The sequence below is a fragment of the Diceros bicornis genome, chromosome 16 (genome assembly GCF_020826845.1).
Source record: "Diceros bicornis minor isolate mBicDic1 chromosome 16, mDicBic1.mat.cur, whole genome shotgun sequence".
In the NCBI taxonomy this organism is placed as follows: domain Eukaryota; kingdom Metazoa; phylum Chordata; class Mammalia; order Perissodactyla; family Rhinocerotidae; genus Diceros; species Diceros bicornis.
Window position 1 is genome coordinate 42,915,559 of NC_080755.1, and position 288,358 is coordinate 43,203,916.

At 44.2% G+C, this 288,358-nt stretch overlaps 2 protein-coding genes, 1 non-coding gene and 1 pseudogene across 5 annotated transcripts; 2 read left to right on the top strand and 2 right to left on the bottom strand.

Annotated features, from left to right (window-relative positions):
* The first annotated feature begins 26,510 nt into the window (after nt 1-26,510).
* On the top strand, nt 26,511-181,242 carry MAPK4 (mitogen-activated protein kinase 4). 2 transcript variants are annotated; one of them, XM_058557145.1, is made up of 6 exons: nt 26,511-26,731; nt 122,440-123,877; nt 168,090-168,234; nt 169,741-169,902; nt 174,961-175,162; nt 178,569-181,242. In XM_058557145.1, exons 2-6 carry the CDS (start codon nt 123,332-123,334, stop codon nt 179,275-179,277), a joined length of 1,764 nt encoding a protein of 587 aa, XP_058413128.1. In that variant the 5' UTR covers nt 26,511-26,731; nt 122,440-123,331; the 3' UTR covers nt 179,278-181,242. The 2 variants fall into 2 exon arrangements, with proteins under 2 accessions (XP_058413128.1, XP_058413130.1); XM_058557147.1 differs by lacking the exon at nt 174,961-175,162 and having other exon boundaries at nt 178,569-178,636.
* A 48,711-nt stretch (nt 181,243-229,953) lies between these two features.
* MRO (maestro) lies at nt 229,954-253,409 on the bottom strand. 2 transcript variants are annotated; one of them, XM_058557148.1, is made up of 7 exons: nt 253,285-253,407; nt 238,942-239,044; nt 237,263-237,409; nt 235,095-235,277; nt 232,096-232,251; nt 231,158-231,265; nt 229,954-230,798 (listed from the first exon to the last, which is right to left on the bottom strand). In XM_058557148.1, the coding sequence occupies exons 2-7, from the start codon at nt 239,038-239,040 to the stop codon at nt 230,745-230,747; spliced, it is 747 nt and encodes a 248-aa protein (XP_058413131.1). In that variant the 5' UTR covers nt 239,041-239,044; nt 253,285-253,407; the 3' UTR covers nt 229,954-230,744. The 2 variants fall into 2 exon arrangements, with proteins under 2 accessions (XP_058413131.1, XP_058413132.1); XM_058557149.1 differs by lacking the exon at nt 235,095-235,277 and having other exon boundaries at nt 232,096-232,119; nt 253,285-253,409.
* LOC131415521 (U7 small nuclear RNA) lies at nt 239,418-239,480 on the bottom strand. The gene has a single exon (XR_009222486.1). It is a non-coding gene; the product is annotated as a U7 small nuclear RNA (small nuclear RNA).
* A 3,549-nt stretch (nt 253,410-256,958) lies between the features above and the next one.
* On the top strand, nt 256,959-257,478 carry LOC131415166 (large ribosomal subunit protein uL22-like; annotated as a pseudogene).
* The last annotated feature ends 30,880 nt before the right edge of the window (nt 257,479-288,358 follow it).

Below are 288,358 nucleotides of genomic sequence, written 5' to 3' on the forward strand. Positions count from 1 at the left end.
GCACAAGACAGAGGTGCTCCTGCCTTGTCCTTGAGAAAGGAAATCAACTCGCTTTGAAGCTCTTGAGGGAAACAGTCTGTACGTGAACTGAGATCAGGTTGCAGATCCCTTGATATTTGATGATAAAATTAATAGGCAGATTAAAGAGGGAGCAGAGGTCATGCAACATTGAGATCATCATCCAACAGTAGCACTTGCTACGAGGATCCTTTCAGAATGAGGCAAATTGTTATTAGCTCTTAAGAGGTTTAAAGTGCCACTCTAGCGAAACCACACCTTTCTTGTGTTGTAGATGTGCAGCTGATTTTTCAGACCCAAGTACAGGACCTTATATTTGTCACTGTTCAACTTTATTAAATTTTTCCCTTTGGGAAATATAGACAAATATGGGCTCGGTGCAAGGACAACTAAATTTAATGGTGACAGTTTGGGGACAGGAGGAGGCTGAAGCAAGAGCCCTGAGGAATGTCTGCGGAATTCTGTCTCCAGGTGGTGATGGTGCAGATTATTTTTGCATGGATGCTCTTAGGTGTTCATAATGCCCAATACTTTGCAGAAACCCATAAGCACTACCTGCTGTATAATCCTCTCTCCCAGCCCAGAATCCCTACTAAGGAGGGAAATGAAGTTAGGGGTTCCATGCAGGTCCCATGATCACTTCTTCCTTTACACTCAATGCCCACAAACCATGACTTTAATCACCTGAATTGATGTCAGACTCAGCTTATTTCCAGTCTTCTGGTACCTCTTTCCTTCTCCAAGGTGCTCAGAAGTTATGGCCTGGGCTGATTCATCCCGTTCATGGGTCCTCTCATCACCCCGGGATGCAGCCTACCTAGGCTGGGAGGCTCAAGGCACTAGGACCACTTGTCACTTTTCAGACATGCTCTTCACTCACCTCTGACCAGCTGGCCTCACCCATGTTTGTTCTGCCCTTGGAATACGACACTTGTTCTTGATAGAGAAAACCGGAGCACACGAGGAGGGAGGTAGAAATCTATTTGCTCAATGTCATTCTCAACACATCGGTTTTAGTTTCAGACAGCTTATGGAAATAATTCTGCAATATCCCTCCCTGATACCTGTTTTCAGCAGGAAATACAGAATATGTCAGACTCTCAGAAAACCTGTGAGATGGGTGAAGGTTGTCTTTAGCCTCCCTCCATCTCCTATATTAACTCCCGCCCCTCTCTTCTAGTGCTTGGTCTCTATGGGTTTTCTATCCCACCTTTGAGGGTCCTGCCCGCACACATTGAAGCTAAAATAACAGAGGGATCTTTGATAATAGAACTAGAGGCAGAGTAGGAAACAGACATTCTCTTTAGCATTATAATGTCCAGGAAGTAAGCTGGCAGGGGGTTAACACTGGCAGAATGAAAGATCTGGTTGTTTACCTATATCTCTCCCTAAAGTTAGATCATGATGAAGATCTATCACCTCTCCCCTCCCCCTTTCACCTCTCACCACTGTTGGACCCACCTAGCTGTGAAATTGGATGAAGTTGAATGATTGGCAACTGACACTGGCAACCTACACAAGAAGACATGGGGTTCCAGGGTGGACTGAGGACGGATGGGGACTGTGGGAGGAACAAAGGAATTAAAAATGACTCAGAGGCTGTGGGAAAAGAGGTAAGACAAAAACAGGGAGGATTACAGGACCAGATGTTTCTCTGCCCCCTGGAAGAGGGTGGCCACTTGGGGTAACTGAGAGTCTAGAAAAAAGACCCTGAATTTCTTGACCAGTCAAGGGGGTCAAGCTGAACAGAATGGATAATCCACTCCTTAAATTCCACTGTCTGGGAATGCCATGTGTTGCAATAGGAAACTGAAACGAGAAGTGAAGTACTGCTCGTACATAGTTCTTCTGGGATCTGGAGTATGCTTGGCTGGCTCAGAATAAGACTCCTTGGGGATGGATGCACCATCCCCACTCCCAACACTCCACCCCACTCCTGCGATAAGGAACACAGAGCTAGCAGCACACCTGGCCACATTCTTTCTCTGGCAGGTTGTCAACCCAGTCTTACTAAAGTGCCAACTGATTAGTAAGGTGCTATCCAGTGAGACCTAATTGCATCCCATAATATCAAATCCACAAATATGTATTACCCCCCAGGCATACCCATGACAGTGTGATTGGTGCTGGGGCTACAGCATCGAACAAGACAGTATCTGCCCTCATGGGTCCCACATTGTAGTGGGGGAGTCAGACATTGAGCAATTGATCACAGAAATTGTAAGAGTAAGGTGTACTATAAGGGGGCCAGCCCCGTGGCCTAGTGGTTAAGTTTGGTGTGCTCCACTTCAGTAGCCTGGGTTCAGTTCCTGGATGCAGACCTACACCACTTGTCGGCAGCCACGTTGTGGTGGCGACCCACATACAAAATAGAGGAAGATTGGCACAGATGTTAGCTCAGGGAGAATCTTCCTCAGCAAAAAAGAAAAAAGGTATACTATAAAAGAGGAGCCCTGGACACTTAGCCTACACAGGGGAGCTTAACCAAGCCTGGGAGGGCCAGGAAGACTTCCTTCAGGAAGTGACATTTCGTCTAAGCTCTGAAAATGAGTAGGACTGGGTAAGTGCTAAGAGGAGAGGACGTAGAATGTTCTAGAAAGAGATAAGCATGTATATGACTGCCCTGATGTAGAGAGAAAGAGAGAGAAGCATCCAAGATGAGAGTGTAGTGACTCAGTGGGGAGGCTGGAGAGGTGGGCAGGAACCACGTCACACAGGGCCTTGCAAACCATTTCAATGATTGAGGATTTTATTTTAAGCCTATTTTCCTATTTTAATAGGAAACCTATTAAAGGCTTTAAATGGGGGAGTGAAATAATTAGATTTGCATTTTAAGAATGCAAATGAATAGGGTATGGAAAATAGACTGAAAAGGGTCAAGAAATCTTGTGGTGAGACCAGTTGGGAGTCTATTATAACAGTACACATAAGTAATGGTCGCAGATAGAACGAAGGTGGTGACAGTGGTGACGCAGAGAAGTAAATCGAATTTGAAAGCCGTTTGGGAGGTTAAATATCCAGACATGGAGATTAACTGGATAGTCTGTGAGGGAGCTGTCCAAAATGGCATGGGGAAGTGCCCTTTGCTGATGTAGAGTGATGGAGGGAGACAAGTACGGGAAGAAATCAGGGTTATGTTTTGGAAATGTTGCATTTGGGAGATGCTGGGAAAAAACCACACACTTCATGTGACAATCTGAAGCTGACACCAGAACCTATGGCAAATACCACCCAGAAATAGGCCTCCAATTACAGACCAACTTATGTAATGATCCCAGCAGAACTGGCAAAAGAAGGATTGCTGGGAAAAGTCGCAAAATGACTTCTTAAACTGTTTCGAAGCAAAGCCCCAGCATACTGCTTAAAAATCCATTTTGCAATTAGTCTTTTTTGTTTTGAGGTAAAATTCACATGAGATAAAATTCACCATTTTAACATGTACACTACAGTGGTTTCCAGTATATTCACAATGTTGTGCAACCATCACTCCTATCTAATTCCAGAACACTTCGTCACCCTTATAAGAAACCCTGTACCCATTAAGCAGTCACTCCCTATTTCCTCTTCCCCTGTGTTTATTTGCATGCTTCATAATTTTTTGTGGAAACTAGACGTTTTGAGTGTTATAATGTGCCACCTCTGGAAATCAGATTTTCCTCCTTCCTCAGGGTTTGTTGTTGATGTTTGTGGTTACTGTTTGTTTGGTTAGTGACTTTTCTGAACTAATTTTAAAAATCTGTATTCTTTGTCATGTGTGGCCACTGAAGTCTCTGTTTGATTAGCTTAATTGTCAGCTAGTGATTCAACAGAGATTTCCTGAAATGCCTAGAACCAAAAACAGAAAAATATCCAAGTCTTTGCAGGTGGGCTGTGTGTGTGTGTGTGTGTGTGTGTGTGTGTTGAGGCATGCCTTCAACACCCAGCTGGGCAGATCACAACTCTGCCTTAGCTTTCACTTCCTGCTTGTGCAGAGCCTAAAGGCCAGCCAGAGGTGAAAGCTTAGAGCCTTCTCAGGTCTTTTCTGAGCATATGCCCTGCTTGGGCATTTGTGTGACCTTCTAGATTCCCAGGAATATGTGGGAGCTTTTCAGAGCCCTAATTCTTAAAGCATCTGACTCCCTATCCTTTCCTCCCAAGATTTGGCATGTCTGTTGTGTGCCCTGGCTGTTATCCCTTGTTTTGGCAGCAGTGGCTAATACACTTGCCTTTAAATGTTTCTGACGAGTGTCCCCCAGGGTAGCTGCCTCTCCACTCTGCAAGAATTCCAAGCTAGGCAAAATAAAAGCAAGCCCTTTGTGCCAGTTCAGGGAGCCACCCGACAAGTCAAACCAAACAACCACAATTCTTTGAGAACAAGGTTTTTTCTATTTCCTCCAGCACCAGAAACCCACACTGGGAATGTGGGCTCCACTTTCAAGACTGCTGTGAATCCAGGGAGGTGGGGATGGGACCAAGATAAGCTAAAATGCCACAAAGATTTCCTACCAAGAGTCAGCCTCCTTTTTCTTGATTAAGCATTCATCTGGTTGCTGTAAGCCTTTGATTAGTTTCCAGAGTTCCAATAGAATTGATTTTGATAGGGTTTTTCTTCATTTTTTTTTATTGATGTCTTAATAGTTTTTAACACTGTGAAATTTTGCTTGTACGTTTTTGTTTGTCAATCACCATATATATGTCTCCCTTCACCCCCTTGTGCCCACCCCCTACCCCCATTGCCCCTGGTAACCACAATACAGTTTTCTCTGTCCATGTGTTGGTTTATATTCCACATATGAGTGAGATCATACAGTGTTTGTCTTTCTCTCTTTTTTTTTTTTGTGAGGAAGATCACCCCTGAGTTAACATCCATGCCAATCCTCCTCTTTGTGCTGAGGAAGAACAGCCCTGAGCTAACATCTATTGCCAATCCTCCTCCTTTTTTTTCCCTTTTTCTGCCCAAAGCCTCAGTAGATAGTTGTGTTATAGTTGCACATCCTTCTAGTTGCTGTATGTGGGACTCCGCTTCAGCATGGCTGGACAAGCAGTGTGTTGGTGCGCACCCAGGATCCGAACCCGGGCCGCCAGTAGCGGAGTGCGCGCAATTAACCGCAAAGCCACGGGGCCGAACCCTGTCTTTCTCTTTCTGGCTTACTTCATTTAACATCATATCCTCTAGGTCCATCCATGTTGTTGCGAATGGGACAATTTTGTCTTTTTTTACGGCTGAGTAGTATTCCATTGTATATATATACCACATCATCTTGATCCACTCATCAGTCAAGGGACACTTGGGTTGCTTTTACTTCTTGGCTATAGTGAATAATGCTGCAGTGAACATAGGGGTGCATAAGCCTCTTTAGATTGTTGATTTCAGGTTTGTTGGATAGATTCCCAGTAGTGGGATAGCTGGATCATAGGGTATTACTATTTTTAATTTTTTGAGGAATCTCCATACTGTTTTCCATAGAGGCTGCACCAGTTTGCATTCCCACCAGCTGTGTATGAGGGTTCCTGTTTCTTCACATCCTCTGCAACATTTGTTGTTTTTTGTCTTGGTGATTATAGCCATTCTAACGGGTGTGAGGTGATATCTTAGTGTTGTTTTGATTTGCATTTCCCTGATGATTAGTGATGTTGGACATCTTTTCATGTGCCTATTGGCCATCTGTATATCTTCTTTGGAGAAGTGTCTGTTCATTTCCTCTGCCCATTTTTTGATCGGGTTGTTTATTTTTTTGTTGCTCAGTTGTGTGAGTTCTTTACATATCGTGGAGATTAACCCCTTGTCAGATATATGTTTTGCAAATATTTTCTCCCAGCCGGTGGGTTATCTGTTCATTTTGATCCTGGTTTCATTTGTCCTGTAGAAGCTCTTTAATCTGATAGAGTCCCACTTGCTTATTTTTTCTTTAGTTTCCCTAGCCTGGGTAGGCATGGCATCCGAAAAGATTCCTTTATGACCAATGTCAAATAGTGTGTTGCCTACATTTTCTTCTATGAGTTTTATAGTTTCAGGTCTTACCTTCAGGTCTTTGATCCATTTTGAGTTAATTTTTGTGAATGGCGATAGCAGATGGTCCACTTTCATCCTTTTGCATGTGGCTGTCCGGTTTTCCCAACACCATTTATTGAAGAGACTTTCCTTTCTCCATTGTATGTTCTTAGCTCCTTTGTCGAAAATTAGCCGTCCGTACATGTGTGGTTTTATTTCTGGGCTTTCAATTCTGTTCCATTGATCTGTGTGTCTGTTTTTGTACCAGTACCATGCTGTTTTTATTGCTGTTGCTTTGTAGTGTGTTTTGAAGTCAGGGATTGTGATGCCTCCAGCTTTGTTCTTTTTTCTTAGGATTGCTTTAGCTATTTGGGGTCTTTTGTTGCCCCATATGAATTTTAGTATTCTTTTTTTCTATTTCCATGAAGAATATCATTGGGATTCTGATTGGCATTGCATTGAATCTGTAGATTGCTTTAGGTAATATAGACATTTTAACTATGTTTATCCTTCTTATCCATGTGCATGGGATGTCTTTCCATTTCTTTATGTCATCATCGATTTCTTTCAATAGTGTTTTGTAGTTTTCATTGTATACATCTTTCACCTCCTTGGTAAGATTTATTCCTAGACATTTTGTTCTTTTTGATGCAATTGTAAGTGGTATTTTCATTTTGAGATCTCTTTCTGTTAGTTCGTTATTAGTGCACAGAAATGCAACTAATTTTTGTAGGTTGATTTTGTATCCTGCGACTTTGCTGTAGTTGTTGATTATTTCTAATAGTTTTCCAATGGATTCTTTAGGGTTTTCTATATATAAAGTCAGGTCATCTGCAAATAGTGAGAGTTTCAGTTCTTCATTGCCTATTTGGATTCCTGTTATTCCTTTTTCTTGGCTAATTGCTCTAGCCAAAACCTCCAGTACTATGTTGAATAAGAGTGGTGAGAGTGGGCAGCCTTGTCTCGTTCCTGTTCTCAGAGGAATGGCTTTCAGACTTTCCCTGTTGAGTATGATGTTGGCTGTGCATTTGTCATAAATATCCTTTATTATGTTGAGGTACTTTCCCTGTATACCCATTTTGTTGAGAGTTTTTATCATAAATGGATGTCGTATCTTGTCAAATGCCTTCTCTGCATCTATTGAGATGACCATGTGGTTTTTATTCTTTGTTTTGTTGATGTGGTGTATCACATTGATTGATTTGTGGATGTTGAACCATCCTCGCATCCCTGGTATAAATCCCACTTGATCATGGTGTATAATCTTTTTAGTGTATTGCTGTATCCGGTTTGCCAATATTTTGTTGAGGATTTTTGCATCTATGTTCATCAGCGATATTGGCCTGTAATTTTCCTTCTTTGTATTGTCTTTGTCTGGCTTTGGTATGAGGGTGATGTTGGCCTCATAGGATGAGTTTGGAAGTGTTCCATCTTCCTCTATTTTTTGGAATAGTGTGAGAAGGATGGGTATTAAATCTTCTTTGAATGTTTGGTGAAATTCTCCAGAGAAGCCATCTGGTCCTGGACTTTTATTTTTTGGGAGATTTTTGATTACTATTTCAATCTCTTTACTTGTGATTGGTCTATTCAGATTCTCTATTTCTTCTTGGTTCAGTTTTGGGAGGTTGTATGAGTCTAAGAATTTATCCATTTCTTCTAGATTGTCCAATTTGTTGGCATATAGTTTCTCATAGTATTCTCTTATAATCCTTTGTATTTCCATGGTATCCATTGTAATTTCTCCTCTTTCCTTTCTAATTTTATTTATTTGAGGCTTTTCTCTTTTTTTCTTAGTAAGTCTGGCTAAGGGTTCACCAATTTTGTTTATCTTCTCAAAGAACCAACTCTTTGTTTCATTAATCCTTTCTACTGTTTTTTTTGGTCTCCATTTCATTTATTTCTGCTCTAATTTTTATTATTTCTCTCCTTCTGCTGACTTTGGGCTTTGTTTGTTCTTCTTTTTCTAGTTCTTAGGTGTAATTTAATGTTGCTTATTTGGGCTTTTTCTTGTTTGTTAAGGGGGGGGCTGTATTGCTATGAATTTCCCTCTCAGGACCGCTTTTGCTGCATCCCAAATGAGTTGGTATGGCGTATTTTCATTTTCGTTTGTTTCCAGATATTTTTTGATTTCTCCTTTAATTTCATCAATGATCCATTGGTTGTTCAGTAGCATGTTGTTTAATCTCCATATCTTTGTCACTTTCCCAGCTTTTTTCTTGTAGTTGATTTCTGGTTTCATGGCATTATGGTCTGAAAAGATGCTTGTTATGATTTCAATCTTCTTAAATTTATTGAGGCTTGCCTTGTTTCCCAACATATGGTCTATCTTTGAGAATGTTCCATGCACACTTAAGAAGAATGTGTTGTCAGCTGTTTTTGGATGGAGTGCTCTGTATATGTTTACTAGGTCCATCTCATCCAGTTTTTTCATTTAAGTCCACTGTTTGATTTTGACAGTTTTTGACAGTTTATTCACCATTTTTGCAGAGGAATGGTCTCGGAGTTCCCTACTCCATCTTAACAATGTCTTTACCTAAAAGAATTACAGGTTTTGAGTGTTTGTACAGTTTGTGGTGGTTGATGAGAAACACAGAGGCAGAGAAGGTAAATGTTGTCATTAATTTGCTTCAGGACTGGCAGTGTCCATGTGGTGTGACTAGGGGACAGGGGAGAACTAGGTACACTGATACAGACATAATTGATGGGGTGAAGAAGGTGAAGATAGGAAGATCCAACTTTGATCAAATATTTCCCTTCACATCTCCCTCACATTATCTACTTTAATAAATAACCATTGTTAAATATTATGTGGCTAACTCTGTGCTAGGCACTGTTTAGAAGACAAAAGAAAGAGCAAACTACATCTGTGCCCATAAGAAATGTTTAATTTTACTGATGAGATGGCATTTATTTGCCTTAAACAGTTCTGGAATTAATGCAGAGGAAGTGGATATATGTTGCTGTGCCATTTTTAACATTAGGTTTGTAGGGACTTCTTTTGAATTTGTAAGGACTAGAACTAAGCTGGCCAATTTGGGAGCTCCTGGCTACATGTGGCTTTTTTAAATTTAAACTTAGGTGAGTTAAAATGAAATAAAATTTAAAATTAAGTTGTTTAGTCAGAGTAGCCATATTTCAAGTGTTCAATTGCTACTTGTGGCTAGTGGCTACTGTACTGGACAGCACAGATGTCATTGCAGAAAGTTCTATGGGACAGTGCTGGGCTAGGGTGTGGAAGGCCAACCCAGAATGCAATTTACTCCTTTTGAGAAACTTACACCTCCTTGAACAAACTCATATACTGCAGCCATGAACAATAAAATCCTAGCATTAAATGTATGCGCTGTTAGGTCAAGATTATGTCTTTACATCTTTGTGACATGGACTCCTTGAAGGTCTTCCTCAAATTTTGCATGAGAAAAGGAGGTGTCACCTGGGAAAGAACTCCTCCTGAGGGTGAAGATCAGGCACATAACTGGCTCAGTAACAATGTCTCGGCTATCTAGGGGAGGGGCGATTCTGGGTTTTCCAAGAGTCTGTCCCTCAGATTTGTCCTCCTAAGTCTCATAAATTCACAGCTAAGCCTTAGAGAAAAGTGGATAAAGCAGAGAAAATCTTTTCACTTACATCTCTGTGATACACTGGGATACACGGTGGTGATGAGAACCGACATCTGAACAGTATTGAATCTTCCAGTCAATGAACATGGTATGTATCTCTCCATTTATTTAGCAATATTTAACAATTTTTAGTGTAAATGTCATGCACATCTTTTGTTAAGCTGATTCCTAAGTGTTTTATGCTTTTTGATATTATAAATGGTAATTTTTAGACATTTTATTCTCCAATTGTTTGTTGCTACTATATAGAAATACAATTGAGTTTTTACATTGATCTTGTGTTCTGCAACCTTGCTAAATTAACGTTTACTATTTATCATAGGTTTTGTAGACGCCTTTGGATTCTCTGTCTACACAATCATGCATGTTGATTGAAAAATGCCTTTGCTTCTAGTTGTGTCTCTGCTACTAAAATGAGGAGTTACTTTGTTTCTATAGGGTTATTCTTGGAAACGGAGAAGCTCTATACTGTTCTGCACCTAGTTCCTTTTTTCTTGACACATCTTGAATATATTTCCATATTGGTACATAGAACTCCCTCTCATTCCTTTTTTTAGAGTTACATGCTCGCCATTGGGTAGATGTATCATAGTTTATTTCACCAGTGCCTTTTGAATGGACTTGAGTGGTTTCCAATCTTTTGTTATCAATAACTAGGCTGCAATGAGCCCCTTTGATAACCATTATTTCATTTGTGCAAAAGATTAGCTTTAGATGAATTCCTAGAAGAGGAATTATTGGGGCAAAGTGTATATCCATATGTTATTTTGGCAGATATTGTGTCATTTTCTTCCACAGGCTTGTACCACTTTGCACTCCCTCAGCAATATTGGAGTAGCTTTTCCCATACCCTTGCCAACAAGGGTTTGTTAAACATTTGGATATTTTCCACAGCGATAGGTGAGAAATAGTGTCTTGGCATCAACTGCTCAGGAGTCACATGGAAATTGAGTCCACAATTGTAGGTGAATGGGTGTCCTTTTGAGGGGGGTCTCCAACACTGCCTGAGTGGGGGTGGCTGTCTTCCTGGTTGCTATCCAGGAGGGATTCCTTTCAGCAGCAGCCAGCACACCCCTTCTACCCAACTGAGCTCTGAGACTCTGCTCAGTCCTGATTTCACCTACCTCACACTATCAGCTCCCCCCACCCCTGCCTTTCAACTAGTTGCCAAGATGGAAATGGCGTGGAGTGGAAGGGAAAGGCATCTCACCCCCTCACACTCACACCTGTACTTGTGTGGGAATACATAGAAACAGCTTGAAATCTCCTTTTGGCCCTGAAGAACGATAAAATACCCCGTTATTGCCCAAAAGAGAACAGATTAAGAGGTAAACAGAGGATCAAGAACCTGCGTCAACCACAAGCATTTTAACGATCTCTGAAAAATTAAGAGTTCATGACACTTCAATCAACATCTCTCCATGCTGGGGTATGCCTATTTCCTAACTTGGAAGTTGTGGAGCCAGACTCCAGGGACAAGAAGACAAAAATTCGCCATGGCTTATTTTCAACTCACAATTATTTTTCTAATCTGCTCAGCTTGCAAGTACAGAGACCATGTGGGGATTACCTCAGACCTCCTATTTCAGTGCCCCTCAACCAAACCCCTCCCAGAAAGCACCGTCTGTGTGTTTTGTAAGTTCCTGTCCTTGTAAATCTCTCTTCCTCAGGTTCCTGCCTACAGTCATTCATGTGGCATTTACTGTTCGCACCACCACAGCTGTGTGATACACTCTTGATGCTCTTGGGGCTACCCCAGCGGCTGCTTTTTATGTGTGGTTTGTAGAGTTGATTCAGTGGCCCAAAGCAGGCGTAATGTCCCATGCTGCACGGGCGTGAACACACAGGCTTAATCTCAGTGGCATTTCAAAACCCTTTCCAGGATGCAATCAAGACCTTATTTATTTCTCTAACCTTGATTTCCATTGTGGCCCCACACAAAACCTTTACTAGAGTAAGCTTATCCCTTTTGCTGCCTCCACATGCCACAATCGTTCCTGCCTCCTTGCCTCTGCTCATGCTCCTCCCCCTGCCCAAATCTGGATTGTCCCTCTCTTCTGACTGTGCAATCACTGTGCATCCTTCAAGTTCGAGGTCAGCTTGCACCTCCTGAAAGAAAGCTTTCCCTGACCTCTAGCCCCAAATCATCTCTCCCTCTTTCAACTTCTAGCACGTGTGTCACTGTGTCTTGTCACACCCTCACCTGTCACTTGCCTCCTACTGCCTTGTGACCTCATCGTTCTGCTGTGTCTAACGATTTAACTTCTCTCCTCTACTGGCATGTAAGTGCCTTCAGGGGGAAAACCACAAATGGTAGATCGCTTTATTAATTTCACCCCTGTGTCTAGAATTTACTATTTGTACATGGTAAGGTCCAGTAAACACCTGTTGAATGAATGAGCAATTAACTCCTGCTCTTCTCAAGACTTGGTGACCATTTTAGTGAACATAGAAGGTCATTTGCTTTGACTCCAAGCAAGGCTTTTATGCACTGTTTCCTCATCCACGAGGTTTCAGAATATCCCCGACTCCTTCATGTCCAACCAGCTTTTGGGTCCCATTTGCTCTTTTTCAGTAACCATCACCCTTTTGGCAATGGCAGCTCTAGGACAGTGCTGTTGTTCCTGCCGTCGGCCACCACGATCCACGGTCTGGGCTCATTCTCCCCGGCTTCTCCTCTCAGAAGTGCTCATATCAAGCTGCTGAGTGGAGCAGCCTCCTCTCCAGACACGCCTGCCCTTCTTAGAGGAGGGCTTGCTGCCCTGACCAGCCCTAAATGTTCACGCTGTCGTAGTGAACACCAACCGATAATAGTGGAATTTAAGTAGCTATTTCAACAAATATTTTCTGAAGGCCTGAGCTAAACTGTGGCGAGAGAGATTCCCTCTGAACGCACCCATTTGCCCTCTCTTTCCTTTATACAGAAACCACCACTTAATCTTTCTTTAGACCTATTACAGGGATTTTCAGAGACCAAATAAGAGACTTCCAATCTAAATGGTAATCTTGGGGCAAGCCATTTGCTGAAATAAATTGAAAGCAATAACCAGGTTTTAGGATCAGTTCTTTGCTTGAAGATTTTCTAAATGACTAAGAGTCAAGAAAAGTGAAATGGGACAGAATATCTATTTTAGACTTTGGCTCTTACGTAGAGTAATAATAATAACAATGTCTTACATTCATACAGCTTCTCATGGTTTTACAAAGTGTTTGCACGTTAATAATTTTATTTGACTTTCATAACCACTCTGTGATGTACAGACGGAAATGTTTATTATGGGAGGAAGTGGGGAAGACCTCCAGGCTTGGGTGCTGGGCTCCTTCCCCAGGCTGCATGGAATGTCACGACACGGCCCATGTGTGCCTGTAGAAGAATTAGATCTAAATATAGGTTGGCTGACAGTCTAATAACTGTGTTCCTCATTCATTGTTAAGGAAAGCCAGAGAATGTTCTAGAATGAAGTCTATCTGGAGGAAAATAACTGTTTTATCATTGATCATGAGCTTTGAGGACCTCATAAGTCTCAAATCACCTAACCTGAGGTGTAAGAGCCTGGACCTGGGAGGGGCGGGTGGGAGGGTGGCCAGGAAACAAGGACTGAACGAGTGTTGGTTAAGCAGCCTCTTCCTGGGACACCTAGAGCCGCCTCCTGTCTGTCTGCTCTCGGGAGACCAGCCTCCTCCATGGCCAGGCTGTCACGATGCTGCCACAGATGTAACAAGACCAGTCATTTGGGTACCATAATGAGAGGTTCTTGCCTCTCCTCTTCCCAATCTGATATCCTACAGTGTGCTCTGAGGATGGGGATTAATTGTCCATCTGCTGTGGTATATTGTTTTCAGTCCACATAAAGGTCTCTAATCTGAGTCTTGCCATGAGGGATATTTGCTGTCTCTTACCTGTGTCTCTTGGCCAAAGGGGTTTTGGGCCACAGTGGAAGGCCTTGACACTTGGGCTAAATTATTCAACATGCCTCTTCTTATCTTTGCAGATGAAGAAACTGAGGCCCAAGAAAGAGGACAAACCAAATATGCAAAGAAAAGGGAATAATATACTTGTAACTAAACATCAAATTTACTTCCGAGTTTCCTGGCAGCCTGATCTAAGAGGGAAACGTGATGTGTTGTATAGATCTTATTTTTGGAAATTAAAAACACCTGCTAGGGGCGGGCCCCGTGGCATAGTGTTTAAGTTTGACATGTTCTGCTTTGGTGGCCTGAGTTTAGCTGTTCAGATATCAGGCGTGGACCTACACCACTCGCCAGCCACGCTGTGGCGGCAACCCACCTATAAAGTAGAGGAAGATTGGCACAGCTGTTAGCTCAGGGCTAATCTTCCTCAGCAAAACCAAAACAAAAAAAAAACACAAAAAAACCCACCTATTAGTTCTTCAGGTATGTGTCCTTCTAGTGCCAACTCCACATTCACTACTCTTTCTTTTCCTTCATAGCAAATATCATTGTTTTTTCAAAATAAAGTTTCCTGATTATAAAAATAATAAATGAAAATTTTGAAACATAGAGGAAAACACAAATTTAAGAGGTTCTCCTATAACTTTTGACATTTTTTGGTATTTCTTTCCTGCCTTTCTCTTTGCATACAAATAATATACATAACAAGTTTATAATCATATTTTTATAACCTGCTTTTTTAGACAATCCATTATGAATATTATTCCATGCTATTAAAAAATTCTTTCAGGGGCCGGCCCTGTGGCTTAGCTGTTAAGCGTGCGCTCTGCTACTGGCGGCCGGGGTTTGGATCCTGGGCGCGCACCGACACACCGCTTGTCTGGCCATGCTGAGGCCGCATCCCACATACAGCAACTAGAAGGATGTGCAACTATGACATACAACTATCTACTGGGGCTTTGGGGAGAAAAAGCGGGGGAAAAAAGGAGGAGGATTGGCAATAGATGTTAGTTCAGGGCCGGTGTTCCTTGGCATGGATGCTAGCTCAGGGCTGATCTTCCTCACACAAGCACACACACACACAAATTCTTTCGAAATATGATGTATATTGGCTGGAACAATACTCCATCATGAAGACATACCGTAATTTACTCAACAATTTCCCTTTTGTTTGGTATTTAAGTTGTTGCCAACATTTCTCTATTATAGATAAAGCTGCAATTATCGTCTTTGTGCCTAAATCTTTGTCAGTATCTCTAATGATTTCCTTTGGATAAATCTCTAGAAGTAAAAAATCCAGGTCAAAGCTCAGCAACGTTTGACGGCTCTTGACACACATGCAGGCAAAACGTTTGGAAAGAATGGTCTATATTTGATGTCCCCACTCCTTGCATCCTTTTCTCCTTGGCCCACTGAAATCTGGCTTTTGCCCCGTCAGCCTCCCTGAAATGGCTCTAATTGAGTTCACCAGTGACCTCTTACTTGAAAAACCCCTGCATGTTTTTCAGTCTCATCTTCCTTTTGAATCCTCTATGGCATTTGTACTGTCAGTCACTCCCTCCTCCTCTAACAAGTGTCCTTGACTTGTGAATCTTTGTTGTTATGTTTCTCCATCACATCTTTCTAGGCTCAGTAATGATTTTTGCTATAACAGAAAACCCTACTAAAAGTGACTCAAAGGATTTATTTTTCCTGCGTGAAAGAAGATGAGGTACAGCTACTGAAATTGGTTAGTAGATCAATGATGCTAGGGCCAACATCCCTGAGATTCTCTTGGCCTTCTTCTCATGCTTGTTGCCTCAAGATCACAACGTGGCTGCTGTAGCACCAGGCACCACATCTACATTCCAGACAGGAAGCATGAGGCAACCTCTGCCTTTTTGCAATCTTTTAATTCAGGAAGGGAGTTCACTTCAGCAGACTTCCTGCTGTGCTTCATTAGCCAGAAGCAGTCACATATCAGCCTTCAAATCATTCATGATTCATCCTCTGGAGGCCTGGGAAGGTGTTAACCTCCTGAGATCAAGGGATCTCAACCCCTATTTAAACAAATCAGTGTTGCTTTAGTAGGAAAAAGGGGGATGGAAAGGTGTGGAGAATGGCTTTGCATGGGCGATAGAGAGAGTTGCTGCAGTTGGTGATTTTAGATTGATTCCCCACTTGACTTGCTTCCTGGGAACTTCAACCACAAACACAGATTCCCCTCCTACCTATGTTGTGATGAGGAGTCCAAATCCTGTCTCTCCAGCCTAGAATCCAGCTACCCTCCTGGTCTTTCCCTTTAGATTCCTCAGGGAGCAGTGCTCTGCAAGTACATTCAAAACTCTCCGTCAGAAACCCACTCTCCCTCGGTAATGACTTCACCCAAACTTGTCCCAATATTATATAGCCCAAGAGCTTTCAAATGTGTGTGTGTTTTTTTTTTTTTTTTTGCTGAGGAAGATTTGCCCTGAGCCAACATCTGTTGCCAATCCTCCTTTCTTTGCTGAGGAAGATTAGCCCTGAGCTAACATCTGTGCCCATCTTCCTCTACTTTATATGTGGGGTGCCACCACAGCATGGCTTGATGAGCGGCGTATAGGTCCACGCCCAGGATCCGAACCCGTGAACCCTGGGCTGCCAAAGCAGAGCGCATGAACTTAACCCCTATGCCACCGGGCCAGCCCCTCAAATGTGTTGTTTTTTTTTTTTTTTGTGACTAAGATCAGCCCTGAGCTAACATCCATGCTAATTCTCCTCTTTTTGCTGAGGAAGACCGGCTCTGAGCTAACATCTATTGCCAATTCTCCTCCTTTTCTTTTTTCCCCAAAGCCCCAGTAGATAGTTGTATGTCATAGTTGCACATCCTTCTAGTTGCCGTATGTGGGACGCGGCCTCAGCATGGCCAGAGAAGCGGCGCCTCAGTGCACGCCCAGGATCCGAACCCGGGCCACCAGTAGTGGAACGCGAGCACGTAACCGCTAAGCCACGGGGCCGGCCCTCAAATGTGTTTTAATGTCAGAACTTTGTTCATTTTCCATCATATAAAACAGATGACTCGCCTCACCTTGCTGTCCTCCTCGTCCTTCACAGGGCGGGTGGGACTGGGGGCTGAGCCCCTTGGAGCATCTTGAGGACACTGATGAACAGAGTTTATCTTGCTATCTTAGCCTGGGGTCCCCCAAGCAGATTCCAAGACAAAAGCTTGTAAGTCACTACTTTATTAGGCAGTGCAGTCCTGCCAGGGAAGCAGGAATGGGAGGGAAGAGGAGCAGGGCGGAGAAGGAAGGAGAGAAAGCTAGCACGCACGTTCAGGAGCCAGCCGCAACTTGTGATCACGCACAGCTGATTGCCTGATCTTGCTGGACCCTCTTCTGAGTGGCCATACGAGCAGTTGCATCTCAGGACAATCTGTCCGTGGGGAGAAGGTGAAAATAATTTATCTGCTGGCTCCCAGAACCCATTGGTGACAGCTTCACCCAATGTGCCTTAACTCCTCTGTCCATCATAGGCAAGGGTGCCCATCGAGTCTTGTGGCCTCTGAAACTTCAGAGGCAACAGGTGAGCCCCAGGGCAGGAGGTGAGAGGTGCATACTCTGAATGGGAGGTGAGGGGGGCCATCGGAGGTCCCCGAGCAAGGACACTCCTTGAGGCCAGCCAAGATGAGGTGATGCCACAAGGACCTGAGGTGCTTCACAAGAAATATTTGATACGGTAGGTGAGCACTCCCATTTCACAGATGAGAAAACTACAACCCAGAGAGGGGAAAAGCTTGGCCCAGCGTTACACAGCTAGTTAGCAGTGGAATGCTGCCTCAGACTCTCAGTCCAGTGCTCTTTCGTCATGCTAGGCTGTCACTGATGGGTTTTTTTTGGCTGCTATTCCTTTTGAGCACACAGAAAGCATAATCAAAGCCCTGGCCCCTGTCAATTGAATTTCCTAAGTGGCGCTGGCACCAACTTCATCCATCACAGACTGTGTGCACATCTTAATTGGAACATTTCTTTTTTTTTTTTTTTTGTCAGCCAGGTTCCTTTATAGTCAGAGAAAAGCAACCCTATAAAAGCTAAGTGGAAGTCTATTATTATCAGCCACATCTGCCAATATTAGGCTGGGGCTTTCCTCGTCTTTGCCAGAATTGAATAGCAGCCATCCTTATTTAATAAAATACTGAGAATAATTGTAAACCGAGACTGATGTACCAAAACGAAGGAGTGCTTTATAGCCTCGTATGTTTTTTAATATTGCAAAGTTCCCCATATCCCTTTCTGCAATCGACAGGGTATAAATCAGGCATAACTATAATAATCACAAATAGATTTTCTTCCAGAAGACAAAACCAAACTGGGGAACAGGTCTTAACAATTCATAAATCCACTGTGTTTTTTTTCCAACACCACTAAGCAATTCAATTCTCCCCGGACCCTGACTGGGCATCCTACACTTTAACTCAATTCTGACACTATCTACCTGGAGATAGCTTCAGATCCCACAAGTTAAGGGCTCAGTCCCACAAAACTGCACCTCCCCCCTTCAGATGCTAATCACAAATTCAGACTGTCACTTGTGCTTCTGACTGACCAGCTACAGATCAGAGGTTCCCATGACTCCGTCCTCAGGTTCAATTAATTTGCTAGAGCTGCTCACAGAACTCAGAGACATATTTGCTTACGTTTGCCAGTTTATTATAAAGGATACAGATGAGCAGTCAGATGAAGAGGTATATAGGGCGAGGTCCGGAGAGTCCCAAGTGCAGGAGCTTCTGTCCTCATGGAACTGGAGTTCGCCACCCTCCTGGCACGTGGATGCATTCATCAACCCAGCAGCTCATCAAATCTTATTGTTTAAGAGTTTTTATGGAACTTAATCTGTAGCCCCCGCCTGCTTCCCCTTCCCAGAGGTCGGTGGGTGTGCTGAAAATTCCAACCTTCTAGTCACTCAGTCCTTCTGGTGACTGGCCCCATCCTCAGGCTCTCTCTAGGGGTGCCACCTCATGTCACCTCATTACCATAGCTCAAAGGGTCTCCTTATGAACTACAAAAGACACTCCTATCACTCAGGAAATTCCAAGGGTTTGAGGAGCTTTGTGCCAGGAATTGGTGACAAAGACCAAATATTTCTTATTATACCACAACAAATGACTCCTGTTTTTTTTGTGTGTGTGTGTGAGGAAGATCAGCCCTGTGCTAACATCTGCCAATCCTCTTCTTTTTTTTTTTTTGCTGAGGAAGACTGGCCCTGAGCTAACATCCGTGCTCATCTTCCTCCACTTTATATGGGACGCCGCCACAGCATGGCTTGCCAAGCGGTGCATCGGTGCGTGCCAGGGATCTGAACCGGCGAACCCCGGGCCGCCGCAGCGGGGCGCGCACACTAAACCACTTGCGCCACGGGGCCGGCCCCATGACTCCTATTTTTAGTTCTACAGAGAAGGATGGTGATTTGTTACCTTGCTTTTAGACCCCAGACCTTCCTGAGAAATGTTATTCTGTTGTCTTAGTCCATTTGGACTGCTGTAACAGCATAAGTACCGGAGACTGTGTGGCTTATAAACAACAGAAATTTATTTCTCACAGTTCTGGAGGCTGGGAAGTCCAAGATCAAGACACCAGCAGACTCAGTGTCGGGTGAGAGCCTGCCTCCTGGTTTATATACAGCCCTCTTCTCACTGTGTCCTCACATGGCAGAACGGATAAAGGAGCCCTGCGGGGCTTCTTTTATAAGGGCCCATTCCTGAGGGCTCCACTCTCATGACCTAATTAACTCCAAAAGACCCCACCTCCTAATACCATCACTTTGGGGGTTAGGCTTCAACATATGAATTTTGGGGGGACACAAACCTTCCATCTGTAGCATCTGTGAAATGATTTTCTGAGGCTGATTGCCTCCTAGGAAATGATGCTTAAGTAACTCACACATTCTTGGAGACTTCAAGCACAACCCCACTAATTGGCAGGCAATAAGTAATTGACACACTAGAACGTCTGTAAAAACAGACTAAGGGCAGTAGTTACCAACATAAAAATACATACGCCTAATAAATCCACTAATCTTTGCTTTCTCTCCTGGTAAACACATATCTTGGCCAGAGATAACCTTCATGTGGACTCCGGTTTGTGGAAATTGTTTTCCCAAAGTAATGGCACTTCCTAAAAGATTTTAGGTTGTGATATTCTTGAGTTAGTTGAATAAAATGTGTGTTCTCATCTTTGATAGTTGACTGATTGCCCTAGCGAAATAACTGGAATTCGTTATGCTTTCACTGGAGACGTGTGTGTCCACGTGTGTCATTTATATCAAAAGTATTAAAAACACATTTGTATTTAATCTACTCAGCCACAGTTTTCTTTTTCCGTGAAAATTACTCACACAAGTTGGACTGCTCATAATATCTGTCATTACTAGTAAAATTCCTGATGCCTAGAACAGAGGCTGGCTTAGATGTGTGCTGGGGTCATTGAAACTAGTCTCTTCTTGCCTATACGTTTTAAGATGATAGTCTCCATAGAGCCAGAGACAATTTCTGATGAACCAGAAAGTATTTCAACACTTAGAAAAAAACTTCCTAAATGTCTCTTGAGTTTTTCATTCATGTAAACAACAACAACAACAACAAAACCATCTGGTGCTCGTTTGCCATTATAGTAGTGTATTTCTCATCCTGGCATTGGGAGAATGGGGGGTTGGAGATAGAGATCCAATTCCACATTTCCTGAGTACCGACAGAGATGGTGAGAGGCTTTTTTCCATATTTGTCACATCCACATCCACATTTAGAAAAGGTGGGGCCATGATAATACCGACTTGGGATGGGGTATTACGGGAAGAGAACAAACAGATCAAATTTAAATTGATCTAACTTCTTAAGAAGTTAGACAACTCACAGTCTTTGTCCAGTGGGTTATAACCATCAGGCTGTAAATAGAGAACACTGTTCTAAGCATGTAGTAAGCACTTAATAATGGATTGACTAAGGCAAATATTAGACCAATTGTCTTCTAGGCTCCTGGAGGCAGGGACCTTACTAGCTTGGCATAATATTTGTTCAGAAATCTAGAATAATAATGTATGCTTAAAGAATTATTTTTGGAATTGAAGGATGAAGTTCATGGGCCACTCTGGGGCTGGTTAGCTCAATTAGGTACCAAGAAGACACAGGCAATGAGTTTTATGTCCTTATGGATGTGAGCTACTCATCAAACCATGGGTCACCTTTATAAGCATAAGCCACTGTGGGCAATGAGGAGAAAAACTCGTTAAGCACCATGATTAGGGGAAAATCTCAAATATATTCTAATAACAGTGGGTTGTTTGTATGAGAGGAACAGGATATTTTAACAGGTCCAGGGATGAGTAGAAATGACTTGGAGAATTGAAACGAGGTAAGGTAGAAGAGTCAGGTCTCAGTAAGGGCAGAGCAGAAAAGGGGAGGAAGTTGAGTAGGAAATCTCAAACCTTTTTTGAACATGACCCATAATTAAGAAAACCATTTAATGGCGTGACCTATGGTGCATGCACACACACACATCCTCACCCTACACAAACATATATACATACACACACACATATCTCAAATAAAAATGTCATTAAGTCGTACTCTTATCACATATAATGAACTTTGATATTTTCTATTCTATTCTATTTCAGTGTTTCAAAAGTGCTGGCAAGACCTGCTAAATTGATTTCACAGCCCATAACAAGTTATGACCTATAGTTTGAAACACACATGACTGGGTGAGGCAAGGACAAGGCAGGGTAGTCAGAATTTCAGTGAGGTCTCATCACAGGCTGAAAGAAGAGAATGTGGGACGGTCCAAGCCACTGGAGAAACTTCTGGGAAGTTAGCAGGCTGAGAGGTCAGCCCTGCCTGTAGGAATCCGGGGAGAGTTCAGATCTGCCCAAACTACTCGATACCTAACACCTGGGTTGACTTGCCTTGAAGGCGCTGCAGACTTGCCACAAAACCTCTAAGATAGGGAGTACTTAAGGGGTCATGGAGGAGATGAGGGTATCGGTGGCCAGTATCACTGAACGATGCTAGGGGCAAGGGATTGTGAAAAATGCTGCCTGCTGCATGGTTACGATCTTTGCAGACCTCACAGATGAAGTAATTTACATAGCAGGGACTCAATGCTTCCCTGTTTAAAATGCTGAAATGGTTCCCATGACATGTAGGATTAAGGCCAAAATCCTCGCCATGGGCCACAAAGCTTTGCACGATTTGTGCCCCAACTTTCTCTCTGGCTGCTCTCCCTTCCACCCACCCTGCCCTCCAGATGGTGTCATTTTCAAATGCTCCAATCTTTTCCTTGGCTTTCCCTCACACTGTTCTCTCTGCTTGAGCCACTCTTCTGTTCCACATACAATTTAATTTTTGCTTCTCCATGTAGCCTTTTGTGACCTCCTAAATGAGATTAGGTCTGCCAGTTAGACCTTTCATACAAGGAAAATCAATTATTTGTATAAGCATGTATTTAATATACATTCCCCACTAGACTCTGAACTCCATGTAAGCAGGAAGTCTGATAAAAAATATAAACAACTGCCTTACACATCACTAGAGAATTGTACTCAACTTTCTTTGATAATTTTTAGAATATCTCTTGAATCTATGCCTAAATTACCCTTTTCATTGTAATATTGTTTATTTTCTTCTTTCTTTTTCCCTTAATCAGGCTTCTGAAGAGTTTACATATTTTATTGCTCTTTTCAAAGAACTATCTTTTGGTTTTATTTATTTCTACTATTTCTAGCCACCTTACCACATTCGCTTAGTAATTCTAGGACTTTATGAAAAAAAAATAACTAGAGTCCTAAGGTTTTTAGTTGTATAATTACAGCATCTACAAATAAAGACTTTTTTTGTATTTTCCTTTTGAAGATTTGTATCTACTATTTCATTTTCATGTCTAATTGCTTTATTTTAGCATCTAAAACAATGTTAATAATAGGGATGATAGCAAACATCTCTGTCTTGTTCCTGAATTTGGTGGAAATGGCTTTAGTGCTTTTCCATTTTGTATGCTGTTTGCTGTGCTGTTTTGAGTAAATAACATTTATTGTTCCCTGAAGGGCCAGTAATGTTGAATGAAAACCAGAAGTGTCCTGGGAGCCAAGTTAAAAAAAAAGTATTTCAAGAAGACAGGAGTGATTACCTATGTCAAATGCTGGATAGATCAAGCAAGATAAAGCCTGAGAATTGATCATTACGGGCTGGTCCATGGCATCATGGTTAAGTTGGGCGTGCTCCGCTTTGGCGGCCCAGGTGCCTGGGTTCGGATCCCAGGCACAGACCTACACCACTCATCAGCCATGCTGTGGTGGCAACCCACAGACAAAATAGAGGAAGACTGGCACAGATGTTAGCTAAGGGCTAATCTTCCTCAAGCAACAAAAAAAAGGGGAAGATTGGCAACAGATGTTAGCTAAGGGCTAATTTTCCTCAAGCAAAAAAAACAGGAAGACTGGCAATGGATATTAGCTCAGGGGGAATCCTCCTCAGCAAAAAAAAAAAAAAAACAGTTTGTTCCTTTATATGTCAATCATATCTCAATAAAGCTGGGGGAAAGAAAAGAATTGATCATTAGACTTAAAATCACAGAGGTCACTGATGACCTTGACAAGAACAGTTTCCACGGAGTAACGACTGGAATGGGTTGAAGGGACAGTGGGAGGAGAGGAATTGGAGAAAAGAGTTTTGTTTTGCCAAGATTTGTTGTAAAAGAGAGAAGAGATTTGGGAAAGAAGATGGAGAGGAATGGAGTCAAAAGAATTTCTGGTTTGGTTTTGTTTTTTAAAAATGGGAGACATTAACCCGTATTTGAAAGCTGCTTATGACCCAGTAGTGAGGAAAAAATGATGATCAAAGAGAGAGGGCAGCATTTATAGAATGCTGTCCTTGAATAAGTGAGAGGGGATGGGATCTTGCATACAAATGATTTCAGATAGAGCAGGGACAGTTTATTTACAACAACAGGAGGGAAGGCAGAATATGACTAATGGGGACAGATGTTGGTAAATGGGTCACTGTAGTCACCTATTGATTCTTTTTCTCAGTGTACTTAAAGATTTCCTAGGTGATTGTAGTGTACGTGTAGGTTTGGAATCAATGGCCTATAGTGAAAACCAAGCAACTCTAAGAGCCTGTTGCTTCCTTCCTCCAAGTCTATGCCTGGTCTTAGATCTCATCTCTCTGCTGGTGAGAAAAGCCATTTCCAGAGCAACCTCGGGTGAAAGTGAAGAGGGAGTTACCTCTAGTTTCTAGACCTTAGGTCCCAGGCTGTGAGAACAGCCCCAGGTCTGTTTCACCTTCTTAGCTGGACAGGCTGGACATACGAGAAAAGAGACAGGAGAAAGAGAAAGATAGATAGGTAGGTAGGTAGATAGACAGATATATAGGGAAAATAGGTCAGACCTTTCCCAAAAGGGAGCAACCGAAGAGAGGGAGAAGGACCCCTGGCCCAGCACAGGCTTCTTCATATGTCCCTGCTGCGGGGACTCCATCTTCTAGAAGGTATGGTCCAGTCGGTTCCTTAAACATGACCAGTCCTTACCCCTGAGAGAGGCCACATGCAAAGTCATTGGCCCTGATGCCAAGTCCCCTTTGGAGTAGGAGTGGGGTGGGGAAAACTGTGTTTAATAAATCTAAGTTGCCTCTTCTCCTCCAGCCAAGCCCAAGTCAAAAACAGGTGTCATGAGAGATGAATTTGGCTAGCACAATTGTCTTAGTCTGTTTGGGCTGCTATAACAAAAATACCATAGACTGGGTGGCTTACACAAACATTTACTTCTGGCAGTTCTGGAGGCTGGAAAGTCCAAGATCAAGGTGCTGGCAGATTCAGTGTCTGTCGAGGGCGTGCTTCCTGCCTGGTTCACGGACCACCTTCAACCTGTGTCCTCACGTGGCAGACGGGGTGAGGGAGCTCTCTGGGGTCTCTTTTACAAGGGCACTAATCCCATTCTCAAGGGCTCCACCTTCATGACTTAATGAGCCCCAAAGGCCCCATCTCCAAATACCATCACATTGGGGATTAGGTTTCAACCTATGAATTTTAGGGGGACACAAAATTCAGTCTATAGCAACAATACTTTAAAAAATTATATCTAAATCCCCTAGCAAGGCAGGCGTGGCACTTTCCAGCTCAGTGCAGTACCTCCCCACCCCTATGTCCTCCAAGACCACTGCAGAAACAGTGGTGCCCCTGGCCTAGCCACTGAGGTACAGCTTATGGTATCTAGTCATAGGCAATGGGGAAAAGCTGGTACCTTTTTCCCCCCAGAAAAAAAGAAGTCCTAAAATGACCTGGTGACCTTTGCAACCCATGGGTTCTATGTGGTTATTTTCTGCTGACTTATCCCTACCTAGGCAGCTGTTTTTTTAGGAGTCTTCCCTTGAGATAAAAATAAGGAATAACCTGTCTCCTGACAGCAGCATCCACAGGAGAACGACACCATGCGATATAAATGTGATGGAGGGTGCCTAGATAAATATCCCAGTTTCTATTCATTCCCTCGGCATTGTGCGGTAATGGACTTGATATTAAAATGCATATTTCACACCCTTGTCCCACAATTTGGAGGAAGACCCATTCACTATGCATGAGCCATTCACTCATGCTCATCACACAGAGAAAATTACATTTTCCCAGTTGCCAAATGGAAGAGATAAATTATCTCATGCGGACAAGCACATTGCTCCCAAGAGCAGTTTCACAGACCCAAGACACTGATCTAAAACACCCAGGAGGGAGACTCGAGGCTTTCCTGGTGTCGTCCTGGGTCAGTCTCTTCATTCCGGCCCACCAGGCCCCCACCCTAGTGGGCTTAATGTGGTAGGACGTTTGCCCTTCCCGCCTTTTTGCATAAAATGAGCATCCTTGGAACCTCTTATTCTTCCTTCCTAGAAAAGATGTTATAAAAATGAATAAATCAACACATAGAATTTCATATTTATGCATACCCAATGAATTGATAATACTTATTTGTAATGAAAATTAAAGAAGCAAAATGTTAAAATGTTCTCTTTGCAGAAGATACATTGGAGCATCTCAGCACAAATGTGCACACGCTTGCTTGTTATACACTCTCTCCTTATTCCTCCTATTCTTTTAGGTTAATGAAGCCCCAGAGAACTACTGTAACTTGGCATGTAATCCTTAACCTGTTACCTACATACATATGATTAATAGCAATTGAATCTACATAATAATTACAGCTAACATTTATTACCCTTCATATGGCCATCACTGTTCTAACTACTTAATGCATTTTCCAATATGATCCCATGATTCAAAATTTTTATGTTTTTGCCCACCTTTCAATTAGCAATTATATGATTCACACATTAATTTGTTCAACAATGTTGAGCACCTACTATGCACCTGGAATTGTACTAGGCCCTGGAAGTAGAGGTGGGGGATGAAGCTACAATAACCACAGTACATAGGAGACCCTATAACGTGTCAAAGTGAGGTTCTGGCTCTGAATGCCTTGGGAGCTGCGAGAAGGGAGGGCTCGTGGGCAGCTAAAGCCACTAGCGACCTCATTATGCAATATTTAGGTTATCACATTTTTCTCTGCCTAGAAAAGCGGCTCCTCAACCATTCCACTGCGGTGCACGCAGTTCCGTGATTAGGTTCAGGGACGAACCTAATCGGTGTGGACCGCTTTGGGTTTTTCGACGGCACCACATAAACACCAGTTATTACCAGTGCTACGGGTCTGGTGGCTTCTGCTTTCCTTTGCTCTGGCTTCCAAAGTTTTGGTTCCCTTCTGTTAGTTTTATCCCGGCCGAGCGAACGAGCGCAGACTCACTCTAGGGTCGCCTCTGGACTGGTCCACGTGCGCTCTGCGCCCCTTCGACCCTCGGCCGGGTCCCCCCTCTCGTCCACCCGGGTCTCCCCTGGCCTGGCGCCGGCCGGCGATGGCTAGACTCCAAACCGGCCACCCGGTCCCTGCCGGCTCCTTCTCCCCCGCGCCCCCGCCCCCAGCCGCTGCAGCAGCGCGGGGCTGAAGGGGCGGGGAGGCTGGGTTTCGGCCGGGGCTCAGGAGGACCCTGCTTCCCGCCGCCCCCAAACTCCCAGGCAGAGCTGAAGGGGCCCCTCCCCTGGGCGAAGTGAGGACGGGCTTCTAAGGTGATGGAGGACTCTGGAAAGCGTGTGCCCATGCTGGAAGGCCAGGGTACCCCAGGATGGGGGCTCGACTCAGGAAACGCGGGCTCCCGGCCCCCCAGGTGAGGTTGCCTCCGAGGCGACTGGGTTGGAGAAGGCCCGTCTACACTGCGCGCGCTTGGCCAGGGAACAGCGCGGCCGAGCGGCCCGGAGGCTGCGGGACAGGGGAGCGGGGGGAGGGAGCTGGCCGCCCCCCGCAGCCCAGGGCCGGGCTCCCGGGCGCCCGCCGCCGCAGCAGGTGGGGGCCCGGCGGGCAGGGGCGGGGCCGGGCTCGGGGCGGAGCCGCGGCGGCCGCGAGGGCTGGGCGGCACCGGCGGGGGCCGGAGCCGGAGCCGGAGCCGGAGCCGGAGCGGGAGCCGCGAGCCGGGCTGTCCGGGCGCCCGCGGGAGCTCGCCGCGCGCCGGGGCTGGGACCCGCCTGGCCGAGCGCGCCGGCGCCGAGACCGCAGACAAAGGCGCCGCTCGCGCCCGGCCGCCGCGCTCTGCCTTGGGTAAGTGGCTCCCCCTTCGCTTTCTTTCTTCTCCCCGCTGCCTGCTCCTCTCGGAGTTCGTCCGGCTCCGGAGAAGCCTGGGAGAAAGGAAGAAATGATACTTCCCCGCTCTCTCTGCAACCCCACCTCACCTTAAAAAAACAACAACCAAAAACCAAGCAAATACGAAACTAGCGAGTTTCCGAGCGGTGGGCTGTCTCCCGCGGGACCGACGCGGTCGCCCTCTGTGACCCCTTGCTCGGCGGACCAAGCGCGCCGGTGTTGTCCCTGGATCGACGGTTTGGATGGAAAGGTTGCCGCTGGGCTCCCCGCGGGTGTGTGTAGGGGAGGCAGATCTAGGGACGAGTGGCCACGAGGGGACCCCACCCCCGGGGACAGTTCGGCGCTTTTGGGGGCGCCGAGGGGCGGTTCGCATTGCGAGTTCAGATTCGGATCTTGGTAGTGGGGTCCGCCCCAGTTTCCTAGCATCCTCCCCTCCAGCCTCCTTCCTGTCTTGTTCAAGGGTTACTATCGCGCCCTCCACGCCCCACCCCGCCCAGGCGCCCACTCTACCCCTCCGCGGCCCCAGCGCGGGGGCTCGGGGCGTCCGGGAGAGGGGGAGGGAGGGAACCCCACCGCTTTCCCCGGCTCGGCAATCCGGAGCCCCAATCTGCTGGCGCGGCCGAGCAGCTGCCAGCAGAGGATCAGGTTTGCCATCACAGCTCGGTCCCAGGCCGGCTCCCCAAGCCTCTTCCCGGGCTGCTCTCCGTCAGAAAAGCAATCGGAAGCCTGGCTGGCTTTTTGCTTTTGTTCTGCCCGCAACTCTCCGGAATCGGAGGAGAAGCCCCGGTGGGCGGATGCCCTGGGAGGGGGCCGTGGCGGGAGCTCCAGGTGCAGCCCCGAAGTGACAGTTGGAGGCGGCGGCCGTTTCCCGCCTCTGGGTGGGGAATGGATCCCGATCACTAATCAATGCCCGGGAGCTGGCCTTGGGTCCGCGGCTCCCGAAAGAGCGCGGTGTTGCCGCGGCCGCGCGCTGTCACGCGCCTCTCCAGCGCTCTCGAAAGCGCTACCTCGAGATGCGCATTTCCATTCATGGGTCTGTGCCTGGGATTTGATTAATGTCACCTCTGCCCGAGTTCTCTAAAGAGAGAATGTCTGTTACTATTCGAGCCATTTAGAGCGGGCCTACAATGTGCAAGGCAGCAGTCCTACAATCATCTTTATTTAAAAGATACCTATTGAGCGCCAACTATGTGCAAAGCTGATGTGCCATGACCTTCTCAGTTTATTGAGTGTTTAGCTGTGCTATAACCTTATTTTGATAGATATTTACAGAGCACCTGCTGATACAAGGGGCTTTTTTGCTGAAGGGTTGCCTAGTGTACTTCAGAGGGCATGTGGAGATAAGGGAGAGAGAGTATGTCTTTGGACCCTTGAGGCTTCAACTCCTTTACTAACCTGCATTTTCATCTCTCTGGGCTGCTTGTGTGGTGTAGGAATAGCTCGCGAGTTTGTCAGAGGGGAGCAGGGCAAAATAAGTAAAAGCCCTGGGACCTCTTTCCAATTCAGTTTTCCAGCATTGGAAAAAAAAACAGAAGTTCCTTTGCGCAAAGCGCTGTGCTACTTATCACAGGAAATCAAAGGTTACTAAGGCAGAGCCTTGACGCTCAAAGGGATGGGGAATCTGTGATGGGGACAGAAAGACAGACAGAAGGGCAATCAACTAAACAAGGAAGAAGGAGGGGCAAGCTTGAAGACAGGGCCAGCGTGGACCTTCCAGCCCCTTAGCTCCAAGCTGGTGACAGTGGTGTTGGGTGAGAGTATCTTTAAAATCCCAGCGTTGCCTGTGGCTGGGGACCTGCAGGCAGAATCAAATGGTCTGAAGGTCCTTCTGCTAAGAAATTTGACAACCTGAGACACACTGGAATATCCAGATTGTCAAGAAAACTGCGAGTCCTCAGTCTATTGGCAAATATTTGAGCACTTACAATGTTATATATAGACTGTTATCAGAGAAGTGTAGTCTAAGATGTGATCTTTGTCCTAAAGGACCTAACAGAGTTCCTGAGATAAACACATGAAATGACTAGTTGGGCAACATACATGAAACATCAGGAGCAAATTCCTCCTAGAATTTAATGTCAAAAAAAGAAAAAAAAAATCCTGTCCTTGTGGAATTGTGGTTTTCCTTTTATCAGAAAGCAGGAACTTGCTGTCTAGTGTATTTATCTTTTCACTGTGGCTTCTAGCAATTCCGGATAACTGCTTCATCCCAGCTTCTTGGTACAATGATCTTTTTCTTCCTAAATTATTTCTGATCTCCTTTTTAAATTCTTTTCTAACTACATTATATTATTTTTTGTTATGAAGTTGAGAGCCCCCTCAAATCTTTTCTGGAAGTAGGCCTATTATGAAAGCTACATAGGATATATGGTAAATACCAGATGAATGACTTGGAGGTCCTGGACTTATAAGAAGAGGGGAGAAAAAGCCAACAGAGGCTGAAATCAGGAATGTGCAGAGAAAACATAAATTGGGCTTGGAAGATGGAATAGGATTCAGATAGGCAAAGAAGGCAGACCAAGACTTCCCTCCCAAATTGAGGGAGATGATGTGAGCACAGGTGTGAAGGGAAACAAACCTTCTTTAGAGCACTGGAGGAATTTGATAGCTCTTCATCTGGGAGAGTTTCCATTCATTCAACATCTTACTACGTGTCCGTGACTTTGCTAGGTGTCAGGTGGGGGCTTCACCCAGCACACTTTGGGGTTCTCTGTGATCCCACAGCTGGTGAGGACCCTTGTCTGCTGCTCCAGCTGCAGGAAAGCACTGGGTCCTAACATTCTTTCAAACATTCCTGGAGTTTTTTCACCTGAGCTGAACTTGATTGTAATCTTCTTCAAGGCCGAGAATGTGACTTGTTTTTTCTCAGCATCCTGCCCTCCCTGCAGGCTCTGGCGTGGTCTGCAGAGCAGGTGACGTTTATTTCAGAACCCTGTATGGCCCATTTCTCCACTCTTTCCCTACCTCATCAGGGCCTGTCCTCTTCCTCTGCAACACTTTCAGCTGCTCTGAGCCTTTCACTGTACGGAAACTCAGGGGAAAACAATCTGTCATCAGTCACTTTCTCTTGAATATGAATGTAGGTCCCTGTTCTTTCTTTCGGGGGTCTTTGCACTTTAAGTCTCATCATGGAGTGAAAGGCTTTGTCCCCCATGAGAGAATTTCAGGCACAGACGAGTGGGCGTTGGAGGTAATTGGAGAGGCAAAGTGCCTTTACTGGAGCTCCTGAACTTGTGTCACCACCTCCTCCTGTAGCCACTCTTGGCAAGTGTCCTTGCAGCCCCACAGTCCATAAAAGTCTGGAGCCTCATTGCTTTTTATCATGGGGTGGTGGTTGAAGTCAGATAGCAGCTCTGCATGAGTCTCCTGTCAACCTGGCCTTCACGTGCTCTACTCCAAGGTTTAAAGGTTAATCCTTTTCCAGAAGGAATCCTTGCTTCTTTACTTACATTCTTTTAAGGAAGGGATTCTCAGCCTGGGCACTGTTGATGTTATGGGCAGGATAATTCTTTGTCATGGGGGCCTGTCCTGTGCATTGTAGGATGTTTAGCAGCATCCCTGGCCTCTACTCACTAGATGCCAGTAGCATCCCATACCCCCTCCCCAAATTGTGACAACCAAAACTCTCCAGTTATTTCCAAATGTCCCTTGCAGAGCAAAGAGTCACCTCTGATTGAGAACTACTGTTCTAAGGGGTATTGGTTAATATGTATCATGCTGTATAACTATTCCCACTTTTCTGGGAGAGGCCTTATTTAGTGTAACTTGGGTCTTTTCAATAAAGGTGACTTAGTAAATGTGTAATTAACATTGTGGAACTTTCCATATGAATAATTTCATAAATAAAAATAAACATCCTTTGTAAGGTCACGTATCCTAATCTAGTCATCATATTAAGTCAGTCTTTTGAGGCAAGAAGAAAACAATACTCAAATTCTGCCCTTAGCATGAAACTGGTTTATATACCAGAAATGTGGGTAGTAAAACCATCGTTGGAAACCACCATCACCCACAGGGTCATCCCAGCCCCCTGCTTGGGCAGTGGCTGGTGGGCAGCGGTGGGGGAGGGAAGTGGCAGGGGAGGATCCAGTTCTGGTGGGATAGAACATTTATTAATTTGAGGGGTCCTCTTTAAGAAAAAGACAAAATGATCAGGGGCTAGGGCCCCTCCCAGGACTGGAAGGGTCTTGTGCAAGTGAGGGACTCTGAGGTTTTAATTTCATCAGCTTCTGGGAAAGGTTTTGAGAAGTGACAGTACAGCAGTGGCTGCAGGAATAGGAAAGTAGGGACTTTCTTCTACCTATGATTGGCAAGAGCTAAGAGAAGCTTCTCAAAAACTTGACTTAAATAGAGAGCATGGATCAAATTAGAACTGTTAAATATAGGGCATCCTGTACTTCTGTTAATATCTGCTGTCAAAAGTAAGAACTTCCATATCTTCAGCATCTCCAGGTCAGCATCAGCATCAGCAACGTCTTTGTAGGATGGAAGGTGGGGCAAGGTTAGTTCAAGTTTAGCAGGAGGATCTGTGTTCCACTAGTGGATAGAGGTAACTTAATGCACACTCTAAGTGAGGTTGGGCCGGTGGCCAGGTTATTGCTTCAGAAAGCAAATAAAACTCTGTTTCAGGTCACTATAATGGTATCTGAAAGGTTTACTGTAAGATTTCATTGATTCAAACTTCTATTTTGGAACACTCAAGCCTGGGATGAGATTTTTGCTTGCATTGAAATAGGCCAGATAGGAAATACCTTTTTTAGGGGAGGGGGGAGAAAGTAATTCGAGTACTTAAACATTTAAAATAATAAAACTATTTTTAAAAAATCTCTATTTGTCAGACTTTTCATTTATTCACAATCTTTTTCCTTAATCGAAATTGACCTACCTTCCATGAGGAAGGGAAAGTGCTGTGATTATTGCTTTGGTACATAAATGTGCCTGGCTGTACTTGAAATTGATCTTCAATAAGTCAATGTCTAGATGTAACCAAAATAAAGAGTCTTTACAAGAAGATTTACTGTAGGAGGTATTTTGTTTAAATAGCTAGTTTTCCATTTGTGTTTAAACTGACTTGATTTTTATCAAACTTTTCAAGAGTCCAGATCTGTTTAGAGCTTTTGGGTCAAATCCACACACACTCACAGAGATTGAACCTGCAAGGGATCTTGAGGATCCATGAGCAGATCTCCTTGCCCCATAGCATAAAGGGGGAAACTGAGGCTGAGAGAAGTTAGGTGGCTTGCCAAGGTTATACAGAGATCAGAGCCAAGGCTGGGCCAGGAGTCAGGAGTTTCTCCTCTTCCCTCTGATGCTTAGTGCTGCTGGAATACTTTTCCGTCTTCCTAGTTGCCAGAGCATGTTGTGGAAGAAGTCCAGGCAGGAAGAGTCTGATAACTTGTCTCATTTCTGGGTCATCTAATCCTGATAGAACTAATCATTAGTTCAAACTGATAACATCTATGCCAAAGGTGTGTGTGCGTAGGGTCATACTGAAAAGAACCATGGGAAAACTGAAATAGTTGGATTAGTGGAATGAGATTATTTTCTAAAACTTCCTATATACAGCATAGTGACTATAGTTAATAATACTGTATTGTATATTGGAAAGTTGCTAGGAGAGTAGATCTTAAAAGTGCTCATCACAAGAAAAAAATGTGTAACTACGTGTGGTGATGGATGTTAACTAGACTTATGTGGTGATCATTTCACAACATTTACAAATATCGAATCATTATGTTGTACACCTGAAACTAATATAATGTTATGTCAATTATATCTCAATAAAAAACATTAAAAAAATTTTTAACTTCTTTTAATGCTCTTTTGTATTATCTTTACAATAAATGATTAGAATGAAAACATTTATTTCCCTATTTAAGAAAGTAATGCATATTCATTATAGAAAGTATCAGGAAGAATTTAAAAATCATACCTGTGATCTTTTGACCTGATCGTATTTTGCTGTTTTTTTTTTAGTGTTTTCTTTCTCAGCTCAGTTTTTATTTATTTATTTATTTATTTATTTATTTATTTATTTATTTATTTATTTATTTATTTTGTGAGGAAGATCAGCCCTGAGCTAACATCCATGCCAATCCTCCTCTTTTTGCTAAGGAAGACTGGCCCTGGGCTAACATCTGTGCCTATCTTCCTCCATTTCATATGGGCCGCTGCCACAACATGGCCTGACAAGCAGTGTGTCGGTGCGAGGGCCGCCAGCAGCGGAGCATGCACCCCTAACTGCTATGCCGTGGGGCTGGCCCCTCAGCTCAGTTTTTAAATACAATTGAGATCATACCATACATATAATTTTAATTTTTATCTTGCCTTTTTTCAGTTAATATTATAACAATTTCCAATTTATTACAAACTCTTTGTAAACATAATTTTTAATGGCTGTATAATTCAGGACTTTGGAAGACTGTTAATTTATCACGATATTTTGTTATTAGTGGATGTTGTTTGCTCCCAATTTCTCACTGCAGTGTCATTGCAATGAGCAACTTTATGTCCATACTTTTTCTACAATTTGCGCTGTTTCTTAGTGTACATTTCCAGATAGTGAAATTACTCAACCAAGGATGGCATGCACCATGTAAACAAATTGCTTTCCAAAAGTGGAAATAATTTCACCACGTCATTGATAGCATAGGGTATTTTATTTTTAAAAAGTTATTTATTTGATAAGTGAAAAATATGTCATTGTTGCTTTCATTTGCATTTTAGTTACCAGTATGGCTAAACATTTCTCTTTGGAATTGTTACCTGTTTGTATTTTTTATTAATTATTTATTTTTCTGTATTTGGGTTTAGTGGTTTAAAAAAAATTGATCAGCATGTAGAAAACCCATTTTTTTAAAAGGAAAAACAATAAACCTCTGATCTCACGGGTATTTTTTGGAAGGTTCCATCCAATTCTAATGTTCCATAATCCCAACACTTCAAGGGCTGTGTTTCAGGCTAAACTCTTTTTGTTCATAGTAGTGGAGTTGCTTGTTCAATTGGTAGATACACACCACCAAACAATTCTTGGATGCTAACTGGATGTCCTACAATTCAACTCAATTCTGACACTCTCTACCCAGAGATGGCATCAGATTCCACAGATGAAGGGCTCAGTCTCACAGGACTACCCTCCATATCAGATGCCAATCACAAGCCCAGGTCATCACCTGTGCTTCTGACCAACTGGTTATAAATCAGAGGTTGTCATGACCCCTTCCTTGGGTTTGATTAATTTGCTAGAGCAGCTAATAGAACTCAGGAAACCTGTTTACTCGCTATATTACCAGTTTATTACAAAGGATATGAAAGGATACGAATCAACAACCAGATGAAGAGATACGTAGGGCGAGGTCCCGAACAAAGGAGCTTCTGTCCTTGTGGAGTTTGGGCCCAGCATGGTGGCACATGGAAGAGTTCGAGTTCCCCAACCTGGAAACTCTCTGAACCCTCTCCTTTTGGATTTTTATGGAGGCTTCCTTACATTGGCACGATTGATTAAATCATTGGCCTTTGGTGATTGATTCGATCTCCAACCCCTCTTCCTTCCCTAGAAATCAGGTGGTGGAACTGAATGTTCCATCCCTCTATTCATGCTTGGTTCCCCCTAGCAACCAGCCCCCATCCTTAGGAAAGGCCCGCTTTCCAAAAGTCACCTTATTAACATAAACCCGGTTGTGGTGGAGTGGGGCTTGTTATGAATAGCAGGACACTCATTTCACCTTTTTGGCTCTGAAGCAATTTCAGGAACTGAGGACAAGAGACTGAATATTATGACACTCCCATTGCTCCTATTTCTCAGGAAATTCCAAGGGTTTTGGGAGCTGTGAGCCGGGAACTGTGGACATGGACGAAGACCAAATATATCTGAGAAATATGTTTTGGTCATCTGAATGGCCAAATACATATTTCTTATAAATTACAATATCACAACTTTTAACCACTGTTATACTACCTCTGGATTTTCACTAAAGTGACCTGCCTCAGTTGTGTCTTTGAGGGAGCAGTGCTTAGGTATATTAGCAACTTCCTCTGAACTCGACTGCCTATTTCTGAGAGAACTCTGTGATGTAAGGTAGTTTTGCTATTTTAAACTTCCTGACTGTATCTTCTATATCTCTTACCCTCTCTTCTATATTTCCCATCCTTTTTATGTCTCCTAGCTACATTCTGATAGTTTTTTTTTGGACCTATCTTCTAAATCACACTGTCTCTCTTCAGCTGTATATAATCTGCAGTTAATCCATCTGTTGTGTTCTTAATTTCAGTTACTGAATTTCAGTTCTAGAATTTCTAGTTCTTTTTCAAATGTTTAATATTACTGTAGGTAGTTTCTAGTTCCTTGTTTTGAAGTTTTTAAGCCCAACTTTTATCTCCATGAGCATAGTAAGTATAGTTGTTTTACATTCCGTGTCTGGTAATTTTTCCATCCGGAATATTTGTGCATCTCTTTCTTCTGTCTATTGTTTGATCTGATTCTCATGCTGGTTCATATTTAGTCATCCTATCTCCTTGTGTGCCTGGTTATCTTTGAATGTGTGTTAGATATTGTTTTGAAAAAATATTTGTATAAATACATGTCTCATCAATTTTAAGATGTACATTTCTTTTCACACTTTAATCTCTGAAATTCAGATGTGGTTTACAATTGATAAAGTCTTACGTTTATGGTTGGTAGTGTTTTTTCTTTTTCACTGGCACCTAAAATAATAGTGCAATCATATAATTAGTGATATTTAAGATTGATGAAGTGCAATAATTTGAGGCTTTGAGTGATCATGATAAAAATGAGAAGAGTTCTAGAGAGGAATTTAAATAGGTTCTGCAGGCTTTTGGGGGGTACCAGCAATCCTGGGTCAACTTAGGGACTACAGATTTTCTGGACCACCCAGATGACATGAAACAGACTAGTTTATTTTTTGTTTTCTCTTATTCCTAGGGCCTAGTTCATTGGCGTCCCAACCATAAGTGTGTCTTTCAGGCTTTGACCCTAGGGATGCCCTGGCCCCCTGACCCCATGAGGCTGTCAAAAGTGCTGCTCAGCTTCCCAGCTTTCTCTTCTGAATTGACATATTCCCCAAACTGCATAAAAGTGGCCCCTAGTGCTCAGGCCCACATCTCTGGATCTCCTCCCAGATCTTAAGCCTGCAGTCCTTCCCTATCTTGTTAGCATTTCCGTGTTTTTAGGAAGAAATTTAAAACAATATTTCCTCCAGGTATCTTTGTTGTGCTCACTGGGAAAGTTGGCTCTCATTACCCAGTTCACCACTGCCAGAAGGAGGCAGAAGAGAGTCTGATCTAGCTTAGAGACTGGCAGGAGATGAGCACAAAACACCGGCTGCTCTTTGCCTGCTCACGACTAGAGAACTTTTTCCATCCACTCCCAATATGTCATCCTGGTCATGGCTGGAAAGTGGAGGTTGGGATGAATAAATTTCTGCAAACTGGACACAGCTAAATGTAGATACATTTCCCTACATAGAGGAGACTAATTCCTCAGGCTTTTCCTAATAAGGCAGGTGACCTGGCAGAGAAAACAGTTGGAGGAGTGGCATCTGGAGCCCCATCAATCCTAAGTCTCCATCTGGCTTCTTACTTCTCATCCATACCATCCTGCAGAAAGATGGGAATTTAGGACCAAGGGACGTAATGAGGGAGGAAGATGCTTTCTATTCCAGGAACTGTTAAGAAGTAAAAAAAGTAGATTCTATTTTAGTAAGTAAGATTTCTTCCATTCAACATGGTCCCCAACATTTTATATGGAAAGCAGAATTTCTCACCTGTGGAGACTGAACTACTGTGTCCAGACTCAGGAATCAGAGTGGCCTTTCCAGGTGACTTTTCTTGACTCTGATATTTCAAAAGAAGCTTTATGATCCTTTCCGGCTTTTAGAAGGCGCGTGCTTCTGCATGTCTTCTCAGGATCAGCAGCCAAATGTATTTCCCCCTACCTTACTCCAACTCACATGAATATTTTTCCCCAACTTTCATGAAGCCAGAGAAATTTACAATGAGGAAAACTTATTTGCTGAGTTTGAAAAAGTTGGGCAAAGGGGCATGGAATGGTGGGAAGTCCCTCTCCACCACCTTCCCAGAGCCTTCATTGCTTTTTTGAGGGGAGCTCTTATTTTTAGTTTGGGGTACCTTTCTCCCTGGAAACCTCAGAGCTGTCCTCTCAGGAAATTGCTATCTGCCTAGGGAACCACAGGTCCCCTCTCACCCTTCAAGTGTGTAGCCATTGAGTAAAGTGAAGGAAGGTAGGGGTAGTGGGGAGCTGCCCTGCTGGAAAGGGCTTGTTTTGGGATGGAGGGTATCCCCACCAACTTTTTGGAGACCACCTCATACCATGGAGCCTTGTGTGTATTCCGTGATGATTTATCCAGTTTATTCTTATTTTAATTTTACAATATTTCACACATAGGAAAGACTATATATAACTTAGTCCACCTATTGCTAGAAATAGAAATCCTCCAATTAGGTTTTAATAACCGTCCTTAAAGGAACAAATCTGTCATTCCACTCCTGGGTAGTTCTAAATTGTGACTGATCCCTTTGGAAGAAATGATAAATGACTTAATTAATTTTGAAGAAGCAAATTTTCTATTATCTCAGAAAATGTACACTTCCATGATTATTTTTGGAGGCAGAATTACTAGAAAGCCCCACCAGCCATAAGAATTTATGAACCATGATGTCTGAAAACTCTATTGCCTGAAACGAAGTAAATTAATTCCTCCTGCATGATTCACTTTAGGTACAAGTCCAAATTTCTTCTATTTATCAGTAACTTAGGCTCTTAAGCTGATTTTTCTAAAGAGGTATAGTCATTTTGGGATCCATCAAGGCCATTTTCTGTATTTCTGTCGTCAAATTTCCCATTTACTTGAATTTGAGTTTTTTTCCAGCCATTCTGAGACCATTTTGTATGCTAATAAGAGATAATATGCTGTGATTTCAGTAACATATGTGAGAACCACAGGGAGTTCAGACAAAGCTACCTGAGCAAATTCCTGTACTTGTCATAGAGACCAGGACAGTGCCTTCAGTATGTGGTGTCAATGGTACTTTTTAGCAAATATTCAGAACTTTTTAGAGGACTCAGAACAGTAAAGTATTATAGCTCTTTCAACAGAAAAAAAGGGACAGAGAAATTCAGAAATCTGAAAAGATTTTATTTTTAAGAAGAGAGTAAGGAAGATGATTGCAGTAAACCACTTAGGAAGGGGAGATGAGAAATATATAAAAATATAAAATCTATAACAATGAACTAACTACAGTGAACTGCTTTGAGCTTTCCAGATTGGAGAAGAGAAAATGAAAAATGTCTCAACCAATTAGTATAGAGTTCCAATGCCCATCCTACAGGGCTCAAAGAGGGCTTTCACAACCCACCCATCTGCTATGAAATACAGCCAGTGAAATATGGGCTATCAAAGTGACAGAGAGACGTTAGGATTTATATACAGAGTAAGGAGCAAGTTTTTTTTTACAGTGTGAGTGAGAATATGTCTGGTAATAGTTCTGGGCATGTTGTGGCCTAAATAACTGTTCATTTTTCTATGCTTTACCGTATTCTTGAGCTGAATGGAGATTAAAGACAAATAAAAAGACTTAGGTCCTCATTAGTTTTGTTGGTGAAGGATGATATGAAGTGTTAGTCCAATGTGAAAATGCTCTTAAAATACTTTAGTTAAAAGTTTAAAGTCTTGTTTCTAAAGTTTTATGCATGCTTTTCTTCTTCAACAGTTATTCAGTGAATTTGTTAATCCTGAAAACCCTCTTCTTTTATGAGCAGTCTTTGAAAGTGAACCTGAAATGCATTTATGGAACAAGAGGAGGTAAAAAATCCTTTGACTTCTCTCTTCAGTTTATTCAGAAGCAGATCCCCAGAACCAAAGATCTGTCTGTTGGTCCTTTAATGGCTGAATTTCCTCTTATTTAACCAACAAACAATACAGTGCTTTGCTCGGCACTCCTGAATTCAGGATTTGGCTTCCATAACGTATTAAATAACCTTCTTGTCTTCTGTCCCACCTTTCCTATCGGTAAGAAATAATAATAGCATTATTATTTAATTATCACCACTGAAAGCAATGTCAGATTTCAGTAATCTAAAACTACATTGCCTTAAACTGAGATTATTTGAAATAAGATCTTTCCTCTCTAGTAATGGATACTTAGGAAAGAAGATGTATGGCTATAGATACAGGGGGCTGATACAGGAACATATACATACACAGTTATGATTTATGAGGTAATCATAAGCTCTTTTCTGGAAGGACACATAAGACATTGTTAGTAGTGGTAAAGTAAGAAGTAACTGGGGATTGAGGTGAGGGGAAAAATTTTTTATTTATACCTTTATATACTATTTAATTTTTAAAATAAGCACATATTTTTATTTAATAAGTAAATAAGGGGAAAATTAAGAAGGTGAAGAAAAGAAAAGAAGCTACTGTGTATGAGATCCTGTCAGCTCTGAATTTAATCTCTAGACTCCTTTCTCAGTGGAAGGTCTAGTTTTTATGAATCATCAGATCAAAATCTATAGGAATACATGTTCAGTATATCCTCCATGGTTTTGTGTAACTTATATTATGCAGTATTTTATAAAGCCCCCCTCACGCCACTGTCTTTTTTGAGCCTCCCAATGGCTCTGTCCAGTACGTTGGGTCAGTATTATATGATCCCCACTTTACAGATGGGAAAACTTAAGCTTGGGGAAGATGAGTGGCTTGTCTTAGATGAAATAGTCACTACCTGGAAAGTCCAGAACTAGAAGCCAAGTTTAGTGTTCCTTTAACTCTGATAGAAAGAACTTTAGTATTTATTCTGGACATTCTTTTTTAAACACTCCAAGCTGCCTCCTCTCTGGTTTCAATCCATAGCATCTATTTCATTCTGTCTTAAATCATGGTTAGATGTATGATTGTTTTCCTCATTAATTTTATCAACATAGGCCATCTCTCTTCTTTCTGTAGCCTTACTGTGTCTAGTACATTACGGTGCATGTATTAGTTACTTCATGTTTGTTTTATGGAATTGGATACTCAAGGTACTTTCTCCCAAATAATTATCCAATTTTAGGAAAACAAAGTAATAAACTCAGCCATTTCCACAAGGCTAATGTCATTGTCCACAAAAGAATTAGAAGCACATGATGTTTGAGGTGGAAGAAAACCATCTTGGCGAGTATTTATTCTCTTGTTTGAGAAATGAGGAAACTGAAAGTCAAATAGCTTGCTCAAGATCACACAGGGAATTAGAGGTGACATGGTACATGGAGCCTAGTTCTCTTAACTTCCAGCCCAGCCCTCTTCCTGCTGCAACAATCATTACAGGGAATAATTCTCTTGGTCATCAAGCATTTAGACGAATGGTCAATGCTGGCAAAGATAGGTCACACTAAATTAAAACAGCAACTGTGAAGAGGTAATCTCAAAAAGAAGAGGAGGTGTTGAGCTTATTTTTCCAAGTTTTCATGAACGATTTTGCAGGCATACCTCTTTTTAAAGCAAACTTGCTCTATAAACGTAAGCATTTCCACAAAATGATTTGCAGTAGGAATCCTTTAGATGACAAGTATCCCACTGTGTGCACTTGCAATAGAGTAGAATCACCCCACTTGTTAGGCAAATGGAGGCTCACAGCCTCAAAGTTGTGAAGTGAGGAATTCATAGTGTTTTCTACCTTACCTGCTTGGCTTCTGAAAATGCGAGCCATGTCTGGCCTGGTCAATGAGCCAGCCATCCCCTTCTTCAACAGGGAGCAGAGAGACCCTCCACTTCCTAAATTCATCCCTGGGCACTTGAGGGCTCAAAAGCCATACCCAGTTTTCAAACATGCTGAGAAGGGAGCTGGAAAAATTTTTTTATCTGAAGCCACCCAAAGGAGAAACCATCAGAGAAATTCCAAGAGGGAGACAGTACCAAAAGTGTGAGGACTGTGGAAGTCCTGAGGATAGGATTGATAGTGAAGGGGCAGAATGCTGTTTTATGAAATGTGTGCCTATTGTGCCAGCCCTTATTGGATTCATATGCACCTAGAAGGTTCTAGCTCCAATAGGTATAGTTGTAAAAGACATTGTGAGAATGGAGGTCTCTAAAAATTCAATTTGGTTGAACAAATATTTAAGCAAGTGCTGTAGGAGAGTAGTAAAAATAGCAGAATATAGGCCCTGCTCTCCTAGAGCCTGGATTCTGTGCTTTCCAAACTTGCTTCATATTAGAATCAAGTAAGGACCCTCAAAAAATATTGTGCCCAGCCCACCACCCCAGAACTTGTGTCCTGATTGGTTTAGGGTATGGCCTGAGCTTTGGAATTTTTTTAAAGATAACTCTAAAGTGCAGACAAATTTTGGAACCAGTGGTCTATGGAGTGGTTCTCAACTTTGGCTGTATTAGAATCACCTGGAGACTATGTATGTATGTGTGTATGTGTATATATGCATATGTATGTGTGTGCATGTGTATATGCTTGCATGTGTGTACAAATGTATGTGTATATGTATGCACATATATGCATGTGCATATATCCATGTGCATACATATACATATGCATAGGTATAACGCATGCGTTTGTTATACATACATGCCCAGGTTCCAACCCTAGACACTCTGATTTATGTGGTTTGGGGTGAGGTCCAGACATCAATTTTGTTTAAAACCATGGTTCCCCAAATAGGCTGCACATTGGAATCATCTGGGGAATTTAAAAAATGCTGATGCCTGGATCCCACTCCAGATTCTGGTTTAATTGGTCTGGGGGTCTGGTCTGGGAATCAGAATTTTTTCAAAGCTCCTCCTGTGATTCTAACACACAACCAAGTTGCAACCCACTAGCTTACCTTGTGCATATTAGGTGCTCAATAAAAATGATTACATATGAAATGAGAGCTAGATAGAAGGGTTTATAAGAAAAATCAGTGCTAGAAATTTGTACATTTCTAGTTCTTTGGGCGTTTCCGTAGGCTGAATATGTTATGCTGTGATTCGGGGTGGAGTGGGCAGCAACAGCTAATAAATTCAGCTCACGACCATAGCCTTTGTTGTGGACCAGTGGAACTTTCAAAGGAACCGACAGCCAAGATTCCTAATTGCTCTGTTCCATTGAATCCACCTGTGAGAGGAGTGGCAGATCTGCCTGTCACACTCCGGATGTGTTTAACGCTATTCTTTGGAGAAAAATAACCAGAATCCGGCTTCTGTCAGCTCCAGGTGCTCAGCCATGGATTTAGCCTGAGGTGAACCCTGTCCAGCGTAGCAGGCGTCTAGAGAGCCCGCCCACTGCCCAGGGTTAGTGAGAGCTCCTTGGAGCGCAGAGCGCACGTGGTGCCTGGTTTCTTTTGTTCCCTAGGTGATTCTTGTTTAGTCCGAGGGGAAGGGGAAGTATTTCCACATCTGGCCCTGGTGAACGCAGCTGCTGCTAGCTGTGGAGAGGCTCCACCATCCTGGAAGAGGGGAAATTGCCAGGCGGCGAGTTCACCGTAGCTGCTTACTGCGCGGAATCTGAACTGCTTCTAACGGCACTGAGGGCTCTAGGGCCCTGGTTCTCAAACGCGAGTGTGCATCAGAATCTCCCGGGGACGTATTAAACTGGATTGTTAGGGCAACTGCCACAGCTTCTGATTCAGTAGGACTGGGGTGGGGCCCAAGAATTTGCATGTCTAACACCTTCCAGGGTACCGCGGATGCCGCTGGAAGGGGACTACCCTTTGAGAACCACTGCTTGAGGAGGAAGGAAACAGATGGCCCTTGTGTTATTTAGGGAAAGGACGTTATTATTTGATTGATGCAAATCTACCTAATGGTCACAAGATAAGGAATTGAAATGACCTCCCAGCCAACTATAAAATTGATAGATTAATTGATTTTTTTTGTTATGAATCACCTATTACATGCTAGGTGTTGTGCAAGCTTTGTTGCTATAAGGAAGAGGAAGATGTGTTTACTCACTAAGCAGCTAGTCTGGGGGTGGGAGTGGGTGGGGGGCATGAGCGATGGACCAGTAAAGGCACAGCCACAGTACCCTCCCCTCAGTGCCCTGTAGAGGGAGTGCCGGAGGCTTCCATGGGACACACATGGGCAGGAGGGAGTGTGGCTCAGAGGTGGCTTCCAGAGAAGGTGGTGCTGGGGCGAAATCTTGGAGTATGGCTAGGAGTTTGCCAGGTAAAGAAGGTGGGGCCGTGTCCCAGAAGCAGCGTGGGCAAAGGTGAGAAAGAACATGAGCAAGCCTGGTGTGGGAAGCCATGCATGGTTTAGGATGATTGATGGGGAGACAGAGCTTAGTCTGGACAGGCAGGAAGAGGCCGGATCCCAGGGGCCTGGAGGGAGGTTGTTGAGGGGTTTTAAGCAGGTGAGTAACATGATCAGATTTGCCTTCAAGTTGGAAAACAGACTGGAGGGAGTGTGCTCCTGCAGGAGACACAGGAGACTGTCACGGGAGCCCCTGGGAAGTGACGAGGCCACGGGGGACATGACCTTTACATCATCTTGTCGTTGCATCACCATCTGCCTCTGCTCAATATTTCAAACTTTTCAAAGCTATTTCCAATAGGTGCATTAACTGGCGTTTTGAGCATCTACTGTGTGTGCTGTCAGTGAGGAACCAGGCAATCATTCTTGTGCTCGCCACCCCTGCACAGATATTGCTTTTCAAGGAAAATTAAGTTAAAATGATTGTCGAGGGCAACCTTGGAGCAGATGAGCCACAAAAATGCAACCACATGAGGGGCCTGTGTGGAAGGGAGTGGGAGGTGGTCCCACCCACTTAGCCTGGATGAGGTCGTGGAGGGACTGTTCTCTGCACATTTTGCATCTGTTGGAGAGCTCTGAGTTTTTCTTTTTTGGTTCTAGCTGGGAGTCACGCTTCCCTCTCCTGCTCCTACCTTGAGAACAGATTACAAAACCCTAGTCATAGTCCAGCCACCTGCTGGTGGCCGCATTTCCCCACCTCCCAGCCCTTCAATTTGGGGCTTATCCAGGGCAGTCTCCTAAATTCGCAGTACTCGCAAGATGGCTGTAGTGCTGGGCATTATGGAGGGGACAGGGATGTCCAAAACAGACAAGACCCACTCCATACCCGCCATAGATGTGAACCAGTTGTGCAGGAAGAAATTGTAAATAGGGCTGCAGTGAGCTAATTGTTTAGTAGGGACAGTGCAAAAGGAGTTGGGGGGCGGGGAGTGAGTTCTCATCCATCCCTGGCCCATCTTAAAAAAAATCAACAGTGATGGATTTCTCTTGTGGTACTTCTCACTTCATCTACTCATAAAAATTTGATTTGTGGTTTCCTCTCCCAGGGCTCTTCATCACACCGTAATTGATACATCTCCAACAAGTGGGTCTTGAGGAAATTGATTCCGACAGGTCTCATCAGCACCCAGAGAGCCTACCAGGGCCTTTGCAGGCTCCATCTTCCCTGTCGCGCCCCTTCCTCCTTTGGGCTGTGGAGTTTCACCATTGGTCGAGTTAGGGGCTCCCTCAGAACCTTGAGTGGGCTGCTATTGGGGGAGGCAGGGGTCACATTGAACAGATTGATGACCAGCATCAGTGAGCAGTCTGTTCTCTGAGGTAATGGCATCAGATTTATAGGTCACCTATGTCAAGGTGGCTTTGTTGCTTCAAACCAACGCAGTAGACGTGAGAGTAGATTGTGGGACCGGGAGCTGGTAGCCCGCCTCAGATTGAAAGGGCAGGTAAGAGCAGAAAGTAATGGGCATGACCCACTGTCGGTGTTTGCCCTGGTCACAGCTCAGGGGAAGATAGACTTTGTCCAAAGAGACACAACCTGAATGCCTCACTGAGGGCTGTCCACACATTTTGCTAATGACATGCCCAACGGGGATTCTCTTGCTAGAGGGTTGCTAAAAATGTTTGGCCAAATGTCCAAGGAGACTTTCCTTGACCTCTGGCTGGCTAAGGCAGAGCTGCTTTTATCCTGATTCCATCTGCTGTTTGTCTCGGAAGGAAGCTTGCCATACAGTGGGTACCATCTTGGAAGTCTGTTCTTAGGTCACTGAGGCGGGCTCTTCCTTCTCTCTCTCTCTTCCTTGGTGTTTATTGTCAGCCCTGCTCCATTCTAGACAGCACTAGAATACAAGCTGTTTTACTCTCTAACGACTCGATTGTGCTGGTTTTGTCTCCTCGGATGCTTAGTAAACCCTAAGGGCAGGAATGTAAACCGATTAAAGAATTTCTTTTATACCACCCCCTTGCTTTCCATTTGACCTACCATCACGCAGTAGCTGTTGTATAACCGGATGCTTGACTGAGGTGCCTGAATTTCCCTTGGCTCTGGGTCAATTCATTATCTGAACACATCCGGCTTTCCAGTATCCATCAAATACTCTTCGTGGGGCCTTGCACCTTATACTCACCCAGTAGGACTGCTTGATGCGTTCATTCATCCTTCACTCTGTGAGCAATAAGGGTCATAGTTTGCACATTCATTCTGGGTCCTCTCAACATCTGAAAAATGCAGTAGTGCTTTTACTTAAAAAGTGAGGAAGCAAGATGAATTATCCACTGCGATATAACAAACTACTCCACAATTTAAAGCTTAAAACAGCAAACATTTCTTATCTCACAGTTTCTATGGGTCAGGAATTTGGAAGCAGCTTGGCTGGGTGGTTCTAGCTCAGAGTCTCTCATGAGGCTGCAGTCACGATGTTGGCCGGGGCTACAGACATCTGAAGGCTTGTTTTGGGTGGGAGGGTCTGCTCCCAAGTTCACTTACGTGGCTATTGGCTAGAGGTCTTGGTTCCTCCCTACATGGACCTCTCCAGAGGGCCACACAGCGTGGCAGCTAGCCTCCCCTAGGGCAAGTGATCTGAGAGAGCAACTAGGAAGTTGCAGTGCCTTTTATGACCTAGATTCTGAAATTATATACTGTCATTCCCATTTTCTTTCTGTTCGTTAGAAGTGAGTCACTAGGTCCAGCCCTCACTCAAAGGGAAGGGGAATTATGCTCTACCTTTTGAAGGGTGTGTCAGATAATTTTTGAACATATTTTATCTTTTTTTTTTTTTTCGTGAGGAAGATCGGCCCTGAGCTAACATCCATACCAATCCTCCTCTTTTTGCTGAGGAAGACTGGCCCTGGGCTAACATCCATGCCCATCTTCCTCTGCTTTATATGGGGCACCGCCACAGCATGGCCTGACAAGCGGTGCATCGGTGCACGCCCGGGATCCGAACCCGGGCCGCCAGCAGTGGAGCGCGCACACTTAACTGCTACGCCACGGGGCCGGCTCCTTGAACATATTTTAAACCGTCACATAAAGTATGGCTCTTGGGTCTGACCAAATGGATGAGCAAAGACAGCTGAGTCCATCCTCCGCTAAGAACTCACTTCCTCATATGGGTGGCTTGGAGCCTGCTCTGGGAAACTCCACGAGCCTGTGGGTTGTGGGTGGAAAAGGGTTGGAATACCTAGTTACAGAATTTAGAATTAGTCTGACAACAGTTGTTGACTAAGGTATATATAAAGGCCTCAAATTGTTCTCAGTACAGTCACTACAGGCAAATACTTCTATATGTTCTTGGGAATATGAAACTCATTTTTCATTTTTTATTTACTCTTTTGGGATTTTGGGGGCTCTGTTTATATACCATTGCCATCTGGTGGTGACACTCTCAAATTGCAGGATTTTTTTGAGAGATGCATACATCTTTTTAACAATTTCAATCTGAAAAAGTTATGAAATGACAGCTGGTAGAAAAATTGCATCAGAGCTTTCAAAGCTCATTTAACATACTCTATCTCATTTGGTTACTACAGGAATTCTGTAGAGTAAATAGGACAGGTGTTATTATCTCCATCTTATAGATGGGAAACAGGCAGAAGAGATTGAATGCCACGCCCAAAGTATGGAATAAGTCAAAAAGGCAAGAGTGGAAGCTGGAGCTTGGGCCTCCAAGTCTACACCACCAGAACTTTTCTGGAATCCCATTAGGTGTAGCCCCTACATGAAGGCGGGCTAGGGGCATCCAAAGAGTGTTTATCAAGTCAAGTGGGAAGTAGGAGCCCACGAAAGACTAACTTCCCAAGACTACTGCTGAATGCATGATTTTAGTTATTTGCTGCACAGAAGGGTTTGGAATTCTCTATCTAGATGGCTGATTATGTCAGTGTTTCTGAGTGTTTCTTCTGTGGTAGAATGAAGAGACATTGCTATTTCAGTTATTTACTACTGTATAACAAACCACCCCAAAGCTTGGTGTCTTAACACCACAATGACTTATTATTTCTCATAATTTGGGCAGTGCTTGGCTGGGTGATTCTTCTGCTCCATGTGGCATCAAATGGGATTACTCATTTGGCTGCTCTCAGCTGCTGATTGGGTCGGGCTGGGCCAAAAGGTCCCAGAAGGCTTCCCTCACATGTCTCATGCCTCCATTCTGCTCTGTGTGACCTCTCTCTGCATCTGGCTTGGGCTTCCTCACAGTCTGGTGGTCTCAGGGTAGTTGGACTTCTTACACAGAGGATAGCTTCTGATGGAGTAAGCAGAGAAGTTGCCAGTTCTTTTAAGACCTGGGCTCACAAGTCCCAGGTTGAGTATCATTCCTACCACCTTCTGTTAGTCAAAGCAAGTCATAAGGCCAGCCCAGATTCACAAGGAGGAGAAATAGACTCCACCTCTTGAGGGTGGCATGCGCAAACAATGATGAGAAGAGTTGTTGGTGGCCAAATTAGGACTCTCTCTACCACAGTAACATTCATGTGTCCCCTTGCTGAGAGAAACTCAGACATGTTTACTACCATATACCATCCATAGATACAAAGACTATCTGTTAAACCCACCAAGTGTGCATGAGGCATTTGTGAAAATTCAGGAACAGCAAGTTCAGCCCAATGTGAAAATAAGGTGGAGGGACATGGAACATGGACCTGGAACATGGTCTGTTGCCTGTTTACAGTCTAGGCCCCTAGTTGGGCTCCCGTCTGGGACCGCCCATAGCTCCAGGAATCATAGCCTTCGTCCTAAAGATTACTTTATGCATCTAACCCAAACTCAATTCAGACAGACATTTATGGAAAGAGGAAAAAATTTGGAGAAATGGCCAAAAAGTTGGCCAATTAGCTGGTAGAAAAAGATGAACTCTAAATGTCACAGACAACAGTGTGTCCAGAGCCATTTGGAGCTAAATTATGGTTCAAATCCAAATAATATGGTCAAATATGCACTTCTCCAATCGCTTGTAGCTAGAAACTGGTCCTCTCTTTTAGTTTCAGTCCATCCATTCAACCATGTTCTCACTTCCTGAGCAAGCTTTTGTTAGCTCTTGATTGGAATGAGAGAATTGGGTGCAGAAGTTCAAATTGCAATTAATAGAGAATTCACAGCTGGAGCTTCTATTATTCCATGTGATTGTCCTCTCACCTGCAAATTTGCATTGCCAATATATTTGTAGATCTCGTTGCTTTTTTGAAGAGCTTTCAGATGCATTGTTACATTTCATTTTCAGGGCAACTCCATAAGGTGATACTAAGATTGCTCCCTGGTAGAAAGAAGGAAACAGAAGTTCAGGAATGTTAAGAATTTGGAGCGGCAAAGCCAGACTTATGTCCTCTATTTCAGTGTTTTTCCCTCTGTTTCATACTTACAGTTTGTAATATGCCTATCCTAATGCTCAGGGGAGGGTGACCAGCTGTGATGAGGAAGGAGCAATTCTTGGGACTAAAGCATCTGTTAGTAGCTTAATAATGGCCTTGGTCATGAAGTTAAGATGCAAAGATATGCATTTTGAACTTGAATTTCAGTTAGTGGTGTAAAAACTTGCTATTTGCAACCAGTAGAGTGACCACCAGGAAACATGTCTTTCCCCAGCCCTGATAGTGGCTTTCTCTTTGGAGGGGGATTTGAACTCATATACTCATGGACTTGAACATCATGTAGCAGATGGATGAGGCAGCACTCATGTCAGCTGCTGAAGCACTTCCATGATACCCACTCAGAGCAGAGCTGATGAGGAGGTGGGCTGGTTAGGGCCCCATTTGCAGTCCTGTGGACCCGTCAGTCCAGCTCAGAGCAACTCATGCAAGTTAGTGAGGAAACTTTCTCAATAGCAGCTAATGGGCTTTCCTGCTGTGCTAAAATTAGAGCTGAAAGGTAAACACAGATATGTCATTGGAGTGGAATAATAATGTTATACCATATGGGGAAATTCAAGTGTGGATTAGCAATTCTGTTGTCCTTGGAGTTCTTCAAAGCTTTGCTATGAGCTGTGCAGAAACAGGGGGATGATGCATTCTGGTTTGCTGGGGACAGTCTCAGTACAGTTTGTTATCCTTGCATAATTATTAATGTCTCCTTTTACTATCATAAATGTTCAGGTGTGGATGGTAAGTTCTATGGTTCCCCCAAAGCATGGAGCTCAGCATATCGTAGCACTCAGGAAAGGTTAGTTCCCTTCCTTGACAAGCCAACATCATCTGCAGCGGAGCAACCACATAGTGTATACTTTGTGCTTTTAATGAATCTATTCTTCTTGACACTAGAGGTCAAAATCAGGGATTTTTTCTTGATTAAGGTTTTCTTTTTTTTTTTTTTTGCTGAGAAAGATTCACCCTGAGATAACATCTATTGCCAATCTTCCTCTTTTTTTCCCCCTCCCTAAAGCCCAGTGCCTGGTTGTATATCCTAGTTGTAAGTCATCCTAGTTCTTCTACGTGAGCCGCTGCCACAGCATGGCAACTGACACCCAGGCCGCTGAAACGGTGAAACTGAACTTTAACCAGTAGGCCATCAGGGCTGGCTCAAGGCTTTCTTTTAAAAAGGGATAATGCTTATACAAATTCATATTGGCCCAGCAATTGGCTTGACTGCTGCTGGCTTTGGATTTGGTTGAACACATAGGAAAAGGAGTTTCTGGTTCTTCTTAGACGAATCAGTAAAATCATCATATAATATTTTCCACTGTATTTGTAACTTACTAAATTATTTCTCATGCATGACTTTATCTCACAGCAACCCTGCTCAGTGAGGGAGTCTGGGGAACTAGAGATACAGACAGGATCCCACAAATAATTAATACCGCAAAAACTGGAACCTAGGCTTCCCACCTTTTGATTCTATATCCTTCCCTTCATCCTGCCTCTTGTAGATGTTCCCAACGGCTGTATCTGGCCATAGCCATGTAGACTTAAGAAGTTTCTTTTAACACTCAGTACAATTTAGGATGCAGTGAAATTGATGGAGATGTAGCGCGCTGACCTAGGTGACAATGCAGAATTTGGTTACTCTAGAATGTGCACTGTTGCTAGTTCATTCATCTAGTGTGGCCAAGGGTCACCCTCATTAAACAAGCCTTATATTTGTTTAACACTTCTATGGTTTACAAAGCATTTTATCTGCAGTGTCTATTTGCAGCATCTTTTCTATGCATCGGAAATGTAAGGCACAGGTAAACGTTTGAGGTCTTGCTATCACTATTTTTCCCTAACAGAGGAGGAAAGAGGCTCAGAAAGATTAAGTGGATTGCTCAAGGTGACACATCTAATAAATGGCACTGCATGGCTCAGAGCACAAGTATTTCTGATGTTTGGCCCTCCACTGGTCTGTCCTTCCTGATCTCAAGGAGCTTCTCCAGCATGTTATCAAACTTGGGAGAGCTGGTTTGATTCTCGGGCCACAGGGCTTATCATGAGCACCTCATAAAATGCTGAGATTGATTCTTTTCTGTGAAGAGGGACAAGTATAGCCTCTGACTGCCACAGTGGTGAGAAATGCAGCAGCCTCTTACAGGGCATGGACGATTTTAATCAACCAAAAATGCCTGGGAAGTTAATTAAGCAGCTCGTTTTCAAAGGCAGCCAAGTGGACAGAAGGCAATCAGAGAAGGGCAAAGGACTTAGGAATGAAAGGGTTTTTAAGGCTTGCAGACCTTGCCTGTCATGAATAAGAAATGCAGTTGGGAAAACTCTAGAAGCCCACAAGGGTTAGAGAAGATAAAGGGCCAGAGAAGGGTTCAAGGACATGCCAAATGGCTGCTTCTATAGGGATACTGTGTTTAGTTCCACATTTGGAGCATGGAGTACTTGAGGGCAAGGAGTTTTAGACAAATACAAATCTATGAAGCCCAGAGCTGGATAAAAAACAGTCCCCAGTGTGGAACTGAGGACGAAAATACCTACTTCCTCAGAGTTAGAATAATGCCTTTCTCCCTCACCATGGACTTTGTTAGATCTCAGTAAGAGAATCAAGATACTGGCCCTCAGACCAGCAGAAGCAACCAATTGTGTTGTGAGCAAATTTATTAATAACTTCTCCTCTTGGTGTTCATCTTGTCTTTCTCTCTGTTTTATTTTCTATCACCCTGTGTGACTGAGGGCACAGACTGATTTAGATTTCCTTACATCAGTTAGAGGCTTTGGTTCCAAGCAAGTTTGGAACTTATTGATTAAATGAAGTGAGAGTGTATTGATTGATTGATGTGAGAAGGTGGTCATGCCTGTTGTTTTCTTCATAACTTTTGAAAGAGTTGACTTAGAATCATTGGATCTTAGAGCTGAAAAAAGGAACTGTGTAGTCCAACCCTTTATCTGATGCAGGCATCTTTTCTGCAGCTGCCTGAAAAATGGCAATTCATACATTTCTGGAACACTTTCAGAGAGTTAGAATTTACTGTCTCACGAGATTGCCCATTCCATTTCTAAAATTTTTATCTATTAACGCTTACATAACACCTGCTACGTACCAGACACTGATATGAGTCCTTTACAATTATAAGTCATTGATCCAACATGACTTTCATCCCTTGTTTACAGATGAAGAAATTGAGACACAGAAAGGTTAAGTGACTTGCCCAAGGCCACACAGCTAGTAAGTGGCAGAGATGGGATTAGAACCCAGGCAGCCTGACTCTATAGTCTATGCACTTAACCACCAGCTTTGCTGCCTCTCTGATAAGGCGTCTCTAGTAATTATTGTTTTTTTCTTATTTTGCATCAAAATTGGCCCCTTGCAGTTTCTACCCTGGAGTCTTTCATGTGATGGTTCATCGAGTATTTTTCAGACAAACCATCATGTCTTCCCATCATCATTTCTTCTCCAGGCTGGCAATCCTTAGTTCTCCCGACGGGTTCTCATTGGCCTGATTTGCACGCTCCTGGTACTTCCTCTGGCTGTATGTGACTTTGGATGGCCTGGCGAAAATCACCTGAAATTTACGGTCAGACCCATCTGGGCTGGAATCTCAGCCTCCCTGCTTACTAGCTGTATATACTTGAGCAGATACTTTATCAGTCTTTCTGAGTAGAGGGTCCTCCATTTCCGAAATGGGACTAGTTCTGAGGTCTCGAGGTCATTGTAAAGATGATCAAAGGGCGGGATGTGTGGGGTGTGCTCCATAAAGGGTAACTAACTCTATAGCTACAATGACAACCATATTCATTCCCCCTAAATTGATCTGTAGATTCATATGATCCCAATCAAAACTTTAGCAGGCTAATTTGAAGAAATTGACAAGCCAATATAAAATTCATATGAGAATGCAAAAGATCTACTATAACAAAACAATATTGAAAAAGAAGAACAGAGTTGGAGGACTCCACCCAATTTCAAGATTTATTATAAAGCTACAGTACAAAGATAGTGTGATACTGGCTAAAGAAAGACAAATAGATCAATGAAACAGACTAGAGTCTAGAAATAGACCCACATAGCTACAATTAATTGATTTTTGACAAATATATGAAATCAATTCAACAAGAAGAGCTTTCTAACAGATGGTGCTGGAAAAAATGGATATCTATCTGTAAATAAAATGAACCTCAACCCCAACTCCACTGTACACATCAAAACTAATATGAGTTAGATCATAGACTTAATGTGAAGGCTAAACATAAAATTTCCAGAAGAAAACATAGGAGAATATCTTTATGATTTTGGGTTAGTCAGAGACTAGGACACAAAAAATATTAACCATAAAAATAAAAGAATGTATTGGACTTTATCAAAATTAGATATGTCTGATCATGAAGATATGTTATTTGGAAAATAAATAGGCAATCTACAGACTGGGAGGAAATATTTGGAACACATATAAATAAGTAAGACTTAAAATGTAATAAAGAACTCCTACAAATCAATAATAAAAAGACAAACAACCCAATGAAAAACATGAGCAAAAGACTTGAACAGATATTTAACAAAAGAAAATATACAACTGGCCAGTAAGGAATTTACATCATTTGTCCTAAGGGAAATGCAAATGAAAACTACAATGAGATACTATTCACAAACGCTAGAATAGCTAAAATCAGAAAGACTGGCAATATCAAATGTTGGCAAGAATACAGAACAACTGGGATGCTTGTACAATACTGATGGGAGTAGAAAATGATACAACCATCTTGGAGAACTGTTTGGCAGTTCTTATAAAGTGAAACATACATCTACCAGATGGCCCAGCTATTTCACTCTTAGATCCTACACAGGAGAAATGAAAACGTATGTTCATAAAAAGAGTCATATGAGAATGTTCACAGCAGCTTTATTCATAATAGTCCCAAACTGGAATCAATTCAAGGACCCATCAACAGGAAATGGATAAATAAATTATAGTATGATCATGGGAAATGGAATAATACTCAGTAATAAAAAAAGAATGAAATACTGATACATTCAACAGACTCTCAAAAACGTAATAGTGAGTGGAAAAAAGGCATAAAAAAGAGTACTTCCTAAATGATTCTATTTACATGAAGTTCAAGAACAAACAAAACTAATATATGGTGATAGAAATCAGAACACTGGTCATCTTTGTTGGCAGTGAATGGGAATGGACTGGAAAGGGGCATGAGGAGACTTTCTGGGGTAACAGAAACATTCTGTATCTTGACTGGGGTGATGGTTAAATGGGTGGACATAGTCATCAAAATTCGTTACGTCAATACTTGAGATCTGTATAAATTCTACCTAAATGTTAAAAAATAGTAATAATGACATCTGAAATTGAACATGTTAAGTTTTACTCTAAACAGTAACAAGTGTGATGGGGCTGTTATTCCCGTGATTAAAACTTTCTACTTCTACTAATGTGATCTGAGATAGCATTAGCCTTTTTTTTTTCTTTTATTAGCGGTAACCTTATTACACTCTTGCCGTTTATGGAATTTGTAGCTAATGAAAACTACCAAGTCTCACTTCCTTTTAAGCGTGAATTGCTACAAAGCAGTGCTTCTTTATGAAATACCTCTTTTGTTTATCTAAGTGGTCTATATGTAGCCCTTGAAGGAATGAATAGAACTTAGATAAACCAAGGTTTTGCGAAAGAGAGAGTAATGCTGTAAATAATAATGATAGCTTAGATAATTAAATAGTGCTTAGTGCCAGGCACTCCTCTAGGGTTTTACATGTGTTCACTGATTTAATTCTCAGAACAACTCCATGGGCTAGTGCCACTACCATCCCCATTTTATAGATGAGCTGGTCTGAGGCACAGTCAGATTAAATGACTTGTCCAAGGTCATATGGTCGGTAAGGGATGGAGCTGGAATTCAAACCCTGGTAGATGTGATGCCAAAATCTGTGCTCTTAGTTCCTATGCTCCACTCTGCCCCTTCCCTGCTTTGCTGCTTCTGCTTGATGCTTTGACTCTAATGGACTCAATCTGTCTCTAGTCAATCCCCTTGGAATACCTCAACCTAGGTCGCTCTCCTAAGGAACATCATACCCAGAGCACTTTACGAATTCCTTACAGGCCTCTTTTGGGAGAACCTGTTAATGAAGGAGCAGCGGGGCACAGTAAAGGGAATGGCTCTCATCATCTCCAGACCTTGTTCCACGTCCAGCCTTCGAGGTCTCTCTCTACACACCAAAGTTCAAAGAATTCCTTAAATAGCATTAATTAGCCTTGAGGTGCATGCTGCTATTCTACGTATCCCCCAAAATAGATATCAGTGGCATAAAGTCAGACTGGGGAAGCACTGCTTGGTAGCAATTCATGTCTAAAAGGAAGAGAGACTTGGCAGTTATCATTAGCCACAAATTCAATAAATAGCAAGAGTGTGTTGATGCTGCTTAAAAAAAAAAATGTGAACTCAATCTCAAGCCACATTAATAGAAATAGAATATATAGATCAGGGGAATAACAGCTCCAAAGCACTCGTCACTGTTTAGACTAAATCTTAACATGTTCAATTTCAGATGTCATTATTATTATTTTATTTAGGTAGAATTTACACAGATCTTAAATATTTAGTTTAATGAGTTTTGATGCCTATGTCCACCCATATCACCATCACCCCAATCAAGATACAGAATGTTTATATTACCCCAGAAAGTTTCCTCATGCCTCTTCCAGTCAATTCCTATCCACCCTTGCCAAATGCATATTTTGATTCAGAGAGAAGAGGTCTTCTGGACCAGACTGGGATTTTTCTTTACTAACCTTTACTAAGAACTTTGTACATGTCACGAACCCAGAGGAAGAGTCCCTTGGAAATGGGTGGCATAAGCTAGAGACAGCTCGTTGCAGAGGCAGATCCCGTCTTACCAACTGGAAACACTAAAAGCTCATGTCCACACCTAACAGCCAGTCCTGGATGATGCTCACCTGCAGTAAAATCATGACTCCGTCTTGCTCATTGTCTTTCTAGACCAGTGGTCCCAGGGAGTCTTGCAAGATCAAAGCATAGGTTTCTGGTTTCACATCCCAAAGGAAGCTGTCATGGAGCATTTAATTATTTAGAAAGTTCCAGGTGATGAGTTATAAGTCTTATTTAGACCTTTTAATGATCTACTTTCTTAATAGTCTATGTCAAATTGGCCTTAAAGTCAGACAGAAAGAATACATGAGAACATGTTGGACCGAGAGGCACCCCCAGGACATGGGATGGTGTTAGATATGGGAGAGATGCCTACTACATATGCCTCTTTGAGGAGGCATACCTAGGTTTTCCCTGGGGCTCCATCGTAGTTCAGCTCCGCATACACGCTTAACATCTTTTGGCTGCAAAGTCCTCATCTGAAAATTGGAATTAATGTTCTTTCTCTATCTCAAGATTATTGGTAGGGTTAATGAGATATTAAGTAGTTGGAGCTCTGAAAATGTATAAAAGTGGTGTGACATTAGGGAACACTGCCTGTTATAGCCATCACTATGGCTCCTTGGAGAAGCTGAGCTGGTGAAAAAACAAATAGCAGGGTTTAGGAACATAAAACAATTTTTTTCAGTACTTATGTGTTTGAAAATTCACCCTTAGTCATTCATCCTTCAAGGCCCCCTCCACCTGCCTTAGCCCCCTTCCCTTCCCCCTAAAACCTCCTGAGAAATGTTAGACCTTGAAACTTGATCTTCTAAATTGAGTCAAGTCAACTGACTTGACTATTAAACATGTACCACATGCCAAGCACTGTGAAGGTTAAAAAAATGAGTAAGAAATAGCTCCTGCCCTCCAGGAATTTACAACTTGGTCCCATTGCTTACATCAGGAGAAGAATCCCAAACAAACCCTGCCCCCCTGTTTCATTCACTAACCAAGACTACTGGTCTTCTTACTAGTTTATATGGATTTGTCCCAGTCTCTGCTTTTTCACACATTAAATAATTCCTGAATTTCCTCTCTACAGTGAGCGGTGGCCTAGCCAAGAAAGGATCCTATCATGAACTTCTAAGACAAGCCAAAAAAAGAAAATCAATAATTACTGTATCTTTTGAAAGAGTCATAAGTCAACTTGATATTATTGCATTCTCAATTTATGGGATGGCTTTTGTTTAAAAAAATGACCACACACCTTTATCTTCATAATTCATTCCTGAAGCTGACTCTTTTTTTTTTTTCTAAACTAAACACCACACTTTGTTTGGATTTCACCAGCTTTTCTATTAATGTCCTCTTTCTGTTCTAGGATCTAATGTAGAGGACGGCATCACACTTGGTTGTCATGTCTCCCCGGCCTCTTCTGGTTTGTGACAGTTTCTCAGTCTCTCCTTGTTTGTTCATGACCTTGGCAATCTAGAGGAAGGCTGGCTCAGTGTCATGTAGCGTGTACCCCAATCTGGGTTTATCTGATGTTTTTCTCATGATCAGACTGAGGTTGTAGGTTTTTGGAAAGAACACCACAGAGGTAAAGTGCCCTTCCCGGCACATCACCTCAGGGGGTACATGACATCCACAGACATCATTGATGATGTTATCCTTGATCCCTTGGTTAAGGAGGTGTTTCTCAGGTTTTTCCACTATAAAGTTACTCTTTTTCCCTTTCCATACTCTCTTCTTTGGAAGTGGGCCACTGAGTCTAGTACACCCTAATCTTTACCTCCTGGAGCAGAGAGTATCTACATATATTATTTGGTTGACTGTTTTTTGAACAGAATTAACATTCAGCCTCTCTACTACAGTACGATTCAACCTTGTATTACATTTCCTCCTTGCTCTGTGCTTTAAGAATGTTAGCTAATTAATCCCAATTAGACATCACAGCAGAATCTCACTAATTCTCACTTCACTGATCTGCAAATAGAACAGTTTTTCTCAAAACCCATCAGTCTTTACTTCACTTCTAAGCTGAGATTTATATAGCTGAAAGAGGTGGTATCAATGAAGTCTAGATCTATGAATGTGTTTCTAAAGAGCTTATCTACAGAGCCTCAGCATGAGTAACTTTCCACAAATACTTTTCTTTGTATCTTCTGCTTTCCTGTGGAGCTTTATCCTAAGTCCTTTAAAAGAATATGTTTGTGAAAATAGCCTTGGATTTTAATCTATTTATTATGTTACAACCTCTAAATGGAACACCTTTCTCTAAGGAGTGCAAAGCCGAATATGACATATAATTGGGTAATGTCTACATTCTCAAAAAACTCCAGTATCCTTATGATTTGGTTTCCAATAGAACAGAGTTTGATTTAGGATGAATCTGTCCTGGATTCTGTTCAGTAAAATGCATTGTATTTGGTACTGAACATACATTGCCTTGTATATTATAATCATTTTATGTTTATATGCATCTATGCTTTTCCCCAAGCACACTGGCACACAGATGAGAGAATCATCTGTGACTTATAGCTTTGTCTCCCACAGTGACTAGCTTGCGGGCATTTGCAGTAGATCTTGTTGGTTGTCTATCCAGCATCCTTTTGTACCTTTCCTTCTATCCAACAGAATCCCAGTTTATTCAGGTTCCCTCTCCCCCTCCTCAACCAAGTGTCTCAGGAGAAACTGACCCACCCTTAGCTCCAGAGGTGGATCTGATTGGTTTAAGGGCATTCATCTTCCTTGATCATGATTAGCTTAGGATGTTTACATGACCCCAAATAGGCCATGAGATGGGCTTGCTGGGGGCTTCTGATAAAAGTTTCCTCCAATTTAAGAAATAGCTACAGGGAGAGGTGAGGTGGTCCCTCTGCCTATGCACATTGTAATGTGTAGCTGTGAAGATCAGAGCTGCAGGAGTCACCCACCTCCCATGGGAGCATGAAGCCAGGAGAATCTCAGGGAAACAGTTGAGGCCTGTGCCACACTGTGGCTTCCAGCTTTGTGAGCCAATAAATGTACTTACTGTTTAAGCCACTTTGAGATAAATTTCTCGTTACTTGTAGCCAAAGGCATCCTGAATGGTACAGAATTATCAATAAATATTTTTATTTGATTGATTTTAATACCAAAGGACTTCTTTTAAAATTGAGTAAGATGTACAAGTCATTTTGGGAAAGTAATTTCATACCAGTTAGAAAATTTTAAATAATATGTAGTTTTTATTCCCATTCATAAACTTATTCATTAAATGTTATTTTAAGCTTTGGTATTGTTAATGGTTCAAGGATATAAAATAAAATTGTTGGGATGTAGTAGATTGGTCTATTGTTCTGGTGTACCAATAGCATGGATTCTACTCATGGGTCAATTCAATGGATTTAATTTCATTGGTCATGAAACAGTCTAGATTGTAGCCTCCTCTGAAACACATGCAACTCTCTCCTCCACAAGTTATTTCATTTCAATCTCTTCCACTGCTGCCTCCCTTCTCTTTCCCTTCCTTCTGGCCATCGTTATGTGGGTGGATGTCCACTGAGCTGTCTTTCCATATGCAGGGTTAGCCTCCGCCGCAGCCTGTCTGGGTCTTGGGAATTGGATGCCCCTGTTCGCTAGAGTCCTCTCTAGAGCTTCCTCCCACTATTTCTCGGAGCTCCTATTTGCTGCTTGATGGCATTAACTTATGACTGTTTTGTTTCTTACCGAGGCTCTGCATGCTGACACCTACAGGAGTTCCAGCCCAGGAATATTGTTTCTCACATTTTCCCATCGTTTGCTTGATCCCCAGGCACATTCTACACTCTACTCGTCTCCCTTTGCTGCACCTGCTGCCCCCACAGTAACTCATTGTGAGGGGTTACGAGGAAAGTTCTCTCCACTTCCAAGGACACTTCAGTTTGCTTTCCCTCCATCCTAAGAAAAAGACCCATTAATTTGGTATCTTATTCCTTAGCCCAGTAAGTAAATTTCTTTTGTTCTCTCCAGCCAACTGCCCAATATTTCTCAGTTGGTATGATCCAGCTTTGTCTCCTATATTTTTTTATACTGTGTTTCTTAAATTATCTTTCTCAGAATATAGTCCCTTAAGGTGCTCTGTAGAAGAATGATTCCATCGACTAAGTAATTTGAGAAATGCTGCAGACCTTCACAGAGAGTCACCATGCATGTTATTAGCACATTATAGGTCCTGATAATCCTGTATAAAGACAAAGACAAGTGTTTAACTTATTGACCATAACTCCCCCCACCTCTGCTTCCCCTCACCAAGGTCTGTTCAACAGCCGTGGAACCCACTGGGTAGAACTTAGAATTCCCTGAACCTGTTTGAGCTTTGCCAGCTCTGAGTCTCTGCTTTGGGGATTTCCTTACCTGGAACATCCTCACTCTCTGTCTTTGTGTCAGAATGGCCAGCCCTGCCCCTGAGCCTGGGGAACACAAATGTCGTGTGATAGTTTACCTTAAAATATTTCCATATAGAAGTTGCAGCAGGAGCATGGACACAATTTAACTCTAATCCACACCCTAGGGGTAAGTGCTTGGCATTTGAAATATCCTAATCAGGAATCAACATTCCAGAGACAGTTACTCAGCATTCCAGGTATCTTGAAATCTACACCTGAGGGTTAATTAGCATGAGGTATGTGAGAAATGATTTTTCATTGGTGTAATGAGTGGTGTTCGAGATCAGTGATTGGTTAGGAAGATCGTCTAGGCCACGCCTCCTGCATGAACAAGGTAGAAGAATCCACAAGCCCAGGTGTCGGGGGCCCTGGGGGTCCTGAGGACCCTGCTTCATGGAGGACCCATGCTCCCTATGTCTGAAACAGGCCTGGCCAGAATATTATTGCAGCCTCCTTAGGAGTAAGGTGCTGGCTGAAGTGTCAAAGGGCCACGACGGGGACTTTCCTGAGCTACAGGAACTGTTCATGTGACTGTGTTTGCAGGCTTGCTAATAAATATTTAACAATTGGCTGAATTCATCTAAGACTTGCTTAAATCATGTCATACCACCTGGTAGGGAGGTAGTGGAGAGGGGCTGTTTAGCCCTCAGCTAAACCAGAGGCTGCTAATAGTTACCAGAAGAACCTGGCTGACAATTTGGCCAGTCAGCAGAAGGGTCAGTCCCCAGCAGGTGGTGACAGCAGGCTCAATCCCCATCTCCATCCCCTTCCCTACTGGTGCTCAAGGTGACGCTGACCAGAGGAGGGAGTCCTCAGCCACCCCAGAGCTCTGCCAGCTCAATGGGCTTTCATTTCCCATCTCTCCTCTGTCTCATGGTGTAAAGTGGCTATGTTAGGGACCTCTGAGCAACTAAGGCACTCAGTTAAGGGACCTACATCTCCTCTCTCCCTGTGACCACCACAAAGAGGGGACATTTGCGCTAGGCAACCACAAGCCAGTTTCCTGGTGGTATCCTGCCCTCCTCATCTTCCTACTCCCCCCAACCCCCACATTCTTAGGGTTCTTGCAGGAGCCATTCCTGTACCAGCAAATGCCACACTGTCACTCCTCCAGAACCTAGTCTTGTACTCCAGTCCCTTGTGGTCAGTCTAATCTCTGTGTGCCTCCGAATCTGCACCTGCAAAATGGGTATAATAATAGTATCCCCCTCATGGGCCTGTTGTGGGGGTAACTAGCTCATATATGCAAAGCGCCTAGAACGCTGCCCAGCATCTTGTAAGCACTAGTATGTGTTCCTTATTCCTTTTCTTTCTTTTCTTCTTAATTATCAAGCTTTGTCTTTTCAGGCGGGCTCATTACACTGGTGAGGAATGGATGAGCTCATTCCTCCATGGAAGGTTGTATCAGCCTTCTGTTAACCGAGAGAGATGTCACAAAGACCTTGTACTAACGTTCAGTTCTTTGCTCAGAGGAGTCCCTTTGGCCTCACTTAGAACTTACTTGCTTTTGGTTTACACGGAGTTCTAATAAGCTTGATTTGCTGTCCTACTTCACAGAACATTAGAAACAGCAAATTAGAAGGAATTTGTGGCCGGCATACTCAAAGCAGCAAGAAGGGACTGCTGATCGTGAGGCGAGAGTCATATAAATATAAAAATCAGACTAAAGAGCTTCTAAATTCTGGGATCATTTGGAGAGAAAAAAGACAAAATGGTCCCAGATCTCAGCAGTTCTGGAATAGTGTCATTGTTCTAAACCCCAGTGTAATGGTGGATGTTTATAGTGATGGCCCTTAGTTATTGAGAGATAATTAAATGATTTTTAGCATGCTATGTTTAATGAGGCAGGAAAGTATGTGATAAGCTTTAGAACCTCCAATAAAGTGGTGAATGTTAGTTTTTTGATGCTGAAAATGATAAATCATCCTTCTGTTATTTGTTAATGCGATTTATATGACAGACCCAGTACCCAGATCATACTGGATAAATGAGGCATTTCTTCACATGGTTATAGCAGTTAATATTTGTCGAATACCCCTGAATCCATGAGATCCAAGCTCATTTACTCTATTAGAGAAACAACTCCCAAATCTGACCCTGCTAGATCCGAAGGGGTTTTACAGACACACATGAGACCATGCAGAGCATGGAGGAGGATGGATCTGAGGAAGAGACTGATGCCTGTAAATAAAGCAGCCCTTTTCTAACTTCTGTTTATCAATTCTGCTTTTTTTCTGCCCAGAAGGCCTTATCCAATTTTATGTTTGCTAAGTTGGGAGCAGATATATTTTAGAGGTACCAGTGGGATATTTTGCTTTGGGCTGCAAAGACTGTCACTGGGTCACCATGCTCAAGTTTACCTTGGCTTTTTGGGAGCAGCTGGTCTCGATGGCAGAGTGGCCTGGAGCGGGGGCTTTGCCCCACCAGTGACGTGGGTGTGACTCAGTTTGGATTCTGACTTGTGTCCTCTGCAGAGATACATAAGTTAGTAAATAGCTAAGGGATTTGAAGGTCTGTGACAAATGATATAGCAAGAAACAGTGTCTTAAATTACTGAACATGTTTCCCTATTAAGGAGGAGGATGGTAATTATAGCCTGACATTACTGCCATAGCCCCCGCCATTTATTAAGCTCTTATTACCAGGCTCTGTGCACCCAGCAACACTTCAGCTCCGATGCTATCAACCCTACAAGGTAGGTACTTTATATAATGAGAAGATCAAGGCTCAGAGAGGTTAAGTGACATATCCAAAGTTACACAGCTGACTACAGAAGGAGCTGAAGTTAAAACCCAGATCTGTCTGCCTCCGAGAGTCATGCTTTTAACTACAAGGTGGGCACCAGGGAACCTCTCCTTCCCCCTGGGGCCAGCTCAACCTCAGTCTGTGTGCAGGAAGGAGCCAAGAGAGGGCTCCCAGGAGTATGCAGGTACCGCTCTGAGGGAGAAATGCTGGGGTCAAAGATATGGATCCATTTGGTTGGGGCCTTGATGAAACGCTGCCTGGTTACAACACTTCTCTCGGGGTAGGCCCTCTGCTCGAGGGGCCAGAACAAAACACGACAGCAGCAGGAGCGTCCCGAGAAACTCTCTGCCCCTGCTCCCATGGCCAGTGTGTCCTTACTCAGAGGCTTTTTCCCATTCACTTCTGAGTGGGCAGGTTGATTGCTGATTTCTTTAGATATTCAGTTCAGGCCTGAGGTTGTTTTTGTTTGGGATGTCTCTCAGGGGCAGCTGAGCTGCCATTCCTCCCAGGAGGTGGAGAGGAGGAGGACCAGCCGCCCGAGCTTCCTTCCGGAGGCTAGGCCATCGTAGCAGGATGCCTGCTCTCCTGGGAGGCCTTGGCCCTCCCTTCCTCTTCTTTCCAGCTGACCCGGCTGCCGCTCTGCTTCCCCAGGGAACACGGCAGCCTCCGTCTGCTGCCTCTGCCTCACCCCAGTTCCTCTGGACCTCCTTGTCTGTCAGGCGAGCGGCAGTCAGAGGGAAAGATCAGAGGGTGGCCTGGGGCCACGATCTCAAACAGGAAGAGAAGTGTGGGCAGAGCACCCCTTAGTCCCGCTCTGTAAGGCGTCCTGGAACACAGGGAATTCTGGTCCACAACAGGAAATGAGGGCTCACGTTTCTCATAGGGTCCAAGAAAAAAAAAGAGAGAAAGAGGGGAAGTAACAGGTATCATGGTAACACAAGAGCACTGCCGAGGGACAGGCATGTGCCCCTGAGTCAGGCAGACATGGGGAGAGTGCCTCCTGTCACTGACTGTGTGGCATGGATGTTTTCTTAGTTTTTGAGGGAGATTAGACAGATAGAAGCAAAAGAATTCTAGCAAGGAATAGTGGGGAAATATTAGGTTGGGTGAAAGGGGCCAGATTTTTGAGAGTCTTGGGTGTCGAGCAGAGAGGTTGGAATTTTATCTTTTAAACACTAGGGATCCATTCAAGGTCCCCAAGCAGGGATGTCACCCGGTAAAATAGGGCTCAAGTGAGATTAGCCAAGCAGTATTACATTCCATTCAAATCCATGCCTGCTCCTGGAAAAAGAACTTGTACAAATGCCGCCCTGTTGACAGCCTGGTCTGCGTCACTGTGGTAGTCTTTAGTGCTGTCCGTCACATATTTCTAGTTCTCCGCCCTCTGGGAACATAGGAGGATTGCCTTATCCTGCCTGCTTCCAAGGTGTGACTGTGTGACTTGCTTAGACCAGTCTAGGGGTGGGCAAACTTTTTCTTAAAGGACTAGATAGTAAATATTTTCAGCTTATGGGCCCTACAGACAGCTACTCAGCTCTGCTGTTTACTGTGGAAACACCCACAACTGACACGCAAAGGAGTAGGTGCAGCTGTGTTCCAATAACACCATTTAGAGAAACAGGCAGCTGGCCCAAGAGTAATAGTTTGCTGACCCCTGGACCAATGCATTGTGAACAAAGTGACACTTTTGGACAGACGCTCGGATCGTGGCGCGCGGTGATCGTGGAGGCGCAGGTGGAAGTGAAGCCTCTGCCAGCCTAGGACCCCAAGTGAGCACACGGCATGAGTAAGCAATAAACTTGGCAGTGTTAAGCCATTGAGATTTTGATATTGTTTCTTCCTGTAGCGTAGCCTATCTCTGTCGAATGATACCGTGTCATCTTTGCATATGCAACATCACCATAGGCATTCTTGTAGTCCTCATCATCACAGCTAACGTTTGCTGAACACTTACGATGTGCCAAGCACTACGTGGAGACCTTTACTATTTGTTTCAGTAATTCCTTCCCGCAACTGTGTGACAGGAGTACTGTTATTAGACCCATTTTCACAGCCACAGGAAAGGGAAGTTTAGAGAGGTGAAATAACTTGCCCACAGTCTCACAAATGGTTAAGTGGAGGAATTGGGACTTGAGTCCAGGTCTGCTAATGCTAAATCCTAAATTCTTAACCTCTGTGTATCCTGCCTCGGGTTCAGGTCTTTGAATTATTTTTCCTTTTATCCCTTCGTCCCTTTGATCACTGCTCTTGGCTGTGTTGCTATTTTGACATGACCTACCGTGGCCCTGTCAACAGGGTAAAAAGGAAGACTCTTGCTTATAGAAAAGTGCTGGTCTGAGCAGTGGAGAAGGTAGATGGAAATAGCCAGAAGGATGAATTGGATTGGCAGTTCAGGCACACACAGGAAGATGACCACATTGGAGATTGGTAGATCTCAGGAATCGCTCTCAGTCATGTTTTTGTATATTTCCATCAGTCATCTCCAAGGTGTGTTGTCATCTTTCCATTCTCAGCCTTGTTCTTGTCTTTCTTTGAAGGGAAAAAATAATTTATATTCTGGAACCATCTTGAGAAATTCTGTTACTCCCCTTCCTGGCCTGGCAAAGCACTGAACAAGCTATGACTGTCATCCTTGATCATTTTGCAGATAATTTACCAGTCTTGTGTTGCAATGGCCTAACTCTATTTGATCAGGTAATAAGAAGCCACATAATGAGTTCTTATAACTTCTAAAGAGCTACCATTGAAGATAGTATCTATTGTGTTATTCAATATTCCTTATTTAAAGTCTCACCTAATTAAATTGCTCTATTTAGTGTCATGGAAAATTTTCTCTCTAAAATGGTACCTTTCCCTAATCAAAAATGAAAATTACATAAGCAATTATATTTCCCTTTTTACCTTGGCTGTTGGGAAACAGGATTTATTTGATACTTGGAGATAATAACCATTTTGACTCAGGATCCTAGTATTTTATCTTTACTCATTTTCCCTTCCACCTTCCCCTCACTGGGTTCAGATCTCTGTTCCAGACTTTAAGTTTTAAATCATATTATATTTTATTGCAGGTTACTGAAAACCATTCTTGGAAATAGATAAGATATAAATTATAATTAAAACTTTATGTGGCCCTGTTATAGCAAGGCAGCACATAGTGCAGAGTTAAAATTGAGAGCTACTGATTGTGTCATCCTAGTTGAAAGTTCTTGTATGTCTATCATCTAAGAGTGTGGTCTGTCAGAGTTTGAGATACCTTGAAAGTACAGATTCACTTTCTTTTCCACAATGACGATTCAAGGTGTCCTTGTTCTAAACTCATTGCATGCATGGGCCAGTGATCTAGAAAGAGATTTTTTGGTTTATCAGACTTGATAAAATTAGTAACAGCAAAGATACCTTTTATTAAGCACTTGCTTGCTGAACACTAGGGTGAGCATTTTTCCCACTCTATCGTGTTTCCTCCTCAGACTGGGAGAGGTATCTTGTGATGGGGATGGAGAAACAGCCTCAGATATGTAAAATGACTTGCCAAAGACTCACAGGGAATAAGAGGCAGAACCAAAATTTAAACATAGGTCTTTGTGACTAAGAACATTACTATTACGCTGCTTCTTGATGGTGATGACAGTGATGCCAGGTACTATTCTAAGTGCTTGATATGTGTTAACACATCACAATATCCCTATGATAGGTTCTGTTACCACTTATATTTTACTGATGGGGAAACTGAGGCACAAAGAAGTTAAGTAACTTGCCATAGGTCACATAGCTAGTAATTGGTGGAGGCAGGGTTTGAGTCTAGACAGTCTGGCTTTAAAACCCACTTGATCCTTATGCTGTACTCTCTTTGATCGTATCAATCCATGGGTGTGGAAGTAATGGATAGAAAATTAGGATGTGGGGTCATGAAGCCTGGTTCCTGGTCAACTGAGTAGCCGAGAGATCTTGGGCAGGTCACTTCCCTTCTATACCAACCAGGATCACTGTTAGAAGAACAGAACCACACCAGCTACTTTAATAGAGAGAGTTTAATAGAGGGAATTGGTTAAACAGGCATGGGAGGCCTGCAGAGGCAAAGAGAACCTGGAGGAAAGACAGAGAGGTAACTGCAGGAAGCAGCCACCACCCCAGGGCTGTGGGAACAAAGGAAAGAAGCTTGGAGAAGGGGGCTTGTGAAACTGCGGCACAGACTGCAGAGAAGAGACCATCATTTGACTGGAGTCCTTGGAAGAGGGCCTCTCAGGGCGGAGACTCTGACCTTGGAGACGTGGGCCCTGCCCAGATGCTGTGGGTACCTCTGAAGGGTGCAGTGAGGCTGGTTCTGAGAGTGTGGGAAAATGGGAAACTAGAACCAACTTCCAATGCCAAGGTGAGGAGCCATTGCTGGGGCGACACTGCCAGGAACAGCCCTGCTCCCGCCTTGCAGTCTCCCTCTAGTGCCCCCTGTTGGCAGAAACTGACAGGGCGCCAGCATGGGATGTGAAGATTTGCCGATTTCCAGTCCAGCATTGCTGAGCAGAGTAGAGAGGAGTGGTTCAGAGCTGAGAGACAAGTGCTTCATAACTGGCACACCCTCTCTCTATCTCTTTCTTTATTGTAAAGTGAAGATATTGAACACATGTTGTGCAGGGGGGTGAATGGCACTCCATTTACCCCCTTCTAGGCTTCTATCACAGTGAAAAGATGTAGTTGATCAAGTCCATCCTCTCCTCCTGCTCTCTCCCCACTTGGCAGTGAGCATCTTGAGGCTTCATATGCCCCCCCCCCGCCCCGCCAATACTTGTTTAGTGCCAAGGACAATGCAGGCGGGGGCACTTATCATATCCTTGAATTGTTTATTTATTGGACCTTGATATGTATGTAAGCCACCAAGTATTGGGTGACCACAGACTGTGTACCCAGCCCTGGGCCGGGGTCTGAGCAGGACACTCATGAGGCATGGCCTGGCTGCTAATGAGCGTACAGTCTTGTTGTAGGGATGAGATAAAGCCCGATCAGCAGAGAGCAGTTTTTTACCTATATGATGAAAAGTCTCAAGTTTTGGTGGGTTCAGGTGGAGTTTGAGTTCAGGAAAAGGAGAGAGATCCACACCGCTTGGAGCAGGAGGTTTGCAAGAGGAGGTGATTTCTTACCTTCACGTACTCACTTGAAGACACAATTTCTCCAACAACCTGTGTGCTTGGGAGAAGCTATTTATTTTGCCATCTGCGGTATCTGGCATCTCTAATGTTGTGCTTTTCCTCAGCATCATGTTTCCATAGTGACCCCAATGATGTGCAGTTTCCCACATTTTTTAAATGAATGTGGCAATGTCAAGAAAATATCCAACATAGTTACTTGTTATTGGCTGCAAAAATCTGTAACAGAGAAATCCCCTGGGGAGCAGCCCTGGACGCATCCTCACGTACCTCCACGAAATGAGTGAGCAGAGCGGACCTTTTGCTGGGAGGTGTCACTGAGGGCTTGTCCAGGCCTGGGCCAGTGTGATAACCTTGCAGATGTCACCCTAGGGAGAGCCGCACATCTCTCTGACAGCTGGGACATTGTTTCTTGGCCTCCAGGAAGGCTTCAGGGAATCATTTAATGAAGCAATACTTGATCTTCAAAGTCTACAGAGAAGGATAAAGTGGCCCAGAGGACCTGGTGGCATTCCTTCAATGGCATCTGTCCACGTCAGCAAGACGTGGGAACACTGGATTAAACAACGAGGAGGACTCTGATGCTGGGTTCCTTTGAAAAGATAACACCATTAACACCACTTTTGCCTGATAAGAATATGGACTCCTTATGCAGGAATAGGGCTGTGCTCTTTCCGCAGAACCCTCAGGCACACTCCTCTCATCCTCTATTTTTAATTTAGATTTTTAAAGATTGAAGTATGTTACATAAAGTAAAGCTTGTGAATCTCAAGTGTACACCTTGATGAATTTTTTACATATGTATACATTGTGTGACCAGATAAGACTATAGACTATTTCTAATACCCTAAGGTTTCTTCGTGTCCCCTCCCAGGCAGTTCTCTTCACCCTCCCATTCTGACTAAAGATTAGTCTGGTTTTGAACTTCATATAAATGGAATCATAGAAAAAAAATTCAATTATGTCTGGTTCTTTTGCTAAATATTGTACAATTCCATTTTTACTAATGGGAAAACTAGAAACAAGTTCAGAGAAATGGCATGGCTTGAATAAGATTTCATACCTGCAGTCCTATACTCTTTACCATTACACAGCTTTCTTGTTATCATCCATCCAAACCCATGTTGAGAGATGGCTTTATGTCAGGGATGGTTCCAGGTGCTAGACATGTAGATATGAGTAAATCACCCTGCCCTCAAAGATCTCCCAGTGTAATGGGAAAGAAAGATTTTAGGAGGATAATCAAGATGTAGAAGGTGAAGAACTCTGTACAAGATGCTGTGTATTTATGTGGATGCCCAGAGGAGGAGGAGGAGACTTATGACTAGAGCGCTCAAGGAGAAGTAGATGACATTAGAATAGAATTTCATTCTTGGACATTCTTCTTGTTTTCTCTTATCAACAGGGCTGCAAACTCTAAGAAGACAAGTAGGGTTGGGGTTGTCCTCTGTGTATATCCTATAGGACCTTATAGTCATGGGGCTAGCAGGAAATTGTTGCTGAATTCATGACCCATAACCTCCAAACATTACAAAATGTCTTCTCTAAGAGCATGAGTAGTACACCTAGAACTTTCTAACTAGGCAGAGAGCAGAAATTGATGGGTTACCATTTTGATTCGATTAGAGACCTAGAAAGATCTATGGCAAACAACAATGAAAGTTTCAGCCGAGTTCCTGGTGTGGAACCCTCTAGCCAGGGTACACATAGGGCCCTGTATGAATTTCTGAAAATTGTGTCCATAAACTTGCTTCTCTAGGTAGGTGGGAACTTTTTCAAGATCTCTCCAATCTGTCAGAACATAAGAGTACACACTGTGGCAGACATATCCTAAGGTGACTCCCAACGAGTATAACCCCTTTATAACCCCCCTGTATAAGTCCCTCCTCTTGAGCGTGGCATAACCTATGACTTGCTTCTAACCAACAGAATATGGCAAATATGATGGGCAGTCATTCCCTTGATTAGGCTACTTTACATGGCAAAGATGATAGGATGTCACTCCCATAATTATGTTATATAAGACTCTGCCTTAGAAAGAGAAAGACAAACACTGTATGATCTCACTCATATGTGGAATATAAACCAATACATGGACAGAGAAAACTGGACTGTGGTTACCAGGGGCAGTGGGGGTGGGGGGTGGGCACAAGGGGTGAAGGGAGTCATATATATATGGTGATGGACAAACAAAAATGTACAACCCAAAATTTCACAATGTTAGAAACCATTAAAACATCAATTAAAAAAAAAAAAAAGACTCTGCCTTAGCACACTGGAGAGTCTTCTGTTGGCCTTAAACAAGCATTCAGCTATGTTATGAGAGGGCCACATGGCAAGAAACTGTGGGTGGCCTCTAGGACTTGAGTGACCTCCAGCCAATAGCCAGTGAGAAGTGGGGGCCATAAGTCCTACAGCTGCAAGGAAATGAATTCTGCCAACAACCTGCTTGAGCTTGGGTTCTTCCCCAGTCAAGCCTCCAGATGAGGATGCAGCCCATTCAATACCTTGATTGCTGCCTTGTGACCCTGAGCAGAGAACCCAGCTAAACTGTGTCTAGACTCCTGACCCACAGAAACTGTAAGATAATAAATGTGTGTTATTTTAAGGTGCTAAATTTGTGGTAATTTGTTATACAGCAGTAGAAAACTAATATACACATTTATCTGCAAACATTGATTGTGTCAAAACAACCCCTCAGTGACACATGGCTCTACAGACACTCTGACTCCTATATACCATACAAAGGATGTAGAATAGCCAATGAATTCCTTCAATGATTGCTATTTAGCATTTTATTTCACACTACTGTGGGCTCCGACTTATCTAAGAAGTAAACAAGAGCATAACATTGTTTAGAACATAAGTTTAGTTGCTCTAAGAGAGACCCCAAATCAGCCACTTTTCTAACATTTGTAGGGCCTAGGGCAAGAATACAAATGGATAACACACCATATGTCTAAAGAATGAAAAGTTGTAAGTCACTGTTACATATAATATGTTCTGCTATTTTGACAAGTATACTTTCATAATGACAAAATCTGTGTAAAGCGATGGTCTTTACACAGATCTTTACACAGATATCACTGAAAGTTGGCAAAATATTAATGATAATGACATTTAGTTATTATTTTCCATGCTTGGGTATTCTACTGATGAAAAATGTTTGAGTGGAGTAACAAAATAGACAATTCATAAATTATTGTATATTCCATAAAATATATTTTATTGCTTTCATTTCAGAAAAAAATCACTAATTATATTGTTTAACATAGCTGGTGTTCAATTGACAGTAAGAATCTAAAAGATTAAAAAATAAAATATGTGCCAAATTTGAAGGCATTTTCATCAAAATGTAAATTTAAAGTAATCATAAATTAAAATTATTTTAAAGTTTTCAAAAATCAGTAAAATTAAAAATCAAGAATATAAATTATAAATAAGTACCAAATTTTAAATTAGAATAATTTAAATAAGGCTGAATTGTTATTTAATTTCATGAACATTTAGTTCAAGATCTTATTAAACATTTTTATAAAACTAAAACTATTTGTGACTGTAGCTTTTAAAGTTCATCTAGTGAATGTAAAGAATCAGGATCACATTTCACATCTATTACCTCTAGACTTACATAGATGTATGTAAATTTAAGAGTTATATGAATTGTTTAATATTGCAAACCATTGCTCCACTTTTATATGCAACTCTTGTAAATACCACACTAATCCAGTGGTGTTGCCGGAACCAAGAACTGGAAGATGAAGAGAAGCAAAAAAACAGATATTCTGCCCTTCTGGGAAACAATACTTCTTCATAATGCAGAAAGCTGTTGCATTGATGCTATCTGAGAAGAAGGATTTGATGAGTTAATACCCAAGTGCTGGCACTGCTTAAATTCTCCCTGCACTCTGAAACCACATCTGTCCCTGATCCTGATAATGGCAATGCCCCCAATCTTTCACAACATTTGGACACAATGGCCTTTTGTTTTGAGGACCAAGGCAAAAGATGTGGAGAAATGTTTCCCTGGGTCTTGAAGGAGGTTAGTCATGCAAGTGGATGTTCAAGGTACAGATTGCACTCTGTCAGTGCTCAGCACTGTGTCCTGAGTGACTGGAGCACCCACATGTTCTTTAATAATGTGTGGGTGTGTTGGTGTGTGTGACAGAGAGAAACCTCGGCTTTCTGAAATATGAGGCCCAGTGCATATGCCCTTCTTGCCTGAGTCCAACGGGGTGGTTGCTGCCACAAATATTAGCTGTGTAAACAGTACAGAAGTTTATTTCCTTCTCATATGACCTTGCAAGCATAGTAGTCCATGATAGGATGGCAGCTCCACAGTCGCAAGGACCAAGGCTCCCTCTGTCTTGTTGCTCCCCTCTCCCCAAGGTGTTGTCCTCATCTGAATGTCTCAGGATGGTTCCCACTATATCTGCAATTCAGCCAGAAGGAAGGAAAAAGGATGAAAAGCAAGGCATGCCCCTCTTTTTAAGGGTCTGATCTTGAAGTGGCACACATCAATTCTTCACGCATCCCCCTGTCCCCAAATGACTGAGAGATGTAGTCTTCCTCTGGGGGTCCTGAGGCTGGCATAAAGGACGTTTAATAAATGGGACTGATTATTATCATTGTCACCAGCATCAACCTCATTTCTGAGGTTTCAGCTTTGGGCTCTAAGGCTTTGTCTTTCTGTGAATTGTTCAAAATAAGGGACCCTTTTATAAAGTGAATAATTATCAGTGGGTTTTTCTCTGTGCTCTTGGATTTTTGTAGGTTTTCTCAAAATGAGGCACACCAGAGTTAGCCCATTCTGGGTAAAACAATTTAAATATAAGTAATATGTAGGGTTCTGTAATTTCAGAGGCAATATTGAAAGAACTCTTTCTTTAACAGAGAAAACAATTTCCATCTTTTAAATCCAGGAGAAAAATGATTCAATTTTTTAATGCTACACATGGCAGGAAATCAAGTGCAGAGTTTAAAGCACTTTAAATAGTTAAAGAGAAGGATAAGCCCATGGAAAACCCCATGATATTACTTTTTGTCAAACTTGACTTTCCAGGGATTAAACTTGCCTTTGAGTTTAGACCCCTGCTTATTCCAGTTTGTTAAACCCTTGACAAACTCCAGTCTGTTCCACTCAGTAGTTCCATATGAGGGGGTCACATTACAGTCTCCATCACAGAGCCAAGGGAGCTATTTTGCTGAACTGTGTGATCCTTGAGCTGAGAAGGCTTAGAGATCATTGACTGCAACTATCCTTATGGGCTGATTGGATGTTATACCAAGAATTAAATGGAAGAAATGTGACAAGACTTCTGATCCACCCGTTCATCTTATGATTTAAAATCCTCTCTAGAACATTCCTGTTAAATTCTTACTCCGACTTGTAACCATGAGACCTTTAACCACTCCCCATCCATCTTGTTTTCTAGCTCTGTAACTATTCTTGTTTATAGAATCCTAAAATTTTAGCACTGATGTGATGCTCACAGTTTATCCAATGCGAGTCTTCTTCATATCATCCTTGACAGATTGTTACTGCTCCTTCTCGAACATGTCCCATGATGGGGAGCTTGCTGCTTTATTAGGAGTCAGCCATTCCTTTGAAGGAGAGCTCCAACTTACTTAAAAACTTTCTTATTTTGTCCTTAAACTTGCTTTTCTGATATGTATATGTATCACATATGTATGTGTATACCTGACAGCCCTTTGTTACGCTCTGGATCAACCCCATACAAATTTGATCCCTCTTCCATAGGTAGTGTTTCAAATATTTGAAGCCAGCCCACCTCCATCTCCAGCCTTAACATGCTCAGTTCTCTCATCATCCCTCATGTGTCATGATGCCCCTCACCTGCCTGGTCATCGCCCTCTGAGCTTCCTTGGTTTTGATAAAAGTGTGCTTGTTCAAGTGAGTTTACCAAACTGGTTATTTTACTCTGTACCTACTCTCATTGTTCTTTTTCCATTTCTCCTCATTTCACTTTTAAAGCTGTACAAGATACCCCAAATAATGGCTTGAAAATGTTGGGAAAAATAAGAGGAGGAATATATACAGGCTCTTATGTTATATTTCTCTTCATACATTTCTGTATTGAGATGGCTTTTAAAGATAATATTGCCATAATAATTCAGATATTAATCTGGGGTCCTCCAAGACCCTCAGGCCTTTTCCAGTGGCCATTTCTATATTTCAGATCTTTATAATAAAACTAGGGGTAAATGCTGCATCTTTTCTTTATCCCTACTAAATTTCCCTTGGCTAGGAGGATGCTTGTGTTTTTTAATTATCTCTAAAATGTATTGAAGTACTTTTAAAATCTATTTCTATCTTTAGAAGTGTTAGAGACCACAAGCAATTAGGCATCATCTTCAAGCCTGAGGAGAAAGCATTTGCTCTGTTGATAAGAGGGTCATCATCATAATGGAGTGAGTCCCACATGGGACAGGTGTTTGAAGGGATGGATCAGTATAAATAAGACCATCCCAAACCTTGAGAGAAAATGCAAAGACTATGCCCTATAGAATACTATCTGAACATCAATGTGTTGGACATTTGACCCCCCAAGACTCAGGCTTCTGGCTTTGGTAAGTGCCTTTCTATAGCATGTCTTTCTATGACCCAAGTGGCTTAAAGTCATTACATGTTACTTATGCAAGAAGATGAACATAAACTGACATGTGAAAAATGTGTCATCTTAATTAGGACATTTTCCTGCAAAAAGAAACAACTATTTAAAGCATCTTTGGTGAGGACTCAAATTTCTATAAACCTGGATTAATACGACCCAGCCAGAGATTCCTAGTTTAAGGTGTATGAGGTCCTATATTATATACGAATTAGTCTGCAATTATGACATATGTTACTCCTTCATCAGAAAAAGTGAAATGAACAGCCATGATTTGTTTTTCTGTGAGTCACTATGCTATTTACCCAGCATATGAACTGCCTCATCAAAATTCAGGAGTTTATGGTAAACTGGACCTAGAATCCTTGACTCACCCAATGAGACATAATCATTGATGACTGCCCCTCTCCTCCTGTGTCTTTTCAGTAATCTTTCCTTCCCCAACACAGTGAGCACACTCACACTCACGGAAATCTCCTTTTAGGCATTATTTTTAACCACTTCATCCTTTTACCAAAGCTGAGAACCATGAGCCACGTCGATGTTTCTCTCCCTTTCCCCTCCACAGTCCTTTCTCTCTGCAGTGTTGGTGATAGAGGAAGCGCAGCCTCAGGCTGGTCCACAGGGAGCTTGGTGTGCGTAGGGATCCTGGACTGTGCTGCAGAGTTGCCAGCCACGGAACAGAACCAGGGTATTGGCTCTTCCGAGGAAATGCAGGCTGTGCAATTTCTTTATTTGGGTTGGCAACAGAAGTCGTGCATTTCACTTTTGCTGAGGCCTGATCACTTGTTGAATATTTATTTGTCCCAAAGATTATTTAGTTATCCTCAGGAATCCACGCTCTCCAGCCAACTTTTCTCCTTTGGCATGGGTTCCCAGTGGGGAATGTGACTGACCCCTTCTCCTTTCAGAAGGGGCCTTAACGATCATCAAGTTGGAAGCATTATAGTAGATAAGCAAAATGGGACCCAGGAGGACACAGAACTTGCTAAAAGACAGCAGCAGAGCAAAGACTAGAACTTGGATCTTCTGATTCCAAATCCAGAGTGCTTTCTAGAATCTCCCAAACTTTGGGGAGCATATAATCAGCTAAGGAAATTATTTAATAAAGTGCAGATTCATAGGTCCCCTCTTTAGAAATTCTGATGTGGAATCTGCCTGTTGAACATGCATCTCCATGATCTGAGATACCCTGCATGCACTAGATCACACTGGCTTATCAACGTTTAATTTCTCCTTGTATTCGCTGCGGAGGAGAGTGAGGCTACACAGTTAAATATGAAGATTGTTTATACCCTTATTCATTTTAAAAAATTATAGCACAAACACCATGATAACAACATTAAAATAACTTACAGAAAGAAAAAAATCCACTCATAGCCCAGCCCCCATCAAATCATCTATCTACTTTCCCTTCCATCTTTGGAGAGGTTATCCATGTATTTAGGTAACTGTCAACCTAATAATTATTTTATCCTGTTTTTTACTTCTTTTGAGCCAAGTAGCGTCTTTGTTATTTGACTTGCTAGGAAACAGGGCCCTTGAAAGCTATTAAAGAGGAAAAATAATGTTTAATTTTAATGAGCATCTACTCCGTTACTGGACACTGTGCTCAGTGTTTTACGTGCATTCACTTGTTCAATCACATTGATCTTATGAAGCAGGTCCTATTATCTCCATTTTCCTGATGAGGAAAACAAAACTTGGAAAAGCTAAGTAGCTTCTACCAAGTTTTCTGGTTAATAAGCAATAAAGCTGTGATTCAAACCTTCCGACTCCAAAGCTTCCGACTCCAAAGCTTATGCTCTTCCTCACCACACTGCTTTCCAGACACGCAGACAAAAGACAGACGGTGCTGACCTTCAGGTCTCCACCTCCATGAAGAAGGGAAACTTAAACAGGAAACAACCGGAGGACAAAAATAACAAGTGTCCTTAAGTTCTAAAACCTGTGCTAGAGATACACGGTGCTGTAGAGGGTAAGAGCAGGGAAATATCTATTGAGCTGGAAGCTTTGAATGCAAGGGAGAAAAATGGGACTCTATCCTAGTGGCAGAGCCTGCTATTATAGGTTTAGGGGCAGAGGAGTGACTCAGTGAAATGAAAAGTCACAGAGAGCCCCAGTCTGCCATGAAGGCATCAATTTTGGCTGACTCCCCAAGCAGACCCTTTTCCAGAGCCACTAAAGACTTGAGATTTAACTCTTCTTTCTCTCAGAGCTGTTAATTAGCATAGACAGGACCCCAAATGGTAGGAAAGAGGGATGTCAAGCTGGAGAATTAAACTCGTAATAATTCAGGGTAGAGGTGCTACCAGGAACAAAATTTTTCCTAGAAATGAAAGTTCCATTATCCCCGGTGAATTAGTTATTATAAAAGTTTTTTCTTATGATTTGCCTGGAGTTTCTTCAGTCTCTCTCTTCTCCAAGTATCCACGATACTTTCTCTCTGTACCGTTCATTTGGCACTCGGCACAGCACATGCCATCATTTCGTGTGCTATTCATCACTGCCGATGACGTCAACTGACATTTACTATCTTGTGTCCTGCACTGTGTTAGGCATGATACTTAAGTTCCTGCCACTGGGTATTTACAGCCTGTCTGGGGAGACAGGACACATCCATAATACCAACGAATAGCCCTGTAGTTCACTGTGAGCTCAGTGGACTTTATTATAAGGGGGAGGCAAGATGTAGACCATAAATTAAGAGGACAGATCAAAAGTGAGCCAAAGAGTAGGAGGAGGGAGAGGCCATGAGGCCTGGGAGTGGCCTGGGGTGTGAGGGACTTGTCTTCTAGAGAAGGCAGGCCTCGAAAGGAGGCTTTGCAGGAAGGACTGTAGTTATGCAAGAGGCAGTAGCAAGGGTACTTCAAGCAGGTCTGTCTCCCTGTCTAGACCATAGCCTCTGGGAGGGGCACAGGGTCCAACTAACACAGATGAGTGTAAAGGGCACTTGTTAGGAGAGTCTTGCGAAAGGAGAGAGAGAAGCAGGGTTCGAGGATAAGTTGGGCTCTGAGGAGTCCCAGCAACAGCCTTGTCTGACACTCTGGGGACTTCTGCAGCTGAAACGGTCCTTCAGAGTTGCCCCAAGTTGGAGGCCTTTATACTCTCATGTCAATCTGTCCTTGGATGTGGACCTCCCTGGGAAGGGAGCATGACCTCAGCTCTCTTCGGCTGAGGCGGTTCTTAGTGGGGCGGCACCCCCTGCACCCAGGGCAAGAAGTCCTTCATTCCTGAAGGGGGACCTGGGTGGCATGTGCAGGGTCCATCATTTCTGTTCTCATTAAACAGAACGTGTTAACTTAGAACAGCTCACTCTCCGATGGCACTGGGTGCCTGACTTGTGGCTGCGACATACAGTAGGTTTGAAGCTGCCACATTTGTTTAAAAAACAGTAGGTTACCAGGCCAGGAAAGACCATTTTGTGAATGGTTGAGTAGTAGCCACCACAAATTGCCAAGTATATGGGTTTCAGACTTTATAATACGAGCGTCAGTTGTAGTGAGAATGAATGGCAGTGTTCCCAAGCCAATTAATGATCATTGGGGAGGAATTAGTGACCTGTACAGTCAGATAAAAGGTATCATTTCACATACGGCCCCCCGAAGATTTGTTTTTCAGAGACAGAACCCTTGGAGTAAGATAAATATCTCTTATGTACACACAACTGTTAGTTAATTCAGGAGACAGCTAAGGAAATAATTTATGGTGTGCCTCCTTTCCAGGAGCTGAAATATCTCTTTGGACGTCATTTCTCAGCATTTAAGAGGGCTGTACAAGTGAAGAAGGAGGCACATATTCTATTTTTTTTTGTCAGAGATGGGGGAAATCTCCACAGAGTGAGAGAAATTCGTAGAAGTCTCTGGTCAGGAAGTGGCTAATCCCGAGGCAGAACCAGCCGGGTCTCGGTGCTTGAACCACCAAGTTCGTTGGAGCCAGGGGAGAATGGATCTCCAAAGAATTGTACAGCCGTGTAGAGTTTTCTACAAACTCTTTTAGACTCTTCCTAAATCTGCTTGTCCCCCAGGCTTTCCCATCTGTGTAAATGGTACCATAAACGCCCAGTCACTCAAGCAAAATAATTAGGACTCTTTCTTTAGTTTTTCCTGTCCTCATTCCTGACAGCTAATCTGTCAGCAGATCCTATTAGTTCCACTTCCAGAACGCATCTCACACCTCTATCTCCATCCCTCTACCTCGACCTGACATCCAAGTCCAAGACCATCATCTCCCACCTGGACCACCTCAGTGGCCTCCTTACTGCTCTCATTGTTTTCACTCTTGCCTACCCCCATGCATTCTTCCCATTTCAGGAATCAGCCAGAGGGAACATGTAAACATGCAAATTAGATCACATCACCACCTACGTGAACACCTCATGGCTTCCCAGGACACTGGAATAAAGTTAAAACTCCTCACTGGGACACACAAGACCCTGTGTGATCCACCTCTTCAACCTCATCCCTCACTACTCTTCTTGCTTCGGCCCCACTAGAATCTTTCCTGAACATACCAAGCTCTTTTCTGCCCCTGGGCCTTTGCACTTTGCACTCTGCCTGGATTGCTTTTCCTCCAGCTGTTTACATGGACAGCTCCCTCTTATCCTTCAGATCTCAGCCCAAATGATATCTTTCCAGAGAGGCTAAAATAATCCTCTCCCCAGATACACTCTTACATCTCCCACCTCTGTTTATTTCCTTCATGGCCCTTATTGAAATCTGATTTTATTTTGTTTATCTCTGTTTTCTTATATATTGTCTGGCTTCTCTCACTGCAGTGTTCCACCAGAGCAGGGACCTGTCTGTTTACTGCTTCACTGTTGTATCTCAGTGCTAGCACAATGATGGGAACACAGGAGGCACCAATCAGCATATGGTGAAAGAATGAATGAATATATGACTATATGGGTTTTGAGGGCCTGTTGTACAAATGGAAGCAGAATACAAGAGCACAAGCCAAATGATGATTTCCTAATTACATTCCTAGAGATTTGTACATTGTTACAATTTGCAAATATTTTATTTAATGTTCTAGAAGTATGCACTAGTTAGAGGAAATTAACATGTGAGGAAATTATAGTACGCTGTATGATGATGCTGGGGGGCTATTAAATGATGTAGCTGTCTCCATATTCACAGAATTTTTTTATAGTATGTTGCTTATAAAACAGTATATACTGTATGATCCTATTCTTCTTTTTTAAAAATGTCATTATATATATATAAGTTATATATATAAGGCTGGAAGAATGTTACCCAAGTGTTAGCCAGGATTATCTGGGGTGTTAGGATTATTCGTTCTGCTTTGGTTTTCTTGTCTTTATTATCTTATTTTTATGTGGTGAATTTGTAATTTTTGAAAAAGCAGTGATTATTTTTGTTGTTTTTCTTTTTAAATACACCAATGGTGAATTTTCTTTTAGAGTAAAGAATGAGCATCATATTTGTCTTTTGCCTAAATCCAACTTTTTTTTTTTTTTTTTTGTGAGGAGATCAGCCCTGTGCTAACATCCGCCAATCCTCCTCTTTTTTTGCTGAGGAAGACGGCCCTGGGCTAACATCCGTGCCCATCTTCCTCCACCCCATATGGGACGCCGCCACAGCATGGCCTGCCAAGCAGTGCGTCGGTGCGCGCCCGGGATCCGAACCAGCGAACCCCGGGCCGCCGCAGCGGAGCGCGGGCACTTAACCGCTTGCGCCACCAGGCCGGCCCCTAAATCCAACTTTTTATACCTTGGTTTACTTGCTTTTTGTAAATAAGCTCTGAATTAAGAGTTTTGTGGAGGTGGCGGTGGTGGTGTCTTTGGTGCTAATATTGTTTTAAGACAAACTCTTCTAAGATATGCAGATGTCCTTCCCGGAGGGCCCAGTCTGGTACGCTTTCCCAGTGCAGCCTCCTGGGAAGTTTTGGCAGCCTCAGGGTCTTCAGAAAACTTGCTGTGTTCAGAAAATGACACTTGAGAGCACCAATGGCATTCTTAAAGAGTGTTGAGTCAGCTATAAGTTTTGTCAAAGCATGTGGCCAGGCCGGAGAGCCGTATCTTCTCCCTCAGCCTGTGGCACTGAATTCCATTCTAATTCACTCTCTGGGGTACCTGGAAGATGAAAAATAGCTGGAAATGAAACTCACATCCTGGCTGACTTGCGCTCACTCCAGCACAGAAGCTTAGTAGCTGAAGCTCAGGCCGCCCTGAAAACTCAGCCAGCTTTGTGCTTCCCTGAACTGATTTGAGGCACAGGGAAGGTGCTGGAGAGGGTGCAAGTCATGGGGAACCAAGACTGGCCCTGGAAAATGCATGGTCTGCATCAAGGATGGCTGGCCTCTGTGACCACAGGAGACTGAGCCTCGGGTGACCGGAGTTCTGGGATGCTAAGGGAGCTGGGGCATGAAATGTGGCTAGATTTTTCTCCTTCCTCCCTTTGCTCTCGCCTCTGATCTTTGTCCTTTCCTGGGCTCCCACCATTGTTCTTTGAGAGCCCCTATCTAGCCTCCTCTCTCTAAAGACACACAGAAGTCAAGAACCAATGTTCTGCGAACAAATGTGCATCAGAAGCTTAGTGTGCACGACGGTTGTGACACAGACTGCAGGGGAGGCCAACGAGTCAAACTGTTGCCTCCTTCCTGGAGCTCACACCTGAATTAGGGAGGGAGATGTGCTCGTGTGGGCAAGACAAAGTATAAGGCACAGACACCAGGTAGACATGAGGCAGTAAATGCCTACATGAAAAGCCAGGCTGGTCCAGGACTGGTGAGGCCTGAAGTTTATACCATGTTGGAGGCCCTCTTAAAAAGAAGAGATATAAAACTGCTAGGGTCCCTCCCCGGACTCTGCAAATGGCCTCTGAAAGTGAGGATCCCTTAACTTAAGCTTCAATAGTATCCTGGTGTGTTAGTCAAGGTTCTCCAGAGAAATAGAACAAATAGATGTGTGTGTATATATAAAGAGATTTTATATATATATAAGAGAGAGAATATATCTAGAGATATATATAAAGAAATTTTATATACATATAAAGAGATTTATTTTAAGGAACTGGCTCACTTGATTATGGAGCCTGGCAAGTCCAAAATCTGCAGGGTGGGCTGGCAGGCAAGAGCCGGTGTTGCAGTTGAAGTCTGAAGGCAGCCTGCTGGCAGAATTCCCTCTTGCTCGGGAGAGGTCAGTATTTTGTTCTATTGGATGAGGCCCACCTGTATTATGGAGGGCATTCTGCCTTACTCCAAGTCCACTGATTTAAATGTAATCTCATCCAGAACACCCTCACAGAAACTTCCAGAATAGTGTTTGACCAAATATCTGGGCACTGTGGCCCAGCCAAGTTGACACATAAAATTAACCATCACACAGTAAATGCGCCTCTGAATGTGAGGTCAGCCGAGGGAAGGAATGCTGTGGACCAAGTGCTCAGAGAAGGCTTCTTGGGAGAGGTGGACTTGAACCAGCCTTGGTAGATGGATTGGGTTTCATGGTACCTGATGTCCTTGCATATTAAGCCAGGGGAGTCTGTGTCCCATGGCCCTCCACCAAACGTCTCACCCTCCCCAGAGGTTAGAAGGATTCTGGGATGGCTAAAGGGGTCAGTGGCCTTTGGACCGAATGGTCATTGAGGCCGTTACTTGTGGCCCACTTGCCCCCATACTGTCCTACCACAGGAACCTGTTTTTCCTTTTTCTTGTCCTCATTTTCCCTCCCTTTTCTCTTCCTCACCTTTTCTTCCTGTCTTTTCCTTCCTCCCTCGGGTTAAACCTCAGGCAAGGAAGGCCTGTCTGGCTCACTGGAGGTCACAAGAGGCTCCAGCAAATGAGCTTCATTCCAAATGCTTAGAACAAGCCACAGCCTCGGTCCATGGTGTCGCTCGTGCTCCCAGGTCTCCGTGACGTTCAGAAAGAGGCTTTGTCCCTCATTTCCCGACCCTGTGCCCAAGTGACTGTTTGCTAATGTTAATCATTTTCTGATGTTGTTCATTGTGTAGGTATAACTTAAGGGAGCCTCTCCGTGCTCCCTGCACAGCGAAACCAGCCTCCTGGCTATCGTCAGCCCCCATCAATCTGCAAGACAAATGGGTGTTTTTATTAGGCCCTATAACTAAGAGAGGGAGGGGCGAGCATTACCATTCCAGCCGGGCACTTTTGCATTCCGCCTTAGCCAAGTGGCCTCCATTTTACTCCTATTGTGTTTCCTCAGCTGGATCCTGCCAGACCTCCCTCTGGGGGAAGGTTCTGAAAGCAAGGAGCTGACAAAAGTCATCTGAGGAGGGTACAAAGGATAGCAATGGCCCAGTGAAGCCACAGGCACTCCCTTCCGGAACATTCCTTTCTGCTCCCCACCACTAGCTTCAGAGTTGGCCTGGACTCAGGAGGAAGGAGAGGCTTCAGCCATGTTTTCTGCTCCATGCCAAAACCCAGCCTTGAGATCCTCTGATTTGAAAATGGAGCCAAAACACCTACCATTAGGACCCATTCACACCAAAGTCATCTGGTTGTAATGGTCCCTTGCCTGCATTTAACGCTAACAGTGGTCAACATTCTTCCTCACAGTAACCTGACAAGGAGGACAGAGCGTGTTATCATTTCCATTCTAGAGAAGTGAGGCCCACGAGTGCTGGACTTGAACCAGATCCCTTGCCTAGTACCACCTGCCCAGCAATGATGCAAAGGGCTGGGTCTCACTTGGCCATGAGTTTGGGTGGTATTTATAGGCCACGCAGAGACCTGGCTGCATAGGGTGCTCTCTCTCAATTGCATGGGGCCTAACGGGAGAATCTTCATGAGGTTAGTGAAACAGGTGTGGTGACAGCAGCATTTGGCCTGAGGTGTTAAATTCCGAGTGTGAGCCGTGAGGCCTGGGAGTGTGCATGGTGTCAGCACTAGAGGGGGAGAGGTGATATAGGGTGTTCTCTCAAAGCAGAGGAAACAGAGATTTAGTCACCATGGTATGTGCACCCACAAGGCCACCCCCACCCATCTGTGCCCCCTGGTGACTTCTGAGTCTACTCTGAGGTAAGGTCCCCGGGTGGTGGGGGCTGGGGAGGAGGGAGGGCTGGTTCCCACTGTAGCTCTCCCCAGATGCCACATTGCATCTAGCTCAGCTAATTGGCAAGAAAAGGAGAAGCAAAAATAGTGAAAATCTGTGAATTAATAAAACAGCCTTGAAGCCACCACCAAAATGTGTACAAATCATGAGGTAATTAGAAGTGTGAAGAATTCTATTGGGTTGGCTGTTTCCAAATCCAGCATCTGATTGCTTTAGGACGCCGAGGGCTGGCAGGCCGTGGGGAGTAGAAATTCTTTCCATTGCATTCTGATCTTGCCTCCCTGGAGCCTGGGTTCCTTGAAATCCTTTCAGGGTCCTGGCAGTTGCCCTGGGACCTGCTGGAATCAAATGTGGACCTTCCGATGGCCCATTAAGTACCTACAACATCTTGTCCCAGTAGCATCTTATATTTTAGAATAAAGCTTTAAGGTTTCACAAAGTGCTTTTTGGATCCATGGTCTTATTTAATCTCACTATCACCAAATATTTTTATGTCAGTGTTTTTCAGAGGAGGGAACCAAGGCCCAGAGAGTGAAGTGATATAAACCCAGCTCATGAGCTAATCAGTAGCAGAACCAAGGCCAGAACCAGGGTGTCCTGACAACCCCTCCACCCACTCCCTCTCCGGCCCACCTTCTTCCTTTAGACCCTGCTGTGGCTCTCAGCAGTGACAGGTATTTGTATCTGACAATTCTCATGTCTAATAGCCAATTGCTCTTCTGTTCGGCCATGGTATTAAATTTAGATAAATTGTTATTAACCTATTTGATTAGTAAACTAAGGTTCAGGCACAATTAGCTATTTGTTGATTTTAATTTCATTTTATATTCAGATTAGATTGGGAGGAAAAAAGGATCCATTTTCTTTATCTTTTTGGAAACACTTTATAGAAAGAGATTTCAGGATTTAAGTCTTGTCGTATACCTGGTGTGGAAGGACAGAAACAACATGTGATTAGTTTCATTGTTTGGCTGTGTTCTTTCTGATCTGTGGGGACTTTTTTAAGAGTAGGTGCTCACTGGGGCTGGCCTGGTGGTGTAGTGGTTAAGTTTGCACACTCTGCTTCCGTGGTCCTGGGTTCACAGGTTTGAATCTCCAGCGTGGACCAACGCACCACTCATCAAGCCATGCTGTGGCAGTGTCCCACATACAAAATAGAGGAAAATGGGCACAGGTGTTAGCTCAGGGCCAATCTTCCTCACACACAAAAAATAATTTAAAAAAATAAAGTGTTTTTAAAAAAAGAGTAGGTGCTCACATTCAGTAATTCAAGAGAGAGCATCACTCAGGGCTGAAATGCAGCATACTCAGGGTTAGAAATTCTGAGAGCAGAAATCGGAGCAGAACCCTGTGAGAGTCATGTAACAAGCTTGACGTGTGTTGTTAATTCCCCAGCTGGTAGCAAAAGCTCCTGGGAGGATGGAGTTTACGTGGTTTACAGCCAGATTGAGCCAACAACAGTGTGATTAAGTTACACGCATTAGTTGGCTCCATAACCAGAATAGAAGTGTACGTGTTAATTTGGGATGGAAAGTTTTCAACAAAGCAGTGGCTGCTTGCACAGACTTGTCTTGGGTCCTCAGGTTTGGCCAACAGCAAAGCTCTCTGTGGGAGAGGAGATTGGGGGAGTCAGGAGCAGGTACGAAATTTGAGGGGCCCAGGGCCAAAGGAAGATGCAGGCCCCTTGTTTGAAAATTATTAAGAATTTCAAGATGGCTACAGCAGATCACTAAACCAAGTGCAAGGTCCTTCTGAGCATGGGTGGGCTGCTGTGGGACTGCATAGGTCTTACGCCCTTGAAACTGGCCCTTGTTGAAGCCACTGGAGAAGGGAAGATATGAGCCTGGGGCTTCGGGGTTCTGTGTGCACCAGATGCCACTCGCCTGGAAGGTCAGAGATGAAGGTCATTCAGCTTATATTTCTGGAGTCACTTGGATGCTCCAACTCTGTTCCAAGCTGCAGGGATTCAGCAGTGAGCAAGCAAGAGCTGCCGGGTCTGTGGTTACGGCTGAGGGCTCTGGTGTCAGACCATCAGCTCCGAGAGTTTTAACCTTATCTGTTTCCTATCTGTAAGTGGGCTGAATAATAATAATACCCACCCTGTTGTGAGGACTAAGTACATCATCAGGCATGTGCAAGGGTCTGGACACACAAGGGTTTTAATGAATGTTAGCAAAGAATGCAGGCAGGCAAATAACCGTGAAGTGTGATGGGGCTTGAGGGGGGCGCAGAGGAAGTAGCCAGAGCAGGAGGGCATTTAGCCTGCCTATATCCTGGCTCCGTTCCTTCTGGATGGATACTGCGACTTGGGGGTCTTACACCATAAAGCCGTTTTCTCCTCTCACTCCCAGTAGAACAGCCTCTCATCACCATCCTGGGGATCTAGGGGTGCCCTGGATGTAGGTGCTGACCTGATTTGACCCTCTCTCCACAGCATCCTCTCTTGACTCATCCTTCAAGGTCCTGAAATTCTGCTCTCCTCTGGTCCTGCCCTTGTCAGGTTCTCAGTGATCTGCTGGGTAAAGCTCATTCTCCTTATCCCAATAGTCACAGCCCTCCCCCATCTGACCCCATCTGCCTTGCTGGTCCTGCTCCCTCCCATCACTCCATTATGTAGAACCAGCTTCTCTCACCTCATCAGCCTCCACATTCGTTTGCTCCACGTGAGAGCCTCACCTGTCTTGGCAGTTTCAATTCAATTCCACAGACATGGACCGAGTGCTTCTCTTTACATCCTTCTGGAACAAAGCACAGTTGATCTTCATTACATGTGGACTCCGTATTTGCCAGTTCACCTACCCACTAATATTTATTTGTAACCCTAAAATCAATACTCATGGTGCTTTCACTGCTATTCGCAGACATGTGCAGAGCAAAATGGAAAACAATTTGAGTCGCCTGACGTGCACATTGCCAGTTGAGATCCAACAAAGCCATGCTCTGCCTTCCTGTTTCAGCTCTCATACATTTCAGCTCTTATACTGTAAACAAGCATCCTTTCTGCGGTCTGTTTAATGCTACTTTTGTGCTTTTTTGTTGATGATTTCGCTGTTTAAAATGCCCCTAAGCCTAGAGCTGAAGTGCTGTCTGGTGTTCCTAAGCACGAGAAGGCTGTGATGTGCCTTATAGAGAAATACGTGAGTTAGACATGCGTCCTTCAGGCATGGGTTATAGTGCTGTTGACCATGAGTTCAATGTTAATGAATCAACAATATGATGCATCCAGAAACAAGAAGAGGAAATTCTCCAAAATGTATGTGAGGCTGCTCCATTGTTTTGACCAGAGGCCGGAAGAAACCTAACCCTGTACTTCCCTTGGGGGCAATGGTTCGGTAGTCACTAATTCAGTTTTCGTGGACTTGATAGAACATAACTACCATGAGTAATGAGGATTAACTGTCCAAAAAAACTTTGAGTTTCTACTGAGTGTCAGACATCATTCAAAACCCTCTGGTACTTTGTGGCTTCCTGCTGGCCCTGGCCAGTGCTTTCTCTGTCCTGTGAGCTCATTTTGCATCAGTGTCTGCCCATTTTATTTGGTGCTCACTCACACGCTGCCTTCTGATGCCCCTTCATTGTTATTTTAACTCTCCAGGTGTGGCCCCCAGATGGACAGTAAGTCCTTTTAGGACAAAGAACCATTGGCCCTCCCAGTATCCTTCCTGAGGAGGTGGACAGTGAAGATGTGCTGAAGCCAGAGGTGGAGAAACTCTTTAATGGAATGTGCTTGCGGATAAATACTCGACACAGTAGGAAATCATACAACAGAACCTTTATCAGCAAGAAAAACTCCAGAGCGCCTGCCCCCTCAGGGATGTTGTGAGGATCAGAGATGTTTGCAAAAGCACAGAGAGAACTTTGGAAGTGCCATGTGAGTGTTAGATGTTCTTTGCTGTTGACATCTGTGGGTGGCCTTGAGGAAGGGATCACCAGGGGGCCGTTGGTGGTCTCCAGGACGATGGGGCCCTAGTGTGGCTTGGAGGGGCTTGCTGGGCACTTTCCAGCCAGGACCCCACAGTGTGAAACCTGCCGGTATTTCACGCTGCTGAGGGGGGAAAGCACGAGTTCAGATGGCGCTGAGTTAGGTGTCCTCGGGCAGCTGTCTGCTGGGACTGCCTCCGTCTCTCTGGCAGAGGCCGTGTATTTTCCAGTCAACCTTCCCGTGACCTGAGTGGTGAGGGGAGGGGGCTCTGCTGCCCAGTTACTGCAAGATTCTCAAGAGCCAGGAGGCTGCCATGGTGGGCTGCAGAGCACGTACGCCTATGTTTCTTTTTCTGTTCATTTTGGAGAAGTCAATTTTTCTTGTTGTTGTTTGATTTCCACATAGATTTGCCAGGTTTTTCTTTGTGTTTTGTCAGAATCTACCATCCCCAATCTTTCCCTTTGGAATGAGTCACTTCAGTGTCCCCTCTGCTTAGGGTATTTCCCTCAACCATTTCTCTTGATTCTTTCATGTTCTGTCATATTCTGTCTGTCATTATGGATATTTGTGAATAATATTAAGCACCTTCTGGAATTTAATCATTCTTTGAGGACACAGACTGGGTCTGGTTTGGTTTTTTATACGTACCACCATGCCTACTACAATGCCCAGAATGTTGTAGATTTATTATTATTATCTGTTGAGCTGATGGAATAATTTAATGAAAGCCATAACAAAGGTTAAGGTTCTACACCTGGGTCCCTGGGGCAATAAGGAAATGGGCGTGTCTAACTCTTACTCGTCCTCAGTCCCAGGCATCTGTGTGGCAGGGAAGAATCAGCTCCTCTCTACTCTGTGGTAAGAAAGAGGCTGGTTGTGGCCTGAGAGAGGTGGGAAGGAAGTTCTTCTCAAGTCTAGAAACTCCTCGAGGGCACTAGGGAATCCCTTTCATTGGAAATCTTTAGGAAAAAGTGACATCCATCTGTCTGGAATGATCTGGAAACAGAGGCCTGCCTGGGAAGGGACAGCTGTTCTCATGCAGCCATGGCTGGGCCCAGTCAGAGCAGTCTGGGCCTGCGCTGTTGTGGCAGAAGGGTCTGAGAAAGTCCGACTTCCTGTAGCAGGGAGCAGGTACCCTAGCTGACTTAAATATCATAACAAGTACTGGCTCAGAGAACGTTCTAGTGCATCTCTAGTACACTTGATAACATGTGGGCTTCTGAGGGCTTGATTCTTGTCACTACCTCTCTGTTTAGTGGCTTACCAGGCTAAGCCACTTGAGCACAATGCTGCCAGATTAATCTCACTAAAACACCTTGATCCTATCACTCAGAAACCCCAAGTGGCTTCACACTGACTAAGGGATAAAATCTAAACTCCTTAAATCATACTCTAAAGTCCTTGAGGTCAGAGCCTCCTTCTGATACTCCTTGCTAGTCTCCTCAGGATAGCTGACATGGTCAGAGATGAAATGCTAAGTGTTGGTTTGATTTTATCTGTGGTCACTTCTGGAGAATTATGAGACTATAGAACTGCCCGTCAGTCGGCCAGTTCTCCATCCTAAGGTAGAAAGCACAGTCCACCATGTTCAGGGTTTCGCTGTGGGGTGTTGCTTCGCTTATAACGAGGTAGGGGCATTGGGAAGAATTCAGGGAACATAAGTAAGCATAACAGTTTGAATTTAGGGCAGGGGGTGGGGGACCAGTAGTTTAGTGGGAGGTTGAAGTTAAGGATTTGTTTCTTCCAGGTCCCTGGCGCTCCCTGGTAGATATGCCTTTTTATTTCTCCCAGGTGCATCATTTCTCTCCTTTCCAAATAGGCTTAATGAACACCAGCTCCTCCCTTCCCATCAGCCTGCAGCAAAGATGAGCAGGAATGTTCTGAGCAATGCTGGGTGCTGCTCCTGGAGAGGACGTGATGTGAGCACCTGGCACAATAGTAGAGGTGTTGCTTGCCTGGCACGTGTAACTTTTTTTTCATCTTGGCTTTCAGGTTTTTTTCTTTCCAGGAAAATTGAGGAACATGTGTTCTCAGACTGAGTTCAAGAGCCAGGTGATTTCAGTTCTAGGAGTGAAAAATCTGAGTGGTCCATGTAGTGACTTGGAAAGAGCAGTAAAACATAAGTCCCTTGCTTCTCTGACATTCCTTGGTATTTATTTTGCTCCTTAATCACTGTCATGGATCACATCCTGCCTTATGTTATATTTGACTTATATCTTGTATTAGAGCATCAAGTCTTTTAGAGAAGGGATCATCTGTCATTCATTTTTTTATTCCCCTGTAGGCATAAGAGGTGTTTCTGTGTCATGGAAGAAACTCTGTGATCTGAGACAGCCAGGCTCAGCTCTTAATAAGGGAGCCAGGGACAACTAGGAACCAGGAATTAGTAAGGATGAAAATATATTGCTTTAATATCCAAATAATATCATTCCCATTACACCCATGTGCTTCAGTATTTCAGTTCTAAATCTAAGGCCTAAGATCATGAGTCATTTTGCTACTTCCCCTTTCTATGTGATTAGACGCAGGCCATGCTGGGTCTTGCACGCTCCAGAGTGGTGGTTCTCAACCCTGACTGCACGCTAGCGTCTCCGGGGGAGCTCCTAAACACTCCAACGCCCGATTAACTGACACTCCCCGCGAGTGAGATGCAGGCATCAGTGGCTGTCAGACTCGCAGTGATTCCAGGGTGCAGCCAAGGCTCATATGAGCTACTTGAGGGCAGGGAATCTGTTTTATTAATCAGTTTATCTCCAGGGGCATGTAGAGTACCTGGCACACAGTAGGTGTTCAGCAGATGTCAGTGCCTCCTGTCAACATCTCCTCATGGGGGTCACAGACTTAAACAGCATGATTCTAAGACCAAGCCCAGAGCCTGCCCCTCTTCCAGGGTGCCCTGTCTCAGTGTTTGCATCCCTGTCCCTCTAATAGGACAAGCCAGAAACTTAGGATTCATCTTTGATTCCTCCCCCCACCCCCACATTCCATCCTCCACTGTGTTTGGTAATTTTACATACTAAATCTCTCATATCTGTGTATTTGTGTCTATACTTGCCACCGCATCCTAATCCAAGGAACTATCAACAATCCTCTGAACTACCTCAAAAGCTGCCTCTGTGCAGCCCAGCCCCACCAATCCATTCTCCACACCATGGTCAGAGTCATCTTTACAAAACACAAATAAGATCTGTGATCTATTGATTAAAACCCTTCAATGACTTTCCACTGCTGTTAGGAGACTAAACTCCTTAATCAGATTGACAAGGTCTCGTGGTTGTATCCACAGGCGCCCAGGGGTTGATATACAAGGCCCCAGTGGTCTGGTCCTCAGGTCTCCATGCTCTGGTCACAAAGCCCTGGGGTCTGTTCCATAAGGCCTCATGATCTGGTCCACAAGGCCCATGGTCTGGTCCACAAGGCCTCATGGTCTGGTCCACAAGGCCCATGGTCTGGTCCATAAGGCCTCATGGTCTGGTCCACAAGGCCCATGGTCTGGTCCATAAGGCCTCATGGTCTGACCTACTTTCTCAGGCTCAATTCATTCCACTCTCTGCCACATTCTTTGCACACCAGACCCTCTAGCTTTCTTTCACTTCCTTGAATTCCATGCTCCTTCCAGCCTTGGGGCCTTTGCACATGCATTTCCCATGGTCTGGAACACTCTCCCCAGCTCCCTCTCCTTCTTTGCCTAGTGAATTGCTGCTGATCTTTCAGTTCTCAGCTTAAGAGTCCTTATCTCAGTAAAGCCTTCTCATGTCCCAGCCAAAAACTCCTTTGTCCTGTGCTCTTGCAGCATCGGGCTGACTTCTCTGTAAGTGGTCACCGCAGTCTGTAGCTCACCTTCCATCTGGGTGGTTATGTGACCAATGTCTCTCTGCCCACCTGACTGAAGCCCCAGGAGGGCAAGGGCTGTGTCTGACTTTGCTCATTTTATCCCCAGTGCCAATCAGAGGGCAGAGCACCCAGAAAGTGCTCAATAAATACTTGTTGAATGAACACCTGGATCTCTTTGGTCCTGGAGCTCTGTGAGCAGGTGTAGCTGCCAGCTTCTCTTGTCCTCTCTTTTCTTGGACAGGGGCTGCCTCTCTTGCCTGAGACCCCTGTGGTGGTTCCTAACAGCACAGTTATGTCAAACATTCCACATGACATGTCTGCTTTGCCCCATTTCCAGCAGTCTGCTAAAGGTCTATAAATATCCATGTCCATAAATTGCTTTTCTATGGAAATCTTTTGATGTTTCTTAAATTCCTTAGAACTTTCCAAAATCTTAATTTTTAGTCTCTTAACCTAAAGTGTATCCTCTGTTCTGCCCTTTGGCTCAGACGGAGTTTCAAGACTTGTTCTTCTTCATTTTGAATCCCATGCCATAGCGTCCTGTCTCATCCACGTGCTTTTACATATTAATGTTTGTGGCCTCACAGTGATGCCAGGGGTGGCTGGGTGGATGTGAGAGAGTATCTCTGTTTACAGATGAGCACATGAGGCCCAGGTCACAGACTTCCAACTTCCATCACAGCCTCTTGATGGCCTTTATTCCACTGCACATCCTCCCCTCATCTTAAAAGCCTTGAGAAACTAGACTTCTCATCCAAACATTTGTTTCATTGAGCATCCCCAAAACAATGTATAGAACATTGGACTCAACCTCAATTCCCTGGTTTCGTGACCTTCTAAGACATCTCCCATCTCTAAGCCTCACTTCACTGGTTTTGTAAAATGAGAAATTTGGAACAGATTAGTACAGGTCCTTCAGTAATAATAATGGTAATAGTAATAGTAATGACGGTAATGACGATAGCAGTAATATTAGCTATTATTGGGTACTTACGATGTATCAAGCACTAAGTATTTTATGTCGTCCAGGAAAAATGCAGGGTTTTTCCTTTACTCTCACAACACTTCTGACACTAGATGCATTGGGGTTTTCTCCCACACTGACCAATTCTGTGACACCAGCTGGGTGTCCTACAATTCAGTTCAGTTCTGACACTGTCTACCTGGAGATAGCATCAGATCTCACAGGCGAAAGCTCAGTGCCACAAGACTGCCACCCATCCCACTTCAGATGCCAATTGCAAGTCTAAGTTGTCACCTGTGCTTCCGACCAAGTGGCTATACCTTAGAGATTCCCATGACTCCCTTGGCTTCAATTAATTTGCTAAAATGGCTCACAGAAAACAGTTGCTCATTAGATTACCAGTCTATTCAAAGGATATGAATGAACAGCCAGATGAAGAGATATGTAGGGCAAAGTCCAGAAGGGTCTTAAGCACAGGAGCTTCTGTCCCTGTGGAGTTTGGAGTGTGACATTCCCAGAACATGGATGCATTCTTGTTCACCAACCTGGAAGCTCTGTGAACACCCATCTGTACTTTTGGGATTTTTATGGAGGCTTCATCACATGGGCTTGATGGATTATTAACTCCCCTTCTAGCCCCTCTCCCCTCTCTGGAGAATGGGGAGGTAGAGCTGAAAGTTCCAAGCTTCTAATCATGCCTTGGTCTTTCTGGTGACCAGCCCCCATCCAGGAGCCCACCGAGACTCACCTCATTAGAACAATAGGTGCTCTTATCACCCAGGAGATTCCAAGGGATTTAGGAGCTCTGTGTCAGGAACCAGGGCCAAAGACCAAATATTAGCAGGATCCAGGTACAGAGACCAATGTACAGTCATCCTTTGGTATCTGTGGGGCATTGGTTCCAGGACCCCCCCAAGGATACCAAAATCTGTGGATGCTCAAGTCCCTCACATAAAATGGTATAGTATTTGCATATAAGCCAGGCATATTCTCCCGTGTACTTTAAATCATCTTTAGCTTAATTATAATGCCTAATGCAATGTAAATGCTATATAAATAGTTGTTATACTGTATTGTTTAGGGAATAATCACACAAAAAAAGAGTCTATACATGTTCAGTACAGACACAGCCATCATAGGCTTTCCCACCCCCAGTTGGTTGAATCTGCAGATGCAGAATCCACGGATATGGAAGGCCGACTGTATATATTTCTTATTATTTTCATATACCTATATTAGCTCATTTTTTAATTCTTTAATCCCCTCTACAAGCATCCAAGTAGAGATTTCTGTGGCTCCATTTTACAGATATTGAAACTCAGGCACAGTGAAATTAAGCAACTTTCTCAAAGCTCCAGGGCCAGGAAATGGCAGAACTAGGATTTGAACCCAGGAACACTGCCTCTAAATCCCCTACTCTTTACCAGCTAATGTGGAGGATAGAGACTGGGCTTTGGAGTTAGATATGGCTTGAGGACTGACTGTGCCACTTACCAGCTTCGTGAGCCCAGCCAGCCTGCTCCTGTGCACGTGCTTTCCCGTGTGTAAAATGGGAATAATACCTGCGTTAAGGTGTATCGGTTTGCTAGGGCTGCCATGACAAAATACCATGGACTGGGGGGCTTACACACCAGACGTTTATTTTCTCAGAGTCCTGGAGGCTAGAAGTCCCAGATCAAGGTATCAGCAGATTTGGTTTCTCCTCAGGCCTCTCCCCTTGGCTTGCAGATGGCCACTCCTCGCTGTGTCCTCACAGGGTCTTTCCTTGGTGTTGTGTCTGTGTCCTCATCTCCTCTTCTTATAAGGACACCAGCCATATTGGATTAGGGCCCACCCAGAGGACCTCATTTTACCTTAATCACCTCTTTGAAGGCCCTGTCTCCAAATACAGTCACATTCTGGAATCCAGGGAGTTAGGACTTCAACATATGAATTTGATGGGGGGACACAATTCAGCCTATAACAAGGGACTTTTGTGACCTTCAAGGGCATCGTGTTGTGTAAAGTGCCTGACACCGTATAGGCACTTGTTTTAATACCGGGTCTTTCCTCTCTCTTTCCAGTTCTAACTTCATATCCATCCCTTTACTCCTGGGTAATGATGAGATGTGATGCTCTGTTGGCAGCACGCGAGTGAGCATTGGGTGGAATCTATCTGTTTGGCAGCTATTTCTAGAGTGGAAAAAATCTCTTCTTCATTTTACATCACTTGTGGCATGGTTTACAGTCCTAGAGTTAACACTGGAGGCCTTGAAATCTTAGAAAAATATTATGATAAGTCACAGTCCTTCAAACTTGCACGACATATTTTATCCAAGGACGTTAGCCCGCCTTTCATATGTGAATTTACCCTTCTGCCCCAAGTAAAGCAGCATCTCCTTCCCCTCGAAGCTAAATAGCGGAGGCAGAAGCACTTTCATCCAAACAACAGAAGGCATCTTGGAGCTGGCCAAGTGCTGCTGTCCCCTGAAGGTTCCTGTGTTTACTTCTGACCTCACTTTCCCTCCTGGGAGCCCACCTTTTTAAAGTCACAGAAAGTTAGAGGTGAGCTCAAGAGGATCCAAGAGAGGCAAAACATAGCTTAGCAATGTTGAGTTAATGAAGATGCTCTAGCATGGTGAAGGGAACATGAAAACAAATGTGGAAGCCTTTGTAGAGAAAGATCATGTTCTGGAAGGAAGAACCAAGAATCAGCAGCAGCATCGTAAGACTAACAGCAGCTCATGTTGACTGACTGAGTGGCTGTTATATGCCAGACCCTAAGCAAAGCTCCTTAGTACACTATCTCCAACCTTTATACCACCCAGAGAGGAGGTTTAATGCTCCCCATTCTTCAGACAGGACTGAGTCTCAGAGACGCTAAATAACTCACCTGAGGTGCCACAGCTTGTCACCAGCAGAGCCAGGACCTACAGCCGGGGCTGTGTATCTTCACACCTCCGCAGGGGAGGAAGGCCGCTCAGGCACTCTCGTGGGCACAACCTGGGAACGTCGTGTAGGCGACCAGATGGATGGAGGAGAACAGTCAGAAGGAATGCCCTAGTTCCCAGACCTGAAATGACCTTGCTGCTTCAGATATCCCGGGAACAGAGAAAAACACAGCTCAACCTTGGCTTGTGGGTAGAAGTCAGCAGCCTTGAAGAAACTAAAGTAATTCCCTAAGGGCTGGTGCCAAACTTGATGACTGGAAATGGGAGTGAACCTGGAAAGCAGAAATCTTTACACTTGAGCCAAATTAGCTGAGTTCTAAGACAGGAATTTGTCCTCTGTTTTTCTGTGTGTGGTTTGCGCCCTAAAAGGACTCTGTTCCACAGTTGTTCATTTGAGTGGGCTCTGAGAGTTTGGTGTTCTGTTAAAGGGAGGTTGGGAGGAAATGGGAAAAAGCTGTAATCTTAACGTCAAACCATTTTTCTTTTATTAAATTTTTTTCTGGCTGTAAAATTATGATCATTGCAGAAAAATAGGAAGAAAAACACAAAATTATTCAGGAAAGAAATTTCTGTAATCTACCACTTGCATATAACCATGAAAATTTAAAAAGACCACCCTTCCAATTTCTTTTCTATACAAGTTTAAAACAAAAAAAGAATCATAAGCTTTTTTGTATCATTTCATAGCCTTTTATCAGTTAGTGCTCTATCGTGCACATTTTCTAATTTTTTTTTTTTTTCGGTGAGGAGGATTGGCCATGAGCTAACATCTATGCCCATCTTCCTCCATTTTATATATAGGACGCTGCCACAGCATGGCTTGATGAGTGGTACATAGGTCCACACCAGGAATCCAAACCTGCGACCCCTGGGCCACTGAAGCAGAGCGTATGAACTTAACCACTATGCCGCCAGGCCGGCCCCCTAATGTCTTTCAATGTCCTTTTTGAACAGAACTTTTTCTTCCCCATTGGATGATATACCATAATCAAATTAGTCTTTCCTTTTTGGGCATTGGGATGGTTGAGAGTCCCTTCTCTTGATTAACTCACCTGGTAGGATACCCCATTAGGAACCTCCCAACAGCAGAACAGGGTGTCTATTTTGGGAAATGTATGCTATTTCTATAGAGTTCACTCTGTTAATAATTATCTCTAATATCAACTTACCAAGGTCTGAACTAGTGTCAGTGTCTGGTATTTATAGCCACTTCACATTCTTTTGTCCTTCTAATAGAAACAGTTCAAATGTGTCACAAATGTTTTATTCTGGAAATGAATATTAGAAAAAGATGATTCATCTGGGGAACTGCGGGCACAGCCCAATGTTATTTATATACATCCCTGCACATACATGATCTTTATATATGCACATATGTAGGAGCAAAAGGGCAAGTGGCAAAAGCCACCACACTGGGAATAGAAAAGTTCTTGTAACAATGAGGTGTTTGGGAGGAAATCAATAATCAGAGACATACTACAAAATGGGCTTTTTTACCCTCTATTGGGTCCACATCAGCAGTGGGCCGTGCTCTGCCACCTGGGTGTCACACCAAGGAAACTTGGGCTTATACCCTAATCTCAGTTGGTTCTAGTTCTTTTTGCTTACAGTAAAGTCACATGAATGATCTTGCCAAAGGAACAGGAATTATAACTGCTTTTATCCCTTCTGTTGGCCTTAACACACACGTGCACACACACACACACACACGCACACACTCTTACATACACCAATGTGTTAGTGGCTGAGCAGCCAGGGGAAGAGAAGAGGGGACCACTTGCAGATGGATGGAGCAGGCCTCTTAAATATATCTGAAAAATAAGAAAAAGGCAAAAGTCCTATAGCAAAGAAAAATGATTTGCAAATTCACAAATCAGTGTTATTGTTTTTTAAATTTGCTATTGCCTAAGATTATTATTTGTCAATTTTGGGAGACACGTATGACCTGCCACCTGAAAAACATTGTTAGTTGAGTGAGAAGTCCAGCTTACAACACACAAAGTCAGGCTCCCTTCCTTTTCTTTTCACAAGTTCCCTGCAGACCCTGGAGGAGCCACTTTCCATAAAAAAAATCTCCCTCTCTGAAACATGGAACATAAAAGGTGGCCTGGAGGTATTGTCAGGAGAATTTGGTTCTAATTTCACCCTGTTACTAAATCCCAGGTCCCCCCACATTTCTTCGGCCTCAATTTCCTCCCCTATAAAAAGAAGTTCACATAGATTTGTGGTTTTTGCCTTGTGTTTGAAAAGTACTTTGGTGTTCCATAGATGTTTGATTTGAACTTCTTTTAAAATATATTTTTAATTTCTTTTAAGAATTATAACCAAAAATCCCACACTCAAACGCCTTGTTTATCAAATTTTCACATCTTGAAACCCTCAATGTGTTATTTTAGTTTTAGCTCACCTCAAAGTTTGTTCCACCATCTCTTTTTAACTTAAAAATAACTTGAGATTGTCAATGTGAACTGTTTTAAAAAAAAAAAGCTGTCACACATTTGCCATAACTTATCTCTGTGAGTCTGGATTTTCTCAATAATATAAATTAAATGAAATTTAGAAATAAACTGGATAAGTGTTACATAAGAATCAGGTTAGTGTTCTCATTGATATAATTAAATGGTTAGAATTTATACTAAAAATGGAGTAAATTAAGCGTAGTCCAATGTCTGTCTCGTAGTAAGTGTTCAGTAACTGTTAGCAGTTCTCCATTGTATGTATTTGGTTTCCTGTAAAATTTTGTTTTTTTAAAAAGTTGTTCTGCAACATTACCTCTGAGAACCCTTCAGACCTGACATTTTATATAAATTACATTTTTACACGTAAAACAAAATATATTTGTGGCCCTCCAAACATAACAGTGTATACTAATGACCATTTATGGTTTTAGTAAAAGGCAGGGGATTAAAATAATTCATTAAAATAAGTAAATGATAACCATTATAAAAGAAGTGTAAGCAGTATCTTAATTAATGAATTTGCTAATTATTTTTCCCACTATTTGTCTGCTGTTGGGTTGTCAGCTGAAACAAATTATTGTATATTTGGGAAATATTGTATATTTACTTGAAGACAGTGAAGGCTAGCCTATGCACCAGAGCTAAGGAATTCCACACCAGAGGATTTTAGGAAATAGATTTTGGGTGATTGCTCAACTGATCATTTTAAATTAAATTACTAAGTGCTGACTCCAAATTTGGGTTAGAAAAACATTGCTGGTATATGCATTTTGCCTTCCTTCCTTTATCTTATTTTATAAAACAACCATCCCACCATATTTAATGAAGAAAAACTCCAAGAAATTGCCTAAACTCAAGTAGTCAGGACTATCAGGAAGATGTTTTCAGGAGCAACTTTGCCCTATAATATAAATTCAGTGAAGCATTAAGAAGAGGTCCTATTTAAGGCTGGCGTTCCTGGATGGGGATGCCCCTCATTTGATTACCTTTTTTTTTTTTTTCAGGAGTCAAGTGACGCTGGGGTCTGTTACTAACGTGGCATATCTGAACAGAGAACGTTGCAATTGGGTTCAACATACAGTGTTGTTGAAAGCCCAAATGGTCCCTCTGTGATTAGCGGTTGTTGGTAACCAATCAGCCTCAGTCTTGAGTCTTCAAAGTGAGACTAGAAGGGCTGTAGTGCCATCATCATCTTGATGGCTCCCCCCCCCTTTTTTTAATTATTTTTTGTGTGTGTGAGGAAGATTGGCCCTGAGCTAACATCTGTTGCCAATCTTCCTCTTTTTGCTTGAGGAAGATGGTCCCTTAGCTAACATCTGTGCCAGTATTCCTCTACTTTGTATATGGGATGCCACCACAGCATGGCTTGATGAGTGGTACATATGTCCGTGCTCGGGATCCGAACCCGTGAACCCCAGGCCACCGAAGCAGAGCATGGGAACTTAAGCACCAAGCCACCAGGCTGGCCCTTTGATGGCTGCCATTTTGCCTTGGGAACGGGGGTGTCTGCATGCTCTCCTCCAAGTCCCCCTAGATCACTGGTTCTCAAAGTCTGGTCTTGGGACCAGTAGCATCAGCATCACCTGGGAACACAGTAGAAATGCAAAATTCTCAAGTCTCACCTCAGACCTCCTGAATCAGACACTCTGGGGGTGGGGCCAGTCATCTGTGTTTGAAAGGGCCTTTCAGGTGATTCTGATGCTCGCTCAAGTTTGAGCACCACTACTCTAGGTCATGGCTTACCTGGGCAGGGTGGCCATTCAGGAACCAGGTCTGGGGACTTCTGTTGATGCCATACCAACTGACCTGTGAGAAAGCTTGGGCTTAGACCTTAACGCCACTTGGTTCTGGTTCTGGACAGTCCTCTTCTTTTTTACGAAATTAGCACACACACACTCACACACACACATCTACCAGGGCACTCTATGATTGTCTACAATAGTGAAAGAATAGTTTGCTCCCGGCTGTGTGCTATTTGGGAGAATAGCTGCTTTACAAGCCAGTCTTCACCTTCTGCTGTGGTCCTCAAACTTGGCTGCACATTGGAATCACTTGGGAATCCTGCCCCCTAGAAATTCTGATTTAATGGACAGGATGCAGCCTGGGTTTTGGGATTTCTTTTTTCATTACAATTTATTTTTTTTAGAGCAGTGATAGGTTTGCAGCAAAGAATTGAGAATCTAGGAAGAGATTTTTGAGAGGAGGGATCAGAGATTTCCCATATACTCCCTGCCTCCACACATGCATAGTCCCCCACTCTCATTACCAACATCCCCTACCAGAGTGGTACATTTGTTACAATGGATGAACCTACACTGACATGTCATAATCACCCAAAGTCCATGGTTTACATTACCATTCACTCTTGATGTTGTACATTTTATGGGTTTTGACAAATGTATAATGACATGTACCCATCATTATAGTATCATACAGAATATTTTCACTGCCCTAAAAATTCTCTGTGTTTAGCCTATTTATTCTTCTCCCACTCCCCCAACCCCTGGCAACCACTGATCTTTTTACTGTCTGCATAGTTTTGTCTTTTACAGAATGTCGTATAATTGAAATCATACAGTATGGAGCTTTTACAGATTGGCTTCTTTCACTTAGTAATACACATTTAAGATTTCTCTATGTCTTTTCATAACTTGATAGCTCATTTCTTTTTAGTGCTGAATAATATTCCATTGGGTGGATGTACTCCAATTTATCCATTCACCTACTGAAGGACATCTTGGTTGCTTCCAAGTTTTGGCAACTATGAATAAGCTGCTATCAACATCCATGTGCAGGTTTTTGTGTAGATATAAGTTTTCAACTCCTTTGGGTACATACCAAGGAGAACGATTGCTGGATTTTATGGTAAGAATATGTTTAGCTTTGTAAGAAATGGCCAAACTGTTTTCCAAAGTGGCTATACCATTTTGCATTCCCACCAGCAATGAATGAGAGTTCCTGTTGCTCCACATCCTTGTCAGCATTTGGTGCTGTCCGTGTTTCCAATTTTGGCCATTCTAATAGGTGTGTAGTGGTTGTTTTAATTTGCCTTTCAGTGATGACATGTGATGTAGAACATCTTTTCATATGCTTATTTGCCATGTGTATATCTTCTTTGGTGAAGTGTCTGTTAAGATCTTTGGCCCATTATTCAATCGAGTTGTTTTCTTATTGTTGAGCTTTAAGAGTTCTTTGAATATTTTGAATAACAATCCTTTATCAGATATGTCTTTTGCAAATATTTTCACCTGGTCTGTGGTTTATCTTCTCATTCTCTTGATGCATTGGGATTGTAAAAGCTTCCCAAGTGGTTATAGTGTGTCACTGAGTTTGAGAATCAATGAGTTAAAATGCCAAGTGCACCTAATGAAAGTGAGGATGAGGATGGGTTAGGCCATGAGGGAAAAAGCCCAGTCACCAAGAAGAGGCACAGGCTCTCCAAAGCTGGTCCCCAGGCAGCTCTCATAGGGTGCCCTCTCTTCCAACAGCGGGACTTGAACTGGGTCTTTCCCAACATCTTGTCCCAGAGGACAGGGACAGCCTCCCATCTCTGGAGCATCTTTCCCACTTTGCCCTGGTGACCATGAGGTTGACAGTAAGTGGATGATTCCTAGGTCTTTCTAATTTTAATCAATGCAAGTTATGGGTTTTTTTTTTTTTTTTTTTTGTCCGGAAGATCAGCCCTGCGCTAACACCCATGCTAATCCTCCTCTTTTTTGCTGAGGAAGACCAGCTCTGAGCTAACATCTATTGCCAATCCTCCTCCTTTTTGTTTTTTTTCCCCCAAAGCCCCAGTAGATAGTTGTATGTCATAGTTGCACATCCTTCTAGTTGCTGTACGTGGGACTCAGCCTCAGCATGGCCGGAGAAGCGGTGCGTCGGTGCGCACCCGGGATCCGAACCCGGGCCACCAGTAGTGGAGCGCGCGCACTTAACCGCTAAGCCACGGGGCCGGCCCCCAAGTTATGGTTTTTAAAAAAGTTCAAAACGGGCTTATAATGAAAAGCTGCCATCCCCTATTCCCTCCCTGACCCCAAACTTTCAAGCATTTCTTTATTTAGTTGTTTTGTGGGTTAGTTTCATATCCTCAAATAAATACTTGACCTGCTTTTTTTGTGTGGTTTTGTTGTTGTTGCTTGCTTTTGTTGTTGTTTAAGGAAACAAGAACAAGAGAGAGAAAGGAGTAATTTAAATAGGGAGATTTAAATTAAATAGGTAATTTAAATTAGCAGACAAATCTGCTTGCCTGCCCACTAAACAATCTGATATTATGTTGTGTATTTATTTCTTGGTGAACCCTTAAGATCCCCCTCACTAGGAAGTTAACATCATGGTCAGCATCTTTATTTGATTTTGATAGTAATTTTCACTTTTTAAAGTGCTTATATTTATTATCTTTAAACTTTAAGTGCTTGTGTTCATTGTCTTGAACTTCCTTTCTCTTTCCATCAACTTTCAGCAGTAGCTCTCACCTTATATAGTATTATGAGGTATTATATTTCTTTTCCTTCCCTCTTGCTTCCCTTCTACCTCCCCAATATTCTTTCTACTGAATCTTTTCTTTTACATGTCAAAGTTGATGACATTTACATTTTGTTTGACATTTATTTATGGATTTGAGTCTAAAAGTTGCAAGCATTGCATAATGTAAATAGCATTTACATTATGAATTTGCAAAAATATATATATATTTTCCTCCTCACTAACTCTCATCTTATCCCCTATTCTCCATTGCAACCCTCAACAATGTCCCCTCAGAACTACCACATGGGGTTTAAAGAATGGGAGGGAGTTTAAAGGGTTTAAAGGATGGGAAGGGGAGGGAGGCAGGAACTGTCTGCTTTTCTACAGGCAGAAGATAGAGTAGTGGGCAAGTGCATCCTGTGATTTCACATGCAAATCTTCAAGAAATGCCACGGTTTCAGGCCCCTCCCATCTTTTTTGACCTCAACTTTGGGGCCTCTCCAGTTGTCAGTGGAGCTGAAGAGCATCCTCCTCAGCTGCCCCCTGCTCCTCCCCCACCCTCACTGCGCCTTCTGGGCTGAGACTTCCACATTCTCAACTTTTCAGAACTGTATTGAAATCCCTTGTCTTCCGGTTGTTCCCCTCCTTTTCTCTTCACTGTTATGGGTTTATATTGATTTAAAGACTGCCTTACTATAATTTTACTGCATCTAAGTGGCAGGGGAGATGAATGCCTGCTTGGTCCACACCTTAGTGCAAGCATCTCAGTTGTCTCCCCCTCTCTCTGTAGCTGCCTCCCAGCAGGACTTGAGTGTAAGAAGACTTGAGATTTCTGCACTGGAGAGGAGACCTTGCTTAGCTAACTTTTCATTTAGGTGGGGAATGGGAAGGGGAGAATGGAGTATGATAGTGTAAAATAATGTCCACATTTGGTTGCCTTGGTAACAGCCTCCCTATGTAAATAACACCTGGGAGGTTGAGGGAGAAGAGGAGAGCTGCTGTCAGCTGGTCTGGCAGGGGGATTGATGGGGGTGGAAGGGAATGTAATCGCCAGATTGGAACCACTCAGGGGCTAGGATCAGCTAGATGGCTGGGAACAGAGTCATGCCTGTCACTGGTATCTGGAGGGTCCCAAACCTGTTCAGTCATGCAAGTAAAACACTTAGGAGTTGTTTGAGCAGGGAGAACAGACAGCAGTGCTTTTGGGGTTGGGACGCTTCTTTAGTTACATTATCCTTTACCCCTCTGCTCAGAGGGGCTCCTTGCCCTTGTCTTCTTCTTTTTCCGGGCAACCCAGGAAATGACCTCCACGGTGTCATTTTTAAGGTGCCAGGAACCATTCCCCTGAAATACCCAAAATGATGCCTAACTTTTCCTAACCAGGATACTAGTTTTCAGTCTGTGGTTGAGATAAAGTTAAAAATACAGATTCCCTGGGAGCAGGAACCTGGTATCTTAGTCATGCAGAAGAGATGGCTGGACTCAAATCCTTGTATAGGAGCCAACGGAGAAGAGTGTGAAGGTTAGGAAAGGAGATGGAGAGGACTCTGCAGAAAAAGACAAGGAACAGAAAGTGACCTTGGAACCATATAGGTAGATGTTTCTTCCCCATTTGCCTACAATTGGCTGTATCCCCATCCTCCTACCCACTGCCACTTCCCGTCCTCTTCTCTAGACTCCCAAGTGGCCTTCTGAGGGGATACTGTTCAGAGTTGCAGTGGAGAAGATGGGATGGATGAGGATTAGCAGGGGAGAACCATCTGGAGAGGGAAGATGGGGGCAGCAAGAGAGAAGGGTACTCACAAAGGCAATGGGGTGGCCAGGAAAGAGAGGGAGAGAGGAATGGTGGAAGGTGGGATATGGCAAAAAGACAAAAAGCCGGAAGGTGAGGGAAGTTTCTGTTGAACATTTAAAGCTATGGGATTAAAGATGAGGGGTGAATGCCAGCATGCCGTCCAAAATGGCCCTAGAATTTGGCAGAGCACCACGAGATTTCAAAGTTGGCAGAGACGATTTTGCTGTGTTGGGGTTGGAGGGATGGGCTTGTGAGAATCTGCACAGGATCTTGCTGCCATGTGGTGATTAAACACTATATATAGCCATCTGATCCTAGCAGCGGGAGCCAGTTACCTTTTCAGGGTTTCCAACAACGAGCTCATTAATCTGATTGCTGTTCCTGCCTCACAAAGGGAAACAGAAGCAGGAAAAAGGCAGTGCCTTGTCAAGGGGCACAAGGCAAGCTAATGGCAACTTAGTGGTGTCACTTGGCTCACCAGCCCCATAGTCTGATTGCCAGGACAGCTCTAAGCAAGTGTCCTGGGGCATTTAATTCACTCAGGCAGCATAGCTCGATGGGATCTGGCGGTAGACTGCTGGAATTTGAAGCTCAGCTGTGCCACCTCCCAGCTGGGTATGCTTGGGCAAATTCCTTCACCAATCTGTGCCTCAGGTTCTCCACTTGTAAGATGGAGGCAATACTACTGATATGTTCCTAGGAATAGCATTGTCAAGTTAGATGAGATAAAGTACATTGTTACCTGTTGTTGTTTAGTGTGGGAAGGCAAATAACGTCTATGTGATTATTGTTTCAGCAGTCTTTGGTATGATATTTTTACTTTTCATATGGCCTTCATGGCTACTGTTGTCAACTCTCACAAGAGCCCAGTGACATAAATATGGAAGGCATTAGTGTTCTGTTAACAGATGAGAAAACTGAGGCTCAAGGTCATGTAATCTGTAAGTGGCAGAGGTCAGACTTGAACCCAGAGTTCTCTTCATAAGCCAGAGGTTCTCCATTCCACTGCACCTCAGAATTGCCTTCTCCCAGAGATCCCATTCCCCAGCCAAAGCCAAAGCAGTCCCTGAAGCCTCCCTCCATGGAAGACTCTTCCTCTTTCCATGAGTTTCCAACAAATTACATGAGGCTCTTCATAAAAAATTAATGGCTGACTTATGGTAGTTGGGGTGACTTTGTCCTGCTCTGCACCTGCGTCCTCTGCACCTGGGAGCACACCTGAAGCTGGCCAGTCAGAGTGAGGGGTCCCACCTGGAGGATGGAATAGAGCAGAGTGGGCCCCCTCAATAAGCCCTAGCCCAGCCCAGCTCAGACCGCTGGAGCACAGACAAGGTAGAACTGCAGCCTGTGGGTTTGTGCAAGGACCTCAGAGGACCTTCAATGGGCTGCTTCCCCCAGGGCGTCCAGCTCCTTCAGACCAGGCAGCACTTGGGAGAAGGCTACTTGGATCCTCTTCCTCCTCATAGGACAGATGAGGCTGACACGTCCTGCTCAAGCTCTCATAGAGGGGAATGAAATAGGTCCTCTCGATCCAGCCTCACCTTCCTCCTTGGCCTCATTTCCCACCACGCCTATGGCCCAGCAGATCCGCCCCACTGATTGTCTCTGTTCCTCCAACATCAGACTTCTCAAGGATCTCTTGTTTCTGACCTGCTGCCCAGAGTGCTCTCCATCTCCCCACTCCACCTCCTGGGTAGCCTCTACTCACTCTTTAAGTCTCAATTTAAATACTACTTCTTCAGGGAATCTGCCATTTTTCCCCAAAGTAATAGTCGCCTCACCACCCCTGCTCATGGCACCCTGTACTTTCCCATCCTACCTTTATCACAATTATAATCATATGCACATGCTATCTGTGCCATTACTTGCGTCACACCTGCCCCTCCATCCCCAGACTGTAAGTTCCTTGGGGCCAGGGACCCTGTCTGCTTTATTTGCCCCTGGGTCCCCACTGCCTGGTACATAGCGATGCTCAATAAATATTACATGAAAGTATTAAATATTAAATAATACCACAAGCAAGTGCTTTGGATAGTGGAAAGTTGCTTTGCAAATGCGTTTTCATCTTAATTTTATTGGTATCCATGGAGTTACCAAACAATAAAAGAGCTATCTACAGGCAGCTGAGGCTTCCAGAGGAATCAGGTTCATAAAGAGGAGTCTCAGCCTCGCAATTTGCGGTATGGCTATTGCTGAAGGAGGGAAGTAGACACGTGAGCCCGAGGAGGTAGCTTGTACTCAGTCTTGGTAAACAACCCGAATTTAGCATCCTGAGTTTGTCAGTCTGATGATCTAAAAGCTGAGAGAAGAATAAAAAGGAATGAACACCGAGGGAATGGCATGCAGTCACTCTCTAGGTTTATTTTTGCTTAAACTAGTCTGTTCCTTCGGTGTTGATGACGCCCTGCCTTTAGTGTGATGTCCAAAAGAGCGTGCCCTCACCAGGATTCTTCCAGCAAAATTCCTTCTCTGATCCCGGTTTCTTTCAGTTCTGCCAGACTTTCTGCAACACTCCTACTAAATCTACCAGGTGTTTCCACACCTCCGCTCAGCTCCCACCTGACTTCACCATCATCTGCACCTTTGCCACAATTCCTGTCCCATTGCCGTCTGTAAGTCCAGCCTGGTCTTCAGTACTCACCCATTCGACTGCACCCTAGTGTCATTCATTCCACCTAAACATCCTGCTCTTGTCCTAGAGAGCTGACCCCCTCCAGGGGAATGCCCCTTTATGAATCCCTTCCCCCAAGCACCTCTTCCAAACATTTTCCACTCTCAAGTCCCTAGCCCCATTCCCACCCTTGTCTCTTCATTTGTTCATCATGTTTTTGTTGAACATCTACCATATGCCAGGAACTGTACAAAGATGAACCAGCCGCTGTGCTTTTGCTCTCAGGATTCCCAGTTGACTGGGAAGAAAGACCCACAGAGAGGTATGATTCCGTGAGATCACTGCTATAGGGGTATGCATTGTTCTCCCTGACCTCGGAGAAGGCAGAGTTGACTCTGAAGATGGCAGGGTGACATTTAGGCACAGCATGGGTAGGGTTGCTCCAGGAACACAAAGAGGACGGCATCACCAGCAGATGAGCTGCGTGTGCTGGGAATGTGGTGAATCAGGGATGATCACCCCAATCTGCGTGGCTGCAGTGTGGGGTGCAGTTTATGGGAGTGGTTGGACACGAGGTGGGAAGACAGATGCAGGTCTGATGTGGGGGCTGTGTGAGGAGCCTGGGCTTAATCTCTGGGCAGTGGAGAGCTATTAAAATTTTTTTTGGAATAGAAGAATGAAATGATCAGATGTATTTTAGGAATAATTGGAAGCAGATAGGCGGATGCACTGGAAAGGATGCAGGAAGCTGGCAAAGAGAGCATTTAGAGGCTGTTGGGACTTCATTCATTCCTTCATTCATTTTAAACATGTTCACTGAGGGACGCCACAGATGCTACAGTGCTCTCAGCTGCAGGGAAGCAAAAGAGAATGGTTCTCGTGCACTGCTGCGGTAATGGGGGCAAAAGCTAGAGGTGGCAGGATGCAGAATCTGGACATGGAGGGATATCCAGGACCTAAGCTAAGGCAGTATGGGTGAAGAAAAGGGGACAGATTGCAATATTTCTAAGACAGGGTCTTGCCTTCCTCTTGTATCACTGCCTTAACCCCATTTACTCTGGTCACAGCCCTCACCACACTTCCCCTAGGAAGTGATCTCATAGCGAGGTCTTGGAAGGGTGTGGAAAGAGAAAGAACAAGTCCAGGCTGAGAGAACATCCTGAGCATAGGCACAGGGGTGAAGGGTCAACAGGATTTTTCAGGCTTTAGTCCCAATTGCCTTTTCTGACAATTCACAAGAGATCAGAGCAGATCTTTGATCTTTGGATCCTGGGTGAGCGAAGCGTTAAAGCTACCACTCCACCCCTTTCTGCAGTTGTGTCAAAGACAGACAGAACAAATTGATCCACAGGGTCAAAGAGATCACCTTCAAAGTCAGTGTTTTGTTTTGCTTTTTGCTTTGTTTCAAAGAAATATTTGCCACCAAGGGATGGGAGTTAGGCCTTGGGTCCCAGACTCTCCACTTCAGTTCCGATTGATCAGAACTCTTGGCTCAGTCCTGATGAGACCCACATTGTGTTTCAGGCTTTCTGAGACCAGGCCTCTTGAGTTGTCCCAAGATTCTATGTCTGCCCACACTTGGGATCCTAATTTGCAATTTAGGCAGTTAAAACAGATTCAGAACTAAAAACAATTCACATTGCTACTTGAAAAAAGAAAACGATTTTGTCATTGATAATATAAAGCCTTACTCTGAAAGCAACCTTCTTCCCACCCAGAAGGTTCTCACTGGAAGGGTAGGCATTCTGTCCCCTCCCACTGTGCTTGGCGAGCAGCAATCTCTCTGAGCATCCACTGAGTGAGAGGTGACCAGTGCTGGAGGAGGCAGCTCCTTCCGGCCACCCCTTCTCACTATCCAGCCTTTATCTCTTCCCTCATGTTCTAGAGGGCAGCTCTGTCTGTGATGCACATCCAGTCAACCGCCTTACCCACTCCTTAGAGCCTCAATTTGCCCTGGCCCCCTGGCACTGATAGATATTGAGGGCAATATCTATCAAGCAGCCTTCCTCCCAAAGGGTGGATCTACATATGAGCCTGGGGGTGGCTGAGACCTTCCCCAGGCAGCCCCCTGCCCAGACACGTTGACTTCCCTCTTGTTCCTGGCACTTGGGAACTCCAGGTCATAACAAGGAGACAGAGCCCAGTTTGTGCTGGTTTTTCAGGACTCATTAAACCCCAAGGTTCATTTATCTGGAGTGCGTGGAGAAAGGGGGAGGCAAAGGAATGCTTCACTGCGTTGCTGTCCAGCCCAGGCACTCACACTGCGTCGGCTGGGGTGCCAGCTCTGCCCTGGGTTTCCAGCAAACTATCCTGTGCAGGTAAAATCCAGTTCCTACGCCAGGACTCCTTGTACCTGGGGGAACTGTGGAATTCTTGGCTGCCGGCACAATTACATTTGTCAAGCGAGTGTGCTGTATTGTGTTGGTCATGCTGCTGCTGTTGTCAAGGTTCCAGCATTTTCTGCAAGGAGGACTTTATTGATGTGTGTGTCTGAGGCTCCCAGGCAGTGAGGATGGTCTGTGTGTGCCAAGTGCTAACAACAGCTGAGCAACTCAGAAAGACAGCAGGCAGTCGTCTCTGGGAATGGAGCTAGGGTCCCTCTTTCTTCCCATTAGTCTCCCTTTCGCTCTCCTTATTCCTCCTCTCGGATCTCCTCTCTCTCTCCCTCTTTCCTCCTCTTCAACCCTGCCCTCCCAGCTTGGGCCCACACATTGCCTTGTATCTTCAACCTGAGTGCTCAGTTTCTCCCGGATGCCTATAAGCTGCATAAAAGACTGTCTACATCCCTGTGACTCATTCACTGTCTTGGTTACACCTGAACAGACAGAGGAGTCTCTTGCTCCTGGCCTTCTGGGGGCCCAGCTCTCCTCAGACTAAAGTGGAGCTGGAGATTTCCTCACTCAGCAAACACAGGCTCAGCCCCTACAGAGACGGGGCGCTGTGCTAGGCACCAGCCCCACACGTCCTCAGTGGGGACAGGGACCAATTCACAGTCCCCTCCTTCCTCCACCCCCCTGGCTCTCAGCTCTGCTCTTAGTGAAGGGAGAGGATTCCAATTTGGAAGGCTGACAGCTGCTGCCACATGGTCCATATGTGACTTTTTTTTTTCCTGATACAGAATAATTACTTAATTATTTGAGGAGGAGGAACTGCTCCTTCACAGCTAGCCAGTCTTTGCCATGCGTAGCTCTTTGCCAGCTGGGTAAGAAGCCCCTTGCTCATCTGATGGAGGGAGGCTTGGAAATGCACAAGGTCATCCTGAGGCCCGAGAAACACCTGGCGGGGCCTGCTCCAAAAAATGTCAGCCTGGGCACTCTACCAAGCCTGGTGTTTGAGTGACCTGGGCAGAGTCATTTCTCTTCTCTGGGCCTCAGTTTCCTCATCTGGCAGTGGAGGGAGCATCGGTTCCTACTGCAATTAGTATGAACTGACCTGGCACTGATCTGACACCCAAAGGCCAGGATGGTCACCTTTCACCAAATGAACTCAAACCCGGCTAGGAATGCACATGCCAGCTGGTGGGAAACCCAGTGTCACGGTGTGGCTCCTGTTTCTTGCCTCATTTATCTAAGAACCCCGGGTGGAGGAGGGGCGGGTTCATTGGTCCCCTGCCCACCTCCCTGGTTCCTCTTCCTCTATTGCTTCTATTGCTTTCTTTTGCAACCTTCCTGCACTCCCCTCCCAGGCAGTGGAGCATCTGTATTCTTCTCCAAGGAACTCATCATCTGAAGGCTGATCACTTCCTTCCTCCCCCTTCCATGTCCAATGGGATTTGATGGCCTCCCGTGGGGCCCTGACCATCAAGACATAAAAGGCTTATTTGTGCGTGGAATCCCTCACAGGCTTGCAGGGGATTCATGGTTCCTAAGAGACCCATGACACTCCCTGGTATCTCTCCTGCTGCAGCAAGGAGGAAAATGAAGGAGCAAGCACCCAACGGCACACGTTTCCTCTCCGGTGGGTCGTGTTCTTACGATGTGATCTCTGTGGCACGTGGTTCTGACTCCCGGGGTCTAATAACCTTTCAGTGAAGGAGGCGCTCACGAGGAGAGCAGAAGAGAGGGTGTTGGCCACATGGTGGCAGAGTTCATTAAGTTAAAACAGAGCACGTGGCATCACCATAATGGACTTGGTTAGCCCCTTGGTGAGTATCTTAGTCCGTTTGGGCTGCTATAAAAAAGTACCGTAGACTGGGTGGCTTATAAATAACAGAAATTCATTTCTTATGGTTCTGGAGGCTGGGAAGTCCAAGATCAGGATGTCAGCACGGTTGGGTTCTGATGAGGGCTCTCTTCTGTGTTGCAGACTGCCAACTTCTTGTTATATCCTCACATGGCAGAAAGAGAGCAAGAGAGCTCTCTGGGGTCCATTTTATCGGGGCACTAATCCATTCATGAGGGCTCCATCCTTATGACCTAATGACCTCCCAAATATCCCCCCCCTTCCTAATACCATCACATTGGGGGTTAGTATTTCAACGTATGAATTGTGGGGGGACACAAACATTCAATCCATTGCAGTGATTCATTGTAGATTCATTCCTTGACACTCCATTCCAGGATGGATGTCTCAGTGTGTGCTGATAATTTAACCTAAAGTTCTCCCTACCTGCCTTCCACCTAAAAAATTACTCAAAATACACACGCAATGGCTAGTGGGCCAGTACTCACCTTCTCCCATGTGGAGTCCACTCAGTGTTGGAGGAATGCGAAGGAACCAGCCCAAGGGATGAGAAAGGGTAACTTTTCCAACCCCCTGGAGCCCAGTTAACATCACTATGGAAGTTGTTAATTTTAGCATAATTGGATTGTGGTCATGACTTACCCCCAATTTGTGCTTTATACTTTTGAAGGTATATTCATATCACTGGCCTCTGTTTGTTCTTACCCCCATGAGTAAGTAGGGCAGTTTCACAGATTTGAAACTCCTTGCCGGAGAGCTTACAGGCAGCAGCAGGACTGGAACTCAGGCCTCCTGGCTCCCAGCTCGTGACTTTCCTCCTCAGCTGTGACAGCCCCGTGTGGCCCAGGGATTGTTGCTGTCACCTGTGCTGTTGAAATACCACTTCTATCATTTGTGAACAGGGAGATGCAATCGCCAGGAGAGGGGACACTTTTTTCTGCTCTGCGAATGATTTCTTTGTACCTCTGAGCACAACTCCTGTAAATGATTAGCCTCCGTGGGAACAGTAGGAGGTACTATGTGCATACATTGGCTGGGTAATGGGCCAGGTGACTGGGTGAGAAGCAGGGCTGGCGAAAGGAAGTCAAGAACTCTATGAAATTTAAAGAGACTGAGCATGGGATTGGAATCAGGCAAGAGCATGGGACTTCTCAGAATGCATTTGTTCCACCCAAATATGATTATTTGTTATTGAGTAGGTTAGGAATTAGGCACTGGGGCTATAGTGATGCACGTGATGAAGGAGTCCCTGCCCTCGCCAAGCTTCGGGTCAAACTCTGAAGACAAGCAATTAAAGCTGGAATGAAAAGGGAGAAAAGTGACATGAGAGGGAAGGACAGGGAGACACAGCTTGACAGATAAGCTAGTCTGAGGAAGGAAAGGAGCATCAGGGAAAGCTTCCTGGATGAAGGGGCATTTATACTTAGACCTAAAGGATGAGTGAGAATTAGCCAGGGAAAGAGGAGAGGGAACAGCACATGTGGAGGCCCAGAGGCTATGGAGAATATGACATTTTCAATAGACTGAAAGAGGTTTTGTGTGGCTGGTAAGTAGAGTCAAGGAAACCATGAGATCAGAGGCTGGAGATGTTTAGAAAGGATATCAGTTCCCAAGATGACTTAAGGGAGCAAGGTAAGTCCTTCTTCTCCAAGGAACTGGGAAAACTTGAAAAATAAAAGCAAGCACTCAAGTGTGACAGGGATGGGGGGAACCTCCATAACAGGAAGCCCCCGTGGGAGGTGACAGAGAGTACACTGGTGTGGGGGTGAAGCCTGGATTAGGACTCAGGCTCTACCTCTTTCTAGTGCGTGATCTTGAAGGAGTCCCTTCAACTCTGCAAAATGGAAGGAAGAGGAGGAAACAGGCTTCCACTGTGAACAAGACACCGTGCTGTGTTTATTCATTTTGGGGAATAGTTACACCTACCACTGGTGTATTGTGCAACTTAAGTCAGACATTGTTGAACATGTGCGACTGTGCCCAGGACACAGTAGGTCTTCAATAAATGCTGGCTGAGTTGGACTTTGTGCCTGGGGAACAAGGCGAAGCCTTGGTCCCAGGAACAAGGCAAGAGCCCAGTTATAGCGATGGCAGCATAAGGTCAGAGAGATCATGCCTTGGATGCAAATAGACTCTTTCCTGAGAGCCAGCTCCAGGCAATTGACAGAGGCTCGTGGGGATGCTGTTTGAGAAAGGTTCTGGTTTTCCTGGCTCATCAGGAAAGAGAGGATGATCATTGATTATCAATGTCTGCCTGGGGTTGTACTGTGGGTTGTCAAAATGGGTTGATAGTAGTACCTATGACACATACTTGCCATTTCTGGTGTAAAAGCAAGAAAACGTAACCCTGTATCCTTTAGCTATGAACCAGGAATCTTTTAGCGTCCCTTCCATGGGCTGACCCTGCAGGTAGGGAGTAAGTGGTCCCATGTGTGGGCCCCAAAGTTTGGCAGAAAGGTCAGGTCTGAACGCTGAACTCCTCAAAGGAACATGATGGCTTATTAAATCTGGGCTTACAGAGGGTTATCTCCAAATTCAGGGAAGGCACAGGGCACCGTTCAGTGGGTGCTAGAGCAAGTGCGGGAGAAATTAAAGATGCAGGCTCTGCTTTTGAGAAGCTTAGCCCCTGGCTGGGATGTCTGCCCTTTAGAACACAGTCCAAACAAAGCAAGCCCAAATGGGGCCTCACCTTATTTAGCCACAGAAGTCATAACTGTCCCGATTTAGATTTTGAAAGAGGCAAACATCTTCTGCGATCCCAGGTTTCCTTCCTTATAAAAGAGCAAATGAGAAGTTTCCCCCTGAATGTACAAAGGTCAAATGTAGGAGTTGTCTAAAATCTGAAGGATTTAAATGCTGGCACACACACACATGCCTTCACACATTTGTGATCCGGAAGTCGGTCTCTCAGCCTCGAGCCTGGGCAGGTGCAGCCTCTGCAGCCCGTGCGTTCCCATGGCAACCAGCACCCACACTTCACACGCAGGGACCCAGACTGCCCTGTCTCCCCAGCTTTGTGCCAATGTGGGCATGGAGCTCCAATGAGTTCACCGGAATTTCTCTCTGTGCTATTTCAGTATTGTTGAGAGGCCTGGGAAATCTTCGTTCTCTCTGGCTGGTTATGTAATTTTCAAGAGAAAAGGCAGAGTTCCCAGAATTTGCTTTTGGGGGAGGAGGTAACCCCTCTGGGGTCTGATGTTCCCTCTGGTAACTTTTTTCTTCTAGCCCTCAGTAGCTCTCCTCTTACCCCCTCTCAGGGAGATGAAGACAAAACAGGTTCCCCTCCTGTTTCTTACTAAGTAGCATCCCCACCAGCATGTTCTCGAGGAAACCGTATAAGGGAAACAAGCCAGGGTGCGTGGCATCACTGCCTCTCAGGGACATTAGATGTTTGCACATCCCATGGGAGGATGCTCACTGGCGCCTGGCCTGGGGATCAGTGCCTGTCAGTGACTCCCTTGCTTGAGACATAGCTATATTACGCTTTTGGCTTGGGTGGGTTGCTGTCCTACCGGCTGGTATGTGAAGGGTTACCCCAGGACCTCGGCTGGGAGTGGTACTGGGCATGAGAGAGGCAGGAGGCATAGGAAATGCAGCCTGAGTCGGCATCACGTGGGACAACATTAGGAGCAGCCATCGGCCTTTGCACCTGGGTTTCCACGAAGAGACAGGGCTTCCCGGGCACAGGCAGGTATTCTCCAGTCTGCTTACCTCCTGGGTGGAGGCAGTGGCACTTCACTGCAAAAGCTGGAAGACCAGGAAGAGTTGTTTCTCCTAATCCCTGGGAGCCCCACTTCTGCCACCCGGGGGTAAGACCCAACTGAGTCTCAATGCTAAAAATCAGAGCTAACACAGTGGGACCTTGGGGCCAGCAGTTCCTTCGCAGCAGAGGAAACGACTTACAGTCACTGTGCTCTTTTGGGGCCTGTGTGGCATCCTCGCTTGAACCCCCACCTTCACCCCCACTCACCCTGGAGGGATTCAAAAAGCTTTCTGATCTGGGCCTCAGGGACACAATTTTAATTTGTCTTTCCGTTATATTTTAGTTATATTTTATATTAACCAAAATCTTACTGCAAACATGGAGCCATTCCTGTGTCAACTGGTATTCATTTATTGAATCCTTTCTGTATGCCGGACACAGGACTAGACCCTGGGGTGATATCAGTGAAACAAGAGAGATAAGTTTCCTCCCCTCCCCAAGGTTCTTTCTGGCTCTGGAATCTGATGAGATCCAAGCCAGGTAAGACCAAAGATCCCCGGCCCGAGGACTTCTCAAGGTCTCAGGCCAAGGTTGCCTCTTCTTCATCTCGGAAATGTGAGGAACTGCAGGTCTCCAAGTCCCTCCTCTCCAACAGTTATCTATTGCTGTGTAACAAACGCCCCCAAATTTAGCAGCTTAAACAGCATTTATTGTCATACAGTTTCTGTGGGTCGGGAATCTGGGCACAGCTTAGCCAGGTGTCTGTGAAGGAAGGTCTTTCAAGAGACTTCACTCGGGCTGTGGCCAGGGCTGCCGTCCTCTCAAGGCTCACCTCGGGGAAGATCTGCTTCCAGACTCACTCACGGGATGGCCGGCGGGCTTCAGGAGATCTGCTTCCAAGAACTCATGTGCGTCTCCCAACAGGGCAGGCTCATGACATGGCCACTGGCTTCCCTGAAAGTGATCATCCAAGAGGGAAGCCACAGTCTTTTTATAATACCATCTCAGAAGTGGCATCCCATTACTGCTGCCATGTTCTGTTCCTTAGAAGTGAGTCAATAAGTCCAGCACACTTTTAAGGGGAGGGGATTACACAAGGCCTGAAGCCAGGAGGCAGGGATCATTGGTGGCCATCTTAGAAGCTGCCTTCTTCATCCGCCAACAGCCTTCTCTGACTGATCTGACTACTCCTAACTCCTACACACTTGCAATGGGAATCATGAAGTTAGCCTCTGAATATTCTTGCATTGTTTCTGTAATTGTTTTGATTGTGGTTCCTCTTTCCCAATAGAAATATAAGCTCCTTGAGATCAGGAGCCATGTGTTCTACATCTCTTGATCTCCCACTTCGACAAACCATGTACCTAGCAGGTTACTATCAGTTAGATAATTACAGCTTCAGGTAAAAAAAAAAAAAAAAAAAGACACAGTAAAAATGTCTTGAACAATAATAGGGCTTGACAATCTCACTTGGCAAGAAATCTGGAGGTAGATGTTTCCAGGCTTGGCTCAGCTACTCAGCAACGTCAACAAGGCCCCACACTCACCTGCCAGACTCAACATGCTGGCTTTCTCCACAAGCTTGTTGCCACGTGGTCTCAAGATGGCTGCTGCAGCACCAACACCGCTTCCTCCCACAACTGCATCCAAAGACAGGGAGTAGAAGAAGAAAACTTTTTCCCCGAAGCTCCCCCCAGCAGACTTTCCTTAAGGTTAATTGTCCAGAACTGGATCATATGACCACCCCAAACCAACCACTGCCAAAGGGGAATTGGATTACTGCGATTGACTTAGACTCATGGCCCTCAACAGGGATGGGTGTGGGAGATGCCACTGCCCTCTAGGATTTTGGAAATGTGTGAGGCTGTCACAGCAATCAGGAAGTGCTATTGCCATTTAGTGGGTCTGGACCAAGGTTGCTAAACTTTTGACAATAGTGCACCATACAGCTCCACACAACAAATGACTCTTCTGCACAAATGCCAATACTGTCCCTGCTGGAGACTGCTGCTAAACCAGTGGTTCTCAGCCAGGGGTGATTTTGTGCCTCCTCCCCTGGTGATAGTTGTCAATGTTTAGAGACATTTTGGTTGTCACAACTGAGGGATGCTACTGGCATCTAGTGGGTAGAGGCCAGGGATGCTGCTAAACATCCCACAGTGCACAGGACAGGCCCACAGCTAAGAATGATGTGGTTCAAAATGTCAATCATGCTGAGGTTAGGAAACCCTGGTTTAGACCAATCATGAGTCATCCCTGTGTTGGGCTCAGCTGCTCGATATCTGACCCACACCTGATTTCTGTTCATTTGGAGGAAGTGGGAATGGTTCCCAGGTATGTGGCCAGTGTCAGCTACAGGGCCTCTGCGAGTCAGCCAGCTGGGCGAATGTGCAGCTCAGTTCACGTCTGGGATGGCCAGTACCTGCAGCCACGGGCTCTGGCTTTTCCAAGGTTTACAGTTAGAGAAGAGGGCAAGAACTGGTAGGAAGGCAGGATTATGGTTGGTTAAACTGGTTTTTTGTTTTTCTCAACTCCTAATCTCATTTCAATGTCCTATTTCTCAGTTTCTCTTTCCATAAAGTGGTCTTACTAACTATGGCCTCCACACTAGGGCTGAACCCAGGCTGAAAGGGTGGCTGACTCTTGCTTTAATTTGAGAAGTACCACAAGGTGTGCCTACCCCAAATTGTCCTTCACTAGCTAGGCCTGGGAGTCACACTGGGCCTCGATGGTTCTTGGTAAGAATCACTCACTTGGGCTTGGAGCCAGGTACCTGAGGGTTACTATAAATATTGATAAGATTACCTTTCGACTTGTTCCCAGCACATACATAGATGAAAAGAAGTTAATCTTCTCAATTTGCTGTCTTCTTGTTTAACCTGAGGGGTTACTCAATGGTCACAAGAATTTATGAGCTTGTTGTACAGAAGAAAAAGAATGCCTTCAAGGAAGTTACAATACCAGATAACCAGCCCCCAGCTGCCATTGAAGTCTAGAAGTGAGATTGCCCAAGGGCTTATCTGGAGTGAAAGAAACGTGGATTACCCCTTTGTTTCTCCAAAACTACTCCTGCCAAGCCCCTTAGCTCTATAAAACCCCCTGCTTTCTTCTCTTGTTAAGGTGGATCTGAGAGAACCTATCCTCCCACCTTCTCATTTTGGCCAATTCGAATAAACTTTTCTCCATCTCCAAGTACCAAGTCTCAGTGATTGGCTTACTGTGCATCCGGACACATGAATTTGAGATTAAGAGGTTCGGTATCAGGCTCAGATAATATGTTACAGAGACAAGAGGTGTGGGCTTTGGAGTCAGACAGATCCGAGTTTACATCCAGATTCATCCCCTGGTAGTCTTGTGACTTTGGACTGGCACCTCACTGTGGGTGCTTCACAGGAGAATGACATCAACTTCACAGGGTGGTTGTGAGACCCAACTGAAATAATCAGGCTACCCTTGGCCCACGGTGAACCCTCAATAAGTGTAGTGACCCCATCTTCATCATGTCATCTTTGCCACCTCTCCAGAAAGCCTCTGTTAAAACCCAAGTGGGGTTTAGGAGTGAGGCACATCAACAACATTATAGAATTGCAGAACTAGAAGGTAGCTTGTGGAAAACAGAGATCAGGGCCCTGAGAGCATGAAACCTACAAATGAACTTAACTAAGCCTGGGGCGGGGTCCCAAATCCAGGGTACCTCTCTGGAAGGGCAGACCTGGGAAAGTGCCACCATGAAGGGCAACAGGAGGACTGAGTCCAGGATGGAGGAGACGGTGCAAGAAGAGCTGGAAAGGGACCTGGGTTACAATACACTTCAGTGCCTCCTCAGGAACATGCTAGAGGATGTTTCTACACAATCCAGAGCAGGCATCAGCAAACTATAGCCCCTAGGCCAAATCTAGCCCCCTACATATTTTTTTCAATACAGTTTTATTGAAATGAAGCCATGCTAATTCATTTAGGTATTGTCTGTGGCTACTTTTGGGCTACAAAGGCAAGGTTGAGTAGTTGTGTTGAGTAGTTGCAGCAGAGACTGTCTGTCTTGTAAAACGCATGATATTTATTCTCTGGCCCTTCATAGAAAAAGTTTGCCAATCCTTGATCTAGAGGACTTCATTCACATAAACTATAGTGATTAGGATCATGAAACTTAGAGTCAGACAGACCTGACGGTGATGTAAATGGTGCCACCCAGAACTGTGCAGTGCACAGCCTGTTCGACTGTAAATATCAGCCCCACCTAAGAAAGATTTCTTACAAGTTTTTGGATGCTCAGGAGAGGGAAGAAAACAGCGTCTGTGAAATGTCAGCACCTCGCTGGGGGCCATATTTCCTGCTGAAAGTCAACAGCATGAGGTTTGGGAGGATCTGAGCAGGCAGTGGAGGTGAGTCTAAATTTAGACTTTCCAAAGCCGCTTTGTAAACCAGAGCCCCAGGAATCCCAGAGAGGGACAGTTGGCGCACACCATCTTGTCTCTGGTTTGCCTCCACATGTTAAAAGGCTGGATGTGTGGGAGGATAATTAACTGAACTCAAATAAGATATTGCTGGAGAGTCAGTGAGAAGTCAGTGGAGAGATGAAGCTCCATTGTTAGGAGTCCTGGGAGTGGATATTTCTACTCCTGTCTTTTATTACGACAATCACCATGAAACCGTGAGAGCCTGGGCTGCCCTGGTAAGAGTTACAGGTGTTTTCTTTGGGTATCATTTGAGCACAGCTAGACCAATGAACTTGCCTTCTCTCAAGGTGAATGCCAGCTCCCTGGTTTGAAATCACTCCTGTGATTCAGAGTAGGTTCGAATGGAGAAGGATTGCACTTTGCCCTGAGAAGCTGCATCACACCAACCACTGCTTTACTCACTCCTCTGCCCAGGCAGGCACATCAGGTGTTGGGTCTGCCCCTCTCCAGGGCTGATGGGCTCACACCCATGCAGGAAATGAACCACTCACCAGAGACTTCGTAGATAATAGGTGTTTCATAAACAGTCCACCTGTCGCGAAAGGCAAAGCGTTTACGGTAGAAATTATAGAAAGAAACTTAGAAAATGAGGAGGTTTGAGAAGAGATGAATAACAATACACTCATATGGGAACAGAGAAATGGTCAGATGAGGGCCTACTGGTTAGTGTTGAAATTCTAAGAAAGGCAGCATCTAAGCAGAAAATGTTTCTAAGAGGGTTGAAGTTCAGAGCTATTGGTTTGTCTGAGTGATTGGGGCTTGTGGTGGGAAGAGCCCTGTTGAACAAGTTGCATTAGAGCAGTAAGATGGGGTGGGGGGAGGCTGACCATCTAGGAAATGTGGGCATCCAATTTTGTAGACATAACAAATGTTCCTTGGGTACTTCCAATCCACAGTTATTTTCTAAGCACTACTTTGTGCCCTGGACTTGAGAAGCTTAAAGTCTAGTTGGGAGGTGGACATGTATAAAAAGTTAAATAACAGCCCAGATTAGTATATGGTAAATGTCAAACACAGTAAACATGAACACCAGAGTTTAGAAAAGGGAGAAATGTCGCTGAGACTAGGATGGGTGCTTTAGAGAGGAAGTGAGACTTCATCTGAATTCTGGATGATGGGCAGGATTTCAGCAAGTAGAGAGGAAGCAGGAGAACGTTTCAGGAACTGGGAAGATTCAAGCAAAGAAGCAAGGCAGGAATTGAAAGAGTATATTTAGAGGCCCGTGAGGAAGGTTGTTGGCTGGAATCGAGCCTTCCCAAGGTGACATGGTACCTGCCCACTGAAGCTGACAGCACATTGGGAAGACCACTGAGACACACACACACACACACACACACACACACACACAAACACATACACACACACACAAGGGAGACAGTCCCTCCTCCACATGAGAGGAAAAGGAAAGCGTTTTAAAGATAAATAAAGCACCTCTTAATTATTCACAGATTATCTGCATTGCAGCTGATCTCAAACAAATCCTGCTTTCAGCTTACTGGTGATGTCATCTGCTCCCTGCTTAGGTGCTCATTCCTGTCTCGGTTTGCAAGCCAGTGGGAGCTGGAAAGGGAAGAAGGCTTAAGCGTCCCTCTTCATAAAGCTGTGCCCTTGGGAACAAGACCAGGCTTATGAGAGAAAGTGAAAGAAGCTCTAGTTTAGTTTCCCTTACCTGACGTGGGCGGCAGGAGTCAGAAGAGGGACGGAATGGGGTACTGGGGGGGCTCTTTTGTTCCCTGAGTTAGGTATCCAGGTGGACTTCACTAGCACAGGCCATAGACTGTGGCTCAGTGGGTGGTCCCAGCACTGTCTCCAACTGGCTAGGCATCCTCAAACAGAGTGAAGGGTATTCATTTATCTATTCATCGAACATTTATTCACACTGTCTATGCTGGAAGCACTGAGCTGGTGCTCTCTGAGCCTCACTGCCCTCATCTGCAAAATGAGGACTTAGACTAGAATTATTGTCTGTCAGTGGAAGTGCCGTTGGTGTTTGGGGATGGGTGTCAATTATTCACTGATGGGGATGCTCAGCAGGATGGTTAGCAACTCTCGCCCTGCCCATTAAAGTCCAGTAGTGACTCATCAAATGAGCCAAGGAGGGCAGGACCATTCCCAGTTAAGGACCACTGGACTTGTTTGCTACAGTTGCTTCCCAATCTGAAATTCTGTAAGTCTATGATTATTTTGCTGCTGGGCCCAATAAAAACATGCAAAGTAGAAATGCTAAAGATCTGATGAAACCCCAGAATAGTAGGTACATCTTATTCAAGTGTAAGGGAATTTTTAACAATGGCAACAACAAGTAATATCTGTTGAACAATTACTATGTTCCAGACGCTTGGAAAATTTCTCTCATTAGAAGTCTTTAGGGGGGATCTGATTATTTACTACTATTTTAGATCATCTGTGTTATTTAATTTGCCCCCTTAATTTCAGAGCATTGAGTTGACTGTTATTTTGCATCATTTATCATTTACAGAGTTGTGCAGAGTTCAGACATGAAAGTATCCCTACAAAGGGCCCTATAGTATAATGCGAATTAAGAAGCAGCCCCAGCTAGATTCATTTCTTTGTGCCAGATACAGTGTTTATTCTGTGTATGTCAATGAACTTAATAAACTTATAAAACCTGCCACTCCCTTAGAAGCTATGATATTGCCTTTACTTGGGAGGTTGGAATTTCTATTGCTAGTTTTGCAGTCCCCCCCCCCCCCGCCCACACTTAGGTCCTGTGCCTGTAATTTGAGTCAGCAGCCACCAGGGGGCAGTTGGGCTTGGCTTTGACCCATTGCTTTGAAGAGCTGGGTCCCCATCATCAAAAAAGGAATATAGTTCACCATGCCAGGGCTGGCGTCATGCTAAGAAGTCTGTGCCTTGGTTTGCTGGCAGAGAGTTGCTTTTTTAGGGTGGCAATATAATTTCCTTGTAATTTATGTGTGCTTATGCCACCTACGTGGAAAGCAAGAGATACAAATGTAATTAAATCTCAGTGCATGGCAAATTCTCTCTTAAAATATTCAAAGATATTTGCAAAAGAAGGAAGAAAAGGGGTCTAAGTGGAAAAACAAGATTACTGAACCTTTATTTTCTGTCTGCAACTAGTTACTTTTTTCTCTCACATTTCTCAGCTAGGGGTGACGTGTGTTTGAAGAGCATAATGTATGAATTTTGCAAAGGTCAGAGCTGATCATTCCCATCCACAATTTGTGCGTGTTAACCTTCGGGGAGCAGGCATTTACATAAAAGGCACACCATTTGATGGTCTTATCAAATCAGTTTGATAAGACCTCTCTTTTCCAGGGGAGCGCTGCACACAGCAGGAGGGGTGGCTGGGCAGTGCAAAGCCTGGAATCCCCTGAGCAAGCAGTGTTTCAGCTGGCTGGACAGATCAAATAACACTTGGGCTGGTTAACAAAAGACACACAAGTGGAAAGGTGTTGGAAGCTGGAGTGTGGAAATTTACCCAACGTTATTTCTTTGACAGGGAAGGAGACTTGGTCTGAAAGATGCCGCCTTCCTGCACCCTCACCGAGTCCAGCAGAACACAGTCTCATTCAAGGTGGCGTGGATGAGGGAGTGACAGAGGATGCTGCCCCCATCTGAAGACTCCGGAGGATCCTGGCCTGGCAGCTGAGCTCCCCGCGGCTTTGGGACTTCAGGTGTCACTTGGTGTAGAGCTCATGAAAGGTGCTTGAGTTTCTCCAGCTTTCTTTACCAGTGCTCAGCAGACTGGTTTGGGTCTCGGAATCTAAGATGAACTGGTAGAAAGGGGAACTGGCAGAGGTGGAAAGAAGCCTCCAGAATCCATGATCAGAATCCCTTCATACACCTTGGGACACAGCAGAGAGCAGCTAACAAGCTGCTGGAGGCTGTGATACAACTGTGCTTTGGACCATCATAGTAAAGGAACACAGCTCAGCAACAGCTTCGCGTTTCAGCCAGAAGGAGCCTCTTCTATCAGGGATTTAAATAGGGGAGAGTTCCTTCATCTCTACTCTGAGGTCCATTATGATAGAAAACTTTACATTCATATAGATAATGAGACCAGTTTTTCCTTCCAAGATGCTATATTTGAAAGAAGCATGAGCCATTCGAAGCTTCCAGGAGGGTTCAGGATACGCAGGAGTTAGAGGACAGCCTCCCCAATGCAAGTTAAGAAGACAGTTTGAGCCTTCAACTTCTGCAGCTCAGCAAGTGTAGACATATGCCACTCTTGTTTCCAGAGAGCTGGTGGCAGTGATATCTCCAGAAGAAAAAGCTTCCCTCAGCTTTGGGACTTGACAGAATGAGGTGTGCTGGGGAAGCCACTAGCTGTACCCTGGCCTTTCTTGACTGCCCCTTCGTCATTCGGGCAGCCTCTGACCACTGAGCCAACGATGGCTGAGAAGGGTGACTGCATCGCCAGTGTCTACGGGTATGATCTCGGTGGGCGCTTCGTTAACTTCCAACCCCTGGGCTTCGGCGTCAATGGGCTGGTGCTGTCGGCCGTGGACAGCAGGGCCTGCCGGAAGGTGGCCGTGAAGAAGATCGCCCTGAGTGATGCCCGCAGCATGAAGCACGCGCTCCGGGAGATCAAGATCATCCGGCGCCTGGACCACGACAACATCGTGAAGGTGTACGAGGTGCTGGGGCCCAAGGGCGCCGACCTGCAGGGCGAGCTGTTCAAGTTCAGCGTGGCCTACATCGTCCAGGAGTACATGGAGACCGATCTGGCACGCCTGCTGGAGCAGGGCACGCTGACGGAGGAGCACGCAAAGCTGTTCATGTACCAGCTGCTCCGCGGGCTCAAGTACATCCACTCCGCCAACGTGCTGCACAGGGACCTGAAGCCCGCCAACATCTTCATCAGCACGGAGGACCTTGTGCTCAAGATTGGTGATTTCGGGTTGGCAAGGATTGTTGATCAGCATTATTCACACAAGGTATGTCTGGCTGGAGTGGCTGATACGGGTGGTCCATGGAATCCTCAGAAATGCTCAGAGTGTTCAAGGGGGTACGTATTCCTAGCTCCCTGGGAATCAGAGGACTGGGGTCAGTATTTGAGGGAGGGTGGAGGGTGTTAGAAAGATCACTAGCCTGAAAAGTTGTTGGGGGTGTTCTGGTTCTTAGTCTTGGCTCACCACACGGCCATGACCAATAACTCCAGGCTGCACAAGAAGGGGTAGGACTAGATGATCTCTAAGATTTCTTCCAGCTCCAAACCCTATGCTTTTAAAATTGTCTTGTTGGTGAATTTGTCTCTAGCATCTTCTTATCCCTGCCATCTGCTCAAGACTCCACTGAGGCTCCTCCCCATATGAGCCTTATGCTCCAGTTCATTTCCCCTCCTCCTCCCATCAAAGCTGGCCCTTTCTGGGTCCCATTCTCTCTGTCAGTGAGCAGGGGGCATGAATAATTAATCTGATCAACTAATCCTCAGTGTACATTATCCAGGTAATGGCTCATCTCTCCCAGGTCCCTGATGCCCTGGCCCCTCAGTGTGATTCTAAAGCTACGGGTGTCTAGACGGTTCTGAGACCCCATGTTGTGGGTGGCTAAATTCTCCACCAGCTGCAGAGATCAGATCTGACCCGGCCACACAGTGGAGATACTGATACTAGTTCTCAAGGCCCCAAAGCTCTTCTTACCTAATCCACTGCTCCCTTCAGGAGCTGGGAGTCCTCTGAAATTCTATTCTCCTACCCCTGGTTCCTGCCACTTTAGGGGAGCCTCGGAGCACCTCAGCCTGAGCACACGTCACCAGGCACTCCTCAATATAGCTGAGGATGGATGTCATTTCCAGCCTCCTGCCAAAGCCTTTGTACAACAAATTTCTTTATTAGAATAAAAACATCCCCTAGGAAGTAGGTGCCCCGTAAACTGTTATCAGCCAAGGAGTTGGGATCATCAACTGGAGGGTAGCTCTGACCTTGAACAAGCCTCAGCTTTCTTTTTGAGACCCCATTCTCCTGATTTCCCTTGCCACCCTATTTGCCTGAGGCTAGAAGGTCACAGATGCACGGAAAGACACTGGCCAGTCTGGTGCAGCTACAGGGGGAGGGTGTCTAGGCAGGGGGAGGCAGGGCTCCCTGTCCCATCCTCACCGGCTAGAACTTGGGCTTTGGCCCAGATTTCAGACCTCAAATCAGCCCAGCTGCCTCTAGCTCCTTGGTGCCGCCTTAATCGTGAGCTTGCCCTCTGCCTTCCTCCCGCAGCCAGGCCATCTGTCAAAACTGACAGCTGACTCTGTAGGCAGGAATGTCTATAGTAAAAAAACAAAAAAACAGTGCCCCTCTCTGTCTTCCTAATGCCCTGTGCTGTTTCTACCTTCTCTTTCTTCTAAGGAGCAATGACTTGAAACAATCAAACCAAAAGTTTTAACCCAAATCAGTTCTTATTCGGTAAAAGGACCAGAGAATCCACAAAAGTCTTGTTTCTGGGATGCACAAAACCACTTTCTGAATTGGAATAAACTAGTACATTTGGGAATAATAATAGGACCTCCCTTGATGATAGAGTCTGATTAAGTGAAGGATTACCGGGAAAGTGCTCAAAACAGCACGTAGCAGGCCTTCAGTAAAGCCAGGGAAGGTGGTTAGCTGGGGCAAAGATTGGCTATAGTAATAATTCCTAGGAGATGATATGGTGTGAGGAAGCGATGCTGTGTGAGGAGGCGAAGGTGCGGGCTCCCTTCTGATGGTGCTAGCTTGGGATGTGGACACTCACCCTCTGGGAGCCTCAATTTCCCCATCTTTGACAGAGATGGTAATAAGTGCCCTGTCTGCCCCACTGGCTTATAGTTATGAATCAAAATGGAGCATTACTATAAAGCCCTTTGGAAAGTAGTAAGAACCCCATCCATTCATTTCATGAGTATTGCTGAGCACACACCGGTGTACTCCCAGTGCTGGGAGCCAGGAGGAGACCCAGGTTCACCAACCACTGACCGTAAGTGGCTGTTATCCTGTTATTCAGGGTGGGAAGCCTCTTGTTCAGTTAGGACTTTCATTTTCCTGACGCAGAGGAATTTAGATGTTCTGACTTACTCTTCTTGGGCTCTCTTCAATAAAATTAGTAGTGGGAGGTTAAAAAAATCATTGGAGCCAGTTATGAGACCAGTAGGTGTTCACATCAGCCCTGGTTTGGCAGGCACCACCCGCCCCACCCACTTCCTCCCTCATACACTTTCTGCTTTTAGCTTCCTCCCCACTCTTCCCTGAATGATGACGAAAGTCTTTATATTTGGTGCTTTTTTTAATCTGATGTGCACTTAAATCAGTTCTCATTTAATCCTCATAATGCTGTGAGGCACTTAGGGCAAATGTTCCATTTTAAAATGGAAAGAACTGGGTTTCTCAAGGTTACCTGGCTGTGTTCTCCTAGAACTTGGGCCTTCTAGCATCCTGATGGGTGGTCTCTCTGTGCGCCATCTCCTTCATGAAGGCTTTCTGGATCCCCGTTTGGAATTAATCTTTCCTTCCTCTGAATTACTCTGTTGCTTTTCCCCACCCCATAACCTGGATCTTCTAGCACCGACCATTCTCTGCTCTCTTCAGGGTATTTGTGTCTGTGTCTTTTGTGCTCTCCTAGGCTGAGAGCCCCTTGGTTCTTAAGGGTCATGTTCATTTTGGTTTCCCCCAAGGAGTCTAATCACTGTGCCTGAGACATGGCACAGTTGGTTTTGTTGACCATCCTGAACAGATGGAAGAATAGTCATTTACCAGCACAGTACAGATAGGAAGCTAGTTGGGTTCATTGATTCTTTGTGGTTAGAAGGTTTAACTCTCAGAGAGAGAGTACATAATTGTTCTAGTCAATGGATTGATTGGAGTGAGACAGGTGCATCTGCTCTCCCCAATGTGCTTGGAGGATGATGACTACATGCCAACTGCTCTAAACTCGACTCCCCTAAAGTTTTATGGGTCCTGTACTTGCCTTGAAGAAGATTGTGCTCACTTGGGCCACAGCTAGCACCTTTGTGTGAGTTACAAAAAAGGCTCTCCTTTTTCCAGGCCAATTCAGACCAGGGCCAGGGATAGGTTTCGAGATCCAACTGGAGGCTGGACCCAGCCCCTTGGCCAAGCTCAACCCACCCAGCACTATGCAGCAGCTGTGTTCTCACTCTCCTCATCGTGACTTGCTCACAAGTAGACAGTAAGTCTCCTTCACTTCCGCATTCCCTCATCTAGCACAGGACATGGCGTGGGGTTGGTGCCCATTGTGTTTGGTGAAGGAGGTGCCAAAGGAAATGGTCTTCTCCTCTCTACTGAGCAGCTGGCAGGACTGGGGCTTCCAGTCATAGGGAGCACTCTGGGCATGTGTCCCCCTACCACACCACTCCTAGGAGTCTTGGTCTTTTGAGGTCCAGAGGGCAACTAGAGGCCCCAACAGCCCACATTGTTGGTGAGATGGCAGTGGTGGCACTGGGGGTGCTCTGATGGCTCTTTCTCAACAGAGATGGCGTGGGGAGCACTGGTCTCTCCGTGTTGTTATGAATCACCTCACTACTTGCATGACCTCAGACAAGTCCTTTTCCTTGTGTGGCTTATTCCTAGAATAAGAGATCTGTAAGAAGACCTCACAATCACCTTGTCCATCCCCTTCATTTCACAGATGATAAAACCGAGGCCTAGAAAGGGGAAGAGACCTGCTCAAGGTCACACGATGGGTGGCTGAGCCAGGAGTACAATGCACGTGTTTCGACTCCGTGTCCACTGTTTTTTCTGAGCCTCACTTCTCAATTGTCTTATCTGCCAAATGAGGTTCTCATTCCTATTCTGCTTATTTCATAGGATTCTTGTTAGAGTTAAATGAAAGTGGGGATGTCAAAGTGCTTTCAGACTTACAAAGGGCTAAATCGCTAACAGAACTATTTGCCCAAGGGATTCCATAGTAATACCAGGCAGACACCTCGATGTCAGTTTCCCTTCCACTAAAATATGAAACCAACTCCTGACATAATGACCAAAGTCAGGAGGCCCTACCTGAAGGGTGGCTTCCCAGCCTATGGTCCTGTTAGGAACCCCTTTCTGTCTGCCTCCTCAGTAGGCCCGCTAATTAGTTCCTTGTTGTTTGTGTCGAGAAGAGGCAGCTGAAGGATCAGAGCATGTTTTCCTTTGAATTTATCCTATTAGGGAATAGAGGATCTCAAAAGAGGGAAAAAAATGTAGTTGAACACTGAGTTCTGTGTAAATTCTAAGACATGTCAAGAGCCCCTGGGAGAATGTGCAGAGGGCTGAGCAGCACATTGACAGCTTGATCAGCTGTGTGAACACTTCCCTCCAGGAAAAGGCCACCTGTGGCCGGGAGAAGGAACCGCCTTTTGTCTTTGCCAGAGCTGCCAGGAGACTGCCAGCAGACTTGCCTTTCCTGAGGGCAGTGGGCAGAAAATACCCAGCAAAGAAAGCATGAGGAAGAGGCCCATCAGAGTTTGGGGCAACCAAAAGCTTTTGTGTTTTGGTGGATCGTTCCAGCAAGTCTAAGTTTTCTGCGAGGCTGTCCTGCCTTTGGGCCCTGACCTCTTTCTACTTTAGAACCCCGTCTTCTTACCTCATTCATTATCAGAATGCTTCCACACTTTACCTCCATATCTCATGAAGTTTCCTTAGAAATGAACTAGTACGGTGGTTCTCCAGGTGTGGTCCTGGCTAGCAGCATCAGCCTCACCTGCGAACTTGTTAGAGATGCACATTCTTAGGTTCTGTCTCAGACCTCCTGAATCAGAAACTCGGGTTGGGGCCCAGCAAGCTGTGTTCTAACAAGCCTCCAGGTGATTCTGATGCTCATTAACGTTGAGGAACCACTGGTCTGAAGACATGGAATAGCTTGTCTCTGGACAGAAAGCTGCCGCTGTGTTTGCCAATCCTTGCAGCTGTGGTTCTCAAATTTCAGCACAATGAAGACGGCTAAGGACGCCTCCCAGGTAACACAGGTGTATTTGAAGCAGATACCTTAACTAAATGGAGTAGTTCATGGTGGGGATATCAGGCACTGACTCAGGGAATTGTGAAGACTGTTTTAGGCAGGATGACTTTTAAGGCCTCAATCACATCACATTGGAAACTGCCTGTTTTGCCGTCACTCTAGTTTGGCAGAGAGCTACACAAACAAGAGACCTAAACCAAAAAGAGTGTTGGTTCTCTTTAGGTTTAATTTTAATAGGTTTAATAGTTAGGTGATATGAACAGTGATTTTAGAACACACATACTTTTCATTCTGCTACTTCACTAGATGTTATTGAAAAACAAAGGCATTGGTTTCACAGTTCAGTGAAATTGAGTGTTGATTGAGGGCTCAGCAAATTATTGTAGTTTGTTAAGGCTGGTGGTTCAATTCAAGGTCCCAAAGGAGGCAAAGAGGTCCATGATGCTGAACACATACAGCCAGCTTCCAAAAACTTTGCACAGAGCTTTGGTCGGCAGCGTTTATTGCTGATTTAATCATGTTGATCAACCTTACCTCCTCCCTCTCCTGGCCACTCTGCCTTCCTTGATGCCTTCTTGTCTTTCTACGCCAAGATAACCTCCTCTGGTCTGCCTGGGCAGACACAGAAAGCTCCACTAAAGCACAAATTCCTTTGAAACTGAACCCGAAACTCAAGAGGAGGAGGAATGCTCTTTTCTGTGGCTGAAATAGCATTTTTGCTGGTGAGCAAGAAAGTGTCCATTTGGTATTCTATGTGCTTCTATTTTGGATGGTCTCCACATTGTAGATGGCTACCTCAAGGTGCAGGGAGTGAGGAAGGGCTTCCCAGGATCCCAGAATAGGACTGGGGTCCACAGTGTTGGTACTGGAAGAGGCCCAGCCATACTCAGAGCCCAGGGTTTCATGAGAAAATGGGCTCGTGGAAGAACAACTTGCTCAAGGCCCAGCTAGAAGTTCTTAAGCTGCTAAGCATGTTATTCCAACTCAGTGGAGCTGAAAAGATTTATTTAAAAGGCTATGAAATATCCCTTTTTAAAAGGGAAAAATATGACCTAGGGGATTAGAACAGAAGTTGTACTAGAGAGTCAAGTGTCCCTGAACACTCAGGCGGACTTGGAAAGCTAATTTTCTTGGCTTTCAGTGCGTCCCCTCCCCTTCCCCCTGCAGCCCCCAACCCAGGAGTAGGGTCTTCACTCTGTCCTGGGGTCCTCTTCTACCCACACCGGAATACCACAGCCAGGCCTCCCTTCATGGGGAGCAACCCCACTTAGCTCCAGGGTCAATATTATAAATCTTTGACAAGTGGCATGGCCCAGGCACCAACCAATCAGAAAGGAAGCCAGCCAGAGTCCTAAGGCAGGGTCCTGGATGTTCCCTGCTTGCCAGGAATTGACACGTTATTGCCAGATCATAGGGATGTCTGGGAGTATCTGGGATTGAGGCCAAGATGATGACTAAGGAAATCAGGGGCTTGGAGCAGTGGCTATTTCACAACCAGTTTGTAGAAATTTCATTTTTCTAACAACTGATCTAACTGTACCAGTGCATACCAGCCATGTTCTGCTGCCTTCCTTTTCATATCAAAGCTAACTCTGTGTGTAATCCTGTGGGTCTGGTTCTCTACTGGGAGTGAGGAGTTGGTTATATAGATCTTTAACTTTCAGCAGTTTGACTGTAATGTGCCCAAGTGTGGTTTTCTTTATACTTTTCCTATTTGGGATTCATTGAATTTCTTGGACCTGTAAGTTGATTTTTTTTTTAATCACCAAATTGGGGCATAAACACAGGATTATCTCCTATAGAATAAGACAGTTCATGTTCCTGAGATATTTACAACTTGGGAGTACCCAAATAGAGAGACTAGAGCAAGGACAATTATTTCTTTCTGCCCTACTTTCTCTTCTCCTCTAGCCTCTGATTACATGTATGTTAACTCAGCTTGGTATTGCCACAAAAGATTGTCCAATCTTTTTTCTCTCTTTTTTTCAGAATGGATAATTTCTACGGTTTTGCCTTCAGTTTCACTGAACCTTTCTTCTGCCATCTCTAATTTGCTGTTAAGCTCATTTGGTGAATTTTTCATTTTGGGTAATGTGCTTTTCTCTCCTAGAATTTCCATTTGGTTCTTTTTTACAGTTTCCATTTACATGCTGAGATTCCCCATCTCTTTGCTCATTGAGACTATATCTTCCTTTAAATCCTTGAACATATTTATAATAGCTGCTTAAAGTCTTTAATAATTCTAACATCTGGGACATCTCAGGGTCTTTCTATTGACTACTTTTTTCTTAAATTTGGGTCACATTTTCCTGATCCTCCGCATTTCTAGTAATTTTTTTTTGAGGAAGATTGGCCCTGTGCTAACATCTGTTGCTAATCTTCCTATTTTTTCTTTTTTCTCCCCAAAGCCCCAGTATATAGTTGTGTATCATAGTTGTAGAGTTGTAGCTCTTCTATATGGGATGCTGCCTCAGCATGGCTTGATAAGCAGTGAGTAGGTCTGCTCTCAGGATCCGAGCCAACGAACCCTGGGCCGCCAAAGCAGAATGCGTGTACTTAACTGCTACATCACCAGGCTGGCCCTCTAGTAATTGTTGATTGTTTGTGGGCATTGCAGTTGATACTCTGAAAGGAACCTGAATTATATTGTCTTTCTTTAATGAGTGTTGAATTTTGTTCTGGCAGACAGTTAATTTACTGATAGTTCTCCTTGATTCTGTTAAGGCTTAGTTTAGGATTTGATAGGGCAGGCCTAGATAGCCCTTAATCGAGAGCACAGTTCTTACTCCTACGGCATGTCCTTTCTATTGTCTCACCTCAATGACTGGAATGGTAACAAGGTGTTTCCCATCTGTCTAGGCTAGAACTTCTATGGATCCAAGTTTCTGCAACTTCTAATATCCCTGGTCTATTCTTAATTCCAAAGTAGCTGCTTTCTGCTAGACCTTGCCAGGGTCTCACCCTCTGTATGTGTAGCCCAGCCCTCAGCCAGAGATCTATGGGGACCCCTTCCCACAAACTTCTGGACCCCTACCCTATGAAGCTCCTTCCTCTCCAATATCCTGCTCTGCCAGTTCCAGATGCTTCAGCAGCCCCAGACTTGAGTCTCCACTTCCTCAGCTCAGTAGGACAACCATGTTCTGCTTTGCTCCACTTCCCTGTGCTGTGGTTGAGAAATCTACCCAGGCAGAGTGCCAGGGTGAACATGAAGCTCACCTTATGTGTTTCCTTCCTGTCTCTCAGAGATCCTGCCCAGCCCATTGTCCAGTGCCCGAAAACATCTTCTATGTATGTTTGTCGAGTTTTATAGTTGCTTACAACAGGAGGGCAAATCCAGTACCAGTTACTCCATCATGACCAGAAGAGGCCAGTCCTAGTATTCAATGATGTAATGCTCTGTGTGGCTAATGATCTTCTAATGCTAGATTGTAAGCACCTTGAAGGAAGTGTTGATGGCTCACTTATCTCTACATCCCCTGTAGCATGCTTAATGAATATTATTAAATGAAATTAAGTGGAGAACCTGGGGGATAAGTGTTGAATAATATGGTCCTCCTTCTCTTTATACCTAAGAGAATGTGCTGGTAAGGGAACTCCCTTTCAGATAGCATCTTCAGTCTTGGCGGAAAGGATCCCAGCTGCTCCAGTCCTTGCTCCAGTCTCCCCACTTGGATACTCCAAGGTTGTAAATGTCTCAGGAACATGACACTGTCTTATTCTACAGGCAGATATTCCTGTGTTTCTACTGAAGAAGGATGATTAGAAAACTGAATCAAATCCTTTTCAATTTTCTCCTGAAATGTTGTTTCTTTATTCAGCCCTTGCTACTGTTGCCTGTTAAGAAGACAGCAGTCTCAGAAGGAGTATAATATTGCTCTGATTATCTTGACTTTCCTGGCTACCTTCTACATTAGTACCACGTTTCTTTGAGCTGGGAGAAACCAGCCCTTATCTCTAGCTTCATTTGCTGCCACCCCACTCACCTTGTGCTGTAAAGTCACTGACTTGTCACTATTCCCTGGAAAATACCATACTTGGTGACAGCTCTGGTCCCACATACTGTTCCTGCTGCTCCCACATAAATTTCTACTTATACTTGCAGATCCTGCTCAAAAGCCTCACCTCTGCTAAGCTTTGCCCAGCTCCCCAGGGGCGAGTCCATCACACCTGCTTCTGGTTGCCCAAAGCAGTTATCCTCACACTATTGTGATTACCTGTTTACACTCTGCTTCCGCAGTAGACAGTGGGGCCCTTAGGAAACAGTATGGATCTCATTTATCTCTCTATTCCTAGCACCTAGCACAGTATCTGACCCATAATACGTGCTCATTAAATGCTTATGGACTAATGAAGAAGGCAAGCCCCTGCCTTTCCACTGAATTGAGCATAGTCCTCAAGAGCCTCTTGGGATAAAGCTTTCAGATATTTGAAGTCATCTATCATACTCCTGTAAATCTCTGCAGCCTAGAACCCCTTTGTCTTCACAGAGTAATATTCAGGCACTGTTCTAAGTGCTTGACAGGTGTTAACCTACTTAGTCCTCATAACCTAATAATAATAACAGGTGCTGCCATTATCCTCATTTTACAGATGGAGACACAGGCAGAGAGAGTAACTCATCCAAGGTCACCCAGCTAGTAAATGGCAGAGCTGGATTTCAAAGCCCAATAGAATAGCCACCCAATATGGCTTCAGAGGCCATGCTTTAGCCACTGAGCTGTACCACCTCTTTGGCTATTCCCAGAGCTCACACTATCCTGACTGTCCTTTCACTGACCTCTTCCTACTTGTCAGACCCTTTCCTAAAATGTGTATTCCAGAACAGATACTAGGTGATTTAACCAGCAGAGTTGGTGGGAGTGTCACATATGTGTTCCATAAATGACTCTCTGTTTATGCTGCTGGTATTTTTTTGGCAGCCATGTCAACTATTGGCTCATCTTGAGCTTGTAGCCAACTAACTTCTGTTAAGCTCGGAATTCTCTATTTGACATTTATGTGGTTGAATTTTTAGCCCAAGTACAAGACTTTATGCTTGTCCCTAATAGATTTCATCTTGTTGGCTTCAGGCAAATATTCCAACCTGATGAGATCTTTTTGGACCTTTGTTCTATCATATTATCTTATTCCTTACAGCTTCATAATTCATAAACCTGTCTTCTAGTACTACACCCATATCACTGATTAAAAAATGAGTAAAGAGATTAGGTGAAAGGCTTAGCCTTATGGCCATAGACACCTCCCTCTGGGGTGATACTGACCCTAACCTTGCATTCTTTGGATTTAGTTGTCCAACCAGTTGTGAATTTACATAATTATGTAGTTGTCTGACCCATGTTTCTTCATTGTCCACAAAAACGTCCTAAGAGGTTTAGCTAAATGCCTTATTGAGACTCAGGGACACTGTCTATAAAATCTTCTCATTCTACCTCAATACAATTTGAAACTCGTCATAAAGTAAAAAAGCCAAATTCGAACTGCATGATCTGCCATGACACTTTAATCCCTAGATACACAGAGCTCCGTTGTTGGCAAACACCACCGCTTTACTTAGAGAAAACCTGATACATGGAAACCTAAACTTAACAAATTCGTGTTGGAGGTTAGGGCATGGTTAAGTAAACTATGGTTCGTCTGCTAAATAAAATGTTATACAACTATTTTCAAGAGTGTTTTTGAAGAGTTTGCAATAACAATAGAAGATGTTTATGTAATAATGATTAGATTTAAAAAGCAAGGTACAGAATTGTATAGATGGTATGATCATAACAGTTTAAAACAAGGAGAAAAGGATGACATAAAAGATAGACTAGAAGTAACAAGTCCAAAATGTTAACAATGGTTGGACAACATGCGGCTTTTTTCCCCTTTTTACTTTTCTGTAATTCCCAAAAATGTGCAACATGAACATGCATGGTTTTATCACAGTAACCTTTTCAGGTGGGAGGTCAGGGAAGTTTATTGCAAGAGTAAGTTTACCAAGAACATGTTTATTACAGAAAGTGTGGTTAACCTGAGGTATTCAGTCCCTGAGCGAGAAGGGCAAACACACCGGCATCCGGACCAGGAGTGTGTGCACGCTGACTCTTAACTGCGTTCTGCTTTGTGGTGCTCACTGTGTCAAATGTGTACATCTTACCTCCCCACCCAGAGTAGCAGTTCTGCCTCGGCTGCTGCCTCTTTGGGGACCGGGGGGGCAGGCTCCTCTGGGTGTGCTGTGGCCCTGGGAAAGAGGACGACCCTCCTTATGGGGGGGTGGGCAGATGCTGACTGGTGCCATGTGCCCCTGAGCAAGCTACTTACCCTGCCTCAGCCTGGATCCGTCCCCTCACAATAATAGATGCTACTTCATAGGGCTGTGTGAGGACAAGATGAAATGATGTGTGTGAAATGCTTAGCACTGTGTCAGACATCTGAGAAGTGCTCGGTAAATATTAGCTCTATGACTATTAATCACTATTAGAGGGAATTTCTCTGTTCTCAGATACCTGAAATTCCACTGCTAACAGTAAATTTTGTGGAGTCAATTGACCATGCATTAGTTTCTCTTCTAAGATACAAATTGAAGGAGTGAAGTAGAGTGAGAACAAGTCAGAAAACCCTTATTGGAAAAAACTTCTCAGAATGGATCAATTAGGAAGCACTGAGCTTGGGGGAGTGTGTTTAACCTAAAGCATACCAGAATAGCGAGCCCCCCTAAATTTTGACGCTTTTGCGATTTGGCCAAGACCAGTTCTAGTACTATGGATATATACCAAGAGTGATATCCAAAATATTTAACAGTTGGTAAGCTTTGGGATCAACCAATCAGAATAGACATGAGTGGTGACCAATCAGAGTGGATTCCAGTTGTGAGCACCCATCACTCTACCCCTCCACCCTTCACCCTGCAGACACTAGAGAGCAGGGCCTTGCCTTCGCACAGGTGCTCATTTGATGTCCACCAGTGACTTTCACATCCAGGCACACAGAGCAGCACCAAGAGGCCCACCCTAGCTCAGTTAGTTTGGGAAGAGATAGGCCCTTGTCCCAAAGCTGCCCCAAGGCCCTTATTCTTGCTTCCTTCTCCTCTCTATCATGATAGTGTGTTTGCCCTCTATCCTCCATCACACACCTGACAAGATCCCCTTGTCGTCTGAGGCAGCAGGAAAAGAGGAGCCATCCTTATTCTCCCTACTGCACCATGCTGGCCCCTCCTGTGTCCCCAGATGACCTGGACAGCGGGTTTCTGAGGCACAGTGGACTTTAGGGTATGAAGATTTTATTGCAGCATCTTCAGAAACCATGTGTCCTCCCAGCAGTGAGCTTAATAAAGTACTTGTGATCTGCAGGACTCATCTTCTTGAGGATGAATTTTTCCCATTTTTAATCTCTACACCTTTTGTTTTGGGATTGGAGTCACAGTTCCATATGCAGGAGGACAAGCCCAGAAGCACAGAATGACCTGCCCAGCCTGGCTTCGTAGGCCTAAGGAATTGCTGTGGAGGAAGGAGTTGTCAGTAGATCACAAGCTGAGCTCGGAGGAGCCTGAGGACAGGAGGACTGAGTTGTGCATCCGGTTCTCTGTAGGCCTTTGTCTTAGCTGTTATGTAGTCACCAGCTGTCCTCAACCCTGACCCCAACCAATTTGCAAAGGCTGTGTGGGTCAGAAGCTAACGAGAAAGCACGAACAGCTAATGGTTCCTGTAGCTGGGGGGGTCAATAGCATCATATCCATCCTGACATTTTTCCTGCAATTTGCAATAGTGCCCCCTGGGAGTTCTTTCCCTCCCATGACAACTCTGGATCCTCAGACCAACCTTCTGAGGGAGGCAGGTCAGGTTACTTATTGTCCTCATTGAAAGCTGAGGACCACGGAGCCCCTGGGCTTGAGGAGCTCATCTAAGGCCCACTGCTAATGAGAGGCAGAGCCAGAACCAGAGCTGCCTCTGGAGACCTGGAGCAGCTGATGCAACTGGGCTCAGCTCCAGAACTCGAGGACTCCCCTGGTACCTTCTGAGATGAGAAGAAGGAAGAGTCATGACACAGGGGCCACTTGCTTCTGCTTTCCTCCTGAGGACACTTGGAGAACAGATCAGTTCTGTGACCTTCCCTGGCCCCACAGTGAGCAGTGATGGGGCCAGGACAGGAAATTATAATCCGTGTGTCCTGGGCCCTTCCTTCTCTCTGTGGGACCCTACACAGTCTCCCACCTTCCTGCAATGCTCCTGCCTTCCCGTGCCCCTCCTGCTGCCCCAGCACTCCCACACTGCTCTCTCCTTCCATGTCTCCCACTGGAAACTTACTGAGGCCCAGGGCCTGCTTCCTAGGAACACAGGTTCCCACTGAGGGACCCAGAGATCGCTTCCCCAGCACGCAGCCAGTTGGAAAAAGGATACCAGCTAGAGTGTTCCTTTCAGTAGAACAACGGTTTATATTTGCCTTTAAACTCTTTTTTTTAAACAATTTTATTGAGATGTAATTAACATACCATACAATTCACTCATTTAAAGTGTATAATGCAATGGCTTTTAGTCTATTCACAGAGTTGTGCATCTATCACCAGAATCTATTCTAGAACTTCTTCATTACCCCAAAGAGAAACTGCTCCCCTGAGTCATCATCCCCCAAAGTCCCTATTGCCCCCAATCCTAGACAATCACTAATCTACTTTCTTTCTCTATAGATTGGTCTTTGATCCATTTTGAGTTCATTTTTGTAGATGGTGTGAAATAGAGGTTCAGCTTCATTTATATGACTCTCTTATGTCAGTACTATACTCTCTTGATTACCGAAGTTTTGTAGTAAGTTTTGAAATCAGGAGTCTAAGTCCTCCAACATTGTTCTTTTTCAAGATTATTTTGTCTATTCGGGTCATAAAAAGGAATGAAGTGCTGATACATACTATAACATGGATGAATCTTGAAACTATTATGCGAAGTGAAAGTAGCCAGTCACACAAGGCCACATTTTGTATGATTCATTTATATGAAATGTACAGAAGAGGCAAATGCATAGAGATAGAAAGTAAATTAGTGGTGCCAGGGTCTGGGGGTTGGGAAACCATGGAGCATGACTTCCAAACGGTATGAGATTTTGTGTTGGGGTGATGACAATGTTCTGGAATTAGACAGTAATGATGGTTGCACAACCTTGCCAATACGGTCATGTGCTGCATAATGATGTTTCGGTTAACTACAGACTGCATACATGATGGTGGTCGCATAAGGCTAGTACCATATAGCCTAGGTGTGTAGTAGGCTATACCATGTAGGTTTGTGTAAGCACTGAGGGGAGGAAGATTTTCCTCTACTCTTCTAGGTTCTTCTGGCTGATCTAAGAATTAAATTGACATGAGACAGATTAACAGGAGAAAAAGAAACAAAAGTTTAATAACATGTATACATGAGAGAAACCCAGGAAAAATGAGTCACTTGCCAAAACGGCCAAAGCCCTCACCTTAAATACCATCCTCAGCTAAAGACAAAAGAAGATGTTGGGGGTGGAGAGAGTAGGGGCTTCAAAGGGAAGGAAGACAATTCACAGGTGAAAGGGAGCAAACATTTGGAAAACAAGTGTTTGGCCACACAGAAACAGAACAGAGGGATAAACCCGATAAACAGGCTTTCCAGGTTCCTCTCTGTCTACCATCGAGTTCATGTTATGCTAAAGTGATAGCTCACTTCCTGAGACAGGTTTTTTTAATCTAAATTCTTTTAGGCAGTTAAGGAAGAGGTAAGAAGAAAAACTTTCTGAGTCTTATTTCTTAAAAATAGCCTAACTAATCCTCATGTTAAAGAGACACATTTTGGCGTGGCAAATTTTGTTCCGTTTCAGTACACTCTGTGGTCTTAACACAATGATGAAATCACCTAATAACTCAATTCTCAGAACGTATCCCTGTCATTAAGCAAAGCATGACTGTATACTAAAAACCACTGGATGGTACATTTTAAAATGGTGAATTTTATAGTATGCGATTTATATCTCAAAAAAAATTTTTTAAGAAATAGATAATCTGAATATCCCTATATCTATTAAAGAAATTGAATTTGCAGTTAGAAACCTTCCCACAAAGAAAACTCCAGGCCCAAATAGCTTCACAGGTGAATTCTACCAAATATTTAAGGAAGAATAGTACCAATTTACAAACTCTTTCAAAGAATTGGAGAAGGGAATAGTTCTCAACTCATTCTAAGCATTACTGTGATAGTAAGACCTGACAAAAAACATTACAAGAAAACAACAGGTTAATATCTCCCATTAACATAGATGCAAAATTTCTAAACAAAATTTAGCAAATTGAATTCAACAATATATAAAAAGGAAAATGCATATTGACCAAGTGTGTTTTATCTGAGGAGTGCAAGTTTGGCTTAATATTTGAAAATCAATGTTCTAACAGTTTTAGAAAATGGTTTGGCAGTTTCTCTAAAAATTAAGTTAAATCTACCATATGATTCATACATTCCATGTCTATATATTTACCCAAGGGAAATGAAGGCATATGTCCATACAAAGGCTTGTGTACAAATGTTCATAGCAGCTTTCTTTTTCGTAGAGAAAAACTGGAAGCTACCCAAATGTCCATCAATGTTTAGATGAACACGTTGTGGTAGATCCGCACAATGGAATTACTACTCAGCAATAACAGGGAATGAACAATTCACAACAATATGGATGGATCTGAAAATAATTATGCTGAGTGAAAGAAGCCAAACCAAAATACATGAATGAATGAATGGAATGAATACCATAAGATTCCATTTATGTGAAATTCTAGAAAATGTAAACTAATCTATACTGACAGAAAACAGATTAGTGGTTGCCTAGGGATGGGAAGAGATTACAAAGGGTATAAGGAAACTTTTGGGGGTGATGCATATATTCATTATTTTGATTGGTGATGGTTTCACAGATATATATATGTCAAAACTTACCAAAATTGTACATTTTAAATATATACAGTTCGTTGTATTTCACTTATACCTCGATAAAGCTGTTTTCAAATTAAGATATTTATTCAATCAACAAATATTTGAGTGCCGACTATGGTCTAGGTGCAGGGGAACAAGACTGAAACACAAGGCTCTAGACAAGGTCCCTGCCTTCGTGGAGTTTGTGTTTAAGTGGGACGCTTATATGGACTGGCTATTTGTAACGGTCCCAGAGTTTACCCACAGCTCTTTCAGCCCCAGATGGAGAAGTTCCCTCCCTCCCAGAAGTGCAGGACAAGTGGCAGCACAGCTAGCTGCAGGGCTGCATGGAGCTGGAGCTCAGCCACAGAAGAACAATAACTGGGTTTTCTCCTTTCTCTCTGGATGTCCCCCTTTAGGCTTCTGACTCACCATCCACCCTGCCACCCTGACTAGCAGGAAGGGGGTCAGGTCTGTTGGTCCTTTTTGCCTGAGAGCAGAGCAGACGGTGGCACAGAGAGCTGCTGAGCTGGAGAGGGCCACATGCGCAGACAGAGGTGCTAAGTAAAGCGGAGATGTCAGGGATTGAGAGACCATGGAGAGAGAGAGAGAGAGAGAGAGAGAGAGAGAGAGAGCCTGTCCTGTCACCGGAGAGCCTCTGGCTAATGTTTTCAGTCCTTTGGGAGCTTGACTTGACCCTCACCCCTTATCTCCACCAAATACCCCTGGTGAAGCCCCTCTTTTTGCTTAAACTCCTTTGAGTGGCTTCTGTTATTGCAACTCAGAAGAGCTTTGACACTCTTCCTTCTCTTGAGCGGCCTCTGTCTTCGGGAGATGGGGAGGAGGAGGCACCCTCTACCCTGAGCATAACATGGTTTGGCCAGTTCCCACTTAGAGCAGTCTTGCTGTTCTCAGAGCAGCCGTGCCAGAGGGAGGCAGGTCAATACTAAGGAGTACAGATGAAGGCAGGCCTGGGTGAACACCACTACGTGAGTGCCAGAGAAGCCATCAGCGGGAAGGCACTGGAATAAAGCTGAATAGGATGGAGGCTCTTGCAGAGATACAGACATAGGTTCCAGGCAGGCCTGTAAGGATTGGGACCAAAGGGCCGGGAGCAGTGTGTGAGGTGAGCTGCAGGCATCTTCACATTCTGCGGGCTTGGCACCCAGGAGGCGGTACTAGCCCGGGCTTTGCTCACCTGCCGTTCCTCTCTCTCCTCTTGTCTCCTTCCCCCCTCACACCTTCCTGTTTCCTGTTTCCTCTCCTTGCTCACAGCATTTGCGGTGGGCATTCCACAGCCAACTAGGAATGCACATGAGTTGCTCATTTGGGAACAAAATCCTGGCCTGAGGTTCAGACGATCTGATTTCTAGTCTCCAGTCCGCTCCCAACTCACCACGTGACCAGGAACAAGTATCACTGCTCTGTGCCTTGGTTTCCCCATCTGGAATCAAGAATGATGGCTGCTCTTCTTCTCTCCTAAGGGCACAGAAGCAGGATTAGAACTTAAAGCAAAGCGAGGTCTTTCCAAAGCCGGAAGAAAGACCAATGGGCTGGCGTCAGGTGTCTGGGTTCCATCCCTGCCTCCCGCACATTACCTGTGCGACCTTGAGCAAGTCCCCCACCCCGTGAGGCTCAGCTTCCTCACTGTCAAATGAAGAGAGTCCAGGCCTACATCCCACACACGGCTGTGGGGAAGATCAGAGTTCAAAGACAAGGACACACTCAGAGATATGAACGTGACACGCATGTGTGAGGAGGCCCTGTGACCACACAAAACCAGCCCTGAGACTAGTTATCAAGCCAGTCAAGGACTCCCATCCCAGCATCTTCCCCTGCATTCATCTCCAGACAGAGACCCCAAAATTCTAGATGCCAGTCAAGGACTCCCATCCCAGCATCTTCCCCTGCATTCATCTCCAGACAGAGACCCCAAAATTCTAGATGCCAGTCAAGGACTCCCATCCCAGCATCTTCCCCTGCATTCATCTCCAGACAGAGACCCCAAAATTCTAGATGCACAACTGTGTGAGTTCAAAGCAGTCTACATCCCTGAGCTTCTGGTCTTTGCCCTGCACCCTCAGCCTTCCCAAGGAGGGCCAGTCCTGTTTATGTCACCCTCAGGCTGTGTTTGGGAGAAGCAGCCAGGTTTAAAGACTGTCATCTTCTTGAGTGGTGCCAGATAATGACACTTGGCGTGTCCAGCTCCCCTGGAGCTGTTGTTTTAGTGACGTATGTCTGCTGCCTTCACAGTGAGTCCTGCTGTGGGAGCCAGCATGTCAGTGCTCCGTGAGTTTCCTAATGAGATGGGGCATGCAGCAAATAGCAAAATATCAATTAACGGAACTCACAACTAACCAGAGCAGCTGGGTTCTCAGAGACACCGAATGTGAGGGTCATGTAAGAATCTGGAAATCTCCTCTCACTACCCAGAGAGACCTCCCCGAAAGATGACTTGCCTGAGATGACACTGGAGTCTGGATTTGGCTTTGAGAAGCAAAGCAAATGACAACGAAACCAAAACAAGCCTTGTCAGGAATTCCGTTGCTCTTTGGTTTTTCACTTCCGATTGGTTCCTAGTCTGAACGTACCATAGGCCAAGTGCCAAATGTCTTCCACGTTTTCGACACTTCTGTCTATAGCCTTGCACCAGAATGAACTAAAATTCTGAAAGACCCAGAAGCTAAGGAAGACATTCAGTCATCAAAAATTGAATTCTGTTCCCTGGGTGCTATGTACCAAGGCAGGAAATTGAATGGGGACATTTTAGAAATATTTCCAGCAACAGAGGTTGAAACAAAAAGTCTTTTCTGCTTAACCCTCAATTAGCCAGAACACAAAACCACCCCCTTAATAGCACCGAAACTTTGTCCACATATTCTTTGCAACATTCTGCTTCTTTTTGAACAATGGATTTTCTTCTCCGGTGTAGAATTCCAGCACACCCAATCTACCCTACTTTGCACTGTTGGATAGCTAAATAAGGCACATTTGTTGACATTACAAAACCACGGCTCGTTTTGCAGATGGACGTCCTGCAGTTCCCTGTAAGCTTGTGCATTTTATGCACATGGAGATATTTCCTCCATCCAGTGTATGCCCAATTTTTCAGGGATCATCTGCTCTATGCAATGAGACTTTCCTGAAATCTTAGTTATTTAGCTGCCTGGGTGCCCAGGGCCATCCAAGAAAGGGGTACTGGTTCCTTGAGCTCCACTTTGGCTGATTGGAGGAGAGGAAAGCAGAGTTTGGACAAAGGCTGCAGATTCTGAGCAGTGAGACCAAGGAGGCAAGACAGGATGGTTCTGAGGGCCCTGGCAAATCCACCTTAGACTCTGCCCCCAGTCTTCTCCGCAAAGCTCCGCAAAGCTCGGACGGGGACAGCCCAGAAGGGAGTGGGTGCTGGCCTGCCTTAGAGCCCCCAAAGGCTCATCTCTCCCAAGCTGGCTCTTCTGTTTCACCTGCCTCGACCGTTTCAGATCATTCAAGTGACCTTCCCAGCTAGCAGCTCTGACTTTGCTTCTCTCTGGGACCTTTTCTTTACAGATATAGAAAAGGATAGTGGTAGCTGTAGCCCTATTTTAAAGTGATATTATTCAGGTTGAGCTTTCACATTCCTAACCTACTCCCACTCCTACTTTTTTAGATCCAGGTATGAGTTCATATGCAAACTATATTAATTTTCTCCTCTGAAGAGCATCTTGCTACTAACAACAACTTGACACAGTGAGGTAACATAGGCTGACATATTTTATAGGACTCACATAAAGAACAAGACATTTGGAATAAAAATTTAAAGAGCTTTGAACAGAGATTTTAAACAACAAAGGGATTCTGTACTGTGCAACAATTTAAAAAGTTCTTTTTATCCTAATGAGAAGATGTCTGTAATCGATGAAGTGAAGAAAGCAGGTTGAGGAAAAGTATAATGGAATTATTTCATTTTTGGAAAGAAAGGATGAGTGTGTGTACATGGAGAGAGGGAAGGAAAAATGGAATTATGCTAAGTTGTGAACCCTTTGGGAATGGGGTTGGGGGTGACTTGAGAATTGAAGAATGAATTTTACTCTAAAGGTTACTTCTTTAATGATTGAATTTTTTGAAAAATTAATCTGTACCACTTCTGCAGTTAAAAAATAAAATACAGAGGCCGGCCTGGTGGTGTAGTGGTTAAGTTTGTGCACTCTGCTTCAGCGGCCCGGGGTTCGCAGTTTCGGATCCCAGATGCAGACCTATGCACTGCTTATCAAGCCATGCTGTGGCAGCGTCCGGCATAACGCACAGGAAGATGGTCAAGGATGTTAGCCCAGGGCCAATTTTCAACAGCAAAAAGAGGAGGATTGGCAGTGGTGTTAGCTCAGGGCTAATCTTCCTCATAAAAAAGTAATAAAATACAAATCTGTCCTGCAAGACAGTGAAATGAAAGATCCAGAAATAACTTGGCCAGGATGGCAAAGCATGTCTGGGAAGGAGAGGGCACCATAGACGTCAGGAAGGAGCAAGAGTCTCACTTTATTTCTAAAGAAACAATTCGTGGTCAGTTGGAATTTGATGTATTTTTGCTTTCTGATGGAAAAAAAAAAAGATTATGAAGGCCTGTACCATTGAACTTAACAAATACTGGGACATCTTATGTGTAAAAGCCTACTCTACATATACAGGATTTCCTACCCACATACACATTGTCATTTAAATGCCCATGTGGTGTTCAAGTGGAGGCAGCTTTCCAAAACCAATCATCCTCAAGTCAGAGCATTAGGAAAAAAAAAAAAAGAAGACATTTAGCCTGGAAAATTCCTTTGCAAAATAAGTTTTTGTCGTTCTCAGGTTTTACCTAAAGGTTTTCAGCAGGCTCTGACTCAGCGCTCCTTTGTGAAGACAACAGCTCCAAAGGTTTAGGAGAGTGAGTGTGTTTGGAACCAGGACTGGTTTTAGACAAAACTTCAGAGGGGTCTGGTAGGGTCTGTCTTTGTAATCCCCCAGTCTCCCTTGTCTGCACCCCTTTCCCCACATTACAGCTCCCATCCATAGTTTGCTATCCCCCATCTCCTTTCCCATTCTCCCTCTTACCCACAGGAGCACCACTGGTGCTTCTTCCTTCTCTCAAAACCTTTCATCGATCTTAAAAAGGGAGCTGGTTCCAGTCATTTATACTTTAGAATGAATTTTAACACATGGCCACACAGCCCGGTGATGTTTACATTTTAAGTTTTACTCTTGACTATGGGAAGGTTGAATTCCAGGAAACGGAATTTTCAGGCATCAGCCAGCAGGTGGAGGCAGTATTTTTCAAGTAACCTTCCTGTTGCTCCAGAAATCGCACCACCTGACTGTTCTCTGCTTGTAGCCTAAGTCTTGGGTATTCTAACCCGAAGCCTCAGTGTAGGGCCTCACCCACCCCTGGTGGGCCCCCCTCTGCTCTGTGGAAGAAATCTTTCATTGTTCTCCACGGACTAAATGATGCATATGAGATCTCTAGTGCAGGCCACTGAACCTTCTGTAGGAGAGAATCTGGACATTCAGGATTCTTTAGGGCCTTGAATTCACTGTTGAGAACCTAGGAGAAAGAACTCTGGAGGGTAGCAGTCAGGGTACAAGCCCTGATTCTACTCCTTAAAAATTGCATGACCTTCTATTCCTTAAAAATTGCAAGTTATTTATCCTCTCTAAGCTCAGTTTTCTTACCTGTAACAAGGAAATAGCATCTATTTTACAGGGTTGTTCTAAGGACTAAATGAGATGAAGAATGCACTGCTTAGCACAGTGCATGGCAGGGAGGAAGCCTCAGTAGACGCATGCTCCTCTGTTACTCGGTGGAACAGAGCCAGGGCACATCGGAGAAAAGAAAACCAAAGACCAAAGCCAGCTAGAACCTAGGGTGGAGAACTTGACAGGGACACCTGTCTCTATGAACTCGGCTTTGACCTAGTTTCTCCTCTGGTGTCCTGCCGTGGGAGAGCCCCGTGTAGGGTTGGCTGGCGGCTCCCAAGTGGAGTACAAGTTTTGAACTCCGGAGTAGGAACAGCAATCCTTCTGTTTTGCAGCTTCTGCATCTGCCACAGGTAAGATGGAAGTTCAGAAGATCCTAAGCTGCTAAGCTGATAGTGCATAGCCCATACTCAAAGCGTATACATTTTCCCTGAGGCTGCGTAGCCTCACCTTGCGCACAATTCTAATAAACTTCATTATCTGGTTGTCAAATTGACAGCGGATTAAAGGTAGCAAACTAGGGACTAGACAGTCACCCTCAGAGCAGAGAGAAGTGACGGCTGACAGTCTGACAAGTAAGGAGACAGAAAAAATAGAAAGGCAGACATCAAAGTTAACAGAGTCACAGCCGTCAGGCTCCTCACAGGCGCGTCTGCCTCCCTTTGACTTCAGAGAGCGGCAGTGCGTGATGACTCAGAATCAGGGTGTTCAAAATCGTGACCCTGCGGAAGGACGCTAAATCACATTCAGGATATTTTAAGAAGCCAGTTGTGCGTAAAATGTGAATGACAATAGAACCTTGGGTGGGGAGCACTTGCAAGTGTGCATAGACTTTCCACGCATTTGATTATTAGTTGATTCCCGTGATAACCCTGTGGTATAGGTGGGCTCATGTTATGGTCTCCCATTTTAGAGATGAGGAAACTAAGGCTTAGAGCGGCTGAGAGACTTGCCTAGGCTTTTGTAACTAGTGGGTGGTAGATCTGGTCTTCACTCCAGGACTTCTGGCTTGAGGTCCAATGCTCTTTCCACCATAGATGCTTTCCAGCTGCGTTCCTTGGAGCCTGGGGGTTCTGCCCAGGGGCCTCCTCAAGGATGCAGGGGAGCCCCCCACCACCACCACAGCCAGCAGGGCTGTGGCTTCCCACCTCTGATTCAGTGAGAAGTGCTCAGTATTTACCTGCAAGAGACTTTCAATGGGGAAAATCAAAAACGTCCCGCTGCTTGGGGAAAAAAAAAAGAATGGGAGAGAAAGAGAGAGAGAGCTTTGAAGCTACTGACAGTAGTGCCCTTAATATTTTGGGAACATTTCTATCCAAAATGATTCAAATCAAAAGAAAGTCATGGGGCTGTGTGCAGACAGAGTAAACCTTCTGCTCTCTGGAAAACTCAGCCAGCCAGAATGACTTCCCCAAGGATGTTCCAGTCCTGGGGATTCTGGTTCTCTGAGGACCACCCTAGGTGGGCTCAACCACTGACCTTAGATGGACAGCTCTCGCCTCCAAGCTCCACTGCCACCCCCTGCCATGCACACAGGGTCCTCAGACCACCCAGGGCCATGATGCCCTTTACAATCCCTGTCCCATGGGCCAAATCTGTCCCTCCTCCTCACCTCTGGTGTTCTGTTTCCTCAAAGTCCTGCTGAGAGACAACTGGCAAACTCCTAAATGACGTTCAACTAAGAGGGCATGCTTATTTCACACAGTGTCCTCTCTAACAGAGCCCTCATAGACTCTTTAAGGCGGGCTCGTGTCTGTATGTCTCCCCCAACTGGGAACACTTCATACTCATTGAATAAATGACAGGTGTCCTTCTGTGTTCTAACAGTGCCCTCCTACACACCCAGAATATTACCCCACATAATTTCTTTTGAAGGTGGGAATATCGGGCCCCACAACGGACTCCCAGGAAGAGTTATTTGCATAGAGAGGGCTTTGGTGACAACATACAGGTGGCCACTAATTCACCCAGGAAGATCTGGCCCCACTCGCCTTATTGCCAACCTCAGGCTCTGCTCCCTCCTTCACTCTGCAACCACAACACCCTCACTGAGAGATGAGGAAAGAGTGTGCAAGTGGCATCCAGATGTTAGTCATCACCAGACACTTACTGAATGTGTGAAGTCTGTGCTGGGTATTCTAAGAAGGAAACTATTCTTCTGCTCCTTCACACGGTCGCTCTAAGAAATCAGTCGGAACTGAAAATGCTTGATAAATGGCAGCGTTTACTCTTCTGCTGCTCCCTGCCTATTGGGAGTGGATGATCCAACTGGAAAGACGGAACATAGAATAAGATCTTGGCAAATCAGACAAGGCGGCATATGCCATGCGGAACAAGTGACACGCTGAGGGTGGGGCCCAGCAATCTGAGTTTTAACAAGCTCTCCAGGTGATTCTGATGCGTGCTTCAGTTTGCGTATTGCTGACGTAGAGCATAGCACAGCTGCTGAAAACCAGCCCTGAGTTTATTCACAGCTTTCACATTGTTGAAAACTTTCCTTTCCCTTCCTCCCTTTCTGGCCCCAGTTTCCCTCTCAGTTAGAGGTCATTTGGAGCTGGAGGGTGAAAGAGGACATTCTAAGGAGGTGGGGCTTGAAGGGAGCCTGTGGGTTGTTAGGATCTAGAGAGGAAGGGAGGGGGGAGGCATTCCAGGCACAGCAACTGCAAGAGAAAGGTGGTGGACATCTCCTATACAGTAGAGCGTGACCCCAGGGGAGAAGAGAGTGAGAAGGCTGGGCGAGGGAAGAAGATGAGGAAGAACCCAAGAAATGAGGCTGACGAGTTTGAACATAATGTAAGAAGAGAACCATTAAAGTCTCTATCAAAATGGAGGCCGAGAAAGGGAGGGCAGAATGGCATCTATTCAGAGCTGGGTGCTTCTCGTATGTTTTCTATTTAATCTTGACAGCAACCTTATGAAGTATCATCTCTGTTTTGCAGGTGAGGAGCCTGAGACTCAGGGAGGTTAGGAAAGTTGCTTTAAGTCACCAGCAAGTAAGTTGCTGGCCCAGGATTTGAACCCAGGTCCAAAGCTCATGTTCTCAACGCAGCATCCAAGGAATCTTTGTGGGGCAAGGGAGTGAAGGCTGCACTGGATGAGACCAGAGCCGGATCCTCCTGCTAAGAAAACCCAAAAACATTTCAGTGCATTGTGTGCCCCCAATGCTGGAGCACCCAAGAGTCTGGGCACCAGCAGAGCGGGGACACCCAAAAGGATTTGTAAAGAATTTTATTTTTGCAATTAAAAAAAATTGAAGTAATCATTATGGGAAGAAAATTGAATATTTGTTGGACTTGGTATTAGTTTGCTAGGCCTGCTGTACCAAAGCACCACAAACTGAGTGGCTTAAACAACAGAAACCTATTGTCTCACAGTTCTGGAGGATGGAAGTTCAAGATCAGGGTGTCACCAGGTTTAGTTCCTCCCTCGGGCTGTGAGGGAGAATCTGTTCCCTGCCTCTCCTCTCGCTTCTGGTGGTTTGCTGGTAATCTTTGGCGTCCATTGGCTTGTAGAAGCATCACTCTGATCTCTGCCTTCGTCTTCACATGGCATTCTCCTGGCATGTGTGTGTGTCCAAATTTACCCTTTTTATAAGGACACCAGTCATAGTGGATTAAGGCCCACTCTAATGACCTCACCTTAACTAATCACATCTGCAATGACCCCCACTTCCAAATAAGATCATATTTAGAGGTACTGGGCATTAGGACTTCAACATATGAATTTTGGAGGACACGATTCAGCCCAACACAGACATCCTCACACTTGTTTTATAGTTTGTATGGGTTTTATTTGAATTACATACAGGAGAGGAGCACCGTGATAGTATCGGTTCTAAGGGCCTCTAAAGAGCTTCGCCTGCTTCCGCGGACCCACCAAGTGGAGCAGGGTGGGGAATACAGATGAAGTCCCGACTATGAGGTGGGATGAGGCTCAGACACGTGAAAACCAGAAGAACATCGTGGGACCACACTCCCTGACATTGAATCCCTCCATCCAACCACAGGGGCTGCTGAAGGAACAAATAGCATGGACTTCACTGAGGGGACGCCAGAGTCATTCAGCAGAACCTGCAGATCTGAGAGGACAAGACTCAGCACACTTACCCTGAAAGACCGTGTGGTTCCAGCCTGGGTCTTTCCTGGATCTGCAGAACCTCCTCATCATCTGGCTGAGAGCCAAATCAGCCAGCATCAGCTGGTGTGATGTATGTGTGTTGCCCATAACACAGCCTGAGGAATCAGGTGCAGGAACAGCCCTTTTTAGCAGCGTCACTTGTTTACATGGATTGTAAGTGAGAACCTGTTTAATTAGGGTAATTATACATAGACACAGATGGTGATGGCAGGCACACCAACGCTGGCTGGCAGCAGTGAGGCTGAGGTCCTGGGATCATGCAGGCAGTCGGCCTGGTGTGGGGCCCCTTGTACATGCACGGGGAGAGATGTGGTAAGGAGAGAAGGAAGTGTGGTGTGAAAGAAACAGCAAGGAAGGCTCAGAGTCTTGGTTCTCTACACAGAGCCGTGGTTCTCAAAACGTGGTCCCCAAACCAGCATCTTCACCTGGGAATTTATGAGACATGCAAATTCTCTGGCCCCACACCAGACTTACTGAGTGAGAAACTCTGAGGGTGGGGCCCAGCAATCTGAGTTTTAACAAGCTCTCCAGGTGATTCTGATGCGTGCTTCAGTTTGCGTATTGCTGACGTAGAGCATAGCACAGCTGCTGAAAACCAGCCCTGAGTTTATTCACAGCTTTCACATTTAACTAGCTGGGTCACCTTATTTTTTTCTAAGCCTTACTTTACTCATCTGTAAAACAGGAAGAAAAACACCTCCCCTCCAGGGGTAGCATGTGGATGCCACGGGGTGCCCTGCTTTGTTCATAAAGTTCATCTGTTTTGTTCACTCCTCTGTCCCAGCACCCAGAAAAGTAGCTGGAACGAAGCTGCTAGCTATTTGCTATATTACTAATTTAATGGGCTACTGTGAAGTATTCATTGAGCTTCTTTATGTAAAGTACTGATGCAGTGCGTGGCAGGCTCATAGTAAGTGCTTAGTAATCACCTCTGTTATTGATGATGATGCTGGTGATGGTGAGGATTAGGAGTTCCTCTTCTGCAAAATGAGACACAATCAAAGTGACTTATAATGTCTCCTTTAGAGGAGGAGACAGAAGATCAGATCCACAGCCTCTGAGGTTTCCAACTGTACACTGAAATATCTAAATGGGGATGGGAAAGGGGGCATCATTTGGTCTGCAGAGGGGAACAGAAGGGTCACCTGCGTAGCTTGGATGTTTCACCAGCCTAAGTTGTTCATATCAGCTATCTGAATCCTAAACCCTCAGCATGAGTCCTCTTAGGTCCCGACAGCATGCATCACAGGGGCTCAGGGCCCTGCCCAGTGAGCAATTATCCAGAGCCACCTTGTGGGATGGGCTTGTCACGGCCTCTTTACTCACTCCAATTAGAGGAGCACTCACATTCCTTTGTCACTCTAAAAAACACTAAATGATAGCGAAACTGCAAAAATCAGCTCCTTAAATGACAATAATACTCATTACCTTTGAGAATCAAAATGACAGTTGATCACGGTTTTCATTCTCCTGAAGGAATGAATGAAACGCAATCATGGCCTAGATTACATTTCTTGGGCCCTGCCCCAAACACCCCTATTTGTGGCATATCTTTGATCAACGTGAAATAAAATCAAATTGGGCAGCGAGTCAGCAAGCTTCAGAGCGTCAGCCTTCCACAGAGAGGCCAGCTGGCCAGTAGGACCAGACCATTCAGACGGCCCTAAATTATCAGGGAACATAACCAGAGATGCAACAAAGACTCAAAACTAAGAGAATACTATGACACTATGCTCATAAATGTTCATTTGTTAAATAAATATATGCAATAAATATATATCTATTAAATAATATACCAAATAAATATGTACTAACATGTTTTTGTTAAATAATTATATGAAATGAATAAATTCATAGAAAAATATAATTTTATCAAATTTGATTAAAAAAGAAATAGAACACCTAAATAATGTAATAATTATTAAAGAAACAGAATCAGTAATTTAAGATCTTCTCACAAAAAAAAACCTCAGACCCAATAGTTTTACAGGCAAGTTCAACCAAACTTTTAAATAACAAATAATTCTGATCTTATCAAACTCTTATAGAGAACATAAAAAGAGGAATTAACCTTCTACATTATAACCTTGGTACCAAAACCAGACAAGTGTAATAATGGGAAAGGAAAATTATAGAACCATTTCATTTATGAACATAGTTGCAAAACTCTGAACAAACAAAATTCAGCAATATATAAAAAATACATCATGTCCAAATTCAACTCATTCCAGAATGTAAAGTTGGTTTAACATTAGAAAATCTATTATTTTGATTTACCAGTAACAAATTAAAGGAGAAAAAAAAAGATCACATGATCATCTCAATAGATGCAGAAAAATATTCTAGAAAATTCAGTATCCGTCAGTAAAAACTCATACTAACTAGGAATAAAAGAACTTCCTTCATCTAAAAAGTGGTTTCTACCAAAACCTTCAGCAATGTTATACTTAACAATGAAATGTTAAAAGCTTTTTCTTTAGAACTAGGAACATGCTGAGGTTGCCAATCATTTCCGTTCATCCTTGCACTGGTCCTAATGAGCAAAATAAGACAAGATTGTTATTATTCACAGATGACTTGATTCTCTAAATAAAACCTCAATCTATAGGCTAATTAATAGATTTAATGAAAAGACTTTAGCATTGTTGCTGAATACAAGATCAATATACAAAAATAAATTTCATTTCTGTATACTGGCTGAAAGCAGAAAACATAATTTTAAATAATATAACATTTATAATAGCAACCAAAAAATATTTGGTAATTTGGCAATTCAGTTGTAACCTGGAGTTAGGACAGACTTCACAGGTCAAGGGCATTCCCCCCACAAGACTGCCCTCATTTCTGTCATCAGCCACACGCTCAGGGGTTCCCAGGCCACCTACATGTCTGACTAATTGGCCACAAATTCGGGAATTCCCATACCCCCTCACTTGAATGATTCACAGAACTCAGGAAAGCCCTATACTGAAGACTACAGTGTTATTATAAAGAATGCAAGTCATGACCAGCCAAAAGAAGAGACCCATAGGGCGAGGACTAGGAAGGTCCCAGATGTGAAGTTTCTTTGTCACCCTCTTAGCACATTGATGTGTATCACCAACCAGGGACACTCATTCAACCTTTAGTGTCCAGAGTGTTTATTGGGGTTTCATTACATAGGCATGAACTCAGTGAACTCACCTGAATGAACTCAATCTCCAGTGCCCCAATGCTCTAGTCACATGATTTGTCTTTGGGCATGGCCAGACCCATCCTGAAACTATCTAGAAGCCCATGATGAATAACAAAGACACTCCCCTCACTCAGGAAATTCCAGAGGGTTGAGAGGCTCCCTCCCAGGAATCAGAAATAGAGACAGCCAAATTCTTTATTATATAACAGATACCTAGAAGTAAATCTACCAAAAGAATACCTACTGCCTCTTCACAATCTCCCTCTATAAATACACTGGAATACTATACAACAGTGAAAAATGAATAAACTACAGTTTCACCCATCAACTGTTGCATGTATTACAGTTTTGAAAACCAAATTCACCGGCAGTGCTTTGTCATAAACAGTGAAGCAAAGATCATCACTCTTCTGTGGAACCATCTGCCAAGGGTGGGCAGGACCTGCCAGGTGGGGTGGTGGAAAATTATAAAGAAGACAGACTTTATCTTTGGGGCACTCCTATCTCCTGTGGCCTTCCACTCCTCAGAGTCCCACATCCCTCTAAGTGTCCAAGGCTCTTGCATTCTCCTACCTCCCTTATCTCCACTAAAACCTTCCAGATGCATTGCTGAGTGTGGAGAATAAAATCCCTGCGTATTCTCTTGGGGGAGGCAAGGAATTTGCTTGTCTATCTGTTCCTCTAAAAGTGAAACCAAGGGTTTTGGCTCTTGGTAAAGGAACTTAAGGGAGCAAGGTGGCAAGGGAAGGAGATCAGAGCGACCTTTTCGGGTGGCCAAAAATTGGACCAGCTTGTTTGTGTAAGGAGGGAAGGAAACATCCTTCAAAACCACACTAGCTTCCTCTGCAATCACTTCTTCCTAGGGCCTTTTCACAAACTCTCTGGGGTGACTAGCTCTCTAGACAATTTGCCTCAGCCTATAAGAAGACAGGCCCTACCATGGCTTACATCAAGGAAGCTTCCTAGAATATGCACCTGCTTTCCCATCTTGCAAGTCCTGACGACATGCCTTCCTGTCCTCCTTGGCCACTGACCTCTTCTTTGGCCCTTTTGTGAGAGACGAATTTACCATGGAGTTCATGAAACTTCACTCAGGGCCTCTCATTTGCCCAACCCCTCCCAAGGCCCTGGGAGGGACCCAACAATGTGTTCACATGGTCACGCATTTTTGCAATATTTGCAAAGTAATGTATTTTGGGAGCAATTTGTTAGGAAGTGGTCTATTTCCATTCCAATCTGCCCTGCACCACACTTCTCCTCGTGTTGGGTGGTGCTGGCCTGGCTGGGCATTTGGAGGATCTGACTAAGTGGAGGTTGGGCTAGGGATACATTTAGTTTGGGTTTGGTGGGATGTATTTACACGGTTCTCAGTTACTTCTGTATACAGTTAAGTTATTGCCAGCTCTCTTGGTGTAGGAATAACTTCCAGGAATCCTTCTGTGGCTCCTCAAATCAACTGGTGGAGCATCATGACGCAAAAGAAGCAAGGCCCACCCTATGCCCCATAATATGTGACTACAACTAGAACATCATGGACAGCCTGGTTAATGGTGTCATCAGTTCAAAGAGAAAAGAAGTTCAGTCCCACATAAGAAAACTGGAAATGCCCCCAAATCTTACAGCTCATATACCAAAGAATTCTTAATAGTTTTCCTGAAATTTGACAATAACTCTGAAAATTTTATATTACCGATAACTAGTTTTGAAGGTGATAGAAACTTCTAAAATATCAACTGTGCTAAAGTATCAACCACGTTAGAGGAAAGATTGAGTTATCTTTTCAGTTATCTTTCAAAGACTGAGTTAACTTTAAATTCTGTCTATGAAAAATTATATTACAAAACTGTCATGGAAGAGATGATCAGCGATTATGCAGTACATGCACGTGTTTGCTACCTGCAGTTTGCCAAGCAGTTAATTAGTAAAAATGCTATTTTTATGAATTTTATGATGTTTGTGATATTTTCCAGCTTTTTTTAATTTTTAATTTGCTGCAATTTTCTGATTCAAAAATGTTCACTTCCATACCTAACTTTGTGTTCATAATTTCATATATTTTAAAAGGTCCCCCCAAACTTGGATCCACCCTGGCCCACTTTCTGCTTCATTCTTCACAGCGTGACTGCCCCTCCCTGCATCATCCAGTGTTGACTGTCCCTGGGTGAATAATTGTCTTTGGAGTCAAACCAGCTAGCTCATTGCCCAGAATTGGGTTGTAAGCTCCCTGAGGACAGTCCCCAACTCAGAGCACAGCACTGGAAACATTTAATAAATACCCGTCAACAAAGCCTCTGAAATGGGACTTTAATTCCCTGGAGTGGGTGACCTGGCAGCCTCTCAGCAAGTGGGACATATACCAGGGACCTGCAGTTTTTCTAGGAAGAGAAGTGTTTGTGCAGAGAAAGGATGTAGTCCCTGATTAATAATGTGACCTGGACAGGCTGCCCAGTTACCGGTCCCTGAGGAGAGAAGACCCTCCCCGAGGTCAGGGTCAGTTGGCTCAGTTACTGAGCCAAGATCTGGGTTCAGACCCTGACAGAAGCAGTGCTGGAGAGGGGCTGGAGTTGGTCTAAGGGCATTTCTTCCGCCCTCCTCTCCATCTCCAGAGCCCTCCTTTATCCTCTGCCAGCCTCTGCTTCTTCCCTGCCTGGGGTAGGGGGGTCCCAATGCTACTCACCCAGCAGCCTGCTCTCCCCACATTTCTAATGGCTTTTGTAGCATGCAGCCACCCTGCCTTCAGCATCTCCTGCCTGCAGGCCCCGGAAGGTACAGCAAGTCCCCTTGGTCCCTGCCCTCAGGGGCTCAGAGACATAAGTGGGGGAGGCAGTGTGAGTTTCCATTCACACAGAGCCGCATACAGCAGGAGCCATAATGACATTAGTCTTTGCTAATGTAATAGAAGACAATGGGCAACAGGTCAATATGTTTCCTCTCCCAGGTAAAGGTATTAACAAGGACTTTACCCAGCGTTTCCCACCGCGTATCCTGAGAAAGACTGGTCCCCAAGATGCACCTAGAAAAAGAATGATTATGTGGACAAAGAGGTGTGAAGAGTGTTGCATCCTAAACCTCTGAGACTCTATAAATAAACAGGTTGCTGCCAACCTGTCCCAAGGGCGTTTGTTCACACACCCGTATCTCCCCCTGTTAGCATCTTTGGTATGTGAACCCACTTTGGGAAACAGTGCTTTGACTAAAAGCAGAGACTCTGTAGGTGAGACTTTCACCAGGACAGGCAGGTAGTCAAACTCAGCAGTGGCAGGGCTTTTTGGGCTGCTTCTACCAAGTTCTGCAGGCAGCTCCTTCCTTCCTACACACAAGCTGGGCCCTGGTCGGGGCCTTCCTGCAGCAGGAGCCCCGCACTGACCAACGCCTCCTTCCCAGGACCCTGGGAGAGAGAGACTTCTAACACCGTTAGTTAAGCTCTCTTGGGCCCAGCGCCAGTCCCCTCCCACAGCCATCTGTGTAGTTAAGCCACCTGGGGACTCTAAAACCTGCCACACCCTTCTGGGTTCCACCTGATCCTGGACGGAAAAAAGCAAGGCGATGAGATGACATATCTCTCTCTTACTTTTGTTAGTCTATTGATTCTGTCTTGGTTGTCTTCAACAAAGGTGGTGGTTCATACCCCAGAGCCTTCTGAGAAGGGGGAGCCCACAGAAGTGCCTTTTATCCTTCTGAGCACACTCTGCAAGTTGATCAGAGGAGAATTCTAATCCTCTGGTGAAGGGGTGGCATGTGAGCAGACATGGGGTAGCTGGTAGCAAGAGAGGAACTTTGGGGACTGAGCTGTCCTCTGGGGGACTTGGTGATGCTAGTACTGTGTCGTTGACCTCTCTGCCTTTGCTCCCTCCCCACCCCCAATAGAGCAGGGACAGTAACAGTGTCCACCTTGTGAGACTGTCATGATAATCAAATGAAAGAACAAGGAGAGAGCTCAGGGTGGTACCTAGCAGGTTGTCAGCACCTGGCACAAATTCATTATTATGTACACATTACTCAGAAGTGCTGTGGGATTCATATTCTCTTTCTTTCTGAGAGTGGAGGTGGAAGGAATGCAATAAAGTGCTGTCTGACCTCCAGGTTGGCCCCAGGCAAGATTAGCAGCCCAAAGAGCCCAGCTAGATGCTGTAGCATCAAGTTAATGTCACATAGAAATCCACAGCCATGCCCCACACCTGAGGGAGCCCCTAGATTTCAGAGGGCTGGACTAGCACATGACGGCCTCCTTTGTCCTGCGGTTCTAACATGGCCAACAAACTTCAGAATAATCTTCTCTTGACTGGTGGTCAGTTCCTGAAACTCCATGGGCATATCAATCATTCCTTGAGCTTAAGGTTTTTATTCCATTCATTCACCACATTTAAAGTGAGCACCTGCCCTGCACACTGCAGATAGAGAGAAAACAGCTGGTGCCTGCCTTCTGGGCCTCCCCTACCATGGAGTTGTGAATTTGGAGATGAAGGGGCCCAGGAGCACAAACGCTTGCCAGTTAAGCCAGGCAGAGAGGAGGGGCCTGCAATAATTTCGCCAGATACAAAATGAAAAAATAAATACTTATCTTACAGGGTTGTCATGAGGTCAGCTGAGCTAATGCTGTAAAATCCCTTGTGTATAATGAGTGTTCAACAAATATTAGTTTTCTACCCCCCCCAACATGTTCTCAGTTATTTATACCTGGGTGTTAATGAGGGATCTGAGAGGAGGGTTTGCTAAGTGGGAGGAGAAAAACAAGAGTGCTGCCTTCATTTGGGGACTGGAGTGGGGGACAAAAAGGGAAGACTTGGAGCTCAGAGATCAACTTCTCTAATGTTCTTCCCCCACATGGCCACATGGGCCACTCCCTTGATTCACTCTGCTCTCTGCTCACATGTCCCCTTATCATGGAGGCCTTCCTGGACCACCCACCCAGTCCATCACTCAATCTCCTTACCCTGCTTTATTTTTATTTCTAGCACTCGCTCCACCAGACATATTATACATTTGTTTGTTCAGCTGTCTTTCCTACTAAAATGTATGCTCCACGGTTATAGGGACTTAGTTTTTTCACCACTGGGATGGAATCTCAGTGCTGCTGATTATTAGCTGATTTGGCCTTGGTCAAGTTAGTCTCTATACTTTTTTCGTAGGGTCATTCTGATCATTAAATGCACTTGGCACAGTGCCTGACATAATGTAAATTCTCAGTAAATGGCAGCTATTGTTATTATTGGTTATTTTCCAGTAAATTTTTACGTCCCGTGGGTCAGCTATCTGGAGAAGACCTCTGTGGCTACTCAAGGATTCATCTCATTTGAGTGGAGCTAGAAATAGAAGCCTGCACTAATTGGGGAACTGAGAAAATATTGCTACCTTTCCAAAGCATATGAACTAAAGATCTCTAGGACACTGGTTCTCATAATCGGCTGCACATTGGAATCCCCTGGGGAGTTTTAAAAATTACTGATGCCCAGAGATTCTGGTGTAATTGGTGTGGCAGGTGGCCTGAGCATCGGGATTTTCTTAAGTTCTCCAGGTGCTTCTAACGTGTAGCAGGTTTGAGAGCCACTGCTCCAGGGAGCCACCAGATTTCCCCTTGACAGTCAGCAAGACAAATGTCTGATTATTGCCTAGCAGTTAATGCATCCTCCGAAAAGGAGCCATTTGCTCACAGACTGGCCCATTAAAAATTAATCACTTTCGCCCAGCAGGACCCCTCACTTAAAGACTGCTGTTGATTGTGAGGCAGCATCCTAGGACTCTAGCACCCCACAGAGGAAAGCTTGGGAGACCAACAGCACAAGCAGATAAGGAAACTGAGGCTGAACCAGCTGGACCAAGCCTTTCCTCCACTCAACTCTCTAACCAGCCCAGCAGCTGGTTCCAGCGAGGATGGTGGTGTTAGAGCTGGCAATCCTAGCGCATCTCCGAACAAACAAAACATTTTTGTCACATCTTTGAACTGTAACAGAATTCAGTGTTCATGATTTGGACCCCATGAGGATAATATCCAACGCTTTTATCTGTGACGGTGAGCTCTAGCTGAATTAGAAGACAACCACATTTCAGGAAAGTGCTTTTTAGAAAGAACCCCAACTCCATTGCTCCTACTTTTCTGCTGTATAAAAGTAAGGGGAAGTACATTATGCTGAGTGAAATAAGCCACTCACAAAAGGGAAAATACTGTACGATTCTGCTTAGATGAGGTGCCTAGAATAGCCAAACTCATAGAGACAGACAATAGAAGGGTGGTTGCCAGGGGCTGGGGGGAGTGGGAATGGGAGTCATTGTTTAATGGGTACAGACTCAGTTTTGCGAGATGAAGAGTCTGGAGATGGATGATGGTGATGGTTGCAAAACAACGTGAATGTACTTAATATCACTGAACTGTACACTTAAAAACAGTTAAGATGGTGAATTTTATGTTATGGATACTTTGCCACAATTAAAGATAAATTATTTTTTTTTTTTTTTTTTTTTTTTTTTTTTTTTTTTTTGTGAGGAGATCAGCCCTGAGCTAACATCCGCCAATCCTCCTCCTTTTTTTGCTGAGGAAGACGGCCCTGGGCTAACATCGGTGCCTATCTTCCTCCACTTTATATGGGACGCCGCCACAGCATGGCTTACCAAGCAGTGCGTCGGTGCGCGCCCGGGATCCGAACCAGCGAACCCCGGGCCGCCGCAGCGGAGCGCGCGCACTTAACCGCTTGCGCCACCGGGCCGGCCCCAAAGATAAATTATTTTTTAAAAGCAATTCTATCATAATTTTTTAAAAAAGTAAAGGGAAGTGACCACATGGGGGCTGTGCGCCTAGAGGAACTGAACTGGGCTTTTGGTTGATTTCCATGGAAACCTGGGAAGAGATGGTGAATTTCACTGCACAGGATCCCTCAGAACATGGAGTGGGGAAGGGGCAGCCCTGAGAAAGGAGGGCAGTAGATCAGCATATAGGGCATCTTAGAAATTAATGAAAACTCAGTGCAGCTAATTTGACCCTTCACCCATGTGTATTTCAGCCACATGAACGGACTGCACCAGATGACTTACCAATGATTGTGTTGTACGCTGGGCTTTTAAGATTGTGTGTTCCTTCCCTCGGCTTGAGAGATTCCCTGCTGCATATTTTCATGGAAATGAGTGTAATAGAGTTTGGAGTCAGCAATAAGAAAGGCTATTTGGCTGTGGTGTTCCTTCTTTTTAAAAAGACTTCTAACGTGCCTGATATGGATATTGGCATAAATGAGAATTATACCTTCTGAGGAAGAAGACTGTGGAGAGGGAGGCCATATATTTCTGCTTAAACTGGGCCTCTGGGAGGATATTGTTTTTCTAAATGATATTTTGATGAGTGTCTGTAACACAAAGAATTAACTCCCATTATGGGTCAGTCTGCTGCTTGGTGGGAGAAATCTGCCTGGCCTGTGAGCAAGGCGGATGATAAATCCTCAGGGCAGGTGGGATCTTAAAGACCATCTAGGGCCTTGCTGGTCCAAGTGCAGTCCTCTGACCTGCAGTGGCAGCATCACCTTATCCACCTGGTGAAATGGAATCTGCGTTTCATCAGTCCAGGTCCCCAAGTATTCGAGTGCACACCAAAGTCTGAGAAGCTGTGCTCTGGAGCATCCACCAGGAGGGTAGGTGTTAGCACACCTTTCCACGAGGCTGTCCATTCTGTGCTTGGATGCCTCTGCCTGTCTAGGAGACCAGTCCCTCCTTGGACAGCCCTGATGGTTTTAGAGGGCTCTCTTAGGTGAAAGGCAGATTCAGATCAAAGGCTCTAAGTCCACTCAGCCTGGGGTTGAATCCCCACTGTGCCACTTACAGCCTGTGTGACCATGGATAGGTTGCTTACCCTCTCTGTGCCTCCATTTCCTCACTGTAAAATGACTATAATGAGAGTCCCCGCCTCCTGGGGTTGTTGTGAGGATGAAATGAGTTAATCCATATAAAGCAGTTAGAGGAGCTCAATAAATGTTACCTATTATTATCATATTGCATAGATTTCCATCTCACACTTTGTCTCTCATCTGTCCTCAGAGCCTCCAAGAACAAGCTTAATTCCTTGTCCATATGACAGCTTTGCAAATGTCTAAAGGCAGCTTTCATGACCCCCCCGCCATGTTCTCCAGCCTAAAAGTGCTCATCTTTCCCATTCTTTGTGGGACATGCCTTTGATTTCCATGGCACATCCACCAGGAGGCCTCCTGGGAAACTGCACCTCCCCAGAAATCACAGAATCCATGCAACAGCCCCCATTGACCCCCCTCAGGCTAAAAGTTTTACTTCTCCATAGCCTGGTTTCTTTTTCCCTTGACCCAGTTTCTTCTAGATCAGACAGGGGTGAGTATGTGCATTCCTACCCTCTTCCAAGGAAGCATGGTGCCCAGGGGCCTTCCTGAGCCCGTTAATCCCCTGCTATCCAGACAGCAGCGTCTTTGCTGCCGGCCCTGCTTGCAAGCCTCTCAGGCTGTGAGTGACGAGGAGTGCAGATCCTGCAGCCACCTTGCTCCACAGACACACCACCTACTAGTAAGAATCAGCAGGGGCCCTACCACAGGGCAGGCCTGCCCAGGGCTAATCAGAAATGCAGAGAGGCATGTGGCCCTTCCATAGCCTACACTGAAACTCTGCCATTTCTCCTTCCCCACTCTACAACCCTCCACTGCTCCCTTTGTCCTTCCTGGGGTTCTCCAACTGGGAGGGGGCATAAGGGTTCCCTGGGGAGCTCATTCAAGATAGAGATCTGAAGACTCCAAGTCAGTAGCTTGGGCAATCTGCACATCTAACAAGCACTTCCCCTGATTCTCACACAGGGGGTCCTTAGGGACTGCTGACTTACAGAACAAAGGTCATTGTCCTCAGCCCCTCCCCCATGTCCCATTTGTCCACATGTCCAAATGTCTCTCTGTCCCCTGAGAATATTCTAGGTCTTCCCACATCCCCCACCTTTACTCACGCTGGCTCCTATCACCAGCTCAAATGTTCCCCAGCACAGCTATCTAAGATGTCCCCAATCCATCAAGACCTACTCAAACCTCACCCCCATGGAGCCCTCGCTGACGCACCTCAGAACAAAATATCACCCCTCTGCACACTGAGCATGATTTTCCCTGCCTCTCCCTTGCTGCTTACCATAGACTTTCATGAGTACACATGGTGGTGGAGGTCCAGCAGAGACAGGTTAGAGCATGGGCTCTGGAGCCAGACACCCTGGACCACTTCCCTGTCACATGACCTTGGACAAGTTGTGCTACTACAGTATGAAGAGCCTGCATCAAGAGGCTGATGGAAGGATTGCTGAATGAATTCATGTAAAATGTAAACACAGAGCTAAGCACAGAGCAAGTCCTACATAAATGGTGCCATGATCATTTCCTGGTCCTGCCGATTGTCTTTTCATATTGAACATCTCATTTCTTCAAACACGTAATTCACTCTTCGAAGACAGGGATGATCTTAATCATCTTCATTTCTGCCACACAGGGATTGTTACTGGACCAGAATGGGTCTGCTTCTTGGTGAGTTAAAATCAAAGCCTTCACCAGAAGTAGTTGTCACACAAAGTAAAATTTTATTTGCAGCAAATAAGGAGACTACAGGGAATAATTTCACAAAGCTGCGACTCCCTGAGCAAGGGGAAGTGGGTGCCTATTATTTGAGGTAGGGTATGAATATTCAAAGGGAAAGTTTGAATATTGAATGAATATTCAAAAGGAGAGCTCTGTCATGGCATGTGGAGGCTGGTAAAGCTGGCGCAGGTGCAGTTGCTGTTCATGACTACTTGTGCCTAAAACTGTGCTATAGCTCCCCCTGGGCAGGGATTTTACTATGTTAATGAAGCAAAGGTTACTCTTGTACACTTCTCCACCCCTCTGCGTAGGCATCACTCTTTTGGTGGGGTTTTGGACTGGTTCAGGGTGCTTGGTGTTTAGATCTTCTTCCTGGAACATAGCTGAAACTGACCACCTCAAGGACATTAGAGAAAGGAGCAGCTGCACTTCTCAGCAAAACAAGAGAAATAGATCAGACAAGAGAAATAGGTCAGAGTCCATGGCTGGTGACAGGACGACACATGTTAGGCTCTCAGGACATATGCTGGAGACTTCTGGTTGGGAAGGTGAGGCTCTCAGAGCCCCCCACAGTCCTAGCCTGGAAGCATCCATTCAGTATGAGGGGTGAAACAACTCTTCCCACCCTGTCATCCCCCGCACCACACACAGAGAGCTACAACTGACTGGGCTTTTTATTCCATTTAATTTACTCCATTTAAATTTGCCCCAACTGGGCCGGCCTCATGGCGTAGTGGTTAAGTGCACATGCTCTGCTGCTGGCAGCCCAGGTTTGGATCCCGGGCACGCACGGAGGCACTGCTTGTCAGGCCATGCTGTGGTGGCATCCCATATAAAGTGGAGGAAGATGGGCATGGATGTTAGCCCAGGGCCAGTCTTCCTCAGCAAAAAGAGGAGGACTGGCATGGATGTTAGCTCAGGGCTGATCTTCCTCACAAAAAAAATAAAATAAAATAAACTCGCCCCAACCCTGTGAGGGGCCAGTAGGCACATTATCATTAAAGGGTATACGCATTATTGAATCATACCTTCTCTTCCAGCCTTCCAAATCCCAGACCCAGAGATCAGGCTCAGGGCAGGTGGAGGCATAGCGAGGGCAGACAGAACAGAACTGGAGCCCATCCAGTGCTGGCTCGCCAGAGGAGCGGATGGGTACCCGCTTTTCCAGGATGAGTTTGAGCCAGGCAGTTCTGAATTCCCTGGCAGGCAGCTGGGACTGAGTCTGCATTTCTCTACTCCCTCTGCAAAGAGAATGCTCAGAGCTTTAATTATATCTTCCCTCCCGATCTGTTGTGGGCCCCTAATTACCCTCTTCCCAGGGCAGCAGCTGCTAGATTATTTCCCAAACACCTTTGAAGCTTCAGAGTCAAAGCCTCCCATTGGCTCTACGTGACTGTACAAGGACAGCAAAATGGGCTGGTTGGAGCGATAACTGAAGAAGACCCAAAGGCCCCCATGACAGGGTCTAGACAGGAAACTGTGTCCAGCTGCCTCCCAGTGGCCCCTCCAGATTTGGCTTCTATTCGGGAACACCAAGGGACATTGTCCTTCCCTAGGAAGGGACACAAGGGAAAGGGCAATTCCAGTCTCGTCCCTTGCATGCTGAGTGGTGGCCATGGAGCATTGCACAGTGTCCGCCTCGTGCCTCATCAGAGCAGTGAAGCCTTACAGCTCACAGGACAGTGCGCCATGTGTGTGCATGCTGTCCCCCCCACTCCCTCCTCTGTCAGCCTGCCGGTGGGCAAGCCCCCCAGGGAGACCCGGTCTGATCATTGAGGACAGGTTCCTCTACATTCAAACAGAGCTGAAAATATCCTCGCCCTGCAGGCTCGGGCAGGAAAGCCATTTAAGGATTTCTGTTGAGCCAATATACTTACTGATTTATGGGCCTTCCGATAAAATGAAGACTCCACTCCTGGGTATTCCTTAAAGATTTTTTTTATTATTCTAGAAAATTCTGACTTTCACTCCATCCACTGAACTGAAACTCCTCTCTTGAATTCAGATCACCAGTATCATGTTGTGGGCCCCAGGGCCTCTCCCGCTCAGACACCCAGGGCTCATCTCAGCTGAGGGCAGGACTCCTGGCCTCCCTACCCTCTTGTCTGCCCCATACACCCAAGAATGGAGCCTCCCATTTGTCCCGATCCCCCCTTCCCCAGGGCTCCTCTTGTTCCAGAGCCAGCTAAAGACACTGCACCTGCCTAAATTCTCCTCTGCCCAGTGGCTTCTGAAACACATCAGTAAATCCTCTTTATGTTTTCAAAAGAGATCAAGGCACAAGTAACCATAGGGAAGCCACTAGTGGTTAACAAAAATCCAGCAGGTTGTTGGTTTTCATTCAAAGTAAGAAAGAGCCAGGGCTAAACTTTCTCAGCTGCTATCAGGGCCCAGCCCATAATTCCGGGGGCAGCCTTGCCCATGAGAATACCTTTCTTTTTTATTTATTTATTTATTTATTTATTTATTTATTTATTTTTTATTGATGTTTTAATGGTTTCTAACATTGTGAAATTTTTGGGTTGTACATTTTTGTTTGTCCATCACCATATATATGACTCCCTTCACCCCTTGTGCCCACCCCCACCCCCACTGCCCCTGGTAACCACAGTGCAGTTTTCTCTGTCCATGTGTTGGTTTATATTCCACATATGAGTGAGATCATACAGTGTTTGTCTTTCTCTTTCTGGCTTATTTCACTTAACATAATACGCTCCAGGCCCATCCATGTTGTTGCAAATGGGACGATTTTGTCTTTTTTTATGGCTGAGTAGTATTCCATTGTCTCTATATACCACATTTTCCTAATCCAATCGTCAGTCGAGGGACACTTAGGTTGCTTCCACTTCTTGGCTATGGTGGATAATGCTGTAATGAACATAGGGGTGCATAAGCCTCTTTGGATTGTTGATTTCAGGTTCGTTGGATAGATTCCCAGTAGTGGGATGGCTGGATCATAGGGCATCTCTATTTTTAATTCTTTGAGGAATCTCCATACCGTTTTCCATAGAGGCTGCACCAATTTGCATTCCCACCAGCTGTGTATGAGGGTTCCTGTTTCTCCACATCCTCTCCAACATTTGTTGTTTTTTGTCTTGGTGATTATAGCCATTCTAACGGGCGTGAGGTGGTATCTTAGTGTTGTTTTGATTTGCATTTCCCTGATGATTAGTGATGTTGAGCATCTTTTCATGTGCCTATTGGCCATCTGTATATCTTCCTTGGAGAAGTGTCTCTTCATTTCCTCTGCCCATTTTTTGATTGGGTTGTTTGTTTTTTTGTTGTTCAGTTGAGAATACCTTTCTTATACTTCAGGGTAGGTGGTTCAGAAGGAAGCCCCCGTGTCCCCACTTTAGTCCTAGATGCTGCAGATAGGCGAGTGTTAATTATAGGGAATTCCATTCCATAAAAGACTGCCCATTTACATATCAGAGAAAACTCCCCTTGTGTCACCTCCCCTCTGGATGATCTCTGCTTTAGTCTTCCTCCAACAGTCTCAACCTCCGAGTAGAAAATAAGATCAGATCATTCTTTATTCATAATCCACTCACCCAGAAGTGAACTCTACAGACAATTTAGCTTGTCTCTTTAATTCTTGGAATCAAACTTAAACTCCTAACATATAACATGGATGAGTCTAGATGCACTACGCGAAGTGGAAGAATTTAGACTCAAAAGACTACATACTGTGATTCCATTTCTATGACATTCTGTACAAGGCAAAACTAGAGGGACAGAAAACAGTGGTTGCTAGGAGACCGGGGGTGGAGGGGTAACCAGAAGGACACATGAGGGAATGGTTTGAGATGATGGAATTCTTATATATCTTGATTATGATGCTGGTTAGGTGATTCTCTATTTTTGTCAAAACTCATGGAACGGTACTCTAAAAGGGGCGAATTTTACTGTATGTAAATTATACCTTAACAAGCCTGACTTCAAAAAAGTTGCTTACACTTGCCAATCCTTTTGGAACAAGGCATAAGTGGCTGTCTACTTTTGCAAACTCTTCACCTACCTTGGAAAGTGGGAATTGGAACTCTCTGTAAAGTCAAGTATGTCAAAGAAGAGGATCAGTGGTCCCTGCAGAAGACGCCTCATTTTGAAGGGGGTTCCAACCACAGGAAACGTTCCTTACTCACTCACTCATTCATTCATTCACTCATTCACTCGACAGTGTTCATTGAACACTTCCTAGGAGGCAGACTTGGGACTAGGAAATTTGGAAATGGCTATGGAACAAGATACAGCAGCTGCCCATAAGGGTGTATAGTCTAATGGTCCTGGGGGTTGGGGACTGCAGAGAAGTAAAGAAACAGTAATAAAATAGGGACCATGGAGCTCCTGGCAGGGGCATCAACCTCATCCCAGAGAGCCAGGAAACTTCTGAGAGGAAGCCGGCCAGAGTGTGGATCAGCCAGGTAGGGCATGGGTGTGAACACATCCATCCATGGAATGTACACATGCAGATGTCCAGAGAGAGAAAGAGGGGCACATTTAAAAAACTGTAAGGAGTTCATTTTTGTTGGAGCATTGAGGCCTGGCAATGGGTATGCGGTAGTCATTTCCAGCGAAGGAGTGTTTTCCTCTTTTCCTCCTTTTTTCCACCAGTTTGAGGCTCTACTCTGAAGAAATATGTATGAAATAGGCCCTAGAGGAGATAAAAATACTGTCATAATTGCAGGGCTCTCAGAAGGTTTTAAACACTTAATACATTTTTGCTCAACAAATGAAGAGACTTCAGATAAATTGATCAAAAGCTCCTGGGTCTTTGGGCTTCCCAACTTTATATGTTTTACCCCGAGTCTGTGATACTTTTTACATCAGTAAATAGGAAAATTCAGATGCTAAACAGGAATTACATCAGCAAATAATAACACTGTATCCCCTCTGTCTGAACTGTCTCACCTTGACCCCAAAATGGGTCTATTTTCTCACTTTAAAGAGACCATCCCAGGTAATCCAAATGGACATTTCCCAGGTTTCACTGTTGGGCCAGCTTTCTGAATTGCATAGAGAACAATTTCCAAATTGCCTGGCTATATTTTCCTATCTCTGCTAAAACACATATGTTATCACTATATCCTGTAGTAAGGGATTCCATCCAGACCACAAGTCATTGAGCAGTGGCTGAAATCAGCCAGAACATGTATCCAAGAAGATGCTCTGTAGAACTCCCAGAATCCTCTGAGCCAACCAAAGCTGTGTCCACTCTGTCATTTCGGGCTGCTTCCACATGCCCTTCATCCGCACCCGCTACGAAGCTGGGCTTATGCATTCTCAGCAGGGGCTTGGAGTCTGGCACTGTAGCAGCGTTAATTTTAATCATTAGCACCAGAGCAGCTGGCTCGATTTCAAATGGATGGCTATTTCTGAGATTCAGCCACTGGATAAATGAAGTTCCAGTGTCTCATCATTACTCTGTTGATGGTAATAAACTTGCGTATGGCTCCTATTTATCCATCTACTTCTAGATGATGGCAGATTTGTTCTGCATAGTTACATCAAGTTGGGATGGGAAATCAGTCTTTCTAAAATCTTGGATCTGTTTCTACAGAAGAGAAATCCAGGGCCTCATAAGTTTCCCCCGCCAAACCTTTGAGCCCCACAAACCAGACCTCTGTTCCCTAATGCTCCTTCAAGACCAACGGGAAAGGATGAAGAGTGAAAGGGGTTGTGTCTCCATGTGAGGGGAAACAAGGAGAGGTGTGGGAGGGAGGGTATCTGCAAATGGCTGATCACTGGAACCAGGGATTTTGTCTTCCAGGGTTATCTCTCAGAAGGCTTGGTAACCAAGTGGTACCGCTCACCACGCCTGCTCCTCTCCCCTAACAACTACACCAAAGCCATCGACATGTGGGCCGCAGGCTGCATCCTGGCCGAGATGCTCACGGGGAGAATGCTCTTCGCAGGTAAGCCGCTGACCATGCCACCTTCCTTCCTCTGATGTCCTTCTATAGAAAGGGAAAACTGACTGCAAAGAGCATGCTAATCATAAAACATGCTAGGCTTTCTCTTTGAAATTATCTCTGTGGCTTTTACGGGACTACTTGGAGGCACCCTATTATCATTTCAGACAAAATACTGGAGAGGCTGAAAAGAGCCTTTTGAGCACAGAACTTTCGAAATCAAGTAATCACTTGCATTCAAACACTTTGAGATTGACCTCTGAAAATACTCACCCTACATTTTCAGCCCCCTCCTCCTCTCTCCTTGCCACTGTGAGTGGTTGGTCTGGAATACTCATTTGAAGAGGGGACCCAGAGGGGCTCCTAGAGTCCCCAAACTGACCTTTCATGAGCCCACTGCAGGGAGAGGCCAAAGGGACCCCTTCAGAGTAGACCCTGCTTCTGTAGGCACTTGCTGGGGCAGCATGCCTGGCACTCACATATGCTTAGTGCCACACAGGGCATCCTGGGGGGACATGGAAGAGCCCCAGCCTAGGCCACCAGCTTCTGGCAGATTGGAATCCCATGGGGATGGGTGGTAAGGGGGGGGCCTGCCGTGCAGCTGGACGAGTCAGGGGACTTCTTGAGGAGGGAGAGGCTTGGTTGGATTTAACCTCGTAGAGGTAAGTAGAAAGGCTACTCAAGGAAAAATGGAAGTCAGAAAGGCCTGGAGGTCAGAGGGGGCAGCAAGGAGACAGAGCAGAGCCACACCAGTGGTGCCAAAGCCTCACACAGTGGTCAGTGGTTGCCTAGGCGTAGAAGATGAGTTAGTTTCTAAGACACATAAAAACTGAAGCTTTCTTACAGATGAGAACAGTACTCATTCCCTACGTCCAGCATGATGCCTGGCAGGGAGGAGGGGCTCCACAAATAATGATGTGTTGAATGAATAAGTGAGTGAGTGAAAGAGTGAATGAATGCTTGACTCCACCCTGTCCCACCACACTTCTCCCACAGACCTGGCATAGCCTGTCTTCCTCCCTCTGCCCAAAGGAGCACAGAGGCAGTGTGTTCAAGATTCACTCTAAACGCAATTTGTTGTTTCTGACTTTTTCCCCTCCTAATCGGAGACCAAAAGGTAAGGCTTATTCCTAGCCTTAAAATCATTTCCTTCCCCAGCCGGATAAAGAACAGGCAGAGAGGCATATGGGAAGGAGTCTTGGAAAGCCTTGGGCCAGGCTGTTCCCATCACTTGAGCACTAGCTGACTCAGTCTATATCAGACTGGTCCATTCCAGAGGCAGAGACATTTGACAAAGCCCAGCCTCAGAGACAGCAAGCAACCCTGCCCACAGTCACACAGCAAGTTCGTGGCAGAGTGAAGACCGGAACCCAGGGCCCCTGGCCCCCAGCCCGGTGCTGCTCCACTGTCCTGTGTTGCCCCTCTCAGGCTCCTAGAGCCGCTTTGGGGCTTCTGCACCCCCCAGCCACTTGGGCAGCATGCTTAACCATCTGGTGTTTGCCTCCCCAGGGGCACACGAGCTGGAGCAGATGCAGCTCATCCTGGAGACCATCCCTGTGATCCGGGAGGAGGACAAGGACGAGCTGCTCAGGGTGATGCCTTCCTTCGTCAGCAGCACCTGGGAGGTGAAGAGACCGCTGCGCAAGCTGCTTCCTGAAGTGAACAGCGAAGGTACCTGAGCCTGACAGCCAGGCCAGCATCTGGAGGCTGCACTCTGCCTTCACCTTGGGGGAGGAGGGGCAGGTGCTCTCCTTCCGGAAAGACCAAGCACAGTCCCTAGATATAGAAGCCAAGGCGCCCTGGCAGCAGGCATTTGCCCTAGCTCCTTCAGACTGAGGATGATTGGCCTCTAGAGTTTGGCCATCAGGCAACCCTGGAGGCAGTCATCAGTGGGTCCTCCAAACTCTACCCTGATTTTGCTTCCTTTTCATTCTTGTCTTTCTCACTTGCCTTTCTCCCTTTACTTTCCCCCCCTTAGAAGGCATGGTGTGGTACAGAGAACATGAGCTGTATCAGCTTGAGAGCCAGACCCAGGCTCAGTCCCCAGTTCCACCAGTGACTAGCTGTTTGGCCTTGAGAAAGTTTCTTAACTTCTCTTATCTCATGTTCCCTGACTGTAAAATTGGTTTAATAATATATGTCACATACAGTCATTGTGATGAGTAAGTAAAATAGAATTTGTAAAGCTCTTGGCATAGGATAGTTGTTCCACCCATCTTAGAAGTTACATTATCTCTAGGCCTCATACCTGCCAGAGGCTTCCTTAGAAACTCCTATATTAGGTAGGCTATAGGTTCAGCCAATTGTAAGAGAGACCCAAATTCTCAATGGCTTAAATAAGATTTATTTCGTATTTAAGAAAAAAGAAGTTAAGAAGTTTACTTCTCTCATATAATAATCCAAAAGCAGATAGTCCAGGGCCAATATGGTAGACTTGCCCTACAAAGTCATCCAGGGGCCCAAGCCCCTTCTGTCTTGTTGTTCTGCCATCTTAGGGTGTTGCCTTCACCCCTGGAATGTGGGGGAAGGTGGGGAAGGAAGGCAGGTCCCCTTGCTCTTAAGGTCGGGAGCCAGAATATATACACCTCACCTCCACTCATGTCCTGTTGGCCAGAACTTAGTCACATGGCCCCACCTCACCAGAGTGGAAGCTGTGAAGTGGATATTTATTCCATGACACTCTGTGTCCATTATTATGAAAGAGAAGAACAGACATGGGTACAACTAGCAGTGTCTGCCACACGTCTCCTCATCAAGAAACCAAGAACTTGGACTAACAGTGTCTTTGGGGGCCGGCCCCATGGCTTAGCGGTTAAGTGCGTGCGCTCCGCTACAGGCGGCCTGGGTTCGGATCCTGGGCGCGCACAGATGCACCGCTTCTCCAGCCATGCTGAGGCGGCGTCCCACATAGAGCAACTAGAAGGACGTGCAACTATGGAGTACCACTATCTACTGGGGCTTTGGGGAGAAAAAGGGGAAAAAGGGAGGAGGATTGGCAATAGATGTTAGCTCAGGGCCAGTCTTCCTCAGCAAAAAGAGGATTGGCATGGATGTTAGCTCAGGGCTGACCTTCCTCTCACACACACACACACACACAAAAACAGTGTCTTTGGCCATGATCCCCATTCAGTCAGTAAACTGCCCGAGTTTCCCCATCATTAAAGGGGAGGAGGGGTAATTTGATTCACCACAAATTAAGACTCAGCCCATCCATGTTTACTTTGATTCCTAGGCCTCTGTAGAAATCCCACCATCTGACAAGAGGCATAATCGCCTCTCAGGAATTCTGCATCAGGGTTGTGTCACCCATGTCCCCTCCCCCAAGCAACCACACACACAGCAGCCCCGTGGTGACTTGGCTCTGAGAGTCGTGGATCTTGTCTTGGTAAAATCAGAATTGGAGCCTGATAGAAGATAAAGCTCCTCACTGTTACCACTAGCGTCAGCCAACATTCATTAACCCACTGTGGCTAGAGAACTGTGCTAGGGATGGAAATTCAAAGAGACCTAAGAGATGGCCTAGCTGGGAAGATAGGGAACACCTGTCAGAGATGAGAATGAAGATTAAAGAACATATCCCAAGGGGCCAGTGAGAGCTCCGGGTGTTTAGAGAGGGGAAGAGAGTCCCCAAGCACTGAGAGGGACAGAGAAGCTGGCCTAGAGAAGTGGTGAGGACTCAGATCAACAGGACGGGTCACAAACCTGATTGTAGGACATGAAGCTGGAGAGGTGAGAGGGCCAAGAGGCCCAGCTGATGAGTGTGGACCCGACCCCGTAGCTGAGCAGATGTTCACTAAATCCAGACTTGCTTCATCCTCCCAACGTGCCAGCTTCAACCAACATTCTCTCATCGGCCTCTGGCCTTGAAAAGTGGCTCACTTGGCCTCTGGCCTTAGGGTGATGGGGTATCACTGAAAGGAGACGTCGGTGGGAGAGAGGGCATCAAGAGCCAGAAGAGCCAGCTGGTGACCCTCGGCTCACTCCCTCTGCTGTACACTCGAGGCCCTGCAGGCCTGGGAAGAGGAAGGGGCTCTCTCTGGCTGTAGCCCTCAGATGCTCAAAAGACATAGTCTAGGTGGACTATGTCCCTCAGCAGCCATCAAGCCACAGGTGCAGGACAAGGGAGGTAGGTCTCGAGACCACACCGGAACATTCAGTTCTGAGCTCCGTTTACTACAAGACGGAACCATACCACAAGTGACAAATCTGATGAGGAAACCTAATATACGAAACAGGGAACAGGAGTGCTCTGGGTGAAGCAGGGCTGAGGGGCTCAGGGCCCTGCCCACCAGCCTCTCAATCTCCAGAGATGCCCCTGAGAATCCTTCCAGGACCCCCGGGGTCTGAGGAGTCCAGTTTGGAATCCACTAGGCCACAGGAAGGTGACAAGTTTGTATAGAAGCCTCATTACATTAGAAGCGCCTTAAAAACATCTAAGGAGGTTGAACCAGAGGAAAGGAGTTGGGGGGTAGGTGTGGTGATTTATACGTTAAGGTAAAGCTGGTGCTGCAGCAGATAAACCTGAAGTCCTCACGGCTTACCCCTCCCCCAGCAGTGTATCCAGTGCTCTCCTCAAGGCCAGACAGAGTGGGGGAGCCTGGGGACCATGGCTTGCACTCAGGCCACCTGCTGTCTTCAATACATGGCTTTCAAGGTCCCCCTGGGCACCCATTCCCAGCTGAAGTCAGGAGCAGAGAGAGCAGACGCTCTTGCAGGAGGTTTACATGAGTCGTTCCTGGAAGTGGGGTACACACATCACTTCCCCCTGTTGCATTGGCTCTGCTCACACAGCCACACCTACCTGCAGGGGCCCTGGATGGTGTAGGCTGGTTGTGTGCCAGGAGGAGACGGGGCTTGCATGGGACATGGCTGCTGCCTTCAAACATGAGAAGGGCAGTCATGGGGCAGAGAGAACATGATGATGGGGGGACTATGGAGGGCAGAGCTAGGCTCAGGGGTGAAAGTTAAAGGGGTAGATTTAGGTTTGATATAAGGAAGGATTTTCTAATATTTGGGCTTCCCAGAAGTGTCTGGGTACCTGCTAGAGGATCAGCTGTCAGGAGAAGAAAGAGGAGATTCTCCTCCTTACCAGAATCAGTAGAGTGGCCTTTGGGGTTGGCACTTTCCAACTGCAGTGTTCCCTGGATCTTTTTTTAATAATGAAGATAATGGTGATGTTGCCTGCCAAGGTTTAGAGCTTTAACTCTCTCATTTCCTTGTAAAAGGTCCAGTGTAATAGATGGGGCTGAGGGAAGGGTCGGGAGCCCAAAGAGGAAAGACCTGCCCAGCCTGGAGCTGGGCAGTGCACAGCTGGGCCATGCACTCGAGTGCCCGATTCTTCCCAGTCTCGGGGGTCTGTGAGGCTGATCCTCTTTCAAGTCTGCAGCCCTGGGCCCAGAAGCATCCCCTGAGCCCCCAGAGTGTTTGGGGGTGATCAGATTTACTGCTGCTTAACTGATCTTTTGGTCTAGGGTTACGAGCAGCACCACATCCTCCTGGGAGGCCAGTGACCTTCTGAATCCATCAATTTCCTGAATCATTGATGAATTTTCCTGCAAAGAGATCCACGACTAGTGTGAGGGGCAGGGTAATGGCTCAGGCTGAGGCCCACCCAGGAGCCCCTCTGAGAGGACAGCAGCCTGGGCCTGGAGCTCAGCTGCATTCCTCCCTTTCCACGTGGGCTGTAACTTGATTAGCCAAGTCATGATTTCAGTGGAGCCTCCAGCGCTAAGAAGTAATACAAACCTCCAGGCTAGACCTTGCCCTGAGATAACCCAAGGCCCAGCTCACAGGGCAGATGGGTGCCCCTACCTCTGTTCAGGAAAAAGGGGACCAAGACTGTGTGCAGAGCTGATATTCAGCCAGTGCACACCCATAACACCCTACTGGCTGCTGAAATCTTGATATACTTCCATGCTGGTTGGCAAATAGTCACTGCACAAGGCTTCTGAGTGTCCCTTCCTGTCCCCAGGTTCCAGCTGCCCAGGACCTCCCCATGGTCTAGCCACTAAAGCTTCAGCAGAGGGACTTCAGCTTGGTGGTTAAATATTTTCAAGAAGAAGCCTGCCCACCTTTGTTTGTCAGACCTCCAGGGGCAACATATGCAGGAGGAGCTCTGGGCTTAGACAGGAGCTCTGGGCCATCAACCCTGTCCCCTGCCTACCTCCATGGTGACCTTTCTCACTGAAGCCTTTTACTGCTGCTCCTCGGCAGCACTCAACTTGTGACAAATGGAGGGGTATAAGGATACCCCAGTTTCCCCGCCCAAGTGGAACCACCTCTGAGGTGTGTCCCATGCTGTCTCCTAGAAGACCTGAACGGAATTGAGCCCCAGGTGCCCACAGGAGAAACCTGCTTATTGACACATCTTCTATCGGCTTCTTCCCCACTCCCCTACTCGTGCTTCCTGCAATCACTGCCACATAGACTACCTCCCTCCAATCTCTGTCTCTGGAGAAATCCAGCCTAAGGCACAGTTCTAACCCTGGACCCCATGAAACCTTGAGCAAGACATTTTACCCCTCTGGGCTTCTATTAATTCATTTGTGAAGTCAAAAAAAGCAGCATTGGCTCTGAATTTGTCACTAGATTGTGGTGAGGATCATGAGAAAGAAAATGGCTAAAAACAGAAAAGTATAAATACCCGGGGACGTCACCATGCTGAGGAATCTCATTCTCAGCTTGGCAGGGGCAACAAATGACCGTCATGTCCTGCTTTGCTCCCCACAGCCATCGACTTTCTGGAGAAGATCCTGACCTTTAACCCCATGGATCGCCTAACAGCGGAGATGGGGCTGCAGCACCCCTACATGAGCCCCTACTCGTGCCCCGAGGACGAGCCCACCTCACAGCACCCGTTCCGCATTGAGGACGAGATTGACGACATCTTGCTGATGGCCGCCAACCAGAGCCAGCTCTCCAACTGGGACAGGTGCGGTTCCAGAGGCTTCCAGCCCTGGCGTCTAGAGCCCACATTCCCATCCTTCCTTTTCTTTTTTCTTTTTTTTTTTTTTTTTTGTGAGGAAGATCAGCCCTGAGCTAACATCCGTGCCAATCCTCCTCTTTTTGCTGAGGAAGACCGGCCCTGATTGGCAACATCTATTGCCAATCCTCCTCCTTTTTTTTTCCCTTTTTCTCCCCAAAGCCCCAGTAGATAGTTGTATGTCATAGTTGCACATCCTTCTAGTTGCTGTATGTGGGACGTGGCCTCAGCATGGCCAGACAAGCGGTGCATCAGTGTGCGCCTGGGATCCGAACCCGGGCCACCAGTAGCGGAGCACACGCACTTAACCACTAAGCCACGGGCCCGCCCCCCACCCCCGTCCTTCCTTTTCTATTTTGCCTCCATGACCTTTCTCTCCTTCTCTCAAGTTCTATAGCCCATGGGGCACTTTCTCCCCACTTAGCTTCCTGCCTTCTCTCTCTTGTCCCCTGACACGCCCAGTAGATGACCAGCCGTGTCTTGCACGTGTAGGTTGGGGCCTTCCTTTGTGCAACACAGCCACCACCAGCTTTCCTCCCCACCCTGAGTATACTGAACACAGGGCTCGACACACTGTTCCACAAGCGTTCAATGAGTACACACTGTAGGAACTCATACCTTGCAGGCTGGGAATTTGCCCTTGAAAAGTCAAATGCAGCAATGCAAGGAGAGAAAACAATGTGAAATTTACCACTACACAATACTTTCATGTGGCTCACATCATTTGCACCTACTGAGAGTGCCAGTAAGGGAGGGGCCCTTGTTATTATTGCCCATTGACGCATGAGGAGGCTATAGCTCAGAGAGGTTAGAGATTGGCATCATGTCACACTGCTAACACCTGGCCCGTTCGGGGCCCTCACCAATCTGCATCCACGTCAGACACCGCTAAGGAATCACAGAACGCTTTCCCACTAAACCAGTTTGGGTCTCAGAATCCTTCTCAACACAGTGTCTCCAGAAGTCACTACGAATGAATCAGAGTTGGGTAGAAGATACATTTTTTACCAATCTCTGCACAGGCACATAATGATCTCTTAGGTCCCTTCCTGTTCTGATGTTCTTAGATCAGGTAGCTAAACTTCTGGGCATCACCATCTGCTAATCCCGGGAGGGAGAGCTGATAGCTGCTCCATTTAGAAATAGAAGTCAAGGGCTTGGCAACTAGGACTCAGAGGGGGCCAAGTAGGTGCCCCACTGTTGTGGGAATGTGACAGCTAGTTACATAAGTGACAGACGAGCAATTCTCCTTTTTAGTCATTTGACAGATGATGGGTTTCAGATTAAGGAGGCACTGAGGGAGGGCCAGGGCAATGTTGCTATTTTTGGACAGGTTTGTTGTTGTCGATTGTTGTTATCAAGAATTGCCAACAAATAGAGATTAATGAAGACGCTTCTGCCACCCCCATGCTAGGCCTGCCCTTGACTATAGTCCCTGCAGCCCCTCCCCCTCCACTCCACAGCATTTACGGCACCGAGTGGTGGCTCAGCGAGGCTCATCCTGTGCTTATCATGGCTGTGGCATGGGGCTGGTGCCAGGAAAAGCTGTAGCAGGGTTTCTTTGGCCACTGCCTTTCAACTCTGACTACTTCTAGACCTGGTGCACTTCTGCTCCCGACCTTTCCCATCACACTGGCAAATGAAGGAGGAGGATGACAAAGTGGATGACAAGCCCCTTTCTACAGGCCCTGCCTCTTTAGGCAAACTGTGTAACCTCTGGACACTAGTGTCCTCATTGATAAGGTGGGGATGATACTACTAACACCACTGGGTTGCTATGACAACTAAAGATAACTTACCTTTGGCCCTTGGCATGTGGCAGCCAAGGGTTAGGGTCTTCACAAGTTCTGCCTTCTAGAAATCTCTGCAGTCTCGAGGACCCTCATGGGAGGAGGCAGTGTTCACCTCTAGGAGTGCCTCCTGCCCTAATAATGTCACTGGGAGGACGGGCAGTACTGGGGCCATCCCATGCCTCACTAACCATACCATGGGGACTGCCACCGCCCGTCTGCCCTTCACACGGCCAAACCTGCCTGTCCTTGGTGTGTTGGTTTTTCCTGTGTGAGCACTAGGCCTCCTGTTCCGAGAGTAGCTGGCTGCTGGCTGCTGCTTCCTCTGTGCTCCCTGCCTCGCTCCCCGCAGTTCTGCATAAAGCACCTGGCACAGGGAGGGACGGCTCAGCGCAAGCTGATGGCCTGCCCGCCTGCCCTTCATTTGCTCTTGGCTAGCTGACTTCACTCTCCACAGCTGCAGGACAGATTGGACAGAGGGCAGAATTCCCTCTGGCATCCTTGGCCTCTCCTGAGGGTGTCTGTAATCTTTCCATAGGCCCCACCTGCTCTGCATCCACGCAGGGTGCTGTAGGGCATCCAACCAGATCCACTAGGGCAGAAGTTCTTAGCCCTGGCTCTACCTTAGTATCACCTGGGGAGGTTTATAAACCATGCTGATGCAGGGCCCCACCCTAGACCTACTGAATCAGAACTGAGGGAATGGGGTAGCCATGGAATTTTATTTTTAATTCCCCCAAGTGATTCTAATCTGAGCGAGGGCCGAGAAGCACTCCTTAGGGCCTTGCTACTCAAAGTCCCTGGACTAGCAGTATCAGCGTCACCTGGGAGCCTGTTAGAAATGCAGAATCTTAGGCCCCATCTCCCATCTACTGGATCAGGATCTGCATTTTAACAACGTCCCCAGTTGATCTGTGTGTACATCCGAGTTTGAGGAGCACTGCATAGTGGACCCACTAGAAAGTAAGTTCCATGAGGACAGGGATTTTGCTTTTTTCACTGCTGTCTGGTAATGCCTAGAACAGCGCCTGGCACATAGGTGCACAAGAAATATTTGTTGGGAATTTCATGAATACAAAAGAACACAGGGATCGGCCCGATGGCACAAGCGGTTAAGTGCACGCGCTCCGCTGTGGTGGCCCGGTTGGCCAGTTCTGATCTGGGCATGCATCTACGCACCACTTGGCAAGCCAGTCTGTGGAGGAGTCCCATATGAAGTGGAGAAAGATGGGTACGCATGTTAGCCCAGGGCCAGTCTTCCTCAGCAAAAAAGAGAAGGCTTGGCATTGGATGTTAGCTCGGGGCTGGTCCTCCTCACACACACACACACACACAAAAACACAGGGTTAAGCTAAACAATTGGACCCTCTACCTGAGCCCTGGAGGCTCACCATTACCTTGTTGCATCACCCTCCCACCTTGGGAGCTGGAGGGGACAGGAGGTGGAGGGACTGGGAAGGAATGAAAACCCAGCCTGTGGGTGGCAGACGGATTAGGGGGGTTGGCTCCCTCCACAAAGCCACCCCGCCTGGGGGTCCAATCACCATTCCGTCTGACCCTTGCAGGTACCCTGTGAGCCTGTCATCGGACCTGGAGTGGCGGCCCGACCGGTGCCAGGACGCGAGCGAGGTGCAGCGCGACCCGCGCGCGGGCTCGGCGCCTCTGGTGGAGGACGTGCAGGTGGACCCGCGCAAGGACTCGCAGAGCAGCTCCGAGCGCTTCCTGGAGCACTCGCATTCGTCCATGGAGCGCGCCTTCGAGGCCGACTACGGGCGCTCCTGCGACTACAAGGTGGGGTCGCCGTCCTACCTGGACAAGCTGCTGTGGCGCGACAACAAGCCTCACCACTACTCGGAGCCCAAGCTCATCCTGGACCTGTCGCACTGGAAGCAGGCGGCCGGGGCGCCCCCCACCGCCGCGGTGGCCGCAGTGGCCGCGGACGCAGGGGCGCGCGAGGACGAGCCGGCCAGCCTCTTCCTGGAGATCGCGCAGTGGGTCAAGAGCACGCAGGTCGGCCCCGAGCGCGCCAGCCCGCCCCCCGACGATGGCCCCGAGCGCCGCCTGTCTGCCTCTCCGCCTGGCCGGCCGGCCCCCATCGACGGGGGCGCCAGCCCCCAGTTCGACCTGGACGTGTTCATCTCCCGCGCCCTGAAACTGTGCACCAAGCCCGAGGACCTGCCGGACAGTAAATTGGGCGACCTCAACGGCGCGTGCATCTCCGAGCATCCTGGCGATCTCGTGCAGACCGAGGCCTTCTCCAAAGAAAGGTGGTGAGGGCGGAGGGGGCGCCCCAGGCCCCCGAGCGGGAGGCCCCACACGGGAAAGCCGCGGCTGGCAGGAGGGGTCCGCCTCCCTGGCACCTCCACCACCCCTTCCGCCCGTCTCTGCTGCCTTGAGGTTCGCAGAACGGATCCGAGGGGCGAGAGGAATGTCCATGTCTTAAACTGCCTTAATAACTAGCCTTTAACCTCTGGGAGCGGGTTTGAACAGGAGCCTAGTTTGGGGGTTGATCACTTTCCCAGCGAAGAGGAGGCCCTTGCATTTTACAGGTGGTGGTGTACAGGGAAGAAACATGTCTTAGCAGTGTCCGCAGGCTCTACCTGGGTGGCTGGGTGCAGAGAAACTTGCAGGCATAGGTTGAAACCATCCGGTCCAGCTAGCCTCAACTGACAGAAGAGGAAGTGTTGAGTGAAGATGAGGAAGTGATGAGCCCCAGAGAAGCAAGTGACTTAATATCAGGGCCTCGTCAGTGTCCCAGCAAGTTTTGAATCCCAGTCCCCTGGCCCCTAGACCGGTGTCTGTCCACTATATAGTGTCTTCCTCTGCTGGGGTCGCCCTGGCTTTTCTATCAGAAAACTTGGTCCAAGATGTTTCTTCCCTGTCCATTACCACCTGACCCATTTGATATTCTTTTATTCAGAGCTATGCTGCTTGTATTCCGAAATGGGAAACTGAGCCAGTCTTACCCTAGTCACCAAGCATATTTTTTCTGGCTCTTCAAGTCCTTAAGTATTCCCTTCTGCCACACCCCTGTATTTGCCTCACCCCTGCATGGTCTGAAATCTTTATTTCAGATCAGACCATTCCGGGGTCTGTGGGTAAAAGAACTCATTCTCCCAGGCCTGTGTACACACCTCTTCCAGAACGCCCTATGCACTTTCCTGAAACATGTGCAGACACAAAGACACAGCCCTAGATCCTGACGGGACGTTGTACATGAGTGAGTTTGAAGACAGTGATTCCAAGAATCCCTCCAGTCTGCCCCCACACCCCCAACCACATCCACATGGCTTCTCTCCAAGCCTACATTGGGAATTAAAGTTCTCGGCATGAATCGCTCCTTTGGAGGAAAATAATGAGGTACCTGCCATAGAGCAAATGTATTAGGAGAAGATTTCACATGGGACCTATCAGGCTTCATTGTACTGCCCCTGATTTTGATTATCCGTTTAGCCCTGGCAAAGAGCAGGCACTAAAGAAATGCATTTGAGAGCAAGTGGCCTTGGGGGCAGGAATCCAGAAAGGAGGGTATGAAATGTGGGGTGCCGACAGCGAGGGCCCTCAGGAGTCAGGCACCAGCATGGGGACCTCGTGACAAAGGAAGGGACTCAAAGCCACCATGCCCCTCATAGCTTAGGCCAGGATGAGTTTGGGGCATGCAAACCCAGAGGTGCACTTCCACATGGAGCCTGGGGTGATGGTGTGTGGGCATGGCAGTTCCTCTGCAGAAGCATAGTCCATCCTCTGGAATGCTCTGCCACTTCCAGCACTGGTGTTCAGCTCTCCCTCAAGACCCCTGAAGATACCCATAGGAAGTCGAGCCAGTCTGTAAGCAGAGGACTCGCCAGTGTTGGTCTTGGGCGTGGTCACCCTCACGTCAACAGCACCTTAAATCTAATCAGCTAACTAGGATTTGTACGTTGAAACCTGCAACACTTTAGAAACTTATATTTAAAAACAGAATTAATCACACTGACGAATTTTTAAATGGAAATATGTAAATATGAAGTGTTTGTTTTTTTTTTTTTTAAAAGAAGAGGAAATGTACACCGCTCCTCATGTGCCATTTGTCCTCAGAGGGCGGCTTTACTTTTTTGGTAAAGGAACACGCTGCTGACCTTGACCAGGAGTTCATATATAATTGTTATTACAGAGGAATTGCTTTTACTACTCATGTTTTAAAAAGATCTATTAAATGTTATTAAACTTGATCAGGACAGGCCAACTAAGTTTTATTGGAACACAGACTCATTTATTCATTTAAGTATTCTCTCATTCATTTATGTATTATCTGAGCCTGTCTTGGGCCGTGGTTGATTCATCGGAGCCTGACGGGCTCCTCCCTGTACCCCTGAAAGCCGGTGTTTTGAGGGGTTTCAGTTGGAGGAGAGGGGAGAGGAGAATCTACACAGATTGGAAATCAGGAAGTGATTCTAGAATCACCTGTGCCAAGCCTGGTGTCCATATTGTAGATTTCAGACCAGATCTTGGAGCAACTCCAAATCTTCTGAGCAAATCTGATCCTTTCCTCCAGTCACAAAAGGTGCCAAGAGCATGAGATCTGGGGGAGCCAACCACCCCAAAATACCTGCCTGAGCACACCTCCCAGAGGCCTGAGATTCCACCCAAACGAAGTCCATCCCTTTGTAATACCTGTGTCAAAGTGTTAGCCGGAACTTCATTTGTTGTTCAACAACTATAGACAATAGAGAGGGGTTTTAAAATTTGTTCGTTTCTGTTTATTTTGACTTTGCTAAAAGGCCCTTTAATTAAAAGAAGTTTCTACTGTTGAAATGCATTTGAGCCAAGAGGAGCACCCTGTTAAGACAATTATGGGATTCCCTCCGAAGCGTCAGCTCAGAGTAACTATCTCCATGCCGGGCTGGTGGGAGTAGAGAGCTGCCCAGAGCTGGGACAGAGTCCTGGTTGAAGATTTATATTGGAGAAGACTGGAGACCTGGGCTGCTAGAATGTAAGAAATGGGGTTTGAGACAGAAGAAGTTGAGAAGCCCCAACAGCAAACAGCAGCAAAAGGAAAGAACTAAGAGGAGGAAAGAAGGTGGCTATCCTTATTCATTCTCATCCTGTCTAATCCTGTCTCCTGTGATGGTGTGTTTCTACTCACAACACTTCTCACACTAAATGTGAGTTTCCCACACCAAACCATTCTCCGGTTCTCTGCAGACTGACTTTAGAAATGGTGTTCTGCTCCTCCAGGCAGCTTCTGCCCTAGCTTGGGGTCTGATCTGTGCAGTAAGGAAAGTAAGATGGGACACTGGCTTCGTTTCCTTCAGAAGCAAACCCTGAGACAAAGAATCAAGTGCAAGTAATTTGGGGGTGGGGAGAATGACCTCAGGAGACACTGATAGAGCGATGGGGAGTGATGAGAGAGGGAAGGAAGCCAGCAAAGGGTGCGAGTCAGCACTGTGGGCCACGGCAGCTTAATCCTGGCGGGCAGCTCCATTAGGCAGAAGGAACAGCCACCTCAGGGCCTTCCCACCCTGCCAGTCCTTGGCTGATGATATCCTCCTGGGCTGTTACTGCCCCGACACCTCTGGTGTGTCCTGCAGCAGAACAGGCTCCAGTGGCCAGAGAAATGCCACAGGCAAAAGGACACAGGTGCTGACAGGTAGAAGTTGGGCTGGTGTGCACAGAAAGGTGAGGGTCAAAGGAATATTGGTAAAACACCATTGACACCCACAGGTGTCAACAGTGGAATTAACATGAAGAGTGTCCAGGACCCAGGCAGAGAATACCTGCTGGTGTTGGCAATACATTCAATTTTCTCAACACTTCCTCCCTCCTTACAAGACTTAAAACTGGTCACAGGGCAGGAAGCCACAGGTAAAGCTCCAGTAAGTAGAGGTGAAGGTAGCTGGACGTACTACATAAGTTGGGTTGCTACCTAAGTAACTCATGGCTTTTCCTTTCAATCGCCTAAACATCCCAAGCCCACCATCAGTGTCCCTGCTAATAGTCCCATAATGCAGCTCTGGGATCAGCAATCCCCATCGTTGTTGAGAAGATCCGGTATCAAACCAATGGGGGTCTTTGTGTCAGAACCAACTGATGGGCCTGTGGCTTGAGTGCAGGAGCTGTGTTCTTACCTGTGCTTACAGCCATTTTGATCCGTGAGACATGAATTTTCTTTTACACTGAGAACTTCACTAAGACCACTAAAAACCCTTCCAGATTTTGAGTTCGAGTTCCTTAGTCTCCACTGATGTCTCTTTCTTGCTCTGCACATTCTCTACTAACTGGTATGTGAACACTTCCATGCCTTGACACCTTTTAGCACCCAGTGGCACACATGGGAATGACTGTGGCAGGGTTTGGAGTACAATCAATGGTCAGGAAACAAAACCCAACCCACCAGAGGACCGAACCTGCAGCACCAGTCTCCTTGGCACAGTTCTCTGGCCGGGCAGCTCAGCTGAACTCTGGGTCATTCCATTTCATTAGTGGTATTGGCTCTGTTTCCACTCGGGAACCAGGGAGAGCCATCTCAGCATTAGAATGACACAAGGCACAAGGTCCATATGGTGGGATCAGATTGGCCCTTCAGGGCGTCTACCCCACCCAGCCCTGCCACTGAGCTTACTTGACAGACTGGAGCAAACAGGCTCTGTTGTGGGGAAGAGGAAGCATATGAATGACAGGTTTGTGGCTCAGAGCAAAACCTCCTCTTCAACAATTGTTTCACCCTCTGTCTCCCAGAGCTGCTAACAAGTGGACCACAAAAGGTTTATATCTTCTGCACTTTAATTCATGGACTCAATACTAAGAGGTTTAAATGACTGAGAAATTCCTTTGCAGAAACAAGGACACTGTGGGCCACGCTGAGTTGGTTAATTCCATTGGCATTGTATCAAAATGTAGTTGTAGGGGTTCCAACGGCCATGAGAGTTTGTGCATCACTGTCTTGGCTTGGTTCCCTCAAGTCAGTCCCTGAGATAGGGATTCTGGAAAAAGTGATTGATTGAGGGAATGCCCTAAGAAGAGGAGGAGTATGGGAAGCAGATTAGGGCTGAGGAAGAATGCTCAGCAAGCACTTGGTCCGGGTGGAGACCAGCTTCAGCCTGATCCCACAGAATGCTCTGGAGCATGAATTGCACCAAGGAATTGGTCCCACCTTGAGGAAAAGAGGACAGCCTTTTGTGCCCCCATGTCAGTCAGTCATTGGGTCCTGGCTGTTGGGGCTTGGGGTGGGGGAGCAGAACGCCTAGGCAGGTCTCCTAGGAGTGACCGCAAGCCACTTAGCAACCAAAACCCAGAGCAACTGAACAAGGGGTGCACTCACCTGCTGAAAGGGATCCGGGCAGGGTACCATCTGCATTGCAGGGCACTGCACTAGGCGCTGTGGGAAGTAAAGAGGTAGCAGGAAGACCTGCCCCAGTGAATTTTTATGGTTTGGATGGGTAAATGGGGCAAATATGTAAAACCTCTGAGGTACAAATAAGAGACTTTCAAAGTTCCTGGTGAGTACTCCAAGGTCCAGTTCCAGACCTCTCATTATTAATAGCCTGTTGTTAACATTCCCCAGAGTTCCCTCTCCACCACCACTCCCCACCATGGAACCCTCAGCCAAGTGGCTATGTTGGGGGTCCCCAAGAGCACCCTCAGGCTCAATAATTCACTAGAAGGACTCACAGGAGTCAGAAAAGCTGTTATACGCATGGTTATGGTTTATTACAGTGAAAGGATACGGATCAGCAAAGAGAAAAGGTACGTGGGTCAAGTCTAAGAGAAACCAGGTGCAAGATTCCAGGTGTCCCCTCCCAATGGAGCTGCACGGGGACGTGTTTAATTCTCCCAGCAGCAACACATGACAACACGCGAAGTACTGTCAAGCAGGGAATCTCACCTGAACCTTGGTGTCCAGGGTTTTTATTGGGGATCAGTGGTGTAGGAGTCTGTGACTGATGAGTCACTCAGTCTTCAGAGCCCCCAGAGGTCAAGCTGAGACAGCATGGCCTAGGGCCTCAGACATGCAAAAACACCGCAAGGGCTCAGATGTTGTCTCCCAGGAGCCAGTCAAAGGCCAGTCCTTCTGAAGTTAGACTTTCCTTTGGAATCAAGGTCTGAGAAACTAGAACCTGCTGAGCTAACCCTCTACTGCACAGTAACATTGAATATAGTTGTGTCTCCTGCAAGTCTAAAGTTGTGTGAGAGTTTGTCTTATGTGAACATCACAGCAAAGCTGAGGCAACAAGGCTATTTATAACAGAGATCTTATTAGGTAAAATATGCCTACACATTTTTAAGAATATGCAGCACTATTAAAATATAATAATAATAAAAACGTGCATGCTGAGGCAGGTGTTAAGCAACTTAACACCTGAGATGCCTTTTCTTTTTGTTTTTTGTTTTTTTTTTTGTGGTGCAGAAGATTGGCCCTGAGGTAACATCTGTTGCCAATCTTTGTCTTTTTGCTTGAGGAAGATTGTCACTGTGCTAACATCTGTGCCAATCTTTCTCTATTTTGTGTGTGGGACACCGCCACAGCATGGTTTGATGAGCACCCAGGATCCAAACCTGTGAACTCCGGGCCGCCAAAGCAGAGCGCACGAACTTAACCACTACACCACTGGCCCAGCCCCGAGATGCCTTTTCTTGTTAAATCACGGTCTGCTTATGAAAGCCGAGCCTGTCGACAGATCTGCGAGCTAGCTCACTGCTCATTCTGTCAGCGTGGGTATCACCACTGGGGCAGTTGTACCACACGCGTAGTGGATTGCTTTGGGAAGCAGTCGAGTCCAGCTACCCCAGAGCTGTGCTGGAACACCTAGGTGAGGGCTTCTGAGTTCTGTGGCTGAGGGAGCTCTCTGGCTGTGCAGCTGCCTGACGGGTGGCCACATGAAGCAGAAGGCAAGATTGAGAACCGAAGATGTCAACAGTCAGGCTGAGCCACACCCAGCTCCAACCCTGAAAGATGGTTTTCTGGGGGCCTTGAAAGTGAGAAGGAAGGAAAAGATCAGACTCCTCACATATGGGCTCCTGCCAGTTATGATTAGGTTAAATTAGTTAAATTAGGTTAATTTTTTCTGCCAATTTGATTGGGCCGTGGTGCCTGGACGTTTGGTCAAATGTTACTCTGGATGTTTCTGTGAGTGTGTCTTTGGATGAGATTAACATTTAAATCAGTGCGGTTCGAGTAAAGCAGATTGCTCTCTGTAATGTGGGTGGGCCTCATCCAATCAGTTGAAGTCCTCAGTAGAACAAAAGACTGATTTCCCTTGAGCAACAAGTAATTCTGCCAGCAGGTGGCTTTCAGACTTCAACTGCAACATTGGCTCTTCCCTGGGTCTCCAGCCTGCTGGTCCATCCTGCAGATTTCAGGCTTGCCAGCCTCCATAATTGTGTGAGCCAATCCTTTAAAATAAATTTCTCTCTCTCTCTCTTTCTCTCTCCATGTATGTATATATAATCTCCATCTTATTGGCTTTGTTTCTCTGGAGAATCATGACTAATACAGAGGGGCAGGGCTTTACATGTACCATCCATTTTAATCCCCACAACTGAGGAGGCAGATGTCATTAAACACATTTCACAAATGAGGAAACTAAGGCACAGAGAAGTTAAATAACTTATCCAAGGTCAGCATAACACAGGAATTCAGAGCAGGGATAATAGAGCCAGGCATCCTGGGTGCAATTCCAGCTCTCCCACTGACTATCTCTGTGACCTGGCACAAGTTGCTTAATCGTTCTATGCCTCAGTTTCTCCATCTGTAAAATGGGGATGATAATAATAAAATAATAATACCTGTCTAAGAGAATCATTATGAGGATTAAATCAGTTAAAATATATAAAGCACTTAGACTAATACAGTGTTTGGCATTGTAGAAAATGCTATGTGTGTCTGATAACTAATTAAAATAAAAAAGATTATACCAATAGAAAATGATGGATCCAGAATTCGAGCCTAATAACACTTTCAATATTATACCTTCTCTGGGATTTTTACATTGCCCTACATCAAACAATGTGGAAAATTCACTTTCCCATTAAAAATAAAAATCAACAACAAAAACACCAGCCTTTCGAGTATTTGCAAAGCTCACACCCTCCCTCCTCTGAGCAGTGTACTTTCCCACTTATAAGGGAGGCCCCTGCATCCAGGTCTGAGCTATGGTGACCTTCCTCGCCCACCACTCTCACCCTCACTGTAGTGGCTGGACCAGCGTGCACACCTGACCCAAGTTGGACCAACCATATTCTCGCTCCTGGGAATCTAGATTCAAGATGCAGAGATGCTTGTCAGTCTTTGCTGTTGCTTGAAATGAGGACAAGCCAACCTCAGAACCTCACCTCACCTCACTTGTGGGGTGAGCAAGTTCATCATGTGTGCTTAATCACAGAGGGAGGAGAATGAAGCAGGAGAGAGAGAGACAGAGAAACTGCCCTAGTCTGCTGGTCAAGTTTCTCTCTGTTTCAATCCATTGTGGGGACCTGAATGCACTATCCCACCTCTGGTTCCCATCGGATACCCCATAACCTTAGATTAACACCGCTATATGTGCATCTCCCTTGAGTGGACTCTGTTATTTGCAACTGAGAAGAGCCTTGACTCAGCTGCCCTCCTGGGTCCTGGCCCGGCCTGCAGGAGCGCTGAGTTGAACACCCAGACCTCAGCTGGATGGGGGGTGCCTTATCCCTCCACATCCATTCACACTTTGGCATAGGGAGCTCATCACAGCAGCCCCCTGCAAGCAGTGCTTTGAGAGAGGGAGGAAGCTGAGTAGTTCCATGGGGTGAAGGGCTCTGGGAAGGATCTAGACAAGGCCCACATCTCAGCTAGAGTTGGGTGAACACAACCACGGGAGATGAATGAAAGCCAGGTGGGAAGGGAAGATGGGAGGGACCTCAGGGGTCCAACCTCATCTCCTCCACAGTTCTGCCTGGGGCTGTCCCGAGCCGGGCAGAGCAGAGGTCACTCAAGGCCAAGAGAAGGCCCTTGGGCTTAGCACATACATAGGGTCTGACATTCCCACTGGGAACAGACATCCAGAGATCGAGGACACCAGGCTGTTGGTGCAATTAAACTTCCATCAAAATCTGTGAGCTTGAGAGTTTATCCAGCCAACTAATGTCCCCTGACCCTAGGAAGAAGAGCCACAGATGTTTTTGCCAAACGATCTCATTAAATTAGTTACATTACCACCGGACAGCTTGTTCAACGCCCTCAAGGAGTTTTAATAAAATCAGCAGTGTTAGAGCAGAAAGAGACCATCTAATGACTCCAGTCCTTACCCTAGAGATAAGATCATAGGTTCAGGGAAGCTAGGTGACAGAGGTAAGGTCATACAGGTCGTACTGTATGGTGGCCCCTGGCACGTAATCCACTGCTCTTCCTTTTACAGCATGATGCCCCATCTTGGGGCTTGAGGCATTCACTGTGGTTGGCTATCCAAAGCCATTTCCAACATCTTTTCCTTTTGCCTATCTCCCTAGAAGCTGAAAACTTTGCTTTCCCAACTTTCTGTGGAAGAAATCCACAGCCATGTGACCCAGTTCTGGTCAATGAAATATAAAGGGATGTTTCCTGCGAAGCTTCTCGATTCTTAAGTTAAAAGAACATCATGAGAAGAAAACAATTTACCTCTGCTTCCTGCTCTTGAATTTGGATGCAATGCTGGAACTGCAGCAGCCACTTTGAGATCATGAGGCAACAATCCAAAGGGGGAAAAAGCCAAATAGACTGTGGAGGCAAGAAAGAGGGATAGAAAGAGCTCAAGTCCATAAAGATGTCATTAAGCTACTGAACCAGCCCTAAAACTGCTTACATTCACACATGTTGTTAAGAAAACAATAAATATTGTTAGGATTAAGCCAGTTAGTCCTCAGTTACAAGTTTTCTTTTGCTTGCAGCTAAAGACATCCCAATGAATACAAGACTTCTTTCAGGGTCCCTGATTCCTCCACTATCTTGTTCTGTTTCATTCCTGTCATCGTTCCAGTCTGGGCTCCTGAAGCTTGGGAAACTCTTGGTGAAGTCTCGCTGTCCAGTTCTCTAGCACCTACAGTTGGTAAACTTTGCCAATGCCTGTGACTACACTGGCTGATCCCAGGAGTATATTTCTGCCCAGGGTTAAGCCTTTCATTACAAAGAACTTGGCTTTTCCTAGAACATATGAGCAAAAGTTCCAAACCACAGTGAGTGTTTCAGCTCTCTTATAGACTCTATATACAGGCATGTGTTGGCTCTTAACCCCTCCTGTTACTCGGGGAAACCTTCTTGCTTTATTTATTGTGTCTTAATCTATAAGCCATCCCATCTGTCCAGCCTATATTTTGAGATATTTCCTGGATACTTAGCCCTCTTGGGAATAGCCGCATGACCCCTTTTCAAGTCCTCCTCCCTGGCTTTCATATCTGCTCCTATCTCCCACTTTGCATTTGCTGGGAGAAGATAGACATCTATCCAGAGAAGCTCCCCTCTGTAAGCCCCGTTCCCTCATGATTTCCAGTCTTTTTTCTCCTTCAAAGTGAAGGGTAAGGAGCAGCTTTGGTGAAAGAGAAGAACATGAGGACGTGTTGCAGGCTCAGCCCGCAGAACCACACACTCTCCAGTCCATACTCCTGCCCTAAGCCACTCCCCATTTAGAGCAGACGTGGCTTAGAACTAAGAGCTACACAAAATGAAGAGGCGTTCCTCTCTCAGCCATTATTTTAATGAGGCCTTTTCCTCCCTGCTTCTCTTCCCGTCCAAATGTACTCACCCTACCCTTTTCCAGTTCTGATTGGTGGATGTTCCCGATCTGCACTGGCCAATCCAGTAGCCACTGGCCACGCGTGGCTATCCAGCACTTGAATTGTGGCTAGTCCAAACCGAGATGTGCTGTGTCTAATACACGCCAGATTTCAAAGACTTAGTAATTACCCCCAAAAAGAATGTAAGAGATCTCATTCATAATTGTTTAGATTGATTACATATTGAAATTGTAATATTTTTGATATCTTGTATTAAATAAAATATATTAAGACTACACCTGTCTCTTTTTACTTTTTTAAATGTGGCTGGCTAATACAAAACTTTTAAATTACACAGGTGCCCTGCATTATACTTCTACTGGACAATGCAGTTCTAGAATGCTATGGGCTGATTATGGCCTTAACCCTTTTACAACAATATTTCATTTCAGCGAGGCCTACATCTTCTCAAACTAAAGAAGTGACCCTCAAAGTAGAACTCCAGGCCCCATGCAGTCTTTGTGGGGCAGGTCTCTTTCAAATCAAATCAAATTATAAAAATGTTGGCCTCTTGCCTTAAAGATTGTTTGCAAACCTACTTTAACTGCCCTCAACAAAATAAGAGTGTTTGTAGGGGCCAGCCCGGTGGCACAAGCAGTTAAATGCGCGCATTCCACCGTGGTGGCCCTGGGTTCACTGCTTCGGATCCCGGGTGCGCACCAATGCACCGCTTGTCAGGCCAGGCTGTGGCGGCGTCCCATATAAAGTAGAGGAAGATGGGCATGGATGTTAGCCCAGGGCCAGTCTTCCTCAGCAAAAAAAAAAAAAGAGGAGGATTGGCAGATGTTAGCTCAGGGCTAGTCTTCTTCACAAAAAATAAAAAAGGAGTGTTTGTTAACAGATACAACAGTGTCTCTCAAAATCTGAAGGCAAGAAGCAGAATTGAACCTCATGAGGGACTAAACATAAGTCCTTGAGAAGCCAAGAATCAAGGTTCTTCTCTTCCCTCCCTTTGCAAATGTTTTATTATCTTATCTCTTGGCCCAACCACTTTCATTTCACTTGAAGCGCTGAACCTGAATATCCTTCTGCTTCATCTAAGTTTAGCAAAATCAATCACTGAAGTCACCAGCACAGAGTGGAGGATCAAGATGACCCGCTTACCAGATTACAGGTAATTTATTTCATCTCCAGTGGTGCCAGACGTTGCATTTTACATTTGGGTCCCGTGGCTCTGAGCTGTGATTTATTCATTAGACTTGACAATGAGATAAGTCTGCCTTGTGCATGCAGAGGACATTCCAGTCTGAATCTGAAATTGGAAGGAACTGCTGCCAAGGATGGCCACTGATTTAAAGGGGGGCGAGCCTCCTCGCTCTCGGGGAGCTCAGCTCTCTGCTTGCAAAATTAAGTCAAAAGGGATGGAACATCCTTATGATAACTCATAATTACAAAGATCTGCATATATGGAGGATTATGGAAACAAAACTTCATCCCTTGAAAACCTACCGAGACCTGATCAGATAAAAAAGCAGCCAGGGCTAGACCTCTCGTGGGAGTGGTAGATGTCCTCCAAATGGAGTGAGGAAAGCTCTGCAGAGAAGACCTCTCACGTGCCCTCTACTCCAGTCTCTCCCAGAGTGCCAACATCTTCCACATCAGTCGTTCCATCACTGCATGCAACCCAGAAGGAACAACACATTGCACTATCATGAGATCCTTCACCAGCTTAGCTAGATTCAGAGAAAGGCCCGAGAGAAAGGGACAGAGGTCATAGCAGTTTGGATGACATGGGTGGAAAAGTGTGAGCCTGCAACAGAACGAAGGGTAACAGAATATGCTACCCCAAAATATGCCACTTTAGCATAAAAATTATTTTGAGCTGAAGGCAATAAAACAGCAGCCAGTGCAGGAAGAGCTCTCTCTACCTGCCCCCCTTTCTGCCTAAAGGCAGGATATAAATTCTCCTTTTAATGGAGCTGGACACTTATCAGCCTAGAGAGGGCACCAGAGGAATCCGTGAACAAACAGTACTCCTTAGGTTCTTCCCATGCATTTACCCTCCCACAGTTTGTGGCTCTTGGAAGCCTATAACTGCTTTCCTTTGTCTTGTCATTTCTCTGCAGACATATTTTTCTTTGCTGAAGATAAGGCAGAGTTCTAAGCCACCACTTTGAGTTACTCTTTGTTTTAGGTTTCTCCCACGTGATGTGTACTGCATACGTTAATAAATAAATAATAAATAAAAATAATGTGTGTTTGTCTCCTGTTAAACCGTCTTTTTGTTAGAGTCCCAACTGGAAACCTAAGATGGGTAGAGGTAAAGTTTTGCCTCCCCTATGAGAACCTCTCTTCAAAGAAAGAGAGGTGAAAACTCAGTAGAAGAATCATTGACCACTTGGTGAAGGAGGTTGAACTGGACTGAGAATAAAGAGGGGAATTTCCACAGGGAGAGATGGGGAAAGGCCCTCTGGGAAAAGTTATTGTTTCCTGGACAGAGAATCTGAAATCACCCCCAGGGAAGAGAGAGCCAGGTCAGGCCAGGAGCAGGGCCCTGTGCTGAGGCAGAACCTCACAGGAGGCAGAAAATAAAGATGGGTGGGGATGACGGAGGAGGAGCATTCAGATCAGAAACCCCAGGAACTATGCGGCCTCTGTGTACCTGACCATGGCCCCAGAGCTTGACCTTCACTCTTCCATAGTGGGAGCATTTAGTTGCCTCCGTGGGTTGGCCTGGTTACTAATCTGAAGCCCTGCAGTGGGTCTTTCCTTGGTAGTGTAGCCCAAGTTGGTCATTTCTCCTTCTAAAAACTATATTGCCATGTTTCCCAGGCCTGGTAGCCTGAGAGCTAAGCTGCCCTTGTGTTATCAAGAGCAACAGGGACGGCATTTCTCTGTCTCTTCTCTAGCCTGATAGCGCAGGACATCAGCCTCAGCCAATTTCTTCTCTACATGTGCACCAAAGAAGTCATCCTAGCCACCCTGTGACACCTACCACTTCCTGTCTCTTCAGCTCAGGCTCTGAGAGGCCACGTTTGCTGGGGAGGCCACTGGGGCCTAATGTCCAAGTGGCAGCTGCCAGGGCTCAGTAGCTGCAGGGAAGTTGTGGTGAAACCCTGCTCAGATCCCCTTCCTGTGGCTGCCAGAGGTGCTCATAAATTCTATTAATACAGCCATTTTACCTCTTCCTGCCTCTTCCTACTGCTTCCAGGCTCCCTTGCCTTAGAGGGAGGGAGAGGGGACGGCTCAGTCCCCTGAAGCAAATGGATTCCTAGCAGGGGCCTCCCCACCATCCTCTGAGCAGGCGCAGACCTGCCACCCTCTTGGGGGCTCAAGCCAGATTTTCTGCTGTGCAAGTGAGAAACAGGTCACTCCTTGGATCCTCTCTTCTGGAAAGTCTATTGACTTGAAAGAGGGAGGGGGATAGCCTGCTAGGGTTATAGGATTAGGCTCTGTGAAGCCATTATTAAAGATTTATGACCACCCGGCCTGGCTATGAGGGCAATTATCCCACGGCCCACCAGCTGTTCTCCCACCCTCCAGCCTCCGCAGGCCACTGTGCTTGGGGAAGGCAAAGCAGGATTCCAGCCCCCTGCCCAGAGCAGTTCCAACAAAGAACTCTCACTGTCAGCACCTCTGGCTGCTTGCCGGGAAGTTGCTTTGTATAATTTTTGCTTTCCCTTCTCTTTTCACACCCTCTGTGGGGGCCACTGGCCAAAATCAATCACCTCAGTGTCTCCCCATCACTTGTTCTCTCACCTGCTTCAGCCTAGCCTGGGCGAGACATTTCGTTTGCACAAACCTGCAGGATGACAGATCTACCATCAATATTCATGGCCTGAATCCCAGGAAGTGACTCTCCTACTGGGGGATTCCTGGGTAGGCTGGGCTGACAGCTCAGAATCAAGCTCAGAATTCTCTACTCTCAAGGGCCAACTCAGTCCTATCTTCTGTCAAACGAGTCTCAGCCCCACCTGCAAATCTGGACTACTGCCTAGATGTGGCCAACCTGCCCCAGAGTGCGAGTCTTCCACCGGCTGACTTAGTTAACAGGTTACCCACAAGAGAAAAGACCAAAGAGGACCACCAGAGGGATATTTGAGAATCCAGGCACCCTGAAGCGATTTCCATTTGAAGGAATTTGTTTATTAGGTAACTAGCCCTGGGGTAATCCTGCAAGGCTGTTCCACCTTCCCGCCCCTGATTTGCACTGCAAATGGTCTTTCTTGAATCGAAGACAAAAGTGATGGCAATAGAGGAAAGAACTGGAAGCCAGAGATTGCCCACTGCCCCCAGCATCTCACCCTCCCCAAGACCACCACCCACTCCACCGTGGAAGACGAGCCCTTGACCTTCCCCAGAAAGTATGATGGTTTTTGTGTGTGTGTGTGAGGATGATTAGCCCTGAGTTAATGTCCGTTGCCAATCCTTCTCTTTTTGCCGAGGAAGATTGGATCTGAACTAACATCTGTGCCCATCTTCCTCCACTTTACGTGGGACGCCTGCCACAGCATGGCTTTCTAAGCGGTGCGTATGTCCACACCCAGGATCCGAATCCACGAACCCGAGGCCACTGAAGTGGAGTGTGAGAACTTAACCATCAGGCCACTGGGCCAGGCCCTTGATGATGCTTCTTTTTAACTGCCTGTTTACGTGGTTTGTAGCACTACAAAGGTGTAATGAGAACCAAATAAGTGATGGGTTACAAATCTTCAGACTGAGATTTGGTGACAAACCCATATGGGCAATCAGAATTGGCCACCCCAAAATGCGTCTCTTTGGCATGAGGATTATTTTGGCTAATGAGGATTATTACTTTTAAAAACTGCTGGGGCCAGTCCAGTGGTGTAGCGGTTAAGTTTGCAAGTTCCACTCCGGCAGCCCGGGGTTCACCAGTTCAGATCCTGGGCGCGGACCTACGCACCGTTCATCAAGCCATGCTGAGGCGGCGTCCCACAGAGAGCGACTAGAAGGATGTACAACTATGACATACAACTATCTACTGGGGCTTTGGGGAGAAAACAGGAGGAAGATTGGCAACAGATGTTAGCTCAGGACCAATCTTCCTCAAAAATAAATAAATAAATAAATAAATAAAAACCACAGACATAGGAGAAGCTCTGAGAAGTAGAATTTACCCTTTGTAAGAGACAGTTACATCTGTAAGGAAAATCTCCATCTGTAAATGTATCTCCCTCTCCGTACCAGGAAGAAGGGGGGATGACCTTAACTCTAGAAACTCTTATCAGTGCAGAAGGCAAGGACTTAAATCTGCATAATATGAGGGGGAAAGGGGGAAAAAAAAAGAGGAGGATTGGCAATAGATGTTAGCTCAGGGCAGATCTTCCTCAAAAAAAAAAAAAAAATCGGCATAATAACCTTACTCTTGTTTACTGTGCTTTTCTGGTAATCTCCCATAACTAACTCCCCCCACCCCCAACATCCTCCTTTGTATTTAGCTGAAGATGGTATTTAAGATGAGAGCCCCCGCCATTTTGGTGAATTGCTCCGTTTTCCTGTCTCTCCAATGTGTACATGTTATAAAGCTTTGTTTGATTTTCTCCTGTTGTTCTGTCTCATGTCAATTTAATTCGTACCCCAGCCAGAAGGACCCAGAGGGTAGAGGATTTGTCTTCCTCCTCTACACCCTCACTTGTCAGAAGCGTGGATTTTAATAGCTGTCCTTCTAGTTCAGGGATGTTGTGAAAAATAATGTTTGTGAGTATGGATTGTTTATGTGAAGATTATAAAGCGGAAAGGGTTTTTTTCTTTTATTATTATTATTATTATATATAAATCTACCTCTGTAAACCACCTAAGATGAAGGCTAAATATGTTTACTTTGGGGGCTGAGATGATGGGCAGCAGAAAATTGTGTTCTTATAAATTAAAATCATCTGCAGTGGTCCAGAGAAGGTGAGTGGGGTGTCCCTACAGGATGGTGGAGGTCTGGGAAATGACTCCCACTGCAGACTCAAGATTTGACAACTGAGACCAGAGTCCAGGCTGCTGGCTGTCACTCTCCATATCATGACATGCAACTGTTGGGGAGGAAAAATTTTCCTCTCTCCCCTCTTAGGTGTTGGAACTGGGGTCGGCGAATTAAACTGACAAAAGACAAGAGAGAAAGGTTTATTTGTATACATATGAGAGCCAACAAAAGAAGTAGCTGTCTCATTAAATAGTTGAAGTTAGAGGATTATACACCTAACTTAGCAGGAGAAAGGACGGGGAAGAAAGGCTTTTATGGGCTTTAGGAAAAATAAATGGGTTTTTAGGAGAACAATCAAGAGATAAAGTTTGTGATAATGTTTGTCTGTACAAGTATGAGTGAACTTTCCATCTCCTTCAGGGCCTTAAAACTCCCCTGGAGAGGGATTTGGGGTAGATTGTATTTGCATTCTCCCTTCTGAGGGGTAGATCTGCCCTGAAGAAAGAATTTATGGCAGCCTTATTTCCCAGAATTTGCTGATTTTAGTTAGATAAGGGAAGTTCCAAGGTTTCTTTTTGTATCTTTCGATTCTCAATTGCCTTCAGCACAAAATAATCTTTATGCCAAAGTGGCATATTTTAGAGTGGCATGGTCTGGTCTCCTTCACAGCTGAGGAAAGTTTTCAGCAAACTACCCCAGGGTAAAGCAGCCCCACAGAGCTGTCACTCTAGATTACCGCAAGGAACACCTTGCCCCCACTGGGCTCTCACCCGTCCAGAGCATCCTTGACCTTCCTGTAACCACCCTGCCCCCGCAATGGCTTCCAGCTGGGGTCAAGGGGTCAACTATAAAGGAAAGTTAAGCAATTTTAATTAGGGCTTTGAAATGCAAACCCCAACACACTGAGCAGTGGGCATAATGCTTTGAAATGGTGGGAGGAGGTGTATTATTTTTGGATATCTCAAAAAGCTAAGAGGGTGCTAGAAAATGACCACTGTGGGTCCACTGACCCAGTCAAAGAGGAGAGAGGGGAGTTAAAGAGAGGGCCAATTTTCAGGACGGGCCCAGAAGATGGCCTCCCCTCTGCCAAGAAGGATATGAGAGCAGAGATGGGAACTCTGGAGCTGTCAACCTGCAAAGCTGAGACAAAGGGAGCCGGGTCAGTGTTTGTGAAATCTGAGCAGCTGGGGTAAGGGAAGCAAGGGCTTGATCTTCTGTCTTCAGGTAGCGAGATGGGAGACTAGACTCAACAGTCCAGGTTGAAACCTGATGGGTCTGGGTGAGACAGAAGAAAGGAGAGTGGATTCGCTTTCTGGTCAGGTGGCTGTGGGAAAACAGAAAAGTGGTGAAGCTTTTGGGTACACGTGTGTGTAGTAGCGAGAAGACCTCCAGGCCAGCAGACAGGAGTTCTGGGTCCTTCACCTGCCCAGCTGCATCACGGGGAGTGTGGACCCTGTCCTGTCTACCTCACGTGCTTGAGATGATCCCATGAAGTGATGGGTCCAGAAGTGCAACATATTAGAGTCCTGCACACACGAATAGTCTGAAGGATTACTTAAAAAGGAAGAGTTAAGGTGGACACACCTGGATGGATGGCTGTAGTGCCCACAAGAGATTTCCTATGGGCAAGTCTCCATGGCAACAAGAGCCCCAGACAGGACAGGACAGGGTTAACACAACACCACCACTGATGGAGCACCTGCTATGGGCCAGGCCCAGCGCTTAGAGCTGGGGATGTAGCATGAACAAAACTGACCCACTCCTGCCCTGAAGGACCTCACAGCTGGGCGAGGGGAGCTGGAAATTTATCCACCATAGCTGCTCCTATGCTTCCAGCATCATCTGCCTGACTCAGGCAAAGTTCCAAACCAGCTCTTCACTTGGGGACTCTGATGCCTTCCATCTGCCACTCCTGGGAAGCTGTGGACCCAAAATTGGATCAAATGCCAGGTGATGGAATTACCAGGAAATGCAAGGAGTATTGGGGGTGTTGGGAGGGGGAGAAGCGCGGGCAGCAGGCAGTGGGGGGGAGAGTTGAGGAGAAAGCAGCCAGCAGCAGCTGCAGGGGCCTGGAGGAGAGGTTAATGAGATCTGACTCTATAAGGGAAGACAAACGAGCGGGCAGGAGAAGCACCCTGTCCATGTCTGCTGACCACCTGCTCCAGGCTGGACGGGGCAGTGAGCAGTTCCATGGGCCCACGACACGGGCCCTCTCCCACTTCCCCAAATGCTTCTACTCCGCTGAATTCTGAATTTGCCGGCCTTGTGGGCGGGGTCTCTAGAATATGATTTCAAGGACTCCAAAATAGGCTCAAACACAAAAAGCATTCCACCCACACATAGGGTGGGGAAGGAAGCTCCACTATTAGAAACCCCTTCCCCTTTGGATGGGGGCTTTGAGATGCCTGTCACCTGTCAAAAGGCCAATATAGTACCCTTGGAACCGACAGATTTCATGCTTTATCAGTCGTTTGCACCTCAGTGTTAATGAGTTTATCTTAAAGAGGGGAGAAGGAGTATCTAGTCAGAAAGGCCCTGGGGAAAGAGAGAAGATGCCCCCAAGAGTGATGGAGAGATAGAAGGAGGGGAGCTCAGCCTAGGATTAAAGGAGTGGGGAGAGGGATGGAGGCAGCAAGAGGTGATGGAAAGAGGAGACAGAGAAGAGGGGAGGGAGGGAGGGGTGCCAGAGAGGGAGGGAGACGCCTGCCTGAACAATGTCATCATGTTTTTCCACTTACCTCATCTGGCACAAGCTACCCAGGGGCTTGTTTTCAAATGAATTAGAATGTTACTCAATTTGGTTTTTGTGTATTTACCCCCATGAGCTATTTGTCTTAATGAGTGTCTCTAACAGCACACTCCAGCCAGCTCAACTAACTCACAACCTGCCCTTCCGGAGGCCAAGAACAGACATATCTGGACACACGTGGGATGCACCCACCAAGTGGGAACAATGAGGATGTTGAGTAAGCTTTTCACACTCTTGGAATTAGGCCCCTGCAGGAGAAATCTGCTCTGATCGTCCCTCACGTCAGCACTTTCTCCAGCAGGTTCGTCTCCACTCTCCCCTGAAATGTCCACTCTGCCTCCAAGACCCTGACTTGCAGACCCGGCAAACTCGGGAGCCAGGTCTTGGAAGCCAAACTTCCATCAGAATCAAGGAAGAAATGAAGTGAGCAGGAACCCGCCAAGTTTAGGAGAGAGAGGTGCTGAGTTTATAAGATTGTGCTCTGTTGCAGCCACGGTCTGAATTTGATCCTCGGGCCTGGTTGTCCCAGCCAACACAGACAATCAGAAATGAGGATATCTGGAGGCCAAGACAAAACTGGCGATTCAGCAAGTGTCAGTCCGAAACTTTTCCTGCCACCCAGAGCTTAGGTCAGCCTCCCATCCTTCCAAGCCTTTGTTACCTGACCTGCAAAACCAGGCAGTTAAAACTCACTTCAATTATCCCCTCAATGAACAAATATGGAGTGAGGATCTACTATATCCCAGGGACCGGGCTGAGGGCTGGGGAAACAGATAAATACCACAGCCCTTGAACTACTAAAGGCACAGGCGCCTCCCTCCCTGCTGAGAAGACTTCTGAGCTTGCAGAGAGGGCATCCACTTGTGACCTCAAAAGGAGGGAGGCAGGAAAGTTCCAGATGAGAACTCCAAGGGAGGGGGGCTTCAGTGTTCTGTGCACAACCTCACAGCTGGTCCATGACTGGACTGGGCTATGGCATCGGGCCTCCATGGGTTGGAGGTCCAGATGGTCCAGAGGTTTGGGGGTAGCCTATGGTGATGGGTGGGGGAAGGTGGGTGCTATAGACTGGATGTTTGTGTCCCCAAAATTCATATGTTGAAATCCTAATCCTGGATGCAATGGTATTAGTAGATGGGGCCTTTGGGAGGCAATCAGATGCCGGGCTGGCCCCAGATGGTAAGCAAGACTCTCCAATGCACGCAGGAGGAAGTGGCTTGAGTTCTGTGGGAAGCTAAGATGCTCTGGTACCATGAAAGGTGAGGCTGATCGAGGAGGAAGGACAGCTGGTCAGACCCTCAGGCTTCCTGGCAGCGGCAAAGTTAGTGCTCCCTTGGCAGGTCAGTCTTCCGATGCTGTTCTACAGCCCACTCCTCCAGCATTTTCATGGATTTTATAAGCACCAACGCCCAGTATTAACCTTTTCTGCAGTCAAGAGCTGGAGTGGCTTCTGATATCTGCAACTGAATCTGCCTGAGACAGGGTCCACACACCCTGCTTAGCCTCCCAGAGCCGACTATCCATTTCAGCGACTGGATCCCAGCCTTTTAACTGATTCTCTGAGCTACCCAGAATCCTTCCAGTAAATTCCCTTTGCTTTGCCAAAATTGATTTCTGTTGTTTGCAACCAAAGAACCCCAACCGATACAAAATTTGAGTTGCAAATTAAATGGATATTTTGTATTTATCCCATATTTGACAAACTCACTTTTCAGAAGATTAGATCTAATCATTTAGAATGATGATTTCCATAGGATTGGAAGATAAAATTATGAATATTTTTAGTCTTCAGGAATGGCTTTTTTGTACAGAAAAGAATATTCAGGAGCTGCTTTGGTATTTAAAGTTAATATTCAAATCATTCAAAGGCCTGATTTTCCCTAAGTTTTTATGTTCAATTTAGAAATAACTCCTATTTATAAATCTTGCAAATTCCCACCATAATTTTTAAGGAGATTATTATAACTTAATTAAATTCCTTTAAATATTTTAACTGTATTGATAAATCCAACATACTCAATTACCACCTTAAAGTGACTCAGTTGTCTGGCAAACCAAAACACTCTCCCAAGTACTTAAATAAGTCTTACAAATCTAATAAATTAAGTTTATAAATATGATGGTTACGTTCTTCTAAATGTTCCAGTGCTGTTTATAGATTAAAATTCTCTTACACTTTTCAGCTTAAAATCTAAATTAATTGCTCAGTACTCTGATAAGCCAAATTCTCCAAATACTTTTGGATAACTCTTGTGTCCCACCTCACATCCTCTCAGTCTTTGCTCTAGTCACTGCTGTAGCCACCAGCTCTTGTCTCGCTTCTCAGACCTGTGGCAGAGGACTCCTCGGGAACCGCTCTGCATTCGTGCATCCACGGACCCCAAAGTGTAAGGGATTTGACACCATATAGGGGAAATCCAGAGGGATAAAGAAGCCAGTACTTCTTTCAATACTCTCCTCTACCATTCCTTTGGCAGATAATTTTATGGCACATTCCACAAGGTTCCTCAGAGATGGCCAACAGGATGGAGGCTCAATTGCCCACAGCAATGACCAATTCAACTATGCACCCAATTTTGTTTTATTTCTATTCCCTGGCATTCCTTATCAAAATAAATTACTTGCCCAAAAGCAATCATTGAAGCCCTGCTTTCTAGGGGGAGTGCAGGCTGAGGTAAATATCAATATGCACAAATATTCCCAGATTTCACACAGTGGTAATACCATTTGATTTGCTTCATAATCTCTGTTCTCAATTCTAAATCACCTACAGGTTTAAAAGACCCACTAGAGCTGCCATAACAAAGTCCCACAAACTGGGCTGCTTAAAACAATTGAAATTTATTGTCTCACAGCTCTGGAGGCTAGAAATCTGAAATCAAGGTGTCAGCAGGGCCGTGCTCCCTCTAAGACTCTGGCTAGAATCCTTCCCTGCCTCTTCCTAGATTCTGGGGGGAGCTGGCAATCTTCAGAGTTCTTTGGCTTGCGGCTGCATCCGTCCAATCTCTGCCTCCATTTCACATGGCCTTCTCCCCAGGCGTCTTCCCTCTGTGTGTGTCTGTGTCCAAATTTCCCCATTTTATAAGGATACCACTTAGATTGGATTGGGGCCCACCCTAATGACCTCATCTTAACTTAGTTAAATCTGTAAAGACCCTATTTCCAAGTAAGGTCACATTCTGAGGTCCTGGAGATCAGGACTTCAGTTTATTTTTTTGGAGGACACAATTCAATCCATAACACCCACTAAGGGAACAATTAAGCAATTCTAATGAATCAGAGAATTTCCAAGCAAACTTTGAGGTTTCCTTTCAGCTGGCCATTTTGCAAATTGACCAGAGATTCTGGCAGGATATGAGAACAGAAACTGTGGGTCTCCAGGACAAGGAGAAACAGAGCCATCTTCTACAGTCATGATGCCAATGCGAATCTAAGGCCATGCTTTCCAAATGGGATGGTGGAAACAAATCGTAAACTGCAAACTCTTTCATTTGCCTTTGGCTAGAAAATGTGGGAGGAGGCAGAATCTCCAAGGACCCGTTAACTGTTGCTAAAGAAGAATCCTGAAAAAATTAGAGATTGTTGATACAGGTGCTCTGAAAAAATAAGTCCTGAGATAGCCATTACATCTTATTAGGTTGATAAGGAAATAATAGTGAATATTTACACACCTGTGAGCAAATAAGGGAAGCTAATTCTATCCACATTCTGTATCTTGTCATCAGAGTTGAAATCCTGTCTAGTTTGCTAAAAAGTGTAAAGAGCTTTGCTAAAATATGGAAAGTTTTATTCTTAGAGTTCTAAGGATTTTGACTCTTAAGACTAATATGCTTGTTTTACGTAACTACATTTGAGAGAATGTTTATTGTAAAAAATATTGTTTGTTTACTTGCAGTTATAAGCTACATTTGTTATAGAAAGTTGATTTTTCCTGACAATCTTGGTGACAAATTAATTCACTATGACATTACTTGTCTGGCTCAAATTAACTCAACCCATATAAAAGGATTGAACCGGTTTTCTTGACATTAGGAACATAGCTAAAGGGATATTTCCTCTTGCAAGTATGCATTTATTATTAAAGTGGTTCTAACGGATTAACCTTAACCACAATTTGACAGGGTGATCTTACTGATTAAGTTGCATGAATTCAAGTTACACATTATCTCATTCTTAAGTCTAGCAATCATGCACCTAACTCAAAGCCAGGCTGGCAGCCACTTGATGGAATTTGACTATTTACTTGATTCTATTATGAATTCTTTTCATAGTCACCCTCCGAAGCATGAATCCATTTGAATCCATCAAAACGACATTCGATTGGATTCTGCAGATCTCTCTGACTTTATCTAGCTTAACGGTCATAACTTCCAAGGTCAAATGAACGACAGGAGAGAGGTCAACTTCACAAAGAAATATTATCAGATAGGCACCCACTTGCACGGTTACCTTAAGAAATATCCAGGTGAAAAATAAGTAACGAACCAAGCAGTGTGATCCTTACGATGAATGGTTAAAACCCCTTAAAGAAAATCAGTGGATCTTTGGCAAACATTGTGTATTCCAGTTTTATTTATATTAGGAGGAGAACACATATTAAATTATACCAGAATAAATTCTATTAAAAGCATCAGAATGTTCCACCCTTCTAGACTACTTTGAACCAAAGGGCCCTGTCTCTGTTCTTTGGGAAGTAATGAAGCCAGGAAGTTGTCTGTGAGATTCTGACTGAGCAGTGCAAACGATGGCTAAGTTAGCGTGAATTATCTGGACTGTCCCACCTGCCCCTCTGACCAAAGTGTTTTGGGTGTGGAAGGCCCCCAGACCCAACTTATTCTTCAACAGCAAAATACCTCTTAGTTTCTGACATGAATCCCAGCCAGTCAAAAGATCAAGCAGGGGAAAAGTGAGATGCCCATGGCTAGATGGAGGGGCTGAGAACTGAGTAGGTGGGCAGTAAAGATGACTAACCCACCTTGATTTCTTTGGAGCTATGCAACATCTAAACAAACAAACACACACAGTTGAAGAAAGCACAGGGAAATTGAGGGGAGCTGACGCCTCTCTGGAGGGTTTTTGCTCCCCCTGGTTCAGCCATTTGCCTGATCTTTTTCCACCCTGCCTTCAGTGCATGGAGCCCACAGCCCTTCCCTGCAAGGGCTGTCTGGAGGTCGAGTCTGGATGGGGAGGTCCCTGTGGCTCCAGGCTTGGGAGTGGGAACCACTTCTTGAGTTTGGCACAGACTACCTGCCAATTTGGTTGGTTCTGGAGGCTTCTCAGAGCACTTGAGTTTCATTCTCCAAATGAGCCAGAGGCCATCCAAGCCATTCAAGTGTAATAGCACTCAACTTACCTCCCATTGGAGGAACACGACTCTCAGTCTACCCAGGGTCGCCTACTCCCAGCCCTTCCTGCTCCTGGTGGCAGTTCTGAACCCAACAGGACTATCATTTCTCCTTTCTGTCACATCCTAATTCTGCTCCTTCCAGCACAACTAAAAATCTTTCCTGCTCTTTCTGATCTACTACTGTTGACAGCTGCACACAGGCTCAAGGCTAATGCATTAACGGCTTCCAGGACTCATTCAAGTGAGCGCTAGGCACTGTGCGGGTTACAAGTTGTCATGCCTTCTTTCAGGAGTCTCACTGTCGCTGCTTCTGTTCTGCTATCTAGGTTAACTCATGCTCATTTCTGTGGCCCACAAGTGTCAGATGGGGATACTCAAGATAACATTCAGTTCACCCCTCAGTTTCAGTTCTTCTCAACAAATGCGATCCCCAAAGACTGTCATTCTGCTCAAAGGGCATCTCAAGATTTTCAAATAGGAGAATAAGTTTTCAGCCCCTTCACCTTGGGAAATACCACAAAAAGTCATATCCTCACGAGTTACAACCTAACCACACTCAGGAGCCCTCAAGCATCTGTTTCTGACTGTCTGGGCCCCTGGATCCCTTCCTGTGATCCATGCTTAGTGAATGGGAAGATAATCATAACAGCAATACCACTAACCACTGGTAAACCACTAGGACAACTACCAGTAGATAAACACTAAAGAAGCCAGGTGGCAACAGTGGTGTAATAGCCTCTTGATAGCACATTCACAACCCCCTATAATAAAGACAGCTATTAGAACTACCAATAATAGTAATTATAGCCAACATTTATTGTCTGTCTACTATGTCTAATACAGTTCCACTGCTTTCTCTTGGGTTAGCAAGTTTAAGCATTATCTATTGACTTCTTAATACAGTATATAAAAATTTGAGATCTCATACCACATCCCTTTCTTCTCCTTCCATCCTGATGAAGTTATGATTTTGAATTAAGTCTATATTTAGAATTTATTACTCTGACAGTTTTTATTGCTGAGCTAAGTGGTATTCTACGATTACATTTCCTTTCTTATATTTTGTTTTTCTTGGAGTTAATAATTGTCTTTTTTAATTCAATCATTTTCTTAAACCTACGGCTAAGTCTTACCACAAACTCCAACTGCTCTGTAAAACATCTCTAAGTCAAAATTTCTATACAGTCAAACCGTTTATCAGATACTTAGTTCTGTTTTCCCCTTGGGGTCCCTCCTAGAGCTCCCCATCCTCCTGCTCCACTCGGCACCCTCCCTGACTCTCTAGACCTGATGCACAGCTGTCCTCCTCACACAGTGCCCTTCTCCTCTCTCTTGAGTTGGGTCCCCAGACATGGCAGGGATGTTGGATTTATCGGACCGGGAATTTGAAACAACTATGATTAATATGCCAAGAGCTCTAATGGATAAAACAGACAGCATGCAAGAACAGATGGGCAATATAAGCAGAGAGATGGAAATCCTAAGAAAGAACCCAAAAAGAAATGCTGGAGATAAAAAGCACTGTAACAGAAATGAAGAACGCCTTTGATGGGCTTATTATTAGACTGGACATGGCTGAGGAAAGAATCTTTGAACTTGAGGATATCTCAATAGAAACCTCCAAAATGGAAAAGCAAAGAGAACAAAGACTGAAAAAAACAGAACAGACTATTCTAGGACTGTGGGATATTACACAAAAGGTGTAATATTTCACACGGTCACACCAACTCGGAAGAGAAAGAGAAGTTCCCAAAAGGAGAATGGAAATACTTGCTGAATAGCACTAATGACTACCCTAGGAGGTTAATTTTTAAAAATACTTTGCATGTCCTGAAATGTCTTATTGTATCTTATACTCAATTAGTAATGTCTGGGAATAGAACTCAAGATTGGAAACAATTTTCTCCCAGGATTTTGGGGAGAAAGTCTCCCGTGTCCTTCAGCTTCCGGCACTGCTGGAGAGAAGTCTCATGCTAGTCTGTTTGCTGGTGCTTCATATCTGACCTGTTGTTGCTGTATTTTTTCTTTCTTCCCCGGTAGCTTTCAGGATGTTTTTTTTTTTTTTATCCATTCTGTTAGAACATTTTACAATGACGTGCCCTGATACAGATTTTCTCTCCATTTATCATGCTGGGCTCTCGGTAGGCACTTTTAATCTGACACTTATTTACTTCCTTTCTGGTCAATTTTCTTGCACTGTTTGGCAAGTTCCTTCTTCCTGTTTGTTCTGTTCTCTCTTTCTGGAGTGGCTATTAGATGTCAGTCTCCTGGAATAGTCATTTATCTTATCTTTACTTCTCTATTGTTCTTTGTGGTGTTGTTCTTTCTAGGACATTTTTCAACTTTATCATCCCATCATTTTACATAACTTACATATTTTTATGTCCAAGCATTTTTTCTTAACTGATTCTTCCTGTTATGTTGCATTCTATGCCGTTCTGTATGCAGACTTTTCCTCAGCCTCTTTCTTTTCTTTCTGGCACCTCACCTTCCACCGTATCTTGGTATATCACCTTGTGACAATGCCTTTTCCCCATTGTGCTCCTGGGGATTCGGGAGACTAGATGTTGGTTAAACTCACCCCCACCTCTGCTTTTTCTGATTAAGATGAAGTTTCATTGTAACTTCTCACATCTCCTATGTCTCATTATTCCAGCCTCCTTGGCTGTTCAACATTCAAGAGATTTGGAGCCAGAACCAACTTTCTAGCCAGTTTGCCAGCAACTGCAGGTGGGGGTGCTGTTTTATTTAAAATGGTCTTTCTGAGCAGGCCTCTGCTCAGATGTCACCTTGAGGAAGAGAGGGCACGAGCCCTGTGGATAGGTAGGGAAGAGTGTTCTGGGCCAAGGGAACAGCAAGCACAAAAGCCCCGAGGCAGTAGTCTGTTAAACATTCAAGGTCATGCAGTGGGTCTGTAAGCCCAATGATGTGCTCCAGCATCTGGAAAGCCATGCCAAATTATATTTTACTGGAAAGAGCCCAGTTCTGGTTAGAATTGTCGTGAACGCATTCAGCCTTCAAAAGACGGTGCAAAGACTTCCTTATGACTCCCCTTAAGTCACCTCTCAGTCCAAAGGGATAACCTCAGACAGAGAAGGGGGATGACGGGGGAAGAGAAGCGCAGGGGACCTTTAAGGTATGCCTTGACACGGACTATAAAGATTGGACTGTAAAGAATTTAGAGGAAACATTGTGAAAACAAAGCCATGAGACACTTAGAGATGGCGGACACCTTTTCTCATCCACCTGTAACAACCAAGGTGAGGGCTCCACCCCTCATCCCAGGGCCCTCACTCAGACCCCCACCAGCTTGTTCCCACTGAAAGTAGAACTGGGCTATGTCTCCAGAAAGAGCAAATCCCACCTTTGATATCTTCTCTGTAATGGAGTTCTGACCAATCTCCTGATCTCTTAGACCCTGTGTGGCCCTGCCTGCCTCAGCTGACTTCCTTAGACTTGACCTCTTGCCTATAAAACCACTTAACATTGCCCTTCTAGCTTTGTTGGTCTTTGAAACCTGGACTTCCCTCTCAGATGTGTGGTACCAGCCAGGGCCCTTGTATCAGTTAGGATGCTTTCTGTTGCAAATAAAAGAAAATGTAACGCAAAATCTCTTAAACTCTAGGGGAATTTATAAGCTCTTATAACTAGAAAATCCTAAGGTAGAGGAGTTTCAGGCATGGTTTGATCAAGATTAGGCTTCAGTTATCTTTGTTTCTCTCAGCTATGTTCCCCTTGATGTGTAGTTTCATTGCAGGCTGGCTTCTTTCATGAAAACAAGATGGCAGCCACCATTTTGGGCTTCACATCTGTGTACCGTATTGTAGAAAGCAAAAAAAGATCACAAAAGTCCTGAGAAGCATTCTAATTAGAGTGGCTTGGCCACTCAAAACCAACTCCTCTAGCCAGGGAGGAGCATTCAGAAGCATTTAGGCCAAAACCATCTGGATCCTCAGTGGAAATTGGAACCATTGGGAAGAGTGAAGAAGGAAATGGAGGCTAGAGAGACAACCAGAAAGTATCTAATATAGCTCATCCCTTGGCTGCCTGATTTCCATTTATGTCCTTCTTCTCTTTAGCACACTTTCCAAAAAGCTCAGGCCACATGCTACATGCTCAGTCTCTCCCCAAAAGAGAGCACCTAAAGGTTGAGCTAGTTGCTTCATCCACCTCCAAATCCAGGATCTCTGAGAGATGAACCATCCCCTGCAAGACCTTGTGGAGCAGGTCAATGACCAAAGGCTAAAGAATAAGCAACCTACCCCAGCACGCCCAACATCCAGTGGCGAAGAGAACAGGATAACTGCAATACAAACTCCCATTTGGAAAAATGAAGAGAGTTGAACCACACGTGGGGGTCACTGGAATAGAAATAGCAAGGATGCCCTCCCCTGGTGTCAGCCCAGTCTGGCTGCCCACGGTTCTGCTCCCTGAAGGGATTTCCCTTGAAGCTTGTCTTCCATGGCCATTTCTCCGGCGGGCATTGAAAAGAATGTTCTTTCTGGGGATCTTACAGGTTTAGCAGCCCATTCTCTGAACAACTTGAGGAGTGACCTAGCAATTGTCTGCCAGCTCTGGGATTTCCTTGGCAAATAAAGCTTGCTTAAAATTTAATAGACTTCTAGTCTATTTCTAGTCAATCCCACATGCTGGTAACTCAAACCAGAGTTCTTGGCTAGTTTTAATATTATGGCCTAGAATTGGGCCTAGATTCAGCCTTGGATCTCTGTCTACCCTCCTGGACCTCAGTTTAATGGCATCCCACTTTTTGAAGTCAAACCTGTAAGCTGGGGTGACGAGGCTGGGAAACTATGATTCTACCCTCCAGGATGCACCTCAGCTACATCTCCACGATAAAAGAGACCTTACCCTTTGTCTGGTGGAGGGCCATTAACAGGAACTGCTTACGTGAGGCTTAGGTAGTTAGAGTACATAAATTTGTATTTTAGAGAGAGAAAAATAAATCAGAGGCATGGGTCTCTTTAAAATAAGATAAGCTTTTCATTAAAAGAGAAACTATGAAACAAATCATTTAAACCTGAAAGTACTTTGTTACTTAGTGTCATAAATCCCTTCTGGAAAAAGGAGTTAGAAGATAGAGAATATTTACAACCCAGGGAGCCAAAAGAAAAAACAATTTGCTTGCTAATCAGATTGACGCAAGGTCTCAAGAAAGACAATTTAATTACGCTCTGCCCAAACCACACAGATTTCTTTTTTGTTTTCCTACAATTCAAAACAAAAAGATAAGAACTCTTGCCAGCAAATTCTTTCATTCTAGAATCATTGTTTACCCATTGGAAACATAAGTCTAATATTTGTATCAATGTCAAGATTTGTAAAACACCATTCAGATAATTGTGGAGAATCAAAATATGGCTCTCGCCGGGGATAGTGTATTAGTTTTCACATAACAAATTACCACAAACTTAACAGCTTAAAACATCATCCATCTATTCTCTCACAATTTCTGTGGGTCAGGAGTCCAGGCTTCTGTGGGTCCTCTGCTTAGGGTCACAAGGTTGTAATCGATATATTAACTGGGCCGCATTCTCATAGAGGCTTGACTGGGGAAGAATTTGTCCCCAAGCTCATTTGGTTGTTGCCAGAATTCATTTCCTTGAGCTAACTGACTAAAGTCCCTGGATTTTTGCTTGCTATCCTCTGGAGCCATCCTCAGGTCCTAGAGGCCTCCTGTATTCCTTGCCTCTCAACGTGGCTGCTTATTTCATCAAGCCAGCAAGGAGAGTCTCTTTAACACCTTTGCTATATTCTACTGGTTAAAGCAAATCACGTGTCCCACCCACACTCAAGGAAAGTACATATTAGATTGAAAGACTGTGGAGCATTACGAGTTAGGAAAACCAGGTTTGAATTCCAGCCATACTGCTTTCTAGCTGTGTGTTCTTGGACAAGTAATTGAATCTCTCCCAACCTCAGTTTACTTATGTATAAAATGGGCTAATTATACTCAGACATAAATTAGGATGGTTCCAACTGCAGGCAAATGAAGACCAATTAAAAGTAATAGACAACAAGAGCTTTATTTTCTTACAAGAAATCTAGAGATAGGGCAGTTTCAAGTTTAGTTAATCTTGCCCTTCAATATCTTCAAAGACAGGATTTTACTCTGTTTTTTTTATTCTGTTCACTTCAGTGTGTTGGATGTTGTTTTCAGCCTTATGCCTTCATGGTTTCAAGATGGATACAGCAGTTTTCAGCATTCCACCCACAAGTAAACAGCATTCAGAGAAAAATAAAAGGACCTATGGCACAGACGCTCCCATTTGCCTTTTTTTTTCTTTGCTGTTGGGGTTTTTTAATTTTTTAATTAATAGAGTATTTCTTAAAGCAGTTTCAAGTTTGCAGAAGAATTGAAGTTCCTGTATACTCCCTCTCTCCTCTTCAGTTTCCCCTATATTAATATCTTGCATTGGTATGGCACATTTGTTACAATTGATGAACTGATATTGATACATTATTATTAACTAAAATATGTAGTTCACATTAGGTTCACTCTTTGGTTTGTACAGTTCTTTGGGTTTTCACAAATGTATAAAGACATGTATCCACCATTATAGTATCATACAGAATAGCTTCACTGCCCTAAAAATCCCCTGTGCTCTGCCTATTTATCCCTCTCTCCCTCCCCTCAAGCCCCTGATCTTTTTATTCTCTCCATAGTTCTGCCTTTTCCAGAATGTCATATAGTTGGAATCATACAGTATGCGGCTTTTCAGATTGGCTTCTTTCACTTAGTAATATGCATTTAAGCTTCCTCCGTGTCTTATAGTGGCTTGATGGCTCATTTCTTTTTACTGCTATATATATATAGATATATATCTATATATCTATATATATAATATTATATTTATATAAAACATTCCATTGTCTCAATGTATCACAGCTTGTTTGTTCACATATTGAAGGATATCTTGGTTGCTTCCAATTTTTGGCTATTATGAATAAAGCTCCTATAAACATTTGTGTGCAGGTTTTTGTGTGGACGTAAGTTGCAACTCAGTTGGATAAATATCTAGGAGTGTGATTGCTGGATCATATGGCAAGACTATGTTTAACTTTGTAAAAAACTTCCAAACTGTCTTCCAGAGTGGCTGTACCATTTTGCATTCCCACCAGAAATGAATGAGAGTTCCTGTTGCTCCACATCCTCACCGGCATTTGGTATTGTCAGTGTTTTGTATTTTAATGATGCTAATAGAGATGTAGTGGTATCTCATTGTTTTAATTTGCAATTCTCTAATAAATATGAAGTGGTAGTTGGAGCTTGGGATTTCTGAAACTATGATTATGGAGAGTAGAGTTATGGGTGATGACAAGGTCAAGGGAATACCAGCGAGAGTGGGTGACTGCAGTGGGGGGGGGCGGGGAGATTACTGGAGAAGAGGAGGCTCAAGAACTGAGAGATCAGGTCAGAAGTAAAATTGTCTACATGGACATTGACACTGCGGAATCTCAGGTTAAGGTTTGGAGGGGAGAACATGGTGAATGAAAAGAAAGCATCAGGAATAGTAACTAAGAAGAGTGATAGGAATTGGAAAATAGAAAGAAATCACCTTATTCTCAAATAGTCTGGGAGAGCTTAAGAACAAAGGGAATGGAATAGAACTGAGAGTCCAGAAACCATCTATGTTCAACTGATTTTCAACAAGGGACCAAATCATTCAATGGGGGAAAAAATAGTTTCTTCAACTAATGGTGTTGGGACAACTGGATACCTGCATACAAAAGTATAAAGTCAGACCTTTACCTCACACCATATACAAAAATTAAATCAAAATGGATCAAAGGTACAAACATCGAATCACTATCTTGTACATATGAAATTAATATAATATTATATGTCATTTATACCTCAATAAAAAAACTACAGGGATAACATTTTAAAAAATGGATCAAAGTCCTGAATATAATTGCTAAAAATAAAAAACTCTTACAAGAAAACATAAGGGTTAATGTTACCTTGAATTTAGCAATGGTTTCTTAGATATGACACCAAAAACACAAGCAACAAAAGAAAAAAAAAGCAGGTGAATTGGATATCAACAAAATTAAAAACTTTTGTGTATCAAAGGACGCTATCAAGAAAGTGAAAAGGCAACCCACAGAACAGGAGAACATATTCACAAGTCATATATCCAATAAGGTCCTAGTATCTAGAATATATAAAGAACTCTTAAAATTCAAGAATAAAAACACAAACAACTCAATTTTTAAAAAATGGTCAAAGGATTTAAATAGACAATTCTCTAAAGAAGATGTACAAATGGCCAACAAACACATGAAATAATGCTCAATATCATTAGTCATTAGGGAAATGTAAACCAAAACCACAATAACATACCACTTCACACCCAATGGGATGGATATAATAATGATATGAAAAGACCAAATGTTGGTGAAGATATGGAGAAATTAGAAGTCTCATACATTATTGATGGGAATGTAAAATGGTGCAGCCACTGTGGGAAACGGTTGGGCTGTTCCTCAAAAAGTTAAACAGAGAATTACCATATGACTCAGCAATTCCACTCCTAGGTATGTACCCAAAAGAATTGAAAGCAGGGACTCAGACAGATACCTGTACACCAACGTTCATAGCAGCATTATTCACAATAGCCAAAAGATGGAAAGAACCTAGATATTCATTGACGGATAAGTGGATAAACCAGTTGTGGTATATCCACGCAATGGAATACTACCCAGCCATAAAAAGGAATAAAGTACTGACGCATGCTTATCAAGAATTTAGCTAAGCTGCTCCATGGCATGGCTGCCTCCACAACCATTTTGTTTAACTAAGTGGCCTGCAGGGACCTCAAACTGACGCTAGCCCTCTCTTGCACATGCATGCCCTAGATGGCAGCCACAGAGTCAAAAGAAAATGTACACTCCTGATATGACTTCCCTGACAGCCCTTGTGATCAACAGTCTCTCCTGCCTCCCAGGGCCGGTACACCTATGTACCCCTTAGATAAGACCCCATGGAGCTTACCAAAACCTCACTATTTCTGTTTGAATTGACCAATCCAGCCCTAGCCCAGGAACTCCAAAGCACTCCACCTATAGATCCTAATTAAGGCACATGCCCCAGGTCCTGTCTCTCTCTGCCTGCACCCTGCCTTGACCTCCCCGCATGGCCTCTTGAGGCATGCTGGGTACTTCCTCCAGAACCTGTGAGTAATAAACTTCTCTATTTCAATTTCTCTTGTGGTCTGTTGTTGAACTGGGGCTCACCATCTGGCACCCTGTGCTCCACTTAGATGTTAATTTCACAAAGTCATAACAATGCTACAACATGGATGAACCTTAAAAACCCCACGCTAAGCAAAAGAAGCCAGATACAAAAGATCGTATGTTGTGTGATTCCATTTATATGAAATATCCAGACTAAGTGAATCCATAGAGACCAAACATAGATTAGTGGCGGCTGAGGACTGAGGGGAGAGGGAATGGGAAATGGGAGTGACTGCTTAAAGGGTATAGAGATTCCCTTTGGGGTGATGAAAAAGTTCTGGAATTAGATAGTGGGCATGATTGCATAACTTTGTGAGTGTACTAAATGCCACTGAATTGTACACTTTAAAGTGATTTAAATGATGAGTTTTATGTTATGTGAGTATTACCACCAAAAAACCAAAAAACAAAGGGAAAGGGGGAATTAGTCCCAGGAAACAGGGAGAGGGGGCGCTTCCTTTAGGGCAGCCCTGGCCAAGGTGAGCCACAGGGCGGGGGCACCTTGACTGCCCAGAGGGGCACCAGCAGCTCCCACATAACTAGGCAGGGTGGCCCCTAGGTGATTACCACCTAAGCCTAGAACAAGGCTTCAAAAAATTCCTGTTGGAAGTCTGTGAATGAAAGAAATTTCCTACCTTTGCTGTGAAGAGTGATACCTTCCTGCACCTCCCCCTGTCCCCATCTCTACCCTCCCCCCACCCCACGCAGCAGAATAATAAAGCCTCTCTCTCCGTGAGAATTGCAAGTGTGGCCTGGAAATCCTAAACCATTCTTTGCCCAGGCCCAAAGAATGGCTCTTAGCAGGTGAAAGGCAGGCTGTTGTTGCCCTCCTCTGGTCACTGAGCAGCTCTGGTTTTCTCCCTCTGACCAAGGCGAGTACCAGCCGCTGGCTGGAGTGGGGCTGGCTGGGCAGTCTCCTCTTGCTGTGTGTGCAGGATTGGGGTCTTGAGATGTTCCGGAAGCTGAGGTACCAGCAGTCATGTAGGTAGAACACCTTTGCTGTCCCCTTCCCCTTCACACACCCACTGGTGTCCTCCCACGCAACAGGCTCCTGGGTCTCAGCCTGCCCTCCTCTCCCATATGACCCTGCAGACACCCACATCCCTCTGCTCACTGATTGAAAGAAAAGTTCATGCCCTTTCCATGTAAGAGGTTTATTGCTAATCCCTACCAAAAACGTGGAGAAATTACGAAGATAATGCTCCCCATTTATAGTGCAGGACTTCCTCCTTTTTGAGGTGATAAATTGGGCTTCTACCCTTAGCTTTCATTCCTGAGGCGAAGACTCTCCAACATCCTCTTCCCAGACATAATGAGGGCCTGATGCACTCCCCATTAAGAAGGCTCCTCTTCCCAGGCCCGTGATAAAGATCAGACTTCAGGGGGCAACAGGTGTCCTCTGTCTCAGGTGATCTAATTTCATTTGTGAAGACTTAATGGGGTGCTGCCCAGTCCACCAGAACTCTCACCCTACCTCCTGGATCTGAGACGGCCTATTCTTTTATGTAGATGAAGAGCTGCCTGCTCAGGGGCACAGGAGAGGTCTTGAATAGCTTGCCCACCCAAAAGTATTTCCCATACTAGCTGATCACTTTACCTTGATGTATCCATAAACCATCAGAAAGATGCTCAGTCTCACAATTGATAAGAGAAATGCAAAATAAAACTGCAATGAGATGCCATGTTTTTAAATTTTTTATTGATGTCATAATAGTTTATAACATTGTGAGATTCCAGTTGTACATTATTCCTTCTCAGTTACCATATAAACGCGCCCCTTCACCCCTTGTGCCCACCCCCCAGCTTCCTTCCCCCTGGTAACCACCAAACTGTCTTCTCTGTCTGTGTGTTAGTTTATCTTCCACATATGAGAGAGGTCATACAGTGTTTGTCTTTCTCTGTCTGGCTCAGTTCACTTAACTTAATATACTCCAGGTCCGTCCATGTTGTTGCAAATGAGACGATTTTGTCTTTTCTTTATGGCTGAGTAGTATTCCATTGTACATATGTATACACCACATCTTCTTTTTCCAGTCATCTGTTAATGGACACTTTGGTTGCTTCCACATCTTGACTATAGTGAATAATGCTGCAAGGAACATAGGGGTGCATAAGCCTCTTTGGATTGTTGATTTCAAGTTCTTTGGATAAATACCCACAATTGAGGTAGCTGGATCATAAGGTATTTCTATTTTTAATTTTTTGAGGTATCTCCATACTGTTTTCCATAGAAGCTGCACCAGTTTGCATTCCCACCAGCAGTGAGTGAGGGTTCCCTTTTCTCCGTATCCTCTCCAACATTGGTTATTTTTTATCGTGGTGATTATAGCCATTCTCACAGATGTAAGGTGATATCTTACTGTAGTTTTGATTTGCATTTCTCTGATGATTAGTGATGTTGAACATCTTTTCATATGCCTATTGGCCATCTGTATATCTTCCTTGGAAAAATTTTCACATCCTCTGCCCACTTTTTTATCAAGTTTTTTGTTGTTTAGATGTATGAGTTCTTTATATATTATGGAGATTAACTCCTTGTCGGATATATGGTTTGCAAATATTTTCTCCCAGCTGGTGGGTTGTCTTTTCATTTTGATCCTGGTGTCATTTGCCTTGCAGAAGCTCTTTAGTCTGATGAAGTCCACTTGTTTATTTTTTCGTTTCCCTTGTCCAAGTAGACATGGAATTCGAGAAGATCCCTTTATGACCAATGAGGAATAGTGTACTGCCTACTTTTTCTTCTAGGAGTTTCATAGTTTCAGGTCTCATCTTCAGACCTTTGATCCATTTTGAGTTAATTTTTGCGTATGGTGGAAGCAGATGGTCTACTTTCATTCTTTTGCAAGTGGCGGTCCGGTTTTCCCAGCACCATTTATTGAAGAAACTTTCCTTTCTCCATTGTATGTTCTTTGCTCTTTTGTCAAAGATTAGCTGCCTGTAAATGTGTGGTTTTACTTCTGGGGTTTCAACTCTGTTCCATTGATCTGTGTGTCTGTTTTTTACCAGTACCATGTTGTTTTGATTACTATCACTTTGTAGTATGTTTTGAAGTCAGGGATTGTGATGCCTCCAGCTTTGTTCTTTTTTCCTCAAGATTTCTTTAGCTATTCAGGGTCTTTTGTTGCCCCATACAAATTTTAGGATTCTTTGTTCTATTTCCCTGAAGAATGTCATTGGGATTCTGATTGGGATTGCATTGAATCTGTAGATTGCTTTAGGTAGCATGGACATTTTAACTGTGTTTCTTCTTCCAATCCATGTACATGGGATATCTTTCCATTTCTTTATGTCATCATTGATTTCTTTCAATAATGTCTTATAGTTTTCATTGTATAGGTCTTTCACCTCCTTGGTTAAATTTATTCCTAGATATTTTATTCTTTTTGTTGTGATTGTAAATGGGATTGTATTCTTGAGTTCTCTTTCTGTTAATTCGTCTTTAAAGTATAGAAATGCAACTGATTTTTTTAAGTTGATTTTGTACCCTACAACTTTGCTGTAGTAGTTGATTATTTCTAAAAGTTTTCTGATGGGTTCTTTAGGGTTTTCTATATATAAAATCATGTCGTCTGCAAACAGAGAGAGTTTCACTTATTCATTGCCTATTTTGATTCCTTTTATTCCTTTTTCTTGCCTAATTGCTCTGGCCAGAATTTCCAACACTATGTTGAATAACAGTGGTAAGAGTGGGCACCCTTGTCTTGTTCCTGTTTTCCGAGGGATGGCTTTCAGTGTTTCTCCGTTGAGTACGATGTTGGCTGTGGGTTTGTCATATATGACCTTTATCATGTTGAGATACTTTCCTTCTATACCCATTTTGTTGAGAGTTTTTATCATAAATGATCCAACAAAAAAGAGTTTTATTGGATCTTGTCAAATGCTTTCTCTGCATCAATTGAGATGATCATGTGGTTTTTATTCCTCATTTTGTTAATGTGGTGTATCACATTGATTGATTTGTGGATGTTACACCATCCCTGTGTCCCTGGTATAAATCCCACTTGATCATGATGTATGATCTTTTTAATGTATTGCTGTATTCGGTTTGCCAATATTTTGTTGAGGATTTTTGCATCTATGTTTATCAGCGATATTGGCCTGTAATTTTCCTTCTTTGTGTTGTCCTTGTCTGGCTTTGGTATCAGTGTGATGTGTTAGGAAGTGTTCCATCTTCCTCTATTTTTGGAATAGTTTGAGAAGGATAGGTATTAAATCTTCTTTGAATGTTTGGTAAAATTCTCCAGAGAAGCCATCTGGTCCTGGACTTTTCTTTTTTGGGAGATTTTTGATTACTGTTTCAATCTCTTTACTTGTGATTGGTCTATTCAGGTTCTCTATTTCTTCTTGATTCAGTTTTGGGAGGTTTTATGAGTCTAAGAATTTATCCATTTTTTCTAGATTGTCCAATTTGTTGGAATACAGTTTTTCATAGTATTCTCTTATAATCCTTTGTATTTCTGTGATATCTGTTGTGATTTCTCCTCTTTCATTTCTAATTTTATTTATTTGCGCCTTCCCTCTATTTTTCTTGGAGAGTCTAGCTAAGGGTTTTTCAATCTTGTTTATCTTCTCAAAGAACCAGATTTTTGTTTCATTGATCCTTTCTACTGTTTTTTTTGGTTTCAATTTCATTTATTTCTGCTCTCCTTTTTATTATTTCCCTCCTTTTGCTGACTTTGGGATTTGTTTGTTCTTCTTTTTCTAATTCTGTTAGGTGTAGTTTAAGATTGCTTATTTGGGATTTTTCTTGTTTGTTAAGGTGGGCCTGTATTGCTATGAATTTCCCTCTCAGGACTGTTTTTGCTGCATCCCGTATGAGTTGGTATGGTGTTTTTTCATTTTCATTTGTCACCAGATATTCTTTGATTTCTCCTTTAATTTTTTCAATGATCCATTGGTTGTTCTGTAGCATGTTGTTTAGTCTCCACATCTTTGTCACTTTCCCAGTTTTTTTCTTGTAGTTGATTTCTAGTTTCATAGTGTCATGGTTAGAAAAGATGTTTGTTATGATTTCAATCTTCTTAAATTTATAGAAGTTTGCCTCATTTCATGGTCTATCCTTGAGAATGTTCCATGCACGCTTGAGAAGAATGTGTAATCTGTTCTTTTTGGATGGAGTGCTCTCTATATATCTATTAAGTCCATCTGGTCTAGTTTTTCATTTAAGTGCACAATGTCCTTATTGACTTTCTGTGTAGATGATCTATCCATTGATGTAAGTGGGGTGTTAAGGTCCCCTACATTATTGTGTTGTTGTTGATATCTCCTTTTAGGTTTGTTAATAGTTGCTTTATGTACTTTGGTGCTCCTGTGTTGGGTGCATATATATTTATAAGTGTTATGTCTTCTTGGTGGAGTGTCCCTTTTATGATTATATATCACCCCTCTTTGTTTCTCATTACCTTTTTTATCTTGAAGTCTACTTTGTCTGATATAAGTATGGCAACACCTGCTTTCTTTTGTTTGCCATTAGCTTGGAGAATCGTCTTCCATCCCTTTACTTGGAGCCTGTGCCTGTCTTTAGAGCTGAGATGTGTTTCCTGGAGGCAGAAAATTGTTGGGTCTTGTTTTTTAATCCATCCAGCCACCCTGTGTCTTTTGATTGGGCAATTCAATCCATTCACATTTAGAGTGATTATTGATATACGAGGGCTTAATGCTGCCATTTTATCTCTTATTTTTCAGTTGTTATGTATTTCTCTTGTTTCTCATCCCATGTATTTTGGACTGCTAGTTCAGTTTGGTGGCCTCTATGATGGTTTTTTCTGTTTTCTTTTTGTTTACCATTTGTGTCTTTGTTCTGATTTTTCCTTTAGTGGTTACTGTGCAGTTTGCATAAAAGATCTCATAGATGAGATAGTCCATTTTCCGATAGCCTCTTGTTCCCTTAGTCTAGGCAGATTTTATCCCTTTCCACTTCCCCTTCTAAGTTGTTGTTGTCACAACTTATTCCATTATGTGTTGTAAATTTGTGGTTAAAATGAAGTGATAATATTTATTTTTGACGTTTTCTTTTATCTTTAGAGTCATAATTAAGTGTTAGCTAATCTGTTCTGATAGAGAGCTGCAATTTCTGATTTTGTCGGCCTATTTATCAGCTTGCTCAAGGCTTTGTAAACCCTTTCTTTCTTTTTTTTTCAGGTATGAGGGCCTTCCTGATGAAATCTTCTGGGGGGGTCTTGTGGCAATGAACTCCCTCAGCTTCTGTTTATCTGGGAAAGTTTTTATTTCTCCATCATATCTGAAGGATATTTTTGCTGGATATAGTATTCTTGGCTGAAAGTTTTTGTCTTTCAAAATTTTAAATATGTCATTCCACTCTCTCCTAGCCTGTAAGGTTTCTGCTGAAAAATTTGCTGAAAGCCTGATAGGGCTTCCATTATAGGTTATTCTCTTCCAGGTTGCTGCCCTTAATATTTTTTCTTTGTTGTTGACTTTTGCCAGCTTTACTAATATATGCCTTGGAGAAGGTCTTTTTACATTGATGTAATTAGGAGTCCTGTTGGCTTCTTGTACATGTAATTCCAGCTCTGTCTCCAGGTTTGGGGAGTTCTCAGTTATTATTTCTTTGAACAAGCTCTCTGCTCCTTTTTCCCCTCTCTTCTCCCTCTGGAATTCCTATAATCCTTATGTGGCATTTCCTAATTGAGTCAGATATTTCTCAGAGAATTTCTTCATTTCTTTTTAGTCTAAGTTCTCTCTCCTCCATCTGAAGCATTTCTGTGTTCCTATCCTCCAGATTGCTAATTATATCCTCCATATTATCAGCCCTGTTGTTGCAGGACTCCAGATTTTTATCACATCCATCGTGTTTTTCATCTCTAACAATTCTGTTTGGGTTTTTTTTTTATAGTTTCAATCTCTTTTGTGAAGAATTCCCTCTGTTCAGTAATTTGGTTCCCGATTTCATTGAACTGTCTTTCAGAATTCTCTTGTAGCTTGTTGAATTTTCTTATGACGGCTGTCGTGAATTCTTTGTCATTTAGATCATAGATTTCCATGCCTTCAGGATTTATTTCTGGGTGTTTGTCTTTTTCCTTCTGGTCTGGAGTATTAATATATTTCTTTATACCATTTGATGGAGTGGATTTATGCCAGCGCACAGTGATAGTTTCTGGATGCAGGTTCCACCTGCTGCCACCTCGGGGGGGGGAAGTGCAGAAGCTGTGTAGTCTGAGCCCACTGCCATGATCCCTGTCAGGTGTGGCTGTCCAAGCCTGGGTCATTCCTTGGGATTACAGCAGCCCGATGGGGTCTCCCACCAAATGGGGAAGTAGTCACGTGGGGGGCTGGGGCTACTGCCGCCTGCTCCTACAGACCTACAGAGCTGTGCTCCCTGCTTTGGGGCCACAGTGGTACTATGGGTGTTCATGGAAGCCAGGAGCTTGTTTGCCCGGACTGGGATCTCAGCCACCCTCTGCTCCTAGGTCACACCAGCTGTTGTACTTGGTGGGCGGGACTTCCCCTCTGGGACCAAGCCAAAACCACTCCTTGAGACCTGGTGGGATTGTGGATTCTCCCACCAGATGAGAGTGTGGTCACACGGGGGCTCAGGGCTACTGCCACCTGCTCTCACAGTCCTGCCAAGACACGCTCCCCAGCTTTGGGGCCGCAGCAGTACTATGGGTGTTCACGGTAGCCCAGAGCTTGTTTGCCTGAGTGGCAGCTCAGCCACCCTCTGCTCCTAGGTAGCACTGGCCTTTGTGCTTGGGGGGCAGGGCTTTCCCAGTGGGTCCAAGCCTGTGCTGCTCTCTGTGGGCTGCGTGGCCCTGAGGATACCCTCACTAGATGGGGAAGTGATCACACGGGGGGCTCAGGGCTGCCATCACCTGTTTCCACAGTCATGCTGAGGCACACTCCAACCCTCAGGGCCACAGCAGTGCTATGATCACCCCCGCTGGGAAAGTAGTTGCACACGTGCGCTGGGCTGCCTGGGGTCCAGAGGGTGCTCACCTATCTCCACCACCTCCTGTAGGGGCATAGTCCATCCACCTTCAGATATACAGCTGCTTGGGTCTCTCAGGCACCGTGGTGTGCTGTGTGGGTATCCTCTGCTGATCAGTGAATGTCCTTTTAGTTGTAGTTCGAAGGGGAAGAGACCCAGGGAACAGCTCACTCCGCCATGTTGCTGACGTCCAGAGATGCCATTTTTTACTACCAGATTGGCAGAGATCATAAAGTCTGATAATTCACCATGTCAGTGAGCAAGTGGGCAAACACAGGCACTTTCTTATTTATTGCACATGGGGGTGCAAATTGGTGCAGCCTCTCTGGAGGGCAACTTGGCAATACCTGTCAACATTTTAAATGCACAGAAGCTTGCACCCAACAATTCAACTTCTATTTATCCTATAGATATACTTCCGCATGGATGAAATGACAAGTATGTTTATTGCAACACAGTTTGTAATAACAAAAGATGGGGAGCAAGCCTCACTATCCAATAGGAGGCTGGTTAAATAAATCATAGCAGAACCACACAATGGAACACTATGAATTTATTTTGTTAATGAGGCTGTTTTGTCTGTTCTAATAAGAAAATATCTCCAAGGTTTGTTGTTAAGTAAAAAGATAGCATGTAGAATGGTATAACGTTTCCATTCATGTGGAAAAAATACATATATTCATGTGTTTGTAAATGCATAGAATACGTCTGGAAGGATACTCAGTAAACTGGTAATATGATTTTTATGGGAAGGAGAACTAGGGGATAAGGAAGAAAAAGGCACATTTTGCTCAACATCTTTTTTATTGTGATAAAATATATATAATATAAAATTTACCATTTTAACCATCTTTAAGTGTATGGTTCATTGGCATTTAGTATATTCACATTGTTGAGTAACCACCATCACAGTCCATCTCCAGGGCTTTTTTATCTTCCCAAACCAAAACTGTATACCCATTAAGCACTAGCTCCCATTTCCCTCTCCTCCCATTTTCACACCTAACTATGATAATCTATATAGGCAACCACTATGAATTTGTCTACTCTGGGTACCTCCTGTAAGTGGAATAATACAGTATTTGTCCTTTTGCTTCTGGCTTACTTCACTTTGCATGATGTTTTCATCAATATCCTTTTATATCTTTAAAAGCACCAGAGGAATTTTTTAAAAAATACTGATGTCCAGGTCTTACCCCTAGAAAGTCTGATTTCATAGGTCTGTGGTACAGCCGGCACCTGGGATTTTAAGACCCTCCAGGTGACTCTAAAGTTCAGTCGTCTGAGCACACTCCCAAACCAGGCTGAGCATCAGACTCACCTGGGGAGCTCCCAGACTCCCATGTCCCGCCTCTGACCTACTCATTCAGAATTTTCAGGAATACGCCATTTTAACCAACACTCTGAGCGATTCCTAAGCAGCCAGCCTGGCACCGAGAAGCCTCTGGGAAGCAGTGTATAGATCATGCTGGCCCAGGGTGCTGGGAACTCAGCGTGCAGCTTGTACCCAGCTGCAGTGATTGACGGGCCTGGAGAGCTGTCCCCATTGGGGACTGTGCAAACAGAGTAGGGAAATTTTGGTATTTAAGGAGAGAGAGCTGAGATGAGAAGTTCCTATTTTTTTATAGTGATAATGACCATTTTCACACTTATCTATGTTAGTCTAGTTTCTAGAATGATCCTATTTAGGGAGGAGGTTACAGGAGCAGTCATTCTGTTTCTTGTCATCTCCTCACATGGAATGAGCGGGAGGGCTGTGGAACCTCTGACAGGTCTAAGCAGCCCTGGTGAGGGCCTTGCCCCACCTGGGCTCCACACAGCAGCTGAGGGCTCAGAGAGGCATAGGAATAAATGTATTGCCTAGAACACTGACCTGGACAATCTCTCCCCACTCCTGTGCCCTCAGTCCTTCCGGGGACAGCTGCTGCTCCAGGAGAGGCTGAGGCAAGACGAAAGGGGGCAGTGTTATTCCTCTGCTCCCCCACTAATCCTCGCCCATGCAAGCCCTCCTTCCCCACTCTACACACACGCACACGCACACACACACATCCCATTCAGTGGCTACTTGGTTTCTAGTCCCATCTCTGCCATTGGAGGCTGGGTGACCAACCACCCCAGTTGACCCAGACTGTCCCAGCTTAGCCCTGAAAGTCCTGTGACCCAGGAAACCCCTTAGTTCCAGACAAGCAAGGAGGATCGGTCACTCTCCCAGGAGGGGAACGCCGTCAAGAGTGTTAAACTTTGTGAAAGGTGAGAGAATAGTGGAGGCAGAACCATCCCAGGCTTTCCAAAGCATATCACTTTACACGCTGCATGTAATTATACAAGGCATTAATTTTTATTTTAAAAGAGCATTTTTGCATGTGCTTTATGATTATAAAGGTAATACATGTTTACTGCAGAAAACTTGCAAAATGCAGAAAAACACAAATATGTGTCTACTTTATTTACAACCCTATCTGCTGGCTATCCTGCACAGCTGCTGTTTTTCTCTTTATAAAACACTCTAGTGTTTATTATAACGTGTGAAGCATTCCCTCAATTAATTACTCTATTGACTGGAATTCCAAAGGATTCTGTTCACACCGATTACCAGTACTGGTCACACCTGTTATCATGTTGAGATACTTTCCTTCTATACCCATTTTGTTGAGAGTTTTTATCATAAATGATGTTGGATCTTGTCAAATGATTTCTCTGCATCTATTGAGATGATGGTGTGGTTTTTATTCCTCATTTTGTTAATGTGGTGTATCACATTGATTGATTTGTGGATATTGAACCATCCCTGTGTCCCTGGTATAAATTTCACTTAATCATGGTGTATGATCTTTCTAATATTGTTGTATTTGGTTTGCCAATATTTTGTTGAGGATTTTTGTATCTATGTTCATCAGCTATATTGGCCTGTATCTAATGTACTCCCTCAATTTAAGATCAGCAAAATGAGGCCCAGAGACTCATCCAAGGTCACAGAGCTATTGTTAGGGGCGCTAATGCCCCAGCCTGGTTCTATCTCCCCAGATGCCAAAATGACATAGCTGGTACTTCCCCAGAGGCAGATGGAGAAATTAATTGAGTTTTCAGGCCTCTTTTTGCCCTGCCAGCCCCATCACCCAGCAGATGAGGGCCACCATAAACCAAGACTACTACCGTCTCCTCCAGGTTCAGTTTTTGCCTCTGCCAATGGCAGCTTTGTCTCACCTCCTCCCTCCGCCCTCCACCCTCCTCCCTCCTCCCTCGCCTCTATGCAGGAGACAGCTGAGTCAGCTCAAACCCACTCAATACCCATCAGAGCCACCCTTGTTCTTAGGGGTAGCAAGTGAACGTTGCACAAAAAAAAATGTGCTTTCTGAAGAATCCCTGGCTCAATAGCTCTCCCCACCTGCCCGGTTTTTTAAGCACATACTAGAGCAGCACTGACCAGGAGAAATAGGATATGAGCCACAAACACAGGTACATATATCATTTTAAATTTCCTTGAAGCCATGTTAAAAAATAGTAAAAAGAAGCAGATGAAATTTATTTTGAATAATATCTTTTATTTAACCCAATATATCTAAAATATTGTCATTTCAAAATGTAATCCGCATAAAACATTATTGAGATGAGATATTTTACATTCCTTTTTTTCATACCAGGTGTTGGAAATCCAGTGTGTCTTTAACGTACAGCACATCTTAATTTCTTTAACGTACAGCACATCTTAATTGGACTAGCCATATTTGAAGTATTCGATGGTCACATGCGGAGGATGGCTACCACACTGGACAGCGCACATTAGAGGCCCAGGCTACAATGCAAACGTCCCTGAGAAGGATACTACTGTACAACCACTGCTCATGTATAATGATCCAACAGCTCTGTCTCCTGGGAGGTCAGAGGGAACAGCGCCCTTAGGAAATAGGATACGGAATTATTGCTTATTGATTGTAGCAGAGAAAAGACAAGGCCAGGCCAAGAAAAGCAAATTCACATGGGCTGCTGCCACTACCCGACTCTGAGCAGGAGTCCCACACTAGAAGTTCTCTGCCTGGATCCATGGTCTAAGACAGCAGGCTAAGGGGCTGCAAGGCATATTTACACCCACCGCTGAGGGCCCCTCATGAACAGGAGTTTCAGAAGGAGGAAGTGAGAGGGGCATTGCAGGGGCATACAGAGAAATAAGGGGTGCCTAACACAGGCCTCCATCCCCATCCAGCTGAGGCTGCCTCTGGCTGACGTCACCGTTAACCGTAATCACACCTAGGGCACCTCTCTTCCCAGGAACATTCCACAGCAGCCAGAGTGGAGCCGTTAGCTCATGTCAGGCCAGCCACGTGAGCAGAATCCTTCAGGCAGCACTTCCAAATGGGGTGGATCCCAGAAAAAGATCAGCAGTTCTTAACATAGAACGCCTTCTCGAAGAAGAATGTGAAGGCCTTGGTTGGTCTCTAAGAGCCCTGAATTCTTAAGAATGTAATGATGAATCAGAGAAAGGATTTATCCTTAGAGGCTGAAAGTTGGTTGTCAAATTGTAAGTGCCTCAGAAAAGAAAAGACAAAGAGAGAAGAAAAAAAAGGAACCCTGGGTAGATTGGGCTATTTGTTATGGTGAGATGGAGGTGGCTTAAAAGCAGCACCACTGAACTTTCTAGCACAGTTTGAGATACAGCTTCCTTGATAAGTAGTATGCATTCGGAAGAGTTTTTCTTTCTACAGTTACCCAAACATACCTTGTACACACACACACACACACACACACCCCTCACGAATGTTTGGAATCAGTGGCCCTCAACAGTGTTAAAATGTTGAAGAAGTCAAAGAATTATGCTTAAATTTGGTAAAAATGACAGTTTGATGGCAGAAAGTCATGAACAGTGATCCTAATTGACCACGCTTTTCTTCCTTGCAGATTCTGGGCCTATGTTAATACAACTCAGGCTGTTAAGTAGTTCTAGCAAGGGCGAGGCAGCATGACGTCCTTGGAATTCTTCAGGCAACCTTCAAACCTGCTGTACCTGGCTATGGGCTACAGTTAATAACCCAGCAGGAGAGCGTGAAGACTAAGCTGATAATAAATGTCCACTAACGGAGCTTACCTCAGTGAAAGGGCTGTGTTCAAAAGAACAAGGAAGTGTGCCTGGTAGGCCCCTGGGAGTGGCTATGTTCTTAATGAGGAGGGAGGAGTTAAATGTTGAATCCAGAAATAATTTCCACCACCTCCCCACACATATCCAGCAGGAAAATGCCATCCCAGCCAAACCTTTTCTTACGATAAACCACGTGTGATGTTTGCCCACCATTACTTTTTGCAAGACATCATCTATCACAAAAGCTGTATTTATTCCACCCAGTGGAGCAGGGGCAGGCCAGAAGGAGGAGAGTGCAAGAGTGAGCAAGAAAAGAGGCAAGGGTTTGCCAGTGTGTTTGTTTGTTGTTTATTTTTAATGGTTGTTTTATGCCCACCCTTGAAAAAAGTCTGTTGACTGTTGCTTTCAGCAGCTGAGAGATCACAATTAACTGCTCTCTTATCTGAAGAGCTTTTAAGAGTAGAAGAAGCCCTGAAGTTCAACTCTCTGCCGGTAGCCACACCACCTCAGGCTCCAGCTCCAGAAACACTTAGAAGCATAGAAGGTAAGACTTGGACACCCCTCAGAGAGGGTGTGACCCAATCTCTCCCAGCTGACAACTTCTCAGTCTACACTCAGAAGGCAAGTGTCTTCCCTAAAGCCAGGTGGGGACAGTCTTGTGTCAACGTTGAGGAAACCAGAAGTTACAGGCTTTAATCTCTCAAGCAGACTTCATTTAGTCACACGTAAGTTGAAATCATATTTAAGAAAAACCCTTGTGAAATCCAAAATGCTCGGCCAGCCATTACTTTTCTTGGGAAAGGTAAGAATGAGGAGGTTAATCAACAATTAGGTCCAGATATAAACACAGATCCAGGTAGGGCAAAGGTCTCTTAAGATTAAACAGATCGGGGGCCAGCTCCGTGGCTTAGCGGTTAAGTGCGCGTTAAGTGCGCGCGCTCTGCTGCTGGCGGCCCAGGTTCGGATCCCAGGCGCACACCGATGCACTGCTTCTCTGGCCATGCTGAGGGCGCTGTCCCACGTACAGCAACTAGAAGGATGTGCAGCTATGACATACAACTATCTACTGGGGCTTTGGGGGAAAATAAATAAATAAAATTATTAAAAAAAAAGATTAAACATATTGTGCATATTCCATTATCTTCATGATAAAATCCTTTCTTTGTGTAATGATCATTAATAAGAATCAACACTTATAAATAAAATAGGTTAACCATCTGAATAAGTAAACCATGTTTAATGAAGGAAATGTGTTTGTTCCCTTAAGTCATAAAACTTTTGTTTAGGAAATTGAATTTGCTTGCTAAAGTTGTAAAATGAGCTCAGTCGCTTTGAATTAATTTAATCCAGCACATGTGTAGATTTTCTCGCTAGTCAGAAAATCTCAGATCCCTGGGTTTACTCTCCTCAGGCTTGTCCGGGTCTAGTAAATACACTGTCACTCTAGCAGTTTTAAATCCAAACAGATTAAAACTTTCATTTTTCCCCAACAGAGTCATAAATATTTTGAGTTAAATCTGATCCCAATGTCAGAGTAATCCAAGGGAAAAGTGCCAGGTTTTCCACAGTTTCTGAATGTTACTCTTCCTATCATATCAAAAAAGTTTGGGTCTGGGGCTGGCCTGGTGGCACAGTGGTTAAGTGCTCGAGCTCCACTTCAGCACCCCAGGGGTTCACAGGTTCAGATCCCAGGCGTGCACCAACACATCGCTTGTCACGCCAGACTGTGGCAGCTTCTCATATAAAGTAAAGGAAGATGGGCACGGATGTTAGCCCAGGGCCAATCTTCCTCAGCAAAAAAAGAGGAGGATTGGCTTCGGATGTTAGCTCAGGGCTGATCTTCCTCACCAAAAAATAAAAAAAAAAGTTTGGGTCTAACTAAATTGTACAAAATAGGTACATGTTAAACATGTAACTGAATCCTATTTCACATTGTAGCAGGGGTACTTGCTATCTGGAGAAGCATCCTGAAGTAAAACAAAGTATTATACCTAATTTTACTGTTTTTATATTTTTTATTGATTTTTTGTCGCTATTAAATTGGGGTCTGTGTTAATATTGTATTTCATTCTTTCCACCCTTTCCTTTGTATAAATAGGCTCCAATACTGAGTGGCTACCATGCAAATAAGAACACCTTATCTGGGGGTAACATTTTAGAGTTTACACAGACTGTCTCATTGGATCATCAGAATATCTTGTTTGGTGGGTTTTCCTCCCATTTTACAGAAGAAGAAACTGAGGGTCTGAGAGGTTATGTGACTTGTTGAAGATAACCAGCTAGTTAAGTGATAAAGTTGGGGTGCAAAGCCAGTTTTTGGGAAGCCAAATCACCTGTCCTTCCAGCACACACGACATCACCTTTGGGAACTGAGCTTCTCTCCTCCACCGGAGGCTCTAATTGTTGATGCGGTCAACGCAAGCATGTTGAAAAGTTTGGGATTTCTGCTCGCATTTTTGCTATGGCAGAGGCATGTGCCTCTAGCAGCGGCTTAGAAAATGACATTTTAACTCTCTGATCTACATTCCTGAAAAACATTTTCTTCTTGCAGGGAGATATTTGGGCCATTACCTGGTTAACATTTGCAAATTGCTGCAGGAAATTCATCAGCTCGAAAGGAACATGATTACAGCTGTCACACTTGGAAACAGAAGGTGAGGCGTTAATTATTAACAAGAGATCACCCAAAAGATACAACACGGAATTCCTAACAGAGCTGTTAGGACTGTTAGGACAGAAGGAAGAGAGTCCATTTAAGGCATCTCGGGAGCATAAAAAGACACTGCTCCTGCCCTGAGCGTTCACAACACCCCTATAAGAGCCCAGTGGGAAAGAACCACTTGCTATTCTCATTTAGTCGTGATGCTCACTCTTATTAAAATGTATTGAGCCATTCTAAAGCCTATGAGGGACCAGTTTCATGCTTGGTCAAGGCACCGGCATTTGCAATCCAATAAATTCAACCATTCTTTATTGAGCACCCATGGTGGGCAAGGCTCAAAGCTACAGTCTTGGGCGCCTGGTAAGGAGCAGGATGCTGAGCTGCCCCTAGGACTGCAGTCATTCATTGGGGAGGATCACGATGACACTCAAATCCCTATACTGCAAGCCAGAATGGACCTCTCCGAAGACCTGGGTGGCTTCGAGAAAAGAAGAAAAAATATCTGGAAAGCTGACTAGGAGTGAGGAGCAAAATTAACTAACATTTCCTGAGCACTAAGTACAAAGCACTGTGCCAAGTGTTCAGTGTTATTTAACTGAATCTTCGTAACACAGCAACTTGATGAGTTGGGTTATGATGTCCATTTCACAGGTCAAAAGACTGAGGCTTGGTGGGCTAACTTGCCCAGAGTCACACTGGTAAGTGGCAGAGCCAGAGTCACACCTAGGGGGGCCTGCTTCCAGGCCCCATCCTCTCAACCTCTCTGCTCTACCTCTGAAGAAGAAGGGCATTTGGAATCACCCCAAGGAATGGTGGATAGAAACAAGGAAACGGAGGGCAAATCCTTTCAGGCAGTAGGAATTTAGGAAGAGCCAAGGGAAATTACAGGTTGGTGTCTATTATGAAGAATCTTATATGTCAGGCTTGGGAGTCTGTGCTTAAGTCGGTCAATAACAGGAGCCTTTGTATAGCAAACCATCTCTCCTCAGTAAATTGGGATTCATGGGGTTCAACTAGAACCCCAGGTTTTTCTAAGAACATTTAACACATAAATAAATACAGGAACAAAAGATTTACTCTACTATGACCAGACTGAAACAAATGTAAACTCAGTAACATAAATAAATTGATAACCAACCATAAGCCATTTTATTTGTCATCAACAAGATGTCATCAACAGATTAAAACAAAAATGTCACAAAAGGACAAAGGCACACACACACACACATACATCTACTGAGAGTGAACAATAACCATCCCAGGCTTTCCAAAGCATATCACTTTACACACTGCATGTAATTACACAAGGCATTAATTTTTATTTTAAAAGAGCATTTTTGCATGTGCTTTATGATTATAAAGGTAATACATGTTTACTGCAGAAAACTTGCAAAATGCAGAAAAACACAAATATGTGTCTACCTTATTTACAACCCTATCTGCTAGCTATCCTGTACAGCTGCCGTTTTTCTCCTTATAAAACACTCTAGTGTTTATTATAATGTGTGAAGCATTCCCTCAATTAATTACTCTATTGACTGGAATTCCAAAGGATTCTGTTCACACCGATTACCAGTATTGGTCACACCTGTTAGATTCTCAGCTTCCTTCCTTGTCTTTTCTTCTCCTCTCTCCCCTCCTTTTAAGAAAGACCCATCTCATGAGCAGCCTGAGAGCAGGGACCAAGTTCTATGCGCATCTCCACCTTGAGCACTCAGCATGTGTGCTACTCTCCTAAGCCTCAGAAATTATAAATAAAAGATAGGTGACAGAGATGAACTTAAGAAGGAAAAAGCTGGAAAATAAGCATTGAATCTACATATACTTTAAATGTTTTAAAGAAAGCATGTACCTTCTCATCAAATTTGTGTGGGGAGGAAATGGGCTATGTGAAAGCAAGTTAGAATTTTACTTTGGCTGTAATTACACAATTCTACGGTATTATTTTTGCCATCAATTGCTCTCCAAACATCCGCTTTTCTATTACAATCACAAGAGGCAAGCAGAAGCATTTGAAGAGTTAAAAGAGGGGGAATAGCAGCCCCCCAGCAATGTGCTCCCGGGGAATCATTTGCCTGCTGCTCTGTTTACAGAATTTTATTTGCGTACAAGAACTGCAGGAGCTCTGGATGGTAGTGGCTCTGAAAGAAATTAGCAAAGGTATACATGAGGCAGGGCTTCGATAAACCTCCTTGACTATAGAACAAGCAGACAGTGTCAAATGCAGAGCATAAGGACAAGCAATCTTCAGATTCTCAGAGGTGGAGGCATCATTGCCTGCGTTCATCTAATGATCTGAACACAACTGCCAATATATTGTGTGCACAATCCTCCAGGCGTTTTGCCATTTACACTGCATTATGGGTCAATTACAATTGAAACATAATTGGCCTGAGTCATTTTACGGGGAGTCACTCCCTGGTCCGCCTGCCACCTTCTGCATTACCACCAGGAGGGCAGGGACCTCTGGGAGAATTCTCTCTTATCCTCGCTCACTCACCAGCTGCCGGCAGAGTTTAGGGTTCCTTTGATCTTCTTCACTCTGGAAGCTATATTCCTTCCTTCGCCTCAGATATGGAGAACAGGCTCGAAAAGCTGTTTTGCAAGCCTGAGAAATATAATATTACCATCTTATTGTCAAAGATAGTAGAGAGTTCTATAATCCCAAGCAAGGAAGAGGATTGCACCCAATCTGTGGTCTGGGGGCCACTAAGAGTGTGAAAATCACTTCCAGGAAGTTTGAAAACTTGAACCTTAAAGGATTTATGTGTTTATAAAATGACCATGTCTATAATTTGGGGCTGGTAGGGAGGGCATAGCTTTATAGTTCACCAAAGCCCTTGTTATCATCCCATCAAAAGTAGTAGTGGATTCCTAAATTCAATCTCTCTCTCTCTCTCATGTGCACTAACTTAAAGAAGACAAGTGGTTTGATGGAACTCTTTGCTCCCAGTGGTTTTGAAACACTCTCCCACTCCGAAGCAAGCCTGAGGTTGATCCAACCCCATTAGGACATATTTTCTTCAAGAATAAAACAAAAGCTCTATAGGGAATCGAGAAGCCAGGGGCTGCAAATCTATACTAGGCACAGTGACAAAGGCTAATTGGCATGAATAAATATCCTCATTATGTGGGCTGCTGCCCTACAGATTAAGCCTGCACCTCTCTGCCCCCGTTAACCTGAGCTTACCTAGTATTGACAGGTGCTGGGATTGGGCAGGTAGGGCAGGAGTAAATGGAAAAGAACACCCTTGCTAAGAGAGAGGTTACACAAGGAGGCACCTTTTCCAGATTTCACACAGATACACAGCTAAGTGTCCATAACTGAACTGGCAGGAGCTGAGGGTCTGGCATCTCAACTCAACATGGCCGCATCACTACTCCCTTTATGAATGGCATAGGGATTTCATGCAGTGGGTTGGAGAGTCACAGACTTACCTTGGCAACCTGGGGATTTCTATCCTGTAAATGGATCAGGAGGGAATCTTGAGTCTGCTTAACCTGACTGGTGAAAAATTTCTTCCATTTCCGCCCAGCGAAGGCAACCAATTGCCCAAACAAGACAAAGGCCGAGTATCTCAGATTGTCATTCTCCTGTGCGTCCCCCATGAACAAAACAACAAAACCCAGGTCATTCTCCTGTGTGTCCCCCAGGAACAAAACAACAAAACCACAAGGCAACAGCATCAGAGAACATCACAGCCATCCGTTCTTTGTGGGATCTTACAGGGTGGCCATCAGATCCCATCTAAAGCACTTAGCTGGCTGGGGTGGAGGAGATGGGCTGAGTCCTCAATGAACACCTTCTCCAGTGGACAGGAGGGTTAGACTAGGGGATCACTAGTGCTACTCCCACCTTCCTAGCTTTTTCTTCATTACTTAGTATTTTTAAGATCAAATACATTTATATGGTGCAAAATTCAAAATAACCAAAAAAGGTTACTTTAAAAATTAGTCTCCGGGCCGGCCCCGTGGCTTAGCGGTTAAGTGCGCGCTCTCTGCTGCTGGCGGCCCGGGTTCGGATCCCGGGCGCGCACCGACGCACTGCTTCTCCAGCCATGCTGAGGCCACATCCCACATACAGCAACTAGAAGGATGTGCAGCTATGACGTACAACTATCTACTGGGGCTTTGGGGGGAAAAAATAAAAATAAATAAAAAAATCTTTTAAAAAAAAAAAAATTAGTCTCCTTCCTACTCCTGTCCACTTGCCACCAAATTTCCCTCCCCACAAGCTAGCAAAGTTATGTTTTGTGTGTATCCCTCCAGAAAATTAAGAAGAAAAAAGAAAAAGCTATATATTACATAGTCCTTTCCCACATTTTTACACAAATAGAAGTATACCATATCACTGTTACACATCTTGATTTTTCCACCAAACAATCTATCTGGGAGCTCTTTCCACGTCAATACATAAATTTTCTTTCTTTCTTTCTTTCTTTTTTTTTTTTGGCTGCATCATTGGACCTGTCCCCCGTTTACTAGTCCCAGCATTTTTGCCAGGTCATCTCTCTTTACTTTTGGTCTGCATTTCTCCAATCTTTAGTAGATATAACAATTATGTTTCTTCCTGACCCCTGCCAGCTCTCCCCGGTTTGCCCCTGAAGGCATGTCATGAGTTCAGTCCTTCCTCCTTCTCCAAGGTGAGCTGTCTGTCCAAGTAGCTTCCTTTCCAGGTGAGGAGACTGAGGCCCAGGGCACATCAGTGACTTGCTCAGAGTCACACCATCAGGTAACAGAGAACCAGGCTAGTCACCTCGCCTCCTGACTCTCAGTGCAGGGACTTTTATATCAGTGTTTCCTGGTCCTGTCCAGCTCTAGGTGAACTAGAGGGAACAAGGCTAGGACACACCTCCTCAGGGGCAAGGAGCACCTAGAACTGGGGCTCACAGACACTCAGTAAGACTAAAGACCACGATCATTTTGCGAAGCATTTTAAAATATTGTTTTAGCACATGTGACACATACAACAATTGCTCTAGCATTATACTTTTTTTTTACTGTTCTACCTGTGTGTGTGTGTGTGTGTGTGTGTGTGTGTGTGTTTAATTTGACTACCATGTACTGAGACCTGAGTCTATCCAAAGCACTACCCTAACACTATGAGATGTACAGAGTTGCGTTAAGACGGGTGCCTGTCCCCAAGGAGTCTGACAATCATCCAGTGGGGGACACGTGCACAAGCGAGCATGGCATAAGGCAGGTAGTGAAGAGTCTATCCTAGTGACACACACTGGCAGGAAACAACACTCCATCACTCTTTCCAGGTTTCTACACCACCGGGGCTTTCTGATCAAAACTTATGGTCAACCTGGGTTTAAAAAACGATTGCATGGCAAACAAGCGCAGGAAATTAAGACAGCACCTTCAAAGAGATATCTGCTTACATTCCAGGGAGGTGAAGTAGAGACCTTCCTCTCCCCTCCCCAGAGAGGACTGGTTTACATTCCAGAGCAAGGGTCTCTGTCTCTCTGAGAGGGAGGAGAGGCAAACGTGCCAGCAGCTCCTGTAAAAGCTCCAGGTTTCATCATTTCAAGGTTTTTCTTCCTCCCATGTGGTGCAAGCACATCCAGCTCTCCCTGTGCTACTCCATGGGGAGTTAGGTGTGGGGAACTCATGCAAGATGCTCTGTGAGTAAATAAAAGGTCTGTTCTCTGTTCTACAAGTCTTGTCTTTCTGTCAGAGAGTGCATGTGCGTATGTGCATAACTGTGTGTGTAATCAGTTGGCCTGCAAGGAAGGTATCTCAGAGTCCTCAGTTTCAGACTAAACAATGTTATCAGTGCACTTTCTGAATAGCCTGCCTTGTCACCTGGCAGTTAAGAGTGCAGGCCCTGTTGTCAGAGGGCCTGGTTTCATACCGACTTACTGGCTCTGTGAACCTTGGGCAAATTGTCTAACCTTTCTGTGCCTTGGTTTCCTCACCCATAAAGAAAAAAAAATAATAGTGCCTATCTCACAGGATTATTGTGAGGATTATATGAGATAATCCATGTAAATTGCCTAGCACCATGCCTGGCACTCAGTAAGGGCTCATTAGATGCTAACTATTGTTATTGTTACATTTATGAGACAGCATTGAATACATGTTGGTATTGTCAGCAGCAGCAGCAGCAGCATCACCATCATTATCATCGTCACCATCACCATCATCACCATCACCATCATCATCACTATGATCACCATAGTCATCATCAGTGTACATATATTCACTTCTCTATTACAAGGAAAACTCCTTGAGGGGAAACGATGGAATCCTACACTTCTTTATATGTCTTCAACAACCCCCAGCACAGTACTAGTCTCCCAATAAGATTTGTTAATAAATAAGTGAATAATAGAGATCTTGTTCCCTGAGAAATACACCACCCAGGGCTCACATTTCTAATCCCACCTTGATTTCAGTAACCCTGAAGTTTTCTGAGTTGTCTCACTTACATCATCTAATAAAGTCCTGGTCTGAAGAGTGATGTCTATGAAGAAGGAGCCCAAACCTTTCCCCTGGATCTTGCCCAGGATGATGGTCAGAGTCTTCATACTCTCATGGATGACTTCAGAACTCACAGGGTCATACAATCCATGTACCAGCAGGTCTAGGACAATTTTCTTATACTTTCTCACCTGTTATCAAGGTTGACAAGCATTAGTAGCACAGAAATTGCACCCCATGAGTTAAAAAGCAACTCTACTTCTAATCTTCCAATAACCTAGGACTTGGACTACGAGACCATGGCTTTCTTCAGGATCTGCCACAACAACTCTCATCAAAATACAAATGCTTCCATTAACCTGACCCAAGAGTCCCACTCAGTCTTGGAAGGAGAACAGAAAGGGCAATCTGGAGTATGGCCTATGGGTAGATGAGGCTGGGTAGGGCACATCAAGGAGGGTGGTGGACCTGGATGATGTATGGATCTGGGGCATACTGGGGTACCTTTATAGGGGACAAGAGGAAATGGTCACTGAACTTGACAGATGCTAAAGAAGTAGGTGGGCTTTCGATTCTATTCCATTGATCTGTGTGTCTGTTTTTGTGCCAGTACCATGCTGTTTTGGTTACTATAGCTTTGTAGTATATTTTGAAATCAGGGAGTGTGATACCTCCAGCCTTGTTCTTTTTTCTCAGGATTCCTTTAGCTATTCGGGGTCTTTTGTTGTTCCATATAAATTTTAGGATTCTTTGTTCTATTTCTGTGAAAAATGTTGTTGGAACTTTCATAGGGATTGCATTGAATCTATAGATGGCTTTAGGAAGTATGGACATCTTAACTATGTTAATTCTTCCAATCCAAGAGCACAGAATATCTTTCCATTTCTTTGTGTCTTCTTCAATTTCTTTCAGAAATGTTTTATAGTTTTCGGTGTACAGATCTTTCACCTCTTTGGTTAAGTTTATTCCTAGGTATTTTATTCTTTTTGTTGCAATTGTAAATGGGATGGTATTCTGAATTTCTCTTTCTGCTACTTCGTTGTTAGTGTACAGAAATGCAACTGATTTTTGTATGTTGATTTTGTATCCTGCAACTACATGTGTGGTGATGGGTTGTAATTAGTATTTTGGTGGTGAACATGATGTAGTCCATGCAGAAATTGAAGTACAATGATGTACACCTGAAATTTTTACAATGTTATAAACCAATGTTACTGCAATAAACAAAAAATTTATTAAAAAAAAAAAAAAGGAAGAAATGCTTAGTGAGATATTATACCACAATAGGGAAAGCAAATATTTCCTTTTGCTTGTGAGTTTTCAGGTCTCAATTTCTAAGTAGAACATTATATTTAAATAAAGGGTATATTTTTTTTTCTGCAATGAATATGGGGATGCCAATATCTTTTTGAGTTAGTGTTTTCATTTCCTTCAGATAAATACCCAGAAGTGGAAAAAAAAAAAAAGAAGTAGGTGGGGAAAACATCTTTTACAAAACAAGCGTAGATTATTAGAAAATAAATTAAAGTCATCAAGGAGAGTGATGTCCAGTTGTGTGTTAATCCTGCCTGAACTTTTGTTTCCCAAGGCTGATCAAACTGAGATGTGATGACCCTAAGATGACCCCAAATGAGTCACGCCCTTGTACAATCTCCTTCCCTTGAGCCTGGGAGGAACCAGTGACTTGCTCCTAGCCTATCGAATATGACAACGGTGATGGGATGTCACTCCCATGGTCACATTACATTATATAGATTCTATCTTAGTAGACAGGAATGGGAGACACTCTCCGTGGGCCTTGAAGAAGTAAGCTGCCATGTATGAGATGGTACCTCTACAAGCTGAGGGTGAACAGCCAACAAGAAAACAAGGACCTTGGTCCCACAACTGGAAGGAACTGAATTCTTTCAACCACCACATAAGCTTGGAAGGGGACCCCAAGCTTCAGAAAGGAGTGCAATCTGGCCCACACCTTGATTGCAGCCTTGTGAGACCCTGAGCAGAAGACCAGCTAAGCCCAATCTGGACTCCTGACTCAAGGAAACTGCAAGATGATAAATGCTAGGTCTATGGTGATTTGTTATGCAGTGATAGGTGACTAGCACATGAGGTACCATATCCAGTCCTGGGGACTCCAGGCCATGAGAGTTGGTCGAGCGTCACCTTCCCTTCCTACCTTGTCCGGGGTCTCACAGGCCATGGTTCCCAGGCCTCTCATTGCCATGTGCCGTTTTTTAGCACTGGGGTCACGGGCTTTTTCTGCCAAGATGAAAAACACACTCTTCAGAGGCTCCCGTTTCTGGAACCTGAGTTTCCAAGAGACCTGAATAGTGAGTGAAAAATATATTAATTTGGGAGTGTTCAGAGTCACAACCAACTCCAATCCCAACCCCAACCACTCCCTCTAAAGAGAATCCTGCGTTGCCTGCTCAATCTTACCCCTTCTTTCGCCACCTAAAGACATCTGATTTTTGCTGGAAATATATGTTTGATCTACATACTGAAGAAATTGATGGAGGAAGAGGAAAGGGGTAAAGAAAAATTATGCAGGGCTGGTGTGGAGGTAGGTTTGGGGAGATTATGGAAAGAGTGCTCTAGGGCAGCTGTGGGTGTGATAGAACCGAGAAGAAAGGGGGCTTTAGAAGTGTTGGTGTGGGGCCGGCCCCATGGCGTAGTGGTTAAGTGCACGTGCTCCACTGCTGGTGGCCTGGGTTCGGATCCCTGGCACACACCGAGGCACCGCTTGTCAGGCCATGCTGTGGCGGTATCCCACATAAAGTGGAGGAAGATCAGCCAGATGTTAGCTCAGGGCCAGTCTTCCTCAGCAAAAAGAGGAGGACTGGGAGATGGTAGCTCAGGGCTGATCTTCCTCACAAAAAAAATAAATAAATAAAGAAGTGTTGGTGTGAGTTGAGAATGGGGATCCCTTTCACAGGACAAGGGACACTGTGTTCCTCCCATCTCAAAGAAGAGTCCCTTGACCCTTCTTCTTCCTCTAGCTCTTCTCCACTTTTCTGCTCTACTTTGTAGCTATACATCTTGAAAGACATATCTATACTTGCTTTCTCCAATTCCTCTGCTCTATTCTCTCTTGAACCCTCTGCAAGCAGGTTGATGTCCCCTCCACCCCTCCTGTCCAATGTGGCTAAATCCAAGGGTCAATTCTCAGTACTCATCTTCCTCAACCTCTCAAGAGCATTTGACACATTAGCAAAGCACATCTACAAAAATTTCAGGGCACCTGAAGGATATCCCACCCCAGAATGCATGCATCTGAGCTATAAAGATCAGGAAAAGAAACGCATAAATAATGCAAACTGGAAAACACTGTGTGGCTGATGCAGACACCTGTATTTCAAGGACTAAAGTCTAAGTATCTGCAGGGCAAGAGATGGGTTACCCTCTGTAGTGAGCACAGGAGCCCTGATACCAGGAAGGCGCCGGTGTTCTGCACATCACAGGACATGGCAACACGTGCTGGAGTCAGAACCAAGACGATGCAAGATCCAGACAAGAACCAAGAAAAAGCCACCTCCCCACCATCCTTCGCAGTGGCAGGGCTGGAGATGGGATCCACAGCCCTATTTGGTGTTTTGGTGATTATCAAGCCTCATTATTATTATTCATCGCAGTTTGTTCTATATTTTATTATTAAGTTAGCAGCAAGTTAAATTCTCAACTCATCTTCTTGTTATCCTAAAAACACTCTATCCATGTTTAAAGAACTGCCATCAAACTTTTTTCAGAAAAAGGAACCTCAGTGCAGCAGGCCTAACTAACGCAAACCAGGCAAGTACACATGCTACAAAGCAGCTGCTGGGAAGGGTCATTTGTTCATAATAGTTTGTGTCAGACCTTGGAAAAGAAAGACATCATTGATGTCCTTTTCTTCTTGGGCTGGGCAGTGAGGATGGAAGGGGGCTGGTCCAGGATTCTCCTCTGTGTTTGATCCATGGAACTAAAAATAACAAAATCATCATGTCAGCCACACTCTTTTGAAGCCTCCTCATCGAGGAGCATCATCAAGAAAGCACTGTGCCTGGGGAAGGATATAAAGAAGCAACATCTCTGGGCCTGTCCTTAGGAACCCGTCACCTTGGTGAGGAGGTACAACAGTTACATCAGAGGATAAAGGGCAATTCAAGGCAGCCTGAGAGGAATCATTGGGGTCAAGATGGTTCTGCCCCCTGGTTCCCATTCCACCCTACAGCCTTCTTGTACCAGAATCACCAAAGAGATAAATTAGAGATTCTGGATCCCACCCCACAGAGACTCTCACGAGTTGAAGTAAAAAGTAGTCTGAAATTTTGTGGGGTTTTTTTTGTTTTTTTGGGGGCTCTTCCAGCGAGGACCGGAAAACCTGCTAGACAAATTCTAAGAGAGCTATAACACTAAATTTTGTGTTTTTTAAAGCTCCACGAGAATGTAAATTGGCACTGCATTTTAGAGAGGATTTTGATATTATCTTACAATTTTAAAAAGCACATATACATATATATCCTTTATATACATAAATGATAGGCACCATAGCCTTATAATGAACAACCTAATGTCCTTTAATAGTTGTAATACAAATAAATTATACACATATATTACAACTACACAACTAGAGGATGACTATTATGTAGTCAGTAAAAAGAATATTGGGCAGATCAACATTTGCTAAAATAATCTCCAAAATATACTGTTAAGTGAAAAGTACAAATCAGTATGTAAGTATGATACCATCTGTATAAAAACAAAATGAGGGATGGAATCTATATGTGCATATATGCGTGCATATGCATAGAACAGGGAAGAATACCCAAGAAACTAACAGAGATTGCCTCTGGGGTAGAATCTGAGCAACTGACGTGGGAGGGAGACTTACTTTTTTCACTCTTTTTTTATATATATACAGTTTGTAATTTTACCACATGTATATATTATTTTAAACGTATATTATAAATAAATATAGCTCGCAAAGGGATTCTGACTACAGCCTGATTTGAGACCCACTAGTGTAAACCAGGCCTTCCCAGACATCCGTGTGCACTCGAATCATCGGAGGATCTTGTTAAAATGCAGGTTTGGACTCAGAGGAGCTGGGGTGGGGGCTCCAGAGTCTGCCTTTCTTGTAAGCTCCCAGGGTTGCCAATGCGGCCAGTCTGAGGACCACACTTTGAGGGCGGGGGTGTAAAATTAAGTGCTACAGGAGTCAAGAGAGGCCTGTGGCTGGGAAGGCTGGGAGGGACCTGCTTTAAAGGAGAGGGAGAAGCATATCTGACACGTTGGGGTTCCAGTGGGATTCCATGTGGGTGGTATCATGGTCTGGTAGTAATAACGATTACAATTTAAGAGAGTGGTAAAAGATATAGCTACAGGAAGTAGTAAAAGGCCAGTGGTGAAGGACTTTGACTGCTAAATTGTTTAGTTTCAATTCTATTTTGTAGATAAGAATGAACCACTGATTTTTTTTATTGAGGTGAAAGCCACATACCACACAATTAACTATCTTAACAATGCTGTGCAACCACCACCTCTATCCAGTCCCAAAACTTTTTCATCACCTCCAAGGAAAATCCCATAAATCCCATACCCGTTAAGAAGTCACTCCCCATTCTGCCCTCCCCCCCAGCCCCTGGCAACTATTAATCTACTTTCTGTCTCTATGGATTTACCTGTTCTGGATATTTTATATAAATGGAATCATATAATGTTGTGATCTTTTGTATCTGGATTCTTTCTCTTGGCATAATGTTTTTGAGGTTCATCCACGTTGTAGCATGTATTGGTACTTCATTCCTTTTTATGGCTGGATGATATTCCATTACATGGATATGCCACATTTGTTTATCCATTCATCTGCTGTTAGACACTTGGGTTGTTTTCACCTTCTGGTTATCATGAATAGTGCTGCTATGAACACTGGTGTACAAGTACTCGTTTGAGTATCTGCTTGCATTTCTTTTGGGTATATACATAGGAGTGGAATTCCTGAGTCATTTGATAACTCGATGTTTAACTTTTTGAAGACCCACCAAACGGTTTTCCACAGTGGCTGCACCATTTTACATTTCTATCAGCAATATGCAAGCGTTCCAATTTCTGCACATCACCAACATTTATTTCCCATTTTTTAAAATTTGTTATTATTATAACCAACCTAGTGGGTGTGAAGTTGTATGTCATTGTGGTTTTTTTTTTTTTTTTTTTTTTTTTTTTTTACATTTTTATTGATATTTTAATGGTTTCTAACATTGTGAGATTTTGGGTTGTACATTTTTGTTTGTCCTTCACCCCATATATGACTCCCTTCACCCCTTGTGCCCACCCCCCACCCCCACTTCCCGGGTAACCACAGTCCAGTTTTCTCTGTCCATGTGTTGGTTTATATTCCACATATGAGTGAGATCATACAGTGTTTGTCTTTCTCTTTCTGGCTTATTTCACTTAACATAATACGCTCCAGGCCCATCCATGTTGTTGCAAATGGGACGATTTTGTCTTTTTTTATGGCTGAGTAGTATTCCATTGTATATATATACCACATTTTCTTAATCCAATCGTCAGTCGAGGGACACTTAGGTTGCTTCCACTTCTTGGCTATGGTGAATAATGCTGCAATGAACATAGGGGTGCATAAGCCTCTTTGGATTGTTGATTTCAGGTGCGTTGGATAGATTCCCAGTAGTGGGATGGCTGGATCATAGGGCATCTCTATTTTTAATTCTTTGAGGAATCTCCATACCGTTTTCCATAGAGGCTGCACCAATTTGCATTCCCACCAGCTGTGTATGAGGGTTCCTGTTTCTCCACATCCTCTCCAACATTTGTTGTTTTTTGTCTTGGTGATTATAGCCATTCTAACGGGTGTGAGGTGGTATCTTAGTGTTGTTTTGATTTGCATTTCCCTGATGATTAGTGATGTTGAGCATCTTTTCATGTGCCTATTGGCCATCTGTATATCTTCTTTGGAGAAGTGTCTGTTCATTTCCTCTGCCCATTTTTTGATCGGGTTGTTTGTTTTTTTGTTGTTCAATTGTGTGAGTTCTTTATATATTATGGAGATCAACCCTTTGTCAGATGTATGTTTTGCAAATATTCTCTCCCAGCTGGTTGGTTGTTTGTTCATCTTGATTCTGATTTCATTTGTCTTATAAAAGCTCTTTAGTCTGATAAAGTCCCACTTGTTTATTTTTTCTTTAGTTTCCCTAGTCTGGGTAGGCATGTCATCCGAAAAGATTCCTTTAAACCCAATGTCAAATAGTGTGTTGCCTATATTTTCTTCTATGAGTTTTATAGTTTCAGGTCTCACCTTCAGGTCTTTGATCCATTTTGAGTTAATTTTTGTGTATGGCGATAGCACATGGTCCACTTTCATTCTTTTGCATGTGGATGTCCAGTTTTCCCAACACCATTTATTGAAGAGACTTTCCTTTCTCCATTGTATGTCCTTAGCACCTTTGTCGAAAATTAGCTGTCCGTATATGTGTGGTTTTATTCCTGGGCTTTCAATTCTGTTCCATTGATCTGTGTGTCTGTTTTTGTACCAGTACCATGCTGTTTTGATTACTATTGCTTTGTAGTATGTTTTGAAGTCAGGAATTGTGATGCCTCCTGCTTTGTTCTTTTTCTTTAGGATTTCTTTAGCTATTCGGGGTCTTTTGTTGCCCCATATAAATTTTAGTATTCTTTTTTCTATTTCTGTGAAGAATGTCATTGGGATTCTGATTGGGATTGCATTGAATCTGTAGATTGCTTTACGTAATATAGACATTTTAATTATGTTTATTCTTCCAATCCACGTGCATGGGATATCTTTCCATTTCTTTATGTCATCGTAGATTTCCCTCAATAATGTCTTGTAGTTCTCATTGTATAGGTCCTTCACCTCCTTGGTAAGATTTATTCCTAGGTATTTTATTCTTTTTGGTGCAATTGTAAATGGTATTATCTTTTTGAGCTCTCTTTCTGTTAGTTCATTATTAGCATATAGAAATGCAACTGATTTTTGTAGATTGATTTTGTACCCTGCAACTTTGCTGTAGTTGTTGATTGTTTCTAACAGTTTTCCAACAGATTCTTTAGGGTTTTCTATATATACAATCATGTCATCTGCAAATAGTGAGAGTTTCACTTCTTCGTTACCTATTTGGATTCCTTTTATTCCTTTTTCTTGCCTAATTGCTCTGGCCAAAACCTCCAGTACTATGTTGAACAGGAGTGGTGAGAGTGGGCAGCCCTGCCTCGTTCCTGTTCTCAGAGGAATGGCTTTCAGTCTTTCCCCGTTGAGTATGATGTTAGCTGTGGGTTTGTCATATATGGCCTTTATTATGTTGAGGTACTTTCCTTCTATTCCCAATTTATTGAGAGTTTTTATCATAAATGGATGTTGTATCTTGTCAAATGCCTTCTCTGCGTCTATTGAGACGATCATGTGGTTTTTATTCTTTGTTTTGTTGATGTGATGTATCACGTTGATTGATTTGCGGATGTTGAACCATCCCTGCGTCTCTGGTATAAATCCCACTTGATCATGGTGTATGATCTTTTTAATATATTGTTGTATTCGGTTTGCCAATATTTTGTTGAGGATTTTTGCATCAATGTTCATCAGCGATATTGGCCTGTAATTTTCTTTCTTTGTATTGTCTTTGTCTGGTTTCGGTATCAGGGTGATGTTGGCCTCGTAGAATGATTCAGGAAGTGTTCCATCTTCCTCTATTTTTTGGAATAGTTTGAGGAGGATGGGTATTAAATCTTCTTTGAATGTTTGGTAAAATTCACTGGAGAAGCCATCTGGTCCTGGACTTTTATTTTTTGGGAGGTTTTTGATTACTATTTCAATCTCTTTACTTGTGATTGGTCTATTCAGATTCTCCATTTCTTCTTGGTTCAATTTTGGGAGGTTGTATAAGTCTAAGAATTTATCCATTTCTTCTAGATTGTCCAATTTGTTGGCATATAATTTCTCATAGTATTCTCTTATAATCCTCTGTATTTCCATGGTATCCGTTGTAATTTCTCCTCTTTCATTTCTAATTTTATTTACTTGAGCCTTTTCTCTTTTTTTCTTAGTTAGCCTGGCTAAGGGTTTGTCTATTTTGTTTATCTTCTCGAAGAACCAACTCTTTGTTTCATTAATCCTTTCTACTGTTTTTTTGGTCTCAATATCATTTATTTCTGCTCTGATTTTTATTATTTCTCTCCTTCTGCTGGCTTTGGGCTTTGTTTGTTCTTCTTTTTCTAGTTCTGTTAGGTGTAATTTAAGGTTGCCTATTAGGGCTTTTTCTTGTTTGTTAAGGTGGGCTTGTATCGCTATGAGTTTCCCTCTCAGGACCGCTTTTGCTGCGTCCCATATGGTTTGATATGGCATGTTATCATTTTCGTTTGTTTCCAGATAGTTTTTGATTTCTCCTTTAATTTCATCAATGATCCATTGGTTGTTCAGTAGCATGTTGTTTAATCTCCACATTTTTGTCACTTTCCCAGTTTTTTTTTCCTGGTTCATTTCCAGTTTCATAGCCTTATGGTCTGAAAAGATGCTTGTTATGATTTCAATCCTCTTAAATTTATTGAGGCTTGCTTTGTTTCCCAACATATGGTCTATCCTAGAGAATGTTCCATGCGCGCTTGAGAAGAATGTGTAGTCAGCTGTTTTTGGGTGGAGTGCTCTGTATATGTCTACTAGGTCCATGTCGTCCAGTTTTTCATTTAAGTCTAATATTTCTTTATTAACTTTTTGTCTGGATGATCTATCCATTGCTGTAAGTGGGGTGTTAAGATCCCCTACTATTATTGTGTTGTTGTTGATTTCTCCTTTTAGGTTTGTTAATAGTTGTTTTATGTACATTGGTGCTCCTATGTTGGGTGCATATATATTTATAAGTGATATGTCTTCTTGATGGAGTGTCCCTTTTATCATTATATATTTCCCTTCTTTGTCTTTCTTAACCTGTTTTATCTTGAAGTCTACTTTGTCTGATATGAGTATGGCAACACCTGCTTTCTTTTGTTTGCCATTAGCTTGGAGTATTGTCTTCCATCCTTTCACTCTGAGCCTGTGCTTGTCTTTAGTGCTAAGATGTGTTTCCTGAAGACAGCATATTGTTGGGTCTTGCTTTTTAATCCATCCTGCCACTCTGTATCTTTTGATTGGAGAGTTCAATCCATTTACATTTAGGGTAATTATTGAAATATGAGGGTTGAATGTTGCTGTTTTGTCACTTATTTTCTGGTTCTTTTGCATTTCCTTTGTTTCTTATCCCATTTGTTTTGGACTGCCAATTCAGTTTGGTTGTTCTGTCTTATGATTCTTCTAGTTTTCTCTTTGTTTATCATATGTGGTTTTAATTTGATTATTTGTTTAGTGGTTACCTTGAGGTTTGGGCGAAAAATCTTCTGTATGAGATAGTCCATTATCTGATAGCCTCCTATTTCCTTATACTAAGTCAATTCAGTCACTTTCCTCTTCCCCTTCTAAGTTGCTCTTGTTATACCTTATTCTATCTTGTGTTGTGGCTGTGTGTTTACAGTGATGAGGTTAAATTTATTTTTGGTGAATTTCTTCCTTTGATCTTTGAGTTTAGTATTTAAGTGGTTGCTAACCTATTCCGGTAAAGATCTACTATTTCTCTGATTTTGTCTACCTACTTTTCTCCTTACTCCAAGCTTTGTGTTCCCTTTCTCTTCTTGTTTTCAGGCCTGAGGGCCTTCTTGAGTATTTCTTGTAGTGGCGGTCTCGTGGCCATGAACTCCCTTAGCTTTTGTTTATCTGGGAGAGTTACTATTTCTCCATCATATTTGAAGGATATTTTTGCTGGATAGAGTATTCTTGGCTGAAAGTTTTTGTCTTTTAGTATTTTGAATATATCATTCCAGTCTCTTCTAGCCTGAAAAGTTTCTGTTGAGAAATCCGCTGAGAGCCTGATGGGAGTTCCTTTGTACGTTATTTTTTGTTTTTGTCTAGCTGCCCTTAATATTGTTTCTTTGTCGTTGACCCTGGCTAGCCTTACCACTAGGTGTCGTGGTGAAGGCCTTTGTCTGTTAATATATATAGGCGTCCTGTTGGCTTCGCTTACTGGTATTTCCTGCTCCTTCCCCAGATTTGGGAAATTTTCAGCTATTATTTCCTTGAATAGGCTCTCTGTTCCTCTTTCCCTCTCCTCTCCCTCGGGAATACCTATAATTCTTATGTTACATTTTCTAATAGAGTCCGATATTTCTCGGAGTCTTTCTTCATTTCTTTTTAGTCTTAGTTCTCTCTCTTCTTCCATCTGGAGTATATCTGTATTCCTATCCTCTAAAGTACTAATTCTTTCCTCCATATTGTCAGCTCTGTTCTTTAAAGATTCCAGATTCTCCTTTATCTCCTCCATTGTGTTCTTCATCTCCATCAGCCCTGATAGGTTTTTCTTTATGATTTCAATCTCTTTTGTGAAGAAACTCCTAATCTCATTTAATTGTTTGTCTGTGTTGTCTCGTATTTCGTTGAGTGTTTTTATGATAGCTATTTTGAAATCTCTGTCATTTAGTTTATGGATTTCTGTGTCTTAGGGGTTGATTTCTGGTTGCTTGTCATTTTGTTTCTGGTCTGGTGATTTCATATATTTTTGCATTGTGGTTCCTGTGTTGGTTTTGATTTTCCTCATCCTGGAAGTCTCTGGTTGCACTTTCCACCTGCCGCCACTGTGTGGTGGTGAAGGGCTGTGTAGTCTAAGCCCCCTGCGCTCTGCCCCAGTTTTTCTGCTGCGATCCGCAGTTTTGTTTTGTTTTGTTTTGTTTCTTTTCCCCACTGCGATCCACGGGTCCAGTCCAATTTATTCTGGTCTGCCTCGGACCGCTAGATCTGGTCCAGCTGCAGACTCCGGGTTGTGGGGAGGGGGGAGCTCTCTCTTTTGCCCTCTGGGTCCCTGACGTGGGAGGCTTCTCGTTTGCCCCTCTTTATCCGCTCTCTGGGTTGCTCAGATGTTGATGGTAGCCCTGTGGCTCCTCTGAGCCCTCTGTGCGGGAGTTTCCCACTGGCTGAGAGCGCCCGAAGAGCTACAGTTTCCCGCCGAGGGCCGCCCCTCCCCCCTCTCTGGGAGCCGCGCGGACCGGATCGCTGATCTGATGGGGAGGGAGCGGAGTTCTCCTTACCTCTCCCCACTTCCTCCGGGGGCCCAGCACGTTCCGCTCTCAGATGTGCGGCAGCGTGGATCCCTCCGCTCCAGCTTTTGACTGTCTGGGATTCCGTTGTTTGTCTGTGGCTGTTACTTTTGTTGTATTTTGTGGGGGAAGAATTCACGGGAAAGCTCACTCCGCCATGATGCTGACGTCACTCTGTCATTGTGGTTTTGATTTGCACTTCCCTAATAACTAATGGCATCTTTTTGTGGGCTTGTTGGTGATTTGTATATCTTTTTTGGAGAAATGTCTATTCAAATCCTTTGCCCATTTTCAAATTGGGTTGTTTGTCTTTTTGTTTTTGAGTCTTAGAGTTCTTTATATATTCTGGATACTAGACCCTTATCAGATACATGACTTACAAATATTCTTTCCTATTCTGTAGGCTGCCTTTTCACTTTCTTGATAATGTCTTTCATGCACAATAGTTTTTAATTTTGACAAAATCTAAGTTATCTATTTTCACTGTTGTTGTTGTTGCTAATGCTTAGTGTTAGATCTAAGAATCCATTGCTAAATCCAAGTCATGAAGATTTATCCCTATGTTTTCTTCTAAGAGTTTTATAATTTTAGCTCTTATTTGGGTCATTGATCCATTTTAAGTCAATTTTTCTATATGGTGTGTGGTTGGGGTCCAACTTCACCAGAACAATTTACTTTTATTTGTTTGGGTTTAAAAATTTTTTTTTTTTGGTGAGGAAGATCAGCTTTGAGCTAACATCTGTGCCAATCTTCCTCTATTTTGTATGCGGGTCACCGCCACAGCACGGCTTGATGAATGGTGTAGGTCCGCACCTGGGATGCGAACCCGCAAACCTAGGCTGCCGAAGTGGAGTGCACCAAACTCAACCACTATGTCACCAGGCCAGCCCCTGAAATTTTTTTAGTAGGAGAAATGACAGACAAGTAGCTGTAGCGGTTCTCAGCCCTGGATGCATCAGAATCACTTGAGGAACTTATAATCCTCTTAACGCCCTGGCTACACCCCAGACCAAGTCTGTCATCATCTCTGAGGCAGGCCCAGGCAGCAGTAACTTTTTTTTTTGGTGAGGAAGATTAGCCCTGAGCTAACATCTGCTGCCAATCTTCCTCTTTTTGCTGAGGAAGACTGGCCCTGGGCTAACATCCGTGCCCATCTTCCTCCACTTTATATGTGGGATGCCACCACAGCATGGCTTGATAGTGGTGTGTGGGTCCGTGCCCGGGATCCAAACCAGGGAACCCCGGGCCGCCAAAGCAAAGCACATGAACTTAACCACTATGCCACCACGCCAGCCCCAGGCAGCAGTAATTTTTAAAGCTCGCCAAGTAATTCCAGTGGGCAGTCACTGAACTAGGGTGACTAGTGACCAACCACATTGGTTTGCCTGGGCTGAGGGGTTTCCCGGGACATGGGACTTTAGGTGCTAAGACTGGAAAAGCCATGGGCAAACTGGGACAAGCTGGCCACCCTATAGATTATTCTTGAGTCTCGAAATTACTTACATGCAGGTAGCTGACAGAACCCAGCCCCGTCAAACAGCTGTGCTTTGGAACATTTGACTCTATCGGACCTGGAGGTGCATGGCGCTTTGGTTTCTCCACCATTTTTGCCCCCCTGCTGGTTTCAGTAATGCTCTCTTGGTCCATAAGACACTGGAGGGGCCCATGAAAACACTTCTTCATCCCCTAGTCTCTAGTCCATATTCATCACTGGCCAGCAGACCTCCCCTCACCACTGCAATGAGGGACCCAAATAGAAACCCAGAAAATTGCAGCCCCACCAATTAGCAAGCCTTTCCTTATTTGAGTAAAGGCATTCTCATAGGCTTCACATTAAGCTAGTAGTTCTCACACTTGAGCTTGTATCATAATCACCTAGAGGGCTTGTTAAAACACAGATTCCCAGACCCAGTCTTCAGTCTCTGACTCTGCACATCTGAAGCAGTGCCCAATAATTTGCATTTCTAACAAGCTCCCAGGTGGTACTGGGTGCTGCTGGTCTGCAGACCACACTTCGAGAACCACTGCATTAAAAGAAGAAACCACAGTATTACTATTGCATTTGTCTCCAGAATAAAGGGATTTAAAAATTCACGCTGAGGCAAAAAACATGCTTGGTGGTTTCTTCCTGGGAGTTTTCTGCACACAATCTTCTGTTTCAGTAGAACCTGGCACTCCTCAGGTGGAGTGCTCTGGATCAGAGCTAATGGGTGCCTGACAATGGGTCTGAAGAGCTTAAAAGAAGCAAAGATACCTCAAGCTGGGGCCACTCACAGAGGAGGGCACAGGCCTCATTATGAGACAGCTGACCTCTCTGTGCCGAGGCATAAGAAAATCGTGCTGGAAGCTTCTCTCCATTGGGAGGAAAGTAAACCTGGTCTTTAAAAATCTTTAAAATGGACTTCTCCTGCAGAATTAGCATAGCGGCTAAGGGCTTTAGCCAGCTAAGGCAGCTTCCCCAGGCTTCAGAAGCCAAGCATCCAGCCTTGTCACTTCTTAACAGACACATCTAGAATTTAAGGTCATGGGTGGCTCTCAAGCAGAGCGGAGTAAAGGAGAGCTGAGCCCTCTGCGTGGAAGATTCAGCACATGGTTAGAGAGAGACACACAGCTCCACCTCTGCTAGCTGACCCTTCCCTACCTCCCCATCACAAGATAAAAACTGGTCTAGTTCAACTTCACAGGTCGTCAGGGCTCACCTCCACCTTTGGTGCAGGGAAAGCAAAGCATTTCTCCCAGTGTTGGCTGGGTCTCCTACATCAGAATCCCGCGGAGTGCTTGTTGTAAAGTCCAGGCCTACCCCATAACTATTGGATCTGAACCGAGGGAGCATAAGGCCTGAGCACTGCATTTTTTTTCTACAAGGTGCCTGGTGATGCCACACACACACACTGGCATATAAGAACCGCCAGTGGAAATTAAATAACTCCAGAATTGGCATACTCCACTAACCTGAGGCCACGCGTCAGGAGAGACCCCAGAAGTCAGAGGAGCAGCTGGGGCAGAAAGGGAAGAAGGGGGAAGTGTCAGCTTCTTTGCAGAGAACAAAGCATTGATGGCACATGTTTGTGAAGCACATTGAATTTCACTTTCAAAGTAAAATTAAAATCACTTTGAGCTATACATGCTAGGATCTGTGCACTTTTCTTAGATGCTATTCTTTTTTCTTTTGGTGAGGAAGATTAGCCCTGAGCTAACATCCAATGCCAATCCTCCTCTTTTTGCTGAGGAAGGCTGGCCCTGGGCTAACATCCGTGCCCATCTTCCTCCACTTTATATGGGACACAGCCACAGCATGGCCTGACAAGCGGTGCGTTGGTTCGCACCTGGGTCTGAAACTGTGAACCCCAGGCCGCCGAAGTGCAGCTCACGCACTTAACCGCTATGCCACCGGGCTGGCCCCTCTTAGATGCTATTCTCAAATTAAAAGTTTCCTTAAAGAATAAAACAAAATAAAAGTTAATTTGGGGTCTCAAAGCCCCTCATCTGGGCTCTGTATTTCTTGATCTTGCAGCTTCTTAAAGGGCTCCCACCACCAACCTGCCCTCCTTCCTGCCCGCAGTGTCCTCCCTCCTTCGTTCTGACAAATTAAGTCCTTTGGACCCAGTCCAATCAAACAAAAGGATAATTTCCATCTGTTGCAATACAGGATCTCAGAAAGGAACATTTTAAACAAATTACGAATAAACTTAGGACACAGATTCAAAGGTTTGTTATGTGTTCTAACTCCACCCACCAGCCTGCTCACGCCCAAACGGCCCTTTGCAACGAGAGAGGTTTTTCTGGTGGGTTGCTCTGGTCATCACAGGCACCTAGTCCAGTGTGAGTGAGGCCAGGAGGCCACCTGGCCCCCTTGAAGCCAAAGGCACAGCTCTGCTTGTAGTTTCATTCATCCCCACGCACATTCTTCAACAAATTCTTCTTCCGCTGGGGAGTGCTTCCTGTGTGTGCTGATAATGCCCTGTGCCCCGGGTTCCACCCTCCGCTAGATCCTGGAGCTTGGCTTCATTGTCACCTCGTGCTTCTATCTGCTCTTCCCGACATACACGGGTCTGGGGTGACTTAGAAGACTTTATGCTGACTCCTAGATGCCTTTGCAAATTTAAATCCTTCTGACTCAAAATATTAGGTTTATGGTCAATAATCCTTTTACTTATGGAAACCAAGAGGTGCGCTGTGAAGGCCAAAATTACAAAACACTTTGATCCTCTCTCCTCATTTGTAAAATGAGGGGAAGAAACTGTTCGATTTCTAACAATCCTTCCAATACTGAACTTATTAATGATAATAATATTATTACTAGCTACCATCAGCTGGACATATGCATGCTAGACACTATGTTAAGTGCTTTGTGTACACTGCAGGAGAAGCTGCTTTAGCTGATCTCTGCTTACCCAGCCTGCCAGGTTAACAGTGATTCTCCAGGCACTCGGTGAACTGTACCGACCAATGCTTGTCGCTGATAGTGCTCGCTCCTAACTTCTGTTCCACTGGTCCTTATATGCTTACATGACACCTGCACTTGTTATTGTAACTGTGAAGTTTAATTAAATACCATATAAACTGATGAAATATGAGTATACAAAGAAAGGAAGTTGTTTCTATGAAAGTAAGTTTGAATGTTTTGGAAAGACTTGAAAACAGGAATCTGCTAAAAAAAAATTGCTATCTAGTCAGTATGGACAGTAACAATTTGGAAACAGTCTTAATAATTTGGAATGATGATTGGAATTGGAATGATTCTGTAGAAAGTGACTTTAAAGTGTCTTCCCAAGTGTCTTTAAGTTCTCACTACATTGAAAGAAACCCAAACTAGAACTCATAGATGAAGTATTATGCGTGTGGCTTATGCAAAAAAGACAACTCAGAAAACATCAACTAGGGGCCGGCCCGGTGGCGTAGTGGTTATGTTCATGTCCTCTGCTTTGGCGGCCTGGGGTTCGCAGGTTTGGATCCCAGGTGCAGACCTATGCACCGCTTATCAAACCATGCTGTGGCAGCTGCTCCCACATATAAAGTAGAGGAAGATGGGCATGGAGTCAGCTCAGGGCCAGTCTTCCTCAGCAAAAACAGGAGGATTGGCAAAAGATTAGCTCAGGGCTAATCTTCCTCACACACACAAAAATATCAACTGTGGATCCATATTCAAAGAAAAGGCCATGGCCCTACATTAAAGATTGGGAAATTCTATATTTTAAGATAAAATAATATTTTTGAGGTATGTATCATCTTTTATAATTCTGCTTTAACCAACTTTTCCCATTAAGTCTCTAAAATACAGTCCCAGTCTCTCAAATAAGAGGGATTTTCTGTATTTCATTTAATCTTCACAATAATCTTGAGAGGTAGGTTTAATTATGCTCATTTTATTTATTTATTTTTTGTGTGTGTGAGGAAGATCAGCCCTGAGCTAACATCTGCCAATCCTCCTCTTATTTTGCTGAGGAAGACTGGCCCTGGGCTAACATCCATGCCCATCTTCCTCCACTTTACATGGGATGCCGCCACAGCATGGCTTGACAAGCAGTTTGTTGGTGCGCGCTCCGGATTCGAACCGGCGAAACCCCGGGGCCTCCGCAGCAGAGCGCTCACACTTAACGGCTTGCGTCACCAGGCCGGCCCCTAATTATGCCCATTTTAGAGAAGGGGAACTGGGGCTCAGAGTAATGTAAACAATTCACCCAAATTCAAATAGCTAGTAGTGGCAGAGCAGAGTTCCAGACTCCAAAATCTAAACTGTCCATCGCTATATTGCAAGCCTTTCTCCAGCTCCTAGACAGTGTCTTGCGTGCTGAGCAGGTAAGGAAACACTGCTTAGACACTTCAGTTTGAAGCATCAGTATCTTCTCGCAGTCCCCTCCCATCCTAAAGCTCTTTGCTGACTTAATATAATGATCTATAATCCATCGTAGATGGGTTGACATAGATTGGATTAAGATATTTGGTGGAAAAAAAATTGGCTTCATGGTCAACATCGTCCACTTCAGTTTTGCAAAGAGAATGTCCACGCCCTGTGATACCAGTGACCTGAGTGACCTTGGGCTGCTCCCGCCCACAGCTGGCCCTTACCTGCAGCGGTCACGTGGTGACGGGCGGCGGGAGGGCTGGAGCGCCGGTCCAGGGCGGCTCGGAGGGCTACTGTTCCCGGGATGGAAGCCAGATGGGATGACTGGGTTCAATTTTCCCAGCCCTGAAGTCCTAACAGAGAAAAAGGGAAATGAGAAGGTGAAGTAGGGTCTGTTCAGGATAACGGGTCAGCACAGCGCTGGAAAGTGAGAACCATATGAGGAAAAAAATCAAAGTTTAGATGGTATTAGGGTAGGGGGCGGAATTTCCCTCTGCAACCGACAAGGTTGTTCTAGGTGCCGCACAAGCATCACATGCCCGTTACTTCCCCGAACTGTGCTGTTTCCCTCCTCCCTTGTTGCGTTTTCCTCTGCGATGAGCCCTGTTCCGCCTGCACCATGCCGCCGCTAGATGGCGCCATCGCTCAATGAACGGGTTCCAGGAGCCTCCACACAGCCGCAGCTGTAGCGCTTTGGTCCATAATCCTGTTAGAGCAGCATGTAATCCAAGGATGGGACATTGTGTTCCAGGCTACGCAGCCTCATTGTGACTGGTTAGTGCACCAACAACTCGAGCATTAACCGTTGATGCCCTTTCCTCCTCAACAAACACCATAGGTCCTGAAAGGAACCATTTAAACTCTCACCAATTTAAATGATTTATTTGTAAAACAAAACAAAACAAAAACTTGAGTATAACAGTACTTGCAGAATTTGGGAGCCTCTCTCTCCCCATCACTCCTTTTTTCCTGGACTCTCCAACCATGTGCATAAATCTATTTATCAGTAATTATTTATTGTCTGGCCCTGTGCTGGGTAATTTGGGCGATATGTCCTAAAAGGAAAAAAAAAGTTACATTTTCAAAGATCTAGGAGCTTATTTTTATGCTAATAGATAATATTTATTGAATATTTCTATGTGCCAAACACTGGAGTAAATATCACATAGACTATCTCATTTGATTCTTACAACAAACCTGAGGCAAGTACTCTTATTATGATCCCATTTTAAGGAAGGAGAAACTGAGGAACAGAGAGATGACCTCGCCAAAGGTCACGCAGTTTGTAATGGAAGAGTTAGAATTCAACCACAGGCAGGCTAATCTCTGAGCTTGGACATTTAGCCACAATGCGATGCAGTGGGCAAGTTTGTGAAATCTAACTAGGAGATAAGTGAACAACATAAACCAGAGAACTATGTCAGGGTGAAAGGTTGAAAGAAAAACAGGGGAGGGAAAGAAAACCGATGTTCTTGAGAAAACAAGAAGAATGAGGCTAAGACAAAACTCTCTTTGGACTTGGTCCACAAGGCACCGTTAGTGACCTCTGAGAATGCAGTTTCAACAGTGACGGAGAAAGGAAGCTAGACTGCAAAGTTAAGGGGCTATGTGGAAAGAGGAAACGGAGATAACTTGCTGCAAAAGGAAGGCAATAAATAGACTGGAAGTGACAGCAAGGCCAAGCAAAGGCATTTCAGTTTTCTTGTGAACTTCTTAAAATAGAATCAAGCCTGGGCATGTTTGACAGCAGCTGCAAGGGAGACCTAAGATGTGGTGGTGCAAGTCGTGAAAAGTGGACTAGGAAGAGGCGAAGGGAGGGGTCAGGGGCACAGGGGAAGGGGTTAGCTCTGGAGAGGAGGAAAGGGGTGCCCCCCTTTTTGTCTGAAACTGGGAGGCAACCACATAGATGGAGATGCATCAACGTGAAAACGAGAAAGATGAGCAAGTTCAGTTCTTGCATATTAGCCTTAATCATCTCAGTAAATCCAGAGGTGGGTTATCTGCCAAGAGTGGGATAAGACTCGCGAGGACATATTCTTATACTGGACTAATTCATGTAGCGCTTAGAATGACCAAAAAGCAGATAAAGTTAATCCAGCCAACAGAGGCAGCTGGAGAAGGGAACTCTGCACTGCGCTGTAAGGATGCTCTGCCAAATCTCACTGGGGAACCAGGACTGAAATTTACCCCCACTGCATGGACAGAAACACAGCAGGTACCCTATTAATGACTGCTTATGTCTACAGTTTCTTTGTACAGTGTTCAGATTTTAAGACATTTGACAGACTAGTATTGTCTTCCTCATTTGCCAAATGAGAAAACTTAAGTGCAGACAAGTTTTCCTGTTTGGCTTAAAGCCACAAAGAAAATCAGGAGCAGAACCAGAATTGGTACCCAGGAACCTTACTGATCCAACTTGAACTTTATTAAACACTTCCCACAAAGGGCATGGACATAGCTAATGGCTCCAGAGAGTGCAGACACAGCACAAACTTGGGAAGCATCCAAACCAGGACCTGATGCCCAAGAGAACTAAGATTCCCCTAACGTGGCCTTAGCACACAGCATGGTTCTTCCAGGAATTAGAGGGGAAGTGTGTCTGATAATTTGATTGCAACATATTGACTTACTGATGACATGATATTCTTCACACACCATAATTATTTAATTTTATTGTTAATGGCTCTATTTTCATTCTCAATTAATATTTCCTTATTGTCAGAAGTACACGGGGGCTGATGCAACAGAAAAATCAAAGAGGGTAATTATTTAGTCTGCATTACTGATGAAAGGGGCAACAGGCAGAACGAAATCAATCAACAATTCACTTCCGATTTAGACTCGGGGAAATAATGACAAATGACAATCACCAGTCAAAATGGTTTCCTGTCATTGTCAGGATTTTCAGAAGACCCTCCTTCTGTGATGGTGCATTGTCTAATCAGGAGACTTGTCTAAAAGGGATGGGTTTTAGCTTCCTCCCTTTCATCTTCTTTCAGGAAGTACCCCCAGGTCAGGCCAAACCCTCTCCTGATTTTCAGTTGCAAAGAAAATCAGCTGCCTGCTCAGCTGCAAATTGGGAATACCAACTTCTCCTTCATTCATTCTTCAAATGTTTCTTGAGATCATTTTCTTTCAACAACGCAGACTGCTCGTCAGGTGGCAAATGTTCAGACTGTGCCCTCCAGGAGAACCGACCAGGAGAGGAGCTGAGACATGGTCTAATGTGTCCGTAGGAATCAGTAAGTGCCACAGAGAAGAGCTGACCAAGAGCGTGGAGTCAAGGGCAGTCCATCAGGACATGCTTCCTCAAGGAAGGAGCATCTGTATCTGGGCTTCCCGGAAACAGGGTGTAGCAGGGAGAGACAGAGAAGAAAGGCATTCTAGGGGGCAGGTGCAGCACGGGGTTGGGGGCCCAGATGGATGACCCCAGATGAGCCAGGTAACCTCGTGCTCCCCAAACCCTCCACAAGCCACTTGCACCAATGGCGGAGCCCAGAGCCTTGGGAGGCGCTTCTCAAACTTCAGCCCCGGTTTGCTTCCCACTCCGCTACATATTTGGTTTGTTTTAATATAAAACAACAGTCTTTTTGTCTCAAATCTTGAGTAAAGTAGATGCCACAGGGAGACGCACCACATTGATCCCTCAGCTTCAAATACCCGCTGGCACAGGGAAGCAGCAGCCTCCTAATGCCCAGATGGGAAGTGGACTGAAGGCTCTCCAGTTCTACAAACTCTATGAACAGAAAGCTACTCTCAGCCGTTTCCTTGTCCAACCCACTGTCTGGCTGACCTGCCTTCTGTTTTCCTGACTTGATTACTTGGCAGTCATTATTACTACCGGGATGCAAGAATAAGTTCAAGTTTGTCCATAAGTAGCCTGAGATGATCTCTGAAAATGGTTTGCTACTCACTTGACCCAGAAAACCCCACAAAATCGTGCAAATCAAGAGGTTCAAGTCACCACGTTCACTTTAAGAACATCTGTGAAACTGCCTGGATCGTCAAAGGTACACATTTCTGAAAAGCCACCGACTCTCTGAAGGATGTCCCTTTACAGGAGCAATGCATGCCACCCCATTGTTACAGTGGTGGAGCACCCAGGCCAAATAGTGGGGCCAGACGCAGGGTCAGAGGCCCCAAAAGAGTGCTGAGTTTTTGCCTCACATGCTTAAAAATACAGAGTAACACTGAACTTAACAGGTTAGATGTTGCCTCTCTGGTCATTGAGCTCATCCAAGAACACAGCCCTCAAGATGCGCCCCCAGACTGACAGAGCTCAGAGACTGATGAACCCCCACATGAACTCCTGTGGCCACACTGAGATGATCCTTACTGAAAAAGAGCAGATTGTTGCTCAGAAGAAAAAACTATCCCAGAAGAAGCTGAAGAAACAAAAACTCATGGCCCGGGAATAAATTCCACATAAAATAAATGCAAATAAAAGTTAAAAAAAAAAAGTTCAAATTTAAACATCTTTTCTATCTGAGAGATGAATTACCCCCTCACCATCACCAATACCCTTACTTCCAAAAAATAATCATAAACTTACATAAACATTTTTACATAACCAACAGGTTAAATCTATAGCAATCAACAAACTGTGTTGAATTACAATGTATCATAGAATTGGTTGAATCTAGAAAATGTTCTGTGCTGTCTTACCTGAGCTAGGCATGGAGAATGAAGTACAGCTGGCTTCTGACTCAGAGCTCATCCCGATGAGCGACAAGTGTAACTAATCCCGGGAACGTTGCTGTTCTTTAAACAAGCTTGGAGCTGACGGTAAACCACATTTTGTCCTTGAAGATGAAACATAGAACAGATTAGCGTTTTATCACTAGAGAGAAATACATAATAAGACCTTCCTAGGCTCTCTGCCTCTGACAACTGCTAGAGATACATTTCAGGCTATGCCATTCTGCACACTTGGAAGATTCTCACGTTAGTTCCTATTTCTGCAAAGGCCCGATGAGAAACCCACACGTGCTTTATTGTTGAAGAGAATTGGATCAATAGACAGAACGGTGAGAGGCCAGATCAACCCCACAGACGTGACCGTGTGTCACTTTGTCCCTGCTTTTAACTTCCCAAAGCATCTTTATGCTAGTTGTCATTCTGTCCTAGGAGGGGGGTCATTCTCATGCCTCTTTGACAAGTAGGGAAACTGAGGGGCAGGCAGAGTGAGTGGGGGACTTGACCAAAGTCTCAAAGCTGGTTGATGGGACTGGGGTCTCGGTGTTTGGCTTCCTCTCCTGCTGTGACCAGCCAGTCATTCTGTGGAATCTGTCAGTCACCTCTAAAGGCCATTCTTATTCTCTGTGGCCTTCCTGTCTTCCATCTCTTCTACCTTTTCCCACCTGTTTTCTTCTCCACCCTCTTCCCCACTCTCCTTCTCTCCATTTTCAGTTTATTGTGGACGTTGTTTAATATGTCCCTTCCTCTTTTTTTTTTTTTGTGAGGAGATCAGCCTTGTGCTAACATCTGCCAACCCTCCTCTTTTTTTTGCTGAGGAAGACTGGCCCTGGGCTAACATGCATGCCCATCTTCCTCGACTTTGTATGGGATGCCGCCACAGCATGGCTTGCCAAGTGGTGCATGCCCAGGATCCGAACCGGCGAACCCCGGGCCGCCACAGCAGAGCACACGCACTTAACCGCTTGCACCACTGGGCCAGCCCCAATATGTCCCTTCCTCTTGATCTAACCATTGTCTCAGGGTTGCATTTGCTTTCCCTTCAATTTTACGTTTATAGGAGAATCCAGTAGCATCCCACTGAGTGACAAATGTGTCAGCATTTGATGACAATGAGAACAATGTCAGGTGCAAATTTGACCAACAGAACAATACACCCACGTCCAAAATTTTACAATGTGTGCTACTGTCATTAAAAATCCAGCCTATTGTTAGGACAACTGACTCTTCCTTGAGAGACTGGAGAAGACTATAATAGAAGGGCATTCTTTCTTCTAGTCATGTGCCGCATAACTACGTTTCTGTCAACAACGGACCACATATGCGACGGTGGTCCCATAAGATTACTACCATAGAGCCTAGGTGTGTAGTAGGCTGTACCATCTAGGTTTGTGTAAATATACTCTATGATGTTCATACAACGACAAAAACACCTAACGCCACATTTCTCAGAACGTATCCCTGTTGTTAAGCCACGCATGACTGTAGAACCACAACGGACGTATTTCATTTTTTTTTTTTTTTTTGTGAGGAAGACCAACCCTGAGCTAACATCCGATGCCAATCCTCCTCTTTTTTGCTGAGGAAGATTGGCCGTGGGCTAACATCCGTGCCCATCTTCCTCTACTTTATATGGGACGCCGCCACAGCCTGGCTTGACAAGTGGTGCGTCCATGTGCGCCCGGGGTCTGAACCTGAGAACCCTGGGCCACTGAAGCAGAGCACGCGCACCTAACCGCTTGTGCCACCAGGCCGGCCCCAAGAAATATTTTGTAATTGCTGTGCACATCCCCCAACAGACTACATTAAAAATTGAATTGCAGGGGTTTTTTTAACAGCAATGGGGCTGAGGAGGGGAAAGGGGAAGAGGCTGGTGGTGAAGCAGGAAGGTACACCGCTCCCTGTACCTCTGCTCTCTGAGGGCATTTTTCACTTCTCAATTCTTGCTGCTGAAAACAAATACTAAATTCATTTATCTATTAGACAACTAATATATTTAATCATAGAACAAGAGTATCATTAATCTCCCTTTCTTTTATTAATTCAGTTCTAGTCAAGTGTAAACTCAAAGCTTCCAGAGTTGCCATCATTTAAAATCCCATTAGCAAGCTACTAATAGTGTGCATCCTTCATTTTACAGTGCTAAGTGGGTGTAGAAGAATGAGGTTGGCTGTCTTTCTCATTTTGATTTTGGTCCCTAGAGAAAAGAGAATTCTAGCTTTCCATTTGTTCCTGAATTTAAGCCTCTATTAGAATAAAAGTAAAGCTGAATTCATTATTACAAATTTTATGCTAAGAATTCACTCCCCCTAATGAATATTTATTTAGGCTACACATACATTGTTCCAAAAAAAAGAGGATGAAAAGGAGGATTTTTTTCTTGGATGAGCAGAAATGACATTTCATATAGTTAAGTAACATAGCAACCCCAAATCTAACAATAGAGTGACATTTATATCTTTAAAAAAAAAAAAAGAACTATTTGTATTTCTTTTTTAAAAAATTCCCTTCAGGAACGGATGTAGGAGGAGAGCACTCTGAATGTTACAAATTTTTTTTTTTTTTTGCGAGGAAGATCAGCCCTGAGCTAACATCCATGCTAATCCTCCTCTTTTTGCTGAGGAAGACCAGCTCTGAGCTAACATCTATTGCCAATCCTCCTCCTTTTTTTCCCCAAACCCTTAATAGATAGTTGTATGTCATAGTTGCACATCCTTCCAGTTGCGGTATGTGGGACGCAGCCTCAGCATGGCCGGAGAAGCGGTGCGTCTGTGCACACCCGGGATCCGAACCCGGGCTGCCAGCAGCGGAGTGCACACACATAACCGCTAAGCCACGGGGCTGGCCTGAATGTTACAAATTTTACAGAAACCTTTTCTACTTTGGAGTTTTGTATTTTGAATCACTTGTTCCAATGTCAAGGGTATCATACCTGGACTTTGATTACAAGTTATACACATTTTGTTTGTAAGTTACACACATTCCATTCTTCTACACATAAGAAAGTAGGTTTTAAATATGAACTCATTCCAGGGCAAGGTCTCCTCTTGGCACATGAATGTTAACAAATTCTCTTTTATACTGTGCTGAATTTCTGTTTGGAGACTGATTATTTAGGGCCCCAGCATCTATTTGCTCAACACATTTGCCTAGGTTGCCCTGACTGTGTCATTAAACAAATATTTATTCATTCAACAACCATTTACGGAGAGTCTCCTGGGTGCCAGGCTCTCTGCCCAACACTAGGGCACAGGGAATAAAAAGATAAATATGCAGATAAAAACTATACAGTCCCTGCCCTCAGAGAGGTCACAAGCAGACAGCCCATGGGTTCTTCCATCCTATGCCCATTAGAGTGTTTGTCCTGGACAATCAGGGCCAGGACTAAAGGAAAGCAAGAGAGACACCTAGGACAAAATCTTAGGAGACACTCACCCTCAGGGGTGTGCAAATGCAGGTGGGCACCTGAGAGTGAGGGTCTCAGTAAATATGGAGCTCCGGGGCTCCTGGCTTCACCCTTGTCCTGGCCTGCTGGCATCCTAACCCAGCCACCTGGTGGCCTGACCTCCCACCTGGGAGCCACCTGGCCTCCTCTTCCCTCCTGCTGCCCTTCTCCCAACTCACTGACAGAGTCACTCTCACTCTCATCTCAGCTCCAGTCACTTCCCCGAAAATGTCTACAGTCAGGGTCTATTCTTTTTTTGTGTGTGAGGAAGATCAGCCCTGAGCTAACATCCATGCCAATCCTCCTCTTTTTGCTGAAGAAGACTGGCCCTGAGCTAACATCTGTGCCCATCTTCCTCCACTTTATGTGGGACACAGCCTCAGCATGGCCTGACAAGTGGTGCGTCAGTGCGTGCCCGGGATCCAAACCGGGGCCGCCAGTAGTGGAGCACTCGCACTTAACCGCTATGCCACGCGGCAGCCCCCAGGAGCTATTCTTCATGCCTAGGAGTATACAACCCTCCTTGTCCCCACCCCTCATGTACCCACTTCTTCCAGGCCTTGTTCAAGCCCCACGCTGAATGTCCTCCCCAGACCTGACAGCCTGATCAATTTCTCCCCACACACATGCACACCTATAATGGCCTTGATCCCGAGCCAATTTGTATTCAAACTGTTGCCTAGGAACCTATCTCCCTGACCTGGGTTGTGTGCCTGTGGAAAGCAAGGCCTGTGTTCCAGTCTTTGTGGGACCTTGCTCCAAACCTGCGGCACCCAGCACAGTGCCTTACACATGGTGGGTGTCTTAGGCCAGTCAGGCTGCTATAACAAAGTACCATAGACTGGGGGGCTTAATAACAAACATTTATTTCTCACAGTTCTGGAGGCTGTGAAGTCCAAGAGCAAGGTGCCAGCAAATGCAGTGTCTGGTGAGGGCTGCCTTCCTGGTTTGCAGATGGCCCTGTTCTTGCTGTGTCCTCACATCGCAGAGGGCAGATAAAGGAAGCAAGCTCTCTCCTGTCTCGTCGGTCCTGTAAGAGCACTAATCCCATTCCTGAGGGCTCCCCTCTCATGACCTAATCACCTCCCAAAGGCCCCAACTCCAAACACCATCACTTTGAGGATTAGGTTTCAACATATGAATTTTGGGGGGACACAAACCTTCAGTCCATAAAGTGGGTTTTTAGCAAATGATTCCTCCATTTATCTGAATCTTTACAATCTTCAGCACAGTTTTGGTGTTTCTTTTCACTTCAACAAAAGCAAACATTTGATTTGAGGCATTCACAACACTCTAATTCTACAGAAGTAAAATAGGAATTATAATGAGTTAGCTTGCTAAAAGAAATGCATTTTCTTATTTCCCAGCGGCTAATTAAATGCAATAGTAGCTTAAGTAAATGGGTATTTTGTTTAGCATTAATTTCATTTGTGTGTGGTGGGGTGGTAAATTGTTTATGATGATAGGCTTTTTCTTTATTGTAGAAAAGATGGTCACTGGGTGAAGGTCTCCATATCCCCTTCTAGGAGTAACACCACTATTGAGTGGCTTCTAATAAAGAATTACACTGGTGACCTTCAAATTGGGCAACTCTTAACAATAGCAGGATCTTCTCTTTACTGATGATGAGAATGTGGTGTGGGATAGAATTGGATGCAGCCAATTTTATAAGCAGCATTCCCGATATACTACTCAGGCACACCACTTCATCAGTGTAGAAAATTGTAACCCCTCCTCCCCCACACAAGCCACAAATGGTCATCTAAATGTACAGTTTGGATACTTCTTGAGACGGTGTCCTGAAGGAGTTAGTGGCCTGGGACACAGCGTAATTTTACTAATGGCATATGCTCTATACAAGGCCACAAAAGGGATTGATCTATCACAATTATCCTAATATCAACTCCACCCTGAGCATTTGTGGCCAAGGCTTGAATTTGCCCAATCATTGGAACTAGAGTGTAGCCACCCCCTCTTCTTGCTGTTTCCTTGCAAGGACCTGCTGTATGAGACGTTTGTCTTCACGATGTGACTTGACAATACAGCTTAGAGTTACAGCAATTTTGCTAACATATTCATGCAAGCAAATTCAAAATGCTGAATGGAAAACCCTTATCTTTCTAGGAAGACCCTAGCTAAAGCCCTTTATGACATGTTTTTCCTCCTTCCTCACTCCACATCCAGGCACCAGTCCTCTTCCATCTAAAATGTGTAATAATTAAAATCATTCAAGTCTTTAATCCATTTGGAGTTAATTTTTGTGTATGGTGTAAGGTAAGGGTCTACTTTCATTTTTTTGCATGTGGCTATCCAGTTTTCCCAACACCATTTGTTGAAGAGACTTTCTTTTCCCCATTGTATGTTCTTGGCTCTTTTGTCAAAGATTAGCTGTCCATAGATGTGTGGGTTTATTTCTGGGCTTTCGATTCTATTATAGTGAAATAAGTCAGAGGGAGAAGGTCAAATACCGTATGATTTCCTTCATTAAGTAGTAGATAATAACAACAATAAACAAACACATAGGGACAGAGATTGGATTGGTGGTTACCAGAGGGGAAGGCGAGAGGGAGGAGGGTGAAAGGGATAATTCGGTACATATGTGTGGTGATGGGTTGTAATTAGTATTTTGGTGGTGAACATGATGTAATCTATGCAGAAATAGAAGTACAATGATGTACACCTGAAATTTTTACAATGTTGTAAACCAATGTTACTGCAATAAACAAAAAATTAAAAAAAAAATCAAGAAGAGGCATAACTAAAAAGCCAATAGAGAGATAAAATGGAATAATTTTTAAAACATTTCATGAATCTAAAGTATGCAGGGAAAAAGAAACAAAAACCAAATATTAGATGGAACAAACAAATAACAACATGGTAGACTCATAACCAATATGTCACTAATTTAGTAAATGTAAATAAACTAAAAATTCCAATTAAAGGACAGAGAAGGTCAGACTGGATAAAGAAACAAGATCCAACTATATACTGTTTACAAGAGGCACACTTTAAATATAAGGACTTGAGTAGACTGAAAGTAAAAGGATGGAAAAAATATACCATGCAAATATTAATCAAGGAAATCCAGAGTTTTTAATCAGTGCAAAATTACAAGAAATACATAATGCCCATTTATTCTATTAATTTTCATAACCGATTTATGTTAAAGGATTTTTAAAACAAATACACATTTTAAACTTGGATATTTCTTACAAAACATACCCTATACAATATCTGACATACTAAAAAATCTTTTTCGAGTATTGTGATCTTTTGGACTTAAGAAAATTAAACTCCAGAAATATTGTTAATCTGGGACCTCAAATAGCCAAAACAATCTTGAGAAAGAAGAACAAAGCTGGAGGCATCATGCGCCCTGATTTCAAACTATATTACAAAGCTATAGTAATCAAAACAGTATGGTATCAACATAAAAACAGATACATAGATCAGTGGAACAGAACAGAGAGCCCAGAAATAAACCCACACATTTATGATCAATTAATTTACAACAAAAGAGCCAAGAATATACAATGGGGAAAGAACAGTCTCTTCAATAAACAGTGTTGGGAAAACTGGACCGCTATCTTACATCATACACAAAAATTAACTCGAAATCCATTAAAGACTTGAATGTAAGACTTGAAACCATAAAACTGCTAGAAGAAAACAAAGGCAGTAAGCTCATTCACATGGGTCTTAGTGATGATTTTTTGGATTTGACACCAAAAGCAAAGGCAACAAAAGCAAAAATATTCAAGTGGGACTAGATCAAACTAAAAAGCTTCTACACAGCAAAGGAAACCATCGACAAAAGGAAAAGGCAACCTACTGAATGGGAGAATATATTTGCAAATCATATATCTGATAAGAGATTAATATCCAAAATATATAAACAGCTCATACAACTCAAAAGCAAAAAAAAATCGAATTAAAAAATGGGCAGAGGATCTGAACAGACATTTTTCCAAAGAAGTCATATAGATGGCCAACAAGTACATGAAAAGATGCTCAACATCACTAATCATCAGGGAAATGCAAATCAAAACCACAATGAGATATCACCTCATACCTTTGTTAGAATGGCTATTATCAAAAAGACAAGAAATAAGAGTTGACTAGCATGTGGAGAAAAGGGAAACCTTGTGCACTGTTGGTGGGAATGTAAATTGGTGCAGCCACTATGGAAAACAGTATGAAGCTTCCTCAAAAAATTAAAGATAGAACTACCATATGATCCAGCAATTCTACTTCTGGGTATTTATGCAAAGAAATGAAAACACCAACTCGAAAAGATATATGCAGCAAGGGCCAAGATATGGAAACAACCTAAGTATCCGTTAATGGATGAAAGAATAAAGAAAATGTGGTACATACACAATGGACTACTATTGAGCCGTAAAAAAGAACTAAATCTTGCCATTTGTGAGGATATGGATGAACCTTGAGGGCATTATGCTGAGTGAAATAAGTCAGACAGGGAAAGACAAATATCGTATGATCTCACTTATATGTGGAATCTAAAAAAACTAAATAAGCAAAAACAGAACAACAAGTTCATAGATACAGAGAACAGATTGGTGGTTGCCAGAGGCAGTAGGGGGTGGGAGAAACGGGTGAAGGGAGTCAAAAGGCACAAACTTCCAGTTATAAAATCAATAAGTCCCAGGGATGTAATGTACAGCATGGCAACTATAATTAATAATACTGTATTTCATACTTGAAAGTTGCTAAGAGAGTAAACCTTAAAAGTTCTCATAACGAAAAAGAAAATCTGTAACTATGTGTGGTGATGGATGTTAACTAGACTTATTGTGGTGATCATTTCGCAATATATACAAATATCGAATCATTACGCTGTCCACCTGAAAATAATATAATGTTGTATATCAATTATACCTCAATTTAAAAAAAATAATAATAATAATTAAAATCAAAATGAGCGCCATGTGCTAAATGTGGAACAGAGCAGGGTTTTTCTAGTCCATGGTGACTTGACTACTGCAAGCAAGATAGGCATTGTCAACCAGGACAGGTTCCAGACTTAGAAGTCCCAGAGCACATTCAGGAGATGTGACTTGAAATGGAGCAAGTGTGCAGCCAGGAGGTAACTAAAGAGAAATTCACACTGTTCAGTAGATGCACATCTGGAAATCTGTGTAAAGGCTGAATTCTGTAAAAGCAATGAGATTTTAAAATTAGTTCATTGGGAGTTGGTTGTTTTCAAGGAACTATGAATGAAGACTCATCGATTTTATCTGCTTCCAAGTTTTGACTTTAGGGCTTTCTAAAAGTATGGAGCTTCCTCCAAAAATTAAAAACAGAACTACCTTATGATCCAGCAATTCCGCTTCTGGGTATTTATCCAAAGAAAATGAAATCACTATCTCAAAGAAATATACGCACCCCCATATTTATTGCAGCATTATTCACAGCAGCCAAGACATGGAAACAACCTAAGTATTCATCAATGGATGAATGGATAAAGAGGTGATAGATAGATAGATAGATAGATAGATAGATAGATAGATAGATAGATAGATAATGGAATATTATTCAGCCATAAAAAAGAAAGAAATTCTGCCATTTGCAACGACATGATGGACCTTGAGGCCATTATGCTAAGCAAAATAAGTCAGACAGAGAAAGATAAATACTGTATGATCTCACTTATATGTGGAATCTTAAAAAACTGAACTCAAGAAACAGAACAGATTGGCAGTTGCCAGAGGCCGAGGGTGGGGGTTGGGGAAAATGCGTGAAGATAGTCAAAAAAAAGAAGAAGAATATTTCATGGTTGGTGGAGGTTATACGAAATTCAAATTTCAGTGTCCATAAGTAAAGTTTAATTGGAACACAGATTAATTAACTAATTTTAAAAAGTAGCCAGTCAGTTCTTTGAAGCTTGGATTCCATGATTATGGACCTGAACCATCCAGAAAATAATGAAGGGGGATCTGTACAGATGTCACTCAGTACCAGGTACTCTGGGCTCATATAGTTCATTTGAATTGGTAATGGGACAAAGGAAGAATGCCTTGCCGTCTGTCTTAGATGTTGTCTCTGCCACCACACATTCTATTACTCTTTGCTTCTGTGGATTCAGAACCCAAATTTAGGATCATCTCGTAGCCACCAGATTGAGAGTGACTGCCAGGCACAAATAAACTGCCACCAAGTAACTCACCCCAATTTTTGCTCATTTGTTCTTGGAGATCTCTTGGAAAGATTTGCAAAAATTCTAGAGTCTGATTGCTTCAACCTTGAGCATGTGTTTCTTGGTAATGTTGTCACTTCATTGGTTTGGGGTTGGGTAAACAACTGTGAACAAAACTGGGACCCTTCTCCCTGGTTTAACAGGTGAATCTAACAAGCAAGCTACATAGGCTTTAAATCAGTACAATAAAAATCCATGCTGTACTGTGAAGCAGCCATGCAGGCCTCCTAAGCCTGTGTCTAAATGACCTTCTCACCATCTCATGGCTGAAGATGCCAGCAGGATGAATCACCAACGGGAAGAGATAAAGGACACCTCACTCTCACATTTCCCAGCTGCATTTCTTAGATATTGAGGGAAAAAGTAACAACCCTGGTCCTTGCCTCCCTCCACACATAGATAGCGCCAACACTCCAAGCCTTGTTTGATGTATAACCAAAAAGTTCTTGTTCTCTTTGAAGTATATCACTGTTAGATGTGTAAGCCCTTTCCTGCACATACACTGCATTGTTAAAAAGTATATAAACTACACTCAGATCTGTAGACCTCAGAGCAGTTCCTCAGAACACTCTGTTGGACTGTTTCCTGGGACTGGAGATCCTCGCTTTGATTATTGAATAAACTCCTTGATTTAACCTTTACCTAGACTCTTTATTTCACTCAACACAATCATAATTGTTTATGGAATATTTTTTGGATTCACATCTTGGACATAATGTGGTTTATACACACAAAGATACCAAAAAGATGAAAGATGAAGCCTCTGTCCTTAAGAAGTTTATAGATGAAATCAAGAATCAAAATGAATTTCCTTGACTTCATTCTCTGTGCATTTCACATGATTCCATAACATGACTTCCAACTAATCTTCTAGAAACTTCAAGAACTTTTCAAGATCAAGTTCAGGCTCCTCATACCAGTCCTCAAAGCTTTCCAGGTTCTGCCCCATTTTATGTCTCCAACCTTATCTCCCCTGACCTGTTATCTGCACACGTTCCATCTCCCCCAAGACCTACCCCAGTTCCAGGCAGCCCAGGAGTCTCCCTGTCCCTCCAATATCAGTTGTTTGGTTCATCCTCCTTGCCATTGCTCACAAAAGATATCCCCAATGGCACTAGTCAACAAAGGCTTTATGTAAGAGATGGTTCTAGAGAATGAAAGCCCATTTTAAAGATCTTCTGTGGTGGCCTGAGCTAATTAGCTTCCATGTCTTCACTTGAGATACATTCATCTTTATACAAATAGTAATACTCTATATGTAGTAAAACTTAATTGATTCTCATAGTTTGGAACTTGTGCAGATAAGGGTTAATTTGAAGTTTGACTTTCACAACTGAAAAATGGCAACAATTAATATACAAGCAAATTTTATGGGGGGAAGGTTTAAATATCGTAAAAGATCAAATTTTTTTAGCACGTTCAAGTATTTTAGAAATACTCCTTACAAAAAAAAGGTGAACTAATTAGAAACAAATCTTAAGTATTTGTTAAAGCAAGATTCATAAGGTAATCTACTAATATATTTACTAACTTAATTGGGTACTGTACATACTTCAAAGTAATCAAAATCCATTTTCTTTACATATTATGTAATTTAACTTTTTCTCTAATTCAGATCCCCTTCAATTTAATGCAAACAAATAAAACATTATTCACTTGAAAACTTTACTCATTTGGAGATCATTAAAATAATTCTCTATGCCTAACTCCTGTGCTCTAAGGTTTACAGTGTGACCTTGGACAAGTTATTTTAACATCTGTAAGGCTCAGGTATGTCATCTATAAAATGGGAAAAAACAATACCTCTTGTGAGATTGGTGAGGATTAAATGTGAAGACATCTGGTGTAGACACTCAATACACATCAGTTTCTTTTGCTTACCTTCTTTCTTACTGATTCATAAAAGATAGCCTGTATATATCTTTAGATTGACGTTTTGGTACTATATTTTTATTTGATGTATGAATTACTTTTACAAAACCAAAATCTCCCTATTGGCATTTTGTTAAAATAAATCCAGGGGCTGGCCCAGTGGCGTAGCGGTTAAGTTCACGTGTTCTGCTTTGGTGGCCTGGGGTTTGCCAGTTCGGATCCTGGGCTTGGACCTACTCACTGTTCATCAAGTCATGCTGAGGTGGCATGCCATATAGAAGAGCTACATCTCTACCACTATGATATGCAACTATGTACTGGGGCTTTGGGGAGAAACAAGAAAAAAGAGGAAGGCTGGCAACAAATGTTAGCGCAGGGCCAATCTTCCTATAAATAAATAAATAAATAAATAAATAAATAGTTTTCCGTTAGTTCTAGTAAGTGTTTTTGATAGGACTGACAACATCTGGTCATTGAGGTACTCCATATCAATTAAGAATGCTTTTAGCTGCAAGTAATGGGATATCCAACCCATAGTGTCTGGAAAAAGAAGAGTTGTTTTTGTTTTGTTTTGTTTGTTTTGTTTTGTTACATAACACAAAAATCCAGAGATAGGTGTTATTAGCATTGGTTCATCTGCTCAGGGGTGCCATCAGGACCTCAGTTCTTTTCATCTTTTTACTTACTCTTGCTATTGTCATTATACCAATGCTTCATCCTTCTGCTTGTCTGAGATTGTTACCACATCTCCAGTTTATCTTTCCACATTCATGGTTGGATGAAGGGGAAAGAATAGAACGTCTTTTTCAGCAAAGCAAAATCCTCACCAGAAGTCTCTCAGCACACTTCCTCTTACACATTTTTGACCAGAACTAGCCACATGGACATTTCCTTCCATTGCAAGAGAGCAAGAATATCAGTATCTGGCAATGGAAAGATGGATTTCCATAATTTTCTTAGACTAATGAGACATCAACTGGACCAAGTCACATAACCACCTGGAATAAAATCAAGAATTTTTTAGCAAGAAAGAAGGAGGGGGGTGGATACGACATTGGTAACAGGGTCTGGATGTATGGACCTTCTATTCCACGGAAGTAATCTGTAGGGTTGTGAAGCACTGCTCTCTGCCCTTTGTCTGTCACCCACATCTTTCATCAGTTACAACACTCTCAGATACAATCCAATAATTAAGATTAAACTTGTATGAATCTCAAATTTTTATGTTTGCTTTATCTATTTAAAAAAAACTCTTTAAAGGCAGAAAGCTAGATTAGATGATTTCTTGAGATTTCTCACAGATCTGAGACCTATGATTCAAAATTCAATATGAAGACCATAACTACTCTGTATACTTCTTATATAAGAATATCTTGCACTGTGCCCTTATCTGCACCTTACTCAAGTTGTGATTAGTTAGAATTTCAAGATCTTTTTCAGAAAATCCACTCTTTTTCTTTTTGCAGCTTATTTTTCCTCAATAAGTTAACTAATTGGTACTTTTCTATATTAATACCTTTCCAACCAATTTGAACCAATATCATTCAATCATTCTACAAACATTAATGAAGCACTTACTTTGTGCCTTGCTCTGGGAATATAAAGATGGATAAGAAACCATTTTTTGCCTACCAGCAGTTTATAATCTGAGAGAAAGATGGATTTGTAAGCCAATAATGTATAAGGAATAGTTTGTCATAGGCACTATGAGAGAAATAATAAAGGAGAAGGGGAGAGAAAGGCAGGAGTGGTTGGTTCTTGAAGGGGTAGAGTCAGAATGAAACTGAGAATGAAGAAGTTAAAATCTTCCCTAGAGAAAAACTTTGAGATAAGCTTTGCTAACTGTGGTTGTGTATACTCAGCACAATCAACTGTTGTTTGAAACTAACCAGGTCTTTCTGTCCCTCTGTAGTATATCAGTGAGCTGTTTTTCCCAGAAGTTAAGGTCCAGATGTCAAGATTCAGCCTCACAAGGCTGAACGCAGGCTGAAGAAGAAAACTAACCAGAAAAGTCCAGACAGTCAAGGGAAAAGAAATTCAGTCTTCAAGGCCAAATGTAGGCTGATGGGAAGGCACCAAACAGCAAGGTCACATGCTCTCCCTCCCCTACCTAAAACCCAAAATGAAAACCCTTACCTTTCTCCCTTTAAGGAGGTGGTTTTGAGTTTTAACTCCCATCTCCTTGTCTGGCTCCCTTTCAATAATAAACCTCTTTCCTTGCCACAAGTATGGCATTCCAGTTATTGGCCCTCCTGTGGGGCAGTTAAACAAATCTGTGTTTGTGTTCAGTAACAAGAATTCTAGGACCCTGAGTCATTAACATTGGAGACTTTCTCCAGAACTAGCATTTTCTGGATTGATTGTATTTTCAAGGAGTTCATTCATATGTGTGTTCCTTTAGTTAACATATGTTATATGTTAACATATGCATATGTTAGAAACTCTTTAATTAAATCTTTAATTAAAGATTTGTTAGTAGGGGAAAGTCTTTATCATGATGCTCTCTAGCTTTCGAGAAGAGAGCCAAAGGGAAAAGATTGATTTCCCAGTTTCCTGCAAGGTCAACGGGAAATCACTCACTCTTTTGCCTCTTGGCCACTCAGCTCCCCTGACACACATTTTTACATGACACTAGGAAGTGAGTAGGCACCTACTTGTGATCACCAGTTTCTGAATTCACTTCTTCAACTTTTAGCTAAATGAAGATGAAATTAGAAATTCAGTAACTTCGTGTATCAACTAGTGTTTTCCAAACTACAGATTGTGACTCATTAACAGGTCACAAAATCAATTCAGTGGGTCTTAATCATCTTTTTTGTTAAGAAGTAGCATAGAAAATATCAGAATGCATTTCACCTAATAAGATAAAAATTGTTTGGTGAAACTTTTGTTGCAGTCGTGTGTGTGTGTGTGTGTCTGTGTGTATTGAGTCACAACATAAAATATATTTCTCACTGTGTCACAGTAAAAAAGTTAAGCCTGAACTTGACTCTGTGGGAGATCAAAATTGGCTACCCTAAAATATGTCTCTTTACCTTGATTATTTTCTCTGACAGGCTTTTGACCTCCCCCAAACTGCCTAAAGAATTTAACATAGAAGACCTGTTTCAGGAAGGAGCCAACATCATATGATGGCTGTAACATAATGTAAAATGAATGTTACAATAGGAAAGGCACCAACAAGCCCATCTTATCAAAAATTCTGTCTCTCCCAGGCCACATTCTCTAGGTGGCCCTGTAAAGAGTTACCAGACAAACATTTACATTTATAAGGGAAATCTCCATTTGTAAAGGTGTCTCCCTCTCTGTATTGGGAAGAGGGGGGATGGGCTTATCTGTGGAAACTCTTATCAGTACGGAAGGAGAGGACTTAAATCTGCATACCCTTGATTACTGTTATTTCTATCTCTCTTCTGTCTCCCACCCCACCCCCCCCCCAACATCCTCCTTTGTCTTTAGCTGAAGATGGTATTTAAGATGAGAATCGCTGCCATCGTGTTGAGAAACTCAGTTTCCCTGGTTTCTCCCATGTATACATGTTTATTGAACTTTGTATTATTTTCTCCTGCTAACCTGTCTTTTAATTATTTGGCCAGCCATAAGAACCTTAAGGGAAAGGGTGGAGGGGGATTCTCCCTCTTGCCCAACAACTCTAATCTCCATGAAGGCACTTATTAACCATCTAGCAAATATTTGTTGAACTGAACTGATTTGTACGTGTGTTTGTTGGTTTACTCAACAAATATTTACTAAGTCTAACTGTGTACACTACATTGACCATTGCAACCTCTCATTTAAATTTTGTTTAAATGTGGGACACCAGCAGGCTCTCAAAGGTTAATCAGATTCAGTAAATGCTCTTTTTTGGGGGATAAACCATTCCATTTACTAGGACTGCTTCATAATCTTTAATCTGGCTTAACCCCCACCTGCTGTATAAAATAGACCCTAATGCCTCTAAATGATGTCCAGAAAAAGATCTTATGAAAGCATGAGGTACAATTGGTCATCAGCAAACAGAGCCTTCAGATCCTTATCAGTCCTATTATGGTCTAAACCTCTCCCTCACAGTCAATCAGAGCAGCTCTGCACAGTCCTTGTCACCAACATAGGTGATGTCACAGGTCTCTGTCCCCAGTGTTCCTTTTTCAGGCATTGGGTGCTGAATGCTTATCTTTTCTTGCTATAATGACACCCCACCCCCACCAGCACTGCTACCAGAGTGCTGGTACATTCTCACTGTCCCTCAATGGGCAGAGTTCCCCACTGTTCAGAGCCATCACAGTTCTCAACGCCCAAGACGTGCCCCCAAGGGCCCCAGGCCATCCCAGGAGACTACAGCTTGCCAGATCTGGGCCAGGCCCAAAGTTGCCTGCACCACCTGCTCTTTCAATTCCCAGCCTGCGTGGGTAGATCTTCCTATGAATTCCTGAGTTCTCTGCCTGCCTTGGACATGGGGGCCAAGCTGTGGCAGGGGCATCAAGTTAAGATTGCAGTGACGACTAAGACTCAGCCTCTGACTTGCTCCAAGCCTGGTGGAGGGCATGGCACCATGATGATCCACAGATACGTGAGCAACCAGGGGGTTGAGCAAGACTCTCAGAGGTCCCCCTCGTTTCTCACCCTCCCTACTCCAAGAGAGAATGCACTCCCACGCCCCATTAGCAGGGACCAGGGCTGTAAGTGTTCACAGCGTCAGCCACAGCCCACATGCCAGTGCTTGCTGGAGAGGAGGCTTATCACGTCTCCAGCCCCGCCCCTGTCAGGCATGTTCATATCATCTAAGCTCTGAAGCTTGGGTGACCCTTGTGAAAGTCCAGCCTGGGTCAGTTAGGCTTGGGACCGCCTCAGCTGCACTCCCCCCGAGCTTTCTGAACTCCCTAGCAAAGAGGCAAAGCGTGAAAGCAATCAGCATTCTGGAAGTCACCTTTTTCTCTCTCCTGAACCAGATCTACATTACTCTGAAAGAGGGTGGATTTGCAGGCGTTTCTCAGCCTTTCTCCTAATCAAACCTTTGGCTGTGGGCTGGTTCTCCTTCCTCCTCGCTGGCCCCTCCCATGTCCCCAAATAACTATCCTGGCTTACCCTGTGGGAGCTGTTATCCCATTGTACCATATTGTCTCCCTCACTATAGTCTAAACGTCTTGAGGGAAGTGAGTCTATTTTGTTTGTCTTTCAGTCTCCGGTATCTAGTGCAGTCCTTGGACAGAGCTGGTGCTCAGTAAAAAAGCTTGCAGCCCATTGAAAGAATAACTGAAAATTGCAGAAAAATAGAGCTGGTAGGAAAAATGAGATTCCTTTATTACACATATTCCAGGGAACAGCCTTAGCAGCTATGTCGTAAACTAACTGCTGTATGTTGAGATTTTCTCATTATAGTAGATGTAATTTGACTTGTGTTCCATCCAAATCTTCATAATAAGTGGTATCACAATGCAACCCACCATTTCCCTGTTCCTGTGGGTTCTGTGTTATCTGAACTTGCTTCTCAACATCCCTCTGAATGGAAATCATGTCTTAAATTGTCATTATATCAATAACACATGGTCACAAAAAAAAATCCCAAGTCTGGATAAGCTAAACTAAAAATAAACCTAAAACACTCCAAATCCTACCACCAAATAATTATTGTTAACGTTTTGGATGTAGCCTTCTAAGTTTTTTTTCAAATAGCCTTATTAAGATAGAATTCACATATTGTATTAGTTTGCTAGAGCAATATATTAGAGTTCTCCAGAGAAACAGAACCAACAGGATGTGTGTGTATGCGTGTGTGTGTGTGTGGGGAGAGAGAGAGAGAGAGAGAGAGAGAGAGATTTATTAATTTTAAAGAATTAGCTCACACGACTGTGGAGGTGCAAGTCCAGAGTCTGCAGGGTAGGCAAGCAGGCTGGAGACCCAGGCAAGAGAGGCAGCCCAAATGCAGTCTTCTGGCAGAATTCTTCCTTGCCCAGAGGAGGCCAATCTTCGTTCTAGTCAGGCCTTCAACTGATTGGATGAGACCCACCCACATTAGGGAGTGTAAAACAGCTTTATTCAAAGTCCACAGATTTAAATATTAATCTCATCCAAATAGTGCTTCACAGAAACATTCAAAATAATGTTTGACCAAATATCTGGGTACTGTGGTCCAGCCTCTAAGTTGAAAAATAAAAGTAACAATTGCAGGCTGCCGTAACAAAGTATCACAGACTGGGTGGCTTAAACGATAGACATTTCTTTCTTTACAGTTCTGGAGATTGGAAGTGCAAGATCAAGGAGCTGGCAGGGTTGGTTTCTTCTGAGGTCTCTCTCCTTGGCTTGTAGAGGGCTGTTTTCTTCCTGTGTCTTCACGTGGTCTTTCCTCTGTGCATGTCTGTGTCCTAATCTCCTCTTCTTATAAGGACACTAGTCATATTGGATTAGGGCCCACTCTAATGACCTCAGTTTAACTTAATTGCTTCTTTAAAGGCCCCATCTCCAAATACAGTCATACTCTGAGGTACTGGGGCTTAGAATCTCAATATATGAATTTTGAGGGAGACACAATTCAGCTTACAACACATACCATACAGTTCAGTCATTTTAGCATACAATTCGATTTTTTAACACATTGAGTTGTACAACCACCACCAAAATCAAATTTAGAACATTTTCATCACTCCCAAAAGAAATCCCATACCTATTAACACTCACTCCCCATCCCGCATTCCCCATCCCAACAGCAGAGGGATCTAAAGCTCTATTCATAATTGAGGAAACTGAGGCCCAGAGATTAGTCCAAGGCTAGAATCCAGCTGAGAAAAACCACAGGGCTTCCTCCAGGGAGGAATTTGAGACACTGCTAGACAGTCACTTGCTCAGTTATACTAATTTTTTAAGTGTCAAAATAAGAATTAATATCCCCGAGAATTTTTTCCATCTGTCAATAAGTTTCATGGCTATCCCAACTGTATGATTGTGCTGCTGGATATTTGCTTCTTCTACTCTATTTCATCAGCATGTTACAGCCTTATCTTTAAGCATGCTGTTCATTACCCCTCAGTAGTAGGTACCAAGTGCCCTTCTCAGGGAATGAAGAGCTGTCCAAGCCAAACGCATTAGCTTTTTACCCACACACCTGAGGTTTGGCTCGTAACGTGAATGTCAGCAAAGAAACATGATATTAATTGTCCAGAAATCCTTCCACAATAGCCCCACTTGGAAGAGACAAACCAACTAGTTTTATTTACATTATGTAGAAAGGACAATATGAAAAGCCAGGATAAATTATGTCATGGGTTATGTGGTTCTTGAGTTGAAAGACAAAACAAAACACCATGTAGGGGGATTTCCTTTCTTGTTATGTGTGTCCCTAAGTTGCTGGTTTCTTTTGACTTCTAGTTACTTCTACTTAATAAGATGACTTCCAGCATAGCATTCAGCAGCCACCTTTAAACTTCTAGCCCCATAAATTTCAAGCATTATCACTGTGTAGTTTGAAGATGCTGACTGGCATACTACTGTTTTATTAAATGAATAAGTAAAATTCTTCTGGGTTGGTGGGGTTTCCCATAAAAGAAAGCATCGAGGGAGACAAAGTTACAAGATACGGAAAACACTGTTCACAGCTTGGGGTGGTGGGTAGATGCTGGTGAAAGCGAAAGCAGGCACCTTTCAACTAGGTTAATGTGTTTTTTATGGAACCTAGTTTACTAGATTTAAGGGCTCTAACATTAAGAACAATGTATTCTGCATTGTTATAAACACATTGTCCGTCCTCTCTTTGTGTTAGAACATTTAAGACACACCATAGGGTTACAGAGTTACATAGTTAAGCCAGAATTGCCTGTGGTTTGAAGGCTGAATATAGCTCCATTACCAGGGTCAAATACATACCAGTGAGACTGGCTTGTAGCCACACTCGGGCTTTACTTTGTGGCGAAAGGATATTTCAGGCCTAAAATCTGGGAACAGGCCCAATCCTTCTTGAGTCAAAAGTCAGAGCACGGTCAAGGTTGTTGTTAGAGTCCTGTTCCAATTCATGCCCCTGCTAGCTTGACAAGCCAGTTCACACCCAAATTTCCAGCTCTTCCAGTCCAAGAATAGACCCAGAGAGGTGAACCACCCTCATTCTAGAAAAAGACAGGGATGCAATAAAAGTACCTGCCTTTGCCCAGGTTGTATACTTTCTCCACCGGTCAAAACAAATGCAGACCTCGTCTATTCCTGACATAGGCAGTCAAAAAGGATGATCTGGAGTTTACGTACAGATTATTTCTTTGCTTCTCTATGATGCAATTACCTATTAATAAGAAGATAAGAAGCTGCCATTAACAGCACTAATTGGCTTTCAGGTGAACTCATTGAAATACAGAATTCTGAAAGTACAGACAGATTCATATCAAGGAGAAGCAAGAGGTACCAGGACTCAGTTTCTTCTCCTCGACTTAGGGTAGAGCCTTCCTTCCCAGCTCCCCCAGCTTTGTCTAATGCCATCACCAATTTATCAATCACTTAAGATTCCAAAACGTGGAGCATAATTGACTCACTCTTCTTTCTTTTCTCCCTTATCCTATTAGTCATCAATTTCCAGGCGTTATTTCCTTGAAAAGTCTCAGGTCCTCCCTTCTGCTCTCAGCCAGGGCAGGTCCTCAGTAACCCACACGCTGATTATTACATCTCTTAGTCTAGGCTCCTCTCCTTTCCATCTGCGTGGCACATCCTTGCCGGATATCCCTGAAATGGCTTCTTCATTGTATCATTCCTCAGTGCAAACATGTAGAACGGCAGCCCCCTGGCACCTCCGACATTGGTCTATAAGCCATGACCAAGTGTTTGAGGTCCTTCATACTTGACATTCTTCCACTAAACTTTCACCTCCAGGAGGGCAAGGCTGGTCTTGCTGATCCCCTGTTTTAAGATGGCACAGTGTGTAACACAGAGTAGGCAGGCAGTAAATTCCAACCAAATGAACCAACAAACTTGGAAGCCCATGGAAGAGGTCATATCACCCATTGGATTACAATGACTGGAGCAGAGTAATTAATGAGTATTATGAATATTTTCCTTTTGCACAGGTGAGAAAGCACAGGAAGGGCATATTGATGGGTCAATGCTTTGCCTGATCTTGGAAGCTCTTGAGCTCTATCTTGAGTGTAGAGCAATAAAATACAATTATTTCATGAGTACTTATAAATAGTAGCACAGATTCAGAGGAATTGATGTCAAAAATTTCTTAGGGTCAGCCCCGTGGCTTAGCTGTTAAGTGTGCATGCTCCACTACTGGCAGCCTGGGTTCAGATCCGGGCACGCACCGACGCACCGCTTCTCCGTCCCTACTGAGGCCGCTTCCCACATAGAGCAACTAGAAGGATGTGCAGCTATGACATACAACTATCTACTGGGGCTTTGGGGGTTAAAAAAAAAAGGAAGAGGATTGGCAATAGATGTTAGCTCAGAGCCAGTCTTCCTCAGCAAAAAGAGGAGGATTAGCATGGATGTTAGCTCAGGGCTGATCTTCCTCACACACAAAAAAAAAATTCTTAAAGTTTACTGTACATAATTTGAGGTTGTGATAAATACTCTGTCTGATCAGAGCTCATTGATCTTTTCTTGATCATGTATGCTTACACACAAGTCAGAAACACTATAAATAGGGCCACTTGGGGCCAGACCCATGGCTTAGTGGTTAAGTGCATGGGCTCTGCTACTGGTGGCCCAGGTTCGGATCCCAGCCGCACACCAATGCACCGCTTGGTCGGCCATGCTGAAGCGGTGTCCCACATACAGCAACTACAAGGATGTGCAACTATGACATAACTATCTACTGGGGCCTTGGGGAAAAAAAGGAGGAGGAGTGGTAACAGATGTTAGCTCAGGGCCGGTCTTCCTCAGCAAAATGGGAGGATTGGCATGGATGTTAGCTCAGGGCTGATCTTCCTCACAAAAATAAATAAATAAATAAATAAATAAATAAATAAATAAATAAATAAATAAATAAATAAGACCACTTGAAAATATACAAATAAAAGGACAAGTGACTTTGGGCAAGCCACTTGACACTTCTGGCCTCAGATCCCTCATCTGTAAAATGAGGAGGTTGCACAAACCAAGTGATCTCTGTGTTCCCTTCAATTCTAAGAATATTTTATTCTGTATGCAAAAAACCACCCTTTGCTCCTTAAATCAGCAAGTTTATTCGTTTGAGCATTTCATAGGCCAGTAAATTTCCCTTACCTCTGGTGTTTTTCTATTGGATCTTCATAGGGTTAGAAGCTTTTTATTTTGTAAAGAAAGAGTTTTTTTAATTTTTAATACTACCATCCTACCAACCATTACCATCATGTCATTTTAACAAGCCATATTAAGACCAGGAATTTAATCTCTGGATAAAAGATAATCTTTGTGTTTAATACATTTAGTTTATTGAAAAATTCATTGCAGCCTCTTTATTTTTCTCATTCCATCACAGACTAGTGAAAACTTTGTCACAGACATATCTGTTTGTCATACTGACTTATCAGTTTTTTCCCTCTGAGTCACCAAGGATGTAGTAAATCCAGCTTCCCCATGTGCAACATAGAGATATGAGTAAATCCACTATTTTATCATCCATAAATATTATAAAATATAAAATTTCAGCATTGGAAAGTGTATTAAATAGAATTAAGGGTAATTGGGTCCATCCACCCATCAGAAAGGTGTTTGGATTCTTTCTACTACACCACTACCAGAGAGTTATCCAAACTGACAGCTGACAACTGGGTAGTTTTCTGATTCTGGAGGTGGGGAGGCTGGCTATGCATAAAAATGCTTCTCCAGGAAGCCTTCCCCACCTCTCCAGCCAGAAGCAATCTGCCCTCTTTTGAACTTTCCTTAGGTATTGTTTGACCCTATCTTATGGCACTTTCCAGTTTCCTCTGCCTTTGTGTTACAGTAAAATGTGTAAAAATCTTATTTCCCCTCCTCGATTCCTTGTAGTCAGGAACTATGTCTTTGGACACCATGCATAGGCAGACACATTTAGCAAAAGTATCCTACAGGAAATGGATTCTCAGTCAATTGAGGGAAGAATGAAGAAAGAAAAGAAGAAAAAAGAAGTCTGTTACATAAAGGAGAGGACTTCCTCCGTGGAAAAGTCCTGTAAGCAAGTAGTCAAGAGAAAGTGAGGAAGCAGAAGAGAAAAGTGAGCTGGGTTAAAAGCCAACTGATTAAGGGATTGTGCCTAAACAAATAAGGCGCAGATAGAGGAGGGAGAGCGTGGGTGTGGAAACATGTTATCTTTATGATGACACTTTGCTTCATAGCCTGACTTTCCTTCCTCTCTCACTTGTTGCTTTTCAAATCCACTTGCTGCATGGGTTTACTTGCTACCTTTAAAGACATCAGAGCTATAGGCATATGCAGTAACCACAGGCCGGCTTTAATTCTAAGAAGCCGAGTTAATCTTTCCCTAGAATGTAAGCACTATCTCTCTGAGAGCCATCAGCTGGCTGCCTCAGTTAGAAACTTTTCTCTACTGCAAATGAGCAGATTTGTTCCTACAACTAAATCCCTGGAACATCTTGTTCAGCCAAATTGTTTCTTCTACAAGGGAACCTACGCCAGTGCTCATGATGCCAGGCTGTTCCTCGCCGACTCGGGACACTGTCTTCACAAATCAACTTAGACTGAGTCAGCAGGGGCATTGAGCAGAACTCTCTGTCTCTGATTGGATGCAAGGTCATATCACCCACCTACTCCTATCAGACATTCTTCCCAACTTAGATCTTATTTTCATTTGATGGTAGGTTGGTTTCAACCATTGAGTCCCATCAGTCCAGGTCTGACTTCTCATGACTAGACTGTCTTCATAGAGCCAGCACCTCAAATTCAAGTTGTCCAAAACGGAACTCTTCACTTTCCACACACCCAGGCTGCTTTTCTTTCTGGTTTCTCAATGATAAACTTATCTATCTCCCAGGTCAGGCCCTCATAGACCTTTCTACTACCTAGCCCCAAAGGCTCGTTCTTTCCTGGGCTAATTCAAATGCCGGGATCTCCTCCCATCTTTGCTGCAAACTCCAGGGATGAAGCCAGAGTTCCCCTCCTCATCCAAGGGTTGCCACCAAAGACAAAATTAAGTCAAAGAAAACTTAATCACTTTCCTAGGAAGGGTCTTATAGCCACTCCCACGGCACAGGAAACATTAGTTCACTATCAATAAACAACACACCATTTATAGAGTTCAAAGGGTCACAGTCTGGGGCTTCCAGCCTCTGTTTCCAAAGGCAAAGTTCGCCAAACCTCACACTCCCCCTCCTTCTGGCTTGACCTTCAGCCCAGGAGCATGCAATGTTCACGCAACTGTTGAGCTGCCCTCTATCAAGCACATGGTTTACATTTCTGACTCCCCTGTTTCTGGGACTCTGCCTAGAAAAATGACCACTTTCTATTTTTTTTACATTTTCTTTTTTTAAAACCAACTAGTCTTAAAACTTTAGAATATCTCCTCTCTCTTTCTCTCAAAATTGCAAGGCTCTATCCTTTATCCTCTCCTTTTTTTTTTTTTTGGTGAGGAAGATCAGCCCTGTGCTAACATCTGCCAATCCTCCTCTTTTTTTGCTGAGGAAGACTGGCCCTGGGCTAACATCCTCTGCCATCTTCCTCCACTTTATGTGGGACACCGCCACAGCATGGCTTGCCAAGTGGTGCATCGGTGCATGTCCGGGATCCTAACGAGCGAACCCCGGACCGCCACAGCGGAGCACGTGCACTTAACCACTTGCGCCACCAGGCCGGCCCCTATCATCCCTTCCTTTCCAATCTCATTCCCATTGTTCTGGTTTAGGCCCCCTTCATGGTTTAACTGGTATAGGCTATTGCTCTACCATCCTAACTGGTCACCTGATTTCTGATATCACTCCATAATAATACTTTTTGTTTCTTTTAGTTTTACTGACATAAAATTGACATATAGTACTGTATAAGTTTAAAGAGTGATACTTCTAAAGCACATTTTGATCATGTCACTACTGTCACCCTACCCCCTTATGACTCCCAAAAAATTTTCAGTAGCTCTCCATTGCTTGCAGAACAAGGACAAGGTTCTTAGCATGATATTCAAGGCTTCCACATTTGAGCCCCAACCTGCCAGTCTAGTCTTATATTCTCATACCTTAAATTCCTCTTACTGAAGCAAGCTCTAAGATTTCACATCCGCCTCTGTCAGAAATGTATTTCTACTGTCAAAATCCTAGCTATCATTCACACAAAAACCTGCACATGGATGTTTATAGCAGCTTTATTCACAATTGCCAAAACTTGGAAGCAACCAAGATGTCCTTCAGTAGGTGAATGGATAACTAAACTGGTACATCCAGACAATGGAATATTATTCAGTGCTAAAAAGAAATGAACTAACAAGCCATGAAAAGACTTGGAAGAGACTTAAGTGCATATTACTAAGTGAAAGATGCCAATCTGAAAAGGCTACACACCATGTGATTCCAACTACGTGACATGCTGGAAAGGGCAAAACTATGGAAACTATAAAAAGATCAGTGGTTACCAGGGTTGGGGGAAGTGAGGGATGCATAGGCAGAGCACAGAGGAATTTTAGGGCAGTGAAACTACTCTATATGGTACCATGATGGTGGATACTTGCTATACATTTGTCCAAACCCATAGAATGTACAACACCAAGAGTGAACCCTGTTGACCTTAAACAAATAGACAGCCAGTTATTTCTCCAGCAAAAATGGATTTATTCAGGATCAGCAACGAATTACAATTTGGGTTCTGCAACCATGGTGAGTCACCTGCAAGTCCCCCACAGCAAGGGAGGAGAAACGTTTTTAGAGGGCAAAAAGAATTTGGGGGGGCTATGGTAAACAAAGAGTCCGTTGGAGGAATTGAGAATTCAATGTGTAATGGCTTTCCATTGGCTGAATTGTGACAGTCTCTCATTGGCTGAGTTTCTTGCTGTCAAGAAGAGGAAGCATTTCTTCTTCCTGTTGGGCTCTGCTATCCACATAGGGCATGAGAGCTCCCCCTTTTGGCTTCCCAACCTCAGTTTAATGAGGTTTCTGTTTATTAATTTCCACAACTCTAAGGTAAACTATGACTTTGAGTGATAATGATGTATTGATGGAGGTTTATGGATTGTAACAAATGTACTACACTGGTTGGGGATGTTGATAATGAGGGAGGCTCTGCCCATATGGGGACAGAGAGTATGTAGGAACTCTCTGTATCTTCCTCTCAATTATGCTGTAAATCTAAAACTACTCTAAAAAATAAAGTCTATTTAAAAAAACGAAACAAAAACCCTAGCTATCCTTCAAGGCTCAGATAAAATGACACCTGCTCTACAAGCCTTCCTTGATTTTCCCTACCTGAAATGCTTTCTCCCCATTCTGAGTGTTCATGGCACTGGCACACATCTCCTCCAGAGCACTCGTCACCTTTTACTTGTATTACAAGTAATACAGTAGTGACATGATCAAAATACAACCAGGATGTGTACGCATCCTGGTTCCTCTTCCAAACTGAAGGCTCCATGAGGTCACGGAAAGTATCACTGACTTTTATATCCCTTTCATTGCCTAGCACATTCTCTTACATAAAATTACTTAATAAAATATTTGTTAAATCCACTGGTACACTAGTGGTGAGTTTAGTCAACAATTTTTGTTTATAGTAAATAGCTTCAACTTCAACCTACAAACTTTTTGAATTTGGGTACATTTTGCCAAGAAATTATGTTAGTCATTTCTCATATAATCATACTCTCAGTCCAGAGGTTAATCTATACAGGGATGAGCTTTAATTATAAGTCCATAAGTTCTATTCCAGATAACTGTGTAGTGCTTACCCTGCACTTTACATAAGAACTAACTCTTTTGTATTCCCTGTGAGTCAGGGGAGGAGAGGAAACCGGATGGGTAAGGAATATATTCAAGGTCCCCAGCAAATGAGGGCAAATTAGAACATTGTAAGATTGAGGCAAAGGTTTATGCTGAGATTCCCGGGGCACTGGTTCTCTGTGCAGTTGGTAAGTCATCCACGAAGGTGCTCATTAATAAACAGTGAGATTTGGCCAGCATCTTGCTCAAGACGCTGGAGAAAGGTATCTTGTAGACAGATGACTGCCCTGTCGGTGTGGTATGTGGAAGAGTGAGTTCTAGGCAGGCAGTCAGAGAAGGTAGGTTTTAGCTGGGTCCTCAGGGAAGTCATTCACTCACCTGAGAGTGACAACAACACGGGCCTTAGGGAATCATAAGGCGCCCTTTCAAGCTCTAAAGCTGTGATCTGGAAGAATTCATTCTATCAATCAGTAGACATTCTGAGTGAGTGCCTTTGTTGCACCCCTGGGAAGTACAGAAGAGCCTAGAGCCCAACTGGGGAGAGCAAAACTAACATATCAAAAAAAAAATTAACTAAGTGGGGAATAGAATAGGGAAGAAATAAAATGAGGCCAACTCATGGAGAGTTGGGCTAAAAATCTGACCTTGATATAGGAGAAGGTTAAGAAGAGAGAGGAAGAGGGCAGAGAACATTGGACTTCAGATTTTTATAAAACCTTCCTTATCTCATCTGAGCCTGAAGAGTTGTGTAAAATATAGACAATGAGCAGGTTCATCTACAGGTGAATAAAATATTTCAGGACCCCCAAGAATGATGTCCTGGCTACAAATCTTGATAGGGGATAGATTCCATTCTGGACCATTAGCCTCCTGTAATTTGTACTGGCTTCTCACTAGTGCTGACTTTGCACTGCACCTCCTCTGTTGCCAGAAAGATGAAGACCCTAAAATGAGAGAAATAAAATGTTTGCCAGACTTCTGACTTGAAGTTCACTGTTTCTTTCCACTATCCTAACATGGGGGCATGATATGATAAAAGTGTTAATTTTTGAAAGATAAGTTAGGCAGTCATTTGTAAGATGGATGAGTACTGCAAGAGGAGGGAGACAGAAATATGACCAGTTAGGAGGTGTGGTAGTTCATAAGGACTGGAGAAGACAATGTAAAGGGCAGGAAGTAGGTCTTGGTTGACAAATTCATTTTAGCAGATGAAGGAAGAATCATATTCAGATTCCATTGATATCTATTGAGCACTTATTATATTTCTAGTTATACACTTGGGTGCTTTCACATGCTCATGTTCTGTTAGGATTTTTTCTTGCCCCCCTTAAACTTAGCTGCCCAAGTGATCTCTTCCAAATCCAAAAATGGCCATGTATCTTCTTTGCTTAAAACCTTTCAGTAGCTCCCTATTGTCCTTCCCTCATCTGGCCATGCATCCTCTCCAGAATCCTCTCTTTTGTTTTCCAGCATCATCTCTTGCCCCTCACTATCCTGTCCCCTGCTCCAGCAAATCTGAATTGCTTGAGCTATGCCGAATTGCTTGAGCTATGCTATTTCTCACCTTCTGTTCCCTCTGCCTGGAAAACCTTTCTCCTCTACACCCCCTCTGAGCTAACCCTACTCATCCTTTAAAACTCGGGTGAGATACTTACCCCCAAAAATCTTCCCCAACACTCCAATAAAAGATACTCAAGTCACGAGATAGGATAAGCAATGAGGAGTGCAGAGCAGCATCCCCAACCTTCAAGCCACTGGTCTCCAGGCTGCTCAACCACCATGATCATAGCCACAGCCACCACTGGACTCCCTAATGGCCCAGTCCTGCTGCCTGACCACATGCTACTCCCCCCACCCAACATCCCAGCACTTCTAGACAGTTCCTCTACCTTCTTGTCAAAGCATCTTCTCCTACGAGGTTTTCTATCTACCTCTCCCTCACCACCAACATCCAATCACCAGGCCCTACAGTTTCTCCCTCCTACACATTTCTCAAATCTGTCTACTTCTCCCCATCTCTACTGACCCCCAAGACCAAGTGATCCTTAACTTTCATCTTTAACTTTCAAGTAGAAATCATTACATCCTCTCTCCTCATTGGCTCCTGCTCCCTCTTCAATCCATTAGCCACCTGTAGCCAGACTGAACTTTATTGAATGGAAATTTGATCTTGTCAACTATGGTTTAAAAACTGTTCCATGGTTGGTTTCTGTTTGAGATAAAGACTAAATTATTCAACTACAAGGCCTTGTAAATCACATTCTGCCTGTCCCTGTCACCTCATCATCTTAGTATCAAATAGTCCTCTGTTAAATTCTCCTTCTTTTGAGTCATCATGCCCCCTGACTACTGTTTCCCAACTTCACCTGGCTAATCTCTACTCAGCTTCAGGCCTCAGTTTAAATGTCATTTCCTCTGGAAAGCCATGACTAATTCCTAGGCCAGATTAGATCTCCCTTTTAAACACTCTCTGGCACTTTGTGCTTATCTCTTTGTAGCATTTATCACAATTATAAAATTGTATGACTCGTTTCATGTGTTTCTTCCACTTAGTAGACTGTAAGCTCCATGAAGGCAAGGACCAGGCCTATCTTGCTCACTCATTCAGTCTTAGTGCCTGGCTTGATAACTGGCACATAGTAGGTCTTTGCTACTGCTTGTTGAATGAATGTCAATTAACATTTGTTGAATTAGAATTAATGTTTCCCCACTCCCATCCCTTCTCTTTGTGCCTAATTAGACATTGTAATACCCATTTCTATGATTGCTCTGACTTTATAATTACCTGTAGATGTATCCACTTCCCAACTCTCTCCACTCTTCAATACTTCACCTCCACCATCTGAGCGCTCCTTGAGGGGAGAAACAATCAAATATGTGTTTGAAACCAAGTAGGCACTCAAAAAGTGTTTACTGAATGAATGGAGCCTTATGAGGAAAAAGGACAGTATCAAAGGTGAAAACTCACAGCGGAGGATCCAGATTTGGGAGTCATCTCAATGGATTACGTTTAAGATTGAACTGTGGGCATCACCCTTCATTATGGGACAGCAGGAAGAGGGGATGGCAAAGGCAAGCCCAGAGACCCAGAGGAGTATTGTGTCAGGGAAGCCGAAGGAAGTGTTTCAAGAAGGAAGGGAAGGTCAACTGGGTCAAATTTTGCTGAATGAATAAGGAAGTTGAAGACTGAAAAAAGGTTTGAATTCCACCACAAGAGAGGAAGTTTTGCACAGTTTTAATAAAGTTGTGGAGATAGAAGCCAGATTGTATGAGCTGAGGAAGGGACTGGTTTCTTAGGAGAGTGGAGCTGCAGGCTGTTTGTTGAAAGGACTTGGCAACACGGAGGCGAGTCAACATCCCCCATTTGAATAGAGTAAAACAAGCTCCAGAATGTTCCCTCTCACATTTTCTTCTCACGTCTCCTTTCTGCCCTCATAAGTACAGGATGAGCTGGGTTCATGACAGCACTGTTCAATTTCCCTTTTCTCACTGTTGGTATAATGTGTTTTGAACACTATTTTCACAGCTGGCATGAAACGAAATTCTATTCTTTCCCCAAACTTCCACAAGGATTACTGTTGCTTTTCATGCTTATTCAGAGAATCTGAATGAAATATGAAAATATAAAGTCATTTTTCTTCACAAAAGGAGCTAAAATACTTTTTTTTTTTTTTACCAAGAAAACATTGTAAAATGCTTTTTAAAAAATCCTCTGGTAGGCTTTCAAAAATGCCTCTAGAGCAATTACTCCAAGAGTAAGAAAGTCAGTAATAAATTACTTTCTTAACATGTCTAACAATATGTGCCCCTGGCACAGGAGAGAATAAATTCCTTTTAAATAAATGAATTCCTCTTAACAAGGAACAAAAGATGACTAAGAGAAGTTTCCTAAATTATAAACCTTGGAGGCTTGGAAATTTGGCCAATTTTCAACTTGAACACAGCCTCTGCAATGCAAATCAGGTAAACCTGAATTGCATCATAATGCCGAATTCCTGGGCTACAGGAAAGCCGTGGTAACATTGTCTAAACAAAGCTCAATAAGTTGGAATGGAGTAGAATTGACTGAGTTGAACTCATAAATGTCTGAAGGTAGAATGAGGTTCTTAGCCGAACTTAGATAAAAACAAATAGCCTAGTACAGAGGGTTGTGAACCCCAGGAAGTATGTGAACTTGGACTGAGAAAAATATATTTATTTTCACTAATCTCTAACTGGAATTTAGCATTTTCTTCAATTATGAATGTAGGCAACAAACCACT

What these genes read in the sequence shown, in the direction of transcription:
- MAPK4 (XM_058557145.1), top strand. Translation starts at nt 123,332, where the DNA reads ATGGCTGAGAAGGGTGACTGCATCGCCAGTGTCTACGGGTATGATCTC. An exon ending in GGGGAGAATGCTCTTCGCAG is followed by an intron (nt 168,235 to 169,740) that starts GTAAGCCGCTGA and finishes TTGCCTCCCCAG; the next exon opens with GGGCACACGAGCTGGAGCAG. An exon ending in TCCTGAAGTGAACAGCGAAG is followed by an intron (nt 169,903 to 174,960) that starts GTACCTGAGCCT and finishes TGCTCCCCACAG; the next exon opens with CCATCGACTTTCTGGAGAAG.
- MRO (XM_058557148.1), bottom strand. Translation starts at nt 239,040, where the DNA reads ATGGATCAAACACAGAGGAGAATCCTGGACCAGCCCCCTTCCATCCTC. An exon ending in CCTGTGAGACCCCGGACAAG is followed by an intron (nt 235,278 to 237,262) that starts GTAGGAAGGGAA and finishes CCTTGATAACAG; the next exon opens with GTGAGAAAGTATAAGAAAAT. An exon ending in GAAATCCCCAGGTTGCCAAG is followed by an intron (nt 231,266 to 232,095) that starts GTAAGTCTGTGA and finishes TATATTTCTCAG; the next exon opens with GCTTGCAAAACAGCTTTTCG.